The sequence below is a fragment of the Sminthopsis crassicaudata genome, chromosome X (assembly GCF_048593235.1).
Source record: "Sminthopsis crassicaudata isolate SCR6 chromosome X, ASM4859323v1, whole genome shotgun sequence".
NCBI lineage: Eukaryota > Metazoa > Chordata > Mammalia > Dasyuromorphia > Dasyuridae > Sminthopsis > Sminthopsis crassicaudata.
In genome coordinates, this window is record NC_133623.1 from 21,155,028 (window position 1) to 21,429,532 (window position 274,505).

At 36.9% G+C, this 274,505-nt stretch overlaps 1 protein-coding gene across 1 annotated transcript; it reads left to right on the plus strand.

The window, feature by feature from the left end:
* The first annotated feature begins 62,635 nt into the window (after positions 1-62,635).
* On the plus strand, positions 62,636-238,085 carry CHM (CHM Rab escort protein). The gene is made up of 15 exons (XM_074278021.1): positions 62,636-62,723; positions 90,878-90,944; positions 108,649-108,721; positions 110,448-110,569; positions 134,353-134,713; positions 148,036-148,152; positions 148,768-148,888; positions 152,367-152,592; positions 186,699-186,776; positions 198,213-198,317; positions 198,700-198,763; positions 201,722-201,818; positions 222,987-223,088; positions 227,011-227,171; positions 237,454-238,085. Exons 1-15 carry the CDS (start codon positions 62,675-62,677, stop codon positions 237,628-237,630), a joined length of 1,920 nt encoding a protein of 639 aa, XP_074134122.1. The 5' UTR covers positions 62,636-62,674; the 3' UTR covers positions 237,631-238,085.
* Positions 238,086-274,505: the final 36,420 nt, after the last annotated feature.

Consider the following 274,505-nt stretch of genomic DNA (forward strand, 5'->3'; position numbering starts at 1 on the left):
AGAACAACTTGGCATCTTCAATTCAAGTATTGGTAGGTCCAATTTTGTTATATTCTACTTAATACCTGCTAACATCTTGTTCTGGTGTTTGCCATAGTTGTACATTTTCATTCAATGCCATTCAATCAAGAAGGGCTTCTGTTTCCTACTATTTTGTGTAGTCTAAACATTTCAGGCCTCCAAGACCAGCGATGATAGTCCTGCTTTATACGGATCATCTCCCTCAAGCCACTGCAACTTGACATTTATGGCAAAGGTCCAACCACGTTGTTAACACGATTAATATCAGAGAAACAGATGGACATAAATATAGAGAGTCAAGCATCCATGTACGTGCACCAAATGTACTGTGGAGGGCATGATTTCCAGCAGGGAACAACCAAGATATTGCCTTCCCTAAGATCATGTCACCCAAGGATAACTGCATCTGCTTCTGATCCAGCCAAATATGAGGAGAACTTATTCTGGGTCAACTTGAAACATATAAACAAATCAAAAAGGAATTAATGCACAGGTTGGCCTCTTACTCTATGAACTCTTTATGCCACTAAGCAGCTTTCACTTAGGTCCACAATACAGATTATAGATGCACTTACACAAACACCAGCGATATACTGGAGCCAGTTCTGACTGATTGGCCAGAGCCTCTTGATTATTACATTTTTGGTGTGAACCTCGGAAACTGGCAAATGTTATACATCAGGGATTGAGTTATTGCTTTGTTCACTGTCTAAGCTTAAGGAAGCTAGGGGGGAATGTTAATAACACAAATTCAACTTTAAAGTGTATCATGTACCTTTACCAACACATCTCTGACATGGACTATTTCAGAGGATGCTTATCAGTACTCTTTGAGGGAGAGTTGTACAGATGAGAAAACCAAGGCCCAGAGAAGTGGTTACTTAAGTAGGGTTACACAACTAGTAAATGGCAGAGGCTTTTGATCTTGATTCTAGTCCTTTTTCCCCTTTCAGAAACAGGAACGTGAAATTTCATCATCTGAACATGCTTTCTTAGTGTCCAATCCCACTCATTTTATCGGGTGGCATTTTATAAGGTAGCAATGGAATCAATGAATAATTCAATTATATAAAATAAAAACCAAGATAGGAATGAATACCCTCTCTGGTATTCAATTGAGGGGGGAGAAGGGTAATAATAATATCCAGATGAACAATTGTGCTTTGTGTCCTGAACATACACTCCCCATTCCCACAATCCACCCCCCTATACCCATACTACACCCATACTACACACACACATACACACACACACACACACACACACACAATTTGTGTGTACATATATATGTATGTATTTATATTTTATATATTTGCACATATAAAACATAAAAATATACATTTATATTTTACTTCCAGACCTCTAGTTTTAGGAGAGATGAGACCTCCCTCCACTTAATCTCAAATTTATACTTGTAGGCAGTTGCCTAGGGCTTGCCCAAGGTCATAAAGCTGGGATAGATCAGAGTGAAGGAATTGAATCCAAGTCTTCCCAACTCAAAGGCCAACCCTCTATCTACTATACCATGTTGCCCCTTATATGTGCTTGTGCATACATGATCTACAGATGACAGATGAATGGATAAATAGGGAGATAAACAGATAGAATAATGGATAGGTACCTAGATAGATGGACGGATAGAAAAATGACAGATGATAGGCAGAGAGATGGATGGATATATAGATAGGTAGACAAAGATTAGATAGATGATGGATGGATGGATAGGTAGGTGGATAGATAGATATGTAGGTAGATAGGTAGATAGAGATGTGAGAGATGGTCTAGATAGATAAATAGGTGATGGAAATATGAGGATCAGAGTTTTGAATCTAGAAGTATCTTTAGAAATCTACTTCTCCTCTCTCATTTTATAGGCAGGGAAAAAGGCCCAGCTTAGTTAAATGACTGGCCTAAAGTCACAGAGGCCATGCTCCTGGGGCTCCAACTCCTGCTATGGGGCTCTGGGCTTTTGATGGTTGACAATTCACCATATCTAATCTCACCTAGAATCACTACACAGCTCTCTCACTTATATTTGAATACACTTCTCCTCCCCTCCTCCCCCAATGTCTCACCAGGGAACAACAACCAAATCAACATCACTAATGACTCTAGACACCATCTCTATGACTTCCCCTGGCCAAAACACACTTCTTTGACCACCACTACAATGGATGGGAAAGCCAGGCTTTTGGGGTCATGCCTTACTTAACACAGAGGCACTTTTAGGGACCTTTGGAGTACATCTATCTTGCCTAATAGAGAAGCCTTTGTGTTTCCTGGCACACTGATGGGCGAGGCCTCTTTGGACGGGTCATTTAACAGAATAGGTTAAGTCTTTAACACTGGCCAGACTGAGCTGGTCACTCAGTGTTACACTTGCTGTCTTTCATTATTTCCTCCCTGTATCTAGAAAGTTAAGATCCCAGTTCACTCACAGTACAGATTCCATTAACCAGACTAATGAAAGAAGAAGGACTTGTTCTCTCTTTTAGTCTAGCTTGGAGAAAGGGGGATGAGGCATTTGTTTCTGTTCTGTGTCATGTTCCTCAAGCAAGAGATTTCAAGGTGGCTAGTGATATATATATATATATATATATATATATATGTATGTATGTATGTATTGTATTCTCCTATCAGAATGTAAATCCCTTAATAGAGGGAATGTCCATCAACTGGAGTATGAACAAACAAGTTCTAGTATGTGACTATGATGGAATATCATTGTTCTGTAAGAAATGATGTGCAGCTTTTTGTAGTGACAAGGAACTAAAAATTGAGTGGCTGTCTATCAGCCAAGCAATGGCTAAATAAGTTATGGGATATGAATGTAATGAAATGTTATTGTTCCGTAAGAAACGATCAGCAAGATGATTTCAGAAAGGCCTAGAGAGACTTACAGGAACTGATTCTGAGTGAAATGAGCAGAACCAGGAGATCATTATAAACAGCAACAAGAAGATTATACAATGATCAATTCTGAAGGACCTGGCTCTCTTTAATAATGCAGTGACTCAAGGCAATTCCACTAAAGTAGTGATGGAAAGTGTTGTCCCTATCCAGAGAGAACTATGAAGACAGAATGTGGATCAAAGCACAGTATTTTCCCCTTTGCTGTTGTTTGTTTGCTTGCTTGTGGGTTTTTTTCCTTTCTCATGATTTTTCCCTTTTGATTGACTTATATGATAAAAATGGAAATATGTTTAAAAGAATTGCACAAATTTAATCTATATTACATTGTTTGCCGTCTTTGAGAAATGAGAAATAAGATAGGCAGAAAATTTTGGGACACAAAGTTTTACAAAAATGAGTGTTGAAACTATCTTTACATGTATTTGGAAAAATAAAATACCACTGGGAAAAAAAAAAGAGAAATGATGAAGCAGGAAGCTCTCAGGAAAACCTGAGAAGACTTACATGAACTGATGCAAAGTGAACTGAGCAGAACCAGAAGAATATTTTATGCCATAAGAGCAATATTGTAAGAATGATCAACTGTGAAAGATTCAGATACTCCAATTAAGACAGTGATCCAAGACAATTCCAAAGGACTCATGATAAAAAATGCTATCAACTGCCAGAGAGAGAACTGATCATCTCTGAGTTCAGAATGAAGTATACTCTTCTTACTTTTTTCCTTCTTGGTTGTCTTTTTTTGTGGTGAATAATTTTTTTGAAATGTGGTTAACATAGTCGGGTGGGGGGAGGAGAAGAATGTAAGTTCAAATTCTAAGTTCCTTGAGGACAGAGACTGTCTTATTTTTTATTTTTATATATCTCTAGTGTTTAAAAATGCTTATTCTATTCATTTATTCATATAGTAAGTAGTAGAGTTAGGAATCAAGCCTAGATCCTTGTGTCCTTTTTTTGGTATTTAATATTTTAATTTTCCTAATTACATATTACATGTAACATTTAAAATCCATTGTTACATTTTAATGTTACGTGAAATATTTTAAAATATTCATTTAAAAATTTTTGAATTCCAAATTTTCTCCCTCACTTCCTCTCCATTGTAAAGGCAAGTAATTTTATCTAGATTATATGTATGTAGTCATGCAAAACATATTTCTATCATGTTATAAAAGAAAACATAGACCAAGAAAAATCAACAAGAAAAATAAAGTAAAAAGTACTCAGACATCATCAATTTTTTTTTCTGGGCATTCATAGCATTTTTTCAGTGTAAGTCATTCAGAGTTGATCATCTTACAGTTTAACTGTTACTGTGTACACTGTTCTGGTTCCGCTCATTTCATTTTGCATTGAACTTTGTAATCCTGAAAACATTATACAAATGTAAGTTATTATTATTCTTAAAAACCCAAGGAACCAACCATGAACAAGTTTCTCCTTCTGATGCCAAAAGTCTCTGAAGTAAAGATCTGAAACAAAAAAACCATCACACTTGCTCCTCAGAAGACATAAAAAAAGGAAAGATATTTAGCAGCGTTGACATGCTATGTGAGTAGCAGAGAAAGCTACGGTTCTGGTTCTGGTTCTTCTTTATTATGGCACTGACAATCTTACCCACAACTGCATCCATCAGAGACATTTGTGCCATGTGGCCATGCATGGCTACACGAGTCTGGGAAATGTACATATATCAGGAGGCCAAAGGCACTACTACCAAGACTGGCCAGCTATAGAATATCACTGAACACAAGTGAAACCAAGGGCACCTAAGTTGTTGTTGTTCAGTCATTTCAGTTGTGTCTGACTCTTTGTGACCCTGTTTGGGATCTTCTTGAACAAAGATACTGAAGCAATTTGCCGTTTCCTTCTCTAGATCATTTTACAGATGAGCAAACTGAAGTGACTTACCCAGGGTCACAGAGTTAATAAATGTCTGACACTGGATTTGAACTTAGAAGCTGAATCTTCCTGATGCCAAGCCCAGTGCTCTATCCACTGGGACACTTAAGTGTCCTGAGGACACTTAAGAGAGAACTGTTACTTGGAATACAGTATTTCACTTCTGTGTAGATCATTAAGATAAGATTAAGAAGAAGGATCATCCTACTCACCTCACTAGGTCAGACTGGGTCTGACCTAGTACTAATCCATTGATCAAGAATTATCAGTTACAATGACCAACTCAATGAGTTCACCTTCAACAATAGAATGACATTATAATTATACAGAATGGTTTGGATGCGATACCACCTAAAGAAATGGAACTGATTGGGTTGTTTGTAATAAGAAAGATGAGAGGAACTTCACTGGAGTCCCACAACCCCCTCATTTTACTGATGAGAAAATGGAGGCTACAGGAAGCAAAATAATACTCCCAAGGTTAGAAAACAAGTTAGTGGCAGAACTAGTATTCCAACCTATATCTCTTAACATCCAGACCACTGATTTTCGCATTATATCATTCATTTCTTTTCTTAGGGGCTACTTAAAGTCTGTGATTTCCTGATAAATTTTTTTTCCATAGAAATTATTTAATTTCTAGTGATCAAAGATTTCCTCTACTAAACACATTAGAATTCCTATAGATCATTCCCCAGTTTTTCTTTTTTTGGTTTTATCTCTGAGAAAAGAAGCCTTTCCTGCCAAAGTCAAGCCTTCTACTCATACCTTTGATCCCAACTCTTCCTGCCTCCTGCAGAATTTTGCCTTAACCAGCAAGTATCTCTCTGTCTCTCTTTTTCTCTCTCATTTTATCTCCTGCTCGTCTGTCTCTCTCAGTTTACCATAATTGATTCCTTTCCCAAAGCCTACAAACATGAGATCACAGGATCTCTAAATTGGAAAGGACCCTAGAAGTCTCTAATTCCAACCCATACTTGAATATGAACTCAACAAATGATCATCCAACTTTTGCTTGAAAAAATTCATTACTAAATCTTGTTAACTCTACTTCTATAACTTCTCATACATCTATCTCCTTTTCACTCACATTATCATCCTAGCTTTCATCATTTTTCACCTGGACTATTACAACAGTGTGTAACTATTCTCTCTTCTAGTGTCTCGTCTCTAAGTCATCTTCCACAAAGCTGCCAAAATCAGCTTCTTTAGCAACAGATCTGTCCATTTCTTTCCTCTGCCCCAAAATGTTAGTGGATCCCTGTTGTCCTTATGATGAAACAGAAAATCTTCAGCTTGGCATGTATGGCACCCTCAATTTGACCCTCTGTTAGTTTTCCAAAGTTACTTCACATTAGTCAACTTCACATAAAAAATCCCAAGCCTTGGAGTAAGAGGTCCTATATCCAAAGCCCTCCCTACTTGTAAAGTCCGGGAGCTCCCTGGAGGTCTTGAGAATAGTCGGAGTCAGGATAAGCTAAAGTCCTTGGTCTTTAGGGGGAGAAATGAAGGAGGTGGACAAACTGCCACAGGCTCACCACCAAACTTTCTCCTCCTCATCCTGCGGAAAAGTGAGTCTGGCTTGTCTCATTCCACCTTCTAATCCCTCCCATGATTATCTGTATACACCAAACATCAGAGCCAGCCCAGAACAGTGAGAAGGGCCATTTTTCCAAACATAAGCTAATAGAATCGGTTGTCTGATTCAAGCACACCTTTTAAGAGTTTCAGCCCTTTACACCTACTCTTGCATTCTTATGTTATCTCAGCAGGTTTCTGGGCTCCACTTTCTGTGTATATTGGTGGAGTTAGACCGAATGAGCAATAAAGTCAACTCTGGCTTTAAATCAATATTCCTATGTTCCTGCCCCAGGAAAAGGTAAGCCCTCTCAGGGCAGGAGCTGTTTAACTGTTACCTCTGTATTCCCAGCACTGAGCACTATAGTTGTTTGTGGAATGAAATTGCACAGGTATATTATGCTCAAGGATTAGATAAAATCCCACAAAGATCTGAAGTTGTCCTATCTTTTTTCTTGTATCAAAATCATAAGAAATTCTTCTACACAAATAACATAACAAGTTAACAGGAAAGATGAATTTTACAAACTTTGTAACTGTTCCTGGGTACAATGATGGCATGAAAATTTCTGGAAAATAATTTGTGATTTTTTCAAGAATGCTAACTAGAGTCATTGCTACTTAAAACTTACTAGAAGCCTACTTTGTTTTTATATGTTCCACTTTAAGAGGAGAAATATCATTAAATATGAATTCCTTTTAGTTTTTGTTGCCATAGAAAGGAATTGAAGAGTTTAGAACCATGGTGATAATAAAAGAGAGTAAAACAAGTGTATTTATTGAATGATGGAATGCAAATGAATAGTATTTTACACTTAATCTTTTCCTATGTACATTGTTGAATATGGTTAGGTAATTCTAATTGACTGGATGTGAGCTCAATAAAATGTAGGGAAATTTTGCAATCAGGCCACACTGAATGTACAGTTTAATTATGTTGGTATGTGCTTCTATTTGTTTCTAATGCAGAAGATCCATTGGTAAAATGAATGCCCATTTTGTGGTCTGTTATGCAGAAAATGTTTAATCCAGTGTTTGATTTGCTCTGTTAAATCTTCTTTATTGAATGTGTTTATTCATCCGTGCAGAATTAGGTATGCTGCTTTCTGTTTCTATGACATTACAATTAAATAGCTAAAGAGAGAGAGAAAAAAAAAACATAGCAGGACATTCTGCAAAGGTTTATGACATTCCCACAAAAATAATTTATATTGTCTTTCTATTTTTACTTTTTGAAAGTCTATGGAAAGGTGTTTAGAAATATTTCTGCTTTGAAGACAATGACATATCAATAGAAAGTATGAATTTTTTTTTTGGTACTTTAAGACACATTTCTGATCTAGTGGCTAATGACTGCTGTCATGAAATTGAGCATTTTAGAACTGCATGTAACAGGAATTCAGAGAATCAGAATTTTACTCAACAAAATACATTAGAGCTAGAACAATATTTATGCTCTTTTTCAAAGGGAAAATTCTATCTTAGCTTTAATACTCACTGGGAAGTATGTTTGCATTCAAGATTATTCACATTATTTTATTCTTTTTTAAAAAAATCTTATTTCTTCCATCGAATTGTGTTCTATTTACAAGCATTCTTGTGCCATTGGATTTTACCTCTACCACGAGCATAAGGTAACGAGACGGAGTCTCGTTCAAATTAGAATTTTATCTACCTGTTGTTATATTTTATGTTCAAAATATTATTTTCTCAGTGCATCTGGAATATGCAATAAGGTGTTCAGGGGTTGTTTTCTGAATTGCTGTTCCTTGTACTTTATGGTAGTGAATGAACTACTGGAAAAGAAATATGTTCTTCTGCCAGTCATGTTGCTTTCTCAGTTGTCCCATCAATTTGAAGAGCAAGTTAGAGTTTCCAAAATAATTTTTCCCACATTATCTCACTTGAGACCTACAGCAATCCTGTGAAGGTAGGGTAGGACCAGTGAGGGGTATCGTCATTTTATAGATGAGAAAACAGAGGTTCAGATAAAATAAGTGACTTCACCAGGGTCATACAATTAACAAGTGAGTACCCAAGCCAAATGCTTTGATTATTGCCCTTGCTCTTTCCCCTAAAGCATGTAACTTTTTTTTTTTTTTCAGATCACAGGAGCAAAGAAATTCAATAGTCAAAATGGCACTACTCTTGCGTTTCTATGCCATGAAAGAGAGCTATAGTCAACTGATAATTAGAAGTAATGGTCTTAGGTTCAGGAAAGCTTGGTTTCAAGTCCTATTTCTGATACATCTTGGTAAGTCATTTTTGTCCTCAGATCCATGCTCTAACATTGTAAGTCACACGTGAATTACTGATTTGTATTACAGGAAGAAGATTCCACACTGGAAGTTCCCTCATGCTAATGAAATTACAAATACAGACCAAAATACTAGAATATCTATGACCTGTAGGTCAGTGGGTTGAACAAAGCACTAAATTGGTGCTGCGGTAATGAGTCAGTCCCTATATGGACCAGGTTAGTTCTGTGACTATGGGGTTATAGACTGTCACTACCCTTGGCCAGTAATCTCACAAATGTGAGCTCCTGGTCAAAGGAGAGAGGAGGGGAAAGATCAGAGCCAATCCGTGAGGATTACCATAGGAATTCTGCCTCCCCCCCCCCCCCCCCGCCCTCGCCCCAGAATCTATGGCCTACTGGTGGTAGGTCAGTAAGACATCTTGTAAGAATTCCATCTCTGACATTGATGAAAATAAACATTCTTAAGGAGAATGTAAATGATTTCCCTCTATGAGATTAAAAATGCACCACCAACCTCAAAGACTAGAAATGCACTTCTGACCCCTCCAGTAATTCATTACAGATCATCCATGAACTTATCTTACTCTAGATCTTCACTGGAATTGTTGTGGGAGGGAGCTATACTACTTCTTCTTACTATCCTAGCTTTGCTGATCTCATATTTTACTTAGAAATGGCTATACTGCTAATGCTTTTAGAACCGCTTAAAGGCAAATCTATGTGAGTAAACCGTTTCTGACATACTATATAATGAATTCTTAGAAATTGGAATGAGATGTTTACCAATTCAGTTCACTCCATCTGGAAAATGGGCACATTTCCACATACTCTTTGGAGTGGCTATATATCATAAAAGCTAGAGTACTGATGAATAGAGCCTGGAGGAGAAGAATGGCTTCCTTCTGGAAAGAAGTAGCATCTGAGCCATGTCCAGAAAAAAGAGGAGGATATGCTTCTGAGGAGGGGGAGAAGGCAGGAAGACCCTAGGAAATGGTCAAGAAGAGTCCGATCAGGTTGGGACAGAGGGGTTATGAAGGTGAAAATACCTTCATTGCCTTACATTACCCAGGAAGTAAGACGGTCATAAAAGGAGATTGGAGGTAGGTATATCGTAGATGACTTCCAATACTCGGTCAAGGATTTTGAATATGTTTTGATAAACAACCTGAGTTCTCACTTAGTAATCCTAACAGGAAGTCAAAGAAGACTTTTGAGCAGGGGAGTGACATGATCAATCCTGTAAGTTCAGAGTACTCTGGTATCAATGTGAAAGCTGCATTGAGGTGTAGAGAGACTGGAGGCAAGGAGACTAGTTACAAGGTAGTTTAAAGATAATGATCAATAGTTCAACCAGGAGAAAGATAACCAAGATAACAATAGGGTTCGTTGCAGTTGGGACTAGAAAGGAAGGGGCACATTTGAGACTTTGAATAGGTAGGATAAGGTGAATGAATTCAGGACTGATTGGATGGTCAAACCCAGAGTAGCTATTAATGATTCAATATCTATTTGTAAGGGAGTCTTTAGTGGAGTGTCCCTGGGTATTGCTGCCTAGTCCTGGGCTGTTTAACAAAGTTTTTTATGTGCCTTGATAAGTTGTATGCTTAACCAACTGCAAATGTTACAAAGCTGGAAGGAATAGCTAACATATTGAATAACAGAAATATAAACTCAAGAGATCTTGACAGGCTAGAACTCTGCGTCTAATCTTATGAAATCCAATAAGGATAAATGGCAGCTAGGTGGCATAGTAGATAGAGCACGAGGCTAGGCATCATCTTTCTAAGTTCTTCCTAGCTGTGTGAGCCTGGGGAAATAAGGCAACCCCCGTTTGGTTCAGTTTCTTCATCTGTAAAATGAGCTAGAGAAGGAAATGGCAAACCACATCAGTATCTCTGCCAAGAAAATCTCAAATGGCATCATGAAGAGGAACATACAACTGAAAATAACCAAGGCAAACAAAAATACTACACTTGGGTTCAAGCAATCAAGTGCAGAGGTACAAGCAGTTTCAGGAGTGCAAGTTTTAGGAATTCAAGTAGGAGTTTCAATGGACTGCAAGCTTAGTCCAAGTCTATGATGTGATATAGTGACCCCCAAAACAAATGGGGAAAGACTGGAGGCAAGGAGACTAGCTACAAGGTTATTTTTTTCTTGGGCTTCATTAACAGAGATGTAGTGTTTAATTGGGAGATTATCTTACCGTGCCTGTGAAATGCCAGGCTGGATGATTCAAAAGGTGGAATTAAGGTTTCCAAGAGAAAAAGCAACAATTTCAGATAGCAAATGATACTATTCTGAAGGGAGAAAGTGAAAGGGATTTAGGAAGCCTCTTGATGAAGGTGAAAAAGGAGAGTGTAAAAGCTACTTGAAGCTTAAAATAAAAAAAAAAAACAACTAAGATCTTGGCAACCAGTCACATCATTTTCTGGCAAATAGAGGGAGAAGAAATGGAAGCAGTGTCAGATTTTATACTCTTGAGTTTAAAGATCACTGGGGACAGTAATTATGGCCTTGAAATTAAGATACTACTTGCTTAGAAGGAAAACTAGGGCAAATCTGGCCAGCAGACTAAAGAGCAGGGACATCACCTTGCCAACAAAGGTCTGTGTAGTCAAAGCTATGGTTTTTCCAGTAGCAATGTATGGCTGTGAGAGTTGGATTATAAAGAAAGCTGAGCACCTCAGGATCAATGTTTTCAAACTGTGGTGCTAGAGAAAACTTGAGAGTCCATTGGACAGCAAGGAGATCAAATCAGTCAATACTTAAAGAAATTAACTCAGGTTCTTTACTGGAAGGTCAAATACTGAAGCTGAAGCTTAAAAACTTTGGCTACATAATGAGAAGACAGTTCTCATTGGAAAAGTCTCTGATGCAGAGAAAAACTGAAAGCAAAAGGAAAGGGGGTGGCAGAGACTGAGATGGATACATGGTGTCACGGAAATAATGAACAGGAGCTTGGACAGATTTTCCATAGTGTCATGGAGAATCGGATATGACTGAACAACAACAAAAATCTTAGTGTATTCTTCCATGATCAGACTACATCTAGCACATTGTGTTCCATTCTGGGCACCATATTTTAGGAAGATCATTGATTGATAAACTAGAAAATATCCAGAGGAACACAAACAGGGTATTAGAGAACGTTGAGACAACTATATCATGGGGGTTAGTTGCAAGAGCTGAAGATGTTCAGGCTGGAGAAGAGAAGACTTAGGGGACACGGGATAAATGTATAAAAAAAGCATTTATTGATCAACGCTAAGCACTATATTAAATGCTGGGGATACAAAAAGAAAAAAAGGCCATCTTGGCTCTCCAGGACCTCATACACTCTATTTGGAGGGCTCAGTACATAAAATGAAGTTCAGCTGCAGGGCAGATGGAAAGGTCTGCAGGCCTAAGGTATAGTGGTGTTGAGAGAGGGAGGAGGAAGCATATGGCAAGGCCCACAAGTCCTCTGGTTAGTTAAGCCAGTAGATTGGATGATAGTGCCACATGTGTGATGGACAATGAGGCAGGACAGACACTAAGTCCAGGAAACAGAAAATAGGGAGGTGGTGGCCAGATATGTGATAAGGCCTGGTGGTCCTCTATCTCACTAAGAGAAATCGAGAAATCATCCAATCCATGTGAGCAACAAAGCTACCCAGATGAGACTGGGGTATGTATAAAATAGGAAGGCAAGGAACAAGGGCACCCTTCATGGTAGCTCATCTTTAAGCAAAAATCAGATAACTTCTTGTTGGGTATCTTATACAGTGAGGGGATTATTCTTCAACTACACGTTGAATGAAATGACTCCAAAGTCCTTACCAACTGTTAGCTGTATATACCCGCCAAATCTTTTACTTGTAAAGTAGGTATTTAGAACTCAAATTTAAGACTTTACATTTATCCTGATAAATTTTAACTTCTCAGAGTCGATCCAATCTATTAAATTCTTTTTGGATCCCGATTCTATCATCCAGTATGTTAGCTAGGCTTCTTAATTTCCTGTGATCTGCTGATCTGACAAACATGCCATCTTTTCCTTTATGCAAGTCATTGAAAAAAAAAGGTTAAACAGCACAGGGCCAAGCACTGACCTCTGGGACACTCTGCTATAGACCCCACAAGGAGTTGGGAGTAAGTAGTTCATGAGGAAGTAGAGGCAGCAAGTGTAAACTACTCCTTATCGAAATTTGGCAATGAAAGTAAAGAGACAGATGGAAGAATAGCTCAAGGGGTTAATAGGGAAGATTTATTTAGGAAAGGTGACATGTGAACATGTTTATAGGCAGAGGGGAAGCAGCCAATTTCCTCCCGTTTATAATTGTAGGAAATGTTATAGCAGTTGTTTTTTGTAGGCTTCATATGCTTTCTTACTACATGTGAAACCTCTTCTTGATGGTTTTTTTTTTTTTTTTGGTCTAGGCTTGCGATTTCATCCACATTGGGAACTCTTAGCACAGTAATTCCCTCCTTTTGATGAAGGTTAGCTAATACTCTGTAACAGAGCGTTGGAGAATTCCTTGAGACATTCGAGATGAAGAGACTTGTCCATGGCCTCATAGCTAGGATGTATCAGAGGGGGGATCTGACCTCTGACTTTTTGACTCCAAAGCTGACTTTCTAGCCACTGCCCCATATTGCTTCTTTGGGGACTAAATCTCCTGCCTACAGAAAAGACCTTGAAGGTGATTGAACTTCCAGAGTTCAACACAGACATTTGAAAAAAGCTCATTATTTATGCATCTGTAGGAAATTATTTTGTATAGCTTGTGACCCCATGATTTTAACAATATTGGCAACTCTCACATTCAAAATCCCACAGCTTTGTGGCTGATCCAAAGCAAATATTTTAGTTCTTGAAAAATAGATTGAGTTAGAATAGGAAAAGGGGCAGTCAAGAGCCCGGCTTTGCTTTATGTTCTCTTGACATCATCTTCCACCTTGTGTACTTTTATTCATTATGAATCTGAGGAACACAAGCAGCTTGGAAGGGGGCTTGCGGTTCTGCACAGTATGTGGGCTTTGTTTTAATAATCAGAACAATGTTATCCCCAGAGATAGTGTGAATCATACAAATATCAAGTTTAGAGATGAGATAGCTAAGCTCAGGCTGGTGCTTTGTGTCAACTGGAGAACTCATGCTGTCTAATTCCACAATTCTGAATTGAGGCCAAAGGCATGCTGGGAAATTAGACAACATTCCAGGATTTCCAGGTCTTTATAGCATAGCACAACAATCAGAACATCAGATACTGCTAAATCCCAAAGTACAAAAATGCATTACAAAGCCAAGGAGAAATTATGTTAGATGATCTTTCTCACTGTTCCCTTCTATTAGAACAGGTCATGATTTGCTTAAATTCAACAACCAACTAATATCCATTATGCATCCATTATGTGCCAGTAACTGGGCTAGGCACTGGGGATATAAGTACAAACACTGAAACAATCTCTTTTCTCTAAAAAAGAGACAATAAGCACATGTATAAATATATACAGCACACACAAAAATGCACAAATATAAATATATACAAAATGGTCAAATACATGGTAGTTAGACCTCCCTAACTGATTCACTATCTTACTCACCACATCATTTCTAGTCCTTTTCTTCTCTTCTCAAGCCTCCCATAGTTGTCTGTCTCTCAACAGTCTAAGCTGAGAATCTTGACTCATTTTTCCCTGAAAAAAAAAATAGAATCCATTTGTTGAGAGCTCCCTCTTCTCCTGTATTATTTATCTTGTATCACTCAGATGTCTTCCCTCATTCTCTTCCTTTACCCATCTCTAGAAGTGGCTTTTCAAACTAAGGAAAACCACACTGCATGCATCCTCAATCCCATTCCATCCAGTCTTCTTCAAAAGATGGCATCCTTTCTTCTTCCCTCTTTCTAGGAAACTCCCTACAAAGCATTACAATGTCTCACCCTTAAAAACAAAAACAAAACCCAACAAAAACAACAACAAACTCCTCACTATTGTCCTACTGTCTCTGCTAGCTATACTCTAGCTCTACTTTCTGAGGTAAATTCCTTGAGAATGCCATGTATAATTGGTTCCCTTACTTCCTCATCTCTTACTTGATACTAAACTCTATGCAGTCTACTTTCTGATGTTACCATTCAATTGAAACTGCTCTCTCCAAAGTTACCCAAAGCCTCTTAATTTGCCAAGTCTAATGGTTGTTGTTTTTCTTGATCTTCTTTCTCCTTGACCTTTCTGCAGCCTTTGATGCTATTGATCACTCTCTCCTGTACAACCCTTCTTTAGGTTTTTGAGACAGCAAAATGGTGCAGTAGTTAAAGTTCTGGACCTGAAGTCAGGGAGACTCCAGTTCACATCTGGCAAAATCACTTAGTTGGCCTCTGCCTCAGTTTTCTCACATGTAAAATGGATATAGTAAAAGTACCTAACCTCTAGGGCCTTTGTGAGGATCAAATTAGATATTTGTAAAATGTTTAAGCACTATGTTTAACACATAGCAGGTATTTAAGGAATTCTTATTTCCTTCCTTCTTTTTGAGACACTGCTCTCTTCTGGTTCTTCTGCTACTTCTCTGATTAGTTCTTCTTAGACTCCTTTGATAGATTTTTGTCCAGATGATGTCCTTTCCAAACATCTACCCTGGGACTACTTCCTCTACTAGAGGAGTTCTTAACTCTGTGTGTGTGTGTATGATGGTAAGCACCTTTTCAGAATAATTTTTTTGTTATTGTTGCTTGATAAGTTGTGTATTTTGGGGGTTTATTGTTTTAAATAACAACTTTTTATTTTCAAACTATATACAAAGATAGTGTTCAATGTTCACCCTTGCAAAACTTTTGTTGCAAATTTTTCTCCTTCTCTTCCTACCCAACTCCCTCCCCTAGATTGCAAGTAATCAATATAGGTTAAACATGTGCACTTCTTCTAAACACATTTCCACATTTATCATGCTGCACAAGAAAAATCATATCGAAAAAGAATAAAAAATGAGAAAAAGAAAAAAATAAGAAAGAAAAAAGCAAACAATAAAAAGGTGAGAATACTATGTTGCGATCCACACAGAAAAATTTTTTAAAAAATCATAATTGAAAGAAATGCTGAGTTATAGTCACAGATTAATGAAAATAAAGATATACAGTTTTCCCTTACATATTGGGAGGGCTAGGGACACAGGGGCCCCCGTGAGCTAGAAAAAGCATGTAAAAATTTTGGCCCTCTCTTTCTACCAGAGAAGTCTGAATTTCTTCTTTTTCTTTTATGGGGTGTTTATAGTACCTTATTGTAAAATTCGGGTTAAATATTTGGTCATAGGGTCTGTGTTGTCTGTGGCATCCACAAAAGTCCCCCAAAATTCTCATTTAATTTTTATGCTGACCTGTGAAATATCAAAACTGTGATGGGGAAAGTTGTGATGAGGAAGAAATAACTGTACTTTTTTTTTTAATTCCAAATTCACAGACACTCTGAAATCTGCCTGTGTACTGCAGGCTAGGAACCCTTGCTCTATACCAAAGTTCCTCAAACTGTGGGGGTCATGTAACTGAATGTGGGGGCGTCACAAAAAATCTGGCAATATTAAAAGGTTTCTGAATGTACAATAACCAAACTCGTAATGAGTTGAAACTTGTAATGAATCTGATATGTTTCTGGCAGTGCTTACCCATGTTGCATCATGGGACTTCACTGCAGGTTTGGTTCTGAATACACAACACTAGTACTTTGTACTGTGCATACCATCATGCCACCAACCAACACTGTCAGAAACTCTGTGGCTCAGATTCAAGACTATGGTATGTTATGAACTGTACTTTTTTACTGTACATACAAAGTTTTCTGCTCCTACAGAAACATAATAGTTTAATTATAGGAAATAAAGACTTTTAATATTTTTCTACCATCATTCCTCAGCATGTAAGTATCAAATTGATATATTTTAAAATTTTATTGTATCAGAATGTTTGATTTTAAAAATTGATATCTCTTTCTTTTATAGAAACCTAAGTGTTTAATTGCAGCAAGTAAAGACAAACGTCCTTTAATGATATTTGCTACCTTCACCGCTGTAAGTGTATATAAATATGAACATCAATTTTTAAAATTAAGAACTAACAAATGTAAGTTCATAAACTAATGCTAATATTTATTTGAAAAAATGTTAGCAATGTTTATTTATCTTTTAGGACAAAAATATTTTTGGTTATGTCTAAGTGGCTAAATTTAGGCAGAAAAGGTAAAAATACAAATGACAATGTGGCAGTCTTCACTACCAGGTTGTACTACACCTACCTTGACAAAAAAAAAAATCAAATCATTTTTGCAATATAGATTTATTTCTAATAATGATGATAGGGAGGGAAAAATATCTTTGCTTAATTTGTGATCAAGTTTTGGCTGCAGAGAACGTGAAACCAGCCAAACTAAAATGATATCTTAACATCAAGCATTCAGCAGAAACCAAAGGAATATTTTGAATGACTTTTAAAATCTTCAAATAAAGAAAAACAATATTCTGAGAAATTTATTGGTATTAATGAAAAATTTTTACTTGCATGTTACAAAACTTTTTATTTAACTACAAAAACTAAAAAGCCCTTCCTAATAGATATTGTGCTACCTGCTGTTATTAAAATGTCAGAAATAGTTTATAGGAAAAATATGGGGATAAAATATGTAAAATTCCTTTTCAAATGATATAGTTTGCAAAAGAAAATAATACTGTTTCCAAAGTTTACAATTCACTTAGATATTTTTTTTAACATGACCTAGTTGTTACTTCAAGTTTACAAAGGAAGAATACATGAGGAATTATTGCTTTGTTACTCTTTGGAAAGGCACATAAGAGGGAAAGATATATATCTTAAAGTTGATGAATTTTCCACTGAATTTTCCACAGATGAAGGCATACAGTAGAAAAATTGCATTGGAATCTGTATAGACAATGCTGGAGCAATAATGGGCGAGAATAGTGAATTTGTACAAAAAAGTAAAGCTGGTAGTAATGATCATATCATTTTTATTCACTACATGATCAATCTTTGCCAAAAACATATAACCAATTAAATGTTATACTTCTTGTTACAACCAAAATCATTAGTTTCATTAAGAGCCATGTCCTTAACAGTCATTTGATTTCAAACCTTTGCAAAGACATGGTATCTGATTATAAAAACAGAGTGCCACATGCAGAGGTAAGGTGGCTCTCAAGATGGAGAAGTTCAAACAGATTATTCAAATCAAAAGATGAAGTTGTTATGTTTTTCAGTGAGCACAAATCTGATTTAAAAAAATTAAAAATAAAAAAACAAATATGATTTTGTTAGTTTTTTCATACTGACTTTTTGCTTTCAAAATTGTGTAATTTGTCAAATAAATTTTGAAAAACTCATTGATTTAAATATATTGCTTCAAGGACAAAGTTGTAACATTTATATTAAAAGATAAAAGTGAAAGTTTTACTAAAAAAAGTTAACATAGAAGAATATGGAAGAAAATGCTTTTTTTTTTTTTTTTTTTTTTTTTTTTTTACTATGCAGACTGAATATGGATCAAAGCACCGTATTTGTACCTTTATTGTTGCTGGTTTTCTTTCTCATGTTTTTTTTTTTTCACTTTTGATCTGGTTTTTCTTATATATCATGACAAATATGGAAATATGTTTAGAAGAATTGTACATATTTAACTTATATCAGATTGATTGCTTTCTTGTGAGAGAGGAGAGGGAAAAAAGGTTTTGCAAAAGTGAATGATGAAAACTATCTTTGCATGTATTTGGAAAAAAATAAAATACTCTCAAAGGAAAAAAAAAACAAGATGGTGATTTAGAAATGTCTACTGCTCCAGATAATTTTGTGATCAAAAATAACCTTCCCAAAGATTTAAGTGTGAGAGTTATTATAACTGATCATCTGAAGTGCCCGGAGGTACAGTTTCAGAAATACTTCTCTTCTAATTTTGATTCTAAACAATAAAATTTGAGTTCATAAATCATATTCATTGGAAATTTTAAAAATGTCAGTCATCTGCCATGAAAAGTTCAAGAAAAATCTGCCAAGTTATTAAACAATACAGCTTTAAAACTTGAATTTCAGGGAAAAAATCATTAAATAAATTTTGGCTTGGATTAAGACAGAATTTCCAGCAATTTCTGAAATGGCCCTAAACATGCTTCTGCCACTTTGGACTATGTATTTATGCAAGGGAGCATTGTCAGCATTGACAATTATAAAATCAAAATGTCTATCAAGTCTGAAAAATGTTGAAGATGCTCTATATTCTGCAGTATCAAATATTCTACCAAGATTTAATTTTTTATATAAAAATAAACAAGTGCATCTATCTCATGAGTATGTAAATCTGCTTCCATCTTTAATAAATGAAAACAATTATGCATATTCAAATTATTTTAAAATAAATTTCTTTATAATTTATTAGTGAATGTCTGATTTGTATACTTATTTTATATACATGTATACTTGGGGTTGTGTAAAAATTTCCTGGGAAAAAGGGGTCATGGTGGGAAAAGTTTAAGAAGTAGTATGTCACCTAATGACCTTGTCAGCTCCTATGGATTCAGTTATCATGTCTATGCAGATCATTTATAGATCTATATATGTAGCATTAACCTCTTTCTTGAGATTCATTCTGATATTACTACCTTTCATCTATAACTTGGTGTCCCGTAGGCATTTTGAACTCAATATATCCAGAACTGAATTCGTGATCTTTCTCTGCAAACCCTGCGCTCTTTATTCCTTTGAGAGTATCACTATTCCGTCACTGAGACTTTCAACTCCTCTCCTACATTCACTCCACATAATCACTCTGTTGCCAGATGTCTTATAAGTCCCTTTCTCTACTCTTACTCACCTATCACCTTGTGGTAGGCTCTTATCACCTCATGCCTCGTCTACTGTAATAACTTTCTTTTGGATGAGTGACCCTGCTTCAGGTCTCTCCTGACTTAAATCCATCATTGACTCGTTTGCCTAAATGAATTTCCTAAAGCAAAGGGATAATCATGTCATTTCCTCTGTCCCTACTCACTAAATTCTAGGTGTTCTATATTACTTTCAGAACAAAAATCAAAATCCTTTGGCTTTTATAGACCCTTCTTATCTTTCCAATCTTCTTATACTTTACTTCTTTTCAAATACTATTTAACCCACTAGTATTAGGTTTGTTGTTCTACCCACATCTTCTGACTATTTCCCTGGCTGTGGCCAATGCCTAGATTAGCCTGCTTCCTCATCTGCCCCTCCTGCCTTTCCTAGCTTCGTTGAGGACAGTTCAATTACCACTTTCAGCAGGTCTTCCTCAGTATTAGCGCCTTCCTTTTGAGATTATGTTCCACCTAGTCTGTATCTAGCTTCTATGAACAGTTTGTATGTGAGCTCCACCAACAGACTGTGAGCTCCTTGAGGACAAGAATCATGTTTTTGCCTTTCTTTGTATCTCTGGTGGGTAACTGGGTGGTGCTGCAGTGAAAATAGTGCCAGGCCTGGAGTTAGGAAGACTCCTCTTTCTAAGTTAAAAAAAATGGCTTCACACACTTACTAAAGTATGACTCTGAGCAAGTCACTTTACCCTGTTTGCCTCAATTTCCTTATCTATAAAATAAACTGGAGAAGGAAATGGCAAATCCCTCCAGTATCTTTGCCAAAAAACCTCTAAATGGGTTCACAAAGAGTTGGATGTGAATGAACAATTGAAAAAAATGCTTAGCATGGTGCTTTTATATGTGGTAAAAATTCAAAAAAAATACAGGTTAACTGTCTAGTTGGGAGGGGGAGTACTAGTAGTTGGCAGGATCAGGAAAGACTTCATGATAGTGCTTGAGCTTTGTCTTAAAGGAAGAAAGGGACTAATAGACAAGCAGACATAAGAAGAACATGAATTCCAAGAATAGGGAACCTAATATGTACACCTACTATGTACAAATCCCTGTTCTAGGTGTTTGGAGATGCAAAAACAAGAACAAAGCAATCTCTGCCAGGAAGAAATTCACATTTTATTGGGAGAATGATACCGTTTATTATGTTTAAAGGCAAAGTCATGTACTCAGAGTAAAAAAATCAGCCTGGTAAGTTCAAAATGGAAAGTTAATCCTATTTCCCTTTGGAAAACTAACAATATTAACTTCTATCAATAGCCCTAAAATTATATGGGATTCTTCCATGTTTAGTTCCCCATAAACAATAACCTAAATTTTCTGCTGAGATTTCTTTTTATATTATACCAACTAGTGGACTAATTTACTAAACAATACATTTATACTGAACTATTCTGAGGGTTCTCTACATAAAACTCAAGAAAAGACTCAGTTAAACCTTCTCAAGAAAATTCCCAGGAGGATATAAGTACCTCAAGGATAGGGTCTATCTCAATCTTGTCACCTAACACAGGCTCTTGAACATAGTAGATGCTTACAAGTCCTTATCGATTGGTTCTAGAATATAACAAGATGCCCAACAAGAGGTGAGTGACAATGAAAATGTTCTGACAAGTGAAGCAGGTAATCCTGTCCAGGATGAGAGCCAAAAGCAACCTGAAGCCGAAGAAGCCTGTTTACTGGTGTACTCCAAATAATGAAGCACTGTTAACCATTTGTCTGTGCTCTGAAAGTTGAGTTAATGATGGCTACATATTGGAACACAGGAACAAATTTTCTTTCTTACTTGCTCAAACTATATTATATAGCCGGTGACTTGAATTATGTTCCTGTACTTAGGTCACACCTATTGGTGCAATAGGCAAACGAAAGTCTTTTTTTCCCTCATGTTCGCTTTCATCCATTTTTCACGGCACTGAGTTATAAGATAAACGTTAAGTAAGCTGGGGTGGGAGGGGGGTGGGGGGGAAAAGGGAAGGGCAGTGCTTGCAATGCCTCTAAATGTTCTATTAGCAGTCTGGCAGTCTGGCCCTTCATCAGAGACTGTTACTTTACTAAAGGCCATCTGACCTCAATCAAAGCAATCATCCAATGGTGCTTTGACTCATTGGTATAGCCAGTGCTATTTGTGGAGGCAAAGCTCTTGCTTCTCATTCATTTTCTAGTAATTCACATAGCCTTTCTTCTTTTTGCAAACAAGATGACTGTTATCAACTTATCTTACCAGACTGTTTTCTGGGACTGCCAGTACAAATGAAGGCATGCCAAAAAATGCATTCATGGGAAATTGGCTTGATTCATGGAGCAGGAGGAGGAGGCACACTTTGTTCTGGGTCCAAGTAGAATAGGGAAGAGAGTATAGGAATGTTCGTGTGGGAACTGGAGGGTCAGGGCCAAGATGAATGTGCAGGAATCCTGGGGGAAGTGGAGTTGTTCTTTTCTAATATGACAGATTCCTTGTTATCACTTTTGAGATTCTCTATTTTGGGGCAGCATAGCATGATTCAGAGGTCAGGGAGACTTCTAGATTTATGACTTTGTGGCAAATCACTTAGTCCATTGTAATATTTGGATTCATTTCTGCTTTAGACACTTCCCAGCTGGATACTTTCTGGGAAGTCACTTAACCTTTCAGAGCTAAGCTCAGTTTCCCCATCTGTTCAATTTGGTAATCTTGTTTGAATTATATTTTAGGCAGTTGTGTAAATAACTTATAACAATCATACACAAATATTTACTTAAATGAGTAAATAACTTAACATCTCTCAGTATGATTCTTCATCTATAAAATGATAGAATAATGTCACGTTGTGTAGCAGACACATTCAAACAAAAAAAGTAGAATTCATTTTATCCACTATGGATTGTCTGCAAAATGATGGCACCGAGTAAACAAACATTTCAGAAAGATATATTTTTTGAACTTAAAATTCTTCTGGGTAACAATACCAACCAGATTTCAATCTGGAGAATTAAAACCTGAGGTAGAGTGTGGTAGAGAAAGACACTCACCCAGGTTTTTGTCTGGAGAATGAAAACTTGAGGTACTTTTTGGTGTAAAAAGACACTAACCCAGGTTCTTATGTGGATAACTAAAACTTAAAGTGCATTGTGGTGAAAAAAACACTAACCTAGATTATTGTCCAGAGAACTAAAACCTGAGGTGCTCGGTGATGGAGAAAGACACCCACCCAGGTTCTGGTCTCAAAAACTAAACTTGAGATAGTCTGTAGTGAAAAAAGGCACTAACACGTGTTCTTGAGTAGATACGAAAACTTGAGGTATTGTGTGGTGATAAAAATACTTTCATCCAAGTTCTTGTGTGGAAAACTAAAACGTGAGGTACTTCCCGGTAGAGAAAGACAATCATTCAAGTTCTTGTCTGGGCAACTAAAACTTGCGGTGCATTGTAGTGAAAAAAGACACTAAACGAAGTCTTAGTCTGGAGACTAACGCTTGAGGTACTTTGTGGTGAAAAAAAGACGTTAACCAATGTTCTGATGTGGAGAACTAAAACCTGAGGAACTATATGGTGAAAAAAGACAATCGCCAAGGTTCTGGTATGGAGACTGAAACTTGAGGAACATTTGGGTAGAGAAAGACAGTCAGAGAAGCTCTTGTCTGGAAATCTAAAACCTGAGATATTTTGTGGTGAACAAAGACATGTACCCAGGTTCTTTTCTGGAGAACTAAAACCTGAGGTAGTTTCTGGTGAAAAAAGACACTAACACATGTTCTTGTCTTAAGAAATAAAAGTTGAAGTACTATGTGGAGGAGAAAGAGACTAACTCAGGTTCTTGTCTGCAGAACTGAAAATTCAGATCGCTTGTACTGAAAAAAGACACCAACCCAGGTTCTTGTCTCCAGAAATAAAACTTGAAGTACTGTGTGGAAGAGAAAGACACTACCTCATGTTCTTATTTGGAGAACTGAGGCTTGAGGTACTTTGTGGTAAAATAAGATATTCATCCAGGTTCTTGTGTGGAGAACTAAAACCTGAGGTACTGTGTGGTGAAAAAAACCAATTATTGAGGTTCTCTTATGGAGGACTAAAACATGATGTAATTTGTGGTGAAAAAAGACACTCATCCAAGTTCTTTTGCCAAAAACTAAAACTTGAAGTACTTTATACTGAAGAAAGACACTAACCCAGGTTCTCAACTGGATACTTAAACTTGAGATTTTGTGTGGTTAAAAAAAAAAACAAATATTCACCCAGGTACTTGTGTGGAGAACTAAAACCTGAGGTAGTTTGTGGTGAAAAAAGACACTAACCAATGTTTCCATCTGCAGAAATCAAACTTGAGGTACTGAGTGGAGAAGAAAGACACTAACTCAGGTTCTTATCTGGAGAACTAAAACTTGTGATCCCTTGTACTGAAAAAAGAAAGCAACCCAGGTTCTTCTCTGGAAAACTAACACTTGAGGTACTTTGAAGTGAAAAAAAGACACTAACCCAGGTTTTTGGCAGGAGACTAAATCCTGAGGTATTTTGTGGTGAAAAAAAGACATTCACCTAGGTTCTGGTGTGGAGAACTAAAACTTGAGGTGCTTTCTGGTAAAGAAAAACAGTCATCCAAGGTCTTGTCTGGAAAACTAAAACCTGACGTATTTTGTAGTGAACAAAGACATGTACCAAGGTCCTTTTGTGTAGAACAAAACCCTGAGGTATTTTCTCATGAAAATAGACACTAACCCAAGTTTTTCTCTGCAGAAATAAAACTTGAGGTACTGTGTGGAAGAGAAAGACGCTAACTCTGGTTCTTCTCTGGAGAAGAAAATTTTAAGGTCCCTTGTATGGAAAAAATACAACAACCCAGGTTCTTGTCTGGAGAACTAACCCTTGAGGTGCTTTGTAGTGAATAAAGACACTAACACAGGTTTTTGGCTAGAGACTAAAACCTGAGGTACTTTGTGGTGAAAAAAAGACATTCACTAAGGTTCTGGTGTGGAGAACTAAAACTTGAGGTGCTTTCTAGGAGAGAAAGACATTCACCCAAGTTCTTGTCTAGAAAACTAAAACCTGAAAAATTTTGAGGTGAACAAATACAAGTACCCAGGTACTTCTTTGCAGAACTAAAACCTGGGGTAGGTTGTGGTAAAAAAAAAAAAAAAAAAGAAAAAAAAAAGAAAAAAAAAACATTCACCCAGGTACTTGTGTGGAGAACGAAAACCTGAGCTAGTTTGTGGTGAAAAAAGACACTAACCCATGTTCCCGTCTGTAGAAATCAAACGAGGTACTATGTGGAGGAGAAAGACACTAACTCAGGTTCTTTTCTGGCAAACTAAAACTTGAGGTCCCTTGTACTGAAAAAAGATACTAACCCAGGTTCTTCTCTAGAAAACTAACACTTGAGGTACTTTGAAATGAAAAAAAGACACTAACCAGGTTTTTGGCTAGAGTCTAAAACTTGAGGTACTTTGTGGTTTAAAAAAAAAAAAAAACATTCTCCAAAGTTCTTTTTTGACAAACCAAAACATGAGGTAGTGTGTGGTAAAGGAAGACATTCACCCACATTCTGCAAAAGTAAAACTTGTAGTACTTTGTGTTGAAAAAGATTCTAACCAAGGTTATTGTCCGGAGAACAAAAACTGAGGAACACTGTAATGGAGAATGATACCCACCCAGGTTCTGCTCTGGAAAAATAAACTTGAGGTATTATGTAGTGAAAAAAGGCACTAACATATGTTTTTGTGTGGATACAAAAACTTGAGGTACTGTGTGATCATAAAAAGACTTTCACCCAAGTTCTTGTGTGGAGAACTCAAACGTTACAAACTTCCTAGTACAGAAAGACAATCACCCAAGTCCTTTTCTGGAAAATTAAAAGATGAGGCACTTTGTGTTTAAAAAAGACACTCATCCAGTTTCTTTTGTGGATAACTAAATCCTGAGGTACTTTGTGGTGAACAAAGACAGTAACCCATGTTCTGGTCTGCAGAAATAAAACTTAAGGTATTATGTGGAGCAGAAAGACACTAACTCAGGATCTTGTCTGGAGAACTAAAACTTGAGGTCCCTTGTACTGAAAAAAAGGCACTAACACAGGTTCTTGTCTGGAGAACTAACACTTGAGGTATTTTGTGATGAAGAAAGAAACTAATCTTGGCTCTTGAGTGTAGAACAAATCCCTGAATTATTTTGTGGTGAAAAATGAGAGTAACCCATGTTCTTCACTACAGAAATAAAATTTGAGGTACTATGTGGAGGAGAAAGACATTAACTCAGGTTCTTGTCTGGAGAACTAAAATTTGAGGTACCTTTTAGTGCAAAAAGACACTATCACAGGTCTTTGTCTGGAGAATTTAATCTTGAAGTCCCTTGTAATGAAAAAAACATTCACCCAGGTTCTTGTGTGGAGAACTAAAACGTGAGGTAGTTTGTGGTGAAAAAGGACACTAATCCACGTTCTTTTCTACAGAACTAAAATTTGAGGTATTGTGTGGAGGAGAAAGACACTAACTCAAGTTCTTGTCTGGAGATCTTAAACTTGAGGTACTTTGTAATGAAAAAAGACAAAACACAGGTTTTTGGGTGAAGACTAAAACTTGACATACTTTGTGATGACAAAAGAAACTAACCTTGGTTCTTCTGTGTAGAAAAAAAACCCTGAGGTACTGTATGGTGAAAATAACACTTGTTGAGGTTTTTGTGTGGTGCACTAAAACATGACGAGCTTTGTGGTGAAAAAAGAGACTCACCCAGGTTCTTGTGTCAAAAACTAAACTGTGAAGTACTTTGTACAGAAAAAAGATACTAACCCAGGTTTTCATCTGGAGACTTAAACTTGAGGTTTTGTGTACTGAAAAAAAAAACAAAACACACAACAAAACATTCACCCAGGTACTTGTGTGGAGAATTAAAACCTGAGGTAGTTTCTGGTGAAAAAAGACACCAATATAAGTTCTTATCTGCAGAAACAAAACTTGAGGTGCTGTGTGCAAGTGAAGCACACTAACTCTGGTTCTTGTCTGGAGATTTAAACTTGTGGCGGTATGTGGTGAAAAAAAGACATTCATGCCGGTTATTCAGTGGAGAAAAAATTGAGGTTCTATGTGGTGAACAAAGACACTACCATATATTCTTTTCTGCAGAAGTAAAACTTAGCCTACTGTGTGGAAGAGAAAGAAACTAACACTGGTTCTTATCTGGAGAACGAAAACTTGAGGTACCTTGTACTGAAAAAGACATTCATCCAGGTTCTTGTGTGGAGAACTAAAGCCTGAGGTACTGTGTGGTGAAACAAACACTTATTTAGGTTCTTGTGTGGAGAACTAAAAGATGATGTACTTTGTGGTGAAAAAAGACAATCACTCAGGTTCTTGTGTCAAAAACTAAAACTTGGATTACTTTGTACTTAAAAAAGACACTAACCTAGGTTCTCATCTGGAAACTTAAACTTGAGGTTTTGTGTGATGAAAAAAATCATTCACCCAGGTTCTTGTGTGGAGAAGTAAAACCTGAGGTACTGTGTGGTGAAAAAGCACACTAATCCATGTTCTTTTCTACAGAAATAAAATTTGAGGTATTGTGTGGAGGAGAAAGACACTAACTCAAGTTCTTGTCTGGAGAACTAAAACTTGAGGTACTTTGTAATGAAAAAAAAACCAAAACACAGGTTTTTGGTGAAGACTAAAACTTGATGTACTTTGTGGTGAAAAAAAGACATTCACCAAGGTTCTTCTTTGGACAACCAAAACCTGAGGTCCTATGTTGTGAACAAAGACACCAATACATGCTCTTATCTGCAGAAACAAAACTTGAGGTACTGTATGCAAGGGAAAGAAACTAATTCAGGTTCTTGTCTAGAGAACTAACACTTGATGTCCGTTTTACTGCAAAAAGATACAAACCCAGATTCTTACCTGGAGAACTAACCCTTGAGGTACTCTATAGTGAATAAAGACACCAACCCAGGTTTTTGGCTGGAGACGAAATCCTGAGGTACTTTGTGGTCAAAAAAAGACATTCACATAGGTTCTTGTGTGGAGAACTAAAACCTAAGGTAGTTTATGGTGAACAAAAGACACTCACCAGATTCTTCTTTGAAAATACAAATCCTGAGGTCCTGTGTGATCAAACAAGACATTCACCCAGGTTCCTGTATAGAGAACAAAAACATAAGGCACATTGTAGTGAAAACAATACTCACCACAGTTTTTGTTTGGAAAACCAAAGCTTGAAGTACTTTGTGGTGAAAAAAGACACTAACAAACTTTCTTATGTGGAGAATTAAAACTTGAGGTAATTTTTGGTGAAGAAAGAAACTAACTTTGTATATAATCTGGAAAACTAAAACCTGAAGTACTTTGGTATGAATATAGACACTAATGCATGTTCTTGTGTGCAGAAATAAAACTTGAGCTGGAGGAGAAAGATACTAACCCAAGTTCTTGTCTGGAGAATTAACACTTGAGGTACTTTGTGGTGAACAAAGACACTAACCTAGGTTTTTGTGTATAGAATAAAACCCAGAGACATTTTGTGGTGAAAAAAAAACCCTGTAACCCATGTTGTTGTGTTCAGACATAAAACGTAAGGTATTGTGTGGAGGAGAAAGACACTAACTCAGTTTCTTGTCTGGAGAACGAAAACTTTAGGTACCTTGTCCTGAACGAAGACACTAACCCAAGTCTTTGTCTGGAGACTAAAACTTGAGGTACTTTGTGGTGAAGACACTACTGCAGGTTCTTGTGTGGATAGGAAAACTTGAGGTATTGTGTGGAGATAAAAAGATATTCACCCAAGTTCTTGTGTGGGGAACTAAAACTTGAGGTATTTCCTGGTAGAGAAAGACAATCACACAAATTCTTTTCTGGAAGACTAAAACTTCAGGTACTTTGTGCTGAACAAAGACACTAAACTAGGTTCTTGTGTGTAGACTACCATCCTGAGGAAATTTGTTATGAAAATAGACACTAACCCAAGTTCTTGTCTGCAGAAATAAAACTTGAAGTACTGTGTGGAAGAGAAAGACACTAACTCTGGTTCTTCTCTGGAGAACTAAAACTTGAGGTCCCTTGTCCTGAAAAAGACACCAACATAGGTTCTTCTCTGGAGAACCAACCCTTGATTTACTTTGTAGTGAATAAAGCCACTAAGGCAGGTTTTTGGCTGGAGACTAAAACCTGAGGTACTTTGTGGTTAAAAAAAACCACTTATTCAGGTTCTTGTGTGGAGAACTAAAAGATGACATGCATTGTGGTGAAAAATACACTCACCCAGGTTCTTGTGTCAAAAACTACACCTTGAAGTACTTTGAACTTAAAAAAGACACTAACCTAGGTTCTCATCTAGAGACTTAAACTTGCAGTTCTGTGTAGTTAAAAAACACATTCACTCAGGTTTTTCTCTAGAAAAGTAAAGCTTTAAGTGGTTTGTGATGGAAAAAAGTCATTAACCCATGTTCTTGACTGTAGAATTAAAACTTGGGGTATTGTGTGGAGGAGAAAGACACTAACTCAGGTTCTTTTTCTGGAGAATTAAAACTTGAAATATGTTGTACTAAAAAAAAAACAAAACCAAAAAAAAAAAAACCACTTACCCAGTTTCTTGTCTTGAGACTTAAACTTGACATTTTGTGTGGTGAAAAAAAAATTCACCCAGCTTCTTGTGTGGAAAACTAAAACCTGATGTAGTTTGTGGTGAACAAAGACATTAACCTATGTTCTTGTCTGCAGAAATAAAACCTGAGATACTGTGTGGAGGAGAAAGACATTAATTCAGGTTGTTGTCTGGTAAACTAAAACTTGAGGCCCTTGTACTGAAAAAAGATATTCATTTAGGTTCTTTTGTGGAGAACTAAAACCAGAAGTATTGTGTGGTGAAAAAACCACTTACTGAGGTTCTTGTGTGGAGAACTAAAAAATGATGTACTTTGTGGTGAAAAAAGACACTCACCCAGGTTCTTGTGTCAAAAACAAAAACTTGAATTACTTTGTACTTTAAAAAGACACTAACCTAGGTTCTCATCTGGAGACTTAAACTAGAGTTTTTGCATACTGGGAAAAAAAATTCACCCAGGTACTTGTGTGGAGAACTAAAACCTGAGGTAGTTTGTGGTGAAAAAAGACACCAATACATGTTCTTATCTGCAGAAATAAACCGTGAGGTGCTGTGTGCAAGGGAAGGACACTAACTCTGGTTCTTCTCTGGAGAATTAAAACAAGGTACATTGTAGTAAAAAAGTCACTAACCCAGGTCTTTGTCTGGAGACAAAAACTTGAGGTACTTTGAGGTGAAAAGACACTAAATCAATTTCTTGTCTGGAGAACTAAAACTTTAAGGGTGGCACCTTAAAGTAAAAAAAAGACATTAACCCAAGTATTTGTCCTGAGATTAACATTTGAGGTACTTTGTGGTGGAAAAAAAAAAGACTTTAACCTAGATTCTTGTGTGGAGAACTAAATCCTGAGGTACTGTCTGGTGAAAAAAGACAGGTATGCAGGTTTGGGTGGAGAATTAAAAATTGAAGTACTTTGTGAGGAAAAAAAAGAAACTAAACATGGTCTTTTCTGGAGAACTAACACTTGAGGTACTTTGAAGTGAAGAAAGAAACTAACTTTGGTTCTTGTGTGGAGAACTAAAACCTAAAGTAGTTTCTGGGGAAAAAAGACACTAACCCGTGTTCTTGTCTGTAGAAATAATACTTGAGCTACTGTGTGGAGGAGAAAGACACTAACTCAGTTCCAGTCTGGAGAACTAAAACTTGAGGTCCCTTGTACTGAAAAAATGCACCAACCCAGGTTCTTGTCTGGTGAACTAACACTTGACGTATTTTGTGGTGAAGAAAGAAACTAACCTTGGTTCTTATGTGTAGAACAAAAGGCTGAGATATTTTGTGGTGAAAAAAGACAATAACGCATGTTATTGTCTGCAGAAATAAAACTTACGACATTGTGTGGAGAAAGACACTAACTCAGGGTCTTGTCTGGAGAATTAAAACTTGAGGTCCCTTGCACTGAAAAAAGGTACCAACACAGGTTCTTGTCTGGAGAACTAACACTTGAGGTACTTTGTGGTGATAAAAGAAAGTAACCTTGGTTCTTGTGTGTAGAACAAAACCCTGAGGTACTGTGTGGTGATAATAACATTTATTCAGGTTTTTGCGTTGTGAACTAAAACATGACGTGCTTTGTGGTGAAAAAAGACACTCACCCAGGGTCTTGTGTCAAAAACTAAACCGTGGAGTACTTTGTACAGAAAAAAAAAGATACTAACCCAGGTTTTCATCTGGAGACTTAAACTAGAGGTTTTGCATACTGGAAAAAAAAATTCATCCAGGTACTTGTGTGGAGAACTAAAACCTGAGGTAGTTGGTGGTGAAAAAAGACACCAATACATGTTCTTATCTGCAGAAATAAAACTTGAGGTGCTATGTGCAAGGGAAGGACACTAATTCTGGTTCTTTTCTGGAGAACTAAAACAAGGTACATTGTAGTAAAAAAGTCACTAACCCAGGTCTTTGTCTGGAGACAAAAACTTGAGGTACTTTGAGGTGAAAAGACACTAGATCTTGTCTGGAGAACGAAAACTTGAGGTACCTTGTATTGAAAAAAGACATTCATCCAGGTCCTTGTGTGGAGAACTAAAAGATGACATACTCTGTGGTGAAAAGACACTCACCCAGGTTCTTGTGTCAAAAACTAAACTTGAAGTACTATATATTTTTAAAAGACAGTAACCTAGTTTCTCATCTGGAGACTTAAACTTGCGGTTTTATGTAGTGAAAAAACACATTCACCCAGGTTCTTCTCTGGAAAAGTAAAGCTTGAAGTAGTTTGTGGTGAAAAAAAGACATTAACCCATGTTCTTGACTGTAGAAATAAAACTTGGGGTACTGTGTGGAGGAGAAAGACACTAACTCAGGTTCTTTTTCTGGAGAATTAAAACTTTAGGTATGTTGTACTGGAAAAAAACCCCATCTACCCAGATTCTTGTCTGGAGACTTAAACTTGATGTTTTCTGTTATGAAAAAAAAATTCACTCAGCTTCTTGTGTAGAAAACTAAAAACCTGATGTAGTTTGTGCTGAACAAAGACAGTAACCTATGTTCTTGTCTGCAGAAACAAAACTTGAGGTACTGTGTGGAGGAGAAAGACACTAACTCAGGGTCTTGTCTGGAGAATTAAAACTTGAGGTCCCTTGTACTGAAAAAAGGCACCAATACAGGTTCTTGTCTGGAGAACTAACACTTGAGGTACTTTGTGGTGATAAAAGCAAGTAAACTTGGTTCTTGTGTGTAGAACAAAGCCCTGAGGTACTGTGTGGTGATAATAACACTTATTGAGGTTTTTGAGTGGTGAACGAAAACATGACGTGCTTTGTCATGAAAAAAGACACTCACCCAGGTTCCTGTGTCAAAAACTAAACTGTGAAGTACTTTGTACAGAAAAAAGATACTAACCCAGGTTTTCATCTGGAGACTTAAACTTGAGGTTGTGTGTACTGGAAAAAAAAAAAAAAAACAAACATTCACCCAGGTACTTGTGTGGAGAACTAAAACCTGAGGTAGTTTGTGATGAAAAAAGACACCAATACATGTTCTTATCTGCAGAAATAAAACTTGAGGTGCTGTGTGTAAGGGAAAGACACTAACTCAGGTTCTTGTCTGGAGAACTAAAACTTGAGGTCCATTGTACTGCAAAAAGACACAAACCTAAATTCTTACCTGGAGAATATAGTGAATAAAGACACCAACCCAGGTTTTTGGCTGGAGACTAAATCCTGAGGTACCTTGTGGTCAAAAAAAGACATTCACACAGGTTCTTGTGTGGAGAACTAAAACCTAAGGTATTTTATGGTGAACAAAAGACACTCACCAGATTTTTCTTTGGAAAAACAAATCCTGAGGTCCTGTGTGATAAAAGAGCACATTCACCCAGGTTCCTGTCTGGAGAACAAAAACATAAGGCACATTGTAGTGAAAACAACACTCACCACAGTTTTTGTATGGAAAACTAAAGCTTGAAGTACTTTGTGGTAAAAAAAAAAAAAAAAAAAAAAAGACACTAACAAATGTTCTTGTGTGGAGAATTAAAACTTGAAGTAATTTTTGGTGAAGAAAGAAACTAACTTTGTTTATAATCCGGAGAACTAAAACCTGAAGTACTTGTTGTGAATATAGACACTAATACATGTTCTTGTGTGCAGAAATAAAACTTAAGCTGGAGGAGAAAGATACCAACCAAAGTTCTTGTCTGGAGAACTAACACTTGAGGTACTTTGTGGTGAACAAAGGCACTAATCTAGGTTCTTGTGTATAGAACAAAACCCAGAGGTATTTTATGGTGAAAAAAGACAGTAACCCATGTTATTGTACGGAGAACCGAAACCTGAGGTACTCTGTGATGGAGAAAGACACCCACCCAGGTTCTGCTCTCAAAAACTAAAGTTGAGGTACTTTGAAGTACCGTGTGCAAGGGAAAGACACTACCTCTGGTTCTTCTCTGGAGAACTAAAACTTGAGGTCCCTTGTCCTGAAAAAGACCCCAATGTAGGTTCTTCTCTGGAGAACTATCCCTTAAGGTACTTTGTAGTGAATAAAGATACTAATGCAGGTTTTTGGCTGGAGACTAAAACCTGAGGTACTTTGTGGTGAAAAAAAAAGACATTCACCAAGGTTCTGGTGTGGAGAACTAAAACTTGAGGTGCTTTCTGGTAGAGAAAGACAGTCACCCATGTTCTTGTCTAGAAAACTAAAACCTGAGGTTTTTTGTGGTGAACAAAGACAAGTACACAGGTTCTTCTCTGGAGAACTAAAACCTCAGGTAGTCTGTGGTGAAAAAAGACATTAACCCATGTTCTTGTCTGCAGAAATAAAACTTAAAGTATTGTGTGGAGGAGAAAGACACTAACACAGTTTATTTTCTGGAGAACAACAACTTGAGGTACTTTTTGGTGAACAAAGACACTAACCCAGGTTCTTATCTGGAGATTTAAACTGGCAGTATTATGTGGTGAAAAAAAAGACTTTCATGCCGGTTATTCATTGAAGAAAAATTTGAGGTACTATGTGGTGAACAAAGACACTAACACATGTTCTCTGCAGAAATAAAACTTAATGTACTGTGTGGAGGAGAAAGACACTAACACTGGTTCTTATCTGGAGAACTAAAACTTCAAGGGTGGTACCTTAAAGTAAAAAAAGACACTAACCCAAGTATTTGTCCAGAGATTAACATTTGAGGTACTTTGTGGTGAAAAAAAAAAAAAAAAGACTTTAACCTAGATTCTTGTGTGGAGAACTAAATCCTGAGGTACTGTCTGGTGAAAAAAGACAGGTATGCAGGTTTGGGTGGAGAATTAAAAATTGAAGTACTTTGTGAGGAAAAAAAAGAAACTAAACACGGTCTTTTCTGGAGAACTAACACTTGAGGTACTTTGAAGTGAAGAAAGAAACTAACTTTGGTTCTTGTGTGGAGAACTAAAACCTAAAGTAGTTTCTGGGGAAAAAAGACACTAACCCATGTTCTTGTCTGCAGAAATAATACTTGAGCTACTGTGTGGAGGAGAAAGACACTAACTCAGTTCCAGTCTGGAGAACTAAAACTTGAGGTCCCTTGTACTGAAAAAATGCACCAACCCAGGTTCTTGTCTGGTGAACTAACACTTGAGGTATTTTGTGGTGAAGAAAGAAACTAACCTTGGTTCTTATGTGTAGAACAAAAGGCTGAGATATTTTGTGGTGAAAAAAGACAATAACGCATGTTACTGTCTGCAGAAATAAAACTTACGGCATTGTGTGGAGGAGAAAGACACTAACTCAGTTTCTTCTGGAGAACGAAAACTTGAGGTACCTTGTAGTGAAAAAAGACACTAACTCAGGTTCTTGTCTGGAGACTAACACTTGAGGTTCTTTTTAGTGAAATAAGACATTCATCCAGGTTCTTGTGTACAGAAATAAACCTGAGGTACTTATATGCTGAAAAAAACACTTATTGAGTTTCTTGTGTGGATCACTAAAACATGACGTACTTTGTGGTGAAAAAAGACACTCATCCAGGTTCTTGTGTTAAAAACTAAAACTTGAAGTGCTTTGTACTAAAAAAAGACACTAACCTAGGTTCTCATCTGGAGACTTTAAACTTGAGTTCTTGTGTGGTGAAAGAAAACATTCACACAGTTACTTGTATGGAGAACTAAAACCTGAGGTAGTTTGTGGTGAAAAAAGACACTAACCCATGTTCTTGTTTGCAAAAATAATACTTGAGGTACTGTGTGGAAGAGAAGGCACTAACCCAGGTTCTTGTCTGGAGAACTAACACTTGAGGCACTTTGTAGTTAAAAAAGACTAAGCCAGGTTTTTGGCTAGAGACTAAAACCTGAGGTATTTTATGGTGAACAAAGACACTCACCCAAGTTCTTCTTTGGAAAACCAAAACCTGAGGTAATTTGTGGTAAAAGAAGACACTCACCCAGGTTCTGCAAAAGTAAAACTTGAAGTACTTTGTGTTGAAAAAGACACTAACCCAGGTTATTGTACAGAGAACCAAAACCTGAGGTACTCTGTGATGGAGAAAGTCACCCACCCAGGTTCTCGTCTCAAAAACTAAAGTTGAGGTACTTTTTAGTGTAAAAAGTCACTAACTCATGTTCTTGTGTCGATATGGACATTTGAGGTACTGTCTGGTGATAAAAAGACTTTCACCCAAGTGCTTGTGTGGAGAAGTAAAATGTGAGGTACTTCCTGGTGGAGAAAGACACTAACTCAAGTTCTTGCCTGGAGAACTAAACCTTGAGTTCCCCTGTACAGAAAAAAGACACTAACAAAGGTTCTTGTCTGGAGAACTAACACTTGAGGCACTTTGTAGTGAAAAAAAGACACTAACCCACATTTTTGGCTGGAGACTAAATTCTGAGGTACTTTGTGGTGAAAAAAAAAGACTTTCACACAGGTTCTTGTGTGGACAACTAAAACCTGAAGTATTTTGTGGTGAACAAAGATACTCACCCAGGTTCTTCTTTGGAAAACCAAATCCTGAGGTCCTGTGTGGTAAAACAAGGCATTCACCCAGGTTCCTGTCTGGAGAACAAAAACAAAAGGTACTTTATAGTGAAAACAACACTCACCAAAGTTCTCATCTGGAAAACTAAAGCTTGAAGTACTTTGTGGTGAAAAAAGACAATAGCAAAGGTTCTTGTGTGGAGAATTAAAACATGAGGTAATTTTTGGTGAAGGAAGAAACTAACCTTGGTTATAATCTGTAGAATTAAACCTGAGATACTTTGTGGTGATAATAGACACTCATGTTCTTGTCTGCAGAAATAAAACTTGAGGTACTGTGTGAAGGAGAAAGACACTAATGCAAGTTCTTGTCTGGAGAAATAAAACTTGGGGTACTTTGTGGCAAAGAAAGACATTCATCCAGGTTCATGTGTGGAGAACTAAATCCTGAGGTACTGTCTGGTGAATAAAGACGGTTATGCAGGTTTTTGCATGGAGAATTAAAAATTGAGGTACTTTTTGGGTAAAAAAAAGAAACTAAACAGGTTATTTCTGGAGAACTAAGACTTGAAGTACTTTGCAGTGAAAAAAGAAACTAACCTTGGTTCTTGTTTGTAGAACAAAACCCTGATATATTTTGTGGTGAAAAAAGACACTCAACCAGGTTCTTCTTTGGAAAACTAAAACCTGACGTAGTGTATGGAGTAAAAGAAGACATGCATCCAGGTTCTGGAAAAGGAAAACTTGAAGTACTTTGTGTTGAAAAAGACACTAACCCAAGTTACTGTCCGGAGAACTAAAACCTGAGGTACTCGGTGATGGAGAAAGACACCCACCCAGGTTCTGGTCTTGAAAATTAAACTTGAGGTACTTTGTAGTGAAAAAAGGCACTAACGCAGGTTGTTGTGAGGATACAAAAACTTGAGGTATTGTGTGGTGATAAAAAGACATTCACCCAAGTTCTTGTGTGGAGACCTAAAACGTGAGGTACTCCTGGTAGAGAAAGACAATCACCCAAGTTCTTGTCTAGGAAACTAAAACTTGAGGTACTTTCTCTTGAAAAAAGACACTAACTCAGGTTCTTCAGTATAGAACAAAACTCTGAGGAATTTTGTTGTAAAAAAAGACAGAAACCCATGATCTCTGCACAAATAAAACTTGAGGTACTGTGTGGAAGAGAAAGACACTAACTCAGGTTCTTGTCTGGAGAACTAAAACTTGAGGTACTGTCTGGTGGAAAAAGATACTAACCCAAGTTCTTGTCTGGAGAACTAACACTTGAGGAACTTCGTGGTGAACAAAAACAGTAACCTAGGTTCTTGGGTGTAGAACAAAACCCAGAGGTATTTTGTGGTGAAAAAAAGACAATAACGCATGTACTTGCCTGCAGAAATAAAACTTAAGGTATTGTGTGGAGGAGAAAGACACTAACTCAGTTTCTTGTCTGCAGAAATAAAACTTGAGGTACTGAGTGGAAGAGAAAGACACTAACTTAAGTTCTTATCTGGAGAACTAACACAAGGTACCTTGTAGTGAAAAAAGTCACTAACCCAGGTCTGTCTGGAGACTAAAACTTGAGGTATTTTGCGGTGAAAAGACACTAACGTAGGTTCTTTTATGGATACGAAAACTTGAGGTATTGTATGGAGATAAAAAGACATTCACCCAAGAACTTGTGTGGAGAACTAAAACGTGAGGTACTTCCTGGTAGAGAAAGACAATCACACAAGTTCTTGCCTGGGAAACTAAAACTTGAGGTACTTTGTATTGAACAAAGACACTAAACCAAGTTCTTGTGTGTAGAACAAAACTCTATGAAATTTTGTGGTGAAAATAGACACTAACCCATGTTCTTGTCTGTAGAAATAAAACTTGAGCTTCTATGTGGAGGACAAAGACACTAACCCAAGTATTTGTCTGGAGAATTAGACCTTGAGGCACTTTGTGGTGAAATAACACATTCATACAGGTTCTTGAATGGAGAATTAAAACTTGAGATACTTTCTGTTGAAGAAAGAAACTAACCTTGGTTCTTGTGTGGAGAACTAAAACCTGAGATACTTTCTGGTGATAAAAGACACTAACTAAATTCTTTTCTGGAAAACTAACACTTGAGGTACCTTGTAGTAAAAAAGACACTAACCCAGGTTCTTGTCTGGAGAACTAATACTTGAGGTACTTTCTGGTGAAATAAGACATTAATGCAGTTCTCTTGTGGAGAACTAAAATCTGAGGTACTCTGTGGTGGAAAAAAACAAAACAAAACAAAACAAAAACCACTTATTAAGGTTCTTGTGTGGAGAATTAAAACATGATGTAATTTGTGGTAAAAAAAAGACACTCACCCAGCTTCTTGTGTCAAAAATTAAAACTTGAATTACTTTGTACTTACAAAAGACACTAAACCAGGTTCTCATGTGGAGACTTAAATTTGAGGTTTTGTGCGGTGAAAGAATACATTCACCCAGGTACTTGTGTAGAGAACTAAAACCTGAGGTAGTCTGTGGTGAAAATAGACACTAACCCGGATATCTTCAACATAAAGAAGATCCAACTCACTTCCAGTTGATCAATGATGGACAGAAATAACTACACCCAGAGAAGGAACACTGGGAAGTGAATGTAAATTGTTAGCACTATTGTCTATCTACCCAGGTTACTTATACCTTCTGAAGCTAAAACTTAATGTGCCACAAGAAAATGGTATTTACACACATATATTGTATCTAGGTTATACTGCAACACATGTAAAATGTATGGGATTGCCTGTCATCGGGGGGAGGGAATAGAGGGAGAGGGGGATAATTTGGAAAAATGAATATAAGGGATAATATTATAAAAAAATTACTCATGCACATATACTGTGGGAAAAAATTCTAAATTAAAAAAAAAAAGAAAATAGACACTAACCCATGTTCTTGTCTGCAGAAATAAAACTTGAGGTACTTTGTGGCAAAAAAAAAAAAAAAAAAAAAAACCATTCACGCAGTTTCTTGTTTGGAGAACTAAAACCTGATGTGGTTTGTGGTGCACAAAGACACTAACCCATGTTCTTGAATGCAGAAATAAAACTTGAAGTACTGGGTGGAAGAGAAAGACACTAACTCAGATTCTTGTCTGCAGAAATAAAGCTTGAGGTCCCTTGTACTGAAAAAAGGCACCGACACAGGTTCTTGTCTGGAGAACTAACACTTCAGGTACTTTGTGGTGAAGAAAGAAACTAAACTTGGTTCTTATGTGTAGGAAAAAACGCTGAGTTATTTTGTGGTGAAAAGAGACACTAACCCATGTTCTTGTCGGCAGAAATAAAACTTGAGGTACTTTGTGGTAAACAAAGACACTCATCCAGGTTTTTGTGTGGAGAATTAAAAACTGAGGTACTTTGTAGGTAAAAAAAAGAAAAGAAAAGAAAAGAAACTAACCAGGTTTTTTTCTGGAGAACTTACACTTGAGGTACTTTATGGTAAAGAAAGACACTAACCTAGATTCTTGAGTGTAGAACAAAACCCAGAGGTATTTTGTGGTGAAAAAGACAGTAACCCATGTTCTTGTCTGCAGAAATAAAACTTAAGGTACTTGTGTGGAGGAGAAAGACACTAACCCAGGTTCTTGTCAGGAGACTTAAACTTGAGGTATTTTGTGGTGCAAAAAGGACACTTTCCCAGGTTTTTGTGTGTAGAAAAACTTGAGGTACTGTGTGGTTTACAAAGACAGTAACCCATGTTCTTGAATGCAGAAATAAAACTTGAAGTACTATGTGGAAGAGAAAGACACTAACTCAGATTCTTGTCTGCAGAAATAAAACTTGAGGTTCCTTGTACTGAAAAAGGCACCGACACAGGTTCTTGTCTGGAGAACTAACACTTCAGGTACTTTGTGGTGAAGAAAGAAACTAAACTTGGTTCTTATGTGTAGGAAAAAACGCTGAGTTATTTTGTGGTGAAAAGAGACACTAACCCATGTTCTTGTCGGCAGAAATAAAACTTGAGGTACTTTGTGTTAAACAAAGATACTCATCCAGGTTTTTGTGTGGAGAATTAAAAACTGAGGTACTTTGTAGGTAAAAAAAAAGAAAAGAAAAGAAAAGAAACTAACCAGGTTTTTTTCTGGAGAACTTACACTTGAGGTACTTTATGGTGAAGAAAGACACTAACCTAGATTCTTGAGTGTAGAACAAAACCCAGAGGTATTTTGTGGTGAAAAAGACACTAACCCATGTTCTTGTCTGCAGAAATAAAACTTAAGGTACTTGTGTGGAGGAGAAAGACACTAACCCAGGTTCTTGTCAGGAGACTTAAACTTGAGGTATTTTGTGGTGCAAAAAGGACACTTTCCCAGGTTTTTTGTGTAGAAAAACTTGAGGTACTGTGTGGTTTACAAAGACAGTAACCCATGTTCTGGTCTGCAGAAATAAAACTTGAGGTTCCTTGTACTGAAAAAAAGGCACCGACACAGGTTCTTGTCAGGAGAACTAACACTTCAGGTACTTTGTGGTGAAGAAAGAAACTAAACTTGGTTCTTATGTGTAGGAAAAAACGCTGAGTTATTTTGTGGTGAAAAGAGACACTAACCCATGTTCTTGTCGGCAGAAATAAAACTTGAGGTACTTTGTGGTAAACAAAGACACTCATCCAGGTTTTTGTGTGGAGAATTAAAAACTGAGGTACTTTGTAGGTAAAAAAAAGAAAAGAAAAGAAAAGAAACTAACCAGGTTTTTTTCTGGAGAACTTACACTTGAGGTACTTTATGGCGAAGAAAGACACTAACCTAGATTCTTGAGTGTAGAACAAAACCCAGAGGTATTTTGTGGTGAAAAAGACAGTAACCCATGTTCTTGTAGGCAGAAATAAAAGTTGAGGTACTGCATGGAGGAGAAAGACACTAACTTAGCTTTGTGTCTGGAGGACTAAAACTTCAGTTACCTTGTAGTGAAAAAAGACACTAACCCTGGTTCTCAATTGGAGACTTAAACTTGAAGTTTTGTGTGGTGAAAAAAAAAAACAAAAAACATCATTCACCTAGGTTCTGGTGTGGAGAACTAAAACCTGATGTGGTTTGTGGTGCACAAAGACACTAACCCATGTTCTTGTCTGCAGAAATAAAACTTAAGGTACTTGTGTGGAGGAGAAAGACACTAACCCAGGTTCTTGTCAGGAGACTTAAACTTGAGGTATTTTATGGTGCAAAAAAGACACTTTCCCAGGTTTTTTGTGTAGAAAAACGTGAGGTACTGTGTGGTTTACAAAGCCAGTAACCCATGTTCTGGTTTGCAGAAATAAAACTTGAGGTTCCTTGTACTGAAAAAAAGGCACTGACACAGGTTCTTGTCAGGAGACTTAAACTTGAGGTATTTTATGGTGCAAAAAGGACACTTTCCCAGGTTTTTGTGTGTAGAAAAACTTGAGGTACTGTGTGGTTTACAAAGACAGTAACCCATGTTCTTGAATGCAGAAATAAAACTTGAAGTACTGTGTGGAAGAGAAAGACACTAACTCAGATTCTTGTCTGCAGAAATAAAACTTGAGGTTCCTTGTATTGAAAAAAGGCACCGACACAGGTTCTTGTCTGGAGAACTAACACTTCAGGTACTTTGTGGTGAAGAAAGAAACTAAACTTGGTTCTTATGTGTAGGAAAAAACCCCTGAGTTATTTTGTGTTGAAAAGAGACACTAACCCATGTTCTTGTCGGCAGAAATAGAACTTGAGGTACTTTGTGGTAAACAAAGACACTCATCCAGGTTTTTGTGTGGAGAATTAAAAACTGAGGTACTTTGTAGGTAAAAAAAAGAAAAGAAAAGAAAAGAAACTAACCAGGTTTTTTTCTGGAGAACTTACACTTGAGGTACTTTATGGTGAAGAAAGACACTAACCTAGATTCTTGAGTGTAGAACAAAACCCAGAGGTATTTTGTGGTGAAAAAGACAGTAACCCATGTTCTTGTCTACAGAAATAAAACTTAAGGTACTTGTGTGGAGGAGAAAGACACTAACCCAGGTTCTTGTCAGGAGACTTAAACTTGAGGTATTTTGTGGTGCAAAAAGGACACTTTCCCAGGTTTTTGTGTGTAGAAAAACTTGAGGTACTGTGTGGTTTCCAAAGACAGTAACCCATGTTCTGGTCTGCAGAAATAAAACTTGAGGTTCCTTGTACTGAAAAAAAGGCACCGACACAGGTTCTTGTCTGGAGAACTAACACTTCAGGTACTTTGTGGTGAAGAAAGAAACTAAACTTGGTTCTTATGTGTAGGAAAAAACGCTGAGTTATTTTGTGGTGAAAAGAGACACTAACCCATGTTCTTGTCCGCAGAAATAGAACTTGAGGTACTTTGTGGTAAACAAAGACACTCATCCAGGTTTTTGTGTGGAGAATTAAAAACTGAGGTACTTTGTAGGTAAAAAAAAGAAAAGAAAAGAAAAGAAACTAACCAGGTTTTTTTCTGGAGAACTTACACTTGAGGTACTTTATGGTGAAGAAAGACACTAACCTAGATTCTTGAGTGTAGAACAAAACCCAGAGGTATTTTGTGGTGAAAAAGACAGTAACCCATGTTCTTGTCGGCAGAAATAAAACTTGAGGTACTGCATGGAGGAGAAAGACACTAACTTAGCTTTGTGTCTGGAGGACTAAAACTTCAGTTACCTTGTGGTGAAAAAAGACACTAACCCTGGTTCTCAATTGGAGACTTAAACTTGAAGTTTTGTGTGGTGAAAAAAAAAAAAACAAAAAACAACATTCACCCAGGTTCTGGTGTGGAGAACTAAAACCTGATGTGGTTTGTGGTGCACAAAGACACTAACCCATGTTCTTGTCTGCAGAAATAAAACTTAAGGTACTTGTGTGGAGGAGAAAGACACTAACCCAGGTTCTTGTCAGGAGACTTAAACTTGAGGTATTTTGTGGTGCAAAAAGGACACTTTCCCAGGTTTTTGTGTGTAGAAAAACTTGAGGTACTGTGTGGTTTACAAAGACAGTAACCCATGTTCTTGAATGCAGAAATAAAACTTGAAGTACTATGTGGAAGAGAAAGACACTAACTCAGATTCTTGTCTGCAGAAATAAAACTTGAGGTTCCTTTTACTGAAAAAGGCACCGACACAGGTTCTTGTCTGGAGAACTAACACTTCAGGTACTTTGTGGTGAAGAAAGAAACTAAACTTGGTTCTTATGTGTAGGAAAAAACGCTGAGTTATTTTGTGGTGAAAAGAGACACTAACCCATGTTCTTGTCGGCAGAAATAAAACTTGAGGTACTTTGTGGTAAACAAAGACACTCATCCAGGTTTTTGTGTGGAGAATTAAAAACTGAGGTACTTTGTAGGTAAAAAAAAGAAAAGAAAAGAAAAGAAACTAACCAGGTTTTTTTCTGGAGAACTTACACTTGAGGTACTTTATGGTAAAGAAAGACACTAACCTAGATTCTTGAGTGTAGAACAAAACCCAGAGGTATTTTGTGGTGAAAAAGACAGTAACCCATGTTCTTGTCTGCAGAAATAAAACTTAAGGTACTTGTGTGGAGGAGAAAGACACTAACCCAGGTTCTTGTCAGGAGACTTAAACTTGAGGTATTTTGTGGTGCAAAAAGGACACTTTCCCAGGTTTTTGTGTGTAGAAAAACTTGAGGTACTGTGTGGTTTACAAAGACAGTAACCCATGTTCTTGAATGCAGAAATAAAACTTGAAGTACTATGTGGAAGAGAAAGACACTAACTCAGATTCTTGTCTGCAGAAATAAAACTTGAGGTTCCTTGTACTGAAAAAGGCACCGACACAGGTTCTTGTCTGGAGAACTAACACTTCAGGTACTTTGTGGTGAAGAAAGAAACTAAACTTGGTTCTTATGTGTAGGAAAAAACGCTGAGTTATTTTGTGGTGAAAAGAGACACTAACCCATGTTCTTGTCGGCAGAAATAAAACTTGAGGTACTTTGTGGTAAACAAAGACACTCATCCAGGTTTTTGTGTGGAGAATTAAAAACTGAGGTACTTTGTAGGTAAAAAAAAGAAAAGAAAAGAAAAGAAACTAACCAGGTTTTTTTCTGGAGAACTTACACTTGAGGTACTTTATGGTGAAGAAAGACACTAACCTAGATTCTTGAGTGTAGAACAAAACCCAGAGGTATTTTGTGGTGAAAAAGACAGTAACCCATGTTCTTGTCGGCAGAAATAAAACTTGAGGTACTGCATGGAGGAGAAAGACACTAACTTAGCTTTGTGTCTGGAGGACTAAAACTTCAGTTACCTTGTAGTGAAAAAAGACACTAACCCTGGTTCTCAATTGGAGACTTAAACTTGAAGTTTTGTGTGGTGAAAAAAAAAAAAACAAAAAACAACATTCACCCAGGTTCTGGTGTGGAGAACTAAAACCTGATGTGGTTTGTGGTGCACAAAGACACTAACCCATGTTCTTGTCTGCAGAAATAAAACTTAAGGTACTTGTGTGGAGGAGAAAGACACTAACCCAGGTTCTTGTCAGGAGACTTAAACTTGAGGTATTTTATGGTGCAAAAAGGACACTTTCCCAGGTTTTTGTGTGTAGAAAAACTTGAGGTACTGTGTGGTTTACAAAGCCAGTAACCCATGTTCTGGTCTGCAGAAATAAAACTTGAGGTTCCTTGTACTGAAAAAAAGGCACTGACACAGGTTCTTGTCTGGAGAACTAACACTTCAGGTACTTTGTGGTGAAGAAAGAAACTAAACTTGGTTCTTATGTGTAGGAAAAAACGCTGAGTTATTTTGTGGTGAAAAGAGACACTAACCCATGTTCTTGTCGGCAGAAATAAAACTTGAGGTACTTTGTGGTAAACAAAGACACTCATCCAGGTTTTTGTGTGGAGAATTAAAAACTGAGGTACTTTGTAGGTAAAAAAAAAGAAAAGAAAAGAAAAGAAACTAACCAGGTTTTTTTCTGGAGAACTTACACTTGAGGTACTTTATGGTGAAGAAAGACACTAACCTAGATTCTTGAGTGTAGAACAAAACCCAGAGGTATTTTGTGGTGAAAAAGACAGTAACCCATGTTCTTGTCTACAGAAATAAAACTTAAGGTACTTGTGTGGAGGAGAAAGACACTAACCCAGGTTCTTGTCAGGAGACTTAAACTTGAGGTATTTTGTGGTGCAAAAAGGACACTTTCCCAGGTTTTTGTGTGTAGAAAAACTTGAGGTACTGTGTGGTTTCCAAAGACAGTAACCCATGTTCTGGTCTGCAGAAATAAAACTTGAGGTTCCTTGTACTGAAAAAAAGGCACCGACACAGGTTCTTGTCTGGAGAACTAACACTTCAGGTACTTTGTGGTGAAGAAAGAAACTAAACTTGGTTCTTATGTGTAGGAAAAAACGCTGAGTTATTTTGTGGTGAAAAGAGACACTAACCCATGTTCTTGTCCGCAGAAATAGAACTTGAGGTACTTTGTGGTAAACAAAGACACTCATCCAGGTTTTTGTGTGGAGAATTAAAAACTGAGGTACTTTGTAGGTAAAAAAAAGAAAAGAAAAGAAAAGAAACTAACCAGGTTTTTTTCTGGAGAACTTACACTTGAGGTACTTTATGGTGAAGAAAGACACTAACCTAGATTCTTGAGTGTAGAACAAAACCCAGAGGTATTTTGTGGTGAAAAAGACAGTAACCCATGTTCTTGTCGGCAGAAATAAAACTTGAGGTACTGCATGGAGGAGAAAGACACTAACTTAGCTTTGTGTCTGGAGGACTAAAACTTCAGTTACCTTGTGGTGAAAAAAGACACTAACCCTGGTTCTCAATTGGAGACTTAAACTTGAAGTTTTGTGTGGTGAAAAAAAAAAAAACAAAAAACAACATTCACCCAGGTTCTGGTGTGGAGAACTAAAACCTGATGTGGTTTGTGGTGCACAAAGACACTAACCCATGTTCTTGTCTGCAGAAATAAAACTTAAGGTACTTGTGTGGAGGAGAAAGACACTAACCCAGGTTCTTGTCAGGAGACTTAAACTTGAGGTATTTTGTGGTGCAAAAAGGACACTTTCCCAGGTTTTTGTGTGTAGAAAAACTTGAGGTACTGTGTGGTTTACAAAGACAGTAACCCATGTTCTTGAATGCAGAAATAAAACTTGAAGTACTATGTGGAAGAGAAAGACACTAACTCAGATTCTTGTCTGCAGAAATAAAACTTGAGGTTCCTTGTACTGAAAAAGGCACCGACACAGGTTCTTGTCTGGAGAACTAACACTTCAGGTACTTTGTGGTGAAGAAAGAAACTAAACTTGGTTCTTATGTGTAGGAAAAAACGCTGAGTTATTTTGTGGTGAAAAGAGACACTAACCCATGTTCTTGTCGGCAGAAATAAAACTTGAGGTACTTTGTGGTAAACAAAGACACTCATCCAGGTTTTTGTGTGGAGAATTAAAAACTGAGGTACTTTGTAGGTAAAAAAAAAGAAAAGAAAAGAAAAGAAACTAACCAGGTTTTTTTTCTGGAGAACTTACACTTGAGGTACTTTATGGTGAAGAAAGACACTAACCTAGATTCTTGAGTGTAGAACAAAACCCAGAGGTATTTTGTGGTGAAAAAGACACTAACCCATGTTCTTGTCTGCAGAAATAAAACTTAAGGTACTTGTGTGGAGGAGAAAGACACTAACCCAGGTTCTTGTCAGGAGACTTAAACTTGAGGTATTTTGTGGTGCAAAAAGGACACTTTCCCAGGTTTTTTGTGTAGAAAAACTTGAGGTACTGTGTGGTTTACAAAGACAGTAACCCATGTTCTGGTCTGCAGAAATAAAACTTGAGGTTCCTTGTACTGAAAAAAAGGCACCGACACAGGTTCTTGTCAGGAGAACTAACACTTCAGGTACTTTGTGGTGAAGAAAGAAACTAAACTTGGTTCTTATGTGTAGGAAAAAACGCTGAGTTATTTTGTGGTGAAAAGAGACACTAACCCATGTTCTTGTCGGCAGAAATAAAACTTGAGGTACTTTGTGGTAAACAAAGACACTCATCCAGGTTTTTGTGTGGAGAATTAAAAACTGAGGTACTTTGTAGGTAAAAAAAAGAAAAGAAAAGAAAAGAAACTAACCAGGTTTTTTTCTGGAGAACTTACACTTGAGGTACTTTATGGCGAAGAAAGACACTAACCTAGATTCTTGAGTGTAGAACAAAACCCAGAGGTATTTTGTGGTGAAAAAGACAGTAACCCATGTTCTTGTAGGCAGAAATAAAAGTTGAGGTACTGCATGGAGGAGAAAGACACTAACTTAGCTTTGTGTCTGGAGGACTAAAACTTCAGTTACCTTGTAGTGAAAAAAGACACTAACCCTGGTTCTCAATTGGAGACTTAAACTTGAAGTTTTGTGTGGTGAAAAAAAAAAACAAAAAACATCATTCACCTAGGTTCTGGTGTGGAGAACTAAAACCTGATGTGGTTTGTGGTGCACAAAGACACTAACCCATGTTCTTGTCTGCAGAAATAAAACTTAAGGTACTTGTGTGGAGGAGAAAGACACTAACCCAGGTTCTTGTCAGGAGACTTAAACTTGAGGTATTTTATGGTGCAAAAAAGACACTTTCCCAGGTTTTTTGTGTAGAAAAACGTGAGGTACTGTGTGGTTTACAAAGCCAGTAACCCATGTTCTGGTTTGCAGAAATAAAACTTGAGGTTCCTTGTACTGAAAAAAAGGCACTGACACAGGTTCTTGTCAGGAGACTTAAACTTGAGGTATTTTATGGTGCAAAAAGGACACTTTCCCAGGTTTTTGTGTGTAGAAAAACTTGAGGTACTGTGTGGTTTACAAAGACAGTAACCCATGTTCTTGAATGCAGAAATAAAACTTGAAGTACTGTGTGGAAGAGAAAGACACTAACTCAGATTCTTGTCTGCAGAAATAAAACTTGAGGTTCCTTGTATTGAAAAAAGGCACCGACACAGGTTCTTGTCTGGAGAACTAACACTTCAGGTACTTTGTGGTGAAGAAAGAAACTAAACTTGGTTCTTATGTGTAGGAAAAAACCCCTGAGTTATTTTGTGTTGAAAAGAGACACTAACCCATGTTCTTGTCGGCAGAAATAGAACTTGAGGTACTTTGTGGTAAACAAAGACACTCATCCAGGTTTTTGTGTGGAGAATTAAAAACTGAGGTACTTTGTAGGTAAAAAAAAGAAAAGAAAAGAAAAGAAACTAACCAGGTTTTTTTCTGGAGAACTTACACTTGAGGTACTTTATGGTGAAGAAAGACACTAACCTAGATTCTTGAGTGTAGAACAAAACCCAGAGGTATTTTGTGGTGAAAAAGACAGTAACCCATGTTCTTGTCTACAGAAATAAAACTTAAGGTACTTGTGTGGAGGAGAAAGACACTAACCCAGGTTCTTGTCAGGAGACTTAAACTTGAGGTATTTTGTGGTGCAAAAAGGACACTTTCCCAGGTTTTTGTGTGTAGAAAAACTTGAGGTACTGTGTGGTTTCCAAAGACAGTAACCCATGTTCTGGTCTGCAGAAATAAAACTTGAGGTTCCTTGTACTGAAAAAAAGGCACCGACACAGGTTCTTGTCTGGAGAACTAACACTTCAGGTACTTTGTGGTGAAGAAAGAAACTAAACTTGGTTCTTATGTGTAGGAAAAAACGCTGAGTTATTTTGTGGTGAAAAGAGACACTAACCCATGTTCTTGTCCGCAGAAATAGAACTTGAGGTACTTTGTGGTAAACAAAGACACTCATCCAGGTTTTTGTGTGGAGAATTAAAAACTGAGGTACTTTGTAGGTAAAAAAAAGAAAAGAAAAGAAAAGAAACTAACCAGGTTTTTTTCTGGAGAACTTACACTTGAGGTACTTTATGGTGAAGAAAGACACTAACCTAGATTCTTGAGTGTAGAACAAAACCCAGAGGTATTTTGTGGTGAAAAAGACAGTAACCCATGTTCTTGTCTGCAGAAATAAAACTTAAGGTACTTGCGTGGAGGAGAAAGACACTAACCCAGGTTCTTGTCAGGAGACTTAAACTTGAGGTATTTTGTGGTGCAAAAAGGACACTTTCCCAGGTTTTTGTGTGTAGAAAAACTTGAGGTACTGTGTGGTTTACAAAGACAGTAACCCATGTTCTTGAATGCAGAAATAAAACTTGAAGTACTGTGTGGAAGAGAAAGACACTAACTCAGATTCTTGTCTGCAGAAATAAAACTTGAGGTTCCTTGTACTGAAAAAGGCACCGACACAGGTTCTTGTCTGGAGAACTAACACTTCAGGTACTTTGTGGTGAAGAAAGAAACTAAACTTGGTTCTTATGTGTAGGAAAAAACCGCTGAGTTATTTTGTGGTGAAAAGAGACACTAACCCATGTTCTTGTCGGCAGAAATAGAACTTGAGGTACTTTGTGGTAAACAAAGACACTCATCCAGGTTTTTGTGTGGAGAATTAAAAACTGAGGTACTTTGTAGGTAAAAAAAAGAAAAGAAAAGAAAAGAAACTAACCAGGTTTTTTTCTGGAGAACTTACACTTGAGGTACTTTATGGTGAAGAAAGACACTAACCTAGATTCTTGAGTGTAGAACAAAACCCAGAGGTATTTTGTGGTGAAAAAGACAGTAACCCATGTTCTTGTCGGCAGAAATAAAACTTGAGGTACTGCATGGAGGAGAAAGACACTAACTTAGCTTTGTGTCTGGAGGACTAAAACTTCAGTTACCTTGTAGTGAAAAAAGACACTAACCCTGGTTCTCAATTGGAGACTTAAACTTGAAGTTTTGTGTGGTGAAAAAAAAAAAAACAAAAAACAACATTCACCCAGGTTCTGGTGTGGAGAACTAAAACCTGATGTGGTTTGTGGTGCACAAAGACACTAACCCATGTTCTTGTCTGCAGAAATAAAACTTAAGGTACTTGTGTGGAGGAGAAAGACACTAACCCAGGTTCTTGTCAGGAGACTTAAACTTGAGGTATTTTATGGTGCAAAAAGGACACTTTCCCAGGTTTTTGTGTGTAGAAAAACTTGAGGTACTGTGTGGTTTACAAAGCCAGTAACCCATGTTCTGGTCTGCAGAAATAAAACTTGAGGTTCCTTGTACTGAAAAAAAGGCACTGACACAGGTTCTTGTCTGGAGAACTAACACTTCAGGTACTTTGTGGTGAAGAAAGAAACTAAACTTGGTTCTTATGTGTAGGAAAAAACGCTGAGTTATTTTGTGGTGAAAAGAGACACTAACCCATGTTCTTGTCGGCAGAAATAAAACTTGAGGTACTTTGTGGTAAACAAAGACAATCATCCAGGTTTTTGTGTGGAGAATTAAAAACTGAGGTACTTTGTAGGTAAAAAAAAGAAAAGAAAAGAAAAGAAACTAACCAGGTTTTTTTCTGGAGAACTTACACTTGAGGTACTTTATGGTGAAGAAAGACACTAACCTAGATTCTTGAGTGTAGAACAAAACCCAGAGGTATTTTGTGGTGAAAAAGACAGTAACCCATGTTCTTGTCTACAGAAATAAAACTTAAGGTACTTGTGTGGAGGAGAAAGACACTAACCCAGGTTCTTGTCAGGAGACTTAAACTTGAGGTATTTTGTGGTGCAAAAAGGACACTTTCCCAGGTTTTTGTGTGTAGAAAAACTTGAGGTACTGTGTGGTTTCCAAAGACAGTAACCCATGTTCTGGTCTGCAGAAATAAAACTTGAGGTTCCTTGTACTGAAAAAAAGGCACCGACACAGGTTCTTGTCTGGAGAACTAACACTTCAGGTACTTTGTGGTGAAGAAAGAAACTAAACTTGGTTCTTATGTGTAGGAAAAAACGCTGAGTTATTTTGTGGTGAAAAGAGACACTAACCCATGTTCTTGTCCGCAGAAATAGAACTTGAGGTACTTTGTGGTAAACAAAGACACTCATCCAGGTTTTTGTGTGGAGAATTAAAAACTGAGGTACTTTGTAGGTAAAAAAAAGAAAAGAAAAGAAAAGAAACTAACCAGGTTTTTTTCTGGAGAACTTACACTTGAGGTACTTTATGGTGAAGAAAGACACTAACCTAGATTCTTGAGTGTAGAACAAAACCCAGAGGTATTTTGTGGTGAAAAAGACAGTAACCCATGTTCTTGTCTGCAGAAATAAAACTTAAGGTACTTGCGTGGAGGAGAAAGACACTAACCCAGGTTCTTGTCAGGAGACTTAAACTTGAGGTATTTTGTGGTGCAAAAAGGACACTTTCCCAGGTTTTTGTGTGTAGAAAAACTTGAGGTACTGTGTGGTTTACAAAGACAGTAACCCATGTTCTTGAATGCAGAAATAAAACTTGAAGTACTGTGTGGAAGAGAAAGACACTAACTCAGATTCTTGTCTGCAGAAATAAAACTTGAGGTTCCTTGTACTGAAAAAAGGCACCGACACAGGTTCTTGTCTGGAGAACTAACACTTCAGGTACTTTGTGGTGAAGAAAGAAACTAAACTTGGTTCTTATGTGTAGGAAAAAACGCTGAGTTATTTTGTGGTGAAAAGAGACCGTAACCCATGTTCTTGTCGGCAGAAATAAAACTTGAGGTACTGTGTGGAGGAGAAAGACACTAAGTCAGGTTCTTCTCTGGAGAACAAAAACTTGAGGTACCTTGTAGTGTAAAAAGAAATTACCACAGGTCTTTCTCTAAAGAATTAAAACTTGAGGTCCGTTGTACTGAAAAAGGACACCACCCGAGGTTCTTCTCTGGAGAACTAACACATGAGGTACTTTGTGGTGAAATAAGACATTCATTCAGGTTCTTGTGTGGAGAACTCAAACCTGAGGTACTATGTGATGGAAAAAAAAAACACTTATTGAGGTTTTTGTGTGGTAAAGTAAAACATGACATACTGTGTGGTGAAAGAAGACACTCACCAAGGTTCTTGTGACAAAAACTAAAATGAAGTACTTTGTACTGAAAAAAGCTAATAACCCATATTCTTGTCTGCAGAACTGAAACTTGAGGTACTTTGTGGTGAAGAAAGAAACTAACTTTAGTTCTTGTGTGTAAAACAAAACCCTGAGGTATTTTTTTTTTGGTGAAAAAAGACAGTAACCCATGTTCTTGTCTGCAGAAATGAAACTTAATGTATTATGTGGAAGAGTAACTCGGTTTCTTGTTTGGAGAAATAAAACGAGGTACTTTGTCCTGGAAAAAGACACTAACCCAGTTTCTTGCCTGGGGACTTAAACTTGAAGTTTCGTGTGGTGAAAAAAAGTCTTTCCCCCAGGTTATTGCATGCAGAAAAACTTGAGGTACTATGTGGTAAAGAAAGACACTAACCTATGTTCTTGTCTGCAGAAATAAAACTTGAGGTATTTGTGGAAACGAAAGACACTGACTCATGTTCTTGTCTGGAGAATTAAAACTTGGGCTACCTTGTACTGAAACAAAACACAAACCCAGGTTCTTGTCTGGAGACGTAAACTTGAGGTTTTATGTGGTGACAGAAAAAATTCACCCAGGTTCTTGTGTGGAAAACTAAAACCTGATGTGGTTTGTGGTGAACAAAGACACTAACCTATGTTCTTGTCTGCAGAAATAAAACTTGAGGTACTGTGTGCAGAAGAAGGACACTAACTCAGTTTCTTGTCTGTAGAACAAAAACTTGAGGTACCTTATACTGAAGAAAGATACTAACCCAGGTTCTTGTCTGAAGACTTAAACTTGACGTATTGTGTGGTGAAAAAAAGACATTTACCCAAGTTTTTGTGTGCAGAAAAACTTGACGTACTGTGTAGTGAACACAGACGCTAACACATGTTCTTGTCTGCAGAAATAAAAATTGAGGGACTGTGTGAAAGAGAAAGACACTAACTCAGGTTCTTGTCTAGAGAACTAAAACAAGGTACATTGTAGTCAAAAAAGTCACTAACCCAGGTCTTTGTCTGGAGACTAAAACTTGAGCTACTTTGTGGTGAAAACACACTAACTCAGTTTCTGGTCTGGAGAATGAAAACTTGAGGTACCTTGTACAGAAAAAAGACATTCATCCATGTTCTTGTGTGGGGAACTAAAACCTGAGGTAGTCTGTGGTGAAAAAAGACACCAATACATGTTCTTATCTGCAGAAATAAAACTTGAGGTGCTGTGTGCAAGGGAAAGACACTAACTCAGGTTCTTGCCTGGAGAACTAAAACTTGAGGTCTGTTGTACTGCAAAAAGACACAAACCCAGATTTTTACCTGAAGAACTAACCCTTGAGGTACTCTATAGTGGATAAACACACCAACCCAGGTTTTTGGCTGGAGACTAAATCCTGAGGTACTTTGTGATAAAAAAAAAAAAAAAGACATTCACACAGGTTCTTGTGTGAAGAACTAAAACCTAAGATATTTTATGGTGAACAAAGACACTCACCAGATTCTTCTTTGGAAAACCAAATCCTGAGTTCGTGTGTGATAAAACAAAACATTCAACCAGGTTCCTGTCTGGAGAACAAAAAAATAAGGCAAATTGTAACGAAAACAACACTCACCACAGTTTTTGTATGGAAAACTAAATCCTGAAGTACTCTGTGGTGAAAAAAGACACTAAAAAATTTCCTGTGTGGAGAATTAAAACTAGAGGTAATTTTTGGTGAAGAAAGAAATTAACTTTGTTTATAATCTGGAGAACTAAAACCTGAGGTACTTTGTTATGAATGTAGAAACTATTGCATGTTCTTGCGTGCAGAAATAAAACTTGAAGTTGAGGAGAAAGATACTAACCCAAGTTCTTGTCTGGAGAACTAATACTTGAGGTACTTATTGGTGAACAAAGACACTAACCCAGGTCTTTGTCTGGAGACTAAAACTTGAGGCACTTTGTGGTGAAGACACTACTGCAGGTTCTTGTGTGGATATGAAAACTTGAGATATTGTGTGGAGATAAAAAGATATTCACCCAAGTTCTTGTGTGGGGAACTAAAACTTGAGGTATTTCCTGGTAGAGAAAGACAATCACACAATTTCAAGACTAAAACTTCAGGTACATTGTGTTGAACAAAGACATTAAACTAGGTTCTTGTGTGTAGACTACAATCCTGAGAAATTTTGTTATGAAAATAGACACTAAACCATGTTCATGTCTGCAGAAATAAAACTTGAGGCACTGTGTGGAGGAGAAAAACACTGACTCTGGTTCTTCTCTGGAGAACTAAAATTTGAGGTCCTTTGTCCTGAAAAAAGACACCAACATAGGTTTTTCTCTAGAACCAATTCTTGAGGTACTTTGTATTGAATAAAGACACTAAGGCAGGTTTTTGGCTGGAGACTAAAACCTGAGGTACTTTGTGGTGAAAAAAAGACATTCACCAAGGTTCTGGTGAGGAGAACTAAAACTTGAGGTACTTTATGGCAGAGAAAGTCACCTACGTTCTTGTCTAGAAAACTAAAACCTGAGGTTTTTTGTGGTGAACAAAGACAAGTACACAGGTTCTTCTCTGGAGAACTAAAACCTCAGGTAGTCTGTGGTGAAAAAAGACATTAACCTATGTTCTTGTCTGCAGAAATAAAACTTAAGATATTGTGTGGAGGAGAAAGACACTAACACAGTTTTATATTCTGGAGAACAAAAACATGAGGCACTTTTTGGTGAACAAAGACACTAACCCAGGTTCTGGTCTGGAGATTTAAACTTGCAGTATTATGTGGTGAAAAAAAGACTCACGCCGGTTATTCAGTGGAGAAAAACTTGAGGAACTATGAGGTGAACAAAGACACTAACACATGTTCTGTGCAGAAATAAAACTTAACTTACTGTGTGAAAGAGAAAGAATCTAACACTGGTTTTTATCTAGAGGTCTAAAACTTGAGGTACCTTGTACTGAAAAAATTTCGTGTGTGGAGAACTAAAACCTGAGGTACTGTGTGGTGAAAATAAAAAACAAAACACTTATTCAGGATTTTGTGTGGAGAATTAAAAGATGATGTACTTTGTGGTGAAAAAAGACACTCACCCAGGTTCTTGTGTCAAAAACTAAAACTTTAATTACTTTGTACTTAAAGAAGACACAAACCTAGGTTCTCATCTGGAGACTGAAAATTGAGGTTTTGTGTGCTGAAAAAAATCATTCACCCAGGTTCTTGTGTGGAGAATTCAACCTGAGGTACTGTATTGTGAAAAAGGACACTACACCATGTTCTTGTCTGGAGAACTAAAACTTGAGGGACTTTGTAATGAAAAAAGACAAAATACAGGTTTTTGGGTGAAGACTAAAACTTGATTTACTTTGTGGTAATAAAAAAGGCATTCACCAAGGTTCTTCTTTGGACAACCAAAACCTGAGGTACTGTGTTGTGAACAAAGACAATAACACATGTTCTTGTCTGCAGAAACAAAACGTGAGGTACTGTGTGGAGGAGAAAGACACTAACTCAGGGTCTTGTCTGGAGAATTAAAACTTGAGGTCCCTTGCACTGAAAAAAGGCACCAACACAGGTTCTTGTCTGGATAACTAACACTTGAGGTACTATGTGGTGATAAAAGCAAGTAAACTTGGTTCTTGTGTGTAGAACAAAGCCCTGAGGTACTGGGTAGTGATAATAACACTTATTGAGGTTTTTGTGTGGTGAACTAGAACATGACCAGTTTTGTGGTGAAAAAAGACACTCACCCAGGGTCTTGTGTCAAAAACTAAACCGTGAAATACTTTGTACAGAAAACAGATACTAACCCAGGTTTTCATCTGGAGACTTAAACTAGACGTTTTGCATACTGAGGAAAAAAAAACAAAACATTCACCCAGGTACTTGTGTGGAGAACTAAAAACCTGAGGTAGTTTGTGGTGAAAAAAGACACCAATACATGTTCTTATCTGCAGACATAAAACTTGAGGTGCTGTGTGCAAGGGAAAGACACTAACTCAGGTTCTTGCCTGGAGAACTAAAACTTGAGGTCTGTTGTACTGCAAAAAGACACAAACCCAGATTCTTACCTGGAGAACTAACCCTTTCAGTACTCTATAGTGAATAAAGACAACAACCCAGGTTTTTGGCTGGAAACTAAATCCTGAGGTACTTTGTGGTAAAAAAAAAAAAAAAAAGAAAGAAAGAAAGAAAGAAAGAAAGAAAGAAAGAAAGAAAGAAAGAAAGAAAGAAAGAAAGAAAGAAAGAAAGAAAGAAAGAAAGAAAGAAAGAAAGAAAGAAAGAAAGAAAGAAAGAAAGAAAGAAAGAAAGAAAGAAAGAAAGAAAGAAAGAAAGAAAGAAAGAAAGAAAGAAAGAAAGAAAGAAAGAAAGAAAGAGAAAGAAAGAAAGAAAGAAAGAAAGAAAGAAAGAAAGAAAGAAAGAAAGAAAGAAAGAAAGAAAGAAAGAAAGAAAGAAAGAAAAAGAAAGAAAGAAAGAAAGAAAGAAAGAAAGAAAGAAAGAAAGAAAGAAAGAAAGAGAAAGAAAGAAAAGACATTCACACAGGTTCTTGTGTGGAGAACTAAAACCTAAGGTATTGTATGGTGAACAAAGATACTCACCAGATTTTTCTTTGGAAAACCAAATCCTGAGGTCCTGTGTTATAAAACAAAACATTCACATAGGTTCCTGTCTGGAGAAAAAAAACATAAGGCACATTGTAGTGAAAACAACACTCACCACAGTTTTTGTATGGAAAACTAAAGCTTGAAGTACTTTGTGGTGAAAAAAAGACACTAATAAAATTTCTTGTGTGGAAAATTAAAACTTGAGGTAATTTTTGGTGAAGAAAGAAACTAACTTTGTTTATCATCTGGAGACCTAAAACCTGAGGTACTTTGTAATGAATATAGACACTAATGCATGTTCTTTCGTGCAGAAATAAAACTTGAGCTGGAGGACAAAGATACCAACCCAAGTTCTTGTCTGGAGAACTAACACTTGAGGTAATTTTTGGTGAACAAAGACACTAACCTAGGTTTTTGTGTATAGAACAAAACCCAGAGGTATTTTGTGGTGAAAAAAGACAGTAACCCATGTTGTTGTCTTCAGAAATAAAACCTTATAAAAATTATTCATGCATATATACTGTGGAAAAAAATCCTAAATTAAAAAAAAAAAAAAAAACCTACGTTGTTGTGAGGAGGAGAAAGACACTAACTCAGTTTCTTGTCTGGAGAACGAAAACTTTCGGTACCTTGTCCTGAACAAAGACACTAACCCAAGTCTTTGTCTGGAGACTAAAACTTGAGGTACTTTGTGGTGAAGACACTACTGCAGGTTCTTGTGTGGATAGGAAAACTTGAGATATTGTGTGGAGATAAAAAGATATTCACCCAAGTTCTTGTGTGGGGAACTAAAACTTGAGGTATTTCCTGGTAGAGAAAGACAATCATACAATTTCTTCGTCTGGAAGACTAAAACTTCAGGTACTTTGTGCTGAACAAAGACACTAAACTAGGTTCTTGTGTGTAGACTACCACCCTGAGGAACTTTGTTATGAAAATAGACACTAACCCATGTTCTTGTCTGCAGAAATAAAACTTGAGGCACTATGTGGAGGAGAAAGACACTAACTCTGGTTCTTCTCTGGAGAACTAAAACTTGAGGTCCCTTGTCCTGAAAAAGACACCAACATAGGTTCTTGTCTGGAGAACCAACCCTTGAGGTACTTTGAAGTGAATAAAAACACTAAGGCAAATTTTTGGCTGGAGACTAAAACCTGAGGTACTTTGTGGTGAAAAAAAGACATTCACCAAGGTTCTGGTGAGGAGAACTAAAACTTGAGGTACTTTATGGCAGAGAAAGTCACCTACGTTCTTGTCTAGAAAACTAAAACCTGAGGTTTTTTGTGGTGAACAAAGACAAGTACACAGGTTCTGCTCTGGAGAACTAAAACCTTAGGTAGTCTGTGGTGAAAAAAGACATTAACCCATGTTCTTGTCTGCAGAAATAAAACTTAAGGTATTGTGTGGAGGAGAAAGACACTAACACAGTTTTATTTTCTGGAGAACAAAAACTTGAGGTACTTTTTGGTGAACAAAGACACTAACACAGGTTCTTGTCTGGAGATTTAAACTTGCGGTATTATGTGATGAAAAAAAGACTTTCACGCCGGTAATTCAGTGGAGAAAAATTTGAGGTACTATGTGGTGAACAAAGACACTAACACATGTTCTCTGCAGAAATAAAACTTAACCTACTGGGTGGAAGAGAAAGAAACTAACACTGGTTCTTATCTGGAGAACGAAAACTTTCGGTACCTTGTCCTGAACAAAGACACTAACCCAAGTCTTTGTCTGGAGACTAAAACTGCAGGTTCTTGTGTGGATAGGAAAACTTGAGATATTGTGTGGAAATAAAAAGATATTCACCCAAGTTCTTGTGTGGGGAACTAAAACTTGAGGTATTTCCTGGTAGAGAAAGACAATCACACAATTTCTTCGTCTGGAAGACTAAAACTTCAGGTACTTTGTGCTGAACAAAGACACTAAACTAGGTTCTTGTGTGTAGACTACCACCCTGAGGAACTTTGTTATGAAAATAGACACTAACCCATGTTCTTGTCTGCAGAAATAAAACTTGAGGCACTATGTGGAGGAGAAAGACACTAACTCTGGTTCTTCTCTGGAGAACTAAAACTTGAGGTCCCTTGTCCTGAAAAAGACACCAACATAGGTTCTTGTCTGGAGAACCAACCCTTGAGGTACTTTGAAGTGAATAAAGACACTAAGGCAAATTTTTGGCTGGAGACTAAAACCTGAGATACTTTGTGGTGAAAAAAAAGACATTCACCAAGGTTCTGGTGAGGAGAACTAAAAGTCACCTACGTTCTTGTCTAGAAAACTAAAACCTGAGGTTTTTTGTGATGAACAAAGACAAGTACACAGGTTCTGCTCTGGAGAACTAAAACCTCAGGTAGTTTGTGGTGAAAAAAGACATTAACCCATGTTCTTGTCTGCAGAAAATTAAAGTATTGTGTGGAGGAGAAAGACACTAACACAGCTTATTTTCTGGAGAACAAAAACTTGAGGTACTTTTTGGTGAACAAAGACACTAACCCAGTTTCTTGTCTGGAGATTTAAACTTGTGGCATTATGTGGTGAAAAAAAGACATTCACGCCGGTTATTCAGTGGAGAAAAACTTGAGGTACTATGTGGTGAACAAAGACACTAACACATGTTCTCTGCAGAAATAAAACTTAATCAATGTGTGGAAGAGAAAGAAACTAACACTGGTTCTTATCTGGAGAATGAAAACTTGAGGTACCTTGTACTGAAAAAGATATTCACCCAGGTTCTTGTGTGGAGAAGTAAAACCTGAGGTACTGTGTGGTGAAAAAGCACACTAATCCATGTTCTTTTCTACAGAAATAAATTTAAGGTATTGTGTGGAGGAGAAAGACACTAACTCAAGTTCTTGTCTGGAGAACTAAAACTTGAGGTACTTTGTAATGAAAAAAAACCAAAACACAGGTTTTTGGTGAAGACTAAAACTTGATGTACTTTGTGGTGAAAAAAAGACATTCACCAAGGTTCTTCTTTGGACAACCAAAACCTGAGGTCCTGTGTTGTGAACAAAGACACCAATACATGCTCTTATCTGCAGAAACAAAACTTGAGGTGCTGTGTGCAAGGGAAAGAAACTAACTCAGGTTCTTGTCTAGAGAACTAACACTTGATGTCTGTTTTACTGCAAAAAGACACAAACCCAGATTGTTACCTGGAGAACCAACTCTTGAGGTACTCTAGTGAATAAAGACACCAACCCAGGTTTTTGTCTGGAGACTAAATCCTGAGGTACTTTGTGATAAAAAAAAAAAAAAAAGACATTCACACAGGTTCTTCTGTGGAAAACTAAATCTTAAGGTATTTTATGGTGAACAAAGATACTCACCAGATTCTTCTTTGGAAAACCAAATCCTGAGGTCCTGTGTGATAAAAGAGCACATTCACCCAGGTTCCTGTCTGGAGAACAAAAACATAAGTCACATTGTAGTGAAAACAACACTCACCACAGTTTTTGTATGGAAAACTAAAGCTTGAAGTACTTTGTGGTGAAAAAAAGACACTAATAAAATTTCTTGTATGGAGAATTAAAACTTGAGGTAATTTTTGGTGAAGAAGGAAACTAACTTTGTTTATCATCTGGAGAACTAAAACCTGAGGTACTTTGTAATGAATATAGACACTAATGTATGTTCTTGCGTGCAGAAATAAAACTTGAGCTGGAGGAGAAAGATACCAACCCACATTCTTGTCTGGAGAACTAACACTTGAGGTAATTTTTGGTGAATAAAGACACTAACCTAGGTTCTTGTGTATAGAACAAAACCCAGAGGTATTTTGTGGTGAAAAAAGATAGTAACCCATGTTGTTGTCTTCAGAAATAAAACCTAAGTTATTGTGAGGAGAAAGACACTAACTCAATTTCTTGTCTGTAGAACAAAAACTTTAGGTACATTGTCCTGAAAAAAAGACGCTCACCCAAGTCTTTGTCTAGAGACTAAAACTTGAGGTACTTTGTGGTGATAAAAGAAAGTAACATTGGTTCTTGTGTGTAGAACAAAACCTTGAGGTACTGTGTAGTGATAACACTTATTGAGATTTTTGTGTGGTGAACTAAAACATGATGTGCTTTGTGGTGAAAAAAACGCTCACCCAGGGTCTTGTGTCAAAAACTAAACTGTGAAGTACTTTGTACAGAAAAAAGATACTAACCCAGGTTTTCATCTGGAGACTTAAACTAAAAGTTTTGCATACTGAAAACAAAACAAAACAAAACAAAAACCATTCACCCAGGTACTTCTGTGGAGAAGTAAAACCTGAGGTAGCCTGTGGTGAAAAAAGACATTAACCCATGTTCTTGTCTGCAGAAATAAAACTTAAGGTATTGTGTGGAGGAGAAAGTCACTAACAGAGTTTTATTTTCTGGAGAACAAAAACTTGAGGTACTTTTTGGTGAACAAAGACACTAACCCAGGTTTTTGTCTGGAGATTTAAACTTGCTGCATTATGTGGTGAAAAAAAGACTTTCACACCGGTTATTCAGTGGAGAATAACCTGAGGTACTGTGTTGTGAACAAAGACACTAACCCATGTTCTTGTCTGCAGAAATCAAACTTAACCTACTGTGTGGAAGAAAAAGAAACTAACACTGGTTCTTATCTGGAGAACGAAAACTTGAGGTACCTTGTACTGAAAAAGACATTCATCCAGGTTCTAGGGTGTAGAACAAAACCCTGAGGTACTGTGTGGTGATAATAACACTTATTGAGGTTTTTGTGTGGTGCACTAAAACATGATGTGGTTTGTGGTGTAAAAAACCCTCACCCAGGTTCTCGTGTCAAAGACTAAACCGTGAAGTACTTTGTACAGAAAAAAGATACTAACCTGGTTTTTATCTGGAGACTTAAATTAGAGGTTTTGCATACAGAAAAAAAAAACATTCACCCAGGTACTTGTGTGGAGAACTAAAACCTGAGGTACTTTGTGGTGAAAAAAAGACATTCACCAAGGTTCTGGTGAGGAGAACTAAAACTTGAGGTGCTTTCTGGCAGAGAAAGACAGTCACTCACGTTCTTGTCTAGAAAACTAAAACCTTGAGTTTTTTTGTGGTGAACAAAGACAAGTACACAGGTTCTGCTCTGGAGAACTAAAACCTCAGGTAGTTTGTGGTGAAAAAAGACATTAACCCATGTTCTTGTCTGCAGAAATAAAACTTAAGGTATTGTGTGGAGGAGAAAGACACTAACACAGTTTTATTTTCTGCAGAACAACAACTTGAGGTACTTTTTGTTGAACAAAGACACTAACACAGGTTCTTGTCTGGAGATTTAAACTTGCGGTATTATGTGGTGAAAAAAAGACTTTCACGCCGGTAATTCAGTGGAGAAAAATTTGAGGTACTATGTGGTGAACAAAGACACTAACCCATGTTCTTGTCTGCAGAAATAAAACTTGAGGTACCATGTGGAGGAGAAAGACACTAACTCAGGTTCTTGTCTGAAGAACTAACCCTTGAGGTACTTTGTAGTGAATAAAGACTAAATCCTGAGGTACTTTGTGGTGAAAAAAAAAACACATTCACACAGGTTCTTGTGTGGAAAACTAAAACCTAAGGTATTTTATGGTGAACAAAGACACTCACCAGATTCTTCTTTGGAAAACCAAATCCTGAGGTCCTGCGTGATAAAACAAGACATTCACCCAGGTCCCTGTCTGGAGAACAAAAACATAAGGCACATTGTAGTGAAAACAATACTCACCACAGTTTTTGTATGGAAAACTAAAGCTTGAAGTACTTTGTGGTAAAAAAAAAAAAAAAAAAAAGACACTAACAAATGTTCTTGTGTGGAGAACTAACACTTGAGGTAATTTTTGGTGAACAAAGACACTAACCTAGGTTTTTGTGTATAGAACAAAACCCAGAGGTATTTTGTGGTTAAAAAAGACACTAAACCATGTTCTTGTCTGCAGAAACAAAACGTGAGGTACTGTGTGGAGGAGAAAGACACTAACTCAGGGTCTTGTCTGGAGAATTAAAACTTGAGGTCCCTTGTACTGAAAAAAGGCACCAACACAGGTTCTTGTCGGCAGAAATAAATTTGAGGTACTGTGTGGAGGAGAAAGACACTAACTTAGCTTCGTGTCTGGAGAACTAACACTTGAGGTCCCTTGTACTGAAAAAAGGCACTAATCCTGGTTGTTGTCTCTAGAACTAAAACCTGAGGTACTTTGTGGTGGAGAAAGACATTGTTTTAGGTTCTTATTGCTGTTCTTTCATTCAGTTTCTTCATCTGTTTAAAATTTAAAAAGGAAAAAGAGGGTTGTGTGAAGAAGGAAGGTTATTTCCAGGTCTTATCCTCCATAGTTGTCTTGGTAAAGATGTTGTAATCACTACTGGGCACTGCCTTTTCTAGTATTCCTTCTTTAAAGTATGCAAACTAATATAGAAATACGTTAGTCATTTTCCAGTTTATTATACTCACGTTCTGGAATGTTCTTTCAGACCCATACTCTGTTTAATACTTCAACAGTGAGGTTTTTACAATATTATTATTATCCTACAATAGGAGACAGTAAAGAAGGCCGAAGCGATTTACCAAGCTTCCCACAGTTTACCAGGCCTGAGGCTGAATGTGAACTTCGGTGACCCTCCCTTCAGGTCCTCTTTCTCTCTCTGCACCTCAACCACCTAGGTATTGGGCTTGCTGAGTAGAGCTAGGTTCGAAATTACCTCACCCACCACGAACTACGATCCCCAGAAGGAACCGCGTTGCCGTCCCTGGCTGCGGAGGAAGAAGTCAGACGTCATTTCCGGCAAGCCGTGTCAGCTGACTCTTCCACTGTCAAGATGGCCGACAAACTCCCTTCGGAGTTCGATGTGGTGGTGATAGGAACCGGTATGTAAAGCTTCGGGACTTGACCTCGGGCGGGCCGTGACTTCTAGACGGGCGGTAGGCCTCGGTGTCCGACGAGGACTTTCAGGGCTTCTCTGGGGCTGCCCGAGGCGGGGCTGGGGCCAACTGCTTCAGGAGCCTGGCTCCAAATCGGAAGTCCAAACCCGGGATGTTGGGTTCTGGACTGCCGTGGGGGGCTGTGGCGCCGGTCCGGCCTGGGCTTGGGCGGCTCGTGTTGAGAGGTTCCGCTAGGCCTCCCCTCGTAGGCTGCATTCTGGGAACTTTGCCCACTGTTTCTGCCTCCCTCCCGGCTCTGGCGGTTCTCAGGTACTCGATTTCTCCAAGCAGGCGTTCAGGAGCTGCTTTGTACTGCCCCAGATTGCCAACTGCTGGGGCAAGGGAGACATTAGATCTTTGGTGCTTGTTGGAGGCCAAAGGCAGGGGTGGGGGCGGATGGATGTAGACAGCCCCAACTTTTTTTTTTTTTTTTTAAACTTGAGGTTCACTTTCCCACCTGACCGAAAATGAGTTTTCTCCAATTCCAGTAAAACATTTTGTTTTCCCGCCGGCCCACTCGCTATCAAGTTTTCTGAGAACAAATTTGAATGATGGGCTGTCCTTATCTGTGATTTGTCTGCCTTGGTATGTTATTTCACGCCTCAAGTAAGATGCTCATTGAGGAAGAAGAGAACTTTTGTTGCGGGGGGGGGGGGGGGGGGGGGAGGACGACGACGACACAACTGATACTTTCTTTCCTTTAAAAATGCAAGTATGCTAATTATGTCAGACCTTCTGAAAGATTTACTGAATGGGACTACCTCATAGCCAACGTGCTTAGAGATGAGAGAAACCCCTAGGATGCTTTATTCCCTTGATTCTGGCAATATTGCACATGATCTCTTCAGGGTTAAGGTGAATGAAGTTTCACAGGACATTTCTCCAAGAAGACAACTTAATGTGGGTTCATTACTGCAGTTATACATAGCCGGAAATGCATTGCATATTTCCAGAGAATAGATATTATATGAAAGCCAAGTGGAATTAGTGTTCATTTTGGAGAAGGTGAAGGGAGGAGATGAAAAAAATGGAAACCCTTCTAAAATTTCCCTTTCATTCTGCCTACTTTGTCCTGAAAAGTGAAAATAGATCCAATTTAGTTTGTGGTATTATTATTTTTTTACTTCTGTATGGTTTTTTTTTAAGTTTCTGAAATCAGTATAAGGTTTTTGTTCTTCTGTTTCAGGTTAACTCCTTAGACTCATTAATTCTCTAATTAATTATATAATGCTTATTCTTGGAATAAACATTTTGTGTAATGATATAATTGATAGTATGGAACTTTTCCTATATTGAATCTGTGGAAATTGAATTCTGGTGGTAGGAAAATGTCATAATTGATAATGGAATATTACTACAGGAAGAATCTGGTGTAGTCAGAGAAAACACTATTCCTGTTTGTATGAGAAGAATTTATTTAACATCCATTTAAATTTCACATTCAGCCATACATTTTAAAATTTCTCTTAATAAAGACATTTAAATTCTATTAGGGATACTGATTTCTTTTAGGCTCTAAGAATTTGCTACTTAATAGGTGTTATAGCTGTAGAATTGGCTCAAAAAGAGCTCAGATGAACACTTGTGGGCTTACATTTCAATATGAAAAATTAAAATTTGCTTTGTTAATTTAATTGAACTGATTTGGTTTTATTTTGAATGCAACTTATGAAAGAATTTCATGGAATTAATTTTCCATTACTGAGTGCATTAGTTGAATGAGTCATAGAAAAAGCAGCATTTTTATTTAACACATTAATCATAAATATAACAGAAGCTTAGTAGAATGTATCGAGATGCAATATTTCTTTTTGGAAATTTAGTTCATTAAAATGTCACCAAGAAGACACTTATTTTTATGAGATAAAGTCGTCTGTGAGTCTTTTTAAAAATTCTATTGATCTTTGTTAATTTCTGTTGGACCAAATTAGAGGGAGAGAGTTTTCTTTGGAAATTATGTTTTTAAAACTGAAACAATTCTGTGTGCATCCTTTTAAATTACACCCATTCCCCCTCACAGAAATGCAGCTAGTGCACTGAGTTTTCAAGTGGACGCTAATAAAATAATTTTTAAGTAGAGATAAAATAGAGAAGACAGTGAAAACATAAAAGGAAGGAGCCACTTTTCTCGTTAGGAAGAAATAGGTTGTCTGACTTCAAGGTACTCATGGAGAGAAGAGGGCCTTTGAAATCTTTTTTTTTTTTTTTTTTTTTTTAAAGTAATAATGGAACTTCTGTTCCTTAGTGGCCACTTTTTTCATTCCCTTCACCCTCATGTTAATGCACATTTTATTTTGTGGGGTATAGGAAAGAATTTTGGGTTAGAGGTCAAACATACAGGTACAATCTTAACTATATAGAAAACAGCTACGAACTCTAAATGTAAGCAAGAAGGGCCTTGGAGTAGCCAAAAGAGATTCATTTATTCAATAAGTAGGTGCCTCACTTTTCCTAAAACCTTACTTTACCGCTTCTTTGTGACATGGAGGTTCACAAAGACTATAATGGTTTAACTTCAAGCTGTGACAAGGATCTGCTAAGGTGGTAAGGCTCAGAATAGAAGAGAGATGGTAGACTTTATAGCTGCTATCCAAAAACCACTTTAACTAATTTTTGAGAGGCTCAGCATCATGTTGATTAATTTTCTAGTCACTAAATTTTCTAGTCTCCTAAAACCATCTCTTTAGTCAGAGAGGGATTGTCATTTTTGTTGTTCCAGGGATTACGTACAGCAACAAAAGTCACTGATATTGAGATCCAAATTGATGATAGAAACCTTGATATCCGAGCAACTTCAAACAAATAATAAAAAGGATAGCTAAAAGGGGGACACAAAGGTGAAAGTAATACAGAGATAGATAGGAGGAGAGCATTCTGCTCAAGACTGCTTAGTCACCAATTTACATGAAGTACTTCCACAGATTTGAAAAAAATTGTTGCTGTGATTTTTAACTCGGTCTGTAATCTTTGATAAATGATGGCAAATGAAGAGACACAAATATTGTCTAAGTTTGAAAAAAAGAGAAGAAAGAGGAGTCTGCAGCTATGGACCTGTTGGCTTGTCTTAGATTTCTGACAGAGTCCTAGAACATATTAAAAGAATTGTTAGTGAATCTCTTACAAAGTCACAGTGGCTTTTTCAAGAAGAGCATCTCCAGTTAACCTCTGGGTTTTTATATTGGTAGATGAAGAGAAATACTGTAGATGTTTTTCCAGATGTTAGCCACATTTCTCATGCTGTTTTGGAGTGAACAGATTGATGTAGGTTGGATGATAATACAATGAAGCACATCTAGAACTAGTTAAATGGCCATGCCCATGATTTGATGGTCCTTAGAAGCTGGTTTGTAGTAGAGTCCTAGAGTTTTGCTTTTGGCCCCTGCTATTCTGACAATATCCCAAGCCTCTGAGACCCATAAGCTTCCCTTTTGGCAGGCTGCTTCTGTTTTAGATATGTTCTCTGCTTTTGCCTTTTCTTGAAAGCTTTCCCAAATTCGTTTTGTCATCTTAATCTCAAGTGTCTCTGAGCATAGGACATCCGAGCTGGGACACCCATCAGATTTGTAGTCACAGGGTTTGAGTTTGAATCCTTTTTCTGCCACATTACTTTATGTCATAATAAAATTCACATTGATGTTGCTCTTTTGGTACTTTCTCTTTATTATCTCATCACTGAACCTCTTCAAACCTCATTTTTGTCATTTATAACATTGGGAGGTTGGACTGTGTGACCTCTAAGGTCCCTTCTGTTTCCCATTCTGTAATTCTGTGATCCCCTCTTTGTAAAATGCAGAATTGCTTTGGCATGTGGAAGAGAAGGAGAATCCAGCCATCCTACTCATCAACTAGGAAGAGGAAAGTTTGATGGAACTTGGGTATGCCAAAGTGGAAGACAACCTCATCAAAAGATCATTGCTGACTATGCCCCTTTTGCCCCCACACACTTAATTCTTCTGTAACCCCTGAAGACCATCACATTAGGCTCTTGCAACAGATGTGGATGCATCCTTTGCCCTGGAACCCCTCCCTTTCCAGTCTATCCCATTGCCCAGTGTTTCTCCATGGCCCTGACCCAAGGTGTTTGGTTTAAGGCTTTGGGCCTTCATTTGTGTGTGTGTGTTAAAATGTGCCATAATAAAGGCCTGTTGCTTTCCTGTCCTGTCTGACTCTTTTGTGAAAAACTACATGTCCTAAAACTTTAGGAAGGGATGGATATAGATAGCTCTCTATTACAGTTCTCAATGATTTGGCTCTAGGGATAGAGGACATACTTATCAGATACATAGATGACAAATCCACGAAAGCCTAGTTGACACATTAGTTGGCCATGAGGACATAATGATATCCTGACAGGCTCTTAGATTTGGTGTCAAACATTTACTATCTCAAGTTCAAGATGGAGAAGATTCTTTTGCTCATACAGTTGATCTGAAAGAAATGAGAGGTTTTTACTCAACTGAAATCTGAATATAAGATGAAGGCTACCATGAGTCAATGATTCCCCATGATGATCCGGGAATAAGTTGGTGATAGCCCAACTGTACTCCTTTCTGGTCACATCATCTCTGAAGTATTATATTCAGGTCTAGGTGCCTTTATTAGGAAGGATATTGATCAATTAGAGCATGATGAGTAATAGAGTATTGAAGGACCTCAATATCATGCCATCCAAGGCTCAGCTGAAAGAATTGGGGATATTTAGCTTGGGGGAGAGAAGCTTATCAGGCTCTTAAAAAGGTTTGGCATGTAAAAGGGGCGTTTGATTTGGATTTTTTGGCCATAGATGGCAGAACTAGAAGTAGAAGTGCAAGCTGCCATTAGGTAGCTCTTTGTAGCAACTAGAGATGTCCCAGAGTGGAGTGTGCCACCTTAGGAGGCAGCGGATTCTTTTTTGCTGGAAGGATATTTGGTGGGGATGTTGTAAAGGGTCCAGGTTGAAAAAGAAGGTTCTTCTTTTCCTTTCAACTTTTCTAATTATATAAGGTTCCCATAAAAAGCTTGGAAAGATTTGGGAGGAGGAAAATGACCTGGGTGGTGAGAGAATGGGAAAAATAGGTAACAGGATGTCTATGTGCTAAAATTTCCTTTGCTTCATTGATTGAGGAACTCTACCAACTTCATTCAAGCTTTAGTAACTTGCTCTTCTAACACACAAGAGGTTCTTGTCCCTTAGTTTAGCACGTACTAAACACGACAAACTAGAAGGTATATCATGTACTGACATAAATCAAGCTGACAACATGGGAGAGGACAAAAAGTTAAAGAAAAAAGGTCTTAACGCCCAGCAGTTTTTCACCATTTTGCATAGGGACAAATGCGTGACCCCCACCCCATCCCCCTTACCCTCCTGCTTTACAGTCTTCTTGGTCACCACTGAATGACTAGCTTAACACTTGAGGTAGGAAGACCAGGACTGAGGAGACACAAGTTCTAGTCTTTCCTCTGCTTTTAATGAGCTGAATGCCTTGGATCAAATAATTGAGCTTTTCTGGACTCCTTCTCTGGAAAATGGGGAATTAACACTTAGTGCCTTTAGCTTTCAGACTCTGTGACTTGTTATTTGTAATCATGATCCTGAATCATGGAAAGATCAGATTTTCTCCTCTATGAAACTGTGAGAAACTTTTTTTTTCTTTCTTTTTTTTTATTTAATTTTAATTTTATTTTATAATTATAACATTTTTTTGACAGTACATATGCATGGGTAATTTTTTACAACATTATCCCTTGCACTTACTTCTGTTCAGATTTTTTCCCTTCCTCCCCCAACCCCCTCCCTCAGATGGCAAGCAGTCTTATACATGTTAAATATATTACAATATATTCTAGATACAATATATGTGTGTAGAACCGAATTTCTTGTTGCACAGGAAGAATTGGATTCAGAAGGTAAAAATAACAGTTTACACTCATTTCCCAGTGTTCCTTTTCTGGATGTAGCTGATTCTGTCCATCATTGATCAATTGGAATTGGATTAGCTCTTCTCTATGTTGAAGATATCCACTTCCATCAGCATACATCCTCGTACAGTATCATTGTTGAAGTGTATAATGATCTTCTGGTTCTGCTCATTTCACTCAGCATCAGTTGATGTAAGTCTCTCCAAGCCTCTCTGTATTTCTCCTGCTGGTCATTTCTTACAGAGCAATAATATTCCATAACCTTCATATACCATAATTTACCCAACCATTCTCCAATTGATGGACATCCATCTTCCAGCTTCTAGCCACTACAAAAAGGGCTGCCACAAACATTTTGGCACATACAGGTTCCTTTCCCTTCTTTAGTATTTTCTTGGGATATAAGCCCAGTAGTAGCACTGCTGGATCAAAGGGTATGCACATTTTGATAACTTTGGGCATAATTCCAGATTGCTCTCCAGAATGGTTGGATTCTTTCACAACTCCACCAACAGTGTATCAGTGTCCCAGTTTTCCCACATCCCCTCCAACATTCATCATTATTTGTTCCTGTCATCTTAGCCAATCTGACAGGTGTGTAGTGGTATCTCAGAATTGTCTTAATTTGCATTTCTCTGATCAATAGTGATTTGGAACACTCTTTCATATGAGTGGAAATAGTTTTAATTTCATCATCTGAAAATTGTCTGTTCATATCCTTTGACCATTTATCAATTGGAGAATGGCTTGATTTCTTATAAATTAAAGTCAATTCTCTGTATATTTTGGAGATGAGGCCTTTATCAGAACCTTTAACTGTAAAAATGGTTTCCCAATTTGTTACTTCCCTTCTAATCTTGTTTGCATTAGTTTTGTTTGTGCAGAAACTTTTTAATTTGGTGTAAGCAAAATTTTCTATTTTGTGATCAATAATGGTCTCTAGTTCTCCCTTGGGAGAAACTTTTTTTAAAAAGATTTTTTTAAAAAATCACAAAATGCATATAATAACATTTATGTAACACATTTAAGGTTTGCAAAGCAAAGATGTTTATCTTTAAACCATCCTGGGGGTTAGGTGCTCTCATCCTCATTTTACAGTTGAGGAAACTGAGCTCAGTAGGTTAAGTGATTTGTTTAGGATTACACAGCTAACCTCTGTATGAGCCTAGATTTAAACTCACATCTTCCTGACTCCAGACCCATTTCTCTGTCCATTGTATCACTTCTATTTAAAATAAAGTGAGTTGCATATAGAAGTCCAGTTCTTTGGCTCTCAGTTTATCCCTTTGCAGTGGGAAGGTCTGCAACATTGTGATTAGATCATTAACATTCTAAGACCAATGGCTTTGGAATTGGGATGAACCTCCAGAGAAGGCCTCTCCTCTCTCTCTCATGTTAGGCAAATCTTTTTTTTCCTGATGTCTCAGTTTCTTCATGTATAAAATGAGAGAGTTGGAGTAGATGAAATCCTGTGGCCAACCACGTTCCCCTAGGCCTTTATACCCAAACCTCCCCTCGGGCCCCCCCCCCCCCCCCCCCCGCCCTTTTTACAGTCTGCAGAGTGTTAACCCAATGACCATCACAAGGAGAAGCAATGAGGAAGACGCATCTTTCTGATTGACTCTCTTAATGTGTTTCCATTTTTTTCTACACAGACGTCGTAATACTCTCTTCAGCTGCTTTTACCACCCGTGTGCCCCATCACCTTACCCCTTTTTCATGACTGCAGTGTGTTGAATAAAGCTAGATTTGAATCCTTTATCTGCTACTTCCTTTCTATATGACCTTGGGAAAGTGATGTCACTTCTCTGGGGCCTCACTTTCCTCCCCTGCAAAATAAGGGGATTATATTAGATGACTTCTGAGGTTTCATTGTCCAGTTGCCTATTGACAAGGGGTCACTGATCTCCTTGTAGGTTGGTGGACTTGCTCAAGTGCCTGATTCATCTTCCCTTGGCCAAGAGGGAGAAGCAACCTTGCTCCCATTCCTACCGCACTGCTCTCCTATGATCTCATTTGGGGGCTGTACATTTCCTTCTTTTTTTTTTTTTTTTAATTTATTTTTTATTATAGCTTTTTATTTATAAAACATATGCATGGGTAATTTTTCAGCATTGACCCTTGCAAAACCTTCTGTTCCAACTTTTCCCTTCCTTCCCCCCATCCCCTCCCCTAGATGGCAGGTAGACCAATACATGTTTAATATGTTAAAGTATGGATACATTTTCTGCAGAAGCTTTCCATTGTGTCATGCTGACTAGCTAGGGTTATTTATCCTTTGTTTTGCCTACAGATTTGGAACATGTTTACCTTTTGTCTTATTTGGGATTTTATATGAAATTTTGCCTTGTCAGTGTAAGGGATAGTGAAGGAGCTAAAAAAAGCCTTCAAATGTGCTGCTTCTGTGAAAAATGCTTTGCAATTCTTCAGCCATATATTGATGGGGATGTGTGGCTTGTGCTCTCAATACCTGGAAAGGTAAAGAGAGTTATCTAACTCTGGAGCAGAGTCCCTGAGAGAAGCCGACTCCATCCTGTAAATCATAAGTTTAACCCAATCCCTCAGAGAGGGCTGCATCTGTTACTAAAGTTCCCTCTGTAGCAGGAGTTTCAGTTCCCTAGCCTCATCTCATTTTCTCATTTTCTCCAGTGTTCTCATGATGTTTTGGATAACCCAGTCTTTAGCAATTAAAATCAAATACTGCTGCTCACTCTTACATTCTCATGTTTAACATAAACTCCCGATACACAGAAATAATTATAATTCCATATAATTGACCTGTTAACCTCATGCCAAATCATCTGTTTTCCAACTTCCATGCAAGGTTTTTTAAACAAACTCCGGAATGTTCCTGATGTGTTTATGAATGATTTGGAAAATGATATTAGTCTTTTAAAATGTTGCTGGTGCCTGTTCACGTTTTACAGATCACAGGGGGTTTGAGGCATCTAAGATTTTATAATTGTCTGACAGAAAAGGTATGATGTTTAAAGTTCGAAGGTGTAATGTTTTAATTTTCATTCTAGCAAAATATAATTGCACCAGTATCATTATATTGGAACTTATTTTTAAAAATCTGATCACAAGGATAGCATACAGAAGAAAAACCTAAGTGACAACTTGGCCATTGGGTTTTTGGTGGTAGTTTTGTTGGGGGGGGAATTATTTTTTTCTAGTTACATGTAAAAATGACATTTGCTTTTTAAAACTTTGAGTTCCATGCTCAAAAAAATTATCAAACTGTGCATACCCTTTGATCCAGCAGTGTTACTATTAGGCTTATATCCCAAAGAGATCTTAAAGAAGGTTAAGGGACCTGTATGTGCAAGAATGTTTGTGGCAGCCCTCTTTGTAGTGGCCAGAAACTGGAAACTGAGTGGATGCCCATCCATTGGAGAATGGCTGAATAAACTGTGGTATACGAATATTATGGAATATTATTGTTCTGTAAGAAATGACCAGCAGGATGATTTAAGAAAGGCCTGGAGAGACTTACATGAATGGATGCTGAGTGAAATGAGCAGGGCCAGGAGATTATTATATACTTCAACATTACTACATGATGATCAATTCTGATGGATGTGGCCATTTTTTTTTTTTTTTTAATATCAAAATTTATTTGTATACCAAACAAGTGTAACTTTAGTGTTTTGAGACATAAATTGCCTTTGATTGATTTATAAACATAAAGTGATACCTTATGGATAATATGTTCTTTGGTTGAAGGAATTATGTTTTTTATTTTTTATTTTTTTTTTTTTTTGTATTCATTTTTCCAAATTACCCCCCCTCCCTCTATTCCCTCCCCCCGATGACAGGCAATCCCATACATTTTACATGTGTTACAATATAGTCTAGGTACAATACATGTGTGTGAATATCATTTTCTTGTTGCACAATAAACATTAGAATCCGAAGGTACATGCAACCTGGGCAGACAGATATTAGTGCTAACAATTTACATTCCCCTCCCAGTGTTTCTTCTCTGGGTGTAGCTACCTCTGTCCATCATTGATCAACTGGAAGTGAGTTGGATCTTCTTTATGTTGAAGATTTCCACTTCCATCAGAATACATCCTCATACAGTATTGTTGTTGAAGTGTAGAGCGATCTTCTGGTTCTGTTCATTTCACTCAGCATCAGTTGATTTAAGTCTCTCCAGGCCTCTCTGAAATCCTCCTGCTGGTCATTTCTTACCGAGCAATAATATTCCATAACCTTCATATACCACAATTTACCCAACCATTCTCCAACTGATGGACATCCATTCATCTTCCAGTTTCTAGCTACAACAAAAAGAGCTGCCACAAACATTTTGGCACATATATGACTCTTTCCGCTCTTTAGTATTTCTTTGGGATATAATCCCAGTAGTAGCGCTGCTGGGTCAAAGGGTATGCACAGTTTGATAACTTTTTGGGCATAATTCCAGATTGCTCTCCAGAATGGCTGGATTCTTTCGCAACTCCACCAGCAATGTATTAGTGTCCCAATTTCCCCAGGATGTGGCCATTTTCAACAAGGAGATGAACCAAAACAGTTCCAATAGAGCAGTAATGAACTGAACTGGCTACACCCAGCGAAAGAACTCTGGGAGATGACTATGAACCGCTACATAGAATTTCCAATCCCTCTAATTTTGTCTGCCTGCATTTTGGATTTTCTTCACAGGCTAATTGTACACTATTTCAAAGTCTGATTCTTTTTATATAGCAAAACATTTGGACATGTATACATATATTGTATTAAATTTATACTTTAACACATTTAACATATATTGGTCAACCTGCCATCTTGGGGGAGGGGATGGAGGGGAAAAATTAGAACAAAAGGTTTGGCAATTGTCTATGTTGTAAAATTACCCATGCATATATCTGGTAAATAAAAACTATTAAAATATAAAAAAAAAAAGTTTGAGTTCCAAATTCTCGCCCTCCTTCCCTCTTCTACCCTCTCCTTGAGAGGGCAAGCAATTTAATGTAGGTTATATATGTACAGTTATGCAAAACATTTCTGTATTAGTCATGTTGTGAAAGAAAACACAATTCTTTCCTCCCCTCCCCATAAAGAAAGTAAAGAATAATATGCTTCATTTAGATTCCAGCAGTTCTTTCTTTGGAAGTGGATAGCATTTTTCATCACAAGTCCTTTGGGATTGTCTTGGATCTTTGTATTGCTAAGATTAGCTAAGTCATTCGCAACTGATCATTATGCAGTTTTGTTATTACTGTGTAAGATATTCTCCTGGTTCTGCTCACTTCCATTTGCATCAGTTCATGTAAATCCAGGTATTTGTGAAAGCATCCTGCTTGTCATTTCATATAGTGCAATAATATTCCATCAAAATCATTTACCACAAATTGTTCACTCATTCCCCAATTGATGGGCATCTTCTCAACTTCTTAATTCTTTACCATGACAAAAAGACTTGCTAGATAGATTTTTTTACATATAGGTCCTTTTCTTTCTTTCTTTTTTTCCCCTAATCTTTTTGGGATATAGATTTAGTAGTGATATTTATGGGGCAAAGGATATACACAATTTGATAGCCCTTTGAACATAGCTCGAAATATATCTCCAGAATAGTTGGATCAGTTTACACCTCCAACAGTGTATTAGTATCCCAGTTCTTCCACATCTGCTCCAACATTTGCCATTTTCCTTTTCTTTGATATTCTGCATTCTGAGTATGCCATCTTCAATTATTTTAACCAATCTGATAGGTGTGAGGTGGTACCTCAGAGATTTGTTTGGTTTTGCATTTTTCTAATTAAAATTGATTTAGAGCATTTTTATATGATTATAGATAGCTTTGATTTCTTCATCTGAAAACTTCCTGTTCATATCCTTTGACTGTTTATCAAGTGGGGAAATGCCTTGTATTCTTATAGATTTGACTCACTTCTCTATATATTTGAGAAATGAAGTCTTTACTAGAGAAACTTGTTGCAAATCCCTTTCTCAGTTTTCTGCTTTCCTTCTAATTGGTTTTCTTTATATAAAGCCTCCTTAATTTAATGTAATCAAACTTATCCATTTTACATCCTGTAATGTTCTCTAGCTCTTATTTGGTCATGAATCCTTCCCTTATCCACAAATCTAACAGGTAAATTATTCTGTTTCCCTAATTTGCTTATAATCTTACCCTTTGTGTCTAAATCATGTACCCTTTTTGACCTTATAATGGTTTACAGCATAAGATGTAATTTCTGTCAAATTCTTTTCTAGTTTTCTCAATGGTTTTTCTCAAATAGTAAGTTCTTGTCCCAAAAGCTGGGATTTTTGTGTTTATTTAATAACAGATTACTGTGGTCATTATCTACTGAATGTAGTGTACCCAGTCTATTCAATTAATTTATCACTCTGTTTCTTATCCAATAATAATTGATGATTTTGATGATTAGTACTTTGTAATACTGTTTGAAATCTGATAAAGCTAGGGCACTTTTGTTCACATTTTTTTTTCATTAATTCATTTGATATTTTTGACCAGATAAATTTTTTGTTATAATATTTTCTGGCTCTATAAAATATTTTTGGATGATTTGATTTGTATGGCACTTAATAAGTAAGTTGATTTAGGTAAAATAATAATTTTTGTCGTACTGGTTCGGCTTAACCACAGGCAATTAATATTTCTCTAGTTGTTCACCTTCTTATTTCTGTTAAAAATGTTTTGTAGTTGTGTTTTTATAGTTACTGAGTTTGTTTTGGCAGGTAGATGCCTAAGTAGCTTATATTATCTACAGTTTTTTTAAATGGAATTTCTCCTTCTATCTCTTATTCTTGGACTTTGTTGGTAGCAGGTAGTTATGAAAAAATGCTTTGGGAACCTTAAAGTGGATGGTAGTATGTATGGGTAGTATATGAGTAGTAGTGGTTATTGGACAGAAGAATTTGTAGTAGAAATGAACCTTTTCAAATGAAAAATTTTTGGTAGGTCCTCATTCTCTGATTCCAGGATTAATAACTGCCCCTTCAGGTATAATGTATTCTAAGTACATTGTTGGAAAAGTAAATAGACTGGTTGTGGCCCTGTGGTACATATACTTTTAAAAAAATTAATTTCATAATTATAATTTTTTTGACAGTACATATGCATGGATACTTTTTTTTTTATAGCATTATCTCTTGTACTCACTTCTTTTCGGAATTTTCCCCTCCCTCCCTCTTCCCTGTCCCCTAGATGGCAGGCAATTCCATACACGTTAAATGTGTTACAGTATATCCTAGATACAATATATGTGTGTAAAACTGAATTTCTTGTTGCACGGAAAGAATTGGATTCAGAAGGTAAAAGTAACCTTGGTAGAAAGACAATAGTGCAAACAGTTTACACTCAATTCCCAGTATTACTTCTCTGGTTGTAGCTGATTCTGTCCATCATTGATCAATTGGAACTGAATTAGATCTTCTCTATGTTGAAGATATCCACTTCCATCAGAATCCATCCTCAGTATTGTTGTTGAAGCGTTCAATAATCTCCTGGTTCTGCTCATCTCACTCAGCATCAGTTGATGTAAGTCTCTCCAGTCCTCTCTGTATTCATCCTGCTGGTCATTTCTTACAGAGCAATAATATTCCACAACCCAACCATTCTCCAATTGATGGGCATCTGCTCAGTTTCCATTTTCTCGCCACTATAAAAAGGGCTGCCACAAACACTTTTGCACATGTGGGTCCCTTTCCCTCCTTTAAGATATCTTTGGGATATAAGCCCAGTAGAAACGCTGCTGGATCAAAGGGGATCCACAGTTTGAGAACTTTTTGGGCATAGTTCTAAATTGTTCTCCAGAATGGTTAGATTCTTTCACAACTCCACCAGCAATGCATCAGTGGTACATATACTTTAAAGAGGCTTTTCACCAGAAGGTAAGTGATGATGAAATAAACAAAGACTTACCTGAGCCATGGTGCAGTTTTTGCTGATTTGCCCATCTGTGGCTTGGGCAGTGGTTCACAAAAGTCCAATGTGGGGATACCTGGGAGTCCCAGAGACTCTTTCAGGTGATCACTGGGGCTAAATCTATTTTCATAGTAATAGTAAGATGTTAATTTTTCATGTGGTATACAACCCCACATGAATAAAAGCCCTTTGGGAGTCTTCCCAATCATTGTAAGAGTGTAAAGAGGTTCTGAGACCATAAAAGTTTGAAAACTGTTGGTCTATGGGAATCACTGTCATTTTTTGGTATTGTTATGTCTGGAATGATTGATGGTAGACTTTTCAGGATGATCCTTATAATTTAACAGATCTTCCATACTATTCTCCCATCTTTCCTCTCTAATCCTTAAATAATCTGCTGTTATACTGCCCTAATGGTTTTCTTTAGTAATAGATCTAACCATCATTCATCTGTTCAAACATCTTCTTTGGAATTTTGTTGCTTCCTACATGAAGTTCAGCTCCCTCTGCCCATAATTCAGGCTCTTTCACAGTATGGTGCTGTTCTCTTCACTCATTATTGACTCCAGCCAAATGCTGCTGCTTTCTTTCTGATTGTGTTGGAATACTCTCTCCAATTTGCCTGTTGAATTCCTACCTAGTTTTTAAAATCTGACTCAAATCCTGCCTTCTCCAGGGAAGCTTCCCTATCCCTCTTCCTCAAAGTGGATAATAAATAACTTTTCCTTTCAGCTCCAAGTGAGTTCACATATGGAAATTGGTTTGCAAAGCTTAAATGCTTTTCTTGTTCTTATTATAATATGATAAATATACGTCTTATTCTCAAGGAGGATAACTTGCCTTGTCAGGAAGAGCTGTCACATCCTCCATCAGTGTCTTCATCTGTACAATGGGGATAGTAGTAGAACCTGTGTCACAAGGTTGTGTGTGTGTGATATTCAAATAATATATACAAAATGTTTTGCAAACCTTAAAGCCCTATATATAACTATTATGTAGTTTGATTATTTCCTTATCAGATTGTCAAGAACAGTACCTGGTAACTAGTCAGCACTTAATAATTGCTTGTTGACGTGCCTTGAGTTGTCATATGTATCCTTGGTATTTCCCTTATGCATAGCATAGTATTCTGCATTCAGTAGGCTTTCAATAAATGTTCAAGATTAAAGTGAATTTCAGACTTAGTGTCATGGTCTCATTATATGCCTTGCTGTCCATCTTTTTTGATGTGTAATCCCAGAATTCTAGAGGTAGAAAGGACCTCAGGGGCCTAGTAGTCCCACTAATGCTTTGAAAAGAATCTTGAATGCCACTTGGCTGGCAAGTGGTCATCTAGCTTTTCCTTAAGGACTTCCAGGGGAGACCTCAGCCACTGCCACCCCTACACTCTCAGTCCTTTTCCCTTTTGGTAGCTCTTATTGTTAGGAAGTTTTTTTGTTTTTTTGTTTTTTTTCCTGGCATCAAGCCCAACCGAACTTTTCCCCCCCTGTGCTGGACTAGTCACGGGACCTGGCTTCCTTTTCTGACTCAGTCACTTGCAAACTTGAGCAAGTGACTACTTCCCCAACCCTCACCATCCTTATCTCCCAAATTTCCATGTTGGTTGTCAAGTTTCTCCCTGCTTTGGCTGATCCACTCATGGCTCCTAGTTTTGCTTTCTGAAATCAAATGGAATGAGTGGAACACGGTCTACGGGAGAATCCTTTGAGACTAAACCTCCATAGTTCCTTCAGTTAGTATTCATATGGAATGAATTTGAGGTCCTTTACCATCCTGTTTAACCTCCTCTGTTTGGGGTCGTTTGTCCACGTCCTCCCTTAAAAGACACACCTGGAATTGAACGTTCTATTCCAGCTGTGTTGTCCGACGTGGCCAAGAATGCAGAAAGACTGCTTTCTTTCTGTTTCTGGAAGCTTGCCTCTCAATGTGGCTCTAGGTTGAGTAAACTTAAGAGACTTAACCATTTTCTTAAGGAATCTGGCTTACCCAAGTAAGCTGCATGTAATTCTGACTGGACTCAACAAATAGGCTGATAGGTTGATTTAAAAGACTATGATAATGTATGGATTTTTCTTTTAAAAGAAATTGGAGAACGATGCCCGGCTCTATTTATTTCAGTGTGATTTATCTTTAAAAAAATTAAAACACATACTAGAAATAATTAAACAATAGCACGGTATTGATCATTTTGGGGGAAAAAAATAAAAATAAAAAAAACGAATAAATGGCTCTCTTGAACCCTTTGCCTTGATTTCTTGGGACAAGGCTCATCCTTCTGGAAATTCTGCTCCAGGAATTGTTTATTAGGAATCTGTGCCTGCAGTGTTAATTTTATCCATAAAGTTGTCCAAAAATGTTTTTATTCATAATTTTTTTTTCTATAAAATTCTCTGAGGTACTTGAAGCTAATATTTAACTTTTTAATGTGCAAAAAGCAAAATCTGGTTAGCCTGAAAAGGTTTGTGCCTAAGTAGGAGATGATAATTTTCTCCTGGCCTTTCGTGTTACCTTACTGTTTATCCTGCTTTGTTTTAAATTCACACACAGAGGTAGCCGAGGATTAATTTGGAACAGTCTGAATTTTAGGTTTTCTTTATTTGTTTAACCAAAAAGGGAAAGAGGCTAGGGGGATTTTTCCTGTAAGCTTAGAATGAGACTAAATTTAGATTACTTAGTTTGAAATATTGATTTATATACAATGTGCTGTCATAAATTTCAGTAGAATGTATTTGAAGCTCAGCTTGTATGTTCTTAATGTACAATTTTCATATCAGCTATGGTTTTGGTGATACTAGTTTAGATCCTCTGGTGCATTTTATATCTTTGAGGATCACTTAGTTCTTTTTATCCAGTGATTTTATTACGTTTTGGAGATCACTGCTCCGTCTCATTCAGAAGCTTTTTTAACTTCATGACTTTCTGGATAATACAGTGAGGGTCGTGTTTCTTGTGTGGCACATAAGTAAGGCATAGCCTTACCACAGAAATTGGCTTTCCCGATCACAGGTTAAATATTGTTAGTGTTTTAGGTGGGAGGAGACCTGGACTGGGATACCATTTGCTGTGAAAAGATCATTTTAGTCATTCATACTGATAGAACATAAACATTATTTTTAAGAAAATTAAGCAGAATTAACTGTAGCCTGGCTGCCAGTTTCATTTCCTGGAATGGTAAAAGGGCTTTAGCAAATATTGGCATTACTGAATTAAACTTTCATTAGAAAAGTTTGAGGTAGTATAGTTTTTGTTTTTTTTTTTTTAAATAATTTAGAGGTCTGATAGAGATCACTTAAAAAAAATGTGTTTCCCAAGGAAACCTTTAATTCTCTGAAATTCAGTAAAATTTGACTTTTGGTTCTTTAAGTTTATTAAGTTACTTGTCCAAGAATATTGTTCACATTAGTGGCCCTGGGATTCACTCCCCTAGTTTTAAGACCTGATTTATGATTCTATAGTCTCTTGAAGTCTACATTGTACTTCCTCAGTCATATATTGTACTTCTCACTGTACATTTTAGTCATTTTGTGACAACTGGTGAGATGTGAGCTTACTTAAATTTGGATGAACATTTTCCTTGATGTAATTATGGATTCTTATTTTATCTTAGCAAAAAGAAACTATTTATGTATGAAAGACTTACAGGAATTATGTGACTTGCCCAGGATCATACAACTGATAGAGCTCGGGGTGTAAGCAAATCTCTTGATTTGATCTAATGTTCTTTCCACTTGGTGGGTTTTTTTTTTTTTTTAATGACATTAAACATCAACAAACATGAACGTTTCTGTTTACAAAGAACAGAAAGAGGATTGTATATGAAGCTGTGAATGACTTATAAATAGCTTGGTTTTTAAAAGTACATATTGAATTTAACACGATAGTTCTAACACTAACAAATTGTCTTTGTCTCTTGAACTTTTTTGCTCTCATTCTACAGTTTTTAATGTTGTATTGATGTTTTTTTCTCCTTTTCTTTCCCTTTTTTTGAGTCACCATCACTTTCCAGTGCATTACTCTGCCCTATAAAATAAAAGTCCTATTTTGTTATCAGTAACTATAGTCAATTAAGGAAAGCGAGATAGATTAGCTTAGTAAAAGAGATTTATACTTACTGTACCTGAAAATATATGCCTCATTCTGCACCTGTAGGCTACCCCTCCTGCCAACAGCTAAAAAAGCATGATCTGTTGTGCCCAAGTCATGATTGATTGGTTGCTCCATCGATGAGTGGTTGGAAGTTTTTTTTCTTTACTTTATTGTAGTTATTCATTATTCTCCTGGTTCTGCTTACTTCACTGTTCATCTCCAAAGCTCTTTCCTCTTTTCCATGAAACCCTTTAAGATTATAATAATAAAAACTTGCTCTTATACACCGCTCCTCACAACAACCTTGAGAGATAAGTGTTATTATTATTATCCTTAAATTAAGATTGAAGAAACTGAGGCATTCAGAGGTTAGTGACTTGCTAGGAGTCCTACAGTTAGGACTACAGTAAGCTTCTGAGGTTGACTTTGAACTCAGGTCTTCCTTATTCCAAGCCCTGTGCATTATCTGCTGCACCACCTTAGCTGCCTTAAGTCATAAACTGTGTGCTTTGATATACTTATAAAATACTAGACTCTTATTTCCCAAACTAGTGATTGGAACACAGGACCTGAAAAAAAAAATTGTGTTTTTTCCCTAATTTTAGACAATTGTTTGACTTCTATTAGCACATGAAGCAGACACTTTTGGAACTTTTCTGACAGAAACATGGATGGCAGTTATTTTGACAACTTTGCCCGCCCGTCCAACAAATACCCTTCCAACCCCCATATTACCTACCTAACTAGAGGGGTACATAATCAGAAGTAAGCATGTTTTTCTTTCATTGTGTAATTGCCGTGTTTCTTTAGTCAGTGGTTCTCATGGCATGTGGCTGTAAATCTTTTGTCACATAGATTTTTCCTAAAATATTTACTGGTTTGATTCATTCAGTTGCTAGTTCTTGGAATCTTGGAATTTCTGGGACTTTTTATTGGTTTTTGAGAGTAACAGGAGAGAATGAAGTCCTAAAGCAAGGTTGCTGGGGCCATTGGACAAGAAAGCATCAAGGGATTGCAGAATCAAGCTTGGAGAGACGTGGGCCACTTGGAAGATGATAAAGTCTGATTCCCTCGTTTTTTAATACACAGCAAGCCAACACTCAAAAAGGGGAAGTGGCGTGTTACAGTATACCTATTCTAGGTCACCCTGACTTGTGGTTCAGCACTGGAAATGTCACATAGTATTCTTCATGTCTATAGAATTGGTATTAGAAAAGCTCCAGAAGTGTGTGGTTTGTTTTTTTTTTTTTAACTAATATTTAGCAAGTCAGTAAGTTAAGGGAGTCGTGTTTTTAACATATAAGGAATTAGAGAAGACCCTACAGTGGTTCCAAATAGTATTATGACTGAAAATAGTAAGTCACTTTAGTGAAATGAGTACATCCCTCCAAAATATGCCATATAAGGTACCAAAGTGATTGAAATTGCAGATAAAATAGACTCAGCTGTTCACATCATATTTATGTATAAGTTTGAGTATTCTGTACCACTATTGTTCCGTGTCTTCGTTTTGCTTTTAAATACTGCCAAGGAGCAGATCCAGGCAACAAAATGTTAATAATGTAATCGATGATAGGAAGCAATGAAAAAATGGGCATTTCAGCTGCAATCCAGCCTTTAATATCTTAGGGGGCATTCGATTCCAGGGCTTGCAATAGGAGGAGTTTGCTCTGCAGCTCCCACTTGGCATCTCCTCCACTCAGCCAGGCAGTCTTGTAGCCTTAATGCTGTTTGCAGTTGTTTATGATAGTGCACAAGGTCTGTATTTGAGACTAAGTTATAAAGAAAGGATGTGGCTCTCTAAAAGCTTGTTGTATTTGTGAGTTTTTCCTTGTCAGTAATTTTAATTTTTTTTCCTAAAAAGAAGTTATCCTTTATAAAAGCAGTCACAGTAAATTTTCTAGTTCTATGCAATTTTCTTTCCATTCTGGTCTTCACTGGTTATAAATAACACATGAAATGACTTTCAAGGTAGAAAGCAGGAATCCATTTTGAAATGTTCTATAAAATAAAGAGTGATTTATGGTTTCATATGATTTTGGCTGAAAGCACTCGGGCTTTGCCAGGTCATCAAAGTCCTGTCAGGGGAATCTATTATTTATTGTTCGATATGCTGGGAGTGGTGTAAGTACTTTATTTTATGTTTATCTTATGTAAGTATAGTGTTAGGAAAAATCAATTTCAGGTACTAATACAGTTTTTAAAAATATATCATGGAAAACTAACCCAAATATTATAGATGTGAGTGATGAAGTTGAACATTAAGGATTTAGATTGAAAGGGCATCTTGAAAACTGAATAATTAATCGTTTTATTCCTATAGAATATTTTAAAGATGCCTAAAATTGTTGAATTCATAGTTTTTCTATCTTTGTTTTGTTACCTTAGTTTCCCACTAAAGCGCTAACATTTTGCATAGACAGATAAGTATTTAGAACATTGGTGGGGAAAACCTAGACTGGGCAAGTTGGCTATATGATCATATAACATCCCATGAGCTTCTGAAATATTTTTCTAGGTTCTTATGCCAAGTTTGTAACAAAATGTCAACTGAAAAGGGTGCTGTGTTGCTACAGCCTCATTTACCCTCATCACAAGCTATCATGGTACACTGACTTTGAGAACTAATATTTACTTATGGTTAAAGAAGTGATCCATCCACAGCAAGTTTTTTTTTTCCCCCCAGTGTAATAATTATGCTTCTCTACTCCCCACCCTCAAATCCATAGGTAAAGAGAGATCAAGCTCTACAGTTTGCATCTTCAGTAGATTCTGTGACTACCTTAATTATTTGAATTTCTGTAGTGTGCTTATAGAAAAAGATTTCCAGGCTCTTTTTGATATAGAATTCTTCAGATTTGAAGCAGACATGAAGCAAAATCAATACAAGTGAGATTTGAGTTTTTTCTGCTTCAGATGACTGTATCTGCCTATTTGCTGCATTCTTTAAGAAGGTGCCTTAAAAAAAAAAAATGTTTCCACTTAATATGTATCTGTGATTTTATTTGTGTGAATCTGTGTGCCTGAAATGATATTCTTTGAGGCAGAGTATCTTTTCAAATTATTTAAGAAGAAATGTTTAAGAATAAAGCAATTCCTTTATTTGTGAAATGATTTGTAAATTATCTTAAGGGATAATTTAAGTTATCATTCTCAATTAGGCCTATACAAAAGAATGTATATATTCATTGTAGGTAGCCCCTGATGTATTTCTTTTAAATCCATTTCATCTATTTACTCAATGAAATGGATTTAAAAGAAATATAATTTCTAAATGGTAAATATCTTTTTAGAAGTAAAACAGGTTCTGCTGTGTCAGCTAGAAAGTGTGTGTGTGTGTGTGTGTGTGTGTGTGTGTGTGTACACACATGCGCACCAGGTATTACCAAAAAAATTCTTCAAAATGAATTGAGTATTGTTTCAGCAGTATTTAAAATGGATCTTTGAAATTCCTGATTTCAGATGAGATGGCCAAACTTAGTCCTTAGGCTATATGATACCAATCTGGAAGTTTAAGGGTTGTGGTTTTTTCTGCCGCAGGTTTTTTATATGACTAAAGCCTGAGATCCTGGGCCAAAAAATATGATTTTCTGAAAGAAAACAAAAGGACTATTGGTAGTGTGACTTGACTAGGTGTGTTATTTAGTCTTTTAAAAAATTGGAATCCCACTTAACATGAGGACAATAGAGCCTTGCCATCTTAAGCCTGGAGTAGCATATCAGTTTTACAAACTGGTGTCTAGATGAAAATGTCAACGGAAAATACAAATGAAGGTGATTTATGGTTTATTGGAATGCTACGTAGAAGACTTGTGTGGCTCTCTGAGCAAGGGGGATATGACAAGCAAATTAGGAAAGGTATCTGTATTTTTCAAATTCGGCATGTCCAGAATGGATCCCTTCTCTGCTGCCTCATCCCTCCTTTCTTTTGGGCTTGCCTGTTTTTGTTGTGGCCACCAGCATCCTTCTGGTTACTCAACTTTGCCACATGCCATTTCTTGTGGATTTGCCCTTCCCAAGGTTCCCTTTTCTCCCCTGGGTCACCTTGCTAGCTCCCACCTTTATCACCTTTTACTTGGCCTGTTGACGTCCCCGCCTCTAGTCTGTCCTTCCACCACAGCTGCCAGTGTGGGATTCCTCAAGCATAGATTGTCGTTCCCATGCTGAAAAACGTTTCAGTGGCTTTCTAGCCATTTCTAGAACTAAGCAGCTTCTCTCCCACCTCAGTGCCTTTGCCTGAGTTCTCCCTTGTGCATGACATGTACTCCTGTTACACTTCTCTGTCTCTTGGGATACTTGGTTTTTGTCAAGGTTCAAGTGTTAACCTTCTTGGTAAAACTTCTCCTGGTCCTGTTCTGAGTTGTTTGTATTCTCTCCAGCTACTTGAATTATCTCATATTTACTTGTCTTTTAAAATGTATCTTGTAGGAGGAGGAAGAGAAAAGGAACAGACATTTAAGTTCCTACTCATGCCAGACACTGGGCTAGGTCTATCTCTTTTGATCCCTCTAGCACTCTGTGAGGAGTGCTTTTCATTTTACATTTGAAGTAACTGAGCCGGTCTAGGTCTTATGGCTAGTAAAGTAGCTGAGGCTGGATTTGAATTCAGGTCATGCTGATTCTAGGCCCAGCCCTCTAACTATTGCACTGCCTCTAGTAGAATGTGAACTCCTAAAAGACCAAGCTTCTTTTTCATTTTTTTAAAAAATCATATCCCTAGTACCTAGGACAGAGGTGCTTAATAAATTTTGAATTTTATATCAATTTCATTGAAAGCTGATACTTTCAATATAATAAATAAGTTTTTATTAAATCAAGGCATTGTGACACTTTTCTCAATGCTTTGCTTAGTCTGTGGAGACCTGGCTTCAAGAAGAGCCAGAGAAGGACGGAGCTCTGTGAATAACAGTTGGCTTGTTTCTCTACCAAAAGTGATAGTTCTTTGTGCCAGGTAGAAAAGGATGCTGCTATATTGGTTAGAACATAGGCATTCTTTTTTTTTTTTCTTCAATCTGGCTTCTTTTAAGTTTGAGAGAGGCATATTATTTTATTTTTTGCTATATATTATTGTATTTTAAAAAGGCTTTTCAAAAAGACTATTATAAATAATTTGATTTGCTTTAGCAAACAAGATACCACTTTAAAGGTTCTCCAACAACACGAATGCCACGCATATGTCAAAATTATACTCGAGGCTTTGTAGATACACCAGTAGAGAGAATCTTGTTTGGCAAGCCTTAGTAATGAATGCAAGGCATAAAATTGGGCAGAATGGCTCAACAAAGGTGTTGGCTGTCATCACAGAAGAAATCCAGTGCAAGTCAGTGAGAGATTTCCTACGGATGGCTGGTCTTCTTTGGGGGTGACATTCTGTACCATGTACCAGGCCTCAGAACATGTAGGGCCTCCAAAATTAGATCCATTATCATTTTCAGAAGATGAGTGTAACTATCAACACTGGCATAATCAAGTGGATGAAGAATGTCTCTTGTTTGGATTACGATATACAGTTGTATGGACATTTTATAGAGCTCATCCATCATTATTCTATCTTGGACAGATATCAATCAACAAATATTTATTAAGCCCTGGGAATGCAAGTACACAGAGAGAAAGAGGTCTCCTCAGAAGGAGACAACAAGTACATTTAAAAATCCAGCAAAAAAATAAAGTTAATGAATACCGATATTTGCAAAATAATGAAATGCAGTGTAGTTAGGAGATTGGGCATTAGAAAGTAGTGGGATCGGGAAAGGCTTCTTGCTTGAAGTTGATTGAGTTGCACCTTAAAGGAAAAGAGAGTCTGTGAGGCAGAGGGGAGGAAGGAGTCATTTCTGTGAAGGAAGTCAGCTAGTGCAAAGGCATGGAGGTCGTAGATGGCGGGTCCCTTGTGAGAAACAGAGAGACAGGTAGGTAGGCTGAATTTACCTAGCATGGGAGGGGAAGTGATGAGCTGAGGCTGGAAAGATAGGTGGGGGCTGGGTTGTGGAGGGCTTTAAAAGCTCAGCAGTGGCATATATTTCATCCTTGAGACAATAAAGGGCCGTTGAAGTTGGTGGAGTAGGGGAATCATTTGGTGTGATCTGCATTTAGAGAAAGTCAGTTTGGCAGCTGTTTGGACGGTGGACTGAAATGGGGAGAGACTTGAGACATGGAGCCCAATCAGAGGATGTCACGGTAATGAAGGTGAGCAATGGATGAGGGCCCGAACTAAGGTGGTATTTGTTTGAATGGGGAAAATGGGTTGAATGTGAGAGATGGTATGAAGATAGAAATGGTCAGCTGATGGGCCTGGTTATGTATGGTGAGGGAAGAAGGAGAAGTTTGTCAGAAGTAACTGACCTCAGAGACTGGAAGGATGGCATCAATGAACAGTGAATTGGGCCTCAAATTGAACACTGGAAGGGGAAACTAGGTTTGATTGCTTTGGGGAAATGGCCATTATTTTACATCACCAAGCATCTCCCTGAAACAGGGCCCATCTTTTTAATTCCAATATTCTTCCAGTGTTGTGGTATCACTGTGAGTCACGTGAAGGACTGCAGGCGAGGCCGACCCAAGGGGCAATAGAGAGATGCAGTGTTGGGAGAGGATCAATATGAAGAGTGTCAGCAAGAAAGATGAATGAAAAGCAGTTGGACTTGGCACATGGCGTGAATGAGAGATGCCAGTGGGAAAGCCTGGTATCCTTGTGTTGCCAGTAAACATTAACAAGGGCCCCCCAGCACAGAGGAGGGGGAGGGAAATCTCCTGTGGTAAACGGGTGGGAGGACAGAGAAAAGAACTTTCCAGGATGGGCAGGTGGGAGTGAGGACCATTTGAGGGAATATTTACATGAATGAGATTAGCTATATTGGAATTCAGCATTGCAGAGATCTGATTTTCAGGCTGTGTTCTGGTACTTGGAAGCGGTTTTAAATAACACTTTAATCATTCTCCAGCTCTAGAGAAGCAGTGCCCGATTGTTGCTGCATTGCTGGCCTCAAAATCAAGAAGACTTGCTTTCTTTTACTCTTAATAGCTTTGTGACCAGGGCTGTGAATGGGAGGCATTGTGAAATAGTGGGTAGAGATCTGGTCCCTTTCAAAATGACCTGGCTTCTGGTACCACCTCAGTCCCAGGCAGGGCTCTAACCTGCATTCTCAGTGCCCTGGGCAACTCTTTAAGAGTCTAAGTTGCTCAGCAATTGATCTGCATCTCTCTTGGTGGAACTGAGTCCTCGTGGGGACTTCTCTCCACCCCTGAGCCCTGTTTTCCTTAACTCCATCATGGGGCTTGAGGTAGCTATAGGACCCATCTCCAAGGGTTGGTTGGTTGGTTGGTTTTTAATAATAATACCTTTTTGCTTTTCAAAATACAAGCAAAGATAGTTTTCACCGTCCACCCTCCAGTGATTGTTTTGAAACTAAAGTGAGATATCTCTGCTATACTCCTTCCAAATTTTAAATCTCTATTTAAATGTCAATTATAAGGGTTGGGAAAAAGAGGTGTATCTGGGTGTGTGTGTTCATACTTATTATATTCATGTGTGTCTAGGCAACATGTAGGTCCCTGTGGTTTCCCCTAGGCTATGCCAGGGGAGCACCAGCTCTGGCAGGTCCTGCGACCCTGGAAAAGCTTTGAATATGAGCCCATTGAAAGTGAGTGAGCTTTGAATATAGGCCCCACATGCAGTTTTCTTATGATTGTCATATTACTGCTTATGTTTGCGTTCCCAGTTGAATGACAGGCTATGGATATCATTTGTCAGAAGACTAGCTTGGCTCAGTTTGGATAGACTCATCATGAGGTTGACTGCCTTTTTTTCAGCCAAAGCAAGTCTGGAAAACCATTTCCACAGTTGGGGGGGGGGGATGGAGAGGGAGAGGAAGAGAGAGAGAGGGAAAGAGCGCGCTCTGTATTGGCCAAAGGGGTCCCACTCTGAGGAAAGCCCAGGCCCTTGAAGTACTGAGGGAGGCCTCTTAATGTGCCAAGCAGTATTATGCTGCTTTCTGATAAGTATCTAATTCCTCAGACTCATAACTGCTGATACTACATCCCAAATAACATTCATTGCCCAGTCCTTGGAGATACAAAATAGATCATGGACTGCCTCCGGAACTGTTTTGTGCTTGAACCCGAATGAGAGCTCTCCCAAGTTCACTTTGCTGATCATTGCCATGTTGTGTTTGCATTCACGGCTTCCCTATGGCACTAGCTGCCCCTGGTAACATTGGTTAGCTGGCAATTCACAGTGCTGGGTGGATGAAGTGGAGGTTGGGAAGCCAGAATGAACTTGAATGATTGTTCATTCTCCTTGAATTTTCTTGGCTTTCCCCCCCTCAATTCCTAACTTTAGCTATATTAAGTTATCACAGTGGTTGAATTCAGTAATATAAAAAAGTTATTCTTGTAGGTGTAACATAGTTGCAGATATTCTGGAATCCAGGGTGCTATAACTTAAGTTTAACAGATTGAACTGAATGTTTGCAATGTCTTAAATCTTTCCTTCTGTTTTCCTTCACTGCCCTCCTTCCAAGTTTGGGTTTAGTTTTTCCTGAATTATATCCAAAGTTAAGGTTGACTTACATTTAGAATTTTATGATGGCTTATTTCCAAGTGCTGATTTTTAATTTAAGGCCTTTGGTATATCCCCAAAGAACTTACCAAAACTGTACTTCCTCAGTGAAGGAAGCTGGAGCTGATGGTTAATGTGGTTTTTCAATGGAACTCCGATGTCAATTGCCTCAGTGTGCATATAAAAAGAATTAGGTACTTAGTGTATAGTATATGTGATGCTCAGTTAAATGCCTCCTATGGAGCGCAGTCCCATGCCCAAACGATGAGCCCATATTCTTTTCCTGAGATAAAAAGCTGAACCTCTTGGTGTTGAATTATAGTGAAAGAGCCAGGAGCACAAGTGACTGACTGGTCCTGTGCTTTCAAAACGCTTTCTGTTGGTTGGAATAAAAAGATTAGCTGTCTCCAGCTGAGTGGCAGATGCTGTGATAATAAGGGACTTTTACAGAGCATTTTAGATGTTCAAAGTGCTTTATGTACAGTATCTCGCTTGATGGAGAAGTTCCACAGAAGGCCTGTGACCCTTCTGCGTGGCTCCCAGATAGTGAAGTACTAGCATCTTCCTATGGTGAGATTGCTGATAATAGGGACGTGGTGGGGTTTTTTGGTTAGTCCAGTCATCCCAAGTAACATGTTGTTCATATGTTACAGCCAAAGCCCATCAAGCTCCTGGCCCTGAGGCCACCTCAGGGAGTTTTTAATCACCCCATTCTCAGAGAAGTCTCTTCACTTTATAACCCATCCCATTGCTATTAATTGCCTCCTGGAATATTGTCTTACCTAATGTGTGAATCAGTACTATTAGGTGGGATGTGCTGATAGTGTGGTATTTTCTTTAGAGAGTAATCTCTATTTTTAGTATTACTTTAATGATGATCAAATTAATTTGGGAATTAATCCTATCAGAAGTTCCATGTTTTCTCTACTTGCAGGCTTCATAGCTCTTTGACAGTATTCCCAATTCTCTCCTTTTCCTTTAGTCTTGGAAGAAGAGGTGATTGTTTTTCTTACACCAAGGCCATCGCCCTTTGTGTTCCATGACACACCTGTCTAGCTCTCACCTCTACATCTTTGCATAGGTTCTCCCCCTCTACCTAGAATACTTTTTCTCCCACATTCAGCCTCCAGATGTCCGTAGCTTCCTTTAAGGCTTAGCTCAGGTGCTGCCTTACCTGTGAACCCCACACTGTTTTAGCATATATCCTGGTTTTGCTCATCTGTGACCACGTGTGCTCCTCTTTGAAAGTTAGTTCCTTAAGAGCAGGATCTCATCACCTTGGGGTTTATATTCCCCTAGTGCTTAACACATAGGCTCTTAGTAAATATTTGCAGGAATTGGGCTTTGGATTAAGCTATTGGATTAAGAACTGTTGAATTGATGAAGTTCATTGAGTTGACTCAAATCTAAAAAGGAATCGACGATCATCAATATTTTTTCCTTAATACTTGACCCACATGGTGAGGTTTTTTTTTTCCTCCCAAGATCATAAGTTACCCCTGAAGTCTAATAATATAATTGTATAATGTGATAAAAAGGTGAGACTTTTTTTTTTTGGGGGGGGGGGCTAAAGTGGCTGCTGTACATGGTGCTGATATAAACATTCTGTGACCATTACCTTCTGAATGATAATAATCTGTATCTTTGTAGGCTTGCCGGAGTCCATCATTGCAGCTGCTTGCTCAAGGAGTGGCCAGAGCGTTCTCCATGTTGATTCGTAAGTTGACCAGCCCTTTCTACTTGCTAAGTACTTATATGCCTGAAAAATAAGAATTTATACTTTGAGAGTAGAAAGATTATCATGATTGATGTTCATTAAAACTGTTATTATATATATATATATATATATATATATATATATATATATATATATATATATATATATATATATATATATATATATATATATATATATACATACACACACACACACACACACACACACGTGTACAGGTCAGTATTTGCATAGATATCAATATAGATACATATATCTCAAAATATTGAGACTTTCTGTAGAATAATAATTAACATTTATGGAGCATTTTAAAGTTTGCTAAGCACGTACATAATGTTTTCTCATTTGAGGCTCATTGCCTTGTGAAGGAGATAATATTCTCATCCTTCAGATGAGGAGATTAAAACGGTGAGATTCTGACTTGCCTGTGGTCACATGGTTAAAAAGCGATAGAAACAGGATTTGAACCTAAGTTTTTGCTGACTTTCGGGTACAGTACTCTGCCCCAAAGCCAGTTATTTCACTTGGTGATCTAATCAATTCCCGTGGATTTAATTACCATCGCTATTCTGATGATTGCCAATCTGCCTATCCTTACCCAACCTCTCTGCTGACCTCCTTTCCCAAATCTCAAACTATTTGACAGCTCAAACTGAATGTCCAGTAGACATCTTAAACATGTCCAAACCAGAATTCATTATCTTTTGCCCTAAACCCTGCCCCGCCTCCTATCATCTCTATTACCATGGAGAGCAATATTGTCATCTTGGACTCTTCATTGTTTCTCACCTCCCTCTCCTGCCTCTCTATATCCTGTCTCCAATAGGCCCTTTCCCTCCTCTGTCACTGTTACAACTTTGGTACAGGCTCTCATAATGTCACACCTGAATTATTGAAATAGCCTGCTGGGAGTTCTGCCTGTCTTTAGTTTATCCCTGCACCAATCCATCCTCTATTCAGCCACTAAAGTGATTTTCCTTAAACAGAGGTCCAATCATGTTCCACCTCACTCAGTAAACTCCACTGGCTCCCTGTTGCCTCCAGGATCAAATACCAAATTTTCTTTTTGGCATTCACTGCCCTTCATGACCTAGACTCTTCTAGTCTTCTTATACCTTACCCCTCAACATGTATTCTGATGCCCTGACACTGGCCACCTACCTGTTCTTCAAACAAATTCACTCCCATCTCTTGATTCTGGGGATTTTCTCTAGCTGCCTTTGATACCTGGAACATTCTCTTTCTGCAATTTTGCCTATTGATTTCCCTGGCTTCCCATCTTCTACAGGAAGCCTTTTGCAATCTCTGTTAATCCCCATGTCTTCCCTCCATTAATTATTTCCTCTTTATCTTCCTTTGGATATATTTGTTTGCATGTTTTCTCTGCTATTACATTGTAAGCTCCTTGAGGGCAGGAACTGTCTTTTGCCTCTTTTTGGATCCCTAGTATTTAGCACAGTGCCTGGCACATAGTAAATGCCTGATAAATGTTTATTGCTTGATTAATACTTGAGAATTTTATTTATGCACATGAATTGATTTTTTTTTTTTTTAGCAGTAAATTATTCCTCGAGGCAATTGGCTCCCCCCTCTCCTCAGCCAAACTGTATATATCCTATATATGTATGCTCTTAGTGCTTTCTTCCAGACATTACTGTGGAATTAGTACAGTGGATATTATTATCATCCCCACTTTACAGATGAGGAAACTGAGGCTTATAGTTTAAGAACTTCATCCCTGGTCACACACTGCTGAGAAGTAATTTGAACCTAGATTTCATGGTGCTAACTCTAGTATTCTTTCCTCTAGATTTCCCAAGACTTCAGATTGCTGCCATTTGCTGCCTTCCAGGCATTCACACATAGGATTTCATGTGCTGTGGTTTTGTAGAGCATCCCTTGGTGCTCAGTGTTCTTAGCATGAGCCTTCTCTAAGATGCTTAATTGATTATCAGAAGACTCAAAGCCTTTCTTTTTTGATTGAGGATTTGCCTGTCCTTGTTCTCCTCTGTTAGAGCCTTTGAAGAGCTCACATTCATCTTTTCCCTCTCCTATTAGGGTAGGGTTCTCGTAAAAAAAAAAAAAAATAGGTTGAGGACAGCCAGATGTCCTATTATACTTTTTGCAATATACAGAATTGAGTGATCTTTGTGTCATGTTGTTTTTCAGTCCTGTCTGACTGACTCTTTGGGTTTTCTTGGCAGAGATATCATAGTAGTTTGTTGTTTCCTTCTCTAGCTCATTTGACAGAGAAAGAAACAGAGGCAAACAGTATTCAGAAACTTGGCAGGGTCATACAGCTAATAAGTGTCTGAGGCCCGATTTGGAGTTAGAAAGATGAGTCTTCCTGACTCTAAACCCAGTTCTCTCTCCATTGCACCACCTAGCTGATCTGTTACTAGTTTGTATTTTATATTTTTCCAAATTTGTTTTGAACACATTTCCCATATTAAACCTTTAATAATCGGGATTTTCTGGTTGAGAATCAAGAAATTCTTGAGGTGATGAAGCTCCTGTATTGGACTAGAGGACCTACCTCAAGAACAGTTGCATACATAATTCATTGCGTTGTTCCCATAATTAATTAATTTTAGAATCCTAGCCCTTTCTCAACCAACAGTAGCCTTCATTGGTCAGGGTCCATATACTTTGCAGGAAGTCTTATAAAAATACAAAGTGAAAATTGTTTTGATCTCTTGAATGCAACATTCTCTAGAGAAGGAAAAACCTTTTCCCAAACTGCATACAAAACCCAGAAACTTTAGAGTCTAGGAGAAATATTCCAGATGTTTGAAACTAATGAAGCACCCTTTTTCTTTTTGTGTCAAGGCTTCAGATCTGCAGCATTGGGGTATGAGTTTTTAGAGCATAGGCCTTCCCATGTATCCAGCTAGTTGTCTGGGTTTACCATGATGCCATTGCTTGGAAGTGACAGTCATCTTGATGCGCTTGGGTTATTGCTGTAGTACATAATGTGAAGATTTTAATTGTTTCGCTTCCCCCAGCCCTCAAAAATATCCTTTCTAAACAGAGCTTCAACCAAAAGAGTGTATCTTTGGGTTATTACCATCCTCATAATTTCTTTTGATTCCCTCAGTTGGCACTCCCCTTTTCCTCCATGGTGTTCCTTGTAACATGCTGATTTGCATATAGTTGTGGTACCCCTTGTTTCTTTTGGTCTTGGTATCCCTGGTGGCTAGCACATTGCTTGCATTTAGTAGGCACAATAAATGTTGCTTGAATTGAATTATTCCTAGGTTCTGCCTTCAGAGATCAAGCAGAATAAATCAAATTCCTCTTTTATCCGGTAGACTTTCTAATAAGACTGTTGTCAGGTATTGCTCTTATTCTCCCCAATCCCAAATACTCTCTTTAGCTTATAAACATCCTTAGTTTCTTCAATTTACTTTCATTTGACACTGTCTCAAGAGTCTTTGCCATCTTGTTTGTCCTCTTCTATATTTCCTTTGACTTATCTGTATTATTTCTTAAATGTGGCACTTGGTCTGACCATTAATGGGAACCATTATCTCCTAATTTTTGGACACTTCTTATCTTCAGGAAGCTTAAGATTCTCTATGCATTTTTTGGGTTGTTGTCACACTGTTGATAGCATGCCAGGATCTGTGTCACAATGAACTTAAGTGGCCGTCTATTTGGACTTATATATGAACATCGATCACCTCTATGTGGACATTGAGTCTCAGCTGGGAGAGAAGCTGCTACATCTCAAGACAATGCATTCCACTTTTGTACCACTCTTCATTGTTTGGAAGTTAATCTTTATATCAAGTCTAACTTTGCCTCTTTGTAACTTTTCTGCATTGCTGTCAGTTGTGGCTTGCTAGGATTAGGCGGAACAAGTCCATTCTTTTGAGGAAAAATCTCTGTTACTTGACCAAAACTATCGTATTCTAAGTCTTTTTTCTGTTCTCCAGGATAAACATTCAATCCTCATATGGCATGATCTGAAGACTTTTCCCCATCCTGATTGCTCCCTCTGGATTCCATTCCTTTCAGCAGGAACCTACTGAGCATCTATGGTGTGCCAGGCACTGTGCTCCCCACTGGGAATACCAAGCCAAAAGCCCAACAGTCCCCTCCCCTCCTACTTTCCTCCCTCCCTCGCTTAACTTCCTACCAGAGCTGGATGGTGACTGACCCAGAATGAAGCCATGTTGCCCCGCTCCTAGAAAGGAGAGCCAGGGCTTTCCTACTGGCCATAAGTGAGGGATGTCCCGACTGCCCGGCGTGGAGAGTGAGCATTTGCCTCTGTCTCCCCAGGGAGATTTGGGACCACAGTTGAAGGCTGAGTTCTGACTCCATCTGCTTGTCCTTTCTGCTTAATTGGAAACAGAGATGATTCTAGCTCAGAGGTGTCAGCAGTAAGTTCCCCCACATGGGAAGAGAGGAGGGGTGGAAGAGGGTGGCCTTAGTTCTTGCTCCTGCTGTTTCCTTTTTAAGCTGAATCTGATTATATTTGCTGGAAACAGGAAAAAAAAAAAAAACATATACATTCACAGCTGGAAGGATGTTAGTTGTCACCTTTCTTAAGTACTCTGTTTCTGTCAAGGGTACCACCATTGTTCTCAATTTTGAAATCATCATCTCTTTCTCACCTCACTTTTTAATTATTGTTATTATTTTTATAGCTTTTTATTTTTGCAAATAACTTGCAAAAATAGTTTTCAGCATTCACCTTTGCAAAACCTTGTGTTCCAGATTTTTCTCCTTCCCTTCCTCCTACATCTTCCCATAGATAGCAAGCAGTTCAATATAGGTTAAACATGTGCAGTTCTTCTAAACTTATTTCCACATTTGTCATACTGCACATGAAAAATCAGATCAAAAGATAGAAGAAAACAGGAGAAAAAATCCGAGCAAACAAATAATAACAACAACAAGTCAAAGTGCTTTGATCCACATTCAGTCTCCATAGTTCTCTCTCTGGATGCAGATAGCTCTTTCCATCACAAGTCTATTTCACCTTACTTTTCTAATAGCTTAGTGGCCATATCTTATTGACTGTGCATCCACAAGTCATCTTGTATTCCTCCCCTTCTCTCCATTCACATTGCCATTGCCCTAGCTCAGGCCTTATCACTTTTTTCCTGGATGTTTTTAATAGCCTCATCATTGATTTCCTTGCCTTACCTAGCACTTTCTACTCCATCTTCTACACTTCTTCTCAAGAGATTTTTCGAAGCAACAGATCTGATCATGTCCCTCTACTGCTCAGTAAACTGCAGTGGCTCCCTGTTGCTGTTAGAATGAAATACAAAGTCCTTTGTCAAAGGCCTTCACAACCTGAAACCCACCTTATCTTCCTGACTTTATTCTATATTATTTTCCTTGCATCTACCCTGTGGTCTTGCCAAATTGGTTTAATTGCTGTTCCTACTATATAGCATTCCATTTTTATTCTCTGAGTCTTTGCCTTACTTCTTTTCCATGCCTAGAATTCATTTTTTGCTTCACTTTTGCTTCTTCAAATCTCTAGTTTCTGTCAAATTATATTTTAAGTGCTTATTATATGTATTATATATGTTTCTCACATATATAATATATATATTGCATATATATTTAAGTGCTAACTTTTAGTGTTTACTTTTATATGTACATATTGTCTCTCCATAAACAATGTAATCCCCTTGGGGACAGGGGTTGTATTTCATTTTTTGTCTTGGTAGTCAGAGCAGGCTTTTAATGATGGCTTACTGATCAAATGGTTCTGCTTTCTTTGCTCTTCAGTACGACAATGAAGTCTTCTTTTGTTTCTCGGGATTCCTTATATTTATTGTTTCCTTTGGCTTGTTAATATTTTATTGCATTTATGTAACCCAGTTGCTTTTTAATTATGCCAGCTACTATTGTTCATTAGGGAATTTTTCCTCTAGTAGTTGCTCTATTGGATACTGGTTATTCTGCTTGTTTACTTGTCTAGCTTCTTCCTTTGATAGCCTTTTAACCATTGCCAAATAGATTTGATACTGGTCTTGTAATATAACTTGGGATCTGTATTTCATTGATAAGTTTCCAGTTATCTTTTAGTTGAACTATCATCTAGCCATTTTTTCCCATCCTATATATGTGATTTTTTTGTTCGTTTGTTTTTTGATGCTAACCATTATCCCTATTCAATTTAATTTCCCTGACATTGTCCTAGGATTCTAGCTTTTCCAGATCTTTTTGGATCGTGACTATCAACTTTTGTTACCTGCAAATTTGTGAAAATAATTTTTGTTTGGAACTTGAACAGCATCTAGGAGAATGAATGTTTGCATACACATAGTAAAACAGTAAGAGGGGATTCTTGATGAAGTTGTAGGGCTCTCATGTACAACTTGTTTTTCTTTTTTAATATATTAACTTTCATATTAGCTTTCAATATATTAACTTTCAAAACTGCCAGCTCTGTGCTTTCCTTTAGCCTTTCTTCTGTTCTTTTTTCTCTCCATTTTTTAAAGGTCCTTCCATGACCATCTTTTTGGGGAGAGGGATTGTTTTATCTCCTCTTGTCTTCTACCACCAACATCACCCCCATTGGGAAAGGAAAAAAAAAACAACTAGAGTGCTTGTATTCTGAAAATTTAATAATCTTGCCATTTCTTCGTTTATTTACGTCATTAGTAAAGATTTAAGTTAACTAGTACAGAGTTAAGGACAAATCCCTGGGGCATACCATTGGAGACCTTACAAAGGCAATATATTGAATGATAAATGACTATTCCAAATTCACGTACATGTTTTATCATTTGATCTATATCTCCCATTTTACTCTGGAAACTTGGCAAAAAAAAACAACAAACAAACAAAAAAAAAAAAACTAATTTGCCATAACTTCTTCTTGTTGTGGTATTGCTTCTAGCCCAAAAAATTTAGTCCTAATCCTGCTTTGGCCATTCTTGCAGTCTGGTCACAGGAAAGACCGACTCATCATTACCGTTGTTAAAACAAGAGTTCATGATTTGGTGCTTTTTAATTGCTTAGGGCCATCCTGATGTGGGAAGGTAGATATGATTACTTGTAGGAGTGCATCATGTTTAAATGGCTGCTTAGTAGATGTTGTTCAGTGTTGGAGAAGGTCTAGAGATCTCATAATAGAATGTGGTAAGGATGTGAAGGTTGTATTTCCAAATGTTATATTGGATTCTGTTTTCAAGTTACTGAGATGGATTTACTTTTATTCTCAGATGCATTTAGATTTCTTAAATCTTGAATTATGATAATTGCTTTCATGGAACTGGTTTTTTGGGCTATTTTTCAATTTTTGCATTTATTAGTATTTTTCCAATTACATGTAAAATAGTTTTTTAACTTTCATTTTTGTAAGATTTTTGAGTTCTATATTTTTCTCCCTTCTTCTCTTCCCTCTCCCCCAAAATAAAATACTAATAAGTGCAAAAAAGACTAGCGAGGGATTAAATAGGTGTGCCTTTTTCCCCTTTTTTAAAGATCTCTTTTGGATACAGAACTTAAAATAGTATTGCTGGATCAAAGTACATACATAGTTTTATAGCCCTTTGGGCATGTGGAACTAGATAAAATTATAACAAAATTTATATGGAAAAATAAGTGAGCAAGCATATTAATGATTACACTTAAGCGAAGTTGATAAAAGGAGTGTTGTATTCCTAAACTTTAAAACTTTATAAACTCATTATCAAAACTTCCTAGTACTGGATTTATCCAAAAGCAAAATATATCATTGAAATGAAATGGGTACACAAGATATCCCGTATACAATAGATTAGTTGTATGGCAAATCTTTATCCAATAAAAACTGGGGAAAGAATTCATTATTTAACAAATGTACTGGGGAAAATTGGTTGTTAGTTTTCGGAAGGAGGTGTAGAATTATGACTTACAGTCTATGCCTTAGTGAATTCCATCTGGGTTAGAGACTTAGACATTTCAATACAAACTCTAGGAGAAATGGAACAAAAAAGAGTGAAGCATTTCCTAGTTGTGGAGAGGAAATAATATATTTTTTTTCATTCAGCAAGTGGAAGGAATTATTGAGGATCAGGTAGACATGCTTGACCACATTTTAAAAAGTTCATGTACAACTACAACAACAACAAAGTATAAAAGAAAAAGAAAAAATGAAATGAGAAAATTTGGCAATCTGACACATGAAAAATCTGAAGTTTAAAATGTATAAGGAACTATTTAAAAATTCATAGTGGTAACTTTCAGTCAAAACAGATGAATAGTAAAAGGATAAGACCAGAAAATTTTCAAATAAGGAAATAAATGGTTGATAGTTACGTGGGAAAAATACTCAACCTTGTTAATGATCAGTGTTGCCAGTTAAATCAACTTTGAGATGCCATTTCATGTTTATCAAAATGTCCTAAATTATAAACAGCAGTAAAACAAAAGGAAAACCAAATAAAGAATAATGCTAGTGGAGTTGGGGAAGAACAAGCATGCTTATTTATTTCTGGTAGAATTGCAGACCTATAATTTTGATTAATTTGGTGACACGTGGTGAAAGTTACCAGAACAGTCATACTTAGTTCTTCTATTGTTGGTAATTTGCCCTGAATGTGTTGCCCAAAACAATAAAATGTGCTTTTAAGGTATTTTTATTAGTGTTATATATAATAACCATAATATCTTCCAAACAGAGTAGAAACTTGCTAACCATTGAGCAGCATGGGAATGGCTAGATAAACTGTGGTGCCCTCATGTAATGGAATGGAATAGTATTGGAAATATGAACAATAAGCATAAGAAATTTGGGAAGAATTTAATGAAATAATGCTTAGTGAAGAAAGAAAACATTATTGAAGCATGTAGTAATTCTATGATTTGTATCAGAGGAAAAGGGAAAGAGACTAAATGGACAAAGAATTCAAATGAAAGCATATTGGAAAATTGTTGGTATACCTGATATATGGAGATGAATTAATTTGAATAAAAAATTTCTAAGCAAATTTTAAAAAATAATGTTCAATGTTAAGTTTCTTAGAAAAATGAAAATCAAATGCTCTGTGGAGAATTATCCTGGAAAGGTTACATGTATCATTGTGTTGGTAGCTCCATTGATGGACTGAGTTGTCCCTAGATTAATAATAATATGGCATTCATTTCAGGTAAGCTTGTACAGTTGCTTCTTTTACTTATTGCAACACTATGATTTTTTTTTTCTCCCTAATCAGCTTGACTTGGTGAGCTCGCAGAATTCCAGAACTGCAATAAGGATGACCCTTAAAATTTAGAATTAATCGATGAAAAATGACTTTTGTCAGATTTATTTAAGTATTCAGTTGAAAATGTCATTGGTTGCCTTTATTCTAGAACGTATGGACTTAAATGATTTCATAAATCATAATATTTATCTAATTCATCCTAAAAAGGGATTGGTATAATTTACCTTATTTGAATCAACTTGTCTTTAATTAAAACTTCGAAGCTTAAAAATTATTAGAAATTATTATGAGCAATCATCAACTCAGAGCTATTTATGTGTATATATTACATTCATTGCCTTAAAAAGATCAACTTATTACTTTAATCTTCAACTATTGTTTGCATCTATCATAATATACCACATAAGTAATGGTGGCTGATGGTTCTGAAGTGGCCCATTATAAAATACTAAGTGCAACCTCTGTTGATTTATAAACACTGTCCAAGCGTCACCATCAACAGCAGCTAATCTTATTCAAAATAGTCACTTCATTGCTGTGTTGCCATAAATTCCTGTAGACAGATTTTAAACTAAAGTTAGCTTCTGCCAAATTGTAATTGAAGGAGCTCTATTTCTGTGTGCCAGCTATCTGTCTCAATAACTGTAAAATCTGTGGTTCTTTTCAAAGAGCTACATTTACTGTAGATATTAATGAGCTGTTGACATGTGAAATTTCAAGGATAGATGCTAAATGATTTAGAAATGCAATTTGCAATTCAAAATGGAGAGATTGGCATTAAGTTTCAACTTGAAGTTACTAAAAAGAAGATACAGGAAGACCAAAAGTTTATATTCTTGTGAACTTAGTGTTGTTCTTCTCCCAGTAATTGTTCATACTCTCAATCTTCATTTTTTCCCCACAATTTTGTTATGGTTTTTTGTTTGTTTGTTTGTTTTTCTCTCCCCCTGCACCCCGCTCCCTTTTTCCTGTTAATTTTCAAATTTTGTGACTTTGGGTCCAAGAGGAAATTAACTAATTTTCGCTATGAGTCAGACTACTGCATTGGTTTTAAGAGAAATCACTTAAATTCATTTTTCTTTGTCTCCTTATATAAAAGGGTACTTGATATTTGGCTCTTAAAAGCTTATTATATTACATATATTGGATATATGTACAACTTATGCATGAATGAATCTTTGTGATTGCAGTAGCAGTAAAGTGGGGTGAATCATGTATCTTGGCCTTTTATAAATTGCATCAGCAAAATACAGAATGGTTATTTGACAAAGTTTTTCTGGAAGATCCTATATCCTTTACATAGAATAGAACAATTTGTACATGGTTTTAAATAGAGATTCTAATTTTTTTCCTTAAAATTTCCAAATACTTGTCATTTCTTTCTATTCTGATTTTAGATCAAATAAAGGTATGATAGAAAAAAAGGAAAGGGATCACTTTTCTAGAAAGGAACTCTTATTTTGCCATCCCATCATCATCAGGTGCTTGATTTGAGGCTTATTTATTCCTTTTGTGTTGTTGTGATAGATTTAGTCCTTGGAATACTTTATTTATTGATTTTTTTTTAATTATTATTATTTTTTTTTGGTGGTAGAGTTGGCAAAGAAAAAGACTAGACATATGAAAAGAGAATGCAGGGAAATATTTGAGAATTCACTTCAGCAGATCTTTTTCTTTTTATGTGCCTGTTTCATGCACTATAGCCATGTTAGGTTCTAAAGACAAATCAGTACCTGCCCTGAGTGAGCTTGTAGTCAGATAGGTCAGTCAGTAAGTATTTACTAAGTCCTTGCTGTGTGCCAGGTACAGAGAATGCAAGTGTATAATCATGCAAAGGAGGCTGTCTCACTTAACAGAAAGAGAAGAGGTTACATTGCTTGGCCTTAAGACAAAAAGGAGATGAAAATCTGACGAAGAATCTGTTACTGCTTCAGCATTATCCATTTACCTCCTCGTTTGGGCTTCTTCAAAAGCGTGTCAGATCTGATGGGTGAGGGAGAGATTGATCGTGCAGGATGGTTGGATGCTCCTCAAACAGTTCCTGAAAGTCAGGTGGTCTTCTTGCAGTTGTGGCAGCTAGAATCACAAGCTACTGCCATTCCTTTCTCAGAAGCTGCTCTACCTCTCCGGGAGCTTTGGAGAAAGCTGGTTACTGGCTAAGGAGGAAGTTCTGCTTAAATTTAAGGGCCTATGTTTTCTACTTTATTTAGTATTGAGGAATGGTGGTGGAAGAAAGTTCCATTTCCTAACCTTTTCCCCCCAAGCCATTTCCCCTTGGACCAGGTAAAGTAGGTTATTAGTAAAAAAGAATTGGATGAAAGAAAACCTGAATACAAGCTGGTTTGTTAACAAGGAACATCTTGAGCCATGAGTAACTGTGCGTACTTTGTACCAGCTCTGGGCTGAATCATGACTCTTGTTAATGTGCTGAGTATATTGGGCTCAGTGCTAACTGATAAATGGATATTAGGAGTAATGCCAAATAATTATTGTCCTGTTGCTCCAATATACCAGAAGATAATTGCATATTCACTTTAAAACACAAGACAGGCAATAAAACCTGTGTTATGTCAGGTTCTAGAAATGAAGAGTCATTTCAACATTAGAAGTTATAAAGTTATTACTCCCATGGCCATTATTTACATGAATTAGGGTAGAAAAGAGAGTCTAGACTTCATATTATGTAAGATTTGTTAATAGTCTCCCCAGACCCTCAACAGAGGAAATGAGTAGTTAGGATTTGTGTTCAGTGCCTTTGTCACAATGTTAGTCCTCAAACTTTTTTGATCTTGTAAAAATATTTTGAGCATATACTCCTGATATGCATGCTTACTTAGTTATAAATTATATATTTATTCTGTTGTACCGATAATTATTTATTAATTTGTACTTAATGTGCAAGTACAATAAGTAAATAATTAAAAGGATGTATAAAATACAATGATATTTATCTTAGAATCAATAGGAAGCCACTGAAATTTATTGAGGAGAGTGAATTAGATCTCTTTAGGAAAAGAGAGATTGGATATGGAGAGACTAGAGGCAGGAAGACCAGTTTAGAGGCTGTTGGGAACAGTCCAGGCTAGAGACAGTGAAAAAGGCTTGAATGAGGGAGGTAGCTGTGTGATCTGAGACAATAAGATAGACACAAGAGATGCACACAATTTGGTTTTTCAAATGATTGGCTGTTCGGGGTGAGAGAGAGTGAAGAGTTGAAGATTACCCAAGTTTTAGCTCACTGGCCACTGCCCAAAGCCCAGAGCCTGTCTTCCAAAGGGCATCTGCTGCCCTGAAGGTGATCCATGAGGCAGAAGGCTTATATCTGGGGATGGAGGGAGATTAATAGAGGGGCAAAGAATTTTCCCAATGGCATCTGTTGCTAAGGGTGTTTAAAAAGTTGTTAAATTATAATTGCCCTGAGAGGTCAATAACTGGCTCTGAATGGAAAAGTTATGAATTGGTAGGGTAGAGGGCAATAGCTGAGTTGTTTTTCGGGAGGGGAGAATGTGGGTTGGAGACAAGTTCTTTGGCTTTTGCAGGAAGGGTGAGATGTAACCCATCTTCTTACCTTTGACTGGTTGAGCACAGATCCCTTTGGATCAAGCCATGGCTTGCACTTTGAAGATCACTGGTGTTGAACTCAAAATTTCTGGTGTCTGAGTTGTTGCTAGTATGTGAATTAGTTAATGAGGACTTAGATGTTGTCTAATTAATCGTAAGACTAGCTAAGTGATTGTTTTCCAGTGAATTCAGTCCTTTCTCTTAAGGGCTGGAGGAAGACAGAGTCCTGTAGCACAGGCATGGTGTTAAATTGGAAAAAGCTGTTTCTTCGGTTACTAGCGGTGACCTTTGGAAGCCATTTCATCTGGGAGAGCCTCAATTGGATTTTAGTAAAGTTGTCTCCTGCTTCCAGGACCCCTGGGAGATTGAGATTAAAAGGAAGTGCTTAATTATGTTTTTACTTTGCAGACACTTTGTTTCTTCTGTATATTTGTTCTTTCCCCTCATTGTAGTAGTATAAACTCCTTGAGCCTGTTTTGGTTTTTGTCTTTACATCCTCTGGGCCTTGAGTTGTGGCATTGCACATGGAAGGCACAAGTAAATGCTTATCCATTGAGGAAGCACTTGAAATGTGTAAGGTGGATGATGTTTCTGGATAGTGACAGTGCCCGATGGATGATGGCCACTTTTTACTCAGCAAGCTGAACTCGACTCTCCACAACGTTGGGCCTGCAGACGTTTGTAACCCTGGGTGTTGGTGTCTTTAAAGCATTTCTCATGTGAACACCTTTGAGAATGTCAGTAGTTCTTCCTTTCATTGGGATTCTTGTACTTTGGAATTAAAATCACTTCTATTTGCACTCAGTAGTTAATTATGGGAATGTGCTAAAAATCTTTTGCAGAAGACTTTTGTGGAAAATTCCATATCAGATTATAATTATGGGGCATGGTAGAAAAGTAGACAGGAGTTCATGAATGTTGGTCTCATTTCATAGGACAGTTTCTTTCCATCTCTTGACTTGCCTATAAGATATTTTCCTGTTCATAGATATTTTTTAAAATAGTTTTTATTTATCAGATATATGCATAGGTAATTTTACAACATTGACAATTGCCAAACCTTTTGTTCTCATAGATATTTGTTTAAATTTTTAATTAAAAACATTTTGGGGGGGTGGGGCACTATTTTTAAATGAAAAAATATGCAAAGCTTGGGAAGAGTTTGAAAGTTTATCTTGATATTGATTTCATTTTTCCAAGACTTTACTAGGCTTAGTGGAATCAGCTTTTGTAGCTCATATCCTTACTGTGTCTTAAGAAAAAAAAATGGATGGCAACCTGATGGTACCATTGTGATATTAGAAAAATGAAATCCTTTTTTCTTCAGTTATAAAGTATAGATTTTACTCAACAGGGAAACCAGACTTATTTCAGCCGCAGGACTGCAAAATTTTTTCTGCCTTAGAAAATGAAAGTGCCCTATGGGATGGTGTTGGTAATTTCAGGAGGAGATTTTTCAGTAGTGAAAAATGAGGTAACTTAGAACAGCCCTGAATGTTTCACGCACTGCCTGAGAGTGGTGGGTAGATTCTGTCCTTTGGTGCTTCAGAGAGCCACAATGCTTGAAATGGAGGCTCTCTCTCCAGCTATTTCCTGGTAATGATATCAAACTCCATCCCTCATCATGAGCAGCTTCTTTGGAGTTGAAGTGAGGAGGCAGTTGTGACACAAAATTGGCAGGAAGTTTCCCATACCCTTTTTCCTTTTTTTTTTTTTTTTTTTTTTTTCATGAAGTCAGGAAATTCTCACTTTGTCCTTAAAATAAATTGCGTGTGTATGTTTAAAATCAGTAACCTAACCTTTTTGAGAAGTTTTACAGTAGTCCTAAAGCCAGAGGAAATCACATTTGAGAAATGGAATTTGAATATCAAATTTGCAAGATACTCCTATAAATTTAGGCAAAATTTAAAAGCATTTTTGTTGGTTTTTTTTTTTTTTTCTTTTTTTTCTTTTTTCCTTTTTACATGTGATCTTGGCTGGCTTTAATGTTAACTATTCCATCTGCACTTTTTGTATTAGGCAATATTGAAATGTCCTGAAAAATGGCTTAAATCTCATTTTTAATCACGGAAATTTTGAAGCTAATTTTGTTGAGATCTCTTTGGTCTTACCTGGCTAGTTTACTGGTATTATGTTGCCCTCTTTTGTCAGAGAGACTAGACTAATGAAAACTGTGCTTCACCTTTTACATACATAATTGGATGAGATCACCAGATGGTGATGTTAAGAGCACATCAACAGGAAAAATTAAAAATGAGACATGGATGGAAAAATATCAGCCCCGCTTAGCTCTGTCAGAAGCCCTGGGACTGAATATGGGGGGAGGACAGGAGAAGACATTTTGTCCACATAGTGACTCGGTCATTTCTTTCAGAGGGAGTGAAGTCTGGCTTGGTCTTGTATTGAGAGCTGGCGTTTTCAAGTCACAAAGGGCTTAGGTTCAAACCTGCCTTTGACACACACTGGCTGTGTGACCCTGGATAACTCTAGGCCCATGCTGTCCAACTCAAATAGAAGCAGATCCCCAGGACTGCAGATTGATTTAGAAAACCACACATTGAGATTTTCTTTGTTTTATCATATTTTTATTAATCCTATTTTAAGATTTCCCAATTATAATTTCATCTGGTTCTGGGACTTTGCAGGAGGGCAAATTGGTTTTGAGTTTGACACCAGTTGCAGAGGTGTTGATCTGTATTAGTAAAGGGAGTGGCTTCCTCTGGGAAGTCCCCAGACCAGTGAAATTAGAGGTTCAAAGCCTGTCCCTCTATTTCTTTCACCTTTTCCAGGGTGGCTGGATTAGTCCATAGATCACTAGAACCGGGACAGAGGAGAAAAGGGGGCCAGGGTATGTGGCCGATTTGGATCTGGGACCATCTAGTGATCTTTTTGTGGTCTTTCCACACTGCTGTGAGTTGAAGAAAGCTTCCTTGGAAATCCACATGTGATCAAGATTTGAGAATTCTTGCTGGCTGTCCTGGGGTCACTTCTGCTTGTGTGTTATCCCCATGAAAAGCTTTGCAACGTGAGCCAAAAGCATTTGCTCATAACCTGATGTTGGAGACTTGTAAAAGAAAGCTGAAGGATTCCGGTGACTTAAGTTTGGTGTCTTTGTTTTGTGCTAAAGCTGTTCAAATTGAAACAAGTGGCCTGTTTGCCAGCTTGGCCTGGTATTGATGTGATCTATGATGTGGGGTTTGGCACCAAAACTTGGAGTTTGGTCATGTGAAGAATCCACAATGGTCTTGGTCTTTGGCAAAAGATAGGTTTATTTAGGGAGAGGATATAGATAAACTGAAGGGACACAAGAGACACCAGGAATAGCAAATATGAAATAGAGTGGGAGAGCACATGAAAGACAAGTTCTTCAGTGGAACTCATGATTATCCAGTAGAAAGGGAGTACCCCAGGAGGTTGGGGCGTGCCCTTAGCTGGCAGGTTAAATCCTGAAAGGGACATAGCACTCTAAAAGAGTTAGTTAGCTGGAAGGAGGAATAGTGAGGTTGAGAAGTGTAGTGGAGTTAGGGTAAATACCACATGGCAAGGAGGAAGGGAAAAGACACCATGAGGCAGAGTGCTTGCCGTGATGAACTGACCCAAAGGAAGGCAGTGGCCATGGCATCCCATGGGACCCACGAGTAGATTTTATAGGGAAAATTTAACCTCGGGAACACAAAGGGGATTTCTGACAGGGTCTGGCAAGGTGAGGCCTCTCAAGACCTCCACAGAGGGTAGATCTCAAGGGTTTGACACGACTTGGAGTTCAGACTGGTCAACCTCCCCAGCTAAACTGATCTCTATCAGTGCCTTCTCCCTGCCTGCCTCAGGGATCAATTCTTTAGTTTCTTTCTATGTATAAAACATCCATTGGGACCTCATCAGTATAATATACAGCTTGGTAATCTGTGTTCCTTAGGGGAAGGAAGGGAGCCTCAGCATCCCTGTTCTCTCTCCCCCCAGCTGATCTCTAACCTAAGGGATCAAAGATTCCAAGTTCCTCAAATTCCAGCCTTTGAACTGAGGCCGTGGACATGTGCAATTGCTGTGATAGCTGGAATTCTCAAAGAAAATGCCAGGAAGCTCTCTGGTGGGTTCTGGGCAACGTGTTGTACATTAAGTAGAAGGAACCTTCGGGCAAAATTCAAAGAACTGAGAGATTTTAATGAATTGTCCTCAAGCCCACAGAAGGATGCTTTGGGAGAGTGGGAAAATACAATCAATGAAGTCAAGCCCTGCTGGGGGTCAGGGCAGCCCGGGTCTTTTCCATCCACTTTGTCCTGACCCCATCTTCTAGCACAATCATAGTGTCAACTTGCCTCTGTAGAATCCAGGGAACTGGAAGAGGGAGTCATGTAGAGATAAGCCAGATGAAAGGTGGGGGTAGCGGTGGGGGTGGAGAAGGGGAGGTGAGTAAGAGCTGGAAAATGATTTCTTTGGCCCTGTGGCTGTTCACTTTATGCCATGGATGGTACCAGAGCCCTGGCCTCCAATCAGAGGAAGAGCTCATCAGTGTTGTAGTGCAAAGAGCCTTTTAGTTCGAAAAAGACATGAGTTTGACCGTTTTCCCTCTGATGCTTAATGGCTATGTGAAGACCTTTCTGGTCTTCAGTTTCCTCATCTGTAAAAAGAAGGGGCTGGATTAGATACTTTTTTTACATCTCCTCCAGCCCTAATCCTATGGTTCATTATGTGCAGATTACCTAAACTCCTAACCCCATTTATATTTTGGGTTTGTACTGCACAACCCAGGTAACCCTGATTTTCCCAAGTTTGCTAGTTGCTTTAACAAGCCATTAAATGGGGCTCTCAGGAAGTAAAGGGCTTCAAAAGGAGTTTCCAAAGCCTAGTGGACTCGGTGGCGCCTGCTGCACTCACAGCTGTTTTATTTATTGAGATGAGTAAATTGTGTTGAACATTTCCTGATGTTTTCTTCCTTTTCATTCTTGTCGGTTTCATTGCTGCTGCAGAAGAAGCTATTATGGAGGAAACTGGGCCAGTTTCAGCTTTTCAGGATTGTTGTCCTGGATAAAGGAGTATCAGGTAAAATTCTACCTTGATTGTTGTTTTGTTTTGGCCAAATTACCATCGTGTGCACGCCAGCTCGGGAACCTTCCTGTTACTGGATGTTGGGCTTCATCTTGTTGTTTTACAGTGTACCAGCAGCTATGAGTATATGGTTTACTTCTGTTCCCAAGACGCTATAGTCGTTTTGAGTTTCCAGCCTTCACCCCTTTATAGAAGAGATGTGCTGGTCCCAAAAGGAATTCCTATAAAAGCAAGGCCCATCTTTACACTTGCTTCCAGTATCAAGTTGAAATGACTTGGGGAAAATAATCCTTCAGTAGTTTGTATTGAAAACTTTGCTGAGGAAGGAAGAGAATGTGATAAGCAAGTTCAGGACACATTAAGTGTTCGATTGTAAGAAGGCTTTTGTAGCAGTTTTTGGAAATTGAAAGTTCTAGTTTGAATCTGGAATTTGGGCTTCTTATATATTCGCCTTGAATTCCCAAACCATCAGGATTTTCCTGGTCTTTGAGGAATCCCATGATTCCACATTGGGAGTTCTTCTAATATAGCCTCTGACCTTTTGTGTGACAGTTCACAGTGTCAAAATAGGTTGGAATGGTGTACTTCACTAGGAGTGGCTGCCATACAACCTAGGAATGACTCCGGTCCAGACATTTCTGAAGTTCAAGGCTTTAGATTCTACAGTATAAATTAGCTACCTGCTTTATCGGTTCTGTCATTTAGCATTCTGCAAAATAAATTTGTTTGCACCAGAATCTATTGATTTACAAATTTCAATTTTTGAACTATTCCAGAATGCTAACTCTCACAGATTGATCTGTGTTGAACCGTTCAGTCAGTGCTTTCTCATGTCTCCATTGCTTAGGAAGTATTATATTTAAACACTAAATCATCAAGAAAAATAAAGTTAAAAAAATACCAAACCAAACATTAAATCCTTAAAAATATGTGATGTTTTTTGAACTTTTGCTGGGATAATTCATATAAATCAGGTATATTACTTGTTTCTCTATTGTTTAACCTTTAGATTATAAAATCATCTGAAATGAGGTATATTATACTTGATATACTCAGATATGCCATCTTCTATTTGTGCTTTTCAAAATAATTTCTCTTGGTGTATCAGTCTGTCACATTTCCAGTGTTCAGAAGTCCAACTATAGAGATGACTTCTAGTTTTTCAAACTGTGTTAAAATTTAGTACTGTTCTGTTTGGTTTTTGGTTTTGGTCCTAGACTATTTTTTATGCACACACAGAATATGTGTTTATATACGTGTGTATATACAAACACATGCATGCTATATATATCTTCCCCAATTAAATTGGCTACACCTGCCATGTATAAACATTTCCAAGCCAATGTTTGTTGAATTTGAATGTCTTATTTGCTTACCTATTCACTATAATTAAGAACAGATGCATATGGATAGTTGTCAATGATGGACTTAAATTAACCCAAATAAGTTGGATCGCTTCTATGATCAGATTGACTTTAATAATTTCTTTGCTTTGACTGTCAGAACTAAATTCTTTCTGAATTCAGCTTTAGCAAGTGTGTGTGTGTGTGTGTGTGTGTGTGTGTGTTCTGATATGCTTCTGAGAAATGGTGGGACTAGATACTTATTTCCAAAATTTGAGAAACTTGAAATTAAAAGGTATTTGATGCTGTGTGTACAGATTTAGTTTGTTTCATTTGAATGAAAATGAATCTGAATTCTTTACCTTTGCGTTGTTTAGGAAGAGAGTAATGGGGAAGAATGGACAGCATGGCAAGAGCTGATACTGGGAACAGAAGAAGGAGTTGCTCTTCGTAAGAAAGACCAGACCATCCAACATGTAGAAGTTATTTGTTATGCCAGGTAAGAGCAGTAATTGAAAGACAAGCATGCTTTAATCTTTTCTTACAAAAGCAAGGCCGGGATTATTATTATTTAAGCTATAATCATTTTCCCTCCTCCTTCTATTGTACAAAAGAACCAACAATTATGTTCTTTTTTTTCTCCAAGGTGTATGTTTAACATCATAGAATAATGGAATCACCAAGTTAGAAAGGACCTCAGGGGTCATATTATTCACCTACCCTTGACCCAAGCCTGAATGCCTTTTTACAACATCCCTGGAAAATGTTCAGTCAATTGTCCCCTGACGACCTCCAGTGATAGACATCTCAGTACCTCCCAAGGTGGCCTTTTCCACTTTTGGAGAGGGCTCACTCATTCAAGATTTTCCTTGTATTGACTAAAATCACTTTTTTGGCCATCATCCCTCATTGCTGCCTTCAAAGCTCAAGTAGCAAAAATCTGCTCCTGTTCTCACTTAGAGAGTTATCATCCCTCTTTTTCCCTTGCCCCCACCAAGCAGCTTCAAAGGACTTGGGTACAGACCCAACAATGGATTCAATGTAGGCTCTGTGAAGACCAGTCAGTTTTCATTTGAGGTGACTGATTTTTGGCCATAGCAATTAGAGAGACCCTTGGAGAGAAGCAGTGTAGTAGTGTGGGTAGGGGTTGGGTGGCACTCAGAGTCAGGAAGCTTTGACTTCAGATCTTTCCTTAGTGACTTGGCAGTTGTGTGATCTTGGCAAATTGCATGGCCTCTCCAAGCCTTAAGTTCCTCAACTGTAAAATGGGGCCAATGAAGGCAGCTCTCCCACAGAGTGAATAATGTAAGGCAAGGCCCTTTGCAAAGTGCTTTTAGAGCGTTTGAAATGCTAAATAAATCCAAGCTGTTCTCAGTGTTCTGAGTCTTCTTCTTCCTCCCCCTCTTCCTCTTTCTTCTCCTCTTTCCTTCCTTTTTTCCTTCCTTCCTTCCCTCCTCCATTTTAAAGTACATGTCCAGGCTGATAACTACAAATCCTTGAGCTAGTGATACAAACTACTTTAATATTTAATTGCTCAGAAACACCTATTTGAATGAATAACTGAGTTTATTAGATGACGTAGCTGATGGTTTAAGAAAGTAAGTATGTATCATATACATAAGTGTATTTCAGACTGCCAAAGTATTTTTGTGGGGACTTTAAAAAGTAGCTCGTTGTGCTTAGGGATATGTTAGGCTATTAATAATGGTAATTCTGAGGATGACTGCTTAAAGTTTTGTGTATCTGTGAAAAAGCTGTGGGAGCTAGGAATTCCTTCACTAATTTGTGAAACCCGTTAATATTGTGTAACTGAAAACTTATTTTCAGTATTTTTTTTTTTTTTTTTTTTTTTTTTTTGGCTAAAGGATGCAGCTAATTTCTCATGTATTCTCTCCAAAAGCATATCCTTCTAAGTGTCTCATATAGGTTTGAATTTATAGTGGGCACAGGAAGGTACAAACAGCCTAAAAGCCTTCAAGGCCAGTGATTCTGCCTTTGAAGCATTATGCTTTAATAACTAAGAAGTAATATCCAACAACACTGTAAGTGTGTATTGGGGGAGACAGAGAGAGTGGCAGGGAGAAAGAGAGAGAGGGAAGGAGAAAGGAGAGGAAAAAAAAAAAGAATGTTTTAGACAGCTTTGCTCTGTAACACTGTTAAATGTCAGTTGTTACTATGTAATGATTTTAGCCTAGTGGACACCAAAGGGCTTTTTGGCTGGCACATGGAAAAACAATTAGTCTTATTCTGCCCAGCACGCAGTGGTACATCTAGAAGCAATGGGTAGAATTTCCACAAAGGCAGAAAAAATTTTGATGTTTTTTTAAGTACACCATTTATTGTCTTTTTACCTTTTTTGAAGTTATTTGATGCTTTCTGTCCAAATCTAGGTTTTAAGAAAGGACAAACTTGGTCTCATTTGGAGAGAGCTGTTCCCAAGTGGCCTGGGCAGCTTCAGGAGCTAGTGAGTTCTTTCTCATCAGAGATCTTTAAGCTTAGGACAGGCTACCCTTTGTTGAGTAGGTTACAGACAGTATTCTTGTTGATTTCTCATCCATCTCTGAAATATTGTGATTATAAATGTGGTTTTGGAGTTACGTGCCAAAATTGTGCTGCGCTACAGCAGAACCAACCCATCCAGACTATGATAGAACAAAATCGCATAAAGCCTTTTCTAGGCTCACTTTAAGCCCCTGGATTCTTGATATTCCTTTTGGAACTTCCTAAAGTGGGCTTTTAATTGTAGTATAGACAGAAGAGGATTCTGGAGAATTGTGTTTATGACCTCAGATTGGAAAAAAAAAACTATATGAAGGTGATACAAGTTTTTCAGAAGCACAGCGGTGTGAGGCTCAGCACAGCAACTGAGGATCCTAATGAACTTCTGAACAGAAGCATAAAAACAAGGTTATTTTCATGATATTCCATCTGGCCAGGCAAGAAAGGTGAGGGTGTAGTATTTTGAGAAAAGTATTTATTAAAAATGAAGAAAGTCATTTTCAGCCTTTTGAAATTAACTGAAGCTATTAATCGGTAAGCATTTATTAAGTGCTTACTATATGCCAGGCATTCTAGATGAAAAGAAAAGAAATGAAACAGTCCCTATTTGCATTGCTTCCATTTTAACAAGATAGACAACAAAGACAGTAAAGGTATTCTCTAAACCTCAGTTATTTGGAAGTCTCATTCATGTGGAGCAATACTTTCAGTTCCTCCAAAACTAATCCGTCAGTTATTGAATGCACGTTATATACTAGGTTCTAGAGATAGAGAAATCACAAACAGTTACTATTCTTGAGGAGATATTCTTTTTTTTTTTTTTTTTTTTTTTTTTAGGCTTCTATTTTTTTTTTATTATATATATATATTTTTTATAATATTATCCCTTGTATTCATTTTTCCAAATTACCCCCCCTCCCTCTATTCCCTCCCCCCGACGACAGGCAATACCATACATTTTACATGTGTTACAATATAATCTAGGTACAATACATGTGTGCGAATATCATTTTCTTGTTGCACAATAAACATTAGAATCCGAAGGTACATGCAACCTGGGCAGACAGATATTAGTGCTAACAATTTTCATTCCCCTCCCAGTGTTTCTTCTCTGGGTGCAGCTACCTCTGTCCATCATTGATCAACTGGAAGTGAGTTGGATCTTCTTTATGTTGAAGATTTCCACTTCCATCAGAATACATCCTCATACAGTATTGTTGTTGAAGTGTACAGTGATCTTCTGGTTCTGCTCATTTCACTCAGCATCAGTTGATTTAAGTCTCTCCAGGCCTCTCTATATTCCTCCTGCTGGTCATTTCTTACAGAGCAATAATATTCCATAACCTTCATATACCACAATTTACCCAACCATTCTCCAACTGATGGACATCCATTCATCTTCCAGTTTCTAGCTACAACAAAAAGAGCTGCCACAAACATTTTGGCACATATATGTTTGAGGAGATATTCTATGTGGAGAGACATGTATATACAAAATGCAAGGTAAATGATGGATGAAGAGGGATGGGAGGAAGGCTGATTGGCATGAGAGAGAATCAGGAAAGGAAAGACTTCATGTATGTGGAAGGTGCTGCTGGAGCTGAGTTTTGAAGGAAATAAGGATTCAAAAAATAGAAGGTGAGGAGCAAACACATTCTGTGTATAGGGCACAACCAGTACAATGATGTGGAATTTTGTGGGTGGGGAATAGGAAGAAGTCTAGGGAGACAAAAGTTTATGAGAAAGGGAGGGGTGTCTAACGGTTTGAAAGTTAGATTGGAGCCAGGTGGTCGGGGGCTCAAAATATTCAGTAGAGGTACTATATAAAAAACGATAAGCCAGATTTGCAAAAAACATGGAAAGACTTATGTGAACTGATGAGAACCGGTAGAACATTGTAGAGAGCAAGGATGAACAACTGTGAATGACCAAGCAAGATAATTCCAAAGGACTCATAATGAAAAATGCTATCTGCCTCCAGAGAAAGAACAGATCTATCTGAATATAGGCTGAATCATATTATTTTTCACATTCTTTCCTTTTTTTAAAAAAAATTTCTTTTTGGGGGGGTGGGGTTCAAGTTTACTTCCACAAAATGACTAACTTGGAAATATGTTTTTTTTTTTCCCTCAGTAGTTTTTTTATTTTTCCAAGTACATGTAAAGATAATTTTCAACATTTATTTTTTTCAATGTTTATCATTTTTATTATTGTTTTAAAGAGAGATTCGTTTGTAAATATTTGTGGGGCAGTTGACACTGATGTTATTCCCATTTTACAGATGACAAAACTGAAAGTAGTAGTAGTAATAATAATAATAATAACAGTTATCCTCTCATATTCAGCCCTACAGGTAGTAAATATTTGGAACAAGTTCTTTCCATCTCTAAGATCAGTGTTGTTTCCATTGCATAGAGTTGAATACTCAGTTAAATGGACTTTGAAGTGCTTTTCTTTTCTTTTCTTTTTTTGATTAAAGCTTTTAATTTTTCAAAACATATGCGTGGACAATTCTTCAACATTAGCCCTTTCAAAATCTTGTGTTCTATTCTCCCCCCTTTCTCCCACGCCATCCCCTAGATGGCAAATAGTCCAATATATGTTAAGCATGTTAGAAATAGATGTTAAATCCAATATATGTGTACATATTTACACAATTATCGTGCTGCACAAGAAAAATGAAATCAAACCAATTTAAAAACAAAAAAGAGAGAAACAAAATAAAATGCAAGCAGACAATAAAAAGAATGAAAATGCTGTTGTGAACCATACTCGGTTCCCACAGTCTTCTCTCTGGGTGTAGATGGCTCTCTTCATCACTGAACAGTGGGAACGAGTTTGAATCATCTCACTGTTGAAAAGAGGCATGTCCATCAGAATTGGTCATTGTATAATCTCAACATTCATTTTTGTAAGACTTTGTGTTCCAAATTTTTCTTCACCCCTCCCCAAGGCAGCAAGCAATCTGATGTAAGTTAAATATGTGCAATCCTTTTAAACATAACGAAAATATGTTTTACATGATATTCATATATATAATCTATATCAGATTGCTTATTATCTCTGGGAAGGATAGAATTTAAAACTCAGAAAAAACCCTGAATGTGTGTGTGTGTGTGTGTGTGTGTGTGTGTGTGTGTGTGTGTGTGTGTGTGTGTTTGTATACTTAGGGGAAAATATTGTTTGAGAAAAAGAAATACCCAATGGAAGAATTTCTTAAAGGTAGTGGGGAGCTCCTGCAGTTTGAATAAGGAAATGAAATGGTCAGTCTTGTGCTTTAGGGAAATCTCTTTTAATGGGCATGTGGAGGATAGATTGGTGGGGGGAACGGAGGGATATAGAATGTAGACAGTCTAGGCAAGAGGTTCTGAACTCAGGTAGTACCTGTTTTGTAGAGAGAAGGGAATGGATGTGAGAGATGTTGGAGAGGTAGAATTGATAAGATAATTGATTGAATATGGAAGTTAAGTGAGAGTGAGGAATCAAGGAATCACAGAGATTTTGAACTTGACTGAAAGGTTGATGATGCTGTTGACAGAAGCAGGGAAATTGGGAAGAAGCGTTGGGTGTTTTTAGGGAAAATATATCAGGTTCAGTTTTGGATGCCTGTAGGACATCTACTTCAGATTGCCTAGCAGATATTTGGTAATGCAGAACTGGACCTCAGGAGAGAGACTGGGGCTGGATTGATACATAAAAGAACCATCTACAAAGAGATGTAGTTGAACCCTCTTCAGCTAGTGAGGTCACTGAGGAAAAGATGTAAGGACTCAGGCCAGAGTCCTGGGGGCAACTTAGAGGGTACAGTGTGGATAATGATCTGGCAAAAGAGACTGAGGATGAGCACTCAGATAGGTAGGTCGAGAGAGAACAATAGGCCTAGGAGAGAGGAGTTAGGAAGAAGAGGGTGGTTAACAGTGTTGAAAGTGCAGAGAGCTCGATGTTTAATAAAAGACCATCCTATTGGGCGAGTAAGGGATCACTGGTAAACTTTGGAGAGATTAGTTGGTGAGATTGGCAGTCAGTTTGAAAATGATAAATGAAAGGCTAAATACAAGTTTACATTTGATTGCATTAAAACTGGCTGTCTGACCCTGGACAAATCAATTAACCCCTGCCTCAGTTTCTTTAGCTGTAAAATAGGTATAATAATAGCACTTCCCTCATTGGATTCTTGTGAGAAATCAAATGAGATAATGCTGGTAAATCCCTTAGCACATTGCCTGGCAAATAGTAGGAGCTTAATAGGTGCTTACTGTCTTTTACTTACCTTCCTTCTTAATGGCATTGGTAGAAATAAATTTAAAATAATTGCTGTGTGAGTGCTTCTGACCTTTTAAAATGTTTTCTGAAATGATTATGTAAAATTACCTCTAAAATCATGTTCAGATTTTTGTTTTGTGACTTGTTTCATTGTCTTAATCAGAATGGGTTCACTTATTTGAAAGTGCCTGCTAATTCACAAGGCCAGAATATAAGGCTTACTCAGAACATGTGCCTATTAGCAACATCCAAACTCTATTCCCTAAACTACATGCACTGTCCCTAGACAGCAGCCAAGTGTTTGCCACTGTTTTTGGGGGGAACTGGGCAAAGGTATTGATAAATGCCTATTCATCACCACTACTGGCAACAGAACTAACTACAACATATGGTGAAGAAATAATGGCCTTTTCTTATATGACTATAAAGCCTTCTTGGATTAACACTCCATCCCCCTGCAAAATGTTGTAACGTACTGTATCAGGGAAGGGTCTGTCCTTTTAAATCATAACGTTAACACGTATTTTGTTCTTTTCAAGTAAGCAAGACAAGTCCTGTAGAGGAATCTGATATTTCGTTAAGTCTGTTATGGCAAACTCTACAGTCTTTTTCCATGCCTTTGTAGTGGAATTTTGTCATTCTGCTCATTAAATCAGCAGGCCTCTCAGTGTTTACCTTCAGGGGCAAATCTAAACTCCAATGTTTGGTTTTTTAAGCTCTTCCCAACCTAACCCCTTCCTACCTTTCCAGCCTCCTCCTCCTCTGCTTCACTGGCTATAATGGGGTACTCCCTATTCTTTACACATCCCAGCCCATTTACAGTGTCTGTGCTATTGCACTGGCTGCTTCCCAGACTTGGAAAGCTCTCTCTTCTTACCTAGGCCTCTTAGATCCCTTGATTTCCTTCGGGATTCAACTCAAATTCTGTCTTCTTGTCTGCCTTTCATATAGTCTATATATGTCTTGTGTGTACCTAGTTTTTTACTTGTTTTCTTCCCCCACTAGAATGAAACTTTTTGCATCCCTGAGTACTTAGTCCACGACCTAGAACATAGTAAGTGCTTACTAAGAGCTTATTGACTGGTTGAGGTTTAGAAATCTTGCTCTAGGAAGATGTTCATTGAATTAATATTGATCGAAATTCATCTTGACTTCTCGTAATTGAAGAATTATCAGTGTCATAGGAGCAATTGTACGTAGTAACTAAAAGGTTACCTAGGTGAAGGTGTGTTTAAAGAAACATTTTGAGTCCTTCAGGCCAGAAGAATTTGATTTTGAAGGGGAGAGCAGAGTGCCACATGGAGTGCACATGGTCAGTTCTCCATTTCCTGCAAGTCAGTCCACTGGTCTTTGTCTTTACTGCCATTGATTGTAAGCTCTATGCCCCTTTGTATGTGTCTGGAGGGAAGGGCTGAGCCCCCACTCTCATTTACAAGCTGCACCAAATCCCATAAAAAACAGCTACCTGCCCATTTATGTATAAAATCCCCATGTAACCAAAGGATTCACAGCAAAAGGATTATATCCTGTCTCCTCAACTCTGCCTTCTGACTTCCTTCAAGCTTCAGCTAAAATCACACTTCTTGCGAGAAGCTTTTCCCTGACCTCCTTAGTCTTAGTGCCTTCTCTCAACTAAGTTTATGTTCCATTTATCCTGGACGTATCTCATTTGTACACAGTTGGTGGCTTGTCTCTACTATTAGACTGTGAACTTCTTGAGGACAAGGACTGTGTGTTTTGCCTTCCTTTCTATTCCCAAGGCTTAGTCTCCTTAGTGCCTGGCACACAGTAGGCCCTTAAGAAATTCTTGTTGCCTTGTTAATGCCATGACATCAGATAGAGGCCACACTTAACACCTTCGCTTCAGTTTTCTCATTTAAAAAAGGGAATAATAACAGCATCTCTCTCTCTCTTGGGCTTGTTGTGAGGATCAAATGAAATAGTATTTATAAAACTGTTAGCCCAGTGCTTGGCACATAGTTGGTGCTCAAGAAATGTCTGTTATTTAATCTGTTAATGACATCACATCAAATAGAGGCAGTTAATTGGCGCAGCAGATAGAGTGCTGGGCCTGGAGTCCGGAGGACCTGAGTTGAAATACAGCCTCTGATATTGGCTAGCTAATGTGACCCTGGGTAAGCCACTTCACCTCTACCTTGGTTACCTCCTTTATAAAATGAGGATCATAATATAATCCACCTTCCATGGTTGTGAGTATCAAATGAGATGAATATTTGTAAAGTACTTAGCACAGTACCTGGTATATAGTAAGTACTATATCAGTGCTGCTATTTATAATTATTATGGTTATATCATAAATCACAAGCTAGAAGGAAATCCAGAGATCATCTACTCTAGTCTCTTCTCTAATTTTACAGATGAGAAAATAGAGACCCAGGGAGGCTATCACTTGTTCAGGGTCACTCACAGGGTCACAGGCAGCATCTAAGGTGGTATTAGAATCCAGCCCCTTGGAGCCCAGAGCTAGGGAGTGTGCTTTCCATTCTGCCAGTGTCCTTTTATTTTTCAAATCTAAGATGGTAATATCTGCCTCTATTTGTCTTATTTCTTGTAAGCAGTAGATAGTTTTTTCACATAAGATTCTAGGATCTTAGATTCAGAATCAGAAGGCCTTTAAGAGGTCACGGAGTCCAACGCCTTCATTTTACAAGTAATCTGCCCCACGGCACACAGAGGGCAATCCAGCAGGTCTTAGGACTCCCAAGTTTATCACAATTCCTCCTCTGTCATACTGTGTCTATATGATGGAAAAGTGGCTCTTGTATTTATAAATGAATTTGCTTTCTGGAGTGTAGAAACCCAAAGTGGTGACTATTCTCTCAGGAACCTGAAATGTTTTTGTAATTTTGGAGGAATGTAGTGATGGTTGGTATTAGAGCTGCATTTCATAGCTAAACTCTCCTGTTATTGCTTAGTACCAAGAGATGGAGGGGAAACCTTGTCACAAGGAATAAACATTTCAGTGATACAAAATTGATGATAGTATTATTCATATTGATATTTTCTGGACCGACCAAGTTTGGGAAGTCTTTTAAAATAACCATTCTACATTTATTTGCAAGGATAAACAGCTGGGAAGCAGTATAACATATACTGTGCAAATCTGAAATGAATGGCCTTAGAACAAAGTGCATCCATCAAAGGACAAGAATACAATTTCTGCAACAAGCTGTATTGGGGGAAAAGGCAAATGGCTGAAAAATAAATAGTGAACACCTGTGCTGAATAAATTAACCAGCTGGTTGGCAGTTTTTCATTTGACCTATCTAAAGGGGTGACTGTTACAAGGCATCAGTAAGACACATTCACTTTGAGATATTCCTTTGTTACTGCCATTAATTGATGAATAGTGCTAGACAATATTCAGAATTTATATAAAAATTTACTCACAGATGTATACTTTTTGTGAATTAGTGGAAAAACTCATTTGCACAAAGGTTTAATTGGAAATTTTTCTTTAGGCAGCATTATTGCATTATTCAGGACCAGTGCTTATGTAAAAGAATGTCAAAGATACTTTTACGCCATATTTTAAAGTTATGACCCTTGGAATTCAAATTGTCTACCCAGATAAACCTCATTATTAGCTTCCAACTTTGAAATAAATGTATTTTGACAGTGAAGATTTGCATGAAAATAATACATGTATTGACTTTTCTCAATTACTATGTAGAGTAGTTCATAGACTTCTTTAGAGCAGTAAGAGGGCCTTTAAAAGTCACTTATTCTAACCACCTTCTCATTTTACTGATGAGAAATTTCATTGAAGTAGTGTATATTTCTCTGATTCAAACAAATTAGAACTATTAATCTTATTTCAAAAGGTACTTTTTAAATAAAAATGAATATAACCATAGCATAACCTTTTTTAAAACTATCAATAAGTCAGAGAAAATCTTTAGCAATTGAATTTCTTTGAAAAATCAAAATAATGAACATTTCATTTTGTGGGGTTGGAAGTTTTGTTTTCTGGGTTTTTTTTCAAAATCTGTTTCAGGTCTTAGACCTTTTGGTCACAAAACATAATGGTGGGTGGAAATTTGGAGAATTTTAATATTCCAGTAATTATGTATATAATATTTTAAAAGAAAATTCCAGATGATATTTATAATAGTGTGAAGTGTAATTATGCAGGCCTATTCCCAGGGAATTATTGCCTTCCCCTTGCTTATCTGTCTATACTTATTTGGACCTTGCATGTATTTTGACTTGCATTTTCCTCACTGTCCAGAGCTAGTTAATGTATTTCCTTGAATTATAGCATCATATACTTACCATTGGAAGGACACGAAGATGTCTTTTAGTCTAATTCTCTACCTGATACATTAATCTTCTCTGTAACATCTCCCCGAAGTGATCATTCAGCCTCTTTTTGAACACTTCTAATCATCACTAGTTCACTACCTCATGGGGCAGCTTATGCTGTTTTCTGACACCTCTAAATTTTAAGATCTTCCTTTATATCAAAGATTCTTAGTCCCCTCCTTATTTTTTTTTTTTTTTTTTTTTTTTTTTTTTTTTTTTGGTCACGGATCCTTTTATAAGTCTGATGAAACTCTGTGGACCTCTGTTCAGAATTACGTTTTTTGAATTATTAAAGGAAATAGTGAATTTCAGTTCAGTGTTAGTGACAATAAGGATATGATTTTTTTCCCCATCCAAGTTCCCAGACTCCCTGAAATATATTTCCATTTTTCCTTTGCATTGAATTCACTGCCCACTTAATGTATATGATGATTAGATTTAGAGGACACCACTTCTTCAGTTTCCCTTCAGTTTCAGCCAGGATCATGGCAATATGCTGGCACTGTCAAGTGTCCCCTGAAAGCATGTTTCTTGTTCCATGATAGAATCAGCCTTTGCAGTGTTTCTGAATGGTAGCTCTCAAACCCCCACCCCCTTCAATGGCTCTACTTCCCATCCATTTAACTCTCAGGACCAAAGTGTCCTCCCTGGTCCACACTTCTCTTTGTTGTCTCCATGTTAAAATATCTTTTTTGTTAAAATGTAAGTTACTTGAGGGCAGATTCTGTCTTATATTTGGTCTCTAGCAATTAGCACAGTGCTTGCCACTAAGTCCTTAAATGCTTTTTCATTCCTTTATTCATGTTGCCTTCAGCATAGGAACAAGGCAGAGGCATATTTTTCAACTACTTTATTTGCCTTTTGAAGCCATGGCTCTTTGAGCCCTTTAAAAAAATTTTTTTTTTATTATAGCTTTTTTTTTACAAGATATATGTAATTTTTCAGCATTGACAATTGCCAAACCTTTTGTTCCAACTTTTCCCCTCTTTCCCCCCACCCTTTCCCCCTGATGGCAGGTTGACCAATACATGTTAAATATGTGAAAGTATAAGTTAAATACAATATATGTATACTTGTCCATACAGTTATTTTGCTATATAAAAAGAATTGAACTTTGAAAGTTTCCTGTGAAGGAAATCAGAAATGCAGGTGGACAGAAATAGAGGGATTAGGAATTCTAGGTAGTGGTTTATAGTCATCTCCCAGAGTTCTTTCGTTGGGTGTAGCTTTGAGCCCTTTTTTACTGCAATTTCCTTTTGTTTTCTGCTTTCTTTTATTACAGCAAAATAAATATGTGATTCTGTTCTTCCAATAGTCTTTTGAATTGTCACTTGAAGGTTCAAACTTTTATAGGACTAATACTTAAATATTTATAAAATAAATTTATATGATGTTAAATATAGCATAAATGTTTCATAATATACTGTATAATAATAAATATAATTATAGAACATAAATTTTTAAAATGTTGAAAAACTCCTTTTGCCCCTATTACCCAATTCTCCTACCTTGCCATCATCATTATAAAGGCAGAAAGGCTGAGGGCCCCTAATAATTAATCACTTTATGGCCAAACTATTGATGAGGAATGCCTCTGTACTTTGACTGGTCCTCAGAAAGCAGGACCATAGAGTCAAAAATTTTTCCAGCGTGGAAAAGTTGTCCTTGGTTGGTGTGGTCTTCAAGAACTCAGTGTCACTGGGGCAATATGGAGAAGCATTGTAAGGGACTTGGTAGGCTGGAGGACAGGGGTGGGAGGGTACAAAATGTGGTACTTCTTTTCATATGAACAGAAACTGAGGCCCAGAGAGGTTGTCAGTCACTAAAAAAGCATTTATAAAGCACAGATCATGGGCTAGGCATTACGTGGTACTATCTCGTCAAGTCAGCTAGCATTTTTTCAGTGTGTGCTATGTGCCAAATGCTGTGCCAAGTACTGGGATACAAAGAAAGGCAAAAGACAACCCCTGCTCCAATCTGTTGCCAGAGTCTGGCAATTTCACCTTTGCACTATCTCCTGTATACACCCTTCTGTCCTCTGAAACTGCACCTCCACCCCCTTAGTGATTATCGAAACACACTGGTGGGTCGGCCTGCCTCCAATCTCTTTACTCCAGTTCATTCTCCACTTGGCTACCAAAGTGATTTTCCTAAAGTGAAACCATGTTTCTCTCCACCCCCATTCAATAAATTCCAGTAGGTCCATATTGCCTTTGGGATCAAATATAAAGTTCTTGGTCTGATTTTTATGGTCTTTCATATACAACCCTCCCCTCGCTCCCCCCTCCCCTGCTCCCCCATGTTTACTCTTCGATCCAGTGATTTTGACCCCCTGGCTGTTCTGTGAACAAACCACTCCATCTCTTGGCCCCAGACATTCTTTCTGGTTGTCCCCCAAGCCTAAACACTCTCCCTTCTCTATTTTGACTACTGGCCTTCCTGGCTTCCTTCAGTTATCAACTAAAATCCCATCATTTACAAGACACCTTCCCTAACCCCTCTTAATTCTAGTGCTTTCTGTTGATTTTTTTCCCATTTAGCTTGTATATAGCTTGTTTGTATATAGTTGTTTACACATTGAGTTCTGTGAGAGCAGGAACTAGCTTTTGCCTATTTTTGATTCTCCAGCACTTAGTGTTTGACTGACTGATAAATGGGAGAGAAAATATGTAAATGATTATGTATAGGTAGAATATAGACAGAATAAGCTAGAGATCATTTAAGAAGGGCTTGGACAGACTTCTTGTGGGAGACTTCTTGATTTTAGTTGAGACTTGAAGTCAAGGAAGGCAGAAGACAGAGATAAAGAAGGAGAGGCATTCAGTCACAGGGGACACGCTGGGAGCATCACTTGGAAGGAGTAGTAAGGAGGCCATTGTCACTGAATCTTTTTCTTGTTGTTTGCTCTTTGTTTTGAAAGCGGACCAGTGACATCCCAGGGTAATATGTGAATTTAAGAGCGGCAAAATTGCACAGTCATTAGTCTCACTCTTTCTTCCTGAGTCATCAGAATGGAGTGTAAAACAAAAGTCTAAACAAGTAGTGATGGCTGGGAAGCAGTGGATGACCTTGGTGTCTTCAGTGCCTGACCAAACTCAAAGTGCTCTAGAACTTCAGCTGCCTTCCTGGCCATTGAAACAAATGCAAATCAAAGCAAACCTTTGGTTTTATCTCACGCCCTGAAAATTGGCAATGATAAAAGATAGAAATGGTCAATATCAGAGAGGGTGTAGAAATCTAGGCAGACCGATGCTTTGTTGTGGAGCTGTGAACCTCTCCAACCATTTTGGAAAATGTGGAGTTACGCAGATGAAGTGGCTTAAACTTCTATGCCCTTTGACTCAAAGATTCTACTGGTTGGTATGACCACAATGCAGTCGATCAAAAAGGAGTCCTTCAAAATAACAAAAAACAGAAGAAATATAAAATGTCAACAATCTTAGTCTCCAAAAAGAGATAGGAAAAGATCCCTTCCTCTGTTCCTTTTCAGAGCTGGTGGGTGAAGAGGGGCGTTCCATGGATGTGGAACATTTAATGTGAAATTTATTTTTCTTTTTATTAATCTTTTTTGCTGGGGGAAGGAGAGGAGTAGTATTGTCTTAATTTTTTTTTTCGTTATTATAATTAAATTCATTACATAGAATGGCCTGTGAAGTGGGGAAGTGGAGGGATACAGAGGAAGATTTAAGCAATATAAAGACAAAAGATCTCACTAAAAAGTTGTTGTTGTTGTTTTTAAACTTTAGAAAGCAGTTAAGTTGAATGAGATGTGTGGAAGCTAGAGACTGAAAATTGAGTGAAGGAGAGGAAGTAAGGCAACAAGTACAGATGGCTTTGTCTGGGAGTTTGTGAAAGGAGAGAGATGTAGTATGAGTGAGGGTGAGTTTGGTTCAAGAGAACATTTTTTTTAAGGACAGGCGAGGCCTGGGAATGTTTGGTGAAGGAGGGAATGAGCCGGGAGATAGGAACTGAGTTTGGAGATTAGAGAGAGAAAATAATACTGTGATCATGAGATGGCAAAAGCACTTCCTTTGTGCAAAGTACTGTGCTGAGCTCAGGTATGTCTATAGAAAAACAAGCCCGTCCTGGCCCTCAATGAACTTCGATTTTTGTAGTGAGAGACAACATAGGAGGTCTTAATTAGAAGTCAGATGGAAAAACCTCACGTTCTTTAGGGTGCAACATCCAAGAAGATGATAATGCCTCTTTTTAAATGTTTCCTCTATTGAGAAGGCCATTTTGCTGCTGCTGAGCCATTTTACAATGCCAAGCACTTGGGTGGTATTGGGTGGATGTCTTTTCTGGCTCTTCACTAGCTGTGGATCTTTGGGACAGGGAAGGACAAGGGCCATGCAGCAGCACCTACAGAGGCAAGTGACGGATCAAATTTCCATCAGAGGTGCTCCCTTGGCTAGTACTTGTGGGGGTCATGCTTGTGGGTTTGGGAGCAATGTTATTATTCCCTGGGCTCTTGTGTTTACCTCCCTGGTGTTGGCAGTTGGTCAGTGGTTTGTATTGGTGGTGTCTGGGAGGGCAGGCTTGTTTTCCACAAAAATTGCCCTCCCAGCTGATGGTTAGGGAGCCAGACCAGAAAGAAGTTCAGTGGTTTAGGAGACTTGGAAAGTCTGTGGTTTTTGGCTGTTGGATTCTGGGCTATCAGCTCATAGTTACCAGGGGACGCAGAATTCATGATGGTTGTGGTGATTTTACCTACTTGGCCTCCATTTCCTGAAATTCCCTCAGGACGCTTTGTCCGCACTGTCTATAGAGATATAGGGGTAGTAGACCCTTATTTTATAGGGTTTGTTTCTCTGGATGATGGCCACAGTTATGCTAGAGAACATGAAAAAAGATGGAATAATGATGAGAGTCCAAGTTTGTCAGAGGGTAGAAGGACCACTATTTCACCACACTGGAGTAAGGAAGAGAAAATGAGATTCAAGGGCTTTGTGAAGGATAAGGAAGAGGGGAAAAGGGAGTTTACAACACGTCCTTGATTTTCCTAGAAGCAAAGTCTTGCTGACAAGATGGAGGGAAAGTTTGAAGAGAAATGATAAATTTTAGAATATTTCCTATAGGAAGTTTGATAGAAAATTAAGGAAGAATAAAAAGAATGACTTAGTGATCTGAGTGTTCAGCTGAGATTAGATAATATATTTTCATAGTGGTCCAAGTCAGCATGATTATGTGATTTCTGTCAGCACTATAATAGAGGAGGACAAAAAAGTAGAATAGGCAGCCTTCTTGAGGATGGAGTTTTGGCAGTATGTAATTAAGGAACTGACAAAGAAGTAATGGATTTGAGACTAGGGTGCAGTGCTGAACTGGCTAAGTGTAAAGGATCAAGTTGGAAGGGAGGAAAGTGAAGTTAGAGAAGGGGTAATGGCCTGAAGAAGGGACTGAAAGTGGAAGAAGTGGATATGATGATAAAGTCAAAGAACAGGTTTATGAGGAATGCACCATATGGAGAGCTAGAATAATAGATCATGGTTGGATAAAGGGATTTCAGAATTCTTGATCATGGAGATAGGATGGGGGATGGCGATCAGGGGATCTTGCCCAAGGTAACATAGTAAGCAGCAGAATCAAGATTTCTTCCCGGCCCTCTGAGTTCACAAACAGCTCTTTTGCATGTGACCACATTGTATATATAAGTTTGTTGACTCTTCCACCTGATGGATCTTGGCTATCACTTCCCCCTTCTCCCAAGTCATCTTTTCTTCAGGTAAAACTATCTCAATTATCTCACTCATTCCTCCTCTTGTTGTAGTAAATGGAAAACAGGCTATACAACCTCCTATATACTTTAAGAGATCCTGCTCAGAGAGAAAAGCATAATTCTTTAGAAGTAAGAAATGAAAATGATATGTGATCTAATTCCTCAAGGGTGGGTGCTTAAATATATATATATATATTTAAAGTCTAGACTTTAGATTCATTGGTTTAGGCATTTCTTGTATGAAAATTCTGTCCACTGATGCAGAATGGCAATTCTTCTCTAACTTAACAGCCTTAGCATGTTGCGTGGGACTTTTAGAAGTAAAATGGGACCTGGGACCGGACCTCCAGGATTTAAATCCAGGTTTTTCTTAATCCAAAACCACCCCTCTGTCTTTTATGCTAGTATGTTCTTTCTCTTTACAAGGGAGAATAACTCTTGACATCTGGGCTGTAGTGGAAGTGTCATCCTAACCCCATCAGAGTTAAGGTAGTTTTTCCTTAGATGTTATTGAAATTGTCCTAGAGATGATATTGGTTCAGAGGACTAATGACTTCTAGTCGCATGAGTACTATGAGTACTAAACACTGGCAGATAGTGATGGGTAACACAGAGACAAAGGAGTTTCATGAAGCTGAATCAAGTTGCCTTCTTCTTGTATATCTTTGTCTTGCTACATATTACTAAGTAAATCTACTTTTGTTAAATGTTGAATGATCTACAAGTATATCATTTCATTCCAATATTTACCCTAAAGTACCAGTGGAACTGGCTAGATTCAAGAAACATTTTCATCAGCAAAAACGAGAAAGAAAAGATTAATTAATTGAGCATATGGAAACAACAAAAAATCAGAAAAGCAAAGTATAAGAAAATGCCAACAAAAAAGATAAAATTGAACAGAAAAAAATTCACTTGACAAATGTAAGAGCTTTCCCCAGAAAACTGAAATGTAGACGCATGGTTAGCTGAATTGCTAACAAGAGCATAACTATATTGCTATAACCAAAAATGAAAAGGGAGAACCAGTATTTACAAAATATACAAATACCCACATCAACAGAATAAGATAGTTTTAACTGGATAACTTAAGCAAGTTATAAGAAAACTTCCAAATTTATAAAAAACAAAACAAAACCTTAGGACCAGAAAAATTTACAAATGAATTCTATCAGATATTTAAATAACAATTCCAATATTACATAAATTGTTTTCAAAAAACAGGCAAAGAAAGGATCCTCCCAAACTTCTTTTTATGAGTCAAATAAAAGGCCTCATACCTTAAGCAGGAAGAGATAAAACAGAGAAAGTGAACTAGATCCATATCTAATGATTATTGATGCAAAAAATTAAGTAAATTATTTAGCGGAGAGGGTGTAGTGATTAACTTAAATGATTATATATTAGGTTGAAATTATATCACGAATAGAAACTTAGTTCAATAATTCTAACAGTGATGATAGAACTGCTTAGGATATGATAACTATCATATTCAAACTAGAGATAAAGGAACACTCAGGCTATAAGGGACTAAAAGGGTTTTATCTACACAACTATATATTTCATGGCATTTAATACTTTGCTGGAGGAATATCTATTTGTATATTTGTTTTAGGTGTAGAAAGGGTGACTTGAGAATTTCTTATATTTTTCCCTACCTTCATTTGCCTGCTAAGCCACATTCTGAAAGTTCAGCGTTCTGTTCTAGTCAATGTACTTGCATAGAATCATAGATTTGAGCTAGGAAGGAACTGAGAGGCATATAGATGGGACCACCTGTTGTCCTCAAGAGGACATAGGGAAGTACTTAGCTAGATTAGTTTTAATGTTGTGTTTTCACATTATCATCATCATTCTTTCATAAAGAACAGTTGAAACACTTTCTGGAAAGCAATTGATTTTCTCTTTGCTCAGCTGGATCTTTAAGAAGAGAATTTGGCTGAAAATTCCGAGTTCACATCATTCATTGAACACGTTTTGGTTATTCTTATTTTTCTAATAGAGAACCCCAGTAAAGAATGTGGACATTTTTGCCACAAAAGAGACATAATGATCTGTGCCCTTCCTGCTTTTTGGGGGCAGCCTCGTTGCTTCGTCTTTTTGGAGTTGCAAAGATTTAGAAATTGTGATATTCATTTGAGATTTCTGGCTTCTAATAATCATGAAATCCTTTATTTCTTGACTTTATGGTCCAAAGCAGATCCTAGCTACAGAGTAACAGTGTCAGTGACACATTTTATCATCACAATGTTGTTTATTTATTTATAGTAAACTCTTCATCATTATGAAAATACTTTGTTAACATTTGTTCGTTTTCCAAAGAGTCATGCCCTAACATTTTATTCCTCATAATAACCCTATCAGATAGACAGGATAGGTAATATTTGCCCCATTTTATGAATGAGGAAATGAAGGCTTAAGGTGTCTCTGGTTTATCTAGAATTTCATCCTAGTGTCTCAATGCTTTTTTTCTTGCTGGCTGGGGATAGCATTGTATGTATTGGGCAGTCTTTGTTGTGAAATTTCATTAAAATTACCAGATAATTCTTGAAAAGACTGAGATATTTTGTTTCTTGGTATTTGTATGAGTTCTTTTCTTCTTTAATCACCCCTTTTCTTTGCTACAGCACTGAATAAATTTTAATATGGCACTTTATCTTCATTGCTACTATAATTTTTAAGAACCTGAATGGCTAATTGGAATTATTTGAATTTTTTCTGTGATCTAATTTTTCTTGCTTTCTCTAAAGTAATGAGTTTTTTTAATTGTAATTTGCATACAAAAGTATTCCAAATGTATTTAATTGCCATCTGTCTACATACCCCTACAGTTGGTCCTTTGAGGGATATAAAATATGAAAATAGGCCCTGCCCTAGAGATTAATGGTCTAGTTAGGGAGATTAATTCAATTCAGTGCATATTTACTAAATTGGAACTACATGTATACTAGAAACATATGATTCTTTCCCTCATGGTACTTACAGTCTAGTTGAGGAATGAGTATGTGTGGCCTAAGGATTTCTGATTGGGAGGGATGGGATGTAATATAGTGAAAATATACACCGAGAAAGTAGAGCCAAGTCAAAAAAGTATTAGGGTATAGCTCAGCTCTACCTTATAGCTCTTCCAGACAAATCTAGATAATGGACTAGACTGATTCCTGATTAGATATCTGAGAAAAAAAAATATTATATATTATATATTATATAGTTTTTTTTTTTTTTTTCTGGTTATACAATGAGTCATTTTTTTGAGCCCAGATTGGCAGAGGTAGAAGGCAGAGGTCTAAGGATAAGGATGAAGTCTTTTAGGAAAGGCCATGTAAACTATTCCAGATCAGGGAGAATCTAAGTACAAGCAAGTAAAGGTCCTAAATTCATCCCTTAACTTGTGTCAGGTGGCAGTTCTTTTACTGATTACGCAGTTGTGGATCACAGATCCAGGGCTGATTGAGGAACTTGTAACTAGAGGGACATCCCAGGAGAAAAAGTTGTCCTTAAACACTGTATCATGTTAGGGGCAAGTTCAGAGATAAGCAATAGCTGTGTGACCTGAATCTAGGAGTGGAGTGGGGTCCCAGTTTGATGTCTATTCTGAGGCCTGCAGAGGAATATTGTCCTGTTATTCTGTACCAGCCTTCTAGAGGACTGATTGTAGTTGAGTCTCACAGCAGACTACTGTAATTCTAAACAGGACAAGCTCACAGGCTTGTTGCTCGGAACAAACCTAGGTCAGGAACTTGCAGAGCTCAGTACAAGAGGGCAAAAATCAGACTATACCATTTTGAGAACACTGATAGCTTTCAGGTCCCCAGCTTGAGCTGTCCTTGAGATTCTGGAATATCAAAGCACTCTGTACTCGAGGAGCAGCAAGAGAACCCACCTAGACATTTCTTCAGAAGTACATAGACCCTGGCCCAAACAAAAAGTCCCAAGTTAGGTGGTAGGCTGGAAGAATGAGCAAATCAAAAAGGAATCCTGCCACTAAAAGCTATTGTGGTAGCAAGGACACCCAAGACACAACTCAGAAGAAGAGAATGATTCTAAAATATCTATAAGAAAAGCCTAAAGGAAAAACACAATTTGATCACAGGTTCAACTATAATTCCTAGAACTGGTGAAGTAAAAAGTTTTGTTTTTTTTTTTAATAGTTTCATAAATGAAAGTTCTAGAGGGAAAAAAGTGAGAGCTATAGGAAAAAGAAAGGAGTAACAACTTGACACAAGAGGTATAAAACTTTGCCCAAGCAACAACCTCTCTGAAAATTAGAATGGCCCAACGAGAAGATAATACTTTCATGAGGCAACAAAGAATATTAAAACAAAATCAAAAGATTACCTTCTCTTAGAAGAAAATGGAAGATAACTCATAGTAAGAACAACTGACTTAGAAAATAGATCATGGAGAGGTAACCAAATTAGTTTTGTACTACCTGAAACCATCAACAGCAAAAAACCCTAAACATATATTTCAAGAAATCATAAAACAACTACCTAGAGCTTTTAGAACCAGAGGACAAAATAGAAATAGAAAAAAAATAGATCATTTATCTCCTGAAAGAAACCCCAAAATGAAAACTTCCAGAATCTTCACAGCTAAAATGTGGTGTTTCCAGGCTGAAGGAAAAGAAAAATAGTGCAAGCATCCAGAAAGAAAGAATTCAAGTACTTCAGAACTACAGTCGGGATCATACATGATTTAGAAGCCATTAGAAATGATGAAGGAACAGAGAGCTTGTAGTACAATCTTCTAGAAGGTAAAGGATAGGCTTGCAGTCAAGCATATATTACCTAGTTAAACTGGTATGATTCTGCTGGAGAAAAAGTAGGTCCTTAGTGAAGAAGAGTTCCAAGCATTTCTGATAAAAAGACCAGCGATGCCTAGAAACTAGAAGTTCAAACACTGGAGTCAGGAGAAACATAAAAAGGTAAACATCAACAAAAGAGATTGAAGGATGTTATTCATTCTAATATGAAAAGATGAAACATGTGTCCCCTGTGAATACTATCATCAGGTGTCACAGGAGTCTCATTTATACAGACAGATTGGGAATAATTCTGTAATGTTTTAATGATCTTAAATGAAGGGTGGAAAGAGAGAGTAAAGGGAATACAATTGAAGTGGGAGAAAGAAGTCGAAAGATGGGGAAAATTGTCTTATATAAGCATGATGTACAAGTAAAAGCCTATACAAAACAGGAGGAAGAGTGGAGGAATGGATGATACTTGAACCTCACTCTCATCTGAATTGATAGGAACACATGCAGTTGTATACAGACTGTTACACTCAGTGGGACAAGAAGAGGAAAAGGAAAATGGTGAATAAAAGAGAGAATAGATTTCAATGTGAATTAATTTTAAAATACATTCTAAGAATACAGAGAAATATTTATAGCAGTTATTTTTGAGGTAGTAAGGAATTAGAAACTGAAGTAGTACCAATTGATCAGGGAGTAATGGCATATAAATATTATTTTGCCAAACAAAATAATGAAGGAGATGGTTTAAATGAAATCATATTGCTATAGCCATATGAATGAATGTTCCAAATAGGGCAACAAGTATTTATTAAGTGCTTACTATGTCATTAGGCACTATTCTAAGCACTGAGATTAAAAAGAAAGGCAAAAGATAGTACTTGATCTCTGGGAATGTAGAGAACAAAGAGTCTAATGGATTTTTCTGCCGTATTGATTGATTTTATTGAATATTTTTTGTCTTAATTGATTTTGCTAATTTGTTTCTTCTCATCTCCCTTTAAAAAAAATATATATATATATATATATATAAATGTTTGTTATAAAGATCGGCTCTTTGGGAGAAGGGAAGGAGAGGGATGCCAGGGAAAATGTAGATGATGTAAAAACTAAAATATATTAAAAAGCACTTTTTCAAAATTGAAAAACAAAAACTAAAATCAAAAATATATATGCAGAAGCATTAGAGGACAGTTAGAAATTAAAGTGTATGTCTAAATATTGAGGAGATATGGAATAATAGAAAGGTGTGTTGTAAAGTTAGCAAAGAGCAGCTTGGTCTAGTATAAAACTGGATGGGGAGTTATGAGATCTGGGGTCAATCCTCGCTTGCATATTTAGTTTCTTATAGACAAAGTGAAGTTCTCCAAATGACCTCTAAGACCTCTTTCAGCCCTCAATCTGGGCCTTGATGATTCTGAGACCTCAGTGGAAGAGAGCTTTGAGTTGAATCTTTAACTAAGTAGTGGACCTAAATTGGGAGAGATAAAAGGGGCAAGCTGCCTAGGAAGGAATGACATAATTCACCAGACTGGCCTATCCAGCGTAGAAGGATTCTAATGAATAGTAGCTAGAAATGAGGTGTGGTGATGGTTTCAGTAATGGGGGAAGAAGGTTAGGAGAAACCTTTGCATGGAAGATTTTACTAACCTTGCTTAATTTTGGTATGTTCCCCTTGTTAATTACTTCCCAGTAGAGCTTTTTTTTTTTTTTTTTTTTTTTTTTTTTTTTTGTATATATTTCTTTGCATGTTGTTTCCCCCATTAGATCATTTAACTTCATGAGGGCAGAGATTGTCTTTTCCTTTTTATTTTTCTAACAGTATAGTACTTGGCAGGTAGTAGGTGATCAATATATGTTTATTGACTGATTGATAGAGGGAAGGGAAAGAAGGTAAAAGGCTCAGGCTGCAGTAGTTCCTCGAAGAAACATTTTCTCATCTTTACCTTTTTTTCATCATGTTCCCTGGCCATTCCCCATTCTTGGAACTTCCTTCCTTCTCATCTCTGCCTACTAGATTCCCTGGCTTCCTTCAAATCCCAGCTCAAATCATACCTTGTGTAAGAAGTCTTACCTGGATCTCCTTAATATTAATACCTTCCCTTTGAGAATGTTCCCAATTTATCCTGTATGTATCCTTTATGTAGTTTGTTTGTATATAGTCGTTAGCTTGTCTTCCCCCATTAGATTGTGAGCTCTTTGAGAGCAGGGGCCGTTTTTTGCTTTTCTATGTAGTGCTTAGCACCGTGCCTGGTAATATAGAACAGAGACCATGTATGTGCATTTATTGTGTGTGTAAGGTAGTGGCCCCTAAATTCAAGTGAGTTTTAGAGATGGTAACTTAATTTGACTTTCCACTAAAAACTTATTATAATATAGTGGAAAAAGTATTGACTTTGGAGTCAGAGGAGCTAAGCTGAAATCCCCACTGTGGTACTCACTGGTTCTGGCACCTTAACTGTGTTATTTACTATTCCTGGGCCTCATTGTTTCCCTCTATAACATGAGGAGTTTGGGTCAGCGTTCTTCTTACATGGTCTCTTCTTACACTTTGATCCCATGATCCTTTGGGATATATTTAAGTACACATTAGTGTCATATAAGGCAAGGGGAATTGTCCTCATGAAGTTATACTAGATGAAGCATGTTTATAAAAGTTTCCAGATTGAAGTTGTTCTGACCTCAGATTCATTGCTGAATATTGCTATTTCTCATTTAGTCAGGATTCAGATGAACATGTTGAAGAAGTCGGTGCTGTGCAGAAAAATCCTGCCTCTGTGACGTCTGCTAGCACAAATGATCCTCCGGACTCAATGGTCACAGCTTGCTCTGACACATCTGAATTAACAGCGCCGCTCAGTGAGCCAGAGGCTGCACAGGAAGTCCCTGATGTAGATGTGACACTGGGGAACGAAAACCATGGTGGTGATACGGATTGTAGCCAGTCACCTTTGGAACAGGAGAAAGCTGACAATTTACCTGTAGGAGAAGATGTTGTTGATGCACCCAAGAAGAATAGGATTACTTACTCCCAGATTGTTAAAGAAGGCAGGAGATTTAATATTGATTTGACCTCAAAGGTAGGCACCAATTTTACCATCTTATCACAGGCCAGTGCTTACTTTTAATTGACTAAATATGATTTGAGAACCCATATGTCCAGTTTCCAATGGAAAAGGGAGGGAAGACATTTCTTTTGTAAGGAGATGATAGCAAGGCCAGGCAACTAATAAATATCAGAGCCAAGAGTCGGCCAATCAATCACCAAATACTTATTATTCACCCTTGTGTGCCATGCACTATGCCAGGCATTGAGAGTATAAGTTCTACTTGCAAGGACCTTATATTCTAATAGGAGAGATAAGCATAAATTAAAATTTATGTAACACAAATATAATTGAATGAATGCCAAAAATTAGAGAGTCATTAAATACTGAATAGTTTAGGAGGGAGGGTGCTGATGGAGGGATTGGGAAAAGCTTGGGGAGTATGATGTTTGAGCTGCATCTTAAAGAAGAGAGGGGCTCTCTGGGGGAGGCTATTCCATGTATAGGCCATAACTGGTAGCAGGGGATATGTAGTTTTTTTGTGTGTGAATATCATAGAAGGTCAATTAGACTGGACACCAAGTGTAGGAGGGACAGTAATGTTTTGTTCAGCTGCAAATATAGATTAAGGCCAGACTGTTTTAGGTTTTAAAAGTTAAACAGAGAGTTTTTATTTGATTCTAACATCAAGAGGATTCACTTGAGTTGATTGAACACCAGAGCAATATGTTTAGATATGCAAGATAAATAGCAAGATATGGCAGAAGAGAGTGCAATAAGGATGGCAGAGTAAGAGAGGGCATTAGAGTCTAGCTCTTCTCCCACATCTCCTTGACAAAAATCTAGACAACGGACCACATTTAATTCTCATTGGGAAATCCAAAATAAAAGCCATGAGTCATTTGTTTAGGCCAGGACAGCTTAGGGAGACAGAGTTGTCTGTGGACGCTGGAGAAGGGGTCTAGCCAGGGATGTATGACTGTGATAGTCTCCTAGTATCCAGGGACCGAGAGAGAGAGAGTTGAGACATGGCACCAGAAAAAGATCTCAGAAGATCCCTGAACAAGTTGTGGCTGCAGGAACGTGTGCCATCTAGCAACTCCGACACATAAATACCCTGTGCCAGGTCACAAATCCAAAGTGGAGAGGAATGGTCATGAGCATTGATCCTTGCTGTAACCAAGCATGGAATACATTCCAGGAAGTAAGTGGTAGCTTTGTGGGTGGCTCTAATCCCAAAAGTAATGTCCCATACCAAAGTGGAGCCAACAGTTCAGTCTCTCTGAACATGTAGAGGCCCCCTTCTCCTCCCCCTCCCCCCCACCCTGCAGGCCGATAGTGGCTGAGTCTAGCAGTAGGCTACTGAAAATCCCAATCAGAAATAAGCTGATCAATCCAAAGCTAAGTCAGAAAGTTGCAGAACTGAGATGAGGAGAGCAGTGAACAAACTTTCCCTTGGATCACATTACTTTGGAAGCATTGTAAGCCTGCAGAAACCAAACTGAAATGTGAAATCAATAGAAGATCCTAAGAGAACAATAGCCCAGGCCATACATCACCCTTGGGAGTATGCAGAACCAGCACTAGCAAAGTCCAAAGACAAGAAGTAGGCTAGAAGAATTAGCTAATAAAAACTTGATCCTAAAAAGCTAGTGTGAGGATAGGAATGCTCAAGACTCAAGGACAGAAGAAGAGAATGATTTGAAAAAAAGCTATAAACAAAGCCTCAAAGACAAATGTAGCTTGGACAGTCCAACAAGAACTCTTGGAAGAGTACTGAAGGAGGAGCTAAAAAAATGATTCTAAAAATCAAATGAGAACAGTAGAGGAAGGCATGGGAAAAGGCACAAAAGGTAGAATGGAAGAACATGAAAAGAGAATTAAAAGCTTGGAAAAAGAGGTTACAAAACTTTATTGAAGATAATAACTTCTTGAACATTAAAGTTGCCCAAATGGAAACTAATGTCTCCATGAAACATCAAAAAATAACAAAAAAAAAAAAAAAGTCAAAGGACTGAAAAAAGAGAAGAGGAACTAAACTGGATAATAGATCAAGGAGAGGTAATTTTAAAATCAATGGACTATCTGAAAACCACGAATACAAAAAGATCCTATATCTTATCTTTTAAGACATTATAAAGGAAAACTGTTGAGATATCTTAGAACAAGAGGGGAAGGTAGAAATTTTTCCTGAAAGAAATTGAAAATGAAAACTCAGGAATATTTTCACCAAAATGCAGAGCTCCCAAATTAAAGAAAAAGTACTGCAGGCAACCAGAACAAAAGCATTAAATATGAAGGGGGTCCCAGAATCGCTCAAAATGTAGCAGTCACCAATTCAAAGGAGTGGAGAGTGTGGAATGTAATGTTACAGTAGGCAGAGGATCTAGGATCATAGCCACACAAAAAACTTACCCTACAAAGTTGAGTATAAATCTACACGGGGTAAAAATGGACCTTTAATGAAATAGAAGACTTTTTTAAGTGTTCCTGATAAAAAGATCAGAGCTGAGTAGAAAATTTGATATTCAAACACAGGAGTCAAGAGAAGCATAAAAAAAGTAAACATGAGTGAAAAGTCATTAGGAAATTAAACAAGGTTAAACTGTTTACATTTTATGTGGGGAGATAATACATGGAACTCTTATTATCTTTATCATCATGAAGCTCTTTGAGGGAGTGTAATTAGACAGAAGACCTGGATGTTATTCTATTACATTTGGATGATGTCTAAAAAAGAATGGATGAGTTGGAAAGAAGAATGTTTTGAAGAGGGAAGAAGGGAAGAGGAAAAAATATCTCACATAAATGGAGCATACAAGGAAGAGCTTATATAGCAAAGAGGGACTGCTGGGGAATAAGAAGCATGTTATATTTGAACCTCACTCTCATCTGAACTACTTAAAGGAAAGACAAATACACATACACATGGTTGGGTACAGAAACACATCTTATTGAACAGGCCATTTGGAAGAAAAGAGGTAAAGGGAAAAGGAGGTAATAAGTGGAGGAGGATAGATTAAGGGAGACATCATGCAGAAGTAAAATAAACTCTTAAAGAGAGGATAGAGAAAAAAAGAAAAATTATAAAAGAATAAGATATGGTGGGAAATATATCTTAGACGATTATAAAACTTTAGTCATTGAAACAATCTGGTACAGCTTCTAGAGAAGTTGATCAGCAGAAAAATTAGGTACTAAATCAATTAATGTAGTAACCTAGTATTTGATTAATTTAAAGAACCCAACTCTTAGGTTAAGAATTCACTAATTGACAAACATTCCTGGTAAAATTAGAAAGTAGTCTTGCAGAAATTACAATATCTCATATAGTATACCAAGATAAGCTTGAAATGAATGTATGATGTAGCATAAAGGATGTTATCTTAAGCAAATTTAGTAGAGCAGGGAAGAAATTACCTGTCAGATCTCTGGATAGCTGAAGGCTTCATTACCAAACAAGAGATAGAGAAGTTTAAGGAGGCAAAATGGATAATTTTTATTGCATAAAATTAAAAAGATTTTGTACAAACAAAATCAGTGCACCTAAAATCAGAAGAAAAAGGGAATTGGGGGGAAAAAATCTTTGTAGCAAGTTTCTTTTATAAAAGGTCTCATTGCTGAAATAAGGAACTCAGTCAAATTTACAAAAGCCATTCCCCAACTGATATGGCCTAGACAGTTTTCAGAGGAAGAAATCCAAGCTATCAATAACCATATGAAGGAAAAATAATTATTCACTAATGATTAGAGAAATGTAAATTAAAGCATCAGTGAGGTGCCATACTCCTTAATCACATTGGCTAAGATGACAAATGCTGTAAGGTATTATAGGAGAACAGGCAGACTAACGCACTATTGGTAGAGCTGTGAACTGGTCCAGCTATTCTGGAAAACAATTTGTAATGATACCAAAAGGACAATAAAACTGTATACCTTTTGACTCAGCAATACAGCTACTAGGTCTATCCTCCAGATAAAGTACAAAAATGTTTATAGCAGCTTTTCTCATGGCAAAGAATTAGAAACTGAGAGGATACCCATCAAATGGGGAATGCCTGAGCAAATTAAGGTATATGAATGTAATGGAATCCTATTGTATAAGAAGTGATGAAAGGGGTGATTTCAATGAAACCTGAGAAGATGTATATGAATTTTTGCAAAGTGAAGTGAGCATAATCATGAGTATAATTTGTATAGTAATGGCAATATTGTAAAGATAATTAATTGTGAAAGACTAAACAACTCTGATCAATGCAATGCCCATCCACAATTCTCAAGGACTTGTGATAAAATGTGCTATGTACCTCCAGATGGAAAGCTAATGGACTTAGTGCAGATTCAAGCATATTTTTCTTTCTCCTTCCTCTCTCCTCTTCTTTGTTCCCTTCTTCTCTGCCTTCTTACCTCTCTGCCTCCTTCCTTCCTTCCTTCCTGATGTAGCTAATGCGGCAATTTGTTGTTTTGCATAATTATACATGATTGGTAATGAGTATTATTTTTCTTGCCTTCCCAGTGAGTGCAACAGGCAATGAAAGGAGAAAGAGAATTCAGAACAAAAACAAAAAACAAACAAAAAAATGGAATTTAAAAAAAAGGCCAAAAATGACAAAATACAGATTTGGCATCTAATTATATATGTAGTGTGAGGAAGATTGAGAAATTGAGACTAATGTTAAGATTATGAATTGGAAGCATTTATGTAGTGCTTTCAGTTTTGCAAAGTTTTTGACATGTTATTTCATTTGATCCTTACAAAAACCATGTGAGGTAGGTAAAAGGGAATAATAATATCTCCTTCCCAATGTTATTGTGAGGATCAACTGAAATAACATTTATAAAGCATTAGGGACAGTGTTTGGCACACAGTAGGTACTTTATAAATGTTAGTTATTAGCTGTTACGATTAGGTGCTATTTTTTCCTCAATTTTAAAGATCAGGAAACTAAAGCAGGGGTAAGTATCTTGCTCAGGGTCACAGACATAATAAATGCCTGAGGAAGAATTCAAACTTGAATCTTTCTGACTTCAAGTCCAGCATCCTATTTATTATTCCACCAAGCTTCCATAGGATGGTCATACCTTCCACACCAAAAAAAAAAAAAAAAAAAAAAAAAAAAAAGTTTGGAAGAAGTAAAGATGTAGGGGGAAAGGTGATGAATTCATTTTTATACATTTTATGCTTGTTCAATTTTAAGATGTTTCTGGGAAATCTAATTTGAAATGTTTAGGACACGTTGATATAAGATTAAATCTCAGGGAAAGCCTGGAGCTAGATATATTGATCTCATTTTCATAGAGATAATAGTTAATGCCATGGCAGCTAATGAAGTTGCTAAAAAAAAAAAAAAAAAAAAAAAAAAGAGGGAGAATATACAGGGAAGAGAGAACAGGGCCCAGTTAAAGAACCCTCAAGAGTGCCCACAGTTAGTCATATGGATGATAACCTACAAAAGAGACTCAGAAGGAGTGTTCAGAAGGTGAATTAGGAGAGAATAATACCCTTAAAACCTAGAATTCTCTGGAAAGAATGGTCAGCAGTGTCAAATATAGCACATAGGTCAAGGATCATTCAACCAAGGTCTTCTGTGAAATCCAGAGCTCTTTTCCCCTCTATAAGCTGTCTCTTAGTTAATCTATTAACTGGGTCTTTTTAGTAGAGTATTTGGGTACAGTATCAATTTGTATATTTGTAAAACAAATATTGGAGTAAACGCAGACATTTTTCAATTTTTTATTGGTATCTTTTCCACATCCTCTCCACCATTTGAGTGTAGTGGGGCAGGGAAAATGTCTAGTGATAGAATAGGAGGGCTGTTGATGTTCATGTTGGTGGTTGTGATATGGTTTTCATCTTTAGACCTAATTATAGGGTAGTGTGCTGGGATATCTGAAGGGTGCAATGCTAAAGTAGGTGGGTTGTGCCTAAGGTGATTATTGGAAAGATCTAGAAATTATTTTGCTTTAATGGTGAGGTCCTTTGAGGTTGCAGGCAAAATAATGATAGAGTTCATGGCCCAAGGGAGGATGGTAAAAGGGTAAGGGATAGAGTGGAGCCTATTCTTATTAGGAACACAGAGGAGAAAAAAATTTGAGGGAAGGGTTTTGTAATTTATTTCTCCATTCTTTCCTTCATTCCTTTCTTCTTCTGTACATATATTTATCTGTTTGTTTTTGACATTCAGTTTTTGTTTTGTTTGTTTTGGCAAGACAATTGGAATTATGCGACTTGCCCATGTCACAGAGCTAGTAAGTGTCTGAGGCTGGATTTGAACTCAGATCCTCCTGACTTGAAGTCTAGTACTCTAATTTTTGTTATTGCTGTTGTTTTTATTATAGCTTTTTATTGACAGAACATATGCATGGGTAATTTTTCAACATTGCCCCTTGCAATCACTTCTGTTCCAACTTTATCCTTCCTTCCCTCCACCTCCTCCCTCTGATGGCAGGCAGTCTCATACATGTTAAACATATTAAAATATATCTTAAATACAATATATGTATACATATTTGTACAGTTCTCTTGTTGTACAAGAAAAATCTGATTCAGAAAGGTAAAAATTATCTGGGAAGAAAAACAAAAATGCAAGTAGTCCATATTCATTTTCCAGTGTTCTTTCTCTGGGTGTAACTGGTTCTGTTCATCATTGATCAATTGGAATTGAATCGGATCTTCTTGTTGCCAAAGATATCCACGTCTGTCAGAATTGATCCTCATATAATATTGTTGTTAAAGTGTACAATGATCTCCTGGTTCTGCTCATTTCACTCAGCATTGGTTCATGTAAGTCTCTCCAAGACTTTCTGAAATCATCCTGCTGGTCATTTCTTACAGAACAATAATATTCCATACCATTCATATGCCACACTTTGCCCAGCCATTCTCCAATTTCCAGTTTCTAGCCATTACAAAAAGGGCTGCCACAAACATTTTGGCACATACAGGTCCCTTTCCTTCTTTAATATCCTTCTTTAATAAGTACTAAAGCTGCTGGATCAAACAGTATGCACAGTTTGATAACTCTTTTAGCATAGTTCCAAATTACTCTCCAGAAAGGTTGGATCCATTTACAACTCCACCAGCAATGCATCAGTGTCCCAGTTTTCCCGCATCCCCTCCAACATTTGTCATTATCTTTTCCTGTCATTTTAGCCAATCTGACAGGTTTGTAGTGGTATTTCAGAGTTGTCTTAATTTGCATTTCTCTAATCAATAGTGATTTGAAATACCCTTTCATATGAGTAGAAATACTTTTAATTTTATCATCTGAAAATTTGACTTTCAGTTTTAAAAGATTTTAAAATTCTAATTCTTTCCCTCCCTCTGTTCCCTCCCTCACCCATTGAGAAGGCATCCAATATGATATCAATTATGCATATGAAGTCATGCAAAATATAGTTCTGACCTAGCCATGTTGCATAAAAAAACCAAGAAATACAATGAAAGTGAAGAAAGTATGCTTCAAATCTGCACCCAGAGTTCATCAATTCTTCCTCTGGAGATGGAGAATATTTTTCATCATGAGTTTTGCGGATTGTTTTGGATCATTATCTTAATCAGAGTTGCTAAGTATTTCATGTTTGATCATTGTTGTAATATTACTGTTATTCCATATACTGTTCTTTTGGTTCTGCTCACTTCATTCTCTGTCAGTTCTTATTAGGCATCTCAGGTTTTTCTGAAACCATCTTGCTCATCATTTCCTACAGCACAGTATTATTCCTTCACAGTTGTATACCACAACTTGTTCGGCCACTCCTTAATTGATGAGCATCCCCTTAATTTCCCGTTTTTTGCCACCACAAAAAATGCTGCTATAAATATTTTTGTACATATTGGTCTTTTCCCCTTTTCTTTGATCTCGTTATTTTACAGACTAGATAGTGGTATTGCTGGGTTAAAGAATTTGCAGAGTTTTATACCCCATTGGGCATAGTTCCAAACTATTTTCCAAAAATGGTTACACCTGTTGACAACTCCACCAGCAGTGCATGAGTGTCCCACTTTTTCCACATCCTCTGCAGCATTTGTTATTTTTCTCTTCTGTCATATTAGCCAATCTCCTAAGTAATGAGGTGGTTCCTCAGAATTGTTAGAACATTTTTTAAATGGCTTTGATTGATGGCTTTGGTTTTTTTTTTTTTTCTCAAAACTGCCTCTTTATATCCCTTGACTATGTCAGTTGGGAAATGGCTCTTATTTTTATAGATTTGGCTCAGTTCTTTATATATTTGAGAAATGAGGCTTCTATCAGAGAAACTTGCCTTACTTTCCTGTTTTCCTTCTAATTTTGGCTACATTGTTTTTGTTTGTGCATAGCCTGACTTTTCATCATCTTATTAGGGCTTTTCTTGGCAAACATGCAAAAGTGGTTTGACATTTCCTTCTCTAGCTAATTTTACAGAAGAGGAAACTGAAGCAAAAAGGTTAAGTGCTTTGCTCAGATTCACACAATAACTGAGTTGCTGAGATGAAATTTGAACTCAAGTCTTCCCGACTCAGTGCTCTATCTAAAATGCCACCTAGCTGCCAAATATATACACATTCATTTTACTTTCCATTATCTTCTCTGTGTCTCATAAACTCTTCCCTTGTCCTTAGATTTAACAGATAAAAGTTTCCTTGCTCTTTTAATTTATTTATTATAGCACCCTTCATGTCTAAAGCATGTACCCATTTTGAGCCTGTCTTTGTAAATAGTGTGAGATATTGGTCTATATCTATTTTCTCCAAAATTGTTCTCCAGCTTTCCTGGCAATTTTTGTCAAATGGTGACAAATATATATATATATATATATATATATATTTTTTTTTTCCCCCCATTTCTAACATCCATAGTTTATATTTTGGACTTTATTGTGTACCTCATCTGTTCTACTGCTCTGCTACTCTTTTTTCTTATCTAGCACCAGATTATGTTGATATTTGCTGATTTGGAGTGTAATTTGAAATCCTGTTACTGCTAAGGTACCTTCCTTTCACATCGATTTCCTTGGTATTCTTGATCTTTTCTTTTTCCAGGCGAATTTTGTTATTTTTTCTCTCCATATTATCTATATATTATCTGTAAAATAATTCCTTCTCCAGTCTTTCTGCCTTTGTATTTGTTTTCCCTCTCACCTGAAGACTTTCCTTTCTTACCTCTACCTCTTGAAAGCTCTGATTTCCTTCAAGACTCATCTCAGATATCACCTTCTGCTGGAGATCTTTCCCATTTGCTCCAACTGCCTTCCTCTCTCAAAAGTTACTTTGTATCAGGTTTTTAATCTATGTAATAGTTTTACACACACACACACACACACACACACACACACACACACATATTGCCTTCTTCATTAGAGTGTAAACCCTTAAAGGCAAGGAGAGTTTTACTTTTGTCTTTGTATGTCTTGTGCTTAACACACACAGTTCCTAGCACATCACAAGCCCTTAATATTTGGCTGTTCAATATCATGAATACATTTGGAAAAAAATGTCAAATTTTATTAATAGTAGGTTGCATTCAAATAGGAGAATGATTAAATATGGGTATAATAATAGAAGACTTTGCAAGTACTAAGCCTTTCAAAATCTCAAAAAAAATTCCCTTTTCTATATCTCTAGTTCTTGACAAATAGAGTGAGCACCAGCTATTGAATTTAGTTAAACAAAATGTACTTCTGTATCACTTCTGTAAATTGTATGAACATTTGGATTTATTGAATAATTTTTAGGTCTCATCAAAATGAAAATTCATAATAGTGTAAAGAATTGGAAACCAGGTTAGATATAGAACTGGAACTGCATTCTGGGTTCTAGTACACTGCTTCTGAGTTCTAGTTCATCCTTTTCTACTGAACTCATTAGTGATTTCACATCTTTAGGCCTCTCTCACAGTTTTTTTTTAGCTCTTGATAGTCTATGATTCTACCTGTATTTTTCAGCATATCAAATTCTGGAAAGAAAATTGAAAATTATTTATGGGACAGATTTTAAGCCTTATTTTCTTGTGGAATTTTTTTTTTCAAAGAGAAAGAGATTTGGAAATGTTTTTAAGTACCATTGAATTTTGATTATCCAGTAGACGAATGTTGTAATAGAAAACTGTAAGTGGTCAGATAAGGGTGCTGGATTTAAAAGAAAATTGAATAAAATACTATTAGAAAAATGCTTACCTTGAATATATGCTAAAAAATAAGATGGTGGTAAGACATGACTTAGGAGAATTTATACCTTAAATTCTGGAACCAACTTTATTAAGTCAAGGGATTTCCCAGATCCTAAAGTCTATTTCTATTATTTTAATGAAAAAGTTTCTTGTTGTTATGTCATCATATATTGTGTATGTGTTACTGTAACGCTTAGAAGGACAATAAAAATGAGAGGTAGGTTTAGTTGAATATGCGGTCCCGGTTATTTTGTTTTGTGTACTGATTTATCTTTTCTGTAGTAGTTTTTTTTTTTCCTTTCATTTTAAGAAATGCATGGGTTTGCAATTAAAATCTGTCAAATTTTGTTAGAGTATATATTAAATGTAGCTATGTCCTTCCACAAGATGCCTAGGCAGTGAAATTGTGTGCTATTGAATAATATCCTTGCGTCTTTTGTTTTTATAGACAGTGAGATAATCGAAGTAGTGAGATTTTTTTTCCTTAATAATTTTATCATTCAGTATCTTGGCAATATATTGTATTATCGTTAGGTGCATATTTCTTCTTTATAAAAAAACAAATCTAAAGTTATATTATCTCTTTTCAGGAGATAATGAGACAACATGCCCTGGTTTAATTTGCGTAATCACTTTTGTTGTTTTCAGAAAAGCTATGTCGATTGTATTTGTTCTCTCTACAATGCCGAATTGATATAATAGTTTGTAAAAATTCACTTAACTGATATTGATTTACAGAAAGTCCTAAGTGACCTTTCTGATGCTCAGTATAATGTCCAGGATTGATTTTTGAGCTTCCTTTTTTTTTCTTACTAGTAAAGCTAATCTTATTTCTGTCTTTGTTTTTTTGTTCCTATAGTGTTTATTTTAACCTTTATGGAATTATAGACATTTAAAGGCATCCCAGTAGACTGAACATAGAAATGCTATTGTACATTCTTTTCTCTATTTAATTTTTATTACATAGTATTTTATCAAAATTAAAATACTTGCTTCTCTGGTATTCTTTACGAAGAGGTTTCTTGAAAGACTAATTCGAACCTCTTATATGTCAACAATGACCTTCATCAATTTTTGAGCTACATTTGTCTTTTATAAGTAACTTTTCCATTGGTGCTGTGTTATGTTATATTTAATGTTACATTTGAGTTGCTTAATTTTTAAATTAAAATTTCATTAGTTTCTCTTATTTGTACATCATGATAATTATGAATAGAAATGCCTCTCACTCCCATTTCTTCCAGTCTCTGTTTCTTACAACAAAGAATAGTAGTTAAGCTGACAAAGCAACCATATCTGAGAGCATATACAAGTGTGTATCCACAGCTCTCCCAAATCTGCAACACAGCATAAAGGCACACTTTCTCATCTTTATTTCCTTATGTTTTCTCCTAGGTTCAGATTGGCCCTTACAATATAAGTATTCAACTTTTTAAAATTATTCTCTTTGTTTACATTATTGTAATCATTATGTTTGCTGTTTTCCTGATGCTGCTTTCTTTCCTCTGTGTCACTTCATTTAAATCTTTTTATATTCCTCAAAATTCCTCATTATTTGTCCTTTCTTATTATCATGATGCTGTTAAATTTTTGTACCAAAATTTGTTTAACTGTTGTCTAGGTCCCAGCTTGTTAAACTTTGGTTCACGATTCCATATTGGGTGTTATAACTGAATATGGGGATTGTGAAATTATGATTTATTATCACTAAATATTTGATTTGTTTACCACTTTTATGTACCTGTATGCTTAGGATCACATAAAAATTTCTCAGGTGAAAAGGGGTCTGAGTAGAAAAAGCTTAAGCAGCCCTGGTCTAGGTCATGAACATATACTTTGTTCCAAGATCTGTGCTACCATAAAAATTGCTGCCATGAATGCTTTGTGTATTTGGTCTTTTTTTCTGTCTTTACCTCATCATCCATATATCTCTTAGCAGTAGGATCACTTAAACAAAGGGTGTGAAAAATTGAATGATTTTACTTAGAGGATTCCCATTTTTGCCCAGAATGGTTGTACTGATTCATTACTTCATTAGTAGTATATTAGTGTCCTCTCTTCCCAAAACCCCTTCAGTATTGACTGTTTACATCTTTTGCCATCTTTGCCAGCTGGTTGAATATGCAGTGGAACCTCAGGGTTGTTCTGATTTGCATTTCTCTCAGTGATTTAGAGAAATCTTTCATCTGATTGTTGATGGTTTTTTAAAAAGAAGAATTAAAAACTCTTCATATCCTCAGACTGCTTATGGATCTTGGTCTTATATATTTTTGTTAATTAACTATATAACTTGGATAGTAGATTTTTATCAGAGATATAGAATGCAAGAATTTTTTTTCCCCAGTTGGAATTATTAAAAATCCTGGCTTAATTGATTTTGTTTTACAAAAATTTTAAAAAGTCATTTTTATATCAAATAAGTTTTTGAATTCATTCTAAATAATGAAATATTCCACACATAATATTTTTCAGTTTATGTGTTGCTTATTTTGATGGAAATCCTTTGCTTATGTATTTTCTCCCTTTTCTTGGTCTTTTTAGGTATCATATTTTTCAATATCACTCTATTTGGTTTTTATACAACTAAATGTACTGAGACAGCTAGTATAGTAAATATAAAGTGCTGGATTTGGAGTCAGGAAGATTTGTGCTCAAATCCTTTAGCAGCCATGTTTCTTTGGACACATCTCTTAAGTGCTCTGAGCTTTTGCTTCTTCCTTGTAAAATGAGAATCATAATAACCTGTGATACTAACCACACAGGACTATTGATATGTAAAATACTTTGCAAATCTTAATATGAACATAACTTATTGTTATCACTGATATCTATTATAAGAGCTGCTAGGCGTTATTGTGGACAGAGGGCCAACCCTGGAGTCAGGAGTACCTGAATGCAAATCCAGCCTTAGATACTTATTAGCTGTATGTAACCCTGAGCAAGTCACTTAACTCGGTTTCCCCCAGGTTTTCTGGGCAAACCAGTCCACTAGCTTTGTCGAGAAAACTCCATGTGGTATCAGTCAGGCGTGTCTGAAATGGTTCAACAGCAACAACAAAAACTATCTGTTATAATGGCTTTATTCTATATGAAGAGCCTAAAATGAATATTTGGCCATTTTCAAAACCAGATATCCAATTTATCACTCAGAATGCATTAATCATTTCTACTTTTTTAACTTAATTTTTTTTTCTCCTGTTCATACAGCTGCTTTATTCTCGAGGATTGCTAATTGATCTTCTAATCAAATCAAATGTTAGTCGATATGCAGAGTTCAAAAACGTTACCAGAATTCTTGGATATCAAGAAGGGAATGTATTACAGGTACTGTACTGATGGCTATTGATGAACGTGAGCAAATCTAAATTGCTACTTAGGGGGCATGTTTGAAGTGAAAGCAAGCCACGCTTTGTCTCACAGATCTTTCAATTCCCATTCATGGTGGTTAATTTGCAGTTTTATATTTCATGGCTTAGGAAATAAATAAAAGTATAATAAGTTGTTCTACATCTCTTCTTACTAATTTTGATGAGTTGTTTAGCTGTTTCGTATAGGAGTTGAGAAAGTGTTAAGTTTCTCAGATAGCATTAGACTTAAGCTGACATTCCCCTCCTGGTTGGGAGGGGAATGCCTTTGTCCTTTAATGGCACAGGGAGCAACCTGGCAGAATTAAGCAAGGGAGCTCACATTTAATTAGCTCTGTAGTCAACAGAAACGCCATTAGAATTGATGGGTAGAAACAAAAAAACAACCTGACTGGAATAGAAATTATTTATCCAGTTGTTTCATGGAAAAAAAAAATAAATAAACAAACCAAAACCATTAGTTTGAACACTTTGACTACTGGGAAGGCGATTTTGATATTAAAATAATTAACAGCCAAACACTGTAACAGGTAACAGAGTTGTTTCTTCACTTACAGCTCATCCTATTTTGCAGGTACCTTGTTCCAGAGCAGATGTTTTTAATAGCAAGAAACTCACTATGGTAGAAAAGAGAATGCTGATGAAATTTCTGACATTTTGTTTGGACTACGAACAGCAGCCTGATGACTACAAAGGTACTGTTCTTTCATTAAACAGCATATACTCTTTATATGGTTTTTTTTTCTCGATTCACTATGATTACTATGATTCACTCTATTGAAAACTCTTATCTTTCAGTATTTTTAATATGCTCAGCTTTAATTTTCCCCATATCAGTTAGGTACATCCTAGGTAAAGCCCCTTGACCTATTATTTTTCCCTTAACATGGGTTTGTAAATGAAAGCCTTATTCTATTGTATTATTTCCATTGGACTAGGGAGATACCATGGCTTTACTTAGAGTAAGGGAGACTTGCTTTCAAGTCCTTTCCTTGTCATGTATTAGCTTTGTAATCCTAGTAGGCAAATCACTTCAGTACTAAGACAATAAGTTATAAAGTATTCTCTAATCTAGATTAGTAGGGACAGCCTTCACATGAGATATTTTCCCCACTGTTTAAATCACAGTCTCCATCCCAAAACGAAAATATTTCAAGCATATAGAATGTCCCCAAAGTCTTAGTGCACTTTAAAGCTTTGATAACTTCAAGACTTTTTGGATACCATGTATAAATAAATAACTATGCATTGTCCCCTTTTAAAAAATATTTTATTTTAAGGAATTTTTTGATTGAGGTCCTAGTATGTGATTAGTTTTGTTACAGAAAACAGAAGCAGGGTGCTAGAGGGAAAAGAATAGTGAATTGAAAATTAAGATTAGGGCTTGTGTGTAATTCCTTGGTATATCTTGGACGCGTTACTTCTTTTGGCTTCAGTTTCATAAAATCTTGACTGTTTACTTGATTATGTATTTGCAAAGTCATTCAGTCAGCATTTATTGAGCACTCAGTTAAGTGCTGGGGACACAAAGAAAGGCAACGAAAAAGACAAATCAAAACCAGGCTCTTCTCTCAGGGAACTCATAGTCTCATGGGAGAAACAGCACACAAGCTACTAGGTATAAACAAGATATATATATATATATATATATATATATATATATATATATATATATATATATATATATATATATATATATATATATATATATATATATATATATATAAGATAAATTGGAGGTCATTCTAGAGGGAAGACACTAAGCTTAAGGAGGAATGAAATGGGAGAGATTTCTTTCAGATGTTGACACTTTGAATCTGAAGGAAGCCATGGAGTTGGGAGGCAGAGGTGAAGAGGGAGAGCAGTTCAGGCAAAGGGGATGGCCAGAACAGATGCCTGGAGCTGTGTAAAAAACAACGTGCTGTCCAGTGACATTAGATCACGGAGTACTTGGAGGGGACAGCTGTGTGGCTTAGGCTAAAGAGATAGAACTGGAGTCAGGATTCACACGTAGTTCAGAAACTTACTGGTTGTGTGATCCTGAGCAAGTCACTTAACTTTGTATTTGTCTCAGGGTTTTCATTTAGGTAAAAAGGAGGTAATAATAGCACCTACCTCCCGTGATTGTTGAGCTAAAGATAGATATTTGCATAGCACTTTGTGAACTTTACAATGCTGTAGAAAACCTAGCTATTATTATCTTCAAAAGAATGGAAAGGTAGGAAGGGGACAAATAATGGCAGGCTTTAAAAACTAGAGGATTTTATATTGATCCTGGAGTAAGTTTACTGAATGAAATAAGGGGAGAGGAAACATGGTCAGTCCTGTGCTAACATGATTACTTTGGTGGCTGAATGGAAGAGAGATTGGCAGGAGGGGGAGACTTGAGGCACGCAGACACATCAGCAGACTGTTGGAATAGGCCTAGGGTGGGGTGATGAGGGCCCGTGCCAGGGTGTTGGTCATGTTGGAGGGCAGAAGAAAAGGAGAAGTGTTCACATAACTTGCAAGGGACCAAGTTGGCAATTACATCCTGGGCCTTCTGATTCTGTCTTATCTCCTGTCAAAGGAGGATTGCATTACCTACTTTCTGGCTGTTACAAAGATCAAAAGAAGTCATATAGCAAGTGCTTTGTAATCATGAAGTGCTCTATAAACTTTAGCTGTTATTATCAGTAAAATATTGGTTTCCAAACAATACATTTAGCAAGTTCCTCCTAAAGTAGAATAAATAAATTTGAAACTTTTATGAATCTGCAATGAAAACAGGCAGAATGTTCATCTAGGCTGGACTTTTTGAAATCCTATTTTGTGTAAGCACTCCAGAGCTTTTCCTGTAGCATGATATTCTAGAGTATTCTCTGGCACAAGATAATCAGATGAGGAGATGGGCCTTTAAGACCAGAAGGGACAAGTCTTGGATCAAGATGACATAAATCACTATAGGCCATGGGGCAGGATCCAGGAGTCAAGTATGACTGTACCACATTGGCCCACTTTCTGCTCAGGGAGGCATTCCAATTCCTAGCTCTGTCTTTGAAGGTAATGCTTCTTATAACTGGAAAGATCATTTTTCGTTCTGTTATCCTTCTGTTGCCCAAACAGCTTCACTCATCCCCATGTGCATTTTCTTCCATCTTCCCTTTTCCAATGAGAAAGCCTCCTATAAGATCTGGGTGTTCTTTAACTATATTTTCAATAAACATTGCAATCAATACGATGTTTATATTTTGTTAAGGGATGGGATTTCCTGCCTCAAAAAACCTATTTACTGGGTACCATATGTTCTTGCTTTAACGATGAAAAGTTATTTAGGAAGTTACTAATGTTTGTGTGACTATAAAGTAACAAAATTCATTCCACACACCATATGTAGTCTTGTTACTTTATAGTAATATTGTGTTATTAGCTTTACCATGAAATAGAGTTTTTACTTTTTTTTTTAAAGCCTCAATGAATATTGACTCATTTTCATCCAGAAATTTTTTTCCTATGGAAGTTTTATATTTTTAAATATAACTATTGGTAACACTTCACAGTTTTCATGTGAATAAGACAGATTTTTAAGGAGGGAAAAAAGGATTTGTGGAAAGATGTTAAATGTAATGTGCTGTGCCAATCATAGAAACTTAATGCTATTCTTACTGACTGGAATTTCTACCTGGAATTAAAACAAAACAAAACCAACTAATTATTTAGGGCATAAAAAAGGCTAGTTTTCAAAGAAACAGATGATTTCCCAGATTCTCTGAATTAAGAAGACCTTTTGAGGTCTGCTATTTCTCCATGTGTGTTACTGATTCACCAGAAGAATCCTAGGGCTTGCATGCCTCAGCCACTGGAACTTAGGAAGCCTCAACTATGGTCTTGAGTTTTTTAGTAGCTTCCTTCTCAAGGACAAGGAATCAGAAACTTAATTGTGCGTATATAGCCAGGGCCTGGTTAGCATGACTAATGAATCACTTGAAGTGACTGCATTATTTGAATTTGTATTTTATATCCACAGGGCTGGATGGAGCTAGTGATTGTATTTTATAGAATTATATAACTTTAAATAGTACAATTTCAATCCATGTGATTTCTTCATGGGATCCATCATTTGTGTTGTTTGAATGAAAACGTAGCTGTAATAAGATGTTTTCTTGACTCTAATTTGTGTTTTTATTTGAACAGCTTATGAGAAATGTACCTTTTCGGAATATTTAAAAACTCAAAAACTGACGCCTAACCTACAACACTTTGTCCTCCATTCCATCGCCATGACATCAGAGGCATCCACTAGCACGCTGGATGGCCTCAGAGAAACACAAAACTTTCTACGGTGTCTTGGGCGGTATGGCAACACTCCTTTCTTGTTTCCCTTGTATGGCCAAGGAGAACTGCCCCAGTGTTTCTGCAGGTAAGGCTGACTTGGTGCATTTTGTTTATGCCAAAGGGAGGTCCATGACGGTGGGATTGCTGTCAGATTTGGATGTGGGTCAGTGTCAGTAGAGCCCCAGGTACAGGAGCCATGTACAACATCCTTTTTTGGTTTCCACCTAAAGAAAAATAATAGTCTAAGATCTTGGAATTCTTAAAATGATGTAGGAATGAATTTCATTATTCTCACGTAGGGTTGGCTGAGGCCCGTGCAAACTTCTTACCTTATATTTCAACTAAAGGTGAGAAGAGGATTTTGTTACTAAGTGATTTTGCCATATGGCAGAATTACTCGTTTACCTACAAGGCCCTCAGTTCATTTAGGATTTATTAAATACTCACCATTTGTGTGTCACAGTGCTAATTGCAAGCGCATAAAGACCAAATGAAAAATAGGCTCTGTTGTCCTGGAACCTGCAGTCTGTTGCATGAAGACTTGCTCTCATGGAGCTGTTGCTTCTGAAGGAAACCATGCCTCTACATTTTCTGACAGGAAACTGGGGGTCAAATGAATGTCAATACTTAAGCTGGGGAGATCTACTCCCCAATTACTATTTTATGCCCTCTATGTGGGATTAAATCATACTAAGGATACTGAGGTGGTGTAGTGGATTAAAAAAATTTCTGACAAACCTGGATTCAAATCTGACCTCAAACATTAAATAACCATATGACCTTGGACATGTTCCTTTCAGCCTCAGTTTCCTCGTCTGAAAAATGGGGATAATAATAGCATCTATCTCACAGGATTGTTGGGAGGACCAAATGAGGTAATATTTGGGAAAAACAACAACAAAACAATAAAACCACAGACAAAAACCACACTTCGTATCCTTCCTGGCCTGGAGTGAGTGCTATATAATGCTTATTCTTTTCCCCTCCCTTTCCTTTTTTCTGTAGTACTTGGTTGTCTTGCCAGTGCTGACCATTTTCCTGTGGCTACTGTTCAGTTTGTTTCTTAACATAGTAACTCCACCACCACCTATACATCACGGCCTACAATTTTTATCACCTGCTTATCAGAATAAGGTGTCACCTGTTCTGTGATTTCTAACCACTATTCTATATTCGGTTTTAATGTAAGCCTCTTTAAGCGTTGCTCACAACCAGTTACACTGTGTGTTCTCATCAAGGCTACTGTTATAAATGGCATGCATGCATATTTATGTGAATGATTCAAAGACATTTGGAAGTCACATCCTTCCATTGTAAGTGACGTCTGCAGAAGCAGAATGGCATTTTATAACTACTCAGATGTATCAGTGGATGAACGTGCACAGGAACTTGTATTATTTTAAATCAGTTGGTTATTAATAAGGAAAATTAAACTACTTGTCTCTTAAGTTCATAGGTATGAATGGCAGATCTTTTCAGAAATGGGAACATATTAAAAGACAGGACACTGACACCTAAACAGTTTGCTGGTTGGCCCGGTTACTGAGATTTCCCTAGTTTGCTTTAGGAGTTAAGTTTTTTGTGGAGTGGGTAAATCTATTTCTGTGAAAAATATACTACACATATTTCATTTGTGAGATAAGCAGAATATCACGCTGGAAATACCATTTAAATCCTCTTTTGACTAGTTGATCTCTCCTTTTGGTGTTGTGTCATGTCCTCCTCTAGAGCTCCTTCACATCTAAAAAAGTTCTAATTGTGTTTTTGTATATTATGCTATGGGGAGTATTTGTGGGAGCAAACAGACGCCAACTTTTTCTCTTAGTAAGTCATTGTCCATCATAGTCTCTCCGTTGTAACTTAACCACTATTTACTCACCAGAGTAGAAATGACCAAAATCCAGAACTAACTAGATTTCTAGTGTTGAATTTATCAATTACTATCCTTGACAGTTCTTTCTGATTCAGTCTTATTTTTTTCATTGAATGCCAGGGTAAAAGGAATAGCCAATTGGATCAGTGTATAAGTAACCCACTCAGTTCCCAGGCAAACCACACCTACACTTTTGACACCTCTGTGAAGCAAGTGTTAGAGTATAGAGAAAGACGAGTTAGGGAGGCAAATTAGGAGGCTCTTGCTACAATCTAGGAGAGAGATGATGTAGATCTGAACTAGAGTAGTTGCTGTGTGTATGTAGGAAAAGCATGTGATAATGTGAAGAAAGAAAATCTAATATTTAGTAACTGATTGAGTAGATTGAGTGAGCTTAACAAGTCAAGGGAGATACCAAAGTTGCAAATCAGGTAGACTAGAAAACCTAACTATGCCTTTTTCAATAATGGGAAAGTTTAGAAGGAGTGGAAAATTCGGGGAAGAAGATAATGAGTTCTGTTTTGGACATGTTGAGTTTGAGATACCCACAGAAAATCTAGTTCAGAATGTCTAGTTGATTGTTGGTGTTTCCAGGTCTGGAGATCAGGGGAAGGACTAGGGCCGGATCTATTAGTACAGGAGTCATGTAGAAAGAGAACAAATTGAGCCCATGGCAACTGATGAGCTCATCAACTTAGCAAATATAGAGAAAAAAGTAAAGAGGGCTTAGGGCAAGGAGTCTTGAGGGATACCCACAGTGATCGGGCATGACAGAGTTGAAGATACAGTAGAGGAGATGTAGAAGGATCAGTCAGACAGGTAGAAGGAGAGCTAAGAGGAAGAAATCAGGAAAACTACAAGAAGTGAGTGAGTGGTCAAAAATGTCATATATTACAGAGAGGTCAAGAAGGATGAAATTGGGGAAAAGGTTGGACATGTTCTAGCTGCTCCCTGGGAGTATTTCCTCAAAGCTTTGTACTAGGCCTTCTTTTCTTTTTCTTTCTACTCTCTTATTTGTAATCTTATTACCTTTCATGGATTCAGTTATCATCTCTACAGATTCTTCTTAGATAAATGTATCCAGCCTTCAAAGTCTCTCTCCTGACTTTTAGCTTCTATTAGACATTTTTCATCAATTTAGTTTTTCTTGTATTCATTGCTAGAACTATGTATTTTAAGTAATCACAAATCTTATTGAGAGGGTCTTTTGGTATTCTGAGGCTTGTTTTAATCAGTATAATATTAGCCACAAACAGGAACATTTAATCATCTATAGAGAATTTCTCTTTTCTATTTTGATATCTTCCATGATGATAGTGAGCAACTTTGGGAAGCATCTATCATTCTAGTTTATGTTCTACTGGAATAAATACTTTTATGATTACCAACAGAAAAGAATTCTAACAGTATTGCTATTCTCTGTACTTTACACTGCGTTAACAGTAAAGACGTGGTGTGCTGTAGAGCATCTTTTATGAAAGCCTCATTGTTCACTTCTCATTTTTTTTTCCTTCTGAGATACCTTAGATTTGGGTGTAGATTATTCTCAAAATTTTTATAAAGATGAGAAAATAAGCATATCAGCCCAATTGTTACCAATTTTCCGGTGTTACCAACGTCTTTAGCTACTTGATTTGGCTGGGGTAGAGGCTGGGTTCTGTAGTGTAAATGCTAACAAAAAACGATCTAAGTGTCCTGGACATCAAGCATATTTTCAAAAAGCTAATTTCTCTTAGTCTGTGGGGAGAGGGTAATATTGCTGTAGGAAATATTTTCTTTCTTGTATCTTTCTCTCCCTTATGTATCATATGTTTTTCTTAATTCTTTTATTTGTCCTTTGGGTTGAGTTCTTTACAAGTTTCTTATGATGTATCATTTTTGCTTAGTTATATAGCAGCCTGAGGATTGAGGTGCTCTGAAAATGTGATGGTTCCTCTGTCATTGACGATAAAAGTAGATCATTATGTTATAGCAAGGTTGACAATCCATTTTCCATCTTTTTCTTGCCTTACTGACTTCATCTGTGTATGTTCTTGGAGTGATCAATGGGTTAATTGGGTCTCAAATGAAACTTATAATAGACTTGTTTTCACCTTTATTGCTTTTTGCTATCTTCTGAAATAATGATTGAAATCTTCAGCCTTCCTCTTCTCTAGTGATTTTTAAAAATAACATAAAACTTTATATTGTATGTTGAACTCGCTATAGTGAAAAACTTCTTGCTGTGTGTGACAGCTTGGCTAGATGTAGCTTATATGATTCCAATATTGTAGACATTATCTAGAGCAGGACTTCTTAAACTTTTTTCCACTCACAATCTCTCTTTGCTCAAGAAAATTTTACATGACCCTGGGCCATATAGTTATGTAAAATAGATGTATATATCAAACATTTACTGATAATACTCATAATTTCACGCTCCCACATTCAGTTATAAAACTATATGGAGCAGATCTGTTTGTCTAGCCCTAACCTCTTTTCTGACTGTTGGTCTCACATCTTCAATCCCAGTGTTTCGCACAATGCCTAGCTTTGGTGAGCATCTAATTAATGTTTATTTACTTGCTGACTTGACAAGTGAGGTACCATTTGCTTCATAGGTACCGTAGAGCAGTAACTGGCACTTAGTAGGCACTTAATAAATTCTTTACCTAGCTTTTACAATGCCTTTGAGGGCAACATTGTGTCTTAATTTCTTTACATTCCTAGTTAAACCTAGCATACCTTGAGTCTGTGATCTTTTTGGTGTAACTACTTCCTCCAGTGTATATACAATCCTTTTATGTCTTCCTTTCCTATGCAGTTCCTGTCTTTGTCTTTCAACAAATCTTCAAGAGCTTATTTAACATATTGGAATCCTTCCTTTGCTTCTTTTAATATTTCTTGGATGCCAATGTCACGTTTAATCTCCTTCTTCATTATCCCTCATTATGCATCTCCTTGTCTAGTCACAGTTTGCCTATGTCGGCATTGAGGACATTTGCCTGGATGATTACGGCCTCATCCTTCTCCGCATTGCACAATCCTATCTAACATGTCTTGCCTTTGAGTCACATAAAATTTTGATTTTTTAAAAACCACAGGGTTTGATTCTCAACTACACATATCACTGGGAGAATATTAGTGCTAAAAACGTGAATTTTTTTTTAATAGAAAAGCATTATTTATCCTGTACAATTTCCCAAATGTTATCCAACTACATTTTATCCAGTTGACTTTTTAGCCCATTCTGTCTGTCTATAGTACCTGGCCAAGATATCTATAAAATTCAGATTACATATTATGACATGTAATTCCACAAGAGAGTTCATTATATATGATCTCTTTTATTCAGTGGAACAAATCAATGCACTTTCTGTCCAACTTTACCTCATAATATGAGCAATCTGATTGCTCTATTCCCTTAATTTTTCCTGTCTGACTAACTAGACAGATGTCTTTTGAGTGACCATGAGCCTTTGTGAGGAGGCCATTTGCCAAGGAAAGAGATCTGTTTTATGCCTCACTTCATGTCTATGTTTAGCTGATTATTGAACAAAGTTGCTTGCATTTAGCATGCCTCTCATATAGTTTTCAGATAACATGATGGAGACGTCTTGTTTGAGGAAAAATTTCAATCTGCACTTGGCTTAGTTGGACTCTGTGCCTTTTTTTTTTTTTTTTTTTTTTTTTTTTTGTTAATCAGTAATAGACACAACAGGATTTTCTGTTCCTTAGCACTGTCAGCTGTGCATCTTTAAAAATGTGATTGCCTGTAAAATGGGATCACAGAATTTTGAATTGTCTGGAACTTGGAGATTATTGATCCAGTCATTTTGTTCTACAAATGAAAAAAACTGAAACAAGAGTTGAAGACTTGCCTGAGAACAATCATATCAGCATTAAGTAGCAAAACAGAGAATCAGAGTCGTGTCTTCTCCTTCCAATTTGATGTTCTTTCCATTATGCCATACCACCTCTCTTACAGTACTTTGCAAAAGACTGCTTTGTCCCTTCCTTCTTTTCATCAGTGGATGTAAAGACCATTCTCTTTTCTGGAGATCAGATAGTGGATACATAGGTAGGTGCTTGCTGTTACCCTTTTAGTAGCCTTTTAGTGAGGGAGGAAACGATACAATAGTATTGCCTGAAATTTTGTTCTTAAACCATTCTTTTGGTATAGTTCCTTCTCAGAGAGATCTTGAAAATTCACACCTAAATGCTTTTTATTTGCCTGCATTGTGCGCGTGTACATGTATACGTGTGTGTATATATAATAGCCAAATACAAACATGCACATATATAGACATGCACATATAGACATATATAGATATTGATGAAGATAGATTTTCATAGGAGGCTGATCAATTTCATGGCTGTTTGATTTGTCACTTACAAATGCTCTTTGTATCTTAGATGTCTTAAACTAAGGTTTTTATCCCCTTTAATGGCTTTTTGCCATTTTGTGAGTGATAACTGTAATCATCTGGCATCCTTCTCTGTAATTAGTTTGTGCTCTAAACTCATGTTACCTTTGGCTGCTCTACATCTCAGAATCCCTTGCCTATAGAAAATGTGTAACAGATCTTTGAAAGAATGACTCAAAATATAACTGTTGATTGAACATCTGAAACAACAGAATATAAAAGCAGATGTTTTCTCACTGGAGAATTGGATGTGTTATTGAATCATCACAACTGGGCTGGTCCACCTTTCCCCACGGAGCACAGATTTTATTTAATTTTGATCTTTGGAGTTTGGGAAGAACTTTTATTTGGCAAGTGGAAAAGATCATTGAGGTTGCAGAGGTATTGCTCAGAGTCAATATCGGAACAAAGAAAATAGCTCACATGTTCAAATTCAGCACTATATCAAGGGCCCAGCTATACATTCAGTTCCGTTTTCCTTTCCAAGACAGTGTAACTATCCTTGGCAAAATGGCTGCTAAGGAAATGGAAAAGGCAGCATAGAGTAGATTAGACTAAAGTTGTTGGAAGCTTCCATGCCAGAGACAGCATTCAAGAATTTTTCCACATTTGAAGGAGACTACTTGAAACCAAATTAGAACTAAGATGTAGAGTTCTGAACAATACAGAGATGGCCCCTTATTTTCTGACCTTTCTGTTCCTATTTCTAAAGGATGCTGCCCCTCTAGTTAATAGGTTATTTTGGCAGCAGGACAATCCATAAAGTATAGAAGGTAAGCATGGTTGTTATGTTTGTGTGATCATTTGTTTGTTTTTCCCTTGAGGAGAAAGTCTTTCTTGGGATAAACAGCAGAATGGTGAGATAATCCATCATTTTGAAACCTGTTCTCTAGTGATGGATGGATAGATTGGTAAAGTAACTCAATAATCTTCATTTTTTTTCAGGTTATTCACAGATCAGTGAGCATTGTCGTTAATAAAGCTATGGAATACTTTGTGTCCTAGCCTACATTATTCCTCAGGTTTTGACAGGAAAAGACTTTTAATTTGAAAATAACCTTTTATCGAAACTTATATATAAATGCATGATGTGTGGGGGGGGTGCGTGCCTGCAATATATATAGCATTCTCAAATTTTGTAGTTGTTTAGCCTTACTCTGTTCTAGGTCCCAAGTGTACCAAGACAGAAAAAGAAGGTACAGTCTCCTCACCCAGGGAGCTTATCTCTTATTCCAGGAGACATGTACATTGGGAGGAATGATACAGGATAGGCCATGGTGAAGGCAAGGAGAGACCCAGATAAAGTGCTTCCAGGAGAAGCGTTATCTAGGTAGCTTTATGAGTTGAGGAGAATTCTGAAAGGCAGAGAAGAGGGGAGTTTATTCCAGGCAGGGGACACTGATTGTGCAAACATATAGAGGGAGGAGATGCCACAGCCAGTTTGACTGCAATATACAATGCACGACTATACTAGCTGACATTTGCAAAGCATTTTACATAAATTTCATTTGATGCTTCCAGCCACCCTACCTGTGAGATAGACACTATTATTATTGCCATTTGAGAGAGAAGGAAATTCAGACTCAAAGTGAATAATAAGATCTTTCACTCAGATTTTGAACTGGAACAGACCTGAAAGTCTGTCTGATTAAAGATGAGTAAAGTGAGGCAATAATAGTTAAGCACACAAGTAAAAAGTGGTAAAACTGGGATTCGACCCCAGGTCCAGTGCTTTTTCTATTATATCTCATTGATACCTCAATGAGGTTATTGGCTTTATTTATTCCGGGTTTGTTGCTGTGAAAACCGCAAACTCCTTAGGTAGGTAAGAGTCTCTTTATCCTTTTTTCCTATCGTTCCCCTTCATAGTCAGACAGCTAAGAGAGTCAGCAGTGTTAGAGAAACTTAGGAAGGCTAGTGTCTGGCAGGAAGTGATGGCCACTATCAGAAGGAACTTGAAGCCTGAGAAGAAGCCAAGTCTTGGCCTTTGCTCGAACAATCTCAGAACAGTAGGATACAAAGCCAAATTATCAAGGGAAGTAGATTCTGCTTTGCTGCGGAGTTGAACAATAAAAGGCTGGAAGATGTAAGGAAGAACAAACTTGAGGGGTTCTGTAGGCTCTGGGGAAAGTTTTTGGTTTTGTTTTTTAAAAGAGAAGTGCTCTGGCCAGAGGGAGAGAAGGAACATCATTCAAGAGCATGGGAATGTGATGGTTTTGAGACAAAGACATATTTATGGTGTTGCCAGAAGCAAGGGCTATATAAATGGAGGACCCTGAAGGAGAAGTGGGACAGGCCATAAAGAAAACGGTACTGGGGGAATGAGAGAAAGTCACTTAACCTTCATTTGCAACATCTATGAAATGGGGAGGTTGGGTTTGATAATTGCTAAGGCTCCTATATATTCTTATGAGTCTTTGAATTAGAAATGCAATTTTAAACTCTTATAGACCATTGTGCCAAGCTCTGGAATTAGAAATAGAAAAGCAAAAATCCCTGCAGTCTGAGCACTCTCCTAGTAATTGAGGGGAACAACACTTAAAATTGTTCCACCATCATGTAGCTAGGAAACCTTTAGGGTATGACCTCCAAATAGATGACATGGCCTATTATTCTGAAAGATATGGCTGTAGGGCCAGTGAGAAAGCCTGGTCCTGCTTGATCTTGCTAGAGAGAGTACCATCTGTGACTCCCTGCTTATTGGAAGGGAGATAAGCAGTCACATTCTGCTGGGGACCTAGAATGTCCCAGGCCCATGACTCTTGGGAAAGTGGGAGATTTGATGAGCTTTGCTTCAGTAGGGGTTGGGTTGGAGTCATTGGAAGAAGGGGGCTGCTTCACTTTCTTTGCCCCATGATAGGCCCTGGGTGAGGAGGGTCAGGCAGCGACTATTTGGGAATAGGAGTTTGTTAATGATTGATAAAGTATAGATTCTAAAAGCAACAGTGGAAGGAGATCAGCAGAGCAAGATGGGGACTAAGCCCTGGATAGAATGAGGTAATGCAGAGATGCTTTTCAGTCACAAGGGTTAGGGAATTAGGAGGTAGGTAGTTTGCTACCCAAAAGACAATGGATACAATAGGGAGAAGTTTCTAGGGTAAATTGCACCCAGTATTATAATTAGAATCTAACATTTGAAAATGCTTAGAAGAAATCAAGAGGAAGTTTAGAAGGAAGCACAGACAAGCAAGGCAATGTTGAAAGTAATGTATCGAATTTATCTCATACTTATATATATATGTGTATATATATATGTACAAATATATATATATATTTAAAGATAGATGGTACAAAATGAAGATTCAGAGTTTCATGTAAGGTCCTCCTTTTGTGTTCTGCATGTGGAAATGCTTTTATTGGAGGATGTTTAAGTTCACAATTTAAAAGGGAAAAATTACTTTAATTTTGATTTAATTCAGGGGCAGAGTTATATATCTGAACTTGACTAACTGCCACTGGGGCCATAGAATTTGGGGTTTTCCTTCTACCTCCTGTTCCTATTTGAGGTATGGAGTTCAGCTCTCAAGATCCTGACTTCTGATGGGAAGGATGTCAGGTTCCTTCTTCTCCCACTCTTAATCTCATTAACTCTCCCTTTCCCATTTCCCTGAAATTTATGTATCCAGTAATAAATTTACTTGTAGTTTGTGTTATGGCTTGTGTCTAATGTTCTACCAGAAAAGAGAGTAAATACCCTCTGATTGGCACGGGACAGGGAATTTATTTGTGCACACAAAAAGAATGTTAAACACAGGATGCTAACGAGTATGCATTTAACAACAACTACCACCAAATCCCCCTCAGAACAGGATTTGAAAACTTAATTAAAACTTCTGTTAAAATCTCCTGAGAGGCTAATACTTAAATTTTAGCAGAACTTAAAGCAATCTGTAAGAGTGCTAATAAGGCATTTTGCATTACGTGTCGACTTTGTGCTTTCCGAACCACTCTTATTACATGTGTGCTGGTAAATGACCAGGCCTAGGCATATCTTTGTACAGGTTGTCAGCATCTTTCCAGGAGATCTGGAGGACTCTTCCCTTGCTGCCTTTCGGCTTCACCCACTGAGACTCAGGTCCTGCACATGTCTCAAGCTCACAAGGTGGCCTTTAGGTTTAGATGTTTCTACTTCAGGTTTGATACTCATTCTGCTAAGATTAGGGAAGAATAAAAGCAAAAGTGGAAGAGCCAGCCAGATGTCTGAGTACAAGCAAGCTTATCTGTGTGGATCTTCCTACATGCACAATCATATGGGCACAGTTGTCATGATAAAAGGGAGAGGGAAGTCAGTGTTCCCCTTGTTGTAAGTCTCAAACTTACAGGATTCTTCTTTGAGCGTCAGTTAAATTAAAAACTTCTCTGAGGATTGCTGCTCTTATGAGGGGGAAGAAGACCAAAGAATCCTGTACACTTAGTTATAAATGTCCAAAGTCCTTTCTGCCCTGGGTCAACATACTTCTAGGAGCAGACCCCAGAGCTCTCACATGGTAAACCCGAACCAGCAAGAGAAATTCTGAACATGCTCCATGGGATAACCTTCATCACGTAGAGATAACGTTTCTTCTTAATTCACTAACCCTGCTGCTCTCATTGTATCTCTGGGGGCCAATGTAAATACTTAGAAAATAATAATATTTAAGGGGGAAAAAGGGCTTGTCCAGCTGTGTCAGCAGCTTATGCCCTTCCCTTCAGTGTTCTTGGAGCTTGTGGAGGCCTTAAGATAATTTGGATGGCTGTCAACAAGTTACCTCGAGTCATGACAAGACTCTAAGGGACAAATGAAAATGGGTATGACTTTGTCCTCAGCCTCAGTGAGACTCAGCAAGAGGTGCTGACTCTGCACCTTGCCTGCATCCCGAGGTTTGGCAGAGGTGAAAGGACTTCTTGCTGTCTCGCCCTAACTCAGCTACCACTAATGGCTGGGGACTTCCCTTGAGAGGGTTGAGGAAAATTAAAGTCTCAATATCTTACAGCCACCTGAGCCAGCCCTGTTATGGGCCAGCCAGCCCAGGTGGAGTTGTGAGGATGACTAACAGTATCCAAGAGCTTGTTGGCTACTTTTAAACCAAGGTGGTCTTCCATTGCCTGGTGACACTTTTTGGAAGCAGTAGCAAGATCAAACTTTGGTGAATATTGGCAGCAGAGGCAGCAGTGGGGGCCCCTTTAACAGTAAGTCTATGATCCTCTGATTAGCTTTCCTCCCTTTCCCCAGAGTTCAAGTCCATGCAAGTGCAGTTAGTGTTTGTAAAAATGTGTGCAAGTTTCCTGTCTGATATAATTAAAGAAAATTTTAAATGCCTTTAGATAATAAGGTGATGGTTCATTTTAATTTCTATTTGGAAGTCATGATAATTTCAAATGAGGTTTACTTTATGAAGAATAATTTTAAGATTTTATGGGACTTATTAAACCTATTTTAGAAATCAAACTGGTTTCAATAATTTCTGAAACCATTCATTTGCATCCAAAAGAATTCTTAACTTGGTAATTACCCCTTGTAACCATTTCTGAATGATCATTAGATTATATGATTTAAAGCTGGAAAGGACCTTAGAGATTATCTTTTCCTACTCCCTTATTGTAAGGGTAAAGATCCCAAGATGCAGACAGGTTACTCCCTATAGAAGTAATAAGCTTTCTTCTCCCAAATTCAAATAGCTTCCACCCCACTTTGTACGCAGTAAGTGAGATGTACCTATGGCATGTTCTTTACGGTCTGTCAACCTCCTCTTTTATTATTCTACATGATTTCAATTTTTTTTTAATATGGTGAGAAAATCTATAAGTTCTATTCTATCTTCTGTTCATTGTAGTCAAATCAAAACAATATGTCTTTGAGAATCCACACTATTCCTTCTGGAAGTCTGATCATCAGCGAAATATTAGACCTATAATTCTTTTTTTTTTTTTTTTTTAATTCATTTTTCCAAATTTTCCCCTCCCTCCCTCCACTCCCTCCTCCCGATGGCAGGTAATCCCATATATTTTACATGTGTTACAATATAACCTAGATACAATATATGTGTGTAAATACCATTTTCTTGTTGCACATTAATTATTAGCTTCCGAAGGTAGAAGTAACCTGGGTACATAGACAGTAGTGCTAACAATTTACATTCGCTTCCCAGTGTTCCTTCTCTGGGTGTAGTTATTTCTGTCCATCATTGATCAACTGGAAGTGAGTTGGATCTTCTTTATGTTGAAGATTTCCACTTCCATCAGAATACATCCTCATACAGTATTGTTGTTGAAGTGTATAGTGATCTTCTGGTTCTGCTCATTTCACTCAGCATCAGTTGATGTAAGTCTCTCCAAGCCTCTCTGTATTCCTCCTGTTGGTCATTTCTTACAGAGCAATAATACTCCATCACATTCATATACCACAATTTACCCAACCATTCTCCAATTGATGGACATCCATTCAACTTCCAGTTTCTAGCTACAACAAAAAGAGCTGCCACAAACATTTTGGCACATACAAGACCTATAATTCTTAGGCCTTTTTGACAGATGAATTGGGATGGTCAGTTGTGGTTTCTTTGATTAAGACTGAAATAACACTTTCTTTTCAAGAATATTTTTTCATCCTAGTGTGGGTAGGAATGTATGAAATTGTTTTTCTACATGCTAGTACAGGGTTTGTGCAGTTTTTAGTAGCTGGTGTGTTGAGCTTCTAGCAGTTACTATCACTGTCCCCTTGTAGCAACTCTCAGCTTCTTGGCTTTACTCAAAGACTATAGTTGTTCAGAGCTTAGTAATGGAGAGACTGTGAGTAGGGGTACACTCACACACAAAAACCCACCAAAAACTGGGCCTGCTGCTACGATCCCAAGCTTACAATGTGTTGCTCACTGATCTCCCCAGAAAAAGCACAATAGTTTTTCCTTGTTGAGGCAAAGTGACCCAAGAATCATGTCTCCTATTTCATGGTGGTATTTTAGATAATTATTTCACAACTAAATCAGAAGAAAATCAGAATAACCTTGACTAGATGGCTTCTGAGATCTCTTTTCAGAGCAGAAATTCTGAGGTCTTTGAACTAAAGGAGAAAATGAAAGATTATAATGAAGTATCTTTTAGCTGATTAGTTCTCCAGTATTCTTGCAGTAACCTAAAAGCAAAGACTCTTTGTAGCCAGTACAGGTCTGAAACCTATGGACCATCTGATTTGCCATGGGCCATCTCAATGACATGCGGGCATTAGTAGGGAGATGTGTTTTTAGCGATGATAAAATCATGTCATTGATCACAATAAATTAAACAGTATTTGTGTAGTCTCGTCAGACTTAGCCACAGTCATGGCCTTAGTCGCAATAACAAATAGAATCTACCTGACCAAAATGAGCTATTCCTTCTTAGAGAGTGTCTGGTTTGGAGGATAAATTCTCAATATCACCTTGTTTCCCAACTTGACCTAAATTTCCATACTCTTGCCATGATAGTCAAACTTAGCTCCTTGCTTTTCCAAGAACAACATCCTGACTGATCTTGCTTCTGAGATCTTATTCCAGTAGTTGCTGATATCTAGGTTGCTGACTTTTCTCCATCTATACTAATTTAAATCCCACTTTGTTCTTTTAGTTCAATTACTACCCCATTTTGAAACTTTGAAGGCTAACCTTCTCTACAGTCAGAAATGATGTTCCTACAAACTATTGTAACACATCTCTGATATTTCTGCTGTTTTGTTTTTAATCTCTGTATTGGTTATATTACTAGAGTTTACAAAAGCATCTTTAGGATTGGTACTGTCTTATTTACCTTTGTTTCTTCCCACAATAAAAAAAGACATTTGTTAAAGTTTGTTGAATTAATTAATGACTGCATGCATGGATCAGACCCTGAGTTTCAGTTCTGTTGCATCATTTTATTGGTCTTGTCTGTATGGCTGTGAGCAAGTCAAGTTTGATTCAGTCAACCCACCCCATTGGTTAAGTGGGAATAATGCTATCCTTGCATCCTTGTTGTAAGGATTAAATGACATTACATACATGACAATATTGTAGAAATTGTAAAGATCAATATAACTGTGAGCGTCTTATTAATTCAGTCAACTCTTTTAATATTTGGTATGCATAAGGCACTGGGCTAGATTTGGGACATAGATAAAAAGGCAAAACCCAAAACAATTCCTGTCTTTCAATCAGCTTGCATTCTACTGTAGGAAAGTAGATAAGGAAATCAAAAGTAACATGAGGAGGGAGAGAGCATGATAAACTAGGGGATATCAGGGAATCATTCCTCCCTGGAGGAGGTTGTACTTGATGGGGATTCTGGGAGATAGGTGATGTGAATGCACATAACCTAGGGGGTGAAATATTTCGTTTAGAAAATGGCTAGTCCAGTTTGTCTGGACTAGAGAATACATAAAAGGGAATGATGTGAAATAATTCTGGAGATTTAAGTTAGAGTGATTAGGCAGGCCATAAATGGCATGCTGAGGAGTTTGTGTTTTGTCTTAGAAGGAGTAGGAAGCCAGTGAAGGCTTCTGGGCAGGAGAGTAACGCATTCATGGCTGCCTTTGAAAAAATTATGTTGGAAGCTCTGATTACTTTACAAATGTAACTTGGCATTATCAATCATTCAACCCATCAAGAAATATTAAAGACCTGGTATGTAGCAAATACAGATGAAAATACAAACTGCATTAATAAATAAAAATATATATCAAGTGGTTTAAACAAGGTTGTTTGGGAGAAAGGGCACTAACAGTTGGGGAGTCGGGCAAGGTTTTTATTTATATTGAGCTACATCTTAAAGAAATAGCGAGACTATAGAGTGGAGATAAGGAAGAATTATAGTCTAAGCACTGGGAATGGATAATCAGGCAAAGACCCAGAGATGGAAATGGAAGATTTGGAGATTATCAAAATCAGTATGTGGGATTTTGTTTGTATACCTTGGAAAAAATTAGTGAAATAGTGAGTAAAGTCTGTCTTTAAGTTGGGATCCTTAATCTATTTTATTAAGCTAAGCTTGAAAGCCAAATGACTTAAATTATCTTAATTTGTTATTGTTTGGAGCATATGGTTCATGTATTTAAGAGAGAATGACACACAAGTTCACTCTATTTGTCTCTCAGATCAAGCCAAGCCAACAACAACAAAAAAAAAAGAAAATATTTGAGACTACAGATCTATTTTTAAGTCTTATATTTTTAAGACAGTTTTCTTAAATCAACAATACAAAGAAATAGAAGAAAACAATAGAGTGGGAAACATGACAGCTTTTCTAGAAAACTAGAGATAACAAGGGAAAGTTTCAAGCAAAAAATGGCTGTGATAAAAGACAAAAATGAGAGGGATTTAAAAGAAACAGAAGAGATCAATAAGAGGTGGCAAGAATATAAAAAAGATCTACATAAGAAAGATATTAACACCATCGATAATCATTATGGTGTAGTTACTGATCTAGAGCCATACATCCTGGAGAATGAAGTCAAGTGGCCTTTGAAAGTGGTGTGGAGTCTGGTAAGTCTGGTGGAGGTGATTGACAAACATTTTTATGAAAAAATAACTGTGTTCCATAACAAAATTTAGTGAGAAGAGTGGCATTGTTTTTATATTTTTGTGAATCTTTTTAATGCCTGGGATAACAGAAAACAGCTGGATTTTCCTATCTATTTATGCATTCATTCTGTACAATATGTTATTTTGGTTGGAAAATATGAAGAAAATCCTACTTCAGGTAGTTGGAAAAGGGAGGAGCATTTTAATTGCCTTTTCAGATAATAGTGGATATCTCTTTGAATTATTTTTTGATTCTACAACAAGTGGCAATTTCTTTTTTTTTTTTTTAAGAATACTATCATAAAATATTTTATTTTTATTTTTATATATATATATATATTTTTATAATATTATCCCTTGTATTCATTTTTCCAAATTATACCCCCCTTCCCTCCATTCCCTCCCCCCCGATGACAGGTAATCCCATACATTTTACATGTGTTACAATATAACCTAGATACAATATATGTGTGTAAATCCCATTTTCTTGTTGCACATTAAGTATTAGATTCCGAAGGTATAAGTAACCTGGGTAGATAGACAGTAGTGCTAACAATTTACATTCACTTCCCAGTGTTCCTTCTCTAGGCGTAGTTATTTCTGTCCATCATTGATCAACTGGAAGTGAGTTGGATCTTCTTTATGTTGAAGATATCAAGTGGCAATTTCTTAAAGGTTATTTTATTGTGGAATCTGAAATTATGCAAATTACATTTTTGTATTCTGTTACATTTAAATGCTGTGAATGGGTCTTTTTTCCATGTGTGAAATCGATTGGTCTGTTTTGCACTTTGAATGGATCTTTTACTCACAATTTCGTAACTTCACTTATCCGACCATTTGGAAAATATAGTTTCACTGAGTTATATCAATCTTCCAAATGTTGACGTGTTTCTTTATACCACATCAAAATTCACAGTTGATCTCATTAGAAAAGACTTCAAAGATCTAGAAACTGTCAAGCTCATGGTGGCAGTTACAAGTTTTCCAAAATTTGAATATTTTCTCAAAAGCTTGACTTTTCTTATTGGCAACAAGTACTGTCAGTTGTTTTCCTTGAAGTGACAGGCTTGCTTTGTTCATTTTTGAGAAAATGCCTGCCAAATGTCCAAGTCTAAAGAAGCATAGTTTATTTGTTAGCAAAAATTATGTTCCATGTAAAAAGGCTGCTAATTCATCTTGCAGTTCAATTGTACAAGTGCTTTCCCCAAGACAGCCATCAGATTTTTGAATGCAGAAGTGTTTTGTGGGTACTTCCCATTTTGTCACACAGATTATTAAAAAGGGATGTACTTGTGTATCAAAATTGAATTAAACTAATAAGTTTTATTGTTTAAAGACATTCTTTTTTTCTCCCCCCCCCCCGCCCCCGAGGCTGGGGTTAAGTGACTTGCCCAGGGTCACACAGCTAGGAAGTGTTAAGTGTCTGAGATCAAATTTGAACTCGGGTCCTTCTGAATTCAAGGCTGGTGTTCTGTCCACTATGCCACCTAGCTGCCCTGTTTAAAGACATTCTTAAGTGAAACTTGATGGTTTTTTTTTTTTAACTGTGTATGTGTGGCAATGAAGAATACAGTGGTTTCTAGTATATTTTGTTGCCGCTGCCTCGATTTATGCTAAGTTGCCAGCAGTTTTACTCACCTTTTTTTTCTATCATCAATGCAAATATCAGCACAGTTATTTCAAGATAAACTATCAAGTTCATAAAGGTTTTTCTATACTTCAAATATTTCAACACCTCCTATTTTTGTTGCCAAGCAGTTACATTAAAGATTTCCTTTGATGATAAGTTGATACTGGTACCAGGTGAGTACAAATAAAACACCAAGTCTAACCACATCTGGAGATTTTTCCCTTTGCAAGATGAAAATATAAGTTTGCAGATGAGATATTAATGCATTCTTAGTGTTTGCAACTAAATCTTCAATTCAGAGGACATGTAACCCTCTGGAAAACCCCACTGAATAGTTGAAAGAGAATGACAGTGAAAAAAAAAAGGCAAGTAATGTCTTAATATTCTCATCATGACAGTAATTTTGACCTCATAGACCATCAAGACCAAAGGGTACTGGGTAAACCTCACTTTGTGAACTGCTGCTTTTGGAACTTCTCTTAAGTCTTTTAGTTTCAGAGTATGCACAATATGTGTTAAAAAAGAAAGAAAGAAAGAAAGAAAGAAAGAAAGAAAGAAAGAAAGAAAGAAAGAAAGAAAGAAAGAAAGAAAGAAAGAAAGAAAGAAAGAAAGAAAGAAAGAAAGAAAGAAAGAAAGAAAGAAAGAAAGTTAATCTGGAGGATGGAAGAGCTAGCAGGTTAATGCAATGGAAAAAAAAAACCTCATTTAAGTAGTGTCTATTAAGTTGAGGTTTGAAAGAAACTAGGACTTCAAAAAGGCAGAGAACCAAGTGGTACATTCCAGGAGCGGGTGCTGGGAAGATGGGAAATGGACATCCATGCTGAAAAGCAGTAGAAAAATGAGTTTGGTTAAATAGAAGCATGTCTGAAAAGGAAATAGTGGATGGGAATATGGAAGAATAGGTTGGAGTCAGGTTGTGAAGGGCTTTAAATGCCAAAGAGAAGAGTTTGTATTTGATCCTCAACATAAAGGGAACACTGGAGTTGGAATTGGAGCATAGTGGGTTAGCTCTTTAGGAACATCACTTTGGTGGCTCTGTTACTTAGAGATCAGAAAGGGGAGAAACATGAGGCAATGAGATCAATTAGGAAGCTATTCCAACAGTCCAGATGAGAAGTAATCAAAACCAGGTTCTTGGTCATGGCTAGATGATAGAGATAGGAGATGTTGTGAAGGGAGCATCAATAAATTTTCATAACTAATTGTTGGTATTTATATGACATTTGGAGTCCTGGATCACCACATTGGCTGGTAGATAGTTGGTGATCCAGGACTGAAGCTGAGGAGACATGACAACCTGGAATCTGCATTGAGGTGCTGGCTAAACCCCTGGGAGCTCATGAGGTTATGAGGGAACATATAGAAGGGAAAGGGCAGAACCTTCAAGAGCAACCACAATTGATGTAGATGATGAACCAGCAAAAAAGATGGAAAAGGGGTAGTCAGACAGGTGGGAGGAGAACCAGAAGGAAGTAGGGTCTTGAAAACTTAAGAGGAGAGTCTATAAAATATGTATATGATATGTAGTGATCAACAGTGTCACATATAACAAAGAGGCAAAGAAGGATTAGGACTAAGAAAAGACCATCAGATTTGGCAATTACAGTAATTGATAATACCAGAATCAAGATCCAAAAAGATCTTGAAAGATTAGAGCAGGGACAGGCAAATTAGGCTGGAGGGCCAATAGCCTGTTTTTGTAAAACCTATGAGGTAAGAATGGCTTTTGCATTTTAAAATACAGTATTTAAAATATACTAAAACCATTCAAAAACAGAGACCACCTGCCCCGGACCATAGTTTGCTAGACCTCTAGACCCAGAGCATAGGGCTGAACGTATGAATTGAAATTCAGTAAGGATCATTTTAAGGTCTTAATTGTTCAGATAAAAGAAATGAACTCATAAGTAGAGGATGGGGAGACATGATTAGAGTGACATTTATTTGGGAAAAGATCTGTGGATTTTAGTGGACTGCAGACTCAGTGGAAGTTAACAGTGTGATGTGACCAGCCATTGAGGTCCCTTCTACTTTTCACATTCTGTAATTCTGTAAACTGTATTTTCAAAGATGTAGTGTTCCTTTTCTATCTGCTCAACACAAAATGACAAAATGACTTCACATGTATATTTTTGTGGAAGTTAATTCACTCCTTCATGTGTACCCAGCGAATACTGCCGCTCCCTATTTGGAAACACAATATGTTGCTTGTGGTATTGCTGAGATCTCAGAGAGTCTTCAATAACTACTTGTGTGTGTTTTAGCAGAATATTTAGATATTACTGACAATTAATGGATTCTCTAACAGAGGTAGAAAAGTCAAGCAGTTATAAAACCATGAACAGTTAGAAAAATGTCTGTGCTAAACTCAGTATTGATTGCTGGTTTTCAAATAAGTTTATATTGATGTCTTCTCTGTCTTACATCATCAGTTATCTTCAGTATCTCTCTCCCCATTGTATAACAAATTGTAATTTCCAAAAAGGGGGGGGGGAAGCCAGCATAACCAGTCAGTACATTAAAAAATTCCAAAAACCCGTGCAATATTTAATATCTGTGGTTCTCCCACCTTTATGAAGCGTTGGGTAGAGGTGTCCCCTCATCTCATTTGAGTTCTGCTTGCTTTTTATAGTCCTGTTATGTTCGCTTTTGAGTTTTTGGTATGTGGTTATTCTTTCCATTTACATTGTTATAGTCATATTGTATATTGTTTTCTTGGCTCTGTTTATTTTACTCTGCATCAGCTCATGTAGATTTTCCCATACTTCTTTGTATCCATCACATCCATTATTTCTTATAAATAGTAATATTTTCTTGCATTCATGTACCACAATCTAGTTAGCCATTTCCCATTGAATATTTCTCCAGCTATTTATTTAAGTGATTCTTTATTTCTAACCTGAATTCTGAACACTTGGTATTGGAATATATGAAACCTTTCGTATGCTTTGGTAGCTCAATCCCCACATATATTGTAGTTATTTGGAATAAGATTTCTCTTTCTATTTTTGCTTCTTGAGTTTGGGTATTACTTTATAGGAATGCTTTTAATTTATTTTGAAAGGAAGAGTGGAAATTTATATACCTTTTTATGAAACAAATTCATGGTTTCATACACAATTCTTTTGTTGTTGTTGTTGTTGTTTTTTGTATGTATATGGAAATGTTCTTCAGTTGGTTTTTTGGGTTTTTTTGAGGATGAAATTATTTTTAGTAGTATTTTATTTTTCTAAATACATGCAAAGATAGTTTTCAACATTCACCTTTGCAAAACCTTGTTTTCCACGTTTTTCTCCCTCTCTTCTTTCTCCTACCCTCCACAAGACAGCATGCAATCCAATATAGGTTAAGCATGTGCTATTGTTCTAAATATTTCCATATTCGTCATGCTGCAATGCTTTTAATTTTTGAGTGTCTTTAATGTACCCTGAAACTTTGATGAAGCATTTATCTCATTTAGTACCTTTGCTGATTCCTTAGCATTTTCCAAATATACAATATGTTATCAACAAATAGAGATAGTTTTATTTCCTCTTTGCCAATCTTTGTGCATTTTATTTTTCTCTTATTTTGCTGTTACTAGTATTTCAAAAATTATATCAAATAATAGTAGGAAGACTCAATATTCTTGCTTCATTCCCATATTTATTGGAAAAGCTTCTAGCATATCTGGTTTTAGATTTACTTTTTACGTTATTTAAAAAAAAAAGATTTCTCTGTGCTTATAATTTGAAGGATTTTTAGCATAAGATTGCTGTGGTTTGTCAAGGGTTTTTTTCTGCATCTATCGAGTTAATCATGTGTTTTTTGATATTCTGACTTTTAATATGATTATCTTGATTGTTTTCCTACTGTTGAATCATCCTTGCATCTCTGGTATAACTCTCACATGGTTATATATAATGAATGATATCTTGGATAAAATGTACTCTGATGAAATTTTGTTGAAAATTTTGGAGTTGGTATTCATTAATGGTATTGACCCATAATTTTCCTTTTGTTCTTTATCTTTTCCTAGTCTATAGGACTATATTTTATACAGGGATCCTGGTAGAGTACTTTCTTCCTCAATTTTTGAAAATAATTGGTGAAGTATAGATACTAGTTATTCTTTAAAAGTTTAATAAAAATTTTACTGTGGCTCCATTAGGACCAGGAATGTTTTTCTTCTTTCATGGTCCTTTACAGGCAGATCTATTTCCATTTCTGAGTTGGATCATTTAAGATCTCACTCTCTAGTCTTCTGATAGTTTAATATTTTATATTTTTGAAGGTATTCCTCTTTCCTCTGTGTTCTCAGTTTTTGTTAGCATGTGATTTTGCATAATATGTTCTAACTATTCTTTTTATTTCTTCTGGTCTTGCCATTTCATTTTTCTATTAGTCTTATCAGTTTGAAGTAGTTGTTTTATATCTTGATAGTATGTTTTCTTTTTAGGAAATGAGACCTTTAAGTACCAAGGAAATAAAACATGAAATCCAGGACATGGCTTGTTTTATGTACAAAAATAAGCTGAATGAGGAGAATATATTAATGTGGTACCTTGGCATTTTTTTTCCTCTGATCTCCCTCCAGAAATCTCAGGGCCTTGTGCCCAGTATTCATCTTGAGGGATAGAGAAAGTCTATTGACACCTTGAGAAAAACCAGTCATGACAGAGACTCCTATTCATTTTTCATATAGAAGCGTATGCCCATAGTCTTAGAAATGAAAACATATTGCATTTTACACATGAGTTGGAAGCGGGTGGTTTTATTTATTTATTTTTTTAGTCTTCTAGTTGTGTGGTTTAAATTTGGTTTTTAGTCATTAGTACAGTTTAGTTCTCCTCTGTGATTTTGGAATTGATCAAAAGAAATGTGTTTATGAAGTGGTTTGTTGGTGAACAGCAAGGTTGAGAAAGAGAAGCTCTCTCTCTGTTTTTATGTTAGCATTGACTATTTTACATCAGTGCAGTACATTTCTCTTGTAGTAACAGATGCATCAACCCTGAAGCCTATTTTCCTTCTTGTTACATTAGTGTTTAATTAAAGAAAACAACTACTTGGAGGCAGTTACTTTCTGTGAAATGTAATGAAGATTTATTTTGGACGTGACCTTCACTGTATTAGCTGAAACAATAATCAGCAGAATTAATAGAATAATCAAATTATATACAAACTCATAAATCATCATGAATAGTGCTGTCAAAAGTTCAGCTATTAACTGGTCCTATTGTTTTGCAGCTGTGTAAAAAGTTATAATAGCTGATTCCTGACTCGATGGGAACAGAAATTACATTTAAAGGCTATGTGGGATGGGGGCTACCAGGCCAAAAATTTTCACAACTGTTAATTTAGCTGTAATGTGATTTGATGTCACCAGGGCAAAGTTGAACTTGAGTCCAGAGTTAGTGCTGTCTTTCAGCAAAACCTGAATCACTGTTACAGGCAGCAGCCAGTTAATTAGAGTAATATTAGTTTAAGCGTCTTTCTTTTGTGGTTAATGGCATCAAAGAGCTGTGTTGTAGTCTAGATATATCAAGGCATTTGACTTTGCGGTGAGACTTGGGTTGATGTGGTAAATTTTGCCTGAGCATATCACAGTTGAAACGGCATATAGTTTACAATGGAAAACTTCTTTGAAATATAACCAGGAATATTTCTAATACTTATCACCACCTTAAGAACTATTTGGCACCCTTCCTTAGGAACCAGATAATCCTGGCTTTGTTGTTTTAAGTAAAAAATAGACTGTGACACACTGAGAAATATTTGTTCTTGTATTTTGGTTTTTTGGGGTTGTAAGTAAGAGAATAATAGAAGTCTTGGCCACTCCATTAACAGCTCTACTGACAGCTTGCTGCCCTAGAATACTCTATATACCTCTAAAAGCTCCCGTTTCTATAATGCTGTCTCGGTTGATCATCAGTTGATCATACTCAGTGAATAACGGAATCTAAGAGAGGTAAGAGGCTTTGCTCAGGTCACTCAGCTAGTACCACTGAGATAGGATTTAAACCCAGGTCTTCTGACTCCCAAAGTCCCATTTTTAACTAAAGCTTTTTATTTTCAAAATATATACATGGATAATTTTCAACATTCACCCTTACAAAAACCTTGTGTTCTAATTTTTTTCCCCTCCACCCCTCCCCTAGATGGCAAGTGATCCAATATAGCTTAAACATGTGCAATTCTTCAATACATATTTCCACATTTATCTTGCTGCACAAGAAAAATCAGATCAAAAGGAAAAAAAAATTGAGAAAGAAAACAAAATGCAAGCCAACAACAACAAAAAGAATAAAAATACTATGTTGTGGTCCACATTTAGGTCCCCCTGTTCTTTCTGGGTGCAGATGGCTTTCTTCATCCCAAGACCATTGGAACTGGCCTGAATCCATCTCCTTGTTGACCAGAGCCAAGCATGTTTATTTTAAAATTAAAAAATACATCTGGAAAATAATACCAAGTCATTAAAATGTAGGAGTTTTAAAATTACTATGAAATGAAATGAATTTCTTATACAACTTAGAAATTTAAAAAGGTGAATTTTCATCTTCTCATTTACTTCAGAAGGGCTTATTCCCAAGTGGCTGAAAGTGTTTCTTCCCTCTCCACTTGCAGAATACCTACACTTGCTTCATGTAAGGAGACCTACTTTGCTTTCCAACAGAAGTCATGTTCTCATTTCCACAACCCTCTGAACCTTCTGTCAGGTTTAGAAATCACTTTGAGTAAGTGAAACATTGACTAGGGGAAGCACCAAACACTTGAATGTTCTGAGTAAGTGGATTATAAATTGGGGATTGAGCTTCTCCTTTTATCCAAGACTCATTTCTTAGGGAGAGTTATACATCTAAAGTAAGAGACAAAAAGACCTATCAGTTTACACGTAATTATTGATTACTGCTATTGCAGCAGTTCATTCAAAATGGAAACCCAGAAATACTTTCAGACCTTGACATTTGTAGCTTCTTTTTTCCTCCTCACCAGTTAAAATGAATTTATACTTGAAAATTTTACCAATCTCACTCTTAGTTTGCCTTTCCACCACCTTTTTTTTCTTTTGTTATAATTTTATGACTCTTATTTTGTGTGCGTGACAGCACTTTTATGTGGGTTCAATAATATAAGCCGTGGATGGTCGTATCAAGGGAAATATGAGTTTGATCTAAGCCAGCAGATTCTGGGTAGGGAGACTACATACAACATGCTTTGTTTTCACTTTAAGTAGAAAGCAGCAGCTCTTAAACTTATTGGAGATAGTCTCATAAATGTTCTACCATTAGCCCAAACTAATAAGAAACTACTATTGTGACCCAGAAACTGTCTCCACCGCCAATGACTTTGGTTTTTCGCCTCAATAATTCAGGTTTAGATTTGCTGTGAAAGGCTCTCACCTCATGGGGACAGTATCCCAGATTGGCAGTCGTATAGCTGTTGTTCCAGTCTCCTCTGCTAAAACCATGGAGTCATCTTTGTTTCTCCTTTAAAAAAAAGAATCACATTTTATTTATCACCAGATTCTGTTTCTGTTTATTTAAATGTTTAAATATTTAAAATGTTGCTCCTAATAGGTCTTTTCATCTCCTTTGAACTACTTTTGTCCACTTTGCCTGTGACCTGAATTGCAATGATGTCTTAAGCTGGCCTCCCCGATTCTAATCTTTCCTATAAGTATCTTATTGCTGGTACTCAAAAACCTCTAGGACCTCCTGCATCAAAAATAGGTCACCTATCCTTTCTCAGCATTTCAGAATGTGACTTAGAAGGATTTCTCTGGGGACATCAGGTCCAACCCATAATGTTGTTTTTTCAGTGGTTTTGCCATTGTGTCCAACTCTTTATGACCCAATATGGGATTTTCTTGGCAAAATATTGAAGTGTTCTGTCATTTCCTTCTCCTGTTCATTTTCAGATGAGGAAACTGAAACAAACAGGGTGAAATAACTTATACAGGGTCACACAGCTTAGAAGTATGTGAGGCCAGATTTTAATTTGGACTTCCTAAATCGAGGCCAGCACTTCATCCACTGTGCCACATAACTACCCTTAGGGTCCACTCCATATCTTAAGAAAAATCTCCTCCACAAGTCAATTCAGCCTTTGCTCGAAGACCTCAGTGGGTGGGTATGTGTATGGGGGAACTTCTATAGTGTTATGAGATTGCCCAGTCACCCTCCAAAGGGTGTTCCTGTGGGTCTTATCTGGGACTCACCAGAACATATCAAGTCTTCCTCTGTGTTCTAGACTTCAAGTATTTATAGACAGATATTATCATTCTTTCCTTTCCCCCATCCTCAAAATCTTCCCCTTCTCTAACCTGTCCATCCCCAGTAGCTTCCTTCACCAATCCACTTCTGACCTGCTCTTTTAGCCTCTTCCATATCTTGGTTGCCTTTCTCTCAATAACTCTCTAAAGATCTTACCTAAAATGACGAGATCCCAGATATGGTCTTTGTAGGATCACTTACAATGAGACTGCCATTTAATTGAGTAGAATTTGGAAGGATCCAAAGTGTCTGAAGACGTAGAGCTGAAGTGAAAGACCACTGATCAGAGCAGCGGCCAAGCGTGACTTTTAAACACTGATGGTGGCATGAGCGGTCTGCTCCTTGCCCCAGAGGTGAAGGGCGAGATGCAGAGCTAGACGTGGCCTGAGAGCTTTCTTTGCTAACTCTGTGTCTGCTGCAAGGAAGGGAAGGGAAGGGCTATTAGTAGTGATGTAAAAATTAAAAAAGAAGAAAAGAGTTTCAATAAAAAGGGGGAAAAATACAGAGTAAAGCCAAAAAAAAAAAAAATTCACAAAGGAACATAGTGATTTTGTTACTACCTTGTTCACTTTAACGTACAGTTTTAAAAACTGAGGCAGCTAGGTGTCACAGTGAATAGAGTGCCGGGTTTGGAGTCACAAAGACCCTGAGTTCAGATTTGGCCACTGTCACCTATTAGCTCTTAGTTCCCAGGCAAATCCCTGAACCTCTCTCCGCCTCAGTTTCCTCATCTGTAAAATGAGAATAATAACAACACTTGCCTTCTAGGGTTGCTATGAAGGTAAAATGAGTTAATATTTGTAAAGCACTTTACAAACCTTAAAACTATAAACATCAGTTCTTCATCACCATCATCTTCTACTACTACTTATTTTCCTCCTCTTCCTCCTCCTTTATTGTATGTAGCAGATGTTCACAATTGCATATATAATCCTTATTTGGGGGAGTTTTGTGTGTATTTAAATGTTTTGTGTTTGTTGAGTTCATACTTTAAAAGGAAAAAAAAAATAAATGACCAAGAAGTAGGCTTAAATATTATTGTGTTTTGTGAAAAAAATTTCTTTTTTTAAACCAAATTGTATATGGAAGGCATCTTAAAGAAACAAATATCAATCATGAATCTGAAAGCAATATTTTGCCTCCAATAGAGAACAACCCTGAACATAGGGAAATAGAATTTTTATAATGGAACTCTTATCTAGAAAGATAATTTAAACAGTGGGGTCCCCCCAGGAATAAATTGTGGAGGTTAACTCATATTTATGTAAATGGAATACAGTTCAGTAGATTTTTATGGTGCCTTACTGTGTGCAAGAGGGACTGCACTTTGGAATCTCCAAGTTGGTATTGGATGCTAAGGGCTTCTTGCTAGCAAGAAGACAAGCTAAATTAAATTTGAGAAACATTTCTCACGAACATGCAGGTGGGCAGCAATGTGAGGAATAAATTGTGACGTGCATGTGTATGAGATCATGCTTCTTGAGAAAATTCCAAATGTGAACTATGTAGCTTGGTAAGGTGATGGCTTAGGAGCTCTGGTTTAACCCACTGTGGTCTTTAGTATAGTTATCCATACCTTGTGCACAGCTGTGGCTGTAGGAATACCCAGATTGGGATGTAGTGTGTATCACACTGTGTGTGACTTTGGAAGTACCAAATATCCTGTGTCTGAGTGACATTGACTAGCTGTCACTGTTCTAATCACTTAACCCCTCAGTGCCCAAGGCCTTTTTAGAAGACATAGGTCCATCTGTCCCTGTCTCTCCCCCCTCCTCCCCCTAACAGCTGTTGATCTGCATTAGTTGGAGAGAGTTTCTCCACCAGCAGTTCCTGAGACCTATGTCTCTTCCTCCAAATTTTGTTTTTGTTCAAAGCTTTAAAGATTTTCCTTTATGCTATGATGCGCCCACTTCCTTTTGGAATTTAATGTGATTCACTAATGTTTTTGCTTCGGTACTTTGGTGGTAACTTTGTTTAGTTGACATTTAAATCAAGAGGTAACGTTTCCAAAGAGTTTTACATATGTTTTCAGATTCGTATCACTCAACCAGCCTGTGAGGCAGGCGCTGAAGGTATCACTACCATTTTGAGGAAGAGCATGCTTTTCATTAGGGTGGTTAAATACCTTGTCCATGTAGCTAGTGAGGGTCTGCAGCAGAATTTCAACCCAGGCTCTCCAAGTTTAATGCTCATTTACATATGTACCATACTTCTTGATGAATACTTGTCTGATCAAAATTACCAGTAAATGTTTAAATGGCTGAATCTGGAGGCCTTTTCTCAGTATTCAATCTTCTTGATCTCTCAACAGCTTTTGACACTGTTGAATTACCCTTCTTGGATATTCTTTTTTTCTATTGATTTTTGTTACTCAATTTTCGCTTGGTTTTTCTCCTCCTACCTTTTTGACTGCTTTTTGTCAGTCTCGTTTTTCTGGATTATCATCCTCTTAACCATAGGTATCTCCCAAGGCCTCTCTCACACTTTCTTTTCTTCTCACATGACGATCTCATCAGCTGTCAGCCTGGGTAAGAGTGTGATCCCAGAAACCTCCACCTCTCCCTCTCCCTCTCCACCATATTTCATTTGAGTGACCTTCAGGTGACATGGGAATTTTAAGAAATATTCAAATCCTTCATCTTTTATAGGGTTTTTCTTTCAGACATCCCCCTCCCATTCCCGGTACTCTTCTCTCTTTGTTCATTCAGTGAGCCATTGAGAAAGCATGGCTTCTAGATCATCCTGTCTTGATCTGAAAAGCCTAGAATTTCAAACAGAGGTCTGGTGTTGTGTCAAAACTCAGAGATGCATACTCTGTGTGTGGTATATCTTCTGGGTATGTTCTATCCCTCACAGTTTTGGAACGTAACTGCAGAGTGTGTTTTATTTGCATTCAGACCGATCCTTGGGGATTCAGACTTGTACCCTCAGCTTCCTCATTTTGAATGTACAACTTTACCAATATTAACTTTAAACATCACTTCAGAAGTAAAGAGCTAAACCACTAGGACCTGTGACCAGCAAGACTTTGTACCTGCTTCTCTACTAATCCCAGAAAATCAGAGTCAATATTTCTTAAAATGAAGTCATCCTTCTCTTCTCCATCTTTTTCATCTTCTCCGTCCATCTCAATCCTGTCATTCTTCTGTCCCTTTCTTTCTTTAACTTTTCTTTCCAGTAAATCCACATAATCATTAACAAATTTCTTGTAATCCTCCATTTTCTATAATCTTTTCATTTTCTTGGGTTTATGGCTCTTGCCCATCTACTGTCTTCAGTGTTGAGCAGTCCTTTTCTTCTGTCCTCTGGCTCGTCGGGCTGCAATGGGCAGGTGGCGTGCTCCTCGCTCTCCACTGTCACTTCCAGACCTTTCTTCTGCCACTATCACTTTTTCTGGTTCATATAACCTACCTATATTATGTATTTAATTCCTTTTTGGGATGATCTATCACTCTCCAAATTAATTTATATCCTTTCTTAAGTGGTTTAGAACTTGACTTACAACCTTATTCTCCAACCCAACACCTGCTCTCATCCTTAGAAACTTCAATATGCATATCACTGTTCGCTCAAATCCTAGTTCATTCATCTCCTTGGTTCCTGTGATTTATAGTTTTATTAATTTCCTCTAGGAATGATAATACCCAAGACTTCACCATCACTCATACTTATGCAAGCTCCTTGGATTTTGAACTCAAAAATTTCTCTCTGATCACAGTCTTTTATCCTTCTACCTCATCTCTACTTTGGTCTACTTTTTTCTGCCTTCTAATTCTTGACTGTCTCCTTAACCAGTTGAACTGTATACTCTCCTTCAACCTGACTCCTTTGTGCCATCACCATGCTCTTTTATTGAATGTACAACCCCAGTTCATGTTGCCCTTTGCCTTCTTCAGTTGTATACTTGGCCTAGCCACTTGAGGAAGTCATTACTACTGTTTCAACTGGATCCATTACAGATTCCTGTTTTGTAATCTCAATCTGATACTCACTGCTGCATGATAAAATTTTATTCTATTTCATTGACCATCCTACTACCTTTAGGAGATGTTCCAAGCTGAATGGCTCCTCTAGCTACTGATCTTTTCTCCATCCCCCCTTTTTTTTAATTGAAATTTTATTGAAAATTTTCTACTGTGATCTTCCTTTTTGCCTCATGCTGCATGTCAAAGCCCCTCTACATCTTCACCCCTATTTTTCTCCTTAATTCCTGTCTCCTGGTTAAGGTCTAGTGTAATTATTATTAGGCCTAATCGACTAGATGTGGAAAAAGCTACGATTTTTTTGATATCGTTTTGTATAATAGCGCAGATGGCTGTAAATAAAGTTGTAATACTACCTAAGCTGAAGACATATCTCATCTCTTTGGGCCGACTCCTTTATCTGTGTCCCGGATCCCATTCCTTCTAGAAACTGATCCTGTCCAAAATTCCTTCTCTGACTTTAAATCTTTCCCCACTGCCTACAAAAAATGTGTGTCTACCTCATTCTTAAAAACAAAAACAAAATCCATTATGACCCAGAGTTATTGTATTATAAACAATTCCCTTGAGTCATTGTCTTATATTTACTATCCCTTTCACTACTAAATTAATAAAATCATCTGCACTAACCATCTTCTCAACATATGCTCACTTATTTGTCTTGTGTAGTCTTAATTCTAACTCTACTTCTCAACTGTCACTGCTCTATCCATGGTTACCAGTAATCCCTTACTGGCTATTCTTTGGCTTAGTCTTGTTTTGCTGTGGACCTATGCTCCCTTGCAACAACAAGTGGGATAAGGAAACAGGATAGTGTTATTAAGACCTTAGTAAGGCCTTGGGATTCCCTTCCCAGCTTCAGCCCCAGAGAACTAGAATGTACAGAGCTGGGATTACATGAGTTCTCAATTGTAGTTAGGGGATAATTGTTCATTTGTGGGATTACATTAACTTTCAGTGCACTAGCCTTTCACTTACTGTCTTAGAAAAAAACAGTTTTGCTAAATCTAACCCTCTTTGTAGTTTGAGGACCCCACCACCTTTTCAGTTATCCACATTGACAACCTTGATGCCATTCTTGGCTCCTCACTTTTACTCACTTCATACGTACCAAGTTGTCAAATCTTATCATTCCTTTTTCTTTAGCATGCTTAATATTTCCCCATGTCTCTGCTCACAAAGCCATCACCCTAAGTCACGCACTCATTACCTTTCTCATGGATCATTTGAATAACTTTCTGATAAGTCACCTTGCCTCAAATCTTTTTCCTACTCCAGTCCATTCTCCATGTAACTGCAGAAGTGGTTCCCTCTTACCCTCTAGGAGCAAATGTAATGTCTTTTGACATTTAAAACTTTCACACTTTGGTCCTTCCCTCCTTCCCTTTTCATTATTCTTATATGTCATTACCCTCCTCCAGACATTGTACATTTTATAACTTTGTTAGCCAATTTGCTGTTCCTTTTACAAAACATTCCTTCTCTTATCTCTCAGCCTTCTCACTACCTACCCATATGGTATGACCTTCTTTCCTGGGATTACTTTATATTTTTAAATATATATTTTGTACCTACATACCTGTATACATATTGTTTCTTCAATAGAATGTAAACTCCAGGAGGGCAGGGAGTGTTTAATTTTGGTCTCCATATGCACAGCACTCATCCTGTGTTTGGCACATAGTAAGAACTAAATGAATACTTTTAAAGTTGAATGTTCACCAGCTGGATTCAAACATTTATATTGTTGATGCTTTCAAATATTTCTATCAGAAACATATCCTTTGAGATCCCCCCTTTTTATTTTTAAATAAAATGGTTTATGTACAAAGAATTTGATTTCTTCAGATGATAGTGGTTTGTCACTTGAGTGTTCCAATTATGCTAGGGGCTTTTTTGAATTATATACATACATTCATATATATATTTACTCTGTCTTGGAGCACACATTCTTTTTTTTTTTTTTTTTTTTTTTTTTTTTTTTAATTTTTTTTTTTTTTTTTTTTTTTTTTTGGGAGGCTGGGGGTTAAGTGACTTGCCCAGGGTCACACAGATAGGAAGTGTTAAGTGTCTGAGACCAGATTTGAACTCGGGTCCTCCTGAATTCAGGGCTGGTGCTCTATCCACTGCGCCACCTAGCTGCCCCCTGGAGCACACATTCTAAAGTGACATGAGACATTACAGGTATAGTATGTTTACATGCAACATTTTTCATTTTTTGGAAGTTATGGAAATACAGAGGACCTAGTTTATTTTCTCTGCAGTATTCATGCCATTCTATGAGGAGGAGAGCAGCTATCCTACTCTATTCTTACTGTCCTTCATGATTCAAGGGACATATACACAATGATCATTATTTCTGTGTGGGTGTAAATGTAAAGAATGACATGTAACCCACAGTTCTTTCTATGCTCAATGCATATAAACAGTTGATGATGGATTTGGTGTTAAAACCTTTTAAGTGTACTCTCATATTTTCTCTCTCTCCCTCCCCGCCTCATACCCACACCCACACCCACTATGAACCGACAAATCCTTTCCAGTGGTCAGTGGCCATGAGAACACAACTGTCTAGATGACACCATCTTGGTGTAGTCCTGAACAAAACATTTTTAAGTGCTTCCCATTTTCCAGGTCATTGTGATATCTGGGTGGTTTCTTGCATGATGGTGATGTTTTTCATTCAGGCTTAGTCCTTCCTATATACCATTTCTTTGGTCATAAGAGTGACAGTCCAGTGCTCAGTCTTCTCCACTTCCTTGCTGCCTGCTTTCTACATGGAGGGTGCCCACTCTCAGCAAAATGATTGCATGCCAAAAACCAGGACTTAATGTTTTGACAGATATTTTGCTAAAATAAACAGCTCTGTATGCCTTTATGTCGATTTGAAATTAAAAGCATTCCCCCCGGTCTTTATTTAGCTTCTTCAAATACATAAATTGTTAATGTACAGAAATTTATAGAAGTTTGTTTTGGTAACTTTTTATACTAAGTTAAGCATCATTGTTTATAAATATTGTAGTGCAGAGACAATTTTATGGAGGAAGTTCTAATGAAGAAATTGCTTTTAGCATCAGAACTAAGCAGATTTCTCTTTTGCTCTTGACTTACTATGGCATTCTTTTTAATACTTAAATATTACACCACAGTTTCCTAGGACTGAACTGGACTCCTGTGGTTTTCTTGGAATCCACAAATCTTCATTTTATCATTAATTTGTCATGAAACTTTTTGCCAGTGGGAGGTACTTAGAGATTGTACTTCCTCTGACATCAGACATGACCATTGCCTAAGTCTGTTTCCTCACTTATGAGTTTAGGTTTTTAATATTTGTACTGCCTAATCACGGAGTTGTTCAGAGAACCTAATGAGATCATTTTTGCAAATGTTTTGAAAACTTTTAAGTGCTCTCTGAGGTTTTCAGCTATCAATAATGAAGATGCTAATGATGGTAATGACGATGATACCAAAGAAGTTATGGCCGAATAGAGTTAGTACAAATGTCTTATGCCTCTTTGGATTTAGATAGCTCTGCCTTTTAACTTAATTTAAATCGAATTCATGCCTTTAATATTTTCTCATGTGCATCTGGCCTCTGTTGGCATCAACAGGTTCAACAGTGTTGGTGGAGGGTGAAGGGGACTGCTGTTGCATCAGTCTTCCCTATGTCTTATCTTCTCTCCTTCTCAGCAGCCTAGAGAAAGAGAGATCTCCTAAGTGATGTCTTGAGCAAAAATTCTTGTCTCTTGTGTTGAACAGGCAAGTGGGATTTTGCATGTTTGTTCTAATTTACCTATTGTAACATTCCAAAATGTGCAGTTGCAAACCTTGTGGTAACATTAAGTCTTTGTCATGCAGATTCTAACCCACAGGGGAGGAAATCCCAACCATCAGAGTGGACTAGTATCCACTTGAAATATTGAACTAGTGATGATTAAAGACATGGCTGGAAATCTATTGCTTCAGTCGTCTCTCCCTCCCATTCTTTCTTTCCCACAACTAAGTTACCATAGTTGCTTCTGTGTCCTCGATCTTCCCCTCCTCCCCCAGTCTAATGGATCTCCATACTTCCCTCCTTGGCCAACTTCCCCATATCTCCGTGGCTCACTTCCACTTTGTCAGATATGAAGGTGGTAGCCTGCCTATATAGAGCTCTGATGGTTCTAGGCAGACATTAAACTCAACAGTCTGTAGCTGATGGTCAAGGCCTCTTTGTAGAAAAGCCTGCCTTGTGGTCAGAAATACTGGATGTTATTATCATGATTCTAGGCCTAAATACTCAAAGGTCAACTGTAGCATCTACACCAGGGCCAAAATAGCATTCTTTTCTTCCAAAGGATGTCAACTGGTCTCTCTTTGGGGAGATTTGTGCTACTGTGACTAAGAGGAAAACAGTTAATTCACTTTTCCATGGAACTGAATAGAGAGTATAAAATAATATAAAAGGAAATTCCAGGTAAGCGTATTTTCCTTGCAAAGTACCAACTGTCTAATGTATTTGTTGTTTGTTTTTTCCCCTCTCCCATTTGCAGGATGTGTGCAGTATTCGGCGGAACCTATTGTCTTAGCCATGCAGTACAGTGCCTTGTAGTGGACAAAGAATCTGGAAAGTAAGGATAATATAAGTAACCTTCCCCTATTTGCACACTGAACACAGGTGAAAAATGCTCAAGTCGATTAAAAAAATGATTCTTCAAAGATCCTCCTTGGTATTAATAACATATCAACCTTGATTAAAAGTAATTTGTGTATAGGTCCTCCAGAACAAGGAAAGTGGGTTCAGAATATAGAAACTAAATTAATTTCCCTGCAATATTACTACAGCTCCTGATCACCCAAGCTTGGAAGACAAATCATTTCAGCTGCCGGGGGGCTGGTGATGAGTGATGTTAGTTTTCCTTGTGGCCTTACCTACTCTAATTGATTTTCATCAGATGACAACAAAGCCCTCTGTTATTGCATTTTTAAAAATGGAGCTCACCTAAAGACTCATCAGATTAATCTCTGCTGATAATGCATGTCACTCCAAGAGAAAAGACTTTAATGAGTTTTTAGGTAGATTGTCGTCATAAACTATGCTGCCCTCTTATCTGCGGATAAATTCTTTTACAACAGTATCAGGCCTGCAGGCAAGTTTAGAGTTGAAATGAGAGAAATATGCCTACTTTTTTTTTTTTTAATTCTGAACATAATTTGTACTTCTCGATATTGTCAGTATTTCTATTATGTATACCTTTTACGACTAAGTTACATATCCTTGAAAATAAGATTGTAACATTGTCTGAGAATGAAGTTTTGAGTCTGGGTTTGTTTTTTGCAAAAGAGTTTGGTTGATCCCCTTCTTTTTAACACCACAGCCCTTTCTAAATATGCCCCGCTTTCCTTTGTGACCCATAAAAGGTAACCAAAACTGATGAAAAAAGAAATGGTCATCTAACTAGATACGCAGTATTTTCTTCCTATTTCTTCTACATTTCTATTAGAGGGTCTTATTATGTGTTCTCTGTGACTAAGATTGGTCACTGTGATTACTCAGAGTTTGGCTGGCCTAGTGTGGTTTAGTTTACCTTAGCACAGTAATTCTCTTGCTTTTGGTTGCTTTGCTGTAACAGTTCCTATGGACCCTTGTTGTGTTGCTCTGAGTTTTTCATACGTGTTAGTTCCCAGGGCCACTAAAGAGCTAAGTTCTAAGGTGTGTGTGTGTGTGTGTGTGTGTGTGTGTGTGTGCGTGTGTGCGTGTGTGTGCGCACGTGCATGTATCCATACACACACATACATATATATATAAAAGGAACCGATTCAAATATATGACTAGCAGATAAATGGTAAAAGAATTAGGAAGAAGCAGTTTTCAAGGGAATAAATCCAAGCCATCCATAATCTATCATATGAAAAAATGCTCCAGATCACTAACAAGTAGGGAAATAAGAATTCTGCCTCGTGATTATGAGACTGGTCCAGATGACAAAATATTAAATGACAATTGTTGGAGGGGCTATGGGAAACCAGTATTAGCCCTGGTAATTATTAGTTGTATTAGTAATTATACTGTTGGTGGAACTATGAATTGATCCCTCCATTTTGGAAAGTAGTGTAGGACTAGGCCCAGAGAGTTACCAAAGCGTACATACTTTTTTGACTCAGTTATACTCCTAGTGGGCTTAGACATCAAAGAAAGTAGAAAAGGATCCATATGCACAAAATTATTTATTAGCAGCTCTTTTCATGGTAGACACAGATTGGAAAGTAGTGGAGTTTTTTCCTTTTGGGGAATGGCTAAAAAAATCATGGCATAAGAATGGCATAGAATATTATTGTGCCATAAGAAATGATGAAATGGACAATTTCAGAGCAAACTGCGAAGATCTTTGTGAACTGATTCAGAACTATGGGAGCAGATCTAGGAAAAGGATTTATATACCATGTTAACATTATAGGGAAAAACAACTTTGAAAGCTTTTAGAACTCTTCTTGATGCACTGCTAAACACTGAGTCTAGAAGAGCGAAGATAAAAAGTCTGCTTGCCTCGTGCCAGTGAGGTGATGAACTGAAAATGCAAAAAGAAATTTGTTTTCCAACATGATTAATGTGGGAATTTGTTTTGCCAGACTGTCACTGTGTATTGAGAGACTTGGTTTTCTGGGCTTGTCTGTTTTAAAATTTTGCTCAGTAGCTCATCCTAGCTGTGTAGCTGTGTGACCCTGGGCAAGTCACTTAACCCCAATTGCCTCCAGCAATAAATGAATGAATGAATGAATGAATGAATGAAGTGATGAGTTAGGATAGTGGTAGTGGGAGGGACAGATTAATTTTTAAAGTACTTGTTAAAAGATTTTCATTACTCTCCCAGTGACTGTTAGGAATGGCTTCACAGTTAACGTTGCTTTTGCCCTGTTAAAGCAGTGAGTGACACACATCTCAGACAACTGTTTTAGGGGGATTGTAAAGAAAAGTTTTCAGATTGTATAGTACTTAAATATTTTGTTGAAATGAACATTCTATGATAAAAACTTTTTTAATCTGTTTTGCACATTTTCCAATAATTTTGTGTACTCTAATAACTTTAAAATTTTTTTATTAATTTCCAATAAACTAGTTTATAGTCCTGGGACAAGTATTTTTGAGGCTTAGAAAGAAAAAAAACATTAACCTATTCAGAAACTCTTACACTTGGGCTATTTTAATAAAAAGTATTTTATGATGTGAGATAAATGGTTTGAAGATTTATAAAGAACATTTTGCACCTTAAAAGGCATAAAAGAAAGGTGCTTCTTAAATTTAAAATAATAATGCTCATTGAAATATCTATGCCTAAGGACCATATTTATTCCTAAAATGACTTAAGAGCATCTACAAAGAGGCTCAGGAAGGAATAGTTGGCTCTGTGATATGCAGAACCAATTTTTCCTATGCCATCCATTCCCATTGCAGAGAGGCTAGAGAATCAATCATTTGCTTGGCATTTGTTTGCGTGTACCCTTTTCTGGGCTCAGTTCCAAACTTGTGTATAACTCTTAGGTACGGGAACAATTTGTGTGACCAATCTTACTTTTTAATTTAGTGAGTTTTATTACTGTCTTTTCTTTTTATATTAATTATTCCTGAGCCCTCCATTATAATAAAGAAAAAACAGTTATCCAAAAAGAATCAGTAACATGATTCTGTATGACAGTGTTTGGAATATTTTGCCCTTAGTCTCCCCCCTATCCTTCTCCTTCTTTCCCTCCCCCCCTCCCCTGCCAAGAGGAGAAGAGTTATGTTTGTATGATTAACTATTTTAGCCAATCATTTTGTCTTCTTTTGGTGGTATTTTTGTTATTTCATTGTAGCCGCTGTGTAACTTGATTCTCTTTATTTCACAATACATCAGTTCATGGAAATCTTCCCAGGTCTCCCCAAATTCCTCATGTTCCTTTTTCCTTCTTGCACAAAGATGTTTCATTACATTTTTGTCTAACCCTTTGTTCAGCCATTCCTCAAATAGTGACCACCCATTTTGTTTCCCATTATTTGCTACCACAGAGAGTGCTGCTATTTTGGCTTATGTGGGGTTTTTCTTTATGTCTTTGAACTTCTTGGGCCATATATCCAGTAGTGTGGGATTTATTGGGTCCAAATATATGAAAAGTTTAATCACTTTTCTCCCAGAATTCCATATAGTTTTCTAGAACAGTCACACCACTTCACATCTCCATCGAGAATATATCTGCCTGGTTTTCCACAACCAGTTTTTCCCACCTATCGGCCCCCATCTCCCAAATTGACTTGTTGGTTTGGATCATCTTGGCTAATTTTCTGTGTATGAGGTAAAACCTAAGAGTTATTTTAATTTTCATTTCTCCTACTAGTGATTTCCAGCTTGTTTTCATATGATTGTCAGTAACTTATACCTCTTTAAAAATTGTTCCACTTTTGGACAACTTCTCTATTTGGGAATGGCTTTTGGCCATTGGTTTTTAAGTTGCTTAAATCGTAAGAATTTTCTTCATGAAATTTGATGCAAAGTTGTTTTTTTTTCTTGGTCACTAATTTATTTCCTTCTGTATATATTGATTTTGTTCATGTGGTCCATATTTTTAGAAACCTGGTTATCCTACTGCAGTTGTGTATTTGCCTTCAAGTCAGCTTTCCTTTTGACCTTTGCTCAGTTACACTTTCAGAGGAACTCTGCTGAATATACCTATGACAAACAGCTTAAAGTAAGAATGTTTGTAAAGGCCTAAAGAACCTCTAGAACCTAAAGCTGTGGATTTAGAATCCAATACTGGCTCCCAGGGAAGGTTAGAGATCATAGACCTGTTGTTATTCATTACATGGAATTATTAAACTGAACCTTCTAAGAGTCACAACAGATAGTTGCTATTCATTATGGGGTGTTTGCATATTTATTAATTTATTTATATTTTACACATTCAAAACCCTAATGGTTCCCTTTTATTTGTAGAATGAAATAGCTACCCTACCATTTAAAGTCATTCACAATCTGGGTCCAGCCTTTCTTTCTTCTGTTCAACATATTCCCTCTCTGCATGTATTCTATAATTCAGCCAAACTAGCTGACATTTTGCTCCTCACAACATTCCGTTGCCCACCTCCATGCCTTTTTTCCAAAGGCTGTCCCCCTCTCCTTGGGACATACTCTTTCTGTACCTTCACCTGCTAGAATCCCTAACTTCATCCAAAGGTCACCCGAATAAGTACCTCCTTCAGGATCCCTCCAGGTACTGGTGCTTCCCCATTTGGACTTCACTTCAAATTACCTCACACATCTTTTAAAATTTACTCCTTTGAATATTTACCTCTCCCTTTTGCCCCTTCTCTGGGATGTTAGTTTTTTACTGAGAGTACTGATGAGGATGGGGACTGTTGAATTTGTGGTCATCTTTATACCCTTAGTGCCTACCATAGTACTTGGTATGTCCTAAGTATTTGACAGTGTAAATGCTTGTTGATTGATAATTCACATTGTCTGGAAGAGTGGCTAAATACAAAAATAATGTAGGCCAACTAAGTGTTTAGAACGTACCTTATTTTTCTCCAAATATGGAGAAATCTGAGTGGCTTAAAAGTATTGAGCACATCTCCCAGAGAGGTCATTTGCAAATGCTTTAAACTGAAGTTTGCAAGTGTTTATCAATTGTTTTCAGCATCTGAAGCAAAAGAATATTTTTCCATTCTATGCTATTCATTGTTTCTTTCTCCCTGCTTTTTTTCTTAGCAGGAAGTCTGCTGGTCTGATGTTGCTAAAAGGGCAGATTCAACTTTTCTGACTTGTTGAGCAAGAAGCTTATGTTGCTTCTCATTTTGCCTAAAGACAGACTTACGGAAGCTAAAATTCGCAGAGCATTCTGTATCATATGACGACCACACATGGAAATGATTTACACAGTTGAGGAGAAGAAAGACAGAATTTTGTTGAGATGCTTGGGTCTAGGAGATGGTCAAGCCAGCCACATGCTTCTTTCCACTAGTATCTTATTGTATGTCTTTCTCACGTTTCCATTTTGTTTTTCCTATGTGGCTCCTTTGTGCCTCCATCTCAGGGCTGTGTCTTCCGGCTGTGTTCTCACACTGAACTCCTTCTGTTGACTCAGAGGAGAAGCCTTACATCCCCATGTTGAGTGTCTTGTTTTGTTTTGTTTTTTTCCTATCCTGCTCTGCTGACCATGGCAAACTTCTGTCGATTAGATTTTGTCAGTTTACTGGTACAGTATTTGCTACTTAGACATGGCAGTAATGACCTTGGACCAAGTAACTTGTGTGAGCAATAGTCTGGATCTAATTACCTTCGCTAGTGTTCCATGTGCACTTCAGCTGTCCCACTTGCTAGATTTCCTGCTCTGCCCATTTCTGTGAGACATCTGCTCTTCATGTTTAGTATTAACTATGTCTCTCCCAGATGCATGATAGTAGACCAAGGATCAGCAGAACTGCAGTCAGCTCCCTTGTCATCTTGAGGAAATTGCTTATGCCCTCTGTGACTTTGTTTCTCCTAATGTAAAATGGTAGAAGTAATGAGAGGATAGATGTCAGCCTCTGCATGAGGAAAATGAATCAATTCCCCACTTTTCTCTGGGCCATTTCTAATCTGAGCCACCAGGGAACTTCTGGCCAGTTGCAGATAATTTTGGAAGAAGCCATTAGGTGGCCTGAAATTCATTGCAGCCCAACAAATATTTAAGCACCTCCGGTATGAAAGATGTTTTGCCAGGTAGTGAGAATAAAAATGGAATGGAAATGAAATGGAAAACATGCCCTGCCTTCTTTATACAGCTCTAAAGGGCCTGGGGCAGGGAGGGGCCACAGTTTAGAAATTATCTCTTTGCTTGTGATTATTAAAAATGACTTGTCTAATTGAGATGCTTACTGAAATAATTGCTATTTTTAATTGCTGCTCATTTCATACCCATTCTCGCTGTCATTCATCTTCTGGCCTAGCTCTACTTGTTTACTTATGTAGACTTACACATGGAGTTGGGGTAGAATGTATTGTAGCCAAAGTAGCACCTCCCTATACATCCAGAATCACTGTATGTTACAGCAATGGAGGACCTCCTGACAGGTTATCTGGTTCAGATCCCCTCATTTTAAATAGCAGCATACCGCATCTCACACTGCACCGGCTCGTGACTATACAGTGATAAAAGTAAATCCTAAGTTTCCAAATTCAAAGTTCAGTTGTCTCTCTTTTTTGCTTCTTGTTTTTCCTCTTTATTCGTTTTCCTATTACTTTTCCTATGTACAGTTCTCTGTTCCCTACACTCTCATTTAGTTACATCTCTGTTTTTCTTTGTCTCTATAACTGTCCCTCTCCCTGTCTGTGTCTGTCTTTCCTTCCCTCATCCTTATTTTTGCTAGTGGATTTGTTTACTCAGGCTTTCTAAGTTCTCCTCTAACTTTCTCACTATCCCAATTTAAATCTTTTCTACTATATTTTTCTAATTTATTTTTAATTTCTTCAACTTCATTTGCTCTTTGTGGGACCATTTAATAAAAAGAGGCTTCTGTGTGGAAAACACAGTACTTGATATGGGAGGAGAAAACAAGCTAAATAATAACCTGTCAGTTCCTCCTTCATATAGTTTGTAGTAATCTTGTGGAGGAAGGAGATTAGGATAGGACATAGGCACCAATATGTACCATTCTACTAGCCCATCACTATATGGTTCCGACTAGAAAGCACAAAGAGCATACAGTATTGAGGATGGGATATACAAGGTTGCAAACAGGAAAGCTCTTTCTAACTTAGAGCTTCATTCAGCAAGGATGAATGATCACAGCCCCTTATTTAATAGCATTTTATTTTAACCGTTTCAAAACTGCTATTCTTTTTATGTAAAAATTATCCAAAAAAAAATCAATTTTTTTTCCTGTTTAAGTGTGCTTTCTTTTTGGGGCCAAACTCTAGTTGAGGCATTTTCTTTCTTTTTTTTCTTTTTATTTTTATGGGAAACAATAATTTGATTGTTTTTTTTTTAAATTTTTAACAATAGCTTTTTGTTTTTATAATACATGCAAAGATAGTTTAGTTGAAGCATTTTCATCCCAATAGGAAGTCGATTTTTTTCTTAACCATAATTTTTAGCTTCTTAAATAATTGTATAGGGAAAGCATACGATCACAAGGATGAATTTAGAGGAAATGTCTAGAAATGTGTCTGTGCAAGCATCATTGTGAGGCATCAGCTTTATTACTGAGTATCAGTAACTACATGTTTTAAAACTTCTCTTCTAAGTGCTATTTTTGGTGCCTAGTCAAGGGACCTCAGTCAAATTCTTTGTGTTAAGTACATTAATGACTTCATCCCATTTTCTGAATTTTAAAAGTTGTTTTTCCCCAAGGATTCTGGCTTCATTTTCCCAGGGGTATTTATTACTTGAATGTTTCCTCTGATATGATAAGTTTTTGGAGGACCAGGATTCTTTATTTTTTCTTGACATTTTCACTACCCATCACAGCCCCTGACACATACCAGGTGCTTAATTAGTATTTGTTAATTGATTCCCAATTCAATATTTTCTTTATTGTGCTTATTAGGTTCACTATGTTGAGGTTGACCAAGTAGTTGCTGACGCATCAGTTCATATCACAGGTTTAAAACATGTCTTGGTCTGTACAGCATCACTTATTCTTAGTGTTTAATTGTGACTTGGAGCTAAGACTGCAGGTTGAAAACTGAGCACCTTTGGTCATCACCTAAGTGAATAATGTGTCACATAGCCTCATCTTGCAATTCACCATGAACAGTCACACCCAAAAGATCTTCCAGTGGTTTAGGCTTATTTAACTTTACAGTCCCTTTGTTATGAATGAGTCTCAGTAGTTTTGTTGCTATAGCTTCTGAAATTAAGGCCTTCTGGTTACCTGGGGTCTAGCTCCTGCCAAAGAAGCTCTTTGGGGTCCACAAAAACGGTTGATTTCCAACGTTTAGGAGAAAGACGCTTTTGTGCGGGGAGGACTTCATAAAGGAGGGGAGACACTTTATAAAGTATTGCACTGGCACCTCCATATTAAACTCACACCACTGGTTTCTGCCTGTTTTATCTGCTACTTTTTCTATAGTCATCTGAGCTAAAGGAAAGAAAAAGACACTGGTTACAGAGGACAATTCAAAAAAAAAAAAAATTCAGAAGAAAACAAAACTCACAAAGCCTTCATCCTAAGCAGAATTAAAAATAAAACAAACAAACAAAAAGCAGCCATGCAAAATATCTAAAGTGGTGGTTGAATAACATCTACAACCCATGATGATAGAGCCTTCCAGCATCTGTCAGATCTTCTCATTTAACAAATGAGTTTAAGATTTGTACCGATGCTATGAACTTGATAGTTGTGTCAACATTATCATCTCCCTTTTTCATTAGAAGAAAAAGCAAAAGCTTTTGATTTCCTAAATTGTTTAAGAATCTTTTCTAATGGAAGGTTGGTTGGTTAGTTTATATTCCATGGGAGATATTTGTAGGAATTCCCTTCCTGCCCCTCTGCCCCTTAAAAACAAATAAAATAAATAAAATAAATCCAAAGCCCTGTGGCCATTTGACTGAGCAAGTATTTTTACAAACCAGAGCTTCACTTCAGTGAAATGTGAACAGAAAAGGGAAGAAAGAGCAAAACATTTTAAAAAGTTTACCAAAACAGGTAATGTAGTGTAACTTAAGTATGGAAAGATGGTTAATGGGTTAAAAATGATTTTATTGCTTGTTATTATGGATCTGACTTAACTATAGTGGACTGTGTGTACCACTCCATTATGCTATTTCTTTAGGCAAATACAAATTGAATTCCTTTCCCTCTCAGCCTTCTCTGTTAGTGTTCTTGCTTTTAATGCCCTCATGCCCAGGAGATATTGCTTATTTGGCTTATTTTCGAAAGATTTAAGATAGTTTAATTTATACTTGTATATTTCAAATATGGTTACATTAAAAATAATTGCTCACATTTTATGTGGAGCAAAGTAAAAGTGCATTTCCAATAAAATAATTCTAGCCCCAAACTGTGGAGCTGTGACAAATGTAAATTTATATTTCCATAATAAAAAGCTATAGCAAACACACAGTCATTTACATATCGTTCCTGAAATATTGCATACTGGCTTTGTCAGTGCTGGTAAGTCCATTTCAAGGATGTCACCCTTAGTCCATTAGTTTGGATAATGAGCCCTATAAAGTACATTTATAACTTGTGGCACTGCAAGGGGATGGATTCTAATTTTCATCCTTTTATCTAGACACATTGAAAGAAGGTCAATGGAGGGTTCTATATGATTCATTGTCCCAACACATTGCAGATGACAGAGACCTGATAATGTCAGTGCAGAAGTGTTTTCCTTATTTGGAAAGAGCACTTGAAAGAAATCTTCTTATGTTCATCCTTTGAAGTAAAGTGGAGGCAGATATTAAAAGAAGCACTCTTTTTTTCCCTTCAATGCAAACATGATCTAGTGTATGGCCAGATAGTGATTCTAGAACAAAAGCGAAAGCAACACTTAACAGAAAAATAAAACCGTTAGTGGCTTTTACTGCCTTTGCTTGTTATAACATGACATTTAATCAACTTTTTCCCTCAAAGCCTGTTTGCTAAACAATAGAAAAGGGTTATAATTATGTATCAAGTGCCCTAATTTTGCTTCTTATTCAAAATGGACTATTAAGATTTTTTTTTTAAGGCTTTATAGAAAGCAAAGTGGGACACTATTACACAACTGAACATGGCTCCCCTGTTGGAAAATAGAAATCATGTGTAATTTTTGTATATTATTGGTGACAGACGATTTCTTTTTATCGATGCTTGAACAAATGTTAAACAGAAAATTTAAAAGCCTATGTGAGTCATTTCCTCTGGAAAAACAATATGCATATTTGTGAGTGTGCACGTGTTTATATGCATGGAAATACAGGTAGTACCTATAATTTCTTCATGAAGTCAATTGAATTGACTTAGGTAAAAAGGGACTGCAAGGGTCATACCTCTAGTAAATAGCAGAAATGGCTTTTGAATATAGTTATTCCTAACTCACTGATTTTTATCAGATCCAGTAACTATTTATTAAGGACTTGCTTAGTACCAGACATTGTGCCAAGTCTTAGGGATACAATCAATAAAAAGAAAGACAATCCTTGTCCTCAAGGAACCTACATTCTGATATGGGGTGGAGTAGGGGGTAGGGGTGGAGCGGGGACAAAACACAAAAGGAGGCAGAAAGGGAGGGTAGGGGGACAGCAGGAATTACCCAGTTGGGGACATCTTGTTCTGTGAAGTTGAAACCAGGCAGAGCAGCAGATGTAGAATGGAGTGAGTTGAAAGAATCAAGAAATATTTAGGTAAATAAAATTTTTCATTAGGGTTTAGGGATATCATTTCAGGTAGTGTGGTCCAGAATCAAAAATACAAAATTCCAGGAGGAGTAGAAATATTAAAATCACTACATATGGTTGAGCCAATATAATATAAATGATAATACTGATTCAATTAATTTATAGTTTTAGTCTTGTATCAATTATACTACCAAGGAAGGATTCTGCAGATGACAGGAAAACCAAATCTAGTGTACAGTGGCCCTGGGCGGGGAAGGAGGAGGTATGTGCCACAATGAAGAGAACGCCAGGCCCGGAGATAGAAAGACCTGAGTTCTAATAAGGCCTGAGACAATTCATGTCTGTGTGACCCCAGGCAAGCCATTTCACCCTTGTCTGCCTCATTTTTCTTATCTGTAAAATGAGAATTATAATAACACCTCCCTCACAGGGTTGTGAGGATCAAGTGAGATAATATTCATACTAAGTGCTTAGCACACTGGCACGTAGCAGGCACTAAATAAATGCTTATTCCCTTTCCCCAGTATAGTTTATTATATATTAAAATAGCTTGTCTGCACCCAAATGAAATAATTTTTGTTCATTTTTTTTAACCTTTTAAAAACAACTACATGTCATTGGGGGAGGGGTGTGGGTACTGTTGCAAATTGATTTGTAACATGGAATCAATATCTAAATAGATTTCTTTTAAATTCCATATCTTTGTTCTCTCTCTTTTTTTAAAAATATAGATGTAAGGCAATAATAGATCACTTTGGTCAGAGGATAAGTGCTAAGTATTTTATCGTGGAAGACAGTTACCTTACGGAGAAAACGTGTTCAAATGTGACCTACAGGTAAGGGCTTCCTTGTTCCACAAGGTCAGGTGGGTGAGAGCTCAGTTCTGAATTTATAGCCACCACCTCTTCATGGTATCCAGGGTAGCCTGTTATTGGCATCAAATGTGTGAACACATGCAGAAAATGCAAACTGGGTGCTAAACGCTGGTTATTCTTAATTCATTTCCTTTCTCAAATTAGTGTCATTTCATATATTGTTCATGAGCCAGTGCATAATTTAAGCAGAGCTGGCCTTGGGCTGGATTCTTCAACTTTAGCCTTTGCTTTGCAAACCACATGTTCAGAATAACAAGAGAGGTTTTTAATTCCCTATTCTGAGTCTATAAATCTATCAACTCCTGATTGTCAATCTTGAATTCCTTGGTTTGTTGAATTACAGGCAGATCTCAAGGGCAGTGCTGATTACGGATCGATCAGTACTGAAGGCAGATTCTGATCAGCAGGTAATTCACTCGTGCACTTTTAAAAAATTTGTATTTAATTTACTGTAATTGTATAGTCTGCTATTAGTGAAACACTTTATCAAGCCTAGTGTACTTGCACTATCTTTTTTTCCAAGGCCTACATCTTAACTTACAGAAGTAATTGATAATAAGGGCTTTGGATGCTTGAGGGAATATTCTATCTAGGAAGATAATAGTCCTTGCCTTATAGATAAATGTCATTCCAAGACACATGTATGTCAAAGTGAATTTTATCTTTATTCCAAATTTCATTTTCTGAACTCTTACCTGTATGTTTACTAATGTGATCCTTACAAGTCCATGGGGTAAGTACTGCATGTATTATCCTCACAAGAGACAAAGAACTAAGGCTCAGCAGAAGGTAAGTTGACTTGTTCTTGATCCAGAAGATTTTTAATCTCTCAATCCAAGGTGTTTTTGTTTGTTTGTTTTTTGTTTTGTTTTGTAATACTTGTTTAATTTTTTTTTTTAATTTCAGTTAAAAATTAAGGATTGATTTTTTTTTTTTTTTTTTTTTTGTATTCCTACCTCCTGAAAAATAAAAATTTAACCCTTGGAACAAATTACATGGTCAAGCCAAAAAATTTTTCTACCATATCACGTTGACATAAGGGATACATTAACTTAGGGAAAAATATTCCAACAAGCTAAATTGAAAACTGAGAGGTCCAGCCTCATAGCATTACTAATCACATTGTTCTCATTCTGAGACTTTTTCTACTTTCCTCCTTTTCAGATCTCTCCCTAAATTTTGCTCCTTTCACCATCCCAGTTTTAGATATTTTTCCCATATCAGTTGATTGCTTGCCTACACGTATATTCCAAGAATTTATTTCCCCCCCTAGTTTGGGGGGTATTTACATTGACTTTTAGATCTATGCTGCAGTACACTAATTTTTCAAAAGGTGCTGCTGTCAGACGTGATTTGCCTCTGACAACTCGTTAAGTTTGAAGTAACCTGTTATAAAAAATGAATTAATTCTTCCTTCTTATCAATTCTGTTTAGTTCATGGTAGATCAGTCTTTATGAAATTAAGGGATATTTGTGCGGAAATGGTACTACAAGGCTGATTGCCTAAGATGACTAGGTTGGCACATCTGTTAAGATATCTTTCAAAGTAGAATGGTGTTTTAATAATTCATCATTCTATAATGATTTTACAGTATATAAGTATTATAGTATTATAAGTATTATACTCTCCAAAACTATCAATTACATACCAATTTCCATTCTGTGGTGGTCTGCTCTCCAGGAGCTCCCTATCCCAGGTAAATCTCAAATCTAGACCCCACCCAGTCCCCTTAAAAAGCGAAGTTTTCATGTTGAAGCGAGCTTTTCCATTGTAAATGATAGTGAAGGAAAGAAGAAATGTGAGAAACAGAGCTTTTGAAGCCACCATTATGCAAGCAGTCAACCTAACAGTCAAATTCCCAAAATAAATAATTTCCATATTTATTCTTTCAGTGATGCTTGAAATATAAACACAACATTATAGATTCAAGCTACAGCTGAGGCCTTTGCTGTATGCCAGTAGGGATATAGGCTGCTGAAAATAATTATTATTTTTAGGGATTGATAAACATATTCTTAGGATGCTATAATCTACAGGGCAACCACAATGTGACTACTATTTCATGCTTATTGGAAAAATAAAGGAAAATAAGGTCTCGATAGTACCTAAAATAGTGTGATGTGTGACATTGAAGGCTATTTGGTCACTTTAACTCTAAATATCTCATTTCCAGGACCTTACCTGGATCTACATCACCAACATATTCCTTCAGTTAATTGTCAATATATGTGTTTTAAAATGTTTCAACATATATTTACTCATTTAAAGTTACTATCTTGTACTTAAATAAATTTAAGATTAACAGACTTTCCATGTTTTTATTCAAAATGAATATTTTTAAAGGCACAACTTTAAAAACAAATCTATATATATTTCAGAATTGATGGTGTAATAATAGTACTTTTTTGTCCTAGTAGAAAATATTAAAGACTTTATATTTGCTTATATATGTCTAAAATGCTTTTCTTTACTAATAGTGATACAAATAGATATATTACCAAAATACTTGAAATATTATTTTAACAAGCCTTGAGCAACTACTCCATGTAGAGCACAGTGCTCATCACTGGAGAGAGAAAATTAAGTTTAAACAATCTCTACCTTTATGAAATTTATAGTCTAACAGGGGATAAGACATACATACAAGTATATATAACTCATAATATTATTTCATAAATGCATTTGTAGTGCAAAATAATGTTATATGAGATCCATTGGGGAAGCTTGTTTCCAGCCTGCAGAATCGGGAACAGATTTATGATGTAGGTAGCATTTGGATTGGATATTAATAGATAGAGAAGAAATTCAGTAGGTAATGGGCAGGGCATTTCAGACATAGGGGTACCATGTGAGCAAAGCCACAGAGATGAAAGAATGCACTGTGTGCTAGGGCACAAAGAATAGCCCAGTTTAGTGGAAGTATGGAATACATGAAATCTTTCTGATTATCTATCTACATGATCTCGCCTGCAAAGGCATGTTGGTTATTATATTGTGGAGAGCAATAAATACCTTGAAATGTACTCAGTTAATTGCAAGCAAATTGTGCAGTAAATAGAAAGCTTGTCTTGCGACCAGGAAGACTGCCTTTGATAGACACTGACTGTGTGATCCTAGGCAAGTCATTTACCACATTAGTTCAGGAGCTTCTTCCTCTCTAAATTTTTTGTACCAATAAATTTCCTAATTGCATATAAAGCAACATTCTTGTACTTATCTCTGTTTTAAATTCAGTTTCCAAATTAAAATCTTCTATGTCAGAGCACTATATGTTAATGGATATTGCAGATATTTTGTTAGGCAGGTATCAGCAGGAAGGAAATGGAAATCTAATTGCTTCTCTTGCTCTGTGTCTGCTTTGGAGATTTCCATTTTGACAGTGCCACCAGTGGAGCCAGGAACTGCTGCTGTCCGGGTCGTTGAGTTGTGTTCTTCCACCATGACGTGCATGAAAGGAACATGTAAGCACAGTGTGATTGTTTATCTTCTATATTTCTTTGGAGAATGAAGAAGATGGCAAGGGGAAGAGGGCTTGATTTCCAAACAGGTCACCCAGTTAATAGAAATCTCTTGTAGGGATTGACCTGTGTTTTCTTTTTCTTTCTTTTTTGTTTGTTTTTAAATATGTTTAAGTATATGCTAAATACAATATATGTGTACATATCCATAGTTATTTTGCTGCACAAGAAGAATCAGACTTTGAAATAATGTAAAATTAACCTGAGAAGGAAATCAAAAATGCAAGCAGACAAAACCAAAGGGATTGGAAATGCTATGTAGTGGTTCACACTGATTTCCCAGAGTTCTTTCGCTGGGTGTAGCTGGTTCTCTTCATTATTCAACAAATGGAACTGATCTGGTTCATTTCATTGTTGAAGAGTCACATCCATCAGAATTGATCATCATATAGTATTGTTGTTGTTGAAGTGTATAATGATCTCCTGGGCCTGCTCATTTCACTCAGCATCAGTTCATGTAAGTCTCTCCAGCCCTCTCTGAAATCCTCCTGCTGGTCATTTCTTATGGAACAACAATATTCCATAACAATCGTATACCACAATTTATTCAACCATTCTCCAGTTGATGGGCATCCATTCATCTTCCAGTTTCTGGCCAGTACAAAGAGGGCTGCCACAAACATTCTTGCACACACAGGTCCCTTTCCCTTCTTTAAGATCTCTTTGGGATAAAAGCCCAGTAGTAGCACTGCTGGATCAAAGGGTAGGCACAGTTTTGCGCATAGTTCCAAACTGCTCTCCAGAATGGCTGGATGTATTCACAATTCCACCAACAATGTATCAGTGTCCCAGTTTTCCCACATCCCCTCCAACATTCAGCATTATCTTTTCCTGTCATTCTAGCCAATCTGACAGGTGTGTAATTGTATCTCAGAGTTGTCTTAATTTGCATTTCTCTGATTAATAATGACTTGGAGCATCTTTTCATATGGCTAGAAATAGTTTCAATTTCATCATCTGAAAATTGTTCATATCCTTTGACCATTTATCAATTGGAGAATGACTTGATTTCTTATAAATTAGAGTCAATTCTCTATATATATTTTGGAAATGAGACCTTTATCAGAACCTTTGACTGTGAAAATGTTTTCCCAGCTTATTGTTTCCCTTCTAATCTTATATACATTAGTTTTGTTTGTACAAACACTTTTCAATTTGGTATAAAAATTTTCTATTTTGTGATCAATAATGATCTCTAGTTCTTCTTTGGTAACAAATTCCTTCCTCCTCCACAGGTCCGAGAGGTTCCTCTAATTTATTTATAATCTCGTTCTATATGCCTAGATCATGAACCCATTTTGACCTTATTTTGGTGTATGGTGTTAAGTGTCGGTCAATGCCTAGTTTCTGCCATACTAATTTCCAATTTTTCCAGCAGTTTTTGTCAAACAGTGAATTCTTATCCCAAAAGCTGGGGTCTTTGAGTTTGCCAAACACTAGATTATTAAAGCTATTGACTGTTTTGTCCTGTGAACCTAACCTATTCCACTGATCAACTAGTCTCCTTTCAGCAAAACTACTGGTGATCCAAGAGAAATAGAGAGGAGGGGAAAAATAAAATTCAGAATTCAAAAAAAAAAAAAAATACAGAAATCAAAGTTGAAAGCTATCTTTACATGTACTTGGAAAAATAAAATATTGTCAAATTAAAAAAAAAGATATAGACATAGAACTTATACCTAGGACAAGATTAGAATTGCTATATTAGACAGTTTATGACCCTTACTAGTTGAATGCTACAGATAAGTACCCTAAGAAGTGAGCAGAAGAAGGACTTATCATGGGGATGGGGCAGTCGGGGAAAGCTTCTGTGATTTCAAGTAGTGGGGAGTACTTAGGTAGGCAGACAGGAGAGGGAAGAGCATTCCTATTCCTAAAAGCTAGCAGCCTGTCAAGAAGAAAACTGGAGAAGGAACTTTTAGAAGAATTGCTAAGATGAACCCAGTTGACTAGATTATTCCCAAATGCTTATATCATCTTCACCCTTATTTACTTTAATGCAATCTTCTGTTCTTCCTGTTAATCTGCTAATGGCTGTCCCAGAAACACAGGGTATTTGAAGTAGTCAAAAATTTTTATTGTTTCAAATGATGGAATTTATTGGAGTTATGTCACAATTTCTAAGATTGTTCCAGAACATAAACCCCATTCCAGATCGCATTCTCATGCCTTGATCAATGGGTATTTTTGACCTTTAATCTTTGAAACTATCTTTGAAATGATATTTATTTGGTTAATTTTTTTCCACACATCTCTTTCTTGTTCTTTGTCATTTGGATTCTGTTACTGCTTAAGTCAGTATCTGCCTAGATTACCTATGATTAGAAAATCGGGTTTTTTCAGAACTATTCCAGCCTTTCCCGTTATTGTGTTCTTCATAATTATAAATAAAGCATAACTATGAAATTCAATTTTAAAGAAATCAATATGGGAAATACTTGAAATGCCCCTTAACAGAATAGATCATTGCAAGGGTGACAAGGTTTAATGTTCCATGGATTCTCCATGGGAAGCACCCAAAAAGTTGACTTGTAAATGTTTCTCTTGATAGCTTTGTCTGTAGCCTAGTTATAATCTATTTCAAAATGAAATCACCAAAAAGATCTCAAAATTTTACATCTGTTATTTAATTCTTGTTCGTACTGCTATCCTAGTATCAAGTAAGGCAGGAACTGGTAGCCTGGTATAGTAGAAAGTGCCCTGGACCTCATTTTCTTCACCTGAATAATATCAAAAGTTGACAAAAAAGGTCCTGTTTATGGAAGATTATCCATTTTACAACGATAGGAGAACCTTGCTTTCAGACCCAGTGCAGTCTTGAAAAAATCTCACCTTAAAACTGGTTGTAATCAGGCAAAATCCCAAGTATGCAGTTTTGTTTGTTTTATGTAATTTTGTCTTCAGCTGTTTAGACAACCTGTAGTAAAGGTGGTCTTAGAAGGTTTAAATAGCAGGAAGTTTTTGAGGGAGTATAAAGCAATCAGCATAATAGAATACAAGAGTAAACTGGTAAGTTAGCAGAAGACCATTAAGAAAACAGAATCAGTTATTTGCTATATTTCACAGAACTTGTGGATCACAATAGACTTTTTTTTTTAATTGAAAAGGAAAATTATTGAGTTTGGGGGGGAAAAAAGGTAATATATTCTGTTTTCCTTTTTTTTTAAAGCTTAATTTAATTTTATTTTCTGTTCTGAATTTCTCTCCCTTTCTCCTTCTCCCTCACTCCTTGAGAAATCACCAAAAAAAAAGCCCAAAAAAATACTATTACAAAAATGTATACTCATGCAAAACATGTTCTCTGATCTTTGTGATGCATAACTATAGTCTTCCTTGCTAATACTTAACAATTATTACATCAGTATTCGTTGGGAAACTTGATGTATAGTTTTGTTTTTTGTTTTTTTGAGTCTCCCACATTTAGGTATTAAGATTATATTTGCATCATAAAAGAATTTTATAGGATCCCTTCGTTACCTATTTTTTTGAAACAGTTTATGTAATACTGAATTTAAATGTTTGGTAGAATTTGCTTGTAAATCCATCTGGTCCTGGGATTTTTTTTCTTAGGGAGTTAATTTATGGCTTGTTCAGTTTATTTTTCTAAAATAAGGTTTTTTTAAGTATTGTGTTTTCTCTTCTGTTAAGCTGGACAGTTTATATTTTTTCTATATGTTCATCCAGTTCAGTTAGATTGTCAGTTTTAGGGGCATATATTTGGACCAAATAACTCTTTATAATTGCTTTTATTTATTCTTCATTGATTGTGAATCTACCTTTTTAATTTTTAATACTATTAAACTTGTTTTCTTATAAAAAATCAGTGCTCCTAAATTGTGATCTGGGGAAATAGGTCTATTCACTGCTCTCCTAGTCTCATCTCTGCAGGTTGCTGATCCACATTTTGGGTCTTTTGGGTTATACATAGTTGAGTTTCAGTAGACTACTACTGGACTCAGTCATTGTTAACCCTGTTGGGTAGCTCTACTAGTATGTAGCTACTAAACTGCTGCCTCTCCTTTAGTCTGGGGCTGCTGTCCTGATTATATAGGCTCAAACAGTGGGCTAAAGGCTAGAACTAAGTCACTGCTGTTTTGTTTTTGGGCTCAGAGACATACAGTTGTTTCTGAAACTTGTTTCTTGCTCAGACCAGCCCAGGATTGACCACGCTCATTCACAACCACTCTTCTCTGCCCAGTGGTCTATAGAGCTGCCAGATTGCACCTGTTCTTGCATGTAGCACTTCAGGTATGCCTCGGGATTTTCCTCTGGTTTAGTGGTTCCTATCCCACTGTTCTATGTCAGCCCTCATTCTTTCCCTGGGAGCTGGAATGTGTCCTTGTTTGATTGGTTGTCCAGTTCTCTTTCCCTAGTATCTGCAAACTCATTTGTCTCCCTAAGCTTCCCTATGATGGAAAAATGACTCATTGTGACTTTTTTTTTTTTTTTTTTTTTTGCTTTCCTGATCAAAATTCAGTCTACTGCATTTTCTAGATTGTGATGGAAGAGGTGTATTTGGTGAACAAGGCAAATATGCTTCTTCTTACTGTTCCATCTTGACTCCATTCTTCCTAGTTATTTTTCTTTTGTGGTGATAAATTAGAACTGTTGCTTTAGCTATAAAGTTATAAGATTTATTCCTATTCTAGTAGCTTTTTTAACAAAAGGAGTAGCTTCAGAATCCTTTGACAATATTTCTGCATTAAATCTTTTGGAAAACAAAACCAATGCAACCAGAATTAAGAGGGAAGGGGGAAAAGTTTTACATCTAAGGGTTCTGATAAAGGCTTAATTTCTAAAGTATAGAGAGAATTGACTCAAATATATAAGAATACAAGCCCTTGTTTCATTGGTAAATGGTCAAAGAATATGAACAGTTTTCACAAGAGGAAATTAAAACAATTTCTAGTCATGTGAAAAGATGCTCTAAATCACTATTGATGAGAGAAATGTAAATTAAGACAACTCTGAGGTACCACTACACACCTCTCAAATTGATTAAGGTGACAGGAAAATATAATTATTGGAGGGGATCTGGGAAAACTATGACACTAATACATTGGTTGGTGGAATTATGAATTGATCCAACCATTCTGGAGAGCAATTTGGAACTATGTTCAAAGGGCTATCAAATTGTACAGATCCTTTGATCCACAGTGTCTTTAATGGAACTGTATCCCAAAGAGATCATAAAAGAGGGAAAGAGACCCACATGTGCAAAAATGTTTGTAACATCCCTCTTTGTAGTGACAAGAAACTGGAAACTGAGTGGATGCCCATCATTTGGAGAATGGTTGAATAAATTATGGTATATAGATGTGATGGAAACAATAAACAGGATGATTTCAGAAAGGCCTGGAGAGATTTACATGAACTGATGCTGAGTGAAATGAGCAGAACCTGGAGATCATTGTATACTGCATCAGCAAGACTATATGATGATCAGTTCTAATGGACATGGCTCTTTTCAACAATGAGGTAATTCAGGCTACTTCCAGAAGACTTGTGATAGAGAGTGCCATCTGCACTCAGGGAGAGGACTGTGGGAACTGAATGTGGATCAGAACATAGCATTTTCACCTTTTTTGTTGTTGTTTACTTGCTTTTTTTTTTTTCTCTTTCTCATTTTTTCCTTTTTTTGATCTGATTTTTCCTGTGCAGCATGATAAATGTGGAAATATGTATAGAATCGCACATATCTAACATATATTGTATTATTTGGTGTAAGGGCAAGGGTGAGAGGAAGGGAGGGAGAAATTCTGAGAAGAAAAGGTTTTGCAAGGGTGAATGTTGAGGAGTATCTTTGCATGTATTTTGAAAATAAAAGGCTATTATCAAAAAATATAAACAAATCTTTTGAAAATAAAAATTCCCTTCAGCAAAAATTAAGCATCTACTCTGCGTAAATCGCCCAAGAATGCCAAGATAATAATGGCATGATCCCCGCCCTCCAGAAGCTTATATTGGAGGAGGGAAGGGTAGAAGTACATGCCCTTATGTGGAATAATGTGATACAAATTTGGAATGATGGGGAAGAAAAAAAACTTTTATTCACTAAGCATTTATTAAGTGCTTACTATGTCCCTGGTGCTGTGCTAACCTCTGGGGATACAAAGAAAGGCAAAACAGGTCTGTTCTCAAGGAGCTGGCTTTCTAATGGCAAAGACAACCTGTAAATAACAAGGTAGCTCCAGAGTCAACAAATGGTATGAAGATGATGAGAAAAGAGATGAAATGTTTCAGAAAAATTAAGGTAGATGACAAGATGCTCAACAAAGGAGAAATGAATATGGGAATGCATTCCAGACATGGATCCTGACTTGTGTAAAGGTCCAAAGGTAAAAGAGGCAATGTTACTTTCAGGGGCCAGCCAGAAATCTACTTTGCCTAGCACATAGTTTTAGGAAGAAGAATGATGTGAAATAAGATTTTAGGTCAGGTTCCCAGCTTATGGATGGTCTTAACTATCAGTCTAAGGAATTTGTGAGTTACCTTTGAGGCAATAAAGAGCCACTGAAGATTGTTGAGCAGGGCTGTAGCGTGATCAGATCTGAGTCTCTGTAAAGCACTGAACGGCTAGGGAGAGACTGGAAGTCAAAAACTAATTAGAAGGTCATTGTAGTAATACAAAAGGAGAAGTGGTTAAAGTTATTACCATGAAGAATTGCTTCTCAACTCATATATATATATATATTTATAAAATATATATATATTTATATATATATATATATATTTCCCCCCCTAAAACATTAGTGAATCTTTCCATTTTCTGGTGATGTTTTTTGGCTGTTCACTTGATAGATTTCAAAATGGAAGGCCCATGCTATCAAGACTGATTATCTACTTCTCAGAACTATCTGTTTAGCTCCAATCGTGGCAGCTGCAAGCAGATAACCTGTGGTGCTTTCTTTAGGTTTGGTTCCACAGACCCCACAGTAAATTTTCCCCTGAGCAAAAAATGTGTTACATAGATCAAGCTTTAAATAAACTTACCTAGGACTACTTTTGTCACTAACTCACTTTTGTTAGTGAGTTCTTAACGAAAGCTTTTCTTTCTGTTCAGAGCCTTGCCTCTCCAGACTCCTGGCAACCTTGGCCCTTACTCCTGCTGCTTGCCTTTATTGTTAGTCAGAGATGGCATGGCTTATTCACATCACTGCTTTTCCCTCAATAATTAGCTAGCGTATCTCTTGAAATAGACCTCTCTTGCTAATCTTAGGGAAGGCCCCCAAACCACCTTTTGTCTCTGTTTAGGCTCTTCTCTCTTGATCTTTCTTCTTTGACATCAGAAATAGAAAAAGTTGGCAGAAAGATCACACTATGTCATCCTTGTGGTCTGCAGTCCTGCTGCTAGGCCACTCTCTGTTCCTTTGAAGCTTTCAGTTTGTATAGAAGCTATTTTACACAGAATGCTCAAGATTATACTTTAATTAGCCACTCCAAAATGTTTCTTAAAGAGATTTTTCCCCTTTTTTTGAACCTTTTAAAAATTAATTTCATGCAATTCAACAAGCCCACTATGTGCATGGCACTAATGGCACTGTACTAAGTACTGGGGATGCAATTGGCAAAGCTCGAATATACAATTAGAGTTTGGTGCATTGATGACCTGCTGAGCAGATTTACAGATTACAAACCAATGGAAGGCAGAGCTAACACCAGGAGATAGTCAAGATTCAAAGAGATCTTAGTATGCTCCAACATTGGACAGGATCAAAGAAGATGAAATTCAATATGGATAAATGTATAGGTTCATGCTTGGGTTATAAAATTTACCCTCGGAAGGACCAGACAAGGGAAGGTGTGATTAGTTTGAAAAAGGAATTTGAGAGAACTGCAAGGTCTGTATGAGTTATCAGTAAGTTATGGAGGGCAAGAAAATTAATATGATCTCCAGCTGAGTTTAAGGAAAAAAAAAACAAAGGGGGGGGGGTCTAGGAAAAGGAAGGTGATAGGCTACTATAACATCCTCTGCCCTAGCAGCACATCTGGATGATCGTGTTCAATTCTGTGGGACATATTTGAAGAACATTGACAACCAGGATAGTAAAGGGCCAGAAAAGGATCAGCTGAGGGAATTCTGAATGTTGAGCCTGAAGAAGAGAATGTTTAAGGAAGACATGATAGTTGTCTTCAGATGTTTGAAGAACTGTCACATAGACTTGTTCTGCTTGTCCCCAGACAACAGAACTAGATGCATTATTTGAATATAACTAAATAGTTTTCAGTGCATTTCAGCCTGTGCTTCTCTCATCTTGGTACCCTTTATATTACTTATTCTATTTCTTGTCACCATGTTGAAAATGAAAATGTTTATTAGGTATAGCAGGTAGCAAACTGGAGAGAATGGTAAAACTGAAATCAGGGAGGAACTTCAGTTCTAATCCTGCCTCAGATATTTACTAGTTGGGCAAATCACTTAATTTTTGTCTGCCTCAGTTTCCTCATCTAGCAATTGGGGATAATTATAGCACCTACCTCACAGAGTTGTAAGAATCAAATGAGATAAGATATAATGTACTGTTGCAAACCTTAAAGTACTACATAAATGCATGCTTCTATTACTACTGTTACTATTTTAATTAATAATAACATAATATTATAATAATCACAATATAATAATTATATATTAATATATTGTATTAATATTGATTAAATTTTTAAATATATTAACGTATAATTGTTATATGTTGCATGATGTAAAATTATGTATAATATGTGTTATATATTAGTATTATGTTATTACCACTACTATTCCCAGTGGCTTCAGAGTATAGCTTTGAACTAAAATTAGCCTCATAGGTAAATAGCTCAGTTGATATGAATTAGATTCTTTACAAATAATGTCTGTATCTCAAGGAATTATTTTAGGTTATTCTCTGAATGTCTTTGTTAGGCTACGTTTAAACAAGGCATTTGGGGAGTTTTTACATTTGTAGATATATTTTATGCTTGACTAGTGATAACTGCTCATTTAAAAAAATTTTAAATATGAAAATGTCTGATAATAGAAAAGATCGAATTCTAAAAAGAGAATAGGTTCCATAAATCTTCAGGATTTTTTTCATCATTAACTTCAGCCAGGCTTTTGTAGTGACTGTTTTTCCCTTTAAACAATTACTTAACAAAAGTATACAAATATACCTGGTCTTTGATCACCTTGTATAAGTGACAGGCATGTAATCGGCATTGCCAGCTGAGTGGAACCAAGCTCCTTCACTTGTCCTAAAAATGCAGTCTATAATGATGGAAGCATGAAGTAAGCCCATCCTTCTTCCTGCTGGACGAATTACTTGAAGACAAATGTTGGCAACCACTGTATCTAATGCAGTTATACCTGAGTAAATCAAACATAATCAAAATATATACTGATGAGGCTTTGTGACTCATAGCTAGCCCCTCAGTGGTAATAAAAAGGGGTTTTTAAAAAGTGATGTGAACTTGGGTGATTTATGTCTCACTTTTTTTAAAATCCAAAAAGGTTTCCTTTTTATAAGATGTACTTAGGAACAAATTAGCTTATGTCTAAGATTTGTAAAGGTAAAATACTCTCATTTGGAAGTCCTCAATAAAACCTGGTGAGTTTTCTAGTAAATGTTCAAGGCCTCCCCAGTAACTGAATTCCCAGGGTTTTATTAATCACATAACTTGAGATGGTCAGTTCTCCAGTAACAATGGGAAGCGGGAATTGTTGAAGATGTTTGTGTTTTAGAATCTGTTAGAATTATTTCACATTCTCTGAGCACATCCTAAGTTTGGCAGTACAGTGAAGTGACCCAGCAGGTATATGGAATAGGATTTGCCATGTGGTGTAAATGTTCTACTTATAAATAATTGAGGGTTTTCTTTTGATTTCCTTTTGGTTTTCTTGTTGGTCACATGCTTTTGTTGTTTAGTTGTTTTCATTCTCATCAGACTCTTTATGATCCCAATTGGGGTTTTCCTGGCAAAGATACTGGAGTGATATAATAATGTTGTAGTATGATTAAGGGCATGGTATCTTCAGCTCATTTTACAGATGAGGAAACTGAGGCAGAGTGAAGTCACTTACTCAGGGTCACAGAGCAAAAATATGTCTGAAGCTGGATTTGAACTCAAGAAGATGATTTGTCCTGACATCTGCTGGGCACTTTATCCACTGCACTACCATCTAGCTGTCCTGGTCACATACTAGGCAGTAAAATATTTGTTGATTGATAATAATCTGCAACTTCTGTTTCTCCTATGATCATTGCCATCTTACATCAGCACAAATTTCTTATCTAGACTGCTCTGTGCTTAGTCCTCTCACTAGAAAATGAGAGGACATCATCCACCCAAAAAGTTGGCTGGCAATCCAGGAATTTTAACAGTTAACATTTAACTCTCCTAGTTTGGCTTGGCCACTACAAGTATTGTCTTATCTGTGTTCTGTAGTATCTTTGTGGTAACAGTATGCTGCAGAGTAAATTTTTAACAAATGAAAATGAATTTTGTAGCATTAAGTTAAGATAACTTTAACTGTATTTTGTTCAGATCTTGCTTACTTTTTACTACCTATCATTAGAACTCTGTCTTGTTCAAATTCCTCTTTATTTATATTTTTAATTCATTTCACTTTATTTTTTAAAGCACCGAGACTTTTTTATTCTTATTTTTCAAATTGTAGTTTTCCTTACCATCCCTGCTCCTCCAGTTGTTAAAAAGACAGGAAAAACAAGATTTCCATTTTTTCCATGTTGTTTAAAATAAAAAATAAAGAACCAAAAATGTGCTTCAGTCTACCCTCTTGAGTCCATCAGCTTTCTATATAGGGGGGAAAAGCATGTTTCATCATGAGCCTTTTGGAGCTGTAGTGGATCATTTTGTTAGGCAGAGTGAAAGTCTTTCAGATTCAGTTACCTTTACAATATTGTGATCACTTTGTAGAGTGTTCTGATTCTATTCACTTCTTTTTGCATCACTTTCTACAACTCCTCTCAGGTTTCTCTGAAACCTGATCATAGTACAATAGTATTATATCACACTTTGAAAAAAATGCACAAAAGAGAACCCAAAAAATTCCAAAGTAAAGGCAAACAGAATAGTTTTGAAAATAGCATGAATATTGTATGTGTTTGTGTATGTGCGTGTATATGTTTTATATAACATATGTATATCAATTTGGAATAGAGATTAATAGTTTCATATCTTATTGTTTTTGTGTTTTGTTGTGTCTATAGATATGCTTTTTTATATGTGTGTTTAAGAATTTTAAAAAGAAAACTACTTGTCCACATTTATTGGCCATTCATCACTGGGGAAATAGATCTTTTTCTGATAGATTTGAATGAGTTTTCCATCAATCATGGGAAGAGGCCTTTAGCAGAGAAACTTTTTGTAAAGATTTTGTCCCAGGTAGCTTTCCCTTCTCATTTTGACTGCATTGAGACATCCATTTTGCTTTCTGAAAACCTCTCTAGTCCTTATTTGGTCATGGACTCTTCCCCTATTCATAGATCCAAAATGTAATTTCTTCCTTGGTCCTCTAATTTGTTTACGATGTGACCTTTTATGTCTAAGTCATGTGCCTATTTGGAGCTTATCTTGGTGTATGGCAGGAGGCATTGGTCAAAACCTAATTTCTGCTAGGCTGCTTTCTAGTTTTTGTCCAATAGTGAGTTGTTCCCAGGAGCTAATCCAGCACTAAGCTACTGTATTCATTTGGTTCGGTAGATTGTTTCACTGATTGACTTCTCTATTTTCCAACCAGTATCACATAGTTTTGATGAGTTCTCCTTCAGAGTATAATTTTAGTTTAGTACCGCTAGGCCTTCTTCCTACTTTTATTCAGTTTCTGTCTTGGGAATCTTGACCTCAGTTCCTCCGGATAAATTTTGTTATTATTTTTTTCTAACTGTCTGAAGTGATTCTTTGGTAGTTTGGTATGGTACTGAATAAATAAAAGTAAATTAATTTAGGTAGTGTGATGATTTTTATTATGTTTGCTCAGCTAATCTAGGAGCTTTTAATATTCTCTAATTATTTATGTCTATTTCTTTTCATAAAGTGTTTTGTAAATGTCTTCATATAGGTTTCATGTGTGTTTTTATGCACAGACTTCCAAATATTTTACACATCAGTATTTTAAAATGGCAATTCTCTTCGTGCTATGTTTTGTTGGTAATATACTGAAATGCTGATGGTTTTGTGGATTTATTTTGTTTCCTGCAACTTAGCTGAATTTATTAATTACTTCAGTGAGTTTTCTAGTTGATTTAGAGCAGTAGTTCTTAACTTTTTTTGTGTTTGGTTGACTCCTTTGGTTGTCTGGTAAAGCTTGTGAATCCATTCTCAGAATAATGTTTTAAATGTATAAAATGAAGGCCTTATAGTTACAGAGAAACCCAATTATATTGAAGTACACTTAATTAAAATCTTAAAAAGAACAAGTTCACGGGCCTCAAGTTAAGAATATCTGTTAGGATTCGAGAAAGAGTTCTGTGTGTAGACCAGCATATCAGCAAAAAAGTAGGTTTGTTTTTTTTCCCCCTCTTTGCCTATTTCCCCTTGATTCTTTTTTCTTTTCCTATTGTTATAACTAGCTCTCTGAATATCCTTGCTTTACCCCATTTGTACAAGAAAGGTCTATAATGTATTCCTTTTACTTATGATTTTCACTCTTGCTTTTAAATAGATGCCGTTTACTATGTTATGGGAAAAGTCAATTTATTTCTGTTTGCTAGTTTTTTATGTTCTAACACAAATTGATGTTATATTTTGACAAAAGCTTTTTCTGCACATCTTGACATAATCATAGGATTGCTTAGGTACTCATTATTAATACACGTCTCTTATGTTTCTAGTTTTCCTAATATTGAAGTGACACTGCATTCCTGGTATAAATCTATTCTCAGCATAACATGTAATTTTTTATGTTGTTTTAGTCTCTTTGTTAATATTTAAAATTTTTGCATCTCTATTCATTAGGGATTTTGTTCTATCGTTTTCTTTTTCCATATTGAATTTCCCTGGCTTAAGTATCAAAACAATATTTGTATCCTAGAAGGAATTTGGTAGGAGCCCTTCTCTTTTCATTTTGCAGTTTCTGCAATATTGGAATAAATTGTTGTTTGAATATTTGATAGAATTCACTTGCAAAGCCATCTGGTCCCAGATTTTTTTTTCCCTTTGGGATTTCAATTGGGGCTTGTTCAGTTTCTTTCCTCAAAATGAAGTCATTGAAATTCTCTGTTTCTTCTTTTAATTTTAACATTTTATATCATTTAATATATTAATCCATTTCATTTTATTTGTGTCCTGTTGACACATAGCTGGGCAAAATAGTTTTTGATAATTTCTTGTGAATTCTTATGAATTTTCGTTTTTTATTTCTTTATGTTGGTAAATTGATTTTCTTTTTGTTTAAAAAATCAGATTAACTAATGCTTTTTCAGTAGTTTTCAAAAAGCAGCTCTTGTTTTATTTCCTAATTCAGTGGGGATTTTTGGTTTTCGTTTTATTAATCTTCTCTTTGTTTCTCACAATTTTTATTATCCATTTATATATTTGGATTTTTTAACTGGTGAGGGTTTTTTGGTTTTATTTATTTCTTTTCTTTTAGCATTTTTAGTTACACATCCAACTCATTGATTTTTTTTTTCCTCTCTTGCTGGCGTCTGTGATTTATTTTTGATAACACTTTCAGTATAATTGATGTTCTTAGTAATCTTATATATTTTGTGATATGCATTTTAAAAATTTGAGAAGATGTCCATAGGCTTTGCCAAATTCTCATAGCATTCTGTGTCAGAAAAAAAGTTAAAAACTACTGGTTTAGAGAGAGAAATTTTTATTTAAGGATTACTTTGGCTGTATCCCATAAATGTTAGCATGCTGTCACATTGTTGTCTTTAAAAAAAAAAAAAAAAAATATCTAGGATTTGTTTTTTAAACCACCAATTCATTTAAGATTTTTTGGTTTCCAATTTTAATTCTTTCTCCAATTACACTTTACTGAATATAATTTTTATTTTTGTGCTATATTTAATAAAGCATATGTTTAATATTATTGCTTTTTCACATTTGATTTTGTGCCCAAATAAATGGTTGATTTTTATAAAAGTGTATTGCACAATTGAGAAATGTTTTTTCTATTCCCATTCAGTGATCACCAAAGATATATCACTTTTCAAAAATTCTTTTCAGGTCTCTCTCTCTTTCTCTCTCTCTTTCTCTCTCTCTTTTTCTGTTCCTCCCTCTGTTCCTTTCTTCCTCCCTCCATCCCTCCTTCCCTTCCTTCCTAACTTCCTTTCTTTGTTTCACTTGACTAGATCTCAAAGGTACATTTGAGGTTCCCTGATATTACAATTTTGCTCTTAATGGCTCCCTACAAGTTGCCAAATTTTTAAGGATTTCGATGCTAGCCCTTTTGTGCATATATGACAACATATTGATGATTATGATTCCCTTCAGCCTAATGCAGTTTCCTTTCTCTTTTTACCACATCCATATCTGGAATAATGATCGCTACTTCTGCTGTTTAAAATTTGGCTGGAGCCTAATAGATTTTGTTCTAGTCTCTTTTTATAACTGGGCTTGAATCTTTATGTTTCAAGTTTGTTTTTTGATAAACAATTTCTTACTTGATTGTTTTCTTAATCCGTTCTGCTATCTCCTGCCTTGTGGGTGAATTCATCTTATTCATGTAAAAAGTTCTCAGTAATGGTGCACTTCCCTCTATCCTGCTCTCTTATACTTTTTTTCTTCTCTATGTCCCCTGCTCCCCCTCTTTACAAAAAAGAAGAGGATGGAAAGTCTGAAGGAAAGTGGACCTGACACCCTTGATCTCTGCTTCATATGCTCTGTTTCTACTCCTCTGCCTCGCTTCTCTTCCTTTCGCCCAGACACAATCACTCATTGTTACTCTTTCTTTTTAAACCCCTTTCATGATCCATCCTTTGAGGCTAGAGTTTCTTTTGCTTAGGCTTCACCTTTCCCCAGTGTACCCTTTCTCTTTTTCTCCCTTCTCCCCACTCGCACTTCTCTCTTGGTTTCTTGTTGCATTGAATGTATTTCCCTAGTAAATTCTTTGGATGCCATGTATTCTATCCTTTTTTAAACTAGTTCAGATGAAAGTGAGTTTCAAGAGATGCTCACTCTTCTCACTTCTTTATAGTTTTCTCATTGCGTTACTCCAGTTATGTGAAGTAATAAATTCTCTTCTTTCCTTCCTAGTTTATTCTTTTTCCCCTTCCTTTTTTCCTTCTCTTAAAACTGTCAAAACTTAACAAAACCCACTCCCAGGTCCTTTGTCTTGTTTAACTACTTCTGTGACTTTTGGTGACATTAGAATTCTCTGGGGACAGTTTTTTTCCCCTCCCCCTTTAGAATGTAAATATTACACCTTTGGGTAATCCATCCTTTCCAATTGTTCCCACTATTTACTTTATTTATATATACATACTTTTTTTTTCCCTTCCTATTTTTCCAGCTTTTCCCTACCTGGTTCCTTTCCATTTTCCCATTCTTTTTAAACATTTTCCCTCTCTGGCACACTGGCCTCCTTGCTGTCCCCCTAGCCCAGTAGTCCAGGTCTTTGCACAGACAGTGCCCTATGCCTGGCCTGCTGTCTCTTTCTCTCTCTTCACTTCTGTCTCTGAGTCTCCCTGCCTTCCTTCAAGTCTCAATTCATACTGTACCATCTGCAAGGGTCTTTCCCTCCCTCTCTAGCTGCTTACTGCCCTCCTTTCCAAGCGAAGCTCTTCTTTCCACTGTAGATTTGTTTGCATGTACCTAGTTATCTCCATGTTGTTTCTACCTTTAGACTGTGAGCTCCTTAAGGGCAGGGATTATTTTTGGCTCTCTGTATCCCCAGTGCTTAGATTTCTGTACTTAGCCCATAGTAGATGCTTACGGACTGACTTGCTGATGGTTCTTTCATTTCTGAGAATTCTCTGGTCTGTTCTACTGACTCATTCTTTCATTAAATAAATGAGTTTGGATGATTAGTGCTTTATAATGTAGTTTGAGATCTGACAAATCTAGTCATGCTTCATTTCTATTTTTGCCATCATTTGCTTCCCTTGAGATTTTAGACCTTTTCTTTCTTAAGATCACATCAGTTTTCTTGGCTGCCATATTACACTGTCAGTTTGAGCTTGCAAGGCTTCTTAAATTCCCAGTTCTTTTTTAGAGAAACAGCTGTCTAGACACGCCTCATCTGTACTTAGGAAGTTGTTAGTGGGTTGTTGGGTTTTTGATATTTTTTTAATACAAATCTTAAAGTTTGTTTGTCCCTCTTAAATTTCATCTTAGCAATCAAAAGTTCTCTTTCCTCCAGATCTTAGAGGGGCTGAGTGAGCTCTTGGTTGGCAGAAGGAGTACTTACACCTCTCCAAATCAGTATGTTTTGAATCTAATGTCAATATCAGATCTTTGAATTATCTTTATTGTCTGATGTAAGCTAATACTGCGCATACTTCATAAATGTATGAGTAGAGAATTATAGCAATTGGCTTTACAGTCTCTTTGGATTTTGTTGACCTTTGCCGGATTTTTTAAATGAATTGCTTTATTCTTAATACCGTTATAAAGCCGAGAATTGATTTTCTAAAGTAAATACTTGAGCTTATGTTCTTAAGTTGACTTCTTGTATTGCTTTCTAAATTCTTTAGGGAATGTACAAGCTGATGTGAATGTTCCATTGTTTTCTTTAGAGAAGTCAGCATCGCCCACTGTGTGCTTGAATGTTTCAGTGTACCTGCCTCACATGCCATTCTTTGTCTCTTAGCATTAGCAAGAAAATGTCTGCATGTATTCACACTTGTGCTTTGCAATCAGTAATTCATAAAGAAATTGCTAGGCGGATCCTTTCTTTGGTGAGCGTGTTATATTTTCCTGATTAACATCGCCCCGAGTTTGAAAGCCAAATCCATTTGTCTAGCACAGAGACAGGTATTTTCAGTGTTTTTGAGAAAGGCTGCTCTGTTTGTATCTGTGTTGTTACAGCCACAAGTAGTGCTGGAAGTTTGAAAAATAGACTCCTTGCCTTTTCCAAAATTCCAAGTATTTTTAGAAGTTTCTCGTTCTGTTTCCATTTCTGCCGAAGTTGTCCATTTGAGATATTTTCCCATTGACGGACTTGTATTTTGGGAAGTTTTTTGATGCCATGCAAAGTAGTTTTAAATCGTCCATTTGTTAACTCTGTTCATTTTAAGCGTATTGCTGTATTAAGACTCTGAATAGGAAAATAACTTAGGACATGGGCCAGCAGTGTTGCAAGTACGTTGTTAGAGAGTTAACACATTGCTTTTGCCCTCAGTTTCACATTGAATAGCTTCTACCTTGAAGATTTTTGATGTTTTCATCACTGTCACTTCAGAGTCGCTCATTCACTTGTCTGAATGTTGTTGGCTCCCCAGTCCTTATGCTTCTTCAAGTATCACTTGTGCACTCTGTGAATTAAGGCTTTTTCCTTTCAGGGTTTCTCTGTTGCCTCTACATATCTGCCATGGGTAGATACACTAGCACTATTGTAGACAAAAGACCACTAACAGGAAACTCATTTTGTAATTTTCGAATCCATTAAACCTTTGAACAAAAGTTACCAGATGAGGTAGAAGGAGCAACATGTACAAAAGAGCTTGGGTTTTTTAATGGACCCTCAAGCCTTTTATACTCTTATGTGAGGCCAGGGAGAAAGGTTTCCATAGTTACTGATTCTACTGGATTCACATGGTAGTAATTGTCATTATTGATACTAATGAAATGTCATCATTAGGGAAAAGTGTACTTTGCCCCAGCCCATTGGTTGTTGTTGAGCCTTTATTGAGCAAAGTAAATGTTAGGTACAATGGAGAAGAACAAAAAGCCTGGGCAAAAAAGAAGGGGATGTTTGAGAGAGTGGGAAAGCAGAGCCTCTGAAGCATGGCTTTTTTTTTTCCAGCCTTGGATAAGTCCTTACTGGATTTGCAATGAATTTACAGGAAGAAATTATTTTTGAAGAGGGTTAGAGACAATCATGGCATTGTAAAATCACATATTAGAACCTGAAGGGAATTGGGGTTTAAATAAGTAGGTTATTTACTTTGCAGATTTTCTATGGAGGCTGAGAAATCTCTTTCTGGTGATATGTGTGTGTGTCTGAATATGACTATGACTATATTATCACAGCAAATAGAAATTGTTTCAAGGATTTTCTGTTAGTGTATATTTGCTAGCCCCTGGAGATGCAGCTTGAGTAATTGAGTGTTGATGCTAACGTGTTCAGTGAGATACAGGAGATTATTGCCAGGCATTATGGAAATCTTTGGCTAAGCCATGGTTTTATCCATGGCCAAGGAGCACCTGCTGGGGTATGGGCAGAGGCACAAAGCTGGCCTGGGCAGCCGGCCTCTTAGCAGGGAGGGAGTCTAAGCAACCATTATAGAAATATTGAGAATGAAAGAAGAATGCAGCTTCAGGCCAGCTGTCATTCAAGGAGAACTGGAGAAAAAAGATGAGAAGGAGGAGGCAAGGAGGCGACTTAGGTAACAAGAAAAAGAAATTATCGCAGGTTTAAAAGGAGCGGGGGGGGGGGGGGGTGCGGGGAGCGGAGAATGAGTTCATCTATCCAGCTTAAATTGGAGGATAAGACCGCTCTGTTTTTCTGTGCATAGGTAGGACATGGAGAACTGTGTAAATCATGTGTATATTTAATATATATGGAAGAGAGGAGAGGAGAGGGAGACAGAAAAAATAGAAAAGAGAGAAAGAGATATGGGGATGGGGGAGAGAAACAGAGAAAAATAAAGAAGAGAAAAAGATATGGATGGAGAGAGAGACAGAGAGAGATGGGGGAAGTGGAGAGAGTGAGTTCCCATTTGGCAGAGCTAATATAACCCATAGGAGATTTTTCAAAAGTACATTTTCTTTAAGTTATTAAGATACTCATGTGAATTCATGTTAATCCTCTGAATTTTCCCGTGAATGGTTAGACTTTTAATAATGTAGTCAGGTTTAATTGGATAGGAAGGAACTGGAAAATTGAGACTGCAGGCAGAAGTCTCGGTGTTTTTCTCTTATTACATATTATTCCCCTTGCTGCACCCATTGGCCGACTTGCTGTTTCTCACATATACCATTCCAGTTCCAGTCTCTGTGCTTTTGCATTGGCCGTCCCCGATTCCTGAAAATGCATTCCTTGGTTAGTTGTATTTCCTAGAAGTCCCACTTTCTTTCAGAGATCATTTAAGTATTATTTTTCTATGTGAGACACTTCTCCATCTCACCCTTCATCCTCTGGGGGAAAAAAATCCTGTACATTAACTTTGTGATGATTTTGTATGTGCTCATATGTGGGCATGTTGCTTCTTCCTAATGGAAACAAAGCTTTTCAGAGGTAGGAACATTATTGGTTTTGCCTTTATGTGCCCAGAGCCTAGGATTATGCCTGGCACATAAGATCTTACGAAATGCCTATTGATTGATCTTAAAACATTTCATGGGTGTTTTTTTGGTAGAACAACTCCTCATCACCACCACCACCCCCCCACACACACACACACAAATTACTCTTTGAAGAAAGTAGACTTTTTTTTTTTTTTTTTTTTTTTTTTTTACGGAAAGGACATGTTACCAATTAGTTGAATATTTAAAATTGAAAGATAAACTAGTAGAGTGAAATGATAAAATGCCAAAAAAAGTATTTCATTCTTTAGATATATAAGACCCTCTTTGATCTTGACCTTTGTTCCCTTTCTCCCTATGGAAAAAAGTTCTCAAGCATATTTCTATTTCAGTGGAATAAAATTAAATTGAATGTGAGAATTGTTGAGGTGACCTTTGAGATAACTAATAATTTTCCTAGCATGTTCCAAAACTTGTGCTGGGAAATCGCTGCAATATTTTCACAAACATGACAAATTGTGCTTAAGTAACACTGCTCTTTTGAGAGACTTTGGATTTGGGACTCTTGTGACAAATGGGCACAAAGATAAAGAGCTAAGAGAGCTGAGTGTAACGAGCATAAATATTAAATATCTCTGTCATTAAAAAATACTTTCTAGCTAAATTATTTGTGAAATGAATTCTTATAACCTTACATACTTTCACACATTGATTTCCATTACAGAATTGGAGGTGTATTTGGGCAGCGAAGGGAATCCTTCTCAGTAGATTAGAGTAACTCTGGACAAGAAAGGGGATGTGGGGGGCCACAAAAATGGGCCATCCTCAATATAGTATGGGAATTGGTAGTGATGTAGTGCTAGAATCTAGGATCTCCCTTTTGCCACTATCTTACTGTTACCACAAACCCTTTCCTATATTTAGGGATCTACTTACTGTGAGATTTTTATGTCTGCGACATCTCTTTGCCGCAACGGACACTTAACGTACTTGTTGAATTGAATCTTGGATCCTTTCTCTTTCTTGTGCTTTGCTAAGAAATGTCTTCTTTAAATTTGTGATGCTCTTTAGCCTGAAAAAACAAAAACAAAAACAACTGAGCTTTAAAATCAGGGCTTTGGATTTCATAAAAAGCAATTAGAGTAAAACCTCATTCACTCAAAATTATTGGAAAGGAGATTTTTATTTAGTGAATAGTCTGAGTTTCGGACGAGCTTTAATTCATACATGTTTGTCATCAAGCGCATCACATTCAAACTAAGCCAACAAAATATATCATTAAACAGAAGTCTTTGTGGATACAGTTTAATAAATCCATAAATTGTTATTAGCATGTCAGTGATTCATGTGTACTTGGGTTTTTCTAGAGTATTTTAAAAATTGACTCTAAATAATTAAAATCTTAATCTCTTCTACAGTTTATTTAGTAGAACAAAATCACTTTTTCTTAAATGGTCTATAATTCGTAAATGGTATGTAATATAACAAATTTAGCAAATTCTAAGTTAATGGGGTCTGAAGTTAATGCGTTATTGTAATGTTGGATTTAGAAATCTGCTATGAAAAAAATAAACTTGTTCAGTGAATATAAGGGATTCCATTACTAAACCTAGGCTTGGCATATTTAAGTGCTTGTATCCCTGTGTCAGAGAATACCCGATCGCTGCAGATATACAGCCAGATTTTGGAGATATACAAACCAGGATTCAAAACATACTAACCTTGTTTTTTGTTTCCATTCCCTTCTCCCCTGCATTTGAATAGATCTCGTCCATTTGACTTGTCTGTCCTCAAAGAAAACAGCGAGAGAAGATTTAGAGTCAGTTGTGCAGAAACTGTTCACTCCGTATACTGAGGCAGAGCTGGGTAAGAATATTCTGGCCGTTCTTGATAGAAAGGTACTTTCACTTTGTATCTGAATTTTCCTTTAAGTTATCTCCTGAAATGCAATGTGCCAGGTTTTACAAGCACTCTATTAGAATGATTGAGGTGGGGCTCTTATCATTTCAGCGAAGTTAAAAAAAAAAATTAATGCTCATTATTAGCAAAACATAAGAAATGTGTGGCAGTCCTTCCTAATCATCCAGGACTTTCACCGTGTACATCACTTGGTTTTTTTGTTGTTGTTGTTGTTTTTTTTTTTTTTTTTTTTTTTTTTGATGTAATAATCCTTTTGAGAAATCATGTAGGGGAAAAAAAAATCATCTTTGCATTATCAAGGTTTGGCCACAAGAGGGCAACTAAAGCAAATTGAGTCTGTTTATTTTTTATGTATAGCCACAGAAATGGCCCTTTAAATTAGTTTTTCCTTTGAATGAGTATCCATGTCCTGCTAGGGGTTCATATTAGAATCTTGTTCCCTTGAGTTCATTTCTGGTTCTTTATTTCCTTTGATTGGTAGTGTCTGTTCACATGGCCTGTGTGTCCTGTGTCCTGTCTCCTATTTTAATCTCTTTTTGTCCTCTTACTGCATGCCTTGTTTTTTTATCTTAATGCAGAGGAATATAGATGGGCTTATACATCTACATAAGAGAATACAAATTGCTTCATTCCCAAATGCTAATGCTAATGGGACTAACTCACTTTATTTTGTACTGTCTGAGTAAAATTCTCCAATCTGAAAGTATATTTTGTTGTGAGTGGGTATTTAACTTGCTTTTTACTAAACATCAAGATTTTTCCCATTTTTAAGCTTCAAAAATGTCACTGGTTATCATTATAACTTTTGATTGTGAAGTTACCAAAATTTTACTAAGATATTATTCTTAATTTAAATTTAAAGTTATATCTTCAGCCTTTAGCTTTAATCAAATGAATAATTTCGTTACTTAAACTGCGAACTTTGTACATGATATCTGGGGCTATGCTCATTATTTTTTCTGCACACTTATCCCAGTAAAAATTGTTACTATAGTCAATACCCACAGCAAAGAGCATACTTCCCCTGAAGCTACCATTTAGGGATCTTTTTATCATATATATATATATATATATATATATTATAGTAGTTATTTGTAAAAATCAGCTTGGAGAGCAAATGCACGTTCATTAGTTAACATCTTCTAGCCATTTGAAAAAAAAAAAAACATTAATCTTAATGTTTAAAGTGATCCCGTTTTGAAATGATGTATTGTTTAGAACCTGACTGAAATTCTTTAGTAAGAACTCTGAGATCAGAAGGGTCCTCAGGTGCACCGAGGCACTGAAAAGCTAGTTTTCACTGACACATGGGCCTTTTTATCATCAGGATGAGGTAGTGGTCGTATTTTAATTAAAATGTCAGAACAAATACTGTTGGAGTTCTTGAAAATGAATCACCAGATAAAGTGAGCACTGGGCCATGGCAGGTCAAAGAGGCAAAGTCACCTGGAGAACAGGACTCGATTCATTTTCCTGCCTAAATGAGGAAGAAGGAACTTTCTAAGGAAGAAGAACTTTTAATGCATTAAAATGCATTGCTCTTTGCAGAGAGAACTCTGTTTTCACAGATGAATTTAATCTGTATTTTAACAAGTATTTGCTAGAAGTTGTTTTTAAAACTCTGTAATTATTGTTTCAAAATAGATGCTAAATGAACTTTTTTTTTTACCCCCCCCCCCAAGCCATGTTTACTTTTCATTTCAAGCTATAGAATTTCAGAAGGGTATGTGTTAGGTCAACATTGTCATATGGTTAGTCCATGTATTTTTGGTAGAAAACAATAACCTCCTCTTAAGAACAATAGTTATTTGACCATTTACCATAAAAATACCTGTAGGGCTGCCCTTGCTATCCAGCTTGTTTGGGTTTTGTGTAATGTGTCATCAGAACACAGAGGGCTAATATCTCTTTCCTGAATGCTATTCATTCGTCTCTACCTGTTTTGTAAGTATCTCCTTTAAATGTCCTGTAGACTTTTCAAATTCACAGTGTCCCAAATGGAATTCATTCTCTCTCCTGACTCCATGCACCCCACCCCCAGCATCAATATCTTTTTTTCATAATAGTTTTTTATTTTAAAAATATATGCAAAAATATTTTTCAGCATTTACCCTTGCAAAACCTTGTGTTCAAAATATTTTCTCCCTCTCTTTCCCACACCCCTTCCCCTAGACGATATGCTATACATGTGACTCTTATATATATTTCCACAATTATCATGCTGCACAAGGAAAATCAGATCAAAAAGGAAAAAAAAACCACTAACAAAAAGGATGAAAATACTAGGTCCACATTCAGTCCCCATAGTCTTCTCTCTGGATACAGATGGCTCTCTCCATCACAAGTCTATTGGAATTGGCCTATATCACCTCATTGGTGAAAAGAGTCACATCCATCAGAATTGATCATTGCATAATCTTGTTACTGTGTACAGTTTTCTCTTGGTTCTGTTCACTTCACCCAGCATCAGTTCATGTAAGTCTCCCCAGGCCCCACTGAAATCATCCTGCTGATCATTTCTTATAGAACAATAATATTCCATAACATTAATATTCTGTAACTTCTTCAGCCATTCTTCAACTGATGGGCATCCACTCAGTTTCAAGTTCCTTGCCACTACAAAAAGGGCTGTCACAAACATTTTTGCACATGTGGGTCCTTTAACTTTTTATTTTTTTTTTAACAATATGAACATTTTTTTAAATAGCTTTTTATTTATAAAACATATGCATGGGTAATTTTTCAGCATTGACCCTTGCAAAACCTTCTGTTCTAAATTTTCCCTTCTTTCACCTCACCTCCTCCCCTAGATGGCAGGTATTCCAAACATGTTAAAGTATATGTTAAATCCAATATATATATATATATATATATATATATATATATACACACACACACACACACACATATATATACATATCCATACAGTTATCTTGTTGCACAAGAAAAATCGGATCTAGAAAGAAAAAGAAAAAAAAAAAACTTGAGATGGAAAACAAAAATGCAAGCAAATAACAGAAAAGAGTGAAAATGCTATGTTGTGGTCCATACCCAGTTCCCTCAGTCCTCTCCCTGGGTGTCGATGGCTCTCTTCATCACTGAACAATTGGAATTGGTTTGAATCATCTCATTGTTGAAGACAGCCACGTCCATCAGAATTGATCATTGTATATAATCTTGTTGCCGTGTGCAATGATCTCCTGGTTCTGCTTGTTTCACTCAGCATCAGTTCCTGTAAGTCTCTCCAGGCCTCTCTGAAATCATCCTTCATGAATTGAAATCTCCATGAAATCATTCCATTTATAATTTCATAGCCATGGTAACAGTTGCCTCTGTGCTCTATAGTGGAAAGAACCTGGACTACAAGTCAGGAGACCTAGGTTAGAATACTTTCTCTGCTACTTAATGCCTGTATGATCTTGGGTAAGTCACTTAACTTTTGTGGGTCTTAATGTTCTCACCTTAAAATAGGGGAGGGAAGGTAGGAAGAAAGGGAATAAGCATTATTAAGCACCAGCTACCTACGAAGCATTGTGCTGAGCACTTTACATTTGTTCCTCATAACAACCTTATAAGGTAATGTTGTTATTACCTTCATTTTACAGATGAGGAAACTGAAGCAGACGGAAGATAAGTGACTTGCCCAGAATCACACAGCCAGTAAACATCTAAGGTCACATTTGAACTCAGGTCTTCCTGACTCCAGGCCTAAAGCTCTGTCCATTGCAGAACCCCCTAGATGCTGAATGGAAAATGAAAGGGCTAAAAACCTGATGGTCTCTGATTCTATGGGCTTCTGGTAAATCATATATATCAGCCTTTTGTTTCTTTAGCATATAAATACATACACATTTTGTATTGATTTTAGAAAATGAAGAACTAAAAAAACCAAACCTTCTGTGGGCCCTGTATTTCAACATGAGAGATTCTTCAGATATCAGCAGAGAGTGCTATAATGATTTACCTTCAAATGTGTACGTGTGCTGTGGACCAGATGGTTTTTTAGGAAATAAGAATGCTGTCAAACAGGTAAGGTGATCGATCATTGTGTTTGTCTGTCTGTCTCAGAGTTTCCTGATTTTATTTTAAATGAAATGTTGGTGTAGAGCACCTCATCTTTGCCCTATATCTTAAAACTCTCTGTTTTTCTGAAAACAGCAAAGTCAAGTTTTTGAAATACCTTAAATGCCAGTCAGGCCTTGAGAGTTGTGGAAGAAAACTTGAGGATGGTTTTGTGAGGGAAATAAAATACACTGATGTCCCAAAGGACTCTTGCTTCTTATTCAGCCCATTAGGCTACTAGTAGGTACTTTTGAATTACTCAAATATTGTTGACAGGTTTTTGAAGTACCTCAAAAAAAATGCAATGTTAAAATGTTCTTAATGCATTTTAGTCTAGAAAAAAAAAATTGTGTTCTGTAAAACATGTGGGTTTTTGTTTTTTTTATTATTCCCTACCCTCTCACCCCCCCTACAATAAACAAGACTCCATGAATGTTTTGACTTAGGCTAGTATCCCAGAACCCAGTGCCTCAGGCAACACAATGCTAAAACTAGCCTGGTAGTATTGTTGGGAAACCACTTTTTCCTATTCTGTAAAACATTTTAGGAAGAATTAATACAGATTCTAAAAGTTTCTCATTTATGCTGTAGTACACATTTAATTGGGAGAGAGAAACCACACCATGTTATTTATGTTGAGCACTTTCCTTCCTTCTTTCCTCCCTTCCTTCCTTCTCTCCCTCCCTCCCTCCCTTCTTCCCTTTCTTCCTTCCTTCCTTCCTTTCCTTCCTTCCTTCCCTCCCTCCCTCCTTCCCTCCTTCCTTCCTTCCTTCCTTCCTTCCTTCCTTCCTTCCTTCCTTCCTTCCTTCCTTCCTTCCTTCCTTTCTTCCTTTCTTCCTTCCTCCCTCCTTCCTTCTTTCTTTTTCTTCCTTCTTTTCTTTCTGTCTTTCTCCCTTTCTTCCTCCCTTCCTTCCCTTCTTTTTAAACAAATGCATACTAGTAAGTTAGTTCTGTTTCAGGTTGTAGACTGAGTACTTCCTCACAAGTGCTAAATGTCATGGGGGAGCCTGATTTGGCCATTATTGTAGCAAAAATGACTTCATTGGTGTATCTCTCTACCCTGATGCCTACCGCGATTTCTGGTGACTTAAGTACTTAGAGTAGGCCTTTCAAACACTCTGGCTTCTCAGTTATTCCATTCCCCTAACTCCCCTTGATCTTCCCGGCCACCTCTCACTTGAGATACCTCACTGTCGCCTGAAATTATTCTCTCTTCAACATCCTAAATGCTTTAATTCCCCATTTCCCTTCCTCCTACACCTCCTGAATTTCACTTTTATTAGACCATTTGATTCCATGATCCATCCCCTTTTCTAGTCCACACATGTTGTAACACCACTGTGTTTTCGTCACAGTTTTAATGCTGCATCCAGCCATTTCAACAAGACACTCACTCTCTTCCACCCTTCAATTCTTTACTGTCTTGTCATTTCCCTTTCACACTTTACTAATCTTCAAACCTTAGTCATTCCCCTTTTCATCTGTTTTCTTCACTCTTACTACCCGTATGCCCAGCACAAGACCGTGTTGACCAAGTCAGTATAACCTCCAGTGAGCCCTTACACTGCATAGTCCTTCTTTAATTCATTTCTCACTGTCACATTCTCAGAGCAGCTATTCTAAACATTTTTCTCCCTTCGCCAGCTTTCAACTTTTAACCCCAAAGCTCCCATTTCTCTCAAGAGGTGACTTTTCCTCCTTATTGCATTGAGATTAAGTTTATCCACCATGAGCCTCCTCATCTCCCTTCCTTTATTTCTCAGAGCCTTTCTGTCCTCAAGTATTCATTCAAACTTCTCTGCAAACTCAGGTTATGAGGGTGAATCCTTTGCAGAGACTTACCACTCTATGTATGTCCTAGATCCCCTCCCCTCCCATCTTCTCCGGGGCCTTTTCTATTCATCATGCTCTTTCTGTGGCATGCAATGTCTCTCTCTTGGTTCCTTTGCCTCTCACTTGACACTGGTATTTCTCTAAACTCTTTCTTACATATTTCTTGCATCAACTTTTAGAAAGAGTGGATTTTATACCGGCTGCTTTCTTGCCATCCAGTCCTCAGATTAACCCCGTGTCATCTGGCTTTCATCCCCACCTTTGTACTAAAACTGCTCTCTCTAAAGTTAGTAATATTTTTTCTTTATTTTATTGATGCCTTCTCTTTTGCCATCATCTGTGTTTCCCAGTGTGTCACCCTTCCCTCTCTCAGAGAGCCATTTCCAGTAAGAAATAATTAAAAATAGGGGAAAAATACAGTTCAACAAAAGTAACACATCACCCAAATTCAGTATTATATGCAATATTGCACATGCCAATAATCTCTGCTGAAAAAGGGAGGCAAGTACATCCGTGTGTCCCTTTTTTGGGACCAACCATTCAGTTTCAATTGTTCCATTCTTCTTTCCATTCACATTGTTGAAGCCATTGTGTATATTTTTCCCTAGTTCTGTTTGCTTCATTTTGTTTTAACTCATATTTCTCTAAATTCCTAACATTCATTATTTCTTACACTATACTAAACTACACTACTATGCTGTACTATACATTACACTACTATAATATCCCATTGCATATGTGTATTACATTTTCTTTGGAGATCCTCAATTCTTGGCTACTACCAAAAAAATATTACTATAAATATTTCAATATATTATGACCTTTCACCCTTTCTTTGACCTCTTTGGGGTATTTCAGTTGGACCTCTAGATAATTTGTTGTGAAAATATTGAACCATTTGCTTAGTGTAATCTAGATCATTTTCTAGAATAATTAGGCCACTTGAAACTGCCACCAATTCATAGGTATGCTTTCCCCCAACCTTCCAACATTGACTTTTTGCACCTTCTGTCAGCTTCGTCAATTTGTTGGGTATGAGATGATACTTTCATTATTTTGGCTTCCCTGTCTCTTATTAGTGATTTAGAGAAAGATTTTATATGACCTTTCAGAGTTTGTGATTCATCTTTTAAGAGCTATTTCTGTATATCCTTTGTCCGTTTATCCATTATCACTAGTGACTTCTTAATCGTCAAATCCAGTGGCCATTGCTCTTGACCTTTCAGTAGTATTTAACTCTGGGACCCACCCACTTCTGGATACCCTGTTCTCTCTTCACTTCAAGAATCCTGCCCTTTCTTCTCCTTAGTCTTCTTCTATGTTACTAACCACTCTCCTTTCATATCCATTTGTAGACTTTCTTTAAAAAAAAAAAAAAAAAAAGAAAGAAAGAAAGAAAGAAAAAGAAAGTTATTTACACCAGTTTTTCCCCTAATGTTCTCCTCATTACCATGGCAAAACCAGCTGACAAAGCAGCTATATTTGGCAGCATATGTAGTATTTGGCAACTGCTATTACTTTGCCTCTCTAATTAAAGGAAGGAGTATTTTTTATGGTCTCCTCTTCATTACTGAGATTAGTCATCATATTTTCTCTGAGATGATGTATTTCTTAATTCTGTTTTATTTACATTATTATAGTCATTGGGTATGGCATTCTCTTAGTTGTTTCTTTCAACAGTTCATGAGTTTGAATTCCTCATATTTGTAATTCTTTAATGGTTTAATATTTCATTGTATTTTTATACCACACTTTGTTCATCAAATCTGTAATAGATGGCTAAAAGCTTTGTTTACTAATGGGACTTTTAAAATTTATTATCAGAAATACTGATATTAAAAATATTTGGGTATCTGTGGAGCCTTTGACCTCAGGATGTACTATCCTCCTTCTTTTCCGATTCATCTTTTCTGGACTCCAAGTGTAGATGTCCCCCTGAGGACCTGTTCTCAGCCCTCTGCTCTAGCTACAATCTAGTTCTTGGAGCCTAATCCACTCCTGTAGTTTTAAATCAGTGGTGACAAACTCAAATAGAAACAAGAGCCACTAAACCATATATTAGGATCCTTATGGGCTGCATACTGACTTAGAAAACCACATATTCATTTTTATATATTTTATTGTATTTTTACTTATTTTATTACATATTTTTCAATTATATTTTAGTGTGGTTCAGGCCATACTCTGGAGTATCATGGCCTCCATGTAGCCCCTGAGCTGCTTGGCACTTCTGTTCTAAATTATTATCTCTGTGTAAATGCCTCTCAGATCTATATATCCAGTTCTCCCTTTCTCCCTAATTTCCTGCCTCATTTTCAAATGCCACTGTAATAAGAATAATTTTTTTTAAACAGTATTTTATTTTCCCCCTACTTCCATATAAAAATAATATTTAACATGCCTTTTAAAGTAATTTTGAGTTCTAAATTCTGTCTATCCCTTCTTTTACCCCTCCATGAGACAATCTGATATAGGTTATAATCATGTAAAACACATTTCCATATTAGTTATTTAGAACCAAAAAAAGAAAGTGAAAAATAGTTTGTGTTGGTCTACATTTTGAACTCCATCACTTCTTTCTATTGAAGCAAATAGGATTTTTCATCTTGAGTCCTTTGGGATTGTTTTAGATCATTGTATTGTTGAGAATAATTAAGTCATTTATAATCAATCATCACACACTCTTGGCCTTGTTTGTATCCTGAACCTCTTTGCCAATCTCATGAAGGCTATGAACCTCATTACCAGAGTCATATTTTTAAATGTATAAAATAAAATACTTAAGATTATAAAGGAAACCAATTCTGTTGAAATATAATACTCCACATACTTTAAAAAACCAGGTTCAGCTATCCCAGGTTAAGAACTCCTGTCCTGGAACATATCTGTATATCTTATAGCTAGTTTCCTTTCCCCTACATTTTCCCCACTTTCATTCATCATTCACTCAGTAGTCAAAACATTCTTCCAAATACATGGTCTAACCATATCTATGTCTTTCCTCGTGTTTAATCCTCCTCATCCCAGGTAACACTATCTATAAAAGACACACTCCTTAACATTGAAGATTCTCTACAATGTCACTCCATTTGGCCCTTTCCACCTCATTTCATGATTCCCTTTCATTCCCTCTATGTTCCTGCCACAATGACTGCCATTTGTTTCCTGTTTTTTTTTTTATCTTGGGTTTTTCCTCTCATCTCTTTTGGTTTATTTTCACAGACCGTCATATATGCCTGTAGCATGTCCTCCTTTTGGAACTTTGCCTGTCCGTGTGCTTACAAGCCCACATCAGGCACCACATCATCCCCAAAGCCTTCCTTGATCCTCCTCTTTCTTCTCAATTTTTCTCAGAACACTTTGGATCCTTCTGATACATCGCTGTTATAAATGTCTTCTCCCACATCCTAGATTTAAACTCCTTGAGTTCAGCTACTGAAATGTTGTGGGGTTTCCCTCCATATTTGTTTTCCCAGCGACAGACACAATTCATTACATAATAGATGTTTGATAAAAAATTGTTGAGTTCATTTAGTAGCTGTTGGCCTTCATACCATAGACCCCAGGCTTTCCTTTCCATTTTCTTTTTTCTTCTCATCCATTCCCCAAGGTCCCTCTAAGCTCCCAGGAGGGTCTAGCCCATGGTGACCACATGTAAGTTGGAAACATTATGCATTTTGGTGTTACTGAGTATTCAAAGCCTTTTGGTTTTGATGTGCAAACATATTTCCAGTTAGTCATTGTGCCTTTTCTGGGCACAGTAAACCCAGAACCCAAGAAACCTTTGTGGTTTCTCTTCTTTTGCTACTGATGCCACTTGAAACCAAACTGCTGAGCATTTAGAATTGGACTAACAGTAGTGTTAATGTGACCTATACTGTGCTGCTAGGAGATTATAATTAAAAGATAATAGTGGATTTTTACAGTGAGGTAATTGACTTTCCAAGAGTACAAATTGTAAGAATAAAATATTATCACAGTAGAAAATACTGCAGTTATTGGTACTAATTATTATATGCTATTAAATACAATTGATTTTTAAAGTTATTTAGATTTTAGTTTCATATCACTTGGTGAGGGAAAAACTTAATATTTTAAATAACATTTATAAAAACCAATGAACAAATGGGGACTTACAGATCAAATGAGATCTAATTCCAATGTAGTATCCTGGGAAAATCTGAAATACTCTTTTGGTTTCTGTGGACAAAATGAAGTATATTTACAAAAGTTCTGATGTCTGGTACCTGAATTTGGCCTGTATAGAATGTGTCAAAGCCCAGACTTGTTTTCTAGATAGTTCCTAGGCCCTTATATTTCTTGGTGGGCAGGTTACAGGCCCTCAGGATCCAGCCTTTATTAGTTCATGTCACTGAAATAACTCCCTCCCCTAGTGGCCAGCTCTCAGAGGAGCATATGCTCTCAATCCAACAAGGTTGGTTTGTAGGATTAGTCTCTACTTTAAGCCTCCCATGCCTGCAAGGCCTGCCAGAGCCTGAGTATGCATCGGCTCATTCATTGCACAAATGTTTATAAATGTTTGGCCTAACCTTTGAGAACCTAGATCTACTTCCCCTACAGAATGAAGCATCAGAGAGGGATGTGAGTACAGGTTTTTACAATTAATATGCTTAATTTTATCTGTGTAGCAAATAGGATTTCACCTAATACTTGTCTGAGAGCTCACTTTTCATCAGCCTTTTACAATCATCCTCCATTTTCTCCTCCTTTACTCTAGTCTCTAAAGAAGACATGATCCTTCTCCTTACTAAAGCTAATTTCCAAATCTGTGCATTTGATTTTATCCTTTTCCTGTTTTCTCTGGCAGACTGCCTCCAAAATTTTCCACTCTCTCCCTATCCATTACCTTTTTCTCTGATACCCACCAGGATGCACAGCTATTCCCCTGCTCTTAAAATAACCTTAGTCCACCTTCCATTCCTTCAAATTGTCAACTCTCATCTTCCATTTTCTTAAACTCTGAGAAAAGGCTATCTAGAATTGCTATTTTTACTTCCTCTTTTTTCACTCTCTCCTCAACTCCATGCCATTTGGATTCTGAATTCATCACTCTAATTGTTCTCTCTAAGGTCACAAATGATCTAACTGCCAAATCTGATATTTTTTTCTACAGTCTTCATCTTTCTTGACCTCGTTGCACTACTGAATATTACTGACCACCCTCTCTTCCTAGATATCCTCTCTCCTGAGTTTTTTAAGTTTTCCTCCTGTTTCTTTATCATCCCTCAGTTTTCTTTGCATCATCATATTGTGCTCCCTAGATCTGGGTATACCTCAAGTCTTTGACCCAGCTGTCCCCTTTCGCTTCTCTGTACATTGTCTTAGTGATTTCATCAGCTCTTTTCCATTTAGATGTGTGAATGCCTATGCCGCCAAAATTTATATTTCCAGACCTAGTCTCTCTCCTGAATTTTAGTCTTGTATTACTAATTGCCTATGGGCACGTCAGGCTTAGTGCCCCATAAACTCCTCAGATTCAAGCCGAATGTATCTTTCTTCACAGAATCTACTCCTTTTTGGAGCTTCCCTTTTGATGTCAAGAATACCCTCATCCCTCTAATTATCCAAATTCACAAATTTGGTGTAATTTTCAGTTCTTCATTTCCCACATGTCTTACCTACTCAGTTGCTAAATCTTGTTATTCCTACCTCCACGTCATCTGTTACTTTTTCCCTTTTCTCTACTCCCACAGCCATCACCCTTGATCAGTTCTTCCTTTCAATGATTTTCCATCTTGTCTCCTTCCCTCCAATTCTTTCCACTCCCTAATCTGTCCTCTACTCAAATGCTAAAGTGAGTTTCGTAAATTGTAGGTACAACTGCGTCATCCCGCTACCTAAACTCCATTGATTCCTATTAACTGTATAATTAAATATAAACTCCTTTATTTGACATTTCAAGCCTTTAATATTCTGGCCCCAACTTATTTTTCAACCATATTCAATACCCTTGCCCTTCGTATGCACAGTACAGCCAACTACATAGATCTGATTGGTCTTCATATCACTTTGTTTGCCTTTGCACTGCTCGTGCATCCTTGGAACACATACTCTCTTCAGCCCAGCTTTCAGAATCTCTTTTCTTCAAGGTTTTCCCCAAGCATCGCCTTTATGTAGTCGTGCCTTTTCCCCATATCATCTTGTATCTCTTTCAAGGAAGCGCAGACAAGTAAGAAACTTTTGAAGTTAATGTATAAAATGTATTATTCCTCGGATTCTGATGTTTATTGTGCAACAAGAAAATGATATTCACACACATGTATTGTACCTAGACTATATTGTAACATATGTAAAATGTATGGGATTGCCTGTCATCGGAGGGAGGGAATAGAGGGAGGGGGGGTAATTTGGAAAAATGAATACAAGGGATAATATTATAAAAAATATATATATAATAAAAAATTTTAAAAAATGTATTATTCCTTTAGTTAAAAAAGCACCAGAATGAAATAGATTTTCATGATTTTATATATAATCTTCTCTTTCTGTTCTGCTTGTATGAATGAAAAAACTTTTTTGTAGTTTCAAACCCTTAAAATTATAGATCCATATACATATATATGTCTGTATATGTCTATGTATATGTCTGTGTATATGTGTTTACTGAGCTCTCACTGCAGCCATTCTATTACTTCTTAATTCATTCAACATTCTCCCACTTTTCATTGCTATTATCACAACTAATATTCTTATCTTTTCTCAGACCTTATCAGTTGCTCATGCTTTTCAAGTCATCTTCATTTGATCTACTCTGGCTATATGTATACTTACATACCTTGTTAGAATGTGAAAAGTTCTTGAGAAGAGGGACCATTTTTGCTTTTCATTTATATCCTCAATGTTTTAGCCAAGTACCTGGTATATAGTAGTTGTATAATAAATGCTTGTTTCCTTTCGTTTATAATCTTGTTATTTTAAAAAAACAAACAAACAAAAAAAAGTGTAATTTCAAAATTCCAAGTAAAAAACAATCCTTTTTCAAATAAGGTGATCTTAAAAAAAAAATTCAAACAATGTTCCTTCAAATCATCAATATACAAGCTATTTTCTACAATAATTAATGGAAAGCACGATTTTAGTTAAATAAGGTTAACTCAAAAACTAGTAGACCTGTGAGCACACTGTATTTTTTAAATTGTAAAATTTCTATGAATGTCAGACTTTGTTATAGTAAGGCCTAATTTCACAAATATTTCATTTTTTTAAAAATCTAGAATCAAGTTTATTTCCAAACTAATGTCTTTCTCAAATATTCCTAAGAAGCATAAGGGGGGGGTTCCATCCATCTTCATTTCACCTCCATCTTCCCCTTAGAAATTTTCTTTTATCTTTATGCACCTGCTACAAAACGTGGTGCAACTAAGTGGTGCATTGATAGATTGCCAGTCCTGGAGTCAGGAAGACCTGCATTCAAATGTGGCCTCAGATACTTCCAGCTATGAGACCCTGGGCAAATCACTTAACCCTGTTTAACTCAGTTTTTTTTTCTTCTGGAAAATAAGCAAACTACTCTGGTACCTTTGCCAAAGCCCCAAATTCACATAGAGTCAGATAGGATGCAAAATAACTGGATAACAAAAGAATCTGAACTCAATAGCTGACTTTGTATGTTGTTTGGGAGATGAGAAGGAATCTCTACAATATAGAAAACCACTATAGTATTTGGAACATATATTCAGTGAGATTATGTCCTGAAGTGGACTTCTCTTCAACCAGCTAAAACCTTTTTCAAAGCCAGTATCCCCATTGACTTGCCACTCTTATTTGCTTCATTCTGTTGCCTGGCCACATCCAGCTCTTCTACAGTCTTGGAAGTTTGGGGGCCATAAAGCCCTGAGAAAAGAGAATGATAGCGAGGAGGTAAAGGGTAGAGCAAATTAGAGGACCTTTCCAAATCTGAGGAGTGGCTTGTTAGAATTATTATATGTGAAACAGACATCTTTAGATATCGTAGTGCTAAGAAAACTCAGCCGTGCTGAAATTTCATACGTGAACTCAAACTGCATTTTTGTTGGTATGTACGATGACCTTGAGGTTTTAAAAAATCTGCTCAATTTATACTTAATTGTAAGCTATCTGGTATGTATGTGAAAGCTTGAGGGGTAGAGAAAATGAGGGAGTAGGGAATTAAGAAGGACAGTCTTCATTCATTTTAGAAGAATTAAGTGTGTTCTAATAATAGCCTACAATACTGTGAGAGAGTTACTTTTGATGAATGTGTACTGTTAGATAAGTGAAAAAGCATGTAGACTTAATGAAAATGTTATGATGATAAGATGCTTTTGTAGAGAGTATAAGGCTTACTTTTTTCAGAGAAAAAATTGTTCTGAAATTCATAAGCACTTTGAGTTAAATTTCATTGCATATAACATTTTGCCATTTCTTCCCTGGGCAGGCTGAAGCACTTTTCCGGCTCATCTTGCCAAATGAAGAATTCTGCCCGCCTCCACCAAATCCTGAAGATATTGTTTTTGATGGAGATGGTCTGCAACCAGAGCTTTCTTCACCCAAGCCAGAGAATGCTGAAGAAATCACAGACCAAGGAGATGTAGAAGAGCACTCAGAAAAATAGATGACAGTCAACCAGGGAGCCCTACTTCAAAAATTGTCTTCAGTGTCCAAATTGTCTTAACGTGAGCAAAGTTAGCAAATGACTGAAAAGCAATAGCCACACTCTTTTTTTCCTTTTTCCAAAATCAGAAGGTTCCCTCCCCTGCTTTGAAGAAGGGTAGTGTTGCACAAAGTCAGAACCATACTTCTTTTTTTTTTTAATAATAGCTTTTTATTTTCAAAATATACGCAGACATAGTTTTTAACATTCACTCTTGCAAAAGCTTATATTCCATATTTTTCTCCCTTCGTCCCCCCACCTCCCCTCTTAGACAGCAAGTAATCCAATATAGGTTAAACATGTGAAATTCTTCTATACATATTTCCACATTTATCATGCTGAGCAAAAAACATAAGATCAAAAAGGAAAAAAAAAATGAGAAAGAAAAAAAAAAAAGCAAGCAAACAACAAAAAAGATGAAAATACTATGTTGTGATCCACACTCAGTTCCCATAGTCCTCTCTCTGGATGAAGACGGCTCTCTCCATCCCAAGTCTATTGGAACTGGCCTGAATCACCTCATTGTTGAAAAGAGCCAAGTCCATCACAGTTCATCATCACATAATCTTGTTGTTGCTGTGTACACTGTCCTCTTGAAAACCATACTTTTTAAAACACTTATTCTTCCTGTTTTAAGAAGTCAGAACTTTTGTATTAATAGGTAGAGTTTTTACAGTGCTTTGTCTCCCAGGAATCACAGTCCAGGTTAAGGGACCTGATGAATTGGTAGCTGTGGTGTCGTGTTCAGACAGTGTTCCCTCTATTTCCTCGGGCTCAGTAGAGTCTTTCTCCAAAGGCTCGGCTCATTGGAATACCGAGCCCTTCCCTGGCTTATTTCCAATGATAATGTTTTCGTGAGTGGGCAAGTCTCATTTACATGTATAAGTAAGTATAGTTTAGGAGAACTAAGATTACATAAGCAAGCCATCTTTGCCTATATTTTGAGGAGTTTTTACAATCTGTAGAAGCCCCAAGATATGCTTGAAACTTTTATACCCGCGTTTATAAAAGACTGGAGTTCTTCAGCTATCTTACTATTACTAGCTAACAGCATGTTGTTTAAGCAGAATAGTTATCTTCTTATTTGGAATTTTTTTCCTTAGTAGGAAAACTCAGTAAAAACTAGTATCAGAAGCAGTGACAGCTTTGAAACTAAGTGTATGTTCTTACTACTAAACAAAGCAATGGAGATAAATAGCAGGAGTAGCCCTGACCTGATGATTGACAGCTTGGAGACGAAGATGAATCCTTGCTATGCCAGTTTCTGTCTTTGGGCAAACACTTTAACCTCTCTGTGCCTCAGTTTTTCCATCTGTAAAATGGTAATAATACCTTTCCTTGTGTACTTGATGAAAATGCTATAATAATAAGATGCATTTGTGTAGAGTACAAAGCATACTTTTTTCAGGGGGAAAATGTTCTAAAATTCTTAAGCCCCTTCTTCTGACTTTTGATTTGAGATGAGCAGTTAAATACTCCACACTGTAAAGTAGCTCTAGGTTTCTTGAGAAAGCAGTGAGATCATCCATAACTATTCTTATTCCTGTGTACCAAGATTTTGAAATGAAAATGCATTATTTAAATGTATTCATTTCAACATATCAGTTTATCTTAATTGTCAGGGACATAATATAGATCCTCTAAGGTATTACTACATGGAAGTATGGCTTTGAGCTTTTACCAGGATAAGTACTATGTAAATTGAAGTCATATTCCTTTTCTCACAGGCATATCCCAAACTAGTGAACAGAACTTTATAATTAGTGAATCCAAAGGTGTATGTGACAGAAAGAATTCTTTATCTGAAGACCAAAGCCAGTTATAATAACAATTTCTGTATGTATTAAAGAGATTGCCAAGCCCAGGCATATAACCTACTTTAAGGGCAGTGGTCAGTAGCTCTAGATTACAGTAGGAAAAAAAAAGAAGTCGAAGTTCATTGTAATGAGAGCTGGCCTGTTTATTCTTTTTGTCTTCAAAAAAGCCATGGCTGCCTGGGAAAGCACGTATTTCAATATACCTTCGCTGTAACTTGCCCTCAAATTTCCCCACGTTATAGGAATCTACAAGGAAGAAAGTTGGTGCTTTCATCAATTCTCTCCCTGGGAAGAGGGAAGAACAGAATATTATGAATCTGCACAGGTAATTTTTTGAAGCCAGGAAGTGTAGAAATTTTAACCTCTTCCTTCCCACTGCGCGCCTCCCATTCCTGCTCCCCACTGTGCCCCCTCGCACTTTCAAGACGATTTGCTGCCAGTGAAAAGTCTTCCCTTTCCAAATGCAAAATCTTCTCTATTTGCTCTTCTGATTTTAACATATCACACATTTCATGTGTGGTAGAATCCTCTTGGCTTGTTCTGTGAGTTTAGTTCTACCATAAGTCATGTTGTAGCTCCCGAAAACCAACTACTGCATGCAGTAAAAACCTAATATATCTCTCTATATATAACCCTATTAGTTTTAGAGCTCCAGGGGTTAGTTTTTCCCTGGATACTAGCAATATAAAAGGGTTCTACTGTATGTGAATATTGGGTTGGAATATAATTGCAGTAGGCTGCACTAATTCCCATCTTTTGTTTTATTTTATACATCCTAATTTAGCTTTTTAACTATAGTGTACAAATTTATGCAAACCATAAATAAACGAGGTAAAAAATCGAGGTAACCTCAGATAATAGGGGGGAAAAAATCCAGAGTATTCTCCTTTTGGTTTATTCAGTCAGACAATGTAGGGTATACTATAGGAAAGCTTAACCTGTGTCATGCCGTATTTTTAGCCTTTAACTTATATGGACATAGCCTCTCCAGTTACTCTAGGTGCTTGGTGAGGATTACTTATGCAAGAGGGCTCCCTGAGTCTACTATGGATAATCTTCCATCTGCTGTTGAAATTTTGAATCTAGGCCATGTTGACATCAAACTTTGTTATATAACTCTTGATTTACCTCATTGCATAATCGCCTTGTTACATCAGAATGTAATAGAAGTTATTCTTTTGGGGCTACGTATGTTAAGTACTGCTAATAAATATCAATTTCAAGGAGAATTCTATGCTTAAAAGGTTTGTTATAGAATCAACATCTTCACCTGTAGTTTACTATATGCAATCTGTCTCAGTTTTTATATAAAGGAAATTTATACATGATTTCAAACTTGAATGATTAATTAAAAATTTTGAAACACCATTTTTCCAAGACTCGATTTACTTCACGTGCTAGGGTGACATGTTAGACAAAAAGTGATCATTTCATTCCGTTCTACAATTAACATGAGAACCAGCCTTGTTGCTTTTCTATATATCCTTCTGGTCCTTAGAAGCAGATTTATACACCAAAGATCAGGTAATTTTTTATCATTATTATTAGTAAATAGCTAATTCAGGTTTAGAATTTTTTTCACTGTCCTATATTCATTTTTTTTTCACATCCATAACTTTTTTAGATTCACACCAATTTTTTTCCAGTTTTTTAAACATTTTGATTTAAAGTTTTGAGTTCCATATTTTTTCTGTCCTCCCTCGCCTTTTCCCTCTTAGGCAGTAAGCAATCATATACAGGTCATACATGTGCAATTTTGTAAAACATTTCCATATTAGTCATTTTGTGCAAAAGTGAAAAATATTTTCAATCTATATCAGTTCTTTTTTCCTCAGAAGCAGATAATATGCTTCATCATTAGTCCTTTAGTATTGTCTTGCATTGCTGAGAAGGGCTAAGTCATTTACAATTCTTTATTGAACAATATTGTTGTTACTGTGTACAGTGTTGTCTTGGTTCTTTTTACTTCACTGTGCATCAGTTCATGTAAGCCTCTCCAGGCTTTTCTGAAATCATCCTGCTTGCAGTCTTCTTTAGCCATTCCCCAGCTAAGGGACTCTTCTTTGATTTCTAATTCTTAGCCACCACAGAAAGCTGCTATATTTTTGTACAAATAGTTCTTTTTTTTTCTTTTTTCTTTTTTTTTTTTTTTTTTTGATGTCTTTGGGATATAGACCTAGCGGCGGTATTGCTGGATCAAAGGGTATGGACTGTTTTGTAGCCCTTTGGACATAGTTCCAAATTATTCTCCAGAATGACTGAATCAGTTCCCTTAGTGTTCCAGGTTTCCTACATCCCCTCCAATGAACAACATTTTCCTTTTTTGTCATATTAGCTAATCTTTAGATATTAGATGGTACCTTGGAATTGTTTTAATTTGCATTCCTCTGATCAATAGTGATTTGGAGAATTTTTTCATATGACTTCAGATAGCTTTGATTTCTTTGTATGAAAACTGCCTGTTCATATTTTGACCATTTATCAATTGGGGAATGACTTGTATTTTTATAAATTTGACTCAGTTCTCAATTTGAAAAAATGATGATGCCTTTATTATAGATACTTATTATAAAAATTTCCACCCAGTTTCCTGATTTTCTTATAATTTTGGTTGTATTGGTTTTGTTTGGATCGATACCATCTATAATGGTCTAGAGCAGGACTTCCGAACTTTTGGGGGATCCCAGACTCCTTTTAGTAGTCTGATGAAACATATGGTCCAGTTTTTGTAACAGTATTTTAAAATGCATAAATTAAAAAACATGGGATTATGAAGTAAACATTATGTTGAAATATAGTTATCAAAATATATATTTTTTAAAAGTTCATAGACACCAAATTAAGAACCTCTGGCATAGAGAGACATTTGGAAAAGAAAAAAAAACCTAAAAATCATTTTCAATTGCTAAGTCGCAGTTATTCTTGGGAAGTGGAATTATCCAATCAGCTGTCCAAAAAGAAGAATTCAGTGTTGTTCTTTGTGTCTATTCCCAGATGATGTTCCTGGGTTTATATTGGGAACTATTGATAAGGGAACTCATTTATACAGTGGAGCAAACAGCCACATGTTTTCATAGGAAATAAGAAAAAAAATAAGCTCTTGCTGTCTTTTGGTTTTGGTGACCCTATTTCTGGTTATGTTCACCTTTATGTATTAATATATAATCTGTATATGAAAATTAAATATGGAATTTAAAAGACTTTTCCTCCTTTTTTATCTCATTAAAGGAACTTATTGTTTATATTTGGTTACGTTTCCAGGCAGCCATCTGCTTTATGTCTCATTTTGGAGGAATATAACCAATCTTAGTGTGTCTTCATCACTTCAAAAGGAGACCTGATTTCAAGATAAAGACAAAGCATGTATCTTCATTCTGTTTGTTGCTTCATAGAAGCTAAGTAACCCCTGAGTCCTAAACTGTAGTTTTATTGTATATGGATGTCTCAAAACTCCACTCGATGGCTTAGTCTCTTGGTGGAGTGGTGTTGGTCTGTGGCTGTGAGCTTCAAGGGACTTGATTGCAGTAGACAAAAGTAATTCTTGGCTTTTTTTTTTTTGTATCTAAATCATTTGCTTGACTGGGATTTGTTCTCAAATTAAACAGCTCAAACGGAGGACAAAATGAAGTTTTTCCATGGATTTCAAGTAGTTTTTAAAGCTTGTTAGACAGGACCCATTCAAAAGATAGTAGAACTGTGTAAAAATCAGACATTTATCTCTAAGATTATTAATAAATCAAGTTTAAGAAAGATAAGGTTAATTGAATTTTTAAACAAGTAGCTATATTATCCTTCAAGAACCTTGGAACTCATATGATATTCACATCTTTTTTTAAACAAGTACTTTGATATGTTTGAATTCCTCTTTTTAATGAGGGCTCTTCTTTTAATACTGGTTAATTGGTTTAACCCTGAATATCCCAAATCACACTTTGAAGGCCATTCCCTATTCCCTTAATGTATAATTTTGGCTGTGGGACTACAGTCCAGTGACCTTTCCATGTAACTTGTTACGTCTGCTCTTTCTCATGATGATGATGTTTAGGGTCATTTGACAGGTAATCATTTGAACTTGGATCCATGCAGACCATGGGGTCTTTTCTCTATTATTACCACAGGATTTATGTTGGTAACTTGTATGAATGCTAATAGGACCTCCATGTGTAAATCCTCCTTATATTGATGAGACAGTTAACCCCTAAAAGAAATATTCTTATAGAGTGCACAGGGTCCATGAACCCACAAGGAGTCTGTCTATAGATTTTAAGGAGGTTGGGGACAACTTGGACAGGAAAAATGTTCCATCTCTGTTTTCACTAACCTCTAACTGAAATTTGTTATTCCCTTCAATTACTTAAAGCATGACTCTTAGAAAGGTCCATGAGTTTTACCAGGTGGCTCTCTGGCACAAAAACAGTTAAAGACCCTTGCTATTAATTTGACTCCCTTGCTGATCAAGAAAGACTGACAGCCCCTTTATGGGCATCCACATGTGGGAAAAGCCAGAAAATTGACATTTGGTTATTTTATTCACATACCCAATATATAATACCCTAGGTATTATTCTTGTATAGATAAGGATTTTGTTGTTTTTCTTTAGAGATACAAAGTAGGACTTTTTTTCTCCCTCCATTTATCCCCAGCTGGAAAACCTAGCATTCTGCCTGTTCTAGAGGTCTTTGAGTCAAAGTAGCCAAGCTCAGAGAGGCCTATGACCAGGGCTGCCACAGGATGATCATTTTTTTCAGCCCAGATGACTCACCAGGACCATCTGGTGAGTGAAGGGAGCACTCACACAGCTAATGTGACCCCTTGAAAAGTGAAAAGAAACTATCAGTTTCACCACTCTGGCATTAAAAAAAAAGGATTCATTGGCTAATCTATGTGTTCACCACTGCTCTTTCACAAGGTTTAGGAGTACTATGTGGGACCTTTGCTTTCATTTTACTACTTCAGAACTTCTCTAATTGCCTTTCTATGCACATCCCATTCATTGTTCCATATTGAGTAACCTGTCTGTTCCTTTGTCATTCTCTATGATTCTTGTCCACGTTGTCTCATAAAGCCTGTATGTGCTTCTTTACATTCATGAGTATCAATGTTTTTTTAGTCTTCCTCCTTACTATATAACCAATCCCATTTTGTCTGATAATATCTTTTCTAATCTATATACCTTTTTTTTAAAAAATTTTTTCTTATAGCTTTTTATTTACAAGATATATGCATGGATAATTTTTCACCATTGACCCTTGCAAAACCTTCTGTTCCAACTTTTCCCCTCCTTTCCCCCACCCCCTCCTCCAGATGGCAGGTAGACCAATACATGTTAAATATGTTAAAGTATATGTTAGACATAATATATGTATACATATCCATACAGTTATTTTGCTGTACAAGAAAAATCGGACTTAGAAATAAGGTAAAAATAACCTGAGGAGGAAATAAAAAATGCAAACCAGGACAAAAACAGGAGGAGTGGAAATGCTATGTAGTGGTTCACACGCTCAGATTTCTTTTACTGGGTGTAGCTGGTTCTATTCATTCTTGAACAAATGGAACTAATTTGATTCAGATCATTGTTGGAGAGGAGATTGTCCATCAGAATTGATTATCATGTAGTATTGTTGTTGAAGTGTATAATGATCTCCTGGTCCTGCTCATTTCACTGAGCATCAGTTCATCTAAGTCTCTCCAGGCCTTTCTGAAATCCTCCTGCTGGTCATTTCTTATAGAACAATAATATTCCATAACATTCATATACCACAACTTATTCAACCATCCTAATCTATATTCCTAATGTTACTTCCTTATCATTCATCTTGGCTGCAGCCCACTTGCATCTCTTCATTACCCTGTATGTCACCAACAACTCTGATTCATTAGAGCAGGGCTGGGGAACCTTTTTTTTTTTTTCCTGCCAAGGCTCATTTAGATATTTATAACGTCATTCACAGACATTAGAAAATTATCAACTTAGAGAACTTGAGAAGTGGGAGGTTGTTGTCCCTAGTTTTCAGCTCGTCATCACCTGCAGTTGCCTTAGAAAATGATCTCGTGGGCCTTACGCAGCGCATAAGTCAGACATCCTCCAGCTCCCCCCCCCACTTCAATTTAGAGAGTAATTTTCCAGAATTCACACCAAACAGAATCACCAGAAGATTTGCTTTAGAATATGATAATTACTGTGCAATTATATAAATGTATTCCAGCCCATTCTCCTCCTGTTTTGTTGTGAATCCAACCATTAGACAAGTGCAGTATCAGCCCTATTTGTACATACATTATGTATTGGATGTACCAACTCAAGAAACTGGCCTTTTGACTTCTGTGTTATAATCTCCCCAGCTTACAATTTTTTGATCAATTTTCCCTACATGAATTGTTGGTCTGACTTCTTTTAGATGATCTCGAATGTCATGGAAGAGATCCTACAATGTTCTCACACAGAAAACTCACTTATGTCACTTTGATTGTGCTTTTTATATGCAAATACATGCAAAGATAGCTTTCAACATTCACCTTTTCAAAACCTTGTATTTGAATATTGTATATTAAAAAAATATATTTGTAACTGTAACACATGTAAAATGTATGGGATTGCCTGTCATCTAGGGAAGGGAGTAGAGGGAGGGAGGGGAAAATTTGGAAAAATGAATACAAGGAATAATGTTATAAAAAAATTACTCATGCATATATATTGTCCAAAAAAATTTATAATTATAAAATTAATAAAAATATATATTTGTATTATACATTTAAAAAATTCCAAATTTTTGTACCTCTCCTCTTCCCCCTCCCCCAAGACAGTATGCAATCTGATATAGGTTAAACATGTGCAGTTCTTCTAAATATAAACCCATATTTGTCATGTTGCACAAGAAAAATCTGATCAACATTTTTGCACATGTGGGTCCCTTTCTCTCCTTTAAGATCTCTTTGGGATACGGACCTAGTAAAAACACTGCTTGATCAAAGGGTATGTACAGTTTGATAGCCCTTTGGGCACAGTTTCAAATTGCTCTTTGGAATGGCTGGATCACTTTACAACTCCACCCACAATGTATTAGTGTCCCAGTTTTCCCATATTTCCTCCAACGTTTATCATTATCTTTTCCTGTCATCTTAGCCCATCTGAGAAGTGTATCATTTTGATTGTTAACCCCAAGTGAGGCATAATATGGGAGATGAATGTCTGCCAAAGATGTATATCCCTGTCATGGAAGATGTCCCTTGCAGAGATCTAATGGGGAAATGGTAAGTTCCTCCAGATACTCCTGTGGGTACTGAATTGTAGTACTGAAGTACTATAGTACACTATAGTGTATTGAAAATTGTGAATATGGGGTTATAGTTGAGCTGACTCACTAATAGAGGTCTTATGATGGAAACCAATGTTTTTGAATCTCCCTCCAACACCTAATACAGTAACTCATGCACATTGTAGGTGTTAAATAAATGGTTTTTGAATTTAATGGAATTGGCATTTATGACCTTCATTGCATGAGTGACCTCTGTCTTTCTAAGTTAGTCTCAAGTACACATTGTGCTTGCAAATCTAACCTTCTTCCAGCTCCCTCACTAAGTTCCCTTCCCTTCCAAGCAAACATCTACCCGATTGATTGTCACCAGAGGGCCTTGGGTAGTCATGTGTAATGTTACACATTACACAGAAAACTGGTTAGCTTTCTGGAGGTCTCAGGACCGGTCTTGATTTCAGCAGAATAATCACCACAAGAATAGTAAGGAATGAAGTCCTAAGTCTTTATTATCTCCTTCACAGTCTATCTCTTTCACCTGGGGCCCGGCTAGCTTTCTGGAGGTCCGCCAGAATGGGTCTTGGAGGAAATTTAGGAGGCAGGAGAGCCACCAGGAGGCTGGTCAAGTCTTCTCTCTCAAAGTGCAGGAGGCAGGAGAGCCACCAGATGGTCCCTATCTTGAAGTTTGTCTCTGAGTGAGTTTGTCCCAGTTTATATAATCTATTACACTTACATCATTACAGTATACTGAGTATAAACCAATCATAATATCACTAGGGAACCACTGTTTGTTATAAGATTAAATCAGTCATGATGAACTAGAGAACTCACATGCTAATCTAGATAACCATTGTCTTATCAGTTCCACTGAGTTAACACCTTGTTGTAGGATTAAATCAATCATACTGAGTTCCTGACCTTTATAGTCGTGGTATTCCCTCTGTTGTCAAATACTTGTGATGGAAGAATTATTTTCTCAGCACTTATAAGATTTGAGAGAGTCCTTTAAAAAAACAAATAAACCAAAAAAAAAAAAAAAAAAAAAAAAAAAACTTTAACATTGATCATTTTTTTAAAAAGAAAGCATTATTTTTTGCTCTTTGTACTCAGTGACATGAATTATTTGTGTTAGCTAATTCCCACCCAGACCCAATCAGTTTCCATGATCATCTCATTCCTTGTTCCAGTCCCTTTGAAAGCATGTAATCTGTCGGCTATCTGGCTGCCTGTTCCAAGGATCCCTTTTCCAGGTAGTCCCACCATAGAGATTAAGCAGAAACAAAGGTGTGGATGGAAAATGGAATTCTGAGCTCAAAGAAAAGCAAGGAGGCCAATTTGTCTGGGCCCACAGAGTACAGTAATGAGGAGCAATATGAAATTAGCCTGAAAGGTAGGCTGAAGACACATAAATGGTTTTAAATGCTAAAGTGAGGAATTTGTATTATAGAAGCAATCAGAAACCCCTGAAGGTTCTTGAATGGGGTAGCCCAATGGGACATGGGCTTTCAGGGAACTTTTTTTTGACAGCTCTGTAGTGAATGAAATGGAGAAAGGAGAGCCTAGAAGCCAGAAATCCGCTTAGGAATCTTTGGGCATAATCCAGAGAAGACACGAGGTAGGATAGACATTAGGTTAGGGCCTATTCATTTCTCAATGACTGTTTTAATAAAGAGAAGCCACCTTCCAAGTCTCAGGGAGAGATTCTCATTGAATTAAGGGATGAAAAAGGTCATAAAACTCTGAAAGTGGATTATATTTTACCTCCCTAGGAAACTTGAGAGCCAAACACACCTTATTAGTAATAGCCAAAATTATGTAACCCTTTAAAACCACAGATCCATTGTGTATATCAGTTAAGCCGATAAGCTGCGAATTCTCTGTTATTTATTTGCCCTTTTTATTAATCTGGGAGTAGTGCCTTCCACTCAATGATAAACATTCTCTTACCTGATTTTACCCTACACATCCTAGTGATTCTTAATCCCTCTGGATCATCATCGATACCCTATTTCCAATCCACTACCACCCTTTTCTTTGTTACAAACCCCCTCAAACTGTCGCCCGAATATTAGATATCCCTTCCACTTTGCCCTCTTGCATAGGCAACAAATTTCCTTTCATCCTGAATCTCTTTCTCTCCCACTCCTTCCATCTATTAACTATTGGAACCTGGCCCCTCCCTGATGACAGCCTCCCTGGCCACCTTTCCAGTACTGGTTGCCCCTTTACTCATTCTCTTTGGCTCACTGGTTGAGGCAGTGATGTTGGCATTTTCCTTGTTCCTCTTTGCCACTTGTAGCTTCTCCCTCTTACCTCCCGTCACTCAGTAAACTTTCCTGTCAGCCAGAACCCTAGTAGTTGTCATCTGCAGATCTCCAGATTACTTCCTTCCTTAGTGAATTTGATACCTGGCTCACATTTTTTCTCCTTCCCAAATCATATTCTTTTACTAAGGGACTTGAGTATATATACATGCATGCAGACATACATTCCTACATAGATATTTATCGCCTTCTTCAAACACTCACACCATTGATACTCAACCAGCTTACTTCCCGTGACCTATTCCTTCATCCCACCTCAGCTGAACACAAAGATGATCATACCCTTCATCTTACCATCTCCCACAGATGCACTATATCCATGTTCAAGAATTCTGAATTTTTTCATGTGACCATAATCTGTTGGCCTTCCACCTCTTCCTCTGCCTTCACTTATCAAATTCTACTCTTCATTTGCACTGTGACTTTTAATCCCTTGATCCATTGCTTTTCTCTTAGGCCATCTTGCTAGTATCAGCTAGCTTCTCCTCTTGTCCCCATCTGGACCACTTGATGAATCTGTTAAGCTAACACTGTCCTTTCTCTTCAGCCCCTCCCCCCCCATCATTTTGCTGATTGTGTCCCACCAAGCCTAAGCCTTGGATGACTCAACCATTCCCATCTTTACTTCTACCTACTTCTTACTAAAAGTAGGTGCAGAAAACCATGCAGTTTTTCTGAATGGGTCCATCACAAATTTATTATATAATCTTGATTAAGCCCTCACTGCTATTAAGCATCCTTCAATACTTTTCTTGTCAGTTCACTGTGCCACTTTCCAGTGACTCTTCCAGATTTCTTCATCTCTCTTCAGATCAACCTTGACCCTTCCTCTCCACACACTCAAAGAAGGAAGTTGCCTCATATTTCACAGGAAAAATTGAAACCAGTCACTGTAGGCTTCCTCTTTTCCCCTTCTCATCTTACATCATTAGATGCCTTCTTATGTTCTCTTACACAAAGAGATGACTCTTCTACTTGCCAAGACCCACCTGTCCACCCACACAACCAATTTCATTCCTTCCTATGCTCCAATAAATTCCCTCTTCCATCATCCTCATTCTTTCATTCCCTTCAATCTCTCCTTATGTATGGGGTCTTTCCCTACTGCCCACGAACATGCTGAAGTCTCCCCCATCCTCAAGGCTCAGGTAAGTTTTAATTATTGTTTCTATGCTGTTGATTCCCAAATGTTCCTATCCTGTCCTAACCTCTCTGATGACCTCCAGTCTTGCCTGATCAACTGCCTTTCAGATATCTTGAACTAGATAGCCAATAATAAACAAACACTAAGTACCCACTATGTGCCACATTCTGTGCTAACCACTGGTGATAACAAAAAGAGACAAAAGACAGTCCCTCTTCTCAAGGAGCTCACAATCTAATCTGCCCATTAGACATCTTCAACTCAATATATCTAAAACTGAATTTAGTATCTTTCCCCTTAAACTCTTCCCTCAACTACCTTCCCTATTATTGTCCAAGACAACACTATCTTCCCAGTCCCTCAGGCTTACAACCTAGGGGTCATCCTGGATTTCTTACTCTCTCACCAACCACAACCAAGTTGTTACTACAGTCTGTAAATCTCACCTTCACAACATCTCTCATATACTCCTCTGACACTGCCACAACTCTGGTACAGGCCTTCATCCCCTCATGTCGTGATTATTTCAATAGCCTTCTGGTGGAGCTGCCTGACACGTCTCTCTCTGCTTCAGCCACTAAAGTGATTTTTCCTAAGGCACAGGTCTGATCATGTTGATCCCTACTCAGTATACTTTATTGCCTTCCTAGTGCTTTCAGGATTGAATGCAAAATGTTGTTTGGCATTCAAAGCCCTTCATAATCTAGATTCCTCCTCCCTCTCCAGTCTCCTTATCCTTACCCCTAACAAGTACTCTGATTTAGTGGCATTAGCCACCTTACTGTTTCTCAGAACACCCTATTTCTCAGTTCTGGGCATTTCCCCCATACCTACAATGTTCCCTCTTTTCATCTCTATCTACTGGTTTTCCTGGGGGGGTTTCAAGTTCCAACTGTGAGCTAAACCAGATTGAGGGTATGTGATCCTGTTGGTGAGTTAGGAGGTTTCTACCCCAAGCATGTGAAGATTCGCCCCAGAGAAATGGGTGAATGGGAACAGTTTGTTCCAATGGCCATGAAAGCAGCTGAAGGAGGAGCTGGGGAACTCTTAGACCTTGGTCAAACATTGAAAATATCAAGACCAGCCACCTTATCTTAGAACATTGCCAATCATCTTTCACTTTTGTCTTGCCACCAGACTTCAGTGACTGGAGGAGAGAATGAGGTTTACAACTCTGTGCAAATCTGCCGTGCTTAAATCCAGTTCATGTGCAAGTCAAGACATTACCTCTCTATATCATAGAATATATTTGTCTGTGTTTGTTTCATTCACCCTACCCAGTCAGTATGAACTCCTTGTTGCCTGGAATTATTTTGTTGCTGTCACTATCTCCAGAACCTTGTCAAATCAAGTCAACAAGCATTTATGAAGAGCCTGCTTTGTGCTAGGGACTGTGCTGTGTGCTGGAAGTATAATTCAAAGCAAAAAGAAACACAGCCTTCAAAGGAGCTTATTTTCTAATGGCGAAAAAGACACACAAAAAGAAGCTGAAAAAGATAGTGGGGCAGGTATTTTATCTATATCCATTTCTATTAATATATATTTATATATGTATATATATAAATATATATATATATATTTATATACATACTTTTGGGATACCATCTATCTGGATATACATATGTTGTATAAATGTAAATGTATATATGTGTGAGTATATATGTATTACATAGATTTTATCATTTATCTACATAGCTAGACAGTATCCCAAAAGTCTTAGTGCACTTTTATGCTATAATGATCCTTTCATCTTGATGTTTATAAATATATTTAGTTTACTACTAATTAACTTACTAGTAAAAATAGCTATGTAAATATTAGCCATCATTATTAGGAAAAAAGTAATCAAGATATACTAGTAGTGATGGAGCTCAGAGTAGATGTCTTGAAAATTGACCCTTTAAAACCTCAAAGTTGTTATCTATTCCAGTATGAACTTCTACTATGTATACTTTATTCTGGTCCAGTTCTTTTCAAGTGCCATTTTTGATTCTTCATATGGCACATCAGGGATTGTAATGTTAGAGTTTAAATATCTGCATTTACCTATCATTGATGGAAAAAAATTTATATAAATCTTGATAAAACCTTTCCACATTTCATCTGTGTGTTGTTTTCCTTCTGGTTTCATTCTATAATACTTTTAAACTTTTTGTAAATTCACCTTTCGTTCCATGGCTTTTTTTCTATTTTATGAAGTTATATTGCGTTTCCTCTTCCTCCACCTATTTTGAGAAAGTTTTAGATTCTTAATTGCCTTGGCAAGAAGAATGTTTGGCTCAGCCATATTCTAGGCTCTTGTAATTTCCTGGTTATTGTTACTTTCTTTACTTATGATTATGGGATTGTAGATCTACAATTAGAAGGATCTTAGAGATCATCTAGGCCTACCCCTCAATTTTACAAATGAAATAATTGATAGAGAAATTAAGATTGAGTAACTTGCTAAATATCAAGCAGGTAGTAAATGGTGGAGCCAGATGTTGACCTCAAGTCATCTGACTCCAAATTTAGTGCTATTTCCACTGTATATCAGTTAAATTTCTGGAAGACATCTGCATTGATATCAATTCCTTTGTCCATTTCCTATATTTCAGTGTTAACACCTTGCTTAAATAGATTAGCTTGGAACTGTTATAATTGGATATTATATCTTATTTATTCTTCTTCTATAGAGCTATGGAATAAGGCTTAGAAGACTTAAAAATAACTGCTTTCTACTTTATATGGTTGAGTGTTTTTTTTTAAAAAAGACCACCTGTATTTGGTATGAGAATTGTTAATATAATTTCAAAAGTATTTTTCAGATAATATCATAAAGCATGAAACTGAAGATAAAAGGTTCATGGCTAGAAACTTCTGACTCTGTTAGAAATGGGCAAAGTACCAGAAAATGGTTTTGTTTCACTGAGCTGATGTGATTGCCAACAAACAACAAAGAAGGTTTGTGTGGGACTTAAAATTGCTCTCTATAAATCTTCGTTAAGACAGGAAAAACTGTGTCTGCAGGAAATGCCTTCGTGCTTAGAAAACTGGATTTGCAAATTGAAAGGGCAGATGGACAGATCTTTGAACATCATTTATCTTTGGGATCCTTTAGAAATAATATTTTGACTGAGTGAGTCAAGAAGATAATCAAGTTATAGCTTTGCCCTGTTCTAAGCAACCCCTCAATGAGGAAAATCTAAATTTACAGAATTGACAAATTAGGAAAGTATTTGAGGCTCCTTTAAGTAGAAGCTGTTCCCTTAGTGCATTCAAGTTTTTTACAAATCATTAACTAGTAGGCAAAGAGAGTTAGGAGCCACTGTGATAGAAGATCAATGGAAGATGGATCAGGTCTGAAATAATAATGTAATTCAGAGGGGAAATCAAATTGGATCTACCAAAATCTGCTTTACGCAAGAGTCACACTTGGATTTAACTGTCTCATGGAGTACAGTGTGTCTATTTCCAGTTATTTGATTGGATTAGTAAAACAATGGGAAATTGAATTCCAAAATCCCACATTATATTTGGTTCCTGTTTTTCATTAATGTTTTTTGGCTATCGTTTTCTTGATCAGATATTATATTGTGGAATGTTTTAATTTATTTTTGTAATAGAAGTCAGACCATTATCCTACTGACTAATGCTGAACATTCAAAAGTTGTTTGAGTTAGGATATTTGAACATAGTTTTTTTATGCAACATTGCCTGGGAAAGCTGCCTAACCTACAGCCTTCCCCCGCCTCCCCAAAGAGCAAAAATTTTCTCTCAAAGCCATAAAAGCCTTATTACTGTTTAGTTTGTGTATAGCTATTGCTATGAGAGGTCCTTGTAGAGCCAGGACAGAAGTATAGAAATATAACTGGTATTACTCCTACTATAAACACACTCCCGGAGAAGATGCAATCTGTTGTCTTTTCACAATACTGATGCTGATGAAGGATGTTGCTACACTCTTACTGGCTTTGGGCCTCATTTTATTGATCTGTAAAGTGAGGGGGGATTGGACTAGACAGTCTCTTCCAAATCTGTCATACTATGATGCTGGGATTCTGTAATATACACTCTTTTAGACATCTATAGTTATATTTTCTTAACTAAAAACAATACTAGGATTCCAGTAAATTGTTTTTGTTCAACACTTCTTGTTCAATCCCATTGAATTACTCTTCTCCCTGATTGCACAATCTTTCTTTTCAGTTATGGGGTTTAGGTGATAAATTATTTCAGATCTTGTCCTTTGAAGTTAACAAATTAACAATTCTGAATTCAAACAATATGGTAATGTCTCAGTATACAGTTTTGGAGTCTAGTCCCATTTAAGGTGTTTGCTTATTTTCATCTATCCTTGACATTTTTCCTTTGTTTTTTTTAAGTCTGGTATATTGGTATTTCTTTGAATGTAACTTCTTTACGCTTTCTTGAAGCTTGGATAATGTTGTTGGGATTTGGGGGTTCTTCAATTTTGTGCCTTGTTGAGTTCCTGAGGATTTCTCATCATTAATTCTCCGCTCGTAGAGTATTGCCTGAGTTAGTTCATACTGGAAAATTTTTCTTTATTTCAGCTCTCAAATTTTATGGGATTGCAGTGAATTTTATGTGTGTGGCTTTTCTTTCCTTTTTCAAGTTTTTTTTTTTTTTGGTCTTATGTGCCCTTTAAAAAAGCAGTTGTTGAGCTAGGATGAGCTGGGTCCTGCTTCTAGTCTTTTCTGTCATGAGGCTTCTTTTTTTAAAAAATTATTTTTATTGATATCGTTTGGGTTTACATCATCTGGATTTCCCCACTACCCTTTTCCCTTCCCTGTGAGCCACCCTTTTATAACTAATAATTTTTTAAAGGCAGATGGGAAAAAGAAGGGAATAATTCATTAAACCAATGAATATGTTGAGAAAATCTGACATTTTACACTTTATTCTGCTCTTGTAGATGCCCTACCTCTACAAAGAAGGAAAGGAATGAATATTTTCATGTTGGGTTTTTTTTTTTTGAAGCCAAGCTTATACTTTATAATTTTGCAACATTCATTTTAAATTTGCTTTATGATGGTTGTTCTTTCCATTTACATTGTTGTTATTGTTGTGTGTATTGTTTTCCTGGCTCTGTGTATTTCATTTTGCATTGAGGCATCAAAATCTTCCCATGCTTGTATGATCCTGTGCAAGTCACTTAACTTCAATTTGCCTCAGTTTCCTCAAATATGAAATGGGCTTAATAATGGTACCTACCTCCCAGGGTATTTATAAGGATCAAATGAAATAATATTTGTTAAAAAGAAAAGACTTAGCACAGAGCCTGGAGCATATTAGAAGCTTTATATAATGCTTATTTCTTTCCTTTTCTTCCCTGGTCATTTCTTACAATTCAGTTAGTTTATATTCACAATTACAGTTCCACTATATTCATATACCATAATTTATCCAGCTTTTCCCCAATCAGTGGGTATCATTTGTCTTGCTTCCAGTCTTTTGCTGTGACAAACAGTGTTCTTACAAAGATTTTGAAGGATATGGAGGTGTTCTTTTTGTCACTGACCTCCTTGGGCTATGTTGGAAGCAATCAAATCTCTGGATCAAAGGATAGGAACATTTTAGCTGTTTTATTTGCATAATTCCAGATTGCATTCTGGAATGATTATACTAATTTACGACTTCCCCACCAATATATTAGTGGGCCTGTCTTTCCACAACCCTCCAATATTGACTATTCCCAGTTTTTGTCACATGGGTTTGGCATAAAACCTCAGGGTTGTTTTGATTTGTTTTTCTCTCAACATCAATGATTTGAAGCATTTTTTAAAATATGGTTGTTAATAGTTTGAAATTCTTCCTTTGAGAACCTTTTGTTCATAGCATTTGACTACCTCTCTATTGGGGACTGGTCTCTGGTATTCTTTATTTCTGTTACTTGTGAATATATTTTGAATACCAAAGCATTATATGAAATCTTTGCTATCAAGGTTTTTTTTTACCCAGTTATCTGCTTCCCTTCCTAACTTAGATGTATCACTTTTGTTTGTGCAGAAGCTTTTCAATTTATGAAATCACAGTTCTTTATTTTATCTTTTGTAATTGCCTTTATCCTTTATTTGGCTAAAAACTTAGCCCCTACACAGTTCTGCAAAAAGTAGATGATTTGCTTCTGGTCTCAATTTTTTATGGCCTGATCTTTAATCTTAAGTTCTCATAGATAGTTTGAAATCATTTTGGAATATGGTATAAGATGTTGGGCTAAGCCTAAATTCTGCTAAGTTGCTTTTCACTTTTTCCAGAATTTCTTATGAAATAGGGGGTTCTTTCCTAGATGATTTATGTTTTCAGGTTTGTCAAATACTGAACAATTGAGTTCCATTGATTGTGATTCTCTCTTGTCTAATCTCTTCCATTGATGTACTCTTCTATTTACTTAACCAGTACCAAATGGTTTTGATGGCTGCTGCAGCTTTATAATATATTTCAGATCTGAAAGTACTCTTTTCCTCTATATCCCTGTCTCTTTTCATTATTCCTCTTCATACCCCAGATCTCTTGTTTCTCTGAATGATTTTTCTTATTGTTTTGTTGGATTTGGTAGAGCATCCCTTTGATAATCTGATAAAGCATCACAAGTGGAAATTAACTTTGGTTGTAATTGTGCGTTTTATTGTATTATTTTTATATGTATTATTTATTATGTGTTATATATAATTTATTTATTATTAAAGAATAATCCAAGGGGTCAGGAGCTTGGAATACTCCTCTGCCTATTTAAATTGTTCTTTTTTTTCTTTAAGGAGTACTTTGTAATTGAATCCACACAACTCTTTTATATGCTTTGCTCCATTAAACGTCAGATATTTTATGCATCTTGTAGTTATCTTGAACGGAATTTCCCTTTTCTATTATTTCCTCTCATGAGCCACTGGTATTGTTTAGAAAATTGTTTAGGATGTTCCTGGCTTTATTTTGTGCCATGCAAATTTGCTGCAGCTATTCATTGTCCCAATTAGTTTCTGTTTTGAGTCCCTAAGTAAACCATTATGTCATCAGCAGATCCGGAGTTTTCTCCCTTCTCTGCCTGTCTTTCTGCCTTCAATTGCTTTCTGTTGTCTTATTGCTCTTGTTAGCATTTCTGGAACTGTATTTAAAAAGAACAGGAAGAAGATACATCTTGACTTTACTCCTGGTCCAGAAGTTCTTTATTAATTGCTGACTTTCTATTGGGAATTGAGGGGAGGGGAGGAAAGTTGCAGAAATGGCCCTGGGGATGCTGGGGATGCTCTAGGGATAGGGACGGGGTTGCCACTGATGGTTGCTAGGTGCAGCATGGGTATCCAGGTGTGAGTCATGAGCACTGATGAAGGTGGACCCTGGGCAGCCCTTCTGCACTTCGAAGTGAGAAGCCTGTGATGTGTGGAGTTCCAAGCCTTTCTTCATGGTATATTGAAGGAAACTGAGTCCAAGAAGGGGAAGGAATGGGCCCAGAGTGACCCAAGTTGTGTCCATCTGTTATGGCCTTGGGATCCAGGCCCTCTGCCTTTCGCTCCAGCACCTTCTTCCCTGGAGTCTTTTGGCTCTTGCCCTTTTCTAGCTACGTGATTTTCTCCTCGGACTCCTTCTTGGTGGAGTGAGAGGTGCTTTTGGTGCAAGAAGCTTGTGCCTTCATGCCCGCATCCCATTTTCCTGTGCCCTTAAGGGCTTGGGGTATGGCGGGTGGTGCTAGGCACTAGCAGCTAGTCCCCTGCCCAAAGCCCAAGGCCTGCAACTACACCAACTGTGTACTGCTTCCAGCCTCTATACCTTTCCACCCTTAGCAGAAATTATTGTAATCAAGTGGGCTTGCCTTCATGACGACCTCTCTGCCCCCTGGCTAGTATGGACTCCTTCTGCACCCTAGTATCTCCTTGTTAAAAGCTTTTTTCTTCCTTGCCAGACCAAGGTGGGAATCATTTCTTCCACAAAGCATTCCCTGATTCCACCCATCAGGTGGAATCTACACATTACCTAATTCCATGTATACATACTTATAAGCTATTTCTCAGGTGTGGTTGATAACATGTCAACTTTGGAATGAGAACTCCCACCTCAGAAGCTTCCTAGCTGTGTGACTGGGGGTTTAGGGGCCTGACACCTCTGAGCCTCAGTTTCCTCATCTGTAAAAAATTATTATAATGAAAACTCTTGTTAAGCCTGGTATACCTTTTAAGTGATGAATTTGCATCTCAACTCCCCTCATCCCCATATGATAAGTCTCTTGAGGGTGGAAATGGCCTTTTTTTGTCTTTGTATCTCTAGCACACATCACAGATTATTGCACTTAGGTGTCTGCAGAGTCAGTTCATGACTTGGGCAATTGACTGTTATGAAATATTAATATTAAAAGAAAACTGTACAAAGAATAATATATATACATATATATATTATAAGGGCTCATGTTCAAATTAGGGTTAGTAAAGCAACATTTCTCATATATTCCTCCAAAAGAGGATATTGCCAGTGACTTAGAGGAAATGTGATCTAAGTGTTATAGTGGGTTACAGGTACCATAGTCAACAATTAGATGTGACTTCCACAAAACCTCATGAAATCTTAGCCTCTGTTACGAGCCAAAGGGACCAGAATGCAGGAGGAGATGGTTCAAAGGTGCCCTTTCTCACATTCTAGGAGAGATATGGTGATTGACCAGAGGATGACAACCCCATTGGGAAGGGGACCCTGGAACTGATATCCGAGTGTCGGTTGGCTGAAAGAAATGCAAATGTAGAGTGTAAAGAAGATTGGAGACGGGGTCCAGTGCATGCTAGTTTGGAGTATTGTTCCTGGATGTTTTATTAATTCTTGGGGAGTCTTTTTGAGGTACAGTTTGGAGTCGATGACTTTTTATACCCCTTTGTCATATCTCTGTAATGGGCAGTTCCTCTCCATTTCTGATGTGTTTTCTCATAGATGCTCTAAGGTAGAAAGCTACAGCTGTAACTGTCCTTCACTGACGTATCTAAGTAACATGCCTCTAGGTTTACAACTTATTTTCTGCCTTATTGAACTGCCCCCCTTCAAACCTGATTCTGTGCTGCCTCTGTAGGCAGATCTTATTATGGTAACTGCTCCCAGAAGCACCTGAAATCTGGCCCTAAGGCCTAAGAAGGGGACAATGAATGTGAAATTCGCGTTTTGGGAATTAGGCTTTTGGGGGGAGCAGAATTTGTTATGCATTCCACCATTATCTTTATTTACAAGTCCTGTCCTAATAGAGACTAGTACCTACCAATCAGAGAAGTGCTGTAAATCTCCTGGGGCAGTTGAAACTTAGGAACTTGACAGGGCCAAATCCAGAAAACACACACACACACACACACACACACACACACACACACACACACACACACTCTCTCTCTCTCTCTCTCTCTCTCTCTCTCTCTCTCTCTCTCTCTCTCTCTCTCTCCCTCTCCCTGCATGGGAGGTCTGATCAAAGGAAACTAATAGAAAATACTACTGATGGTATAACTCTAACAGACAATAAACACTCGGGGAAGAAAATTAGCTTGAATGTATATTAAAAAACTGGCTCTTATTAGTTGAAACGAAAACTTTTGAACTGAGAAGCAGCATAAGCCTATTTTATGTAATGTATGTTATATGTGCGTTTAAATATATGTGTGTGTGTGTGTTGTTTATTGTGTAGTTGTATTTCAGTTATGTCCAACTCTTTGTGACCCCTTTTGGTGTTTTCTTGGCAAAAATACTACACTAGTTTGCCAGCTCCTTATCCAGCTCATTTTGTAGATGTGGAAATGATACAAATAGGGTTACATGACTTGTCCAGGGTTCCGCAGTTAGTAAGTGACTGAGGGTAAATTTAAACTGAGGTATTTTTGACTCCAGGCCTGACACTCTCTCTACTCTGCCATCTCGCTGCCCATATATGTGTATTTATGCTGGTTAATTCATTGAAAATCTCAAACTGTATTGGTGTAGAGAAGAAAAGAAAGGGAATGGTAGGGTTTATTTGAGAAAGATTTCCAGTTTTAAAAAGAATTTTTTTGTTACCTGCTATTCTCAACTGTACCAAAATGTGTCTTCCCAGATAATTCTAATAGCAGTTTCTAATAACAGGTTATGTTATAGAACCCTACTGTGTTGTTGTGGTTGTGGTTGTGGTTTTGCTACTGTTCCCTTCAGTCTTTTATTTAAAAACTAATGTCTGATGCCAAAATATCTGGAAAATATCTGGGTCTCACCAGTCAAGGTCTTCATAAAGTCTGCATCCCACCCCTGAGACAAAGGACCTTAAAAAAAAAAAAAAAACTAACTTCAATGTTACTAAATTTTCTCTTAAAATAATGGAAGTCCAATGAGAAAAATATCATTTTCCAGCCCAGATCCCTGTAATGTAGGCATTTAAAATAAATCTGAGGCCCAGATATAGCCAGGATATTCAAGAGGCTTCAAGAGCCATATATCAAGGTGATCCCTGGTATGTCTTTACACAGTTAGAATAATTTAAAGAATTCTTTTCGAGATTAGAGAAATGGTGTCAATATGTCATGGGCTTTTAGCCCTTGCCCCTCCTTGCCAAGCAGTGTTCCTGAGGAATTTGTTTGCTCACAAAAGATCCTGGTAGGTACGCAAAGCTAAAAATAAATTCGTTTACATTCAAGCTATCCCCCTAAGTTTTATCTACCTCGAAGCTGAGAGTAACAAAAATTGTTGTTTGTTTGCTGGAAACTAGTTGTTAGTAAGAGAGACCTTCTGGGTAAAGTCCTTTAGGAGTCTAAGGGTAAATCTTCATTTCAAGACATAATTCACAGATCATTGTTTTCTTCAGCATGGGTGTTTGTAGCCCTGCACAACTGACAAGCAGTGACCCTGCCTTGGTATATGGTCTTCATGTTTTAGAATTGAAGCAATTCATCACACAGTCTGTAACTTTCTGTTGGTGAGCCTCTGCTTGAATTTTCTTTACCTGATATGGTTAAAAACAAAACAAACAAAACAAAACAAAACAAAAAACTAGTCTCTTAATTTTGAGTGTTCACAAAAACTAAAAGCTATCTTATCGGGAAACATTTCCTACCGATTTGCCATCAATGGCAGTAAAGAGAAGACCTATCACCATATTTAGCAGATTTGGGCTTAAATCTATTGAGATTGACATGATTTTGACAAGTAAGGCCACTCAGTCATCCAGTGAGTATGTTGAGCAACTGCTGTGTACAGGACATTGTGTTACTTTGCTCTGGGAAATGATAATCTCAGTTTTTGAATCCCTTTACAGCCTAATCCCAATCTATCTTTCTAGCCTAATTGTACATTGCTCCATCACTACATTGATACACCCAAACTGGCCTTCCCTGAATTCCTTATATATCATCCATCTCCATCTTTATGTCTTTGCCCTGGCTACTATAGGTGCCCAGCAAGTACTACCTCCTCATCTCTTATTATGAGTCTTTTTTCTGTAAGCCCATGTTATGTTTGAACTTCAACTCTCTAATATTTAACTACTTTGTATTTATTGTGTATGAATGTATGGATATATGATATGGATATATGTACATAAAAATCTACACACATATACATGTGTGTGTGTCTGTATGTGTGCATTATTTCCTCTGGAACATAAGTACCTTAATGTTATCAACATTTGCATTTTTGTTTCTTGAATCCTACTGCTTCGCAGAGAGGCACATTTGAAAAATGTGAATTAAACTGAATTCTAGAATAAAAAGATGCCAAAACTTTACCCTAAATCACACCGGAGCCACAAAAGGAAGTGTCCTTTGCAAGAGTTCTCTTTTTGGGAATTTTGGCTGTCATTCACAAGACATGAGATGACTTCATTATCTCTTTCGTTTACTAATTTGAGGTCAGATAAGAATTTCACTAAATGTTATGTATAAGGATTATGCTTAATTGTTTCTGGGATGAGTGTCTGTGTCTGGTATACATGACATAAAAAAAGCAATGATAATAGCACCTGCTTTCCAGGATTGTTGCAAGGATCAAATGAGGTAGTACTTTTTAAAATAGTATTTTATTTTTCAAAATATGTGCAATGGTAATTTTCAACGTTCACCTTTGCAAAACCTTGCATTCCAAATTTTTGTACCCATCCCACTCCAAAGACAGCAAACTATCCAATATAAGTTAACCATGTACAATTCTCCTAAACAAATTTCCGTATGTGTTATGCTGCACAAGAAAAATCAGATCAAAAGGGAAAAAAAAGCTCGAGAAAAGAAAAAAGTCAACAACAACAACAAAAGGTGAAAATGCTGTGCTTTGATCCACATTTAGTCCCAATAGTCCCCTCTCTGGATGAGGATGGCTCTCTTCATCACAAGTCTATTGTAATTGACCTGAATCTCTTCATTGTTGAAAAGAGCCACATCCATCACAGTTAATTATCACATAATCTTGCTATTACTGTGTACAGTGTTGTCTTTATTCTGCTCACTTCACTCAGAATCAGTTCCTATCAGTCTCTCCAGGCCTCTCTGAAATCATCCTGTTAGTCATTTCTTACAGAACAATAATATTCCATAACTATCTACCTCAACTTGTTCAGCCATTCTCCAACTGATGGGCATCCACTCAGTTTCCAGTTCCTTGCCACTGCAAAAAGGGCTGCCACAAACATTTTTGCACACGTGGGTCCCTTTCCCTCTGTTATGATCTCTTTGGGGTACAGGCCCAGTAGAAACTGCTGGATCAAAGGTTGCATAGTTTGATAACTTATCGAGCATAGTTTCAAATTGTCCTCCAGAATGGCTGGATCACTTCACAGCTCTGCCAACAATGCATCAGTGTCCCAGTTTTCCTGTCATCTTAGCTAATCTGAAAGGTATGAAGTGGTAATGAAGTAGTACTTATAAAAACACTTCACAAACCATAACACAAGCTAGCCAAAGGGAGATGAGCTTGGTTTGGTGTGTTTTTAAAGGGTTTATTAATGAACATCTAGAAAAGGAAATGATTATCACTAAGAGCCTGCCTGGCCACATCAAGAACAGGTTATGCTATACATTTTTCACTTTCTTTATATTTCTTGACCTTTTTTTTTTTTTTTTTGCAATGTGGCTAATTTGAATTTATATTTCATATGTATAATTGGCATTTCATTTTTTGCTTTCTCAGTGGGTGATGAATGGAGAGAATTCCAAACTCAATTTTTAAAAAAATAAAATAAATTTATTTTGGGGGAAAAAGAGGTCATGCTCTATTAACCTAATTTTCCTTTTTTGGATAGATGTTAGATTTGTAAATGAGAGGAATTCACCTAGGTTTTAGTGAAGCATTTGACAAGTCTCTACTGTTATTATGGACAAGAGGGAGAGTTGGGGGTTTTGATGGAAGTATACCTAGGTGACTTCAGAACTGATGGATCATCTATCTATACCTGATGAAGTATCATTAATGGTTTAACATCAGCTTGGAAGGAAATTTATAGCAGCAGGGCAAGTCAGTAGTCTGTGTTTAAGTCCACATTTTTTTTTGTTTGTGACTGAGATAGCATGCTTATCAAATTTTCAGATGACAAAAAAAGGAGAGATAAGTAATATAACAAATTGCAAATAAGGATCCAGAAAGATCTCAAATGTTAGAGCATTGTACCAATTCTACTAAGATAAAATTAAATTTTGATCAATGTAAAGTTGGTTTGAACCCAAATACAAGATAGAGGAGTTATGACTAGATAGCAGTTTACCTGTAAAAGATCTGGGGGTTTTAAAGGACTGCATGCTCAGGAAATCAACAGTATGATACAACCCAGAAAGCTAATGTCATCTTAGGCTACATCTTAGGCCACAAGCATGTGTTGTGGGTGCTGTATTTTAGGAAAGGTATAGATAAGATGGGCACCATCCAGAACAGCGCAGCCAGTTATGGTAAAGGAACTGAAGATAATGCTATAGGAGAATCGCTTGACGGAACTGGAGATGTTTGGCCTGGAGAAAAGATTGAGAATAGCAAAGTCATTCACAGCTGATGGTCCCATGATATTGCTATTACTTTTTATACAGTACACTTCACTTTACTTGAGTTCATGGAGGACTTCCCAGGTTTTTCTGAGAGCATCCTGCTCATCATTTCTATGGATAATAATATTGAAGAAGTATTCCATATCTGTATGTGAAATACTTATTTTGGTTTTATATATATTATTATTATTATCATCTATTATTATGACTATGGAAATCAGGAGGCAGAATTAATCTGGGCTCCTTCTTTTGAGCAGACAATGAAACCTTTCCCAGCCTGTTTTCTCCTTTTTAAAAGAGGGATCATAATAACACCCAGTTCCAAGAGTTGTTGTGAGGATCAAATGAGAAAATGTTTGAAATCAGCACAGCACCTGACACACAGTAGGTTTTTAATGGACACTTGTTTCCTTCTTCCTGGAACTGTCCAGCTGTTATAGCAGATCCTCACTGGTTGATTAGCACATCTCTTTTTCTGGATGTACATTTTCTAAATTACACTTGCCTCAGAATGACCAAAAAAATCAGAATTGGCAAGGCTGCAGAAATTTGCTGTGCACTGGCCCCATCACACCAGCTCCCAAACCTGACTGCCTACTCTTGCTTCCTGCCATTGACATATTTAATTCCAATAGGGATCAAGGGAAGGGAGGCAAATTCTTAACCGTTATAATAAGCAAAAGAATGCTTTCAAACAGCAAGTGGAGCTTTCACTGTTTAGCTGGGAGCACTAGACAAAGGTGCCCAGGGGATTGGGGTGGAATTGCCACCCTCCTGTGTTTAAAGGCCTGCATGAATGAGACTGATGGCTTGAGAAGAATTTCTTTGGGAGAGAAGGAGGTGAATTTATTGAGTGGAAAAAGTCATTGGAAAAAAAAAAATAGTTGACTTGCATAACATATGATAAATAAGTGATTTGCTTCCCTTTCTGAAAGTGAAACAGAATGGAAAACATTGACCAAAATAAATAAGAAGCCATGTTAAGTTTCTGTGAATTAGGTCTTGTGATGTATTGGAGTATTCTGGATGTATGAAGTGGCTATGATTCAAAGGCAGAAGAGGCTCTGAAAAGATGGGTATGTAGCTGGGTATTTCCCTTGCTGCATGATCTGTTTCTGAAAGGTGGGCCCAAATACTGTGTGGGATGCTTTTGGCAGTGCTTGCCTTTGCTACAATGAATGCCACACTAGGAAGACTAGAAGTCTCCCTTTTCTAGTTTGGTTCTTGTGTCACACAGGTAGCTAGTCATGGTGCTAGTATTTGAAGCCGAGGCCTTGGACTCCAGATCTAATTCTCTTTCCACAACTTCACCCATATGCTCTTAAAAATCTAGGGGCAGCTAGGTGGCGCAGTGTATATAGTACCAGGCCTGAAGTCAGGAGGACCTGAGTTCAAATCTGGCCTCACACACTTAACACTTCCTAGCTGTGTGACCCTGGGCAAGTCACTTAACCCCCCTTGCCTCAGCCTCCTTCCCCCCAAAAAACCTACATCATTTAAACTTTTTCATTAGCTTCTAAATATTCCATCTTTTTTGGTTTTGTCCCAGGCTCAATAGCATTATTAAGAGTTTTTTTTTTTTTTCCTTTGCCGTATTTGTGTAATAGGAGTGGAGAATGATTCACTTTGACGCTTTGAGTTATGGAAAGTAGATAGGACATGGCTGGCAGCTAGATCTGCTTTTCTTAAAGAGACAGATCCTCATTCCTCTCAGCAGGCTTGTTTGGGAGCATTAACACCTCTTTTCATGTAGAGTAAATGAAGGCTTGGAGATCAAATCAGTTGCTTACGGAAATCATAGTAGGATTATATTATAACCCTGAAGTAACAGACACATTACTTCTGACTTCAGCTAATCTGGCAGTATAGTATCCACAGACTCCATCATTATTACTTGCATCATCTTGAACTGGGTCTCCTGATATCGCCCACACCAGTGCCCAAGAACTCAGGTCACCCAATGGAAAAAGAGTTAGTCATACTTGCTTTCCTATTGCCAAGACTTTTAAGCTTTTGTCCCCTATGTTGTTGTGTACTGAAGATGATGAAGTACGTGTTCATGGGAATTGCATTGTCTATGGAGAGCTTGTCACCTCAGGATACTGAAGGCCAAAGCTCACTTCAGGTTCCACCTTTTCTACACAAGGCCTTCCTTTTTTCCCCGTTATTACACTTTCTCTTTCTTGAAAATATCTGATTTCTTCATATTTACTGTGCATATACCTGTCGTTGTCTTCTTGCAAGGTATCCCTGATATCTCTGTATAGTCTAGAACTGAACTGGCTTCAGTCAGTCAGTCTAATTTCTTTTTTTTTTCCCCTGAGGCTGGGGTTAAGTGACTTGCCCAGGGTCACACAGCAAGGAAGTGTTAAGTATCTGAGATCAAATTTGAACTCAGGTCCTCCTGAATTCAGGGCTGGTGCTCTATCCACTGCACCACCTAGCTGCCCCCAGTCAGTCTAATTTCTTCTGAGGAGCGGGTATCTCGGAAGTGATCACCAGTGATCAAGGGTAAAATCTATTTCCACCATAGGTTGCAATAGCAGCTTAACAGTGTTGTTTATTGGAGAAAATAAACAGTGAGTGTCAATGATATGCTGCAGATACATGCTGAGGAAAAATTCAGAGGACAGATGTAAATAATTTCTGTGTGGAAAATCAAATATAGCTATGATGATATGTGAAGGAACAACAAATGTTTCTCAGACCAAATACTATGCCCTTCACTAATATGTTCCTTATTAAAAAGAAAAGTCACTTTTCACTGACCAGTAAAAACATAGCTCCGTTTGGGGCTTAATCAAAACAAAAGTAATTAAAGTATAACATAAAATGACATTTTATTGAAATGTGTTTTGCTTGGATGCATGGTTTGCTAGCAGATTGTATATGTCTTCATTGTTTAATTAGGACTTAATGTTAATGTCATTACATTGCTGCCTGGTGATGCTGTGGCTTCTGCTATTTATAAACAAGTAATGAAGGAAGTAATCTGCTCTGTAATTCATAATTTTCAAGCTAATTTTATCAATATCTTCATCTTCATAGGTGTTTGAAATAATTTGTCATTCTTAGAGAAATAGATATCATCGGGCCTTGTGATGTTTACATTTGATTTAGAAACTCTAAATTGTCTTTTAGAGAAAGCACAGTATATTCGGCAGAGTCAGAAGAGGTTCAAATACTGCCTCCAACAAATCTGCAAGGTAACTCACTAAGACGATAATATGAAAACTTGCAGATGTATTATCAGCAGTTTCTAATCTAGGTGCTCCTCACACCCATGAAATAATAACTCGAAACCTTAACACTGAATTCAATTTAAGCCAAGAAATATTTATTCAGAGCATACTATGTGTAAGGCACTATAGTAAGTCTACTGAGAGATACAAAGATGAAAAAAACACCATCCAATCTCTTGATTAGCTTGCAACCTCATAAAAGCATATATTTAGGGAGCACTTTACAAATTAAAAAAAAAACAAACCTTTCCTCACAACAAACTTCTTGAGTGGATAGGTTAAGCGTAGCCCTTGTTAGCTCTTAGGACCCTTATTCCAACTCCTACTATCACTGAGGAGTCAGGTCCCCCCAAGTAAGGCTATAGCTGCCCCCTCAATTCTAGGGGCTGGCTTTCTCAAATACAATCATTCTGACCCTTCATTCTCATATGTTATCTCCAGTCAATCACTCTTGATCGTAATTAGCTTTTTACTGAGAAGATACAGCAAGAAGAGAAGTGTGGGCATCCCCCCAACCTGGGAGGGAACACATTCTTCCTTATACTACTTCGGTCGCTGGGGAGAATGGACTCAAACTTTGTAACAATTTCTGTATTACATCCCCAACTCCACTTATGGTTAATTCTGAATTCGGTATAGCATGAATCAATTGCTGGAGCTTCTCCTCAACTATCTTGAGTCTATACCAGCTATACTGGTAGCTCTAAACTTCATTCTGCGCTGTATTAGCTGATTTCAGAATCTGGCATGGATTCTGATTCCTTTGCCAGTGACTTACCATAATGTCTTTTTGACCCTCAAGGCCATAGCCATCTCTAATACCTAATAATAATAATGATGATGACCTAAAAGTAGGAAAGAGCACATGTTAAAAAATCTGTATATTCATATGCCACCAGGGGGCAATGAATGGCAAGAGCTGGAGGCCTCACCCCTTCCTCAGGCTTATAGTATATCTGCCTCACTCTAATATGGCGAGGCAGAAAAAAGCAAGAATCTTGTTTTGTCCAATTATTGCCATTCCAATACAACCCATTTTCAGCTCTGCAGCCAATCAAGAGTCTGTCTCGTTACCACTTAGATGACAGGAACCGGTTCCAGAATGTCTGGGAGCAAAACATTTCTACTGTACATCATCAGGTCATTGGCCAGGCTCTTTATTATGTAAGTGTTAACTCTCGGGCTAAAGAAAGGTGAATATTGCTCCAATTTTTTAAAAAGTAAAGAAAGTGGAACGTGTCTGTCATGGGCAAGTCAACTAGTACAGATTGATGGATATGGCCTAGCTTGAATGGCAGCATCCCACACTAATTGTCAAAGGCTTGATGTCACCTTAGAAGGTCTTTGGTAGAATACCTCAGGGAACTGTGCTTGAGCCTGTGGGGTTATTTAAAAATCTTTTTCATCAATGACTTTCATAAAGGCATAAATGACATGTTTATAAAATGTGAAATGTTGTGCAAATGTTGCAGAGTTGGAAGGAATGCCCAATATTTTAGATGACAGTAAAGATGTGGAAAGAGCTTGACAGGCTAAAACATTGATCTGAATAAGATGAAATATACTAGGAACTGCTGAGATGTTACTGAGATTGAGGGGAAAACTTCACAAATGCAAAACAAAAAAGACATTTTTTATTTGAAAAAAACTGAGGGTTTTTTGGTAGACTACCAATTGGACATGAATTAAGACTGATATATGACAGCCTCAAATACTTATGTGATTTTAGGCTGTTTTAGGAGAGACTGAAGGTCCAGGACTAGGGAAGTAGCCAGGCATCTTCTGGCCTTTTGTTTCATTTCTGGATATTGCATTTTGGGGAAAAGATTATCATAAAGTCAGATCCATTGAACATGGAGTGTTGTTATTTGCAAATTTGTATAATAAATGGAACGAAACCAATCACATGTTATAGAGTAAAGAACCTATCCTTAGAAAAAAATTTTCATTTTAAGTCATCAACACACTGCCACTTCAGCTTTTGGGGAGGTACATATAAGTCAATATTTGAAAACAGTTCCTTTAAGAAGACACATCTTCCCCCTTCAGTCTTGAGTAGCCCCTGCCTCTTTCTCCAAAAGCATAATTAAACTCACTCAATCAGAATAATTCTGAATTAATCAAGTTGAAATTAGCCAAGTGTTACTACATTACCACGCCTCTTCTCACAACATAATGTTATGTCAGCACCATCCTTAAATGAGGATGCCATGTTGACTTCTAGCTTAATTTTAGGTTGACTCTTAAATGAAAATATTCTATCACATGACATCTAATTTCAATAAGTCCGTTGTATATACTTTTACAACTTTGGTTTTCTTTGTTTGGAGCCTTTTGTTTTTCGTTATTCCCACCTAACTTCTGCAAAAGTATTAATACTGTCTCTAGAAAGTGTTAATACAAAATTACTTTTGAAAATATCATGGAGGGGACAGCTAGATGGTGCAGTGGATAGAGCACTAGTCCTGGAGTTCAAATCCAAACTCAGACACTCAATACTCACTGGTTGTATGACGCTGGACAAGTCACTTAACCTCATTTATCTCATCCCCCCCACCCCGAATCTCATCATGAAACTCTGCAGTGCTTTAAAAAGCTCTTTATACACTTAACCATATAATGAGCCTACACAGAGTATCAGTTCCCATGAGGACGATTAACATGGCATGGAAGAGAGTGAGCATATGCAGAAAGTGATAAGAATTCTCATTCAAATTTTAATATTCCAAAATAGTTGTAATTTCATCAACATGAGCAACCCTTTCATGCCTCATCAAACAATCCCTCAGAAACAACCCTTTACCCAAGTTTCCACAATAAGTAACAAAAATCAAGTATTACTGTCTTTTTCTGATGTGACTTTGCCTCTGTGTTAGAAGTGCCCCTAGGCATTCACAGCCAACAGAATGGGGCTGGGCACTGATTTTGCCTCAACTAAGAACCTTAAGCCGGATTATAGCAGTAAACTACAAGTTAATATTTACTGGTTTGGGAAGCCTTGATATGGTTTAAAAAAAAGTTTCTCTGTCTCTCTTCAATTTCCAAATGCATCAAACTTTACAGATTCCAGGCTGGTGAAAAATGTTTATCCTTAGGAATCAAGATTCTTAAAGTCTTAACCTTTGAACCACCAGTATTAACACGGCCACCCAAAAAATGTCTGGAAGGACAGAACATAGACAATTTATTTGAGTGTATCCTTTCTTCTCGGTACAGGAGAAGACCTGATGTTTGAGAACTGCTCAGGGACTTTTGTAATCAATATTCCAGTCTGAACCTTTCACAGATGAGGAAAATCTGACTTGTTCAGTCATATGGTGGTAAAGTAAGTCTAGAGGTCAAGAATCTCACTGCAGGTCAACAACTGGAGTCACATCAACACTTTTTGCTCTCATCTTTTAGGGGACAAAAACTCACTGTTTTGATGTTTTTTATAATAATAATAGCTAACAGTTATATAGACCTTAGAAAAGCAACAGCAACAATGTGGTAGGTACTGTATTAAATGCTTTACAAATGTCCTCTCATTTGAGAGCTGATGCTGACTGACACTTATTACAGATGAGGAAACTGAGGCAAAGAGAAGTTAAGTCATTTGTTCAGAGTCACACAGCTTGCTAGTCTTTCTCAGTCCAGGTGCAGTATTCTGTCTACTCAAATCACCTAGCTGCTCCTGTTAATAAGATGCTAAGAGCAGTTAGCATCAGTTTTCTGTTGGAGTAAATGAAAGTGATTGTTTCTAGAAATTGGGATCCAGTCTCAGCCAAGGTTTAACACTTCTAAGCAGTCCCATTGACAGGTCAAATGTTCTATTTTATCCCTCTTTACTTGTAAAAATCAGTGTAAAATATTCTGATGTGATCACTTTCTAGACTCTAAACTCATAAGCGTCTGTGCCTTAGCTCTAGCCTCAGTGATCTGCATATTGTAGGCAGTGTTTTTGAAGTCTACTTGAATTTTTAATCCTGAAACATAAAAATAATCCTCTTTTGTTAATTTCGGTGTTCTGCTTCATAATTGAAAGGTGGCTCTCCCCCTCCTCTTCCCCCTCTTCATCCTACCACCAGGCAGCAGAGATCGAAGCACACCAGGCCTCCTCTGCCCCAGTCTATTCCCTTGCAGAGCTCCCACTGGAATCTTCCCTTTCCTTCAACCTTCCCACATATGTCTCTTCCGTTCTCCCTTTTGGCTGAAATCTTATCCTCCCGCTCTTACTCTGTACCACTGTGGGGTACAGAGCTATAGCCATCAAGCTTCTGATTTTCAGGTCAGCTCCTCAGTGATCCCTAGGTTTGGGACAGAAATGATTGCTCACATGGATTCAGTGAGCAAACTGCATTCCTTCCAGTATGATAGGAAATGACTAGACTTTACTATTTGCTGGGCCACTGCTCCCTAAGGACTTACTTCTGTGCTTCTCTTTTCACTCAGTAGTTGAGTCTTTCTACATTTACTTATCTCTGTCCCCCACACTTCATTCCGGATATGAGTTTTTTGAGAGCAGGGATTGCCTTGCTTTTATCTCCAGTAGTAAATATTCAGTAAGTGCTTAATAAAAAGTTATTCATTCAGAGTGCCCTGAGTCCAACTTTATGGATTTAATTAGGGGCAATTTCCAAAGTACATCTGATTATTTCAATTTGGCTGTTATTAAACTTCCTAGTCAGGTCACCAGCATTTGTCAAGCATCTGCTGCGTGCCAGGTATTATGCTAAGCTCTAGGTATACAAAAACAAAACGTGGTCCTTATCTTCAAAGAGCTCCAATCTCGAGAGACAACATATAACCAGTTATGTATATGCAAGATATATGCAGAGTGAATGGGAGATAATCCCATAGAGAGGCATCTACTGAAATGGGAGGAGAGAAGAAGATACTAGGAAAGGTCTCATACAGAAGGCAGGATTTGAGCTGAATCTTGAATTAACAAATGTGACCAGATGATATAATATATTTAGAGAACAGACAATTAACTAAAATAAACCACTTAAAATAACTGTAACAAAGTTGCAGGATCTAAAATAATCCCACAGAAATCATCAGCATTTCTATGGATTACCAACAAAGCCCATCAGAACGAGATAGAGAAATTCTATTTTAAATGAGTGTATGCAATATAAAATATTTGGGAGTCTACTTGCCAAGACAAAACCAGGAACTGAATGAACGAATTACAAAATGTTTTTCACGCAAATAAAATAAAATTTAAACAATTGGGAAAAAATATCAATTACTTGTGGATAGGTTGAACTTATATAAAAAATTACAATTCTACTTAAATTAATTTACTTATTCAGTACCCTACTAGTCAAACTACCATACATTATTTTATAGAGCTAGAAAAATAGTAGAATTCATCTGGAAGAACAAAAGATCAAGAATATTAAAGGAATTAATGAATAAAAATGCAAAGAAAGGTGGCTTGATCATACCAGATCTAAAACTATATTATAAAGAGCAATCACAGAACTATTTGGTACTGGGCAAGAAATAGAGTGGTGGATCAGTGGAATAGATTGGATAAATAAAATCAGATAAATAAATAAATAATAAGTCAATGACTATAGTGATCTACTGTTTGATAATCCCAAAGACTCTATCTTCTGAGATAAAAGCTTCTTGTTTACAAAAACTGATGATAAAACTGGGAAATAGTATGGCAAAAAACTAGTCATAAACCAATATCTCATCCCATCTACCAAGAAAAGATTAAAATAGGAACATGATTTGGACATAAAGGGTGATACCATAAGCAAGTTAGGAAAGCAAAGAATAATTCACTTGTGCGAGCTATGGAGAGGGGAAGAATTTATGACCAAGAGGTAGAGTATTATGAAATGCAAAGTGGATAATTTTGATCATGTTAAATTTAGAAATTTTTCGCACAAACAAAAATATAACCAAGATTAAAAGGAAAGCAAAAAGATGGGAAACAGTTCTTACAGCAAGTCTTTCTGATACAGGCCTCATTTCTCAAATATCTAGTAAAACTGAGTTAAATTTATAAAAATCCAAGTCGTTCCCCAATTTATAATTGGAGAATTTATAAATGGTCAAACAATATGAGCGCTCAGTTTTCAGATGAAGAAATTAAAGTTATCTACAATCATATGAAAAAATGTTCTAAATCACTATTGATTAGAGAAATGCAAATTAAAACAACTCGAAGGTACCATCTCACACCTGTCAGATTGGTTGATATGACAGAAAAGGAAAATGATAAATGTTGGAGAAGATGTGGGAAAATTGGGATGGTAGTGCTTTGTTGATAGAGTTGTGAACTGATCCAACCAGCCATTCTGGAGAGCAATTTGGAATTATGCCCAAAGGGCAATCAGGCTGTATGTACCCTTTGATACAGCAATACCTTTATTTGATCTATACCCCAAAGATATCATTTTAAAAAGGGAAAAGGGCATACACATACAAAAGTATAGCAGCTCATTTAAGGTGACAAAGAATTAGAACTTGAGGGAATGGCCATTAATTGGGGAATGACTGAACAAATTGTGACACAGGAATATAATGGAATGCTATTGTGCTGTGTGAAATAATGAGCAGGCAAGTTTCAGAAAAACCTGGCTAGGCTTATATGAAATGATACTCGGTGATATGAGCAGAATCAGGGGAACATTCATCACAGTAACAGCCAGATTACGTGATGATCTATTAGGATTGACTTAGCTCTTCTCAGTAATACGATGATCCAAGATAATTCCACAAAACTCATGGTGGAAAATGCTTGGCCACATCCAGAGCAAGAACTATGGTGTCTGAATGCAGATCAAAGCGTACTAGTTTCACTTTTTGTTTGGTTGGGGGTTTTTTTGTGGCTTTTTACTTTTGTCATGTTTCTTTTACAACACAACTAAGGTGGAAATATGTTTACATGATTACATATGTATAATGTATATCAGATTGCTTCCTGGGGATTGGGAGGAGGAAGAAAAAAATTGGAATTAAAATCTTATAAAAATCTTACAAAAATTAATGTTGAAAACTCTACATGTAATTAGAAAAAAGTTGAAATACTATTTACAAACAGCAACAACAATATAACCCAAGTATGACCACTTCAGTTGCTGAAAACCCGTTATTGGCTTCCTA

Coding starts and splice junctions, on each gene's coding strand:
- CHM (XM_074278021.1), top strand. CDS start 62,675: ATGGCCGACAAACTCCCTTCGGAGTTCGATGTGGTGGTGATAGGAACC. Junction 90,945..108,648: donor AGCGTTCTCCATGTTGATTC/GTAAGTTGACCA, acceptor TTGCTGCTGCAG/AAGAAGCTATTATGGAGGAA. Junction 152,593..186,698: donor CTGCCCCAGTGTTTCTGCAG/GTAAGGCTGACT, acceptor TCCCATTTGCAG/GATGTGTGCAGTATTCGGCG.